A 288,358-nucleotide genomic window follows, 5' to 3' on the forward strand; every position below is an offset into this window, starting at 1 on the left:
ATGACAAATAGGATGTGTTCAATCTGCTACAATGAAGTTCTACACTACCACAAATGATAACCACAATGATAAATACCTGCCCTACTAATAAATTAAGAGAAATACTGAAAATGGCACTGCAACATTTCTAAAAATGGGGAAAAAATCACCACCACAATAACAGTAATTGGTGGGCACCTACCAACTGCACCTTCACAAATGCTTTGCATCAGCTTTAAAGCTAAAAGAAGGTCAACTTTTTTCTTGGAAGTGGAAATAAATGTCTTTATTACAACACTGAACATTATTATCACTGTAAAGGCAGAAAATCCATCTTGCACTTAATTTATTAGTTTGCTAAACCGTCCCTATTTAAGCTGTTCATAAGAGAAACAAAAACAACACTGTATAAATAGGAAGGGAAGGAAGATGATCATCCTTATAGAAGTGCTAGCCTTCACATGGTGTCACATTATTTGTCCCTGTTTTCAACCCCAGTTCAGCCCTCTCAGCACTTTAGTCAGGTGCTATAAATAGACACATAGACCCGCACACACATTGCCACCATGGCACCATATTGTCTCTCCCAACCTCTGTTTACTGTGGAGTAACAAAGATTTTGGTTTGTTATGTGGCTTCGCCCAAAAGCTTTTTTCAATTTGCTCATGGCGTGCTCAGCGTGCTGCAAGAATCCAAACATGCTTTGTTGGACTGGCTCAGAAACTGCTTAGGCCAGCCCGTCACTGTGAAATAGTGCACACCTCCACAGGAGACCAAGGGCACTCTCACCGGGACTAAAGGAGGCTTTTAAATCACGTGTGATCGTGCAGTTTGTGCACATACACGCACGCACACCTTGGAAACAGGAACGCAAACACACTTTTACACAATTTCTAAATCTTCCTCTTATTCCAAGAGTTATGTCATTATTTTAAGCCTTGAAAATGCTTTCTTCCCTCTATCTCCCTTTTGCCAGATGTCTCTTCTGGATTGATAATTCCACTGTGTTGTTGTGCTAGTGCTACAATAGGATGGTGTTGTTTTCCCTACTAACCCTGCCAACAAACAGCTGGGGGGAAAGGCAGTAAATATGGAGAAATTACATTTGTACATGTGTGGAAATTTAACTAGAATGGCAGTTTATATGCGCGTTCATATAACTTATGTGGGTCTCTCTCATAATTGTGTGTGACTTCAAAGCGCAGGGAATCGGGAAAAAGCAAATTCATAGTGTACTGTGCCTAAAAAGATCAAATGAAAATAGGAAAATCAAGATAAAATGCAAAATATAGACGCTGGACAAACTTACTTAAGTATTTGGAGTTTGTTGCATCTCACCTCTGATGAATCGAATGAAAATATTGTGTCTGATGTATATGAAGGTCCCCACATTTACGTGATGACTACGTATGCAAACAAGCGCACACAAATACTTCCTATTTACCTAGACCTTCATCTGGCCACCTTGAAAATCACTAAGCAGATGTTGCTTCACCAATGCCATATTTTTCACTTAACTCATTGGATGCCATTGACAGCGCTAGATGTCTAATTAGGGTGACCACCTGTCCGGACTGACACTCAGCCTTTTCAGTGATGTGTCTGGCGTCCGGCACAACCTATTAGCCGGACGTTGTCGGGCTTTGAAAGCAAATAGACCGCGGTTCAGTTTATGTGACTCTACTCAGACCGACGGTTGTCACAACTGGTCTGTGATTGGCCAAGAGTGGTTTCAGTTAAAAACGTCCTATATCATTGGTACAATTAAATGTAAACAAAGCTTCACGTGTGGCTATCTGACGACGTAATTTCCTCGCGGAGATTTTACAACAGTGCTAGCAAACATGCCAAAATGGCTGAAATTTTTTACCATTGAATAGATGAAAGACCACGATTTCCTCGGCAAAAGCAATCGAGACTCGTTCCACGGTTTCTGCACGCTTTGCCGGTGTGACGTGGACGCGAGCAGCAGGGCCAAAGCTACCATAGAACGTCACGCGGAGAACGTTAAAAATAAAAGATTGAGGTGAGCAGCTGGTGCGTCGACACTGAAAACATTTTTTCGAGAACTCTCATCGCCTCTGGATAACAAAACAAATGCAGCTGAACTTTATAAAGTTGTTCCTCTTATAAAGGGTTCACTTCTGTTCAGCAGCTCAATGCTCACATTGTTTTTACACAAAAAAATCCTTATTCTTAAGAATTTTGTTTGTTACAAATGTTCCATGTTTATACCGTTGTTCTGCCAAAATATCCTACACTGGCAAAACGTCTGCCAATGGCGAATTTGACACCCTAAGTACCACTGTGCGCTTTTAGCTTGTTTTGTTTAGATGCATACAGGAAGAACGTACTAAAAATACCTTAAGAGCAGGGGTGAAAGTGGGCCAGAAGGGTCAGGAACACAGTTCCGGTATAAGATTCAGGGCCATAGCGCAGTTTGGGTATAAGACTCAGGGTCAGCAACGCTGTTCTGGTATAAGATTCAGGGTCGGAATGCTGTTCCGGTACACGGTGCTTTGATTCCGAAAATATGACGGCAACTGTCAAAACGCTATGTAAAAAAAAAATTTTTAAAAAGAGCTCCACCACATGCATTTCATCTCCAAGAAGAAAACAACCTACCAACATCAGATTTACATACACAAGTGTTAACAACAAGCATAATAAAGTACTTGTGTAACGTCATCCGTTTCCACCAATATTTATTATTTATTTTATTCCACGGACGGCATGGAGGTTTCCCCAGCTGCTGCTGTTATCTGAGTCTGACGATGATGAGTCACGTCAATGTGCGAACTCACGCAGCAAAGCAAAACGCCTGGACTCATTTATTCGTTCAATTGGCTGACATGCTGACATGTGATCAGCAGAGACAGTTAGCTCTGATTGGTTCAAATGTGCATGTTTTTAAAAAAAAGAAAAAAAAAGGTTGTAGGATGCGAGAAAAAAAGGGCAATGCAACCTAAAAATAGATCAAATCTTTAAGAGCAACAAGAGTTGAGGAGGCTTATTTATCATATTTAGTTTTTATTTGCTCTGATGGGGAGGTTCAGATCATCTTAGCTGTCAATGTGCACTTTGGACTTATATTTGCTCATTTATGTTAGGATACTTATTCATTTCCTTATGATTTAAAAAAGTCAATGTTTGCGCGATCTTCAAAATATATTCCATTTCACTCTGCATAATAAAAGTCATTTGTACTTATTTTTCTAAATGTATGTTACTTATATCTTTATTATTAAAAGAAAGTAAACGTTTACATTAACTTCAATTTTACTATACATCCTATGTTCTTAAGTAGTTAAAATTGAGATTTAGCATTTAGTATGTGAGGAAATGAGGAAAAATAAAAAGTAGAAGATGGTGGTTGGGGTTATTGGTGTTTTTGTTAACTTTTATTTTGCAAATCATTGAAAAAATACAATTTTGAAAGAAAATCTTTTTTTGTATGTGTTATAGAAATAACTGTGCTAAAAGTTTTCTTTGCATTCAGTAATTTAAGAGGTTTGACCCCCCCCCCCCCCCCCCCCCCCAAAAAAAAAAAAAAAAAAATTTGAAAGAAAAAAAAACAATTTTCTGGCTCTGTGGCAACCTTCACGTCGGAGAGTTCTGGCAAGAAATTCTAGCCACTTTCACCCATGCTTAAGAGTATACCTAAACGTAATAATACCAAATAAGGGTGGTTTAAATACACTACGTGACTAATGTGGTCAACAGATAAACACTCTGCTTTAAAGCTACCATAGAAAACACAATGCTTAAAAGCTATTAGAGGAAAACACGCCAAAAGTATTATGAGGCAATGGAAATGTAAAAAATAAATAAATAAAAATGAAAATAATAAGCACTCGCTGCTTTTAACTGATGTGCGCATGAGTGTGCAAGCGGACTTGGCATTGGGAGGAAGTTTCGCCGTGTAAAATATTTTGGCAGAACACCCATTCTAAATAAGATTTGTTCTTGGACACCTTTAACTGGTAATTTTTACTATTAAGCTACTGAAATAGCTATAAACTCTGCAAAACCTTAATGTTGATAAAAAATACACCGCAAGTCTGATGTTTTTTTTTTTATCTTCTTTTAAATATGTCCTCCATTTTGACCTTATGGAAGTGATCACCCGATGTCCAAATCCATTTGAACAGGGAAGGCTGACATCGAACAAACGAATGTTCATTCAGTGTCAGTATTCCCATTTCAAATGGAATGGATGTCTACTAGTGAAAATCTCATTTAAATTCACAGCAGTAGGATTAAAACAGACTTGAATGGACGTCAATCATTGCCAATGGCACTGTCCGACAGTGTTGTTTTTATGAAATGGTCCTCCCTTTTGCTTCTCTCAGGGCTTTGTTTTGCTCATAACAGACAGATGATGTACGTATAGTGAGGCAGACATAACTACAATGACTTATGAAGGACAGACAGAGAGGAGGATGCCTCAGATGTTATATAACAGCACAACCTGCACATATTGTTGTACTTCCGCTCATCATACGCACAGTGAGCCGAGAGAATAAAATACATCAGTTTGATTAGGAAGATTTTCGCTACCAATCCCCACAGGAAGCAGCTTTGGCGCAGGAAGACGGAATCTGGTTTCATTTTTCTTTTTTTTTGCCGCATGGCAGTTGTAAATCACTACAATCCTGGCATGTTGTGGTCCCAGAATCCCCTGTATGGGCAACAGCACACTGTGACGTCAGAAGCCTCAGTGTATGCAAGTGTGAGTGTGTGAGTGTATCAGCCCCCGCATAGCTTAAGCAGAGGAGGGTGAGTGAGGAGGGGATGGAGGGAAAGCGAGGAGGCGGAAGATGGGCTTTATGCTGTGATGTAATTTCATGGAATTTTTTTATATGGTGACGTTGCATCCACCAGAAGGCTGTGGAGCACTGACCCCTATCGTTTGATAAAGGTATTGCATGAATATGTACGTGTATTCTGCCGTCAGACTGACAGGAACAATAACACCACTATGTTGTTTAATACAAAATGAAATGGCAAGTAGACATACTTGTTTTTATACGGTTTAAATATGAAAGCACCAATTCAATTCCTATAAATGGAAAAGACAGACAAATACTAAATAAAATAATACATTTTTCACAATTTCAATACGTTCAACCAGATGTTTTGTTCATTGTTGTATGTTATTGGGGTATACATAAAATAAGATAAATAGCCATAGAAATGTTACTAAGACACATTTATAAGTGTTTTTAAATCGTGGCCAAAGATGTCTGGTGTATGCTTTTAAGACAACAATATGTTAAATGTTAATAATATAAAATAGAATCTCAGCCCATCAAAAAAAAAAATCACACAAAAAATCTTAGCATCACTAAACCATATTTTACACAAACTAGTAGCAGAGCAGCTGTGGAACATGTTGAAACCACATACAAGTAATGGGGGGGGGGGGGGGGGGGGGGGGTAAATGAAGGAAAGAGGAGAGTTATTACATAGGTATGTGTGCAAATGTTTAGACACTCATGAGACCTCATACTTTCTTTACTTCTGCTATTTCAAAATGGTGACGGAGTAATTCTGATGCACAAAATCATCAAAAATGCATTACTGAAAAAAAATCCTGTTTTTTTTTTTTTTTTTTTTTCTCAGAACTTAATGGTTCATTTGAAGCTATGGATACCTTTCAAGATTTAGTTCTAACTTTTAAAGCAATCAGTGTAGAGACCATTTAGTATATCGAAACAGCTAATAAGGACGGATTGGCAAAAAGATGGGACAGTGGCAAGATCTTGGTGAAATTGAGTTTAATAGATTGTTAAAAATAAGGCTATGATGTTCATTTTGCTATACTGACCAGGAGGAAAACTGTGATGGCATCCAGAGATTCTTTTTTTAAGATGGAAAAACACTACACAGAGCCAACACACGCACAGTTGTATGATGGAGAAATGTGTTTTGCATCCAAACTTACATGCATGTCTCACTTTTTACACACACATCCATCCTACCAAAAATGGTGGCATCAAAGAGCCAATGACATTGCAGTGTTGTCTTACAAAACAAGCATAGTTTAGTGCATTGATGTCAAAATAATTTGTTACCGTTGACAAAATTTGAACTTATGGCTAAAAAAAAAAAAAAAAAGCTTTTTTTTTTTTTTTAACTGCTTTAAAATTAACAATCATGTAAACTCATCACATAGCATTATTCACAATAGTCTGGTTTGATAAAAAGTTACATTCGGAACCAAGATAGGCTCTGTTACAAAGCAAATAAATACTGGAATGGTAAAAACACAGAATGATCATTTTGAATGCCGACCAAGGAGAAAAAGAGCAGTCTTTCCCCTGCTCTTCCAGAAATTAAAACAAGTCTTGAAAACATTTTACAGTCATCAACACATACTTCAAAAATTTAAAGATGAATACAAAACAATGCCCAAAGCAAACATTACAATAATTCCTCTACAGAAGGAATGCTGCTGCACACTAGTATCTTTAGTGACGTGTGCATTTCCACTAGAAGGTGCCACATTAAAATATTACATTTGACAAAAATGTCCTTTTCAAGTTGATTTGACACGAACAAGCACACAGACCTTTTTGTATTTCGAGACGGTTTCAACATATTAACAAAGTCCTTTTCAAGCTCTTAGTTCAGTCATCATTTTGTTATTGGGATGACACCTTTCTACACTGTATTGGCACGCAGAACAGTGGTGTGTATTGTTTGGTCGCCCAATCGGTCATGCTAAAGTGCCCATGAAACAGGAACAGGAAGCACCATGATTGTGACACATTTCCTCTCGTCAAAATGAAAATATACACCATTTTACCACTATAAGCCGACCACCCAAAAAGCCCACTTGTAAATCTTTTTTTTTTTAAGTAACAGCCTTACTTTACGAGTACAGCAAACACAAAGCACATTTAACATTAGAGCATTAACATTTTTTGCACCACTCATTACACACTGCTGCTTTTTTTTCTTACTTTGAATCTTACTTCTAATCAGTCACAGTACTTTCATATCTCAGATAATTCTTTTATTGTATTTCAACTTGGTAGATATATTTCATGGCGACACCCAGTACAGATCGTATGAGTTCTAGTTTCATCAAGCAGTACAGTTTGGTCCTATCCATCTTCTATCCTATTTGAAATTATTTTTGAGTAACCCTAATTGGGTTACCACCCGCAGCAGTTCAGTTAAGGAGTGAAGCTTAGGGGTTCACAAACAATTCTCGGCTCAACCCAATTTTATTGTAATGTTATCAAAGGCAGGCCTACTGTAACTACCACATACCCCTAAATGCAACAGTAATTGTTTTTTCATTTCAAATTACTGTAATTTTTTGTATTTTCTCACTTTAGTCAGTTTCGGTTTAACGGGCATGACAATTTTTTATCAAAATGTAGCGAGATATTGCGTGCCAAGTGAGATTCAGGAGGATGACACATCATTTTAATGTGGGGGAAAGTGTTGAGTTTACAGTTTTATTGGCGTGCTCTTCCCCATCTGTAAGCATATAGGCCAACTTTTGATGATTTGTTGCAAATAATTTCATGGAATTGGAGCCCGATTTATAGCAGTTTGAGAACCCCTGAGCTAAACCCACCACTGATTAAGAATTGTGAACAATGTTAAACAAATTATAAACACAAAAACACATACACACCTGAGCTCTCACACAGAGACATGTATAATATGAAATAATAGGCCAGATTAAATAAAAAGGTTCCTTCTCCCTTTCTTCCAATGTCTGCAGAAATGCCTTTAGTGTCTTTCGGTGTGAAAATTGAAGTCAACAGGTGACCCGTTCAAATTGTCCACACTCTTCATAGCTGTGTGCAATGTTTCCAGCCTGCAGTTCCAACAAAAGAGTTCTGGACGTATTGTTTGACAACATCCCTACTTGACCTCTGGAATAAACTGTACAAAAAAATACTGATAAAAAATAATTGTTGGGTTTTTTGGTCTTTTTTTTTTTTTTTTTTTTTACAAAGGAGCGAATGACTCAAAAATCCTATCCAGTAAAAACAACTTGCGCATGCGGGCTTGTGGTGTAGACGTGCGGTTAGATGTTGCGAAAGTGCCGTTTGCTCAATCTTGAGAGGTCGCCACCTGCCAGACGATAAGGTGACTCCGTTCAGCCTTGGTCGGCGCCGACTGCTGGCCTGACGTCGGCTCAGACGTGCCGTCCAACTCGCCGCTCTCGTCACCTGAGGCGTCAGATGGCCAGTGAGACAAAAAAGTAGGTATCCGCACACATGCCTCGAGATGAAGGGAGGGTTGTCACCCTGGGAGTAGCGTTTTCCGTTTTCCAACGAGTCATGAACTATTTTTATCAACTTTTGGAACACGTATAATGTTGTTTAAGAACACCTTGTCAGCCTGTTTGTCAGATGCAATCTTAGATCCGCCCAGTTAGGCTAACAGCCTCCACATCTGTTTGCGCGAGCAATCAAGTTTGTGTCCCTTTTAGCAGGTGAAAAATTTAGTGAATCAGGCACTAAGTGTCTTATCATAGCAAGTGCCAAGATTTTTGATTAAGTTTGGTTTCAGATGGATTAATGCTTTGGTAAGCATGTATTGCACTGAGAGCAACATAATGATCACAGCAAACTTCATCATTCTCCGAGCTCTGTCTGTTACATCAAGGCGAAAAATTCAATAAGACCCTTTTGAGTTGAATGTTTCATGTGCATCAATTTTGAAGTTCTTTTGCACCCATAAGGGGGCCAATACTATTTTAGGCATGTCAGTAAAGAGGCATTCAGCATTAAAAAACACATGCATGCAGTATTAATTTTGCTTACCCATTCTGAAGTCAATGTACCCCTCTCCTCCACTCATTACTAGGTACGTTTTGGGCTCCGACACTGCTGTGTCCGAAGATTCAGACGGTGGGTCATCAGAGCCTGAATCAGCACATCCGGGAGGTGGCATTGCCTGACCTTTGAAGAGTAAAATATGAATAAAAGGTCAGATGACGTTCCAATAAATGCAGATTGAATTGTATCTCTACTTAAAATCCAATCAGAGTTGCTCATTATATGCGGCACTGATACATTAGGTTTTACAGCAATTTTATAAATGTATTTATTTATTTTAAACATTTTGCAGTACTACCCATGATAAATGTATGATTAAGGGCAACATTTCTGATAAAGATTTTGTAGTGGAGTTCATTATATTGCGCAGTCAATGTGTAACTACTGACTAGGGTCTCATTCTTTTTTCCCCCAACTCATCAGCACTTGAATCTCACCTGGCACTGTGACAAAAAATTTGACTGCATCTCGATGGCCATGGAAACAGAGCTGGGCGTGGGCCATGGAGCAGTATGGCACAAAGCTAGCTGGTAGAGCACCCTCTGCGGTGTCGTCACTATAAACTCGTACGGCGCTGCCAGGCCAATTTGGCACCGTTGCTGATGTCTTGTTGGCTGCAGGATAAGCAAAAACTGTTAAAGCGACATATAATTAATAGAGCTAACAGGAATAGAATAGGTATGGAAAGCAGAAGTAAATCCAAAATGTAGTTCAAAGAAAAAATGTTAAAAGCCACCAAAACAAACATGTTTCTTTCATTTTCGCAACAAAATCTTGCTCATGTTTGACGTTTTGAGAAAAACATCCAGAGGGTTCTGAATTTGATGGTTGAACGCACAATGTCTGCAAACCCAGTAACTATGGCAACCCAGTCATCGTGTATTCAAGGAGCCTCGGGAACAACAATTGTTGCATTTAGAGCAGCCCGACAGGATGTATGCTTAGCGTGTAACTCACTTTGTTTTAAAAGAGAGACGTAAATGAGACTGGGCAAATGACTGTATCTCATGCGGGGACACGAGCAGAACACTATACGGTTTCTTTCTGTCATTTAGTCTTCACAATTTACAGGAGGATCAAGAAAATATAAAGGTTTTTAATTCAATTCTAAGAAAATGGGAGTTCAATTTGTCACCTTCAGACAGTGGGATGGAAATTATGACGCCATTTCCAGTCCCAACCCAGAGACGGCTGCAAGACACCACCAAAGCTGTGATTCTCACAAAAGAGAAACCCAGTTTACCCGTTCCTACAAAGTAGATAGACTTTTTATTTATATTGTTTTTAATCAGGAGGAAATCTGGTCATAATCAGGACAGATGAGGGGTAGCTTTACCGAGCATCTTGCTGACATATGGCTCAATGTCCACATCCTGGAGATGCTGGAAAGTGTGGGCATGAAACAATCGAAGTGTGGAATCCAGTCGGATAGAAACCCAGATGCCATCTCCAACCCAGGCCAGCTGTCGAACCTGACTCTCCTTGCGCGGGTGCGCGTCAAACGACTTCTACTCAGCCATTACAGATGCAAATGTGACATTTGTAATTACTTATAAGACGTGCTATTTTTGACAATGATTACGCAGTGGCAGACTACCTCTATCCTCATGGCTTTAGGCTGGATGACATAGATCTTATTCCTGTAGCCGCACCACACTTTATCATGGACCACGGTCATGCAGCGGATTGAGTGGTGGGGCCGTCCAAGATCCAACAGGTGGTAATTAGTAAGGTCCCACTGCCCCTCTGCATGAGACAAAAATGTTTCAATCAAAATGGTCTTCAACCCTTTTCTACTTATTTAACTCACTGGCTGCCATTGACGACGCTAGACGTCCAATACATTTTGACTGCCAATGATCGCTGACAACCCTCCCAGTCAAAATCGATTGGACATCTAGTGCAGTCAGTGGCTATGAAACTTGAGCATTCATAGCAAGTCCTCCAATTTAATGGAACTGGACATACATCGTTGTCAATGTCAGGCAATGAGTAATAAACAAATAAACAATAAATATTCACCTTTAGAGTGTTATTGGTGGCCATATTGCAGTGTGTTTGTTTGTATTTATTTTAATTGTATTTATTAATTTTGTATCAATTTATAATTATTTATTCAGACAATATGTACAAATAATGTAAATAATATATTTTTTAAATGATTAATAATGAAAAATAATATAATTGTATAATTGAGACTTGGATCCCACATATTGCCACCCAAATATTAATATTGAGGCTTACTGGACTGTCTCAGAAAATTAGAATACACAATATTCTAATTTTTTGAGACAGTCCTGTGTATATATACAGGACTGTCTCAGGAAATTAGAATACACAATATTCTAATTTCCTGAGACAGTCAGGAAATTAGAATACACAATATTCTAATTTCCTGAGACAGTCAGGAAATTAGAATATTGTGTATTCTAATTTCCTGAGACAGTCCTGTATATATACACAGGACTGTCTCAAAAAATTAGAATATTGTGTATTCTAATTTTCTGAGACAGTCCAGTACATGACCCAAAATGTTATGTTCACATATGTGGATGCAAGGTTTCTATGGGGTTATGTTTTTTTAAGTAGCTACCAAAAACAGTCATGAACCCTATAAAGAGTTATTATTTTAACTGGCGTGTACAAAACACGCACATTTAAAAAAAACACTCACCAATGCCTCTGTGGAAAATGGCTAATGTTCCATCCGCTAGTGCAACCAGGACTCTGCCTTTAACATGCCTGCATACAATGAAGACATCTTAATAACAAGAATTTTAAAGTAAGATAGTGTTTGGTTCTGCAGCTGTATACTCACACTATGCTGAGGATGGAGTCTTTCAGCTTGATGGCATGAAGGCATTTCCGCCATCGAGCTACTGAGGAGTGGACATACAAACTTGAAGGAGAAAAAAAATAGCTTTAATTTAAGAGCAGCAACTTGGTTTCCTTATTAACAGTTAAGCTTTAGCTCCCTCTACTGGATGTAATGTCACTACTTACCATCCATTCTGCGCTCCCAGCCACATGGTGGGTAGGGCACTGCTCATCCTCTTGACTTCAAGAACTGAAGGGTCAGAGTCTTCTGGCAAGGATGTCACAGAGCCGCTGGATCACCAAGAACAGACGAGTCATTAAAACAGTGGAAATAGATTTTCATCTACAATCTCATCAAATTCTAATAAAATAAAAATGTAAATATTCCCGGTAGGTCATTCTTTGAGGAAAAACAGTAGCTGTCAGAGTTTGCAGACATTGCAGTTGCAGAGGCACTGCTCTCACCTTTGTACATAAGTAGGAGAGGACTCATTGGGCCCCACACCCAGCGGGTCCGTGAAAACATGCTCTGTGTAGATGCCGGGCTGATTTTGCTCAGGTCCCTGGTCCTCCTCTCCCTCTTCACTCTCGCCAGCATTTGCCTCTGTTGCTTCTGTAGCCTCTTCGGCAGTAGGAACCTCTGCTGGGCTTGCCTGTCTGGACAGCTCAGCTGTGGACATTGTGGAAATGATACTTTTTTCATTTTAAAGAACGTCACACCAACCTTTCTATGCATGAATGACCCAAAATAATGCAATAGCAAAGTACCTGAGCCCGGGATGGCGCTGTGCTCCGCCGGCTGGTCAAGACCACCTGTGCTGGCTGTCTGAGGGATGGCAGTGGTCCCCTCAGGTGCCAGGGTGCCGTCGCTGCCTGCTGAACCTACACTAGCCACGCTACCAGCCAGTGAGACCACGTCACCCTGATTTGCATCCACATCTTGAGGTAATTCTTCCCCTGCTGGGTAATCGGACTCCGACACACCTAAAAATGAATATTAACAATGTTAAGTAATGAGGAAATTATGAAAAAACACGAGTAGAAAAGCATGGCTACAAACAAGTTATAGGTAAGACACCAGAACTAAACAATTGTTAACCCTTTATAGGGCACACATTTAACTCTTTGCCTGCCATTGACTGGGCTCGACGTCACATCCATTTTATCTGGGTAGGCTAGCAGTAAAAATGGATTGGACGTCTAACGCCATCAATGGCGCTGAAACATGAGCATTCATAGCTAGTCCTCACAGTTTAAATGAATTGGACATGTATCACTGCCAATGGCTGCCAATGACTTAATCGTACATTTTCTTATTTATTGTTAAAATTATTAAACTTTGGGTTCTCACATTTTTTTACGATTAAAAAAAATAAGTCTCTTATTTATTTTAATGTATTAATTTAAAAAAACAAATATTGAAAATGAAAAAACTGCATTTGTTCATATTATTTATTTAAATGTTTTTATTCATTTTATTTTATTTTTTTATTTAAAAAATACTTTTTTATTTGCCATTAATGCCATTTTCTTTATTATTTACCCACTTTAGAGTTGTATTGGGGGACCTAAAGTATTTTTGGTCTTATTACTTATTTTACTTTACTTACTTTATTATTTCTGTCATCTGTAATACTGATCAAGCATTATTTTATATATCAGGAAGAAAAAGGTGAACAGTGTCCTGCTCACAATAAAATTTAAAAACACATTTTAAAAAAGATAAGCATGCAAGATCTACCTGGCACACTGGCAATGCAAACGACGTGCGTGTTGCAGGCATAGAAGCTGTCAACAAGGTCTGCCGGTTGAGCAGCATCCACCACCAAGACTTTGGTAGATGAGTGGGTGCTGGTGCACACCCACACTCGACTGGAGAATTCATCATGAAGGACCAGCTCGTCAATTTTCTCTTGATCCTGACAGGGTACCAAAAACTTGTTTTAGGAATTTATTAGACCTACTGGGAGGGAAACACAATCGCGGTTGAGACCAGCTAATCTTTAAATCCTCACACAGACCTTGCTTTCTTGCTCCAAATGGTCCAGGCTACCCTGAGATCCCTTCATTTGCTTTGCGAGCTCAGACAGGTGTGACGTTTTACCCCCGGAGAGGTTAACGCCAGCAGCACACCACAACTGGGATACAAAACTAATAAATTAGCAGTGGGACACATTTCAGTCGGGTTTTTCCTAGTACATTACCTTCAAAGAAGCATCTTTTTGTTCCAAAGGTCTTAAATACACAGGCACAGGCAGGTTAATTTTGTTTTCTGCGTGTCCACCATTTGTCCCCTGTCACAAAGTAACAAAAAAGTAGAAGGACACGGATTCTTAAAATTAAGTTCACCCATATTCCCCACACAATCACGAATAATTTCCCAACAACAGTGATTTTTAGTTGGATCACACATTGGGTTCTTTTTCATTCAAGCTGACATACTACCTTGAACTTGCTGGGAAGACTCCAGCCGTGAGCAGTGACTCGACCGTCCTCCTTCTGCATGTGCGCTTTCACCTGTCTGTATTGGGCTCGCTTCTGCTCTTTGCGTGACGGTGAACTGCATTGGTCTTTTCTATTTATAGTGAAAGGGATTTCAAGAAATCTTTAAAAATACCCTGCTACCAAACTGAGAACTGCCATTTTATGACAGCTCTGTAAGAAGAAAGTCGCTTATTTTTTATATGCTTCACAACTGTGGAGAATGATAGAAAATGGGTATAAATAGTAATACTATTCGCAATACTGTGTGCATTACTTACTCTTCATTGAGGAAGTCGAAAGTTTTGGATTTTTCTGTCGGGAACTGGGAGAACGTGCTGCTTCGTTTCACCATGCTGCCCGGAGCATTGTATTTTACGTTGGACTGTGGCTCAATCTTCTTAATGGCAGGGGTGCTGGATGAGGAGCTGAAAAGTCTGCTGAAGCTGAAGGCAGGGAAGTCAACAGCCAAGAGGGAAACGGAGCCACCAAGATTGAAGAGTGCAGGAAAAAAAGCAACAGGGTGTCACCCAACAACAAGACAACCACCATAGATCATTTTCACTGTCCTCTGGTAAAGCATGCTGGGAAGATGTGACAACTTTAGGTGAACAATACCATGTGTGAACAAGAATTGAAAGTATTTGCTGTTTTACTAATTGTTGTTCCTTGAAGTGAAATCAATTAAGTTCAGCACTAGCACTGACAGAAGATCTGAAGTGCCCCCCCCCCCCCCCCCCCCCGGCCAGTCCGACACAGAGACCGGGACTTTTAAGAGTCGAGACCAAGACAAGATTAAAACCTTCCAAAAGTGGTCTCAAGACTTGTCTTGAGGGTTGCAATACTAGCACATACAGTAGTTCACACAAACAATACTGTACTGTATGTCAAATATGTATTATCAATCATTATTAGTCAAGTAAATTATTGATGTTTCTAACCTAGAAAGTTCTTTAAATGTGCTTCCTCTATGAAATAAAATATTATTTCTCAAAAATACAGTAATACATTTTGAATTAATAAGAAAATACAAGTACAATTATGGCAAAAGAACATTAACAGGTGCTATGTGATATAATGTGATAGTGTAACACAACATACGTTGGCTCAAACCATTATACGTTGTGTGTTTGAAGTTTTTTTTTTTTCCTTCAGCAAATAGAGGAGGGAAAACACCAAAATGGAAAAGAGCAGGCAGATGATAGGAGAAACCAGGGTATAAGGAAAGCAATGTGAGCAGTTTCTCGTGGAAAAACTGAAGCAGTTGCATACTGAGACAAAATTGTGGATGATGACACATCAACATTTGCAACATGGGGGCAATTCCATTTCAAAAGGTAGGCTGGGTATACTTGAGGTTTGGCTGGGAGGTTATTCACTGAACCACTTTTACCTAATGCTGCCAATTCAAAAGCATATCCCAAAGAAGATGAGAGAAAAATGTATTCCAATAATTGCACATAATAACACCTAAAAATGAACATTGCTCTTTAAAAGCAAATACAATTACGATAATTATAAAAGGACTCACAACTGCCAGATGCTGGACTTCTTTTTCTCTGTAAGAGCTGGATTTTCCCTTGACGCCCTGAAGAGGACATTAAATAATATAGTCATCAGACCTGCTTTGTCCTTACACCACTAATCTTCCTACCGGATCATTTCTGTCCACCGCACAGCTTCCTGTAGCTCCATCAGTCTCTCTTTGTACTGGTTCCTTTCCATCAACACCCTTGCCATTTCCACCCTGGTGAATCGTTTCCTCTGGGCTGTAGGTACATCACTCTGCGGCAGCAAGTGCAAACCACATACATGCATTTAGAGATGTTCTAATGTGTACATTCCAAGCTTTATCACAAGCCAAACAAACTTATCCACCCAGACTTACATCTTCTTCTTCTTTTGCTTTCTGAAGAACCTCCTCCAGCTCAATTCGCACTCTGTTTACATCATTAAGATTTGAGAAGGGGTAAACTTTATTAACAACTTATGATGATTAATTTCAAAATGTTTTAAAATCACAGACAGTCTGCCAGGACTTACTTTTTGAGTTCCTCCTCCAATTCTCGGTTTTTGTCCTCCATCTTTGATTTAGCCTGCTGAACAGCTTCCAGCTCACCCTGAAGCATCTCCTTCTCACACGTCAGCTCATCCACTTTCAATATCAAGTCTTTGTTCACTACGTTCAGGGCATTCCTGCAATGGACAGTTTTAGCCGACAAACACCATCAGCACAAGACGAAATTAAGAACCTGGCACCAAACATAACAAGACTGCATACATGTACAAAAAGTTTTAACTGTATCATTCACTTACTTTCTCTCAAGCAGTTGAGAATTCTCCTGGATGAGATTTTCCACTTCCCGACCCATACCTGACGAAAATAACGGCGCATATTGGAATTGTATGTCTTTGATGAAATTACACAGCAAGTCGGGGTACTACTTTACAACTACTTATTCAAAGAATACAAGACAAAGCTCAATAATAAATAATAGCTAGTTGTCTCTATATGATTTCACAAAACTAGAAGCAGCAAACACACAAACTCACACACGCAGTACGCATCACATGACTGACAGGCAAAGGATGGATAGAGCAGGTGAGGCCTTACCAATCAAACTAAGGTCTGAGAAAACCATGCAATCCCAGCCAGGTGGAAAGAATAGGGAGGAGAGAGAAAAAAACAAATGCAGATATAGTTTGAGACACTGGAATGATTGAAATGATGATGTTCAGCTGCATACTCTACAAGCAAATATACATACGTATATATTGCTGGATCTTAAAAAGGCTAGTTTATATTTGGATCAGTACAGAAATCAATAGGAAGGCACAAAAATAAAAAGAAAATATTTTGAAGCTGTAAAAAGAAAAGTTAAGATCATCTGTATATGATTCATCACTATCGAAAGTGGTTTCAAAGGTAATTGAACACCTCCATGCACCGATATAAAAGTCAGATTTTCTTGAATAGGTCTATCAAATTTGTCAGATAAGAAGCGCTAAACCTAAGCCAGATGCTGTATCAAATAATAATGAGTCAGACACCGTGAGCTGCTGCCGTGGTTGCATATGCAGAAGGTGAAATTTGAGGGACAAAACAAAAGAATGGTTGGCTAGGGAAAGGTTTTGAGGTCATACACACCGGAGTACTCCACTGGGATTATGGACAAAAGCGGGGAGATGAGACATGGAGGAAAAAGAGAAGTGATGTTAACACACGCAGATGGCTAAGTGTGCTACTAACAGTTCGACCAAAGCCAGTGGTGGAACATGGTGGTAAACAGCAGGTGTTGCTGGGAATTTCAAAGTGAACTTATTGCAGATTTACGATTTTAGCTCTGGTAATTCAGTTTCTTGTATGTTGTAATATGTAAATATTTTACAATTCTTTTGTGTCATGTCTTCTTCATCTTCAATTCTGTTGTGCAAGCGTACTCAATTAAGTAACTCGTAGTAAGAGTACATACTGTAGCAGAAATTTTCAAAATAATTGTTTTTAAAAATGTTCTGTCTCATCCCATCACACTATTTTTTGGAAGAATAAAAACAATAATTTTCGATGCACAAATTCTCTTAAAAATGAATTTGCCAAAGGTGTCAAGCAATGACATTAAGCACGGTTTGACAAGTTTACAGCAATATAATGGCAAACCCTACGACCAATCAGCATTATGTTATTACTCACCCAGCAGGTCAGCACCTTCATCCACATCCCCGATAAGCCCTGTGCCTGCAGACGACAGCTCTTCAAACAAAGAGTCTGTGTTGCGGTCAAATGCCATATTCTCAATGCCTTTGGTTGGAGTACTGGGAAGGTAATCAATTCAGGAGGATAATTTTTGCTGCTTATAGAAAACATAATTTAATAGATCTGGCATGTTGTTTGTAGCACCTGCATCCCTTGTAGCCAGTCAGATCCATGTCTAGCTCAGGTGTGGACTCAATAATGTCCTGCACGTCAGCGCTGTCTTCATTATCAGGCAAACCTAAAAAAGTCACAATAGATGCGTAGATTATCTACATTAGTATCTAACTAATAGTATGTGAAAAATTGTTTTGCCAAAAGTAAATGAATGTTTTACCAACTGATACAGATCTGGTCCCTGGTGCAGCTTGCACTTCTGTGCTCTTATCTTCCCTCCCAACATCAGACGCTGTAGTGGACATTGGTGTCCCCGACTTAGAGCCAGTGAAGTCCGACATCTCATCCTGTCAAGGAGGGAACTTTACCATGGCTGAATTCATAATATTCAGTCCCGTCTGGTCGACATGACACCCAAGCATCACAAATATAGAAGCTACTCAAGAAAAAAAAAAAAAAAAAAAAAAAAAGTTTTTTTGGTTACAAAATAGTAACTCACAGGAGACTACAGTGGGGAGAAAAGGCAAGTTATGGGTTGTATAACAAGCAGCAATTAACACAAAATATAACTTTATTTAGTTATTTAGTGGAGGAGCAAATTTTGTCAAAAACGCAACACACTGCAAGGGTCTCGTGGGGAATGTGAAATTATCCAGATCTGGACTCTATGGTGAACTTTTATTCAAAAGTAGTTTGACTCAGTACTTACTCTGAACGGCTGTTTAGGGTTAGGGTTTAATCCATAGAAGACTTAACAGAAAAGTGGGGGGTGAACGTGTCAAACATATACTTTCCTAAGATGGAAAATTGTGGGATACCCTGTCAAAACATGACAGGTTGGAGGAAAAAGGTATAGGTCGGCAGTCCGAACCATAATGCACCTGCGAGCTATTACATCTTATGAGAAAATTCCGCAAGATGTGAATATGGAAGAAATAAATAAAACCCTTAGGTTTACTATTGGGAAAAATTGCAAACTGAGCATTAGTTAACACTACAGATGTCTTAAAAAGGAAAGGCTCTTTCGTATGAGCAACATGCTAGATGTTTTTTAAGGATCGCAAGTGTAAAATGGCTTCCACCAGCTGGAGTACTGAGATTACAAATTAAGCCAGGGTAAATCCTACTGTTGTTTTTCTTTATAAACTCTCATTGTTAAGGTCACTACAGCAGGGACAAAACAGTCACTTTTTGTGGAGGAGGAACTACGGTAATGAACGCAAAGGGAACAATATCAGCGAAGATATTGGAAAATTGGGAAAACAAAGTCTAAGTTAGTATACTGCTTCATGGATGACAATCATCTTTACACCACCAACAAAACACAACCACAATGGAAAGTACTCTCATTTTGGCACATCACAAACAAGACCAAAAAAATGCAAGACACTGCACATCGGGTATTAAAATTAATATAATAATAGTAGCAGAAAAAATAAATACTACTATTATATCGCATTCAATAAATAAATCAAGCAGTTCTATTTTTAATAGAATGAGCAATGTCACAAATGGGTTACCTGCAAAAAATATATATATATAACAAACAAAATATAAAAGGTAAAATAGAACATGCAACGTAAACTGAAACGCACAAATTAATAGCACCCAAATGCAAATACGTTGCTCCTGACTTTAGCAGATTAATCATGAGCATTTCGCCAAATCCAAATTCCACAACACACACAACGTATTTGCATGGAGCACCATCAAGCGCAGGTGATCTGTGAAGCGATGTAGCCTAAAAGCACAAAGAGTGAACAACTACGATAGCTGACACGCACACACACAAAGTGGTACCCGCTGCCGGGCGTGTCTACGCTATCCACAACCCGAAATTCATTCAACTACCTTGCAGTCGTCAGCCAGTGAAATCCCCCAAGTAGAGTCTTGCGCACTCTTAACCCCCCTTTCCCTTGGGGGGTTGGCAAAGTCCTGCTGCTTGGGGGGAAGAGTAAGATTGAAGCTCATGTGTGCATTCATCAGAAATGCAAACACTCTAAAGCAAGTGTGCATGTCTGTGAGGTGAACAGATAAGTTGCTGAAAGTACAAGGCAGACGAAGCATACAGTGCCTTGACTTGAGTTTTACGTGTTCAGTGACCACGCTCATTATTCAACGTTCCTCTTTGAAATGACTGGAAATGCCGTGAATACGATCCAGCGCGCCCCCCAAAAAACACCACATTTAGTTGTTGTACACTGAATAAAGAAGAAGAGCATTGTTTCTAAGATGTAACTAGTGCATAACCATGCATGATAAAAGAAAACAAAGAATAAAATGATTTTGTGAAGTGTTAATAACGCAAATGTCACACATACACGCATTAAAATATATGCGTACATTGTGCTTTTAAATAAGGTGGCCCCTGTTAGAGAGCACCTTGTAGACAATGAGCCAAAGGTTCGGAATTTGCAGCAATCATCCCAATTAACAATCCAGGATTGTGTTATTTTAACCCTGACAAATTTTCAGTACATTCAATTGAGTATTTTTAAAGAAAACGAATCTATAAATCTATATGGGAACAAAACATGCTTTAAATTAATGAAGAGATCTTTATGTAACCCATATTGTTAAGGTTAACGAATAGTCACGTAGCATAATATCTTTTATAATTCTTCCTTGTTAAAGTATCTGAACCTGTCTACATATCAAAGCTCACTGGGGTTCAAAAGGCCAGGGCGCAACAAGGAGTGTACTGCAGCATTACATAAGGGACAATTATATTCCGGCAATCCTTCCTCGCCATCAGGGGCGGGCAGCCTGCCATACAGAGGCATAGGTCCCATCATGCACTGCAACACAGCGGATGTCCCAGTCATAATGAAAATGCAGAAAAAGGGTAATATAACCTTGCCACTACCCTGGCTAACAACATTTCATTCCGGGCAACTTAAAATTAAATTACCAGATCTCTTTGGTTTATCCTCTTATACACACCAGTCTGATTTGCATATTCATGTGTGGTTTAAAAGAGGTTGTCTGAAAATAGAGAGGTCTTTGTCAGGAGCCTAGTAAAACACGTGACCATGAGCACGCCTAATCAAAGGGTCTCTATTTTTTTAAGAGACCCGAAGCCAAAACTCCACAAGAAGAGTAATAGCCAGAATGTGTTATATCCACAGCCACATGGGGAATGGCAGTAACTGACTTCAAGACGACGTTTGCTCTTGGCAGTACAAATGGATGTGAAAATCCATCCATGGCACCCACCTGGAGGCTAGTGTTGGACCGAGTTTGTGTCGTGTCGGAGAACCGCCAGCTCTCTGCACTTGGTGTCTCTGCACGGGTCTGGGAGTCCGGAATTAGCAGAGACCCACCAGCGGATGTTGGAAATATGCCCAAAGAAAGAGGACGTTCTCTCCTGTAGAGATGTTAGGGAGAAGAGAGAATTTCCTTATCAGGCAGAGTGGGCGCATGTTTGATCAACACAGTATGCTTTAAGAAAAACATTAGTTTGAGTGAAAAGAAAAACATCTTCTAACCGAACTCGACTGACGCTGCTTGGCTCAGATGATTCACAACTCTGCTGCATTTTGATCCGCTCTACGTGCTCCATGTAATTATGGATCATCTGGAAGAGTCGGAACAAATGATGCAAGTTAACAAAGCATATTTATAGTGTTAGGCTTATCATCCATCAATCTTTGTTCTTCACATCTTCCTTCCTTCCCCCTTACTGTACCTCTGTGTGCCTCTGATGGAGGGAGTTGTATTCCTTCTTGAGGTCCACCTCTCGCTCTTCTAACCTGCCGACTAAACAAAGGGCATAAGACCTGTTAGGACATGATGTCTACAGTACATCCAGAGAGTATGTAAAAAAAACAATAGTAATATCCTGATTTGATAACTAGATTCATCAGTGGATATATTCTTACTACTGTGATTTTTTTTAACTAGGAAAAAAAAAAAGAAAAGAAAAACAAGACTTAATTCAATAAGCGCATATGTCCATATTTTGGGGAGCAGCTATTGAACATTCAGATTGTCAGCTTAATGATACAATTTACTGAGTTAATTTTCTGCTGCTCTCATTACTCATCAGATTTTTTTAAAATGCATCACAGATTGACAAGCTAGCTACAGTGCACAGGACAGGTCTTTAATAATTTTGTGTGTATTCAAATACACAGTGAAATATATCAAAAGATATTGCATATCAGTTCAATTCATCTTGAGCGGCAAATGTCTAGCAATGACAATGACATTCAAGCGATAAAATGACAACATATAAAATTAATAAATTGTCAATGAATGATATATTAATGAAGAGGAAAGCAGGCTTGCATTTTACTAGTGGTGCAAATCAGGAATATGAGAACACCATTTATACTATAAAATACTTCTTAATCCACCAACAAAAAGGGCGGTGATGCAGTGCCACATTACGATGGGAATAACATAAATCCTATAATCCAATTATATTTCCTCCCCAAAGTGTACAAGAAAATGGTGTCTGGGTGTACGTGCGAGTGTGCATGGTGGGTGCGGGTGTGCTCACGTGTGCTTACTCTGGTCAGCGTGATTCTTGATCTTGAGTTCAAGTTGCCGCGAGTGTGACTCCATTCTATCCACATGGTTCTGTAGGTCCTTCTTCTCCTGTTCATGCGTGTCCTCAAACTCAATAAACTTCTACTTGCAGACACAGACAGGCAGCAGGATTAGAAACCATGCAATTTATCAGGTGGCTCATTTTCGACACAAAAGAGAAAAATAAGTTAAGCAAAAGAAAAATAAGGTGTCTCTCTGTTAACAAGTGCAACATGTTTCTCAATAGGCAATTGTATGAGAATACAAGAAGCACGACATCCCATTTGAACTCAACGAGACTACCTAATCCAATTAAAAAAAAAAAAAAAAAAAAGTCTGTAAAGCATCCTCAACGATCACATTATGTCCCATTTATATCAAGATGATTGGGGAAAATCAAATGAAAAAGATCAAAAGATATTGTCTACATTTTTCATGATGTTAGCAAATAAACAAAATAACATGTGTCATAAGCCAAAGTGTAATGAAAAATTGACAGGAGCCCGCCGTGACAAATTAAAATTTATTTGTCTAACCAGCTGACTTTGTTGCTGGGCAGTTGTTGCACTACTCATTCCACTTCTCTAAAAAATATATTGCCTGAAAAGTGACAGCAGATGGTCCCACATTTAAGACTGAAAAATCTATACTGAGTTACAGAGCAGGAATTGAAAGGTTTAAATATGTCAATAAAAGCATTAAGTGTCATTCTTAACAGGGTGCAAGTAAACTCTACCCACACACTCCCATCATTGGTCAGTCCATGACACTGCTATTTAAAAATTCAAACAAAAAACGGGAAATACATTTTGTGTAAAGGGGATGTTCCTTTTCTGCTTTGCAACAAAGAATCACATGGCCTGGAAGTAATAGCCTGCCTCTTCAGCCTACAGTTTTACTTGTTCTACCCCTACTCCCACTTTTATCTCTTAATTTAGAATATAATTTTTCACATAGACACATGTATTTTTAATATTGACTGTTCATGCTACACTTTGAAACAACAACAAACATATCTGGCTGTCATACTGCTTAAGTGTCATTGTTGCCCCAGTCAAAACACCTTGAGTCAAGGAGTTGGCTGAGACAGAAGGTTTGAGTCTCACCATATCACTTGTCATATAGCGAAAGTGAGCCAGCAGGAGCATAGCCTTAGCATAGCATTAAATAGTTGCACATATATTTTGGAGACAGCTGATCACAACTATATATTCAGACATAGTGCCACGTTAGGTTACGTTACACACAGCTAATATGCTTTGATCCGCATTGAGTAAAGAAGGTGTAATTATGGTAACTTGTAATGTTAGACATGGTATACAGTACACTAGACATAGATTTTCATTTTTTGCCAATGGTTTTACGTAACGTATTTTGCAATTCTTTTTATTGCCATGTATATCACCTGATGACTCCTACTTGTGAAAGACATAATAAAAATACTCTACATACTTAACGTTAGAACTAGGGATGTACCAATGCGGAATTTTTTACTTCCGATCCGATCAGATTTTTTCCCCCACGATATTTTTTGCCAATACTGATCCGATCCAATGGCAGTCCGATACCTATATCAGCGGACATACTTGCGTAGTGGTTTGCTTTACAGCAGCCGAAAAACATGATGGTACTGAAAACACATGACTACTGGATCATCATCACTAAATTTGATACTGATGTATACTCCAAAAATAGCCGTATCAGGTGCCGATCCCTATCCTGAGTATCGTGTCGGGACATCCCTAGTTAGAACGAGCAGATACTGTATATTAATACTGGAGCCCACGTTTCTATAGTATACCACACTTCTGGGACCACAATAAAAAAATTGCATTGTTCTCTTTAGTCGCTGGACTTTTTTGTCGGTTCTGTGTATGTGGCAGATTGAGTCTAATTATGGTCTAAGGTTTTTTTTTCCCCTGTTGGAGGAAGAATAAAAGGTTACTTCCTGTTTTGTTTGCAGAACCGACTAAGTCTCCTGCTTGTATTGTACTAGAGCTGATCTACTATGAACGTTTTTAGAAAAATAAATGTCATTTTATATTCAAATCGGAAATGGGCGATTTAATGGAATGTAATCCAAGTGTATTTTGCAGGAATATATATTTTTTAATCGTTTATGTGCTTCCCTACTTCAAAGTGCCAGTTGACATGCGCAACATGGCTGACGCTACTTTAAAAAAGCACAATGTCTCTACACTAGCGACTGTCGAAACGTCACTGTAGAAATTTAAAACTCTAATTCCTGTTAAGAAGGCAGAAAAATAGACATGAGCTAGTGATCAGTATTCTCTTTGACAAGAAAGAACCCCATGAAAAGCAACTGGGGAATCATTTGCAGTGGACATTGCCAAAGACATCAGACATATGACCATTAGCAGTACCGTATTTTTCTGACTATAAGTCGCATTTTTTTTTTTTTTTCCATTGTTTGGCTGGGGGTGTGACTTAAGCCTGAGTTATACTCCCGCGTTGCGGTGACGGCGTAGCGACTACGCGTCATTCGACATTCGATAGTTCTGCGGTGAGGGAACGCGTTGCTCTGTAATTCACCGCCAAGCCACTAGAGGGACGTGGCGTTATGTTTGTACGGTTTTGGGGCATGCTTGTTTACTTCCGCTAGTCGGAGAAAAATAAACAATGCAAGATGGAACTCTTGAAAGTAAATATTCTGCTCATCAACACTGAATAAATATGGAACATACAAATGTTGACGGGCAGGCGACACAGAAGACGGTTTCGAGGCGGTCTGGCCGACTTTTGATGCCGCATAGAGAGTTTTAGACTCGGGTGGAGAGAGCTAGCTGTGGCGGCTAGCTTCAAACTGGCGTCGAGCACTGCGTTCAAGGTCTGCAAAGCCCTCCAGCCTGATTTGTTTGCCGTGTCCTACAACCAGCCAGTGGGAAGCCATAGCAGATTTCTGGCGTCTAGGGAACTTCCCAAACTGCGTTGGGAGGCTTGATTTTAAAGTTATCATAAAAAGCACCGAGGCACTCTCAATCAGTGATGATGTATTGTGTGTGTGAACTGTCTGTTATTTAAAATTAAAGATCAAAACAACTCTTTTGACACCAAATCTGTGCTTTATTCTTCATATACTTGAAACAAATGTACACAGTAAATGATGAAGTGCACCAACCAAAAATACGACATAAAGTGATAAAAAGTTGGCAGTTTTTGGCCGACTGGGTCACCGCTTCGTGTGGCCACTCGATTCCGACCACCCACGTCTCGGTGGTTCTTCCATTTATTTATTTTTTCGATCGCCGACCTTGCCATTTGGCAATCACAATAATAATTTCTTGACGAGACTTGCTCTTCGATGATACTCCCGTCAGCTTGGTCCATTTTTGCGTGTAGAAAACAATGTTTGATTCTATTGTACAATGGCGGTGTTTTCGCGGTAAACCGGAGACAACAGTCTGAGCGGACCAATCACAGTCCGTTTTCGCTACGTCATACGCGTCTACGCGACGCGAAGGTTACAAAAATCGAGAGGTGCGCGTCAGGCTACGGCGTAGGGTCGTAACTCGATTCTTCCTTGACGGCGTAGGTCTGACGCGGAAGTATAACTCAGGCTTTATACTCTGGAGTGACTTATGTGTAAAATTACTAACACATTATTATATCATTTCACATGTTAGTTTGGTGTTTTGGAGTGACACTAATGGTTTGGTAATCTTTTTAGCATGTTCTTTATGCAATAGTTATCTGAATAACTATTTATATAATATATAATATAATAGCTATGTTACGTTAACACACAGGCCACGTTCGCATTTCGTTGTTCATGCATCATGTGACATTATCATACTGTACACTTATTCAGCATGCTGTTCTCTATTGTATTTTTATGTTAAATTCTGTAGGATATTATCAAGTAATTTTCCCCAAAAAATGTGACTTATATATGTTTTTTTCCTCTTCATTTGGCATTTTATGGCTGGTGTGACTTATATTCAGGTGCGACTTATAGTCCGAAAAATACGGCATATGTTTTCAAAAGTTGTAAAGTGTGAATATATTAAAAATTCCTGTTGCGATTTAATGTACAAAAAAGTTGCTAGAGAGAGAAAAAAAAACAAAAAGTAATTTTCTCCCATCAGCGGCAATATACGTTCAACTTCAATACCTTTTAATTGTGGCGCTGGTTACAGTTTTTAAAAAATTACTTATTTGTAGTAATTCATCTGCCTTGTTTTCAATAAACACTTTAGCCTACTACATCACTGTATTTGGGGAAATAAGTCATTGTTAAGCCACTGGCGATTCACATCCCTGTTAAATGAATTTGACCTTCGGGTGGTAGCTGTATGTACATGGGGGAAAAAGTTTCAGAACCAATAGGTTATGTATTAGAAGGAAAAATCAATTCTGAAATTATTCAACACTTATTTGAATCTGTTAGCCTCTTCCCAGGGTCCAACTCTAATTTAAGAGGCTGGCTCAGTAAATGATGGCCTAAACTGCTGAGTCACGCAAGTCTAGGTCTCTGACGTGATGCATTCACTGACTTGACGTAAGAATTGAGAGACGAACAGGTGCATTTGTTACTGCACATACAGTTTAATTGGGCGCCTGGTACGATTTTGGAGTAGCAGAATTGTAGAAATGTAACGAAGCCTACACTTAATTCTGAACATGCTAGCATTGTAACATTAGCATGACACTGTTTTGTTTACATCTATGAGCGCTACTGTAGCTAGCGAGTTCGATGCTGCCCAGTCAAGTGCATTTTAATTCACGAGCTAACCCAAACGGGCGTAGGAAACAAAGTCATGCTGCCTGCATTCCCACGCATTTACTTTATTGGGCTCACCTCCTCTGCGTGTTTCCTCAGTGCTTTCTCCCGCTCATACTGTGTGATGAGCTGCTCGTTGTCCTCCTTTAGAAGCTCCAGCTCCACTTCGTGCTCCTGGTTCTCTGCGAACACCGAGTCGAGGTTCTCCAAGACGGCCACCACCAGTGGCATGAGCTCCTTCACCACGTCCTCGTCATATTTCCCGATGAGCCTCTCAAATTCGCGGTAAATGGAGTTAGCCAGGCCCGATACCCGCTCAGACATCATCGCTGATGTCCCCGGGTCGTCCTGGTACACAACTCCGTCTTCCAGCTCCATTTTAGTCCTCTCTGTATTATCCAAATACGAGTCTAGTTGCTTTTATTCCAGCGTCCCAGCCACTATGAACACATTTACCCGCTTCTTGGAATAAGTGGACACACCGAGACCATTACTCGACCGGACCGGACCGTTACGATGCAGGAGACGACGTGGATCTCTTCCTTTTTTTTCCCTCTTGTTCCACGGTGCCTTCAGGTGCTACTCCAGAATCTTCACACTTCCACAATCCATACGAACACAACAAAAGCCACACGCTATACACCTTATAGCCCATTAAAGAAAAACAAAACAATCTCATATAAAATAAAATATATATAACAAAACTCCATATCGTTTAAGTTGCCATTTATTAGAATTATGTGTCATTCATGATTGAATTGTGTAGAATGATAATAATGTAACATTCATTTCAGCCAAATTTAGGCTCAATCCACGAACAAAATAGATTATTCTACTTGAAGTAAATGTTTTTTCTATTTTTTCCAAAATCATTGTTACGTAGTGTAATTCAAGTTCAAATCGAGTTTATCATTTCCCGATGTCCCTGAATGCACCATTACAACAGCTGAGTTGTTGACGAGATCACGCCATGACGTCACGAGAATGACGGTCATAGTTATTGGATATTTTTCAATATAGCAACTTCTTTTATTTAATACAATATTTTTTTATTAACACACACAATGTTGTTCTATTTTACAGTGCAATGTTTTCAGTTGAAATAAACATAAAAAGATAAGCGATTTGTATTTTTATTTGCTTACATTGTATTGAGGAAATTGTCCTACTGGACTGGTGAGACAAAACACATTTCATTGACTGAATAATTATCACATTAAAAGTTTTGTCTCAAATCAGTAATTTATCCCTGTCCTCTTCAATGGCAAAGCCACACATCACAATACAGTACACCTGAATAGTACATATGAGACCCCATATAGCATTTGCAAAGTTTAGTTTGTCCAAAGCATTCACTGTTTGATCAGCATAAGATTCCCAATAAGAAGCATTTTATAATCGTTTGTAAACATGAATGACTCTGTGGCAGTTTGGGCAGTGATGCTCCACATCCTTGCAAGGGTCCACACAGAATGGTATGCAGCAGCAGATAAAACACCTGATGGGTGAAATAATAAGCCGTCATCAGCGTACAAAGCAAAAACACAACACATTAACTTTTAGCATTGTGAGCTTTTGCGCGATTTCTCTCTTTACCCAAAGAGGGCGAGGCATCCACAGACGGCCCATGTCATCAGGCCTGCAGTGCGCTCTACCTGGGTGATAACTGTGCTCTGACAGTGGGGGCACACAGCCTGTGCCGGACTGTCTTGCAGTGAAGGTGTTACCACCATGTGAGTCACTGTAGTCCAAAATATACCACACAGTTAAAAATGTTGTTTGTTTGTTTGTTTGTTTGTTTGTTTGTTTAGAAAATTGTGCACAGGAAAACTGAGAAATAGGGGGCAGCCTTGAGGGTCCACAAGCCATAGCTTGGGCAAGTTGGGGGTCAACAGCATCAATTGTAATACATTACACTGGGGAACACAAATTTTGTCGTTTTAGGGTCGAAAACTGTTTCCCACTAATTTTTGGGTGCAGAATCCAAAACTGTTCTCAGTTTTAGTCTAGTGCTTCAAGTTTTTAAACTTACGATTCAGCACGGATAAAGTATGTTCGGATAAAGTATGTTCAAGTGGTGCAGGGCATCTATGAGGACTGTCAGACAGTGGTGAGGTGTTCTGTTGATGTGACGGAGGAGTTCAAAGTGGAGGTGGGACTACATCAGGGATCAGCTCTGATCCCCTTGTTCGCTATGGTAACGGACAGGTTAGACAGGAATCTCCATGGACTATAATGTTTGCAGATGAAATTGTAATCTGTAGGGAGAGCAGGGCAGAGGTGGAGGAGAAACTAGAGGTGTGGAGGTTTGCCCTGGAAAGGAGGGAAATGAATGTTAGCCGTAGCAATACGGAGTATGTGTGTAAATGAGAGGGACCCAAGTGTAAGAGTGAGGGTACAGGGAGAAGTGACCAAAAAGTTCATGTATTTAGGCTCAACAGTTCAGAGCAACGGAGAATGTGGGAAATAAGTAAAGAAGCGTGTGCAGGCAGGCTGGAATGGGTGGAGAAAAGTGTCAGGTGTGATGTGTGATAGAAGTGTTACAGCTATAATGAAAGGAAAGGTTCATAAAATTATAGTGAGACCAGTGGTGTTGTTTGGTCTGGAGACAGCGCCACTGAGGAAAAGGCAGAGCTGGAGGTTGCAGAGATGAACATGCTGAGGTTCTCTTTGGGAGTGACCAGGATATATAGGATCAGGAATGAGCATATCAGAGGGAAGATGGATGTTAGAGGATTTGGAGGTCTACTCAGAGAAGCCAGATTGAGATGGTTTGGGCATGTCCAGAGGAGAGATAGTGAGTTTTTGGCAAAAGGATGTTTAATTTCTATATGCCAAGCAGGAGGTCTAAAGGACGACCAAAGAGGAGCTTTATGGGTGTAGTTAAAGAGGAGAGGAAGGTAGTTGGCGTGAGAGCAGAAGATGAAGAGGACATGGTTAGAAAGAGACAACTGATTCGCTGTGACGACCCCTGAAGGAAAAAGCCGAAAGGAAAAGAAAAATAAATATGTATTTTGTATTTCAGAAGTCACAAATACACACTTACTTTATTTCATTTCTGCTCAATGTCATTCCAATCATCAGCATGTTCTATTTTAGTATATTTTTGTAGGTATTTATAATAACTTTTTTCTCAAGTATTTATTTAAATCCTCAAATGATAAGAATTGGGATTGAAATGATCCTTTATTGCAATTGATTACAATAGCCAGCAGAGGGTACTAAGTATTTAGTCATCAAACCTGTTTGGCATCTTCATTCGCGTGCACGCTTAACATCAGACAATTATATATTTAACAATGTTATCCTTTTTTGCGCAAGAGTTAGGGCCTTTAGGACTTGGCCCTGATGCATGATCGTTGCGTGATCGTTGCGTGATCGTTGCGGTTCCGGTCCGGTTCAGTGTTGACTGCGTGCCACGCAGTCAGTCAAAAACAGGCAAATAGTACCGGCTGCTGCACGGCTGCGGTCCGCCAACTCCGTTCCTTCGTGAGCGCTCGCGTGATCGCGCGCTATAATGTGCCATTTAAAACAACGAAAAACACACGGAGTCTATACTCATCACAGAAGCAGAGAGAGAGCACATTTTTTTCTTTGCATATTGATATTTTAGTTATGTCTGTCTCTTAATTCCAGATTGACTGCATCATGTTGGGATCAGGGCTCCGTGTGTGGGAGGAAGCGGGCGGGGCCCTATTATGCCTTGGTTGTGTCGGTGGGTTTATATCTTTGTGCGCATTCAAAATTTATGGAACATAATATCTCATAGAGCTGTTACAAACAACTGTTAAATAATCTGTAATATTTATAAAATGGATAGCGAATTATATACTACACGGACTAAAAAACAGCATACTTGGAATTGGTGTCTCAACACTGGAGATTCCTGTGCCCAGCGCAAACTGTTGGGTTTTCTATGAAAAGTCAAATAAAATGTAGGAAAGAAAGAGAAACGTCTCGAATAGAACACCAGGGCGAAACTTGTGGGTGTCGCTATTCTCTTTTGTACTTTTCCCCCTTGACTCTGTATACAAACCGACGTAGTGTGTGCACCGGGCACGAGAATTTCTGTGGTGGAACCACTTCCTGATACGCTGCTTTTTTTTTTTTTTTTCGCTCAAAGTTGTCAGCACGTCATGTGTTTGATATCATTGCCAGAAAAACACACATAATAGGACACCTTGCAGCTTCGCTTTTAATGATGTCCTCCTTGTAATAACGATCTGCTGCATCCAGTGGCGGTCCTGGCTACTTTCGCGCCCTGGGCGAACCACCCCATCAGCGCCTAACACCCCCCCCCCCCCCCCACCGACATCCAAACTACCCAACCCCCCCACCCCACCCCCCCGCCGCCGACATCAAACACAAGAATGTGTTACGTTTTTTACGTTATTTTATTAAAATAGTCAATCCCCCGCCCCCTCCTTGCTTTTCCTCTGAGAGTGAGTGAGACTCGTCCTGCTCACTCTGCAGTTGCGAGCAGCTGATCCCCCTCCCGTCTCCCCCTGCCTTTTCTTCTGACTAGAGCCTAGTTCGGGCCTAAAAAATCCAGCCCGACCCGACACGGCCTGCTGGTATTGAGGCCCGACCCGGCCCGAACCCGATTAAATAACTAGATTTGCAGGCCCGAGCCCGAAAAAACCCGATTTTTTTTTTTTTTTAATTTGTTGGAGTGACGCGAAAAAAAAACGCATCAATTTATTTTCATTTCTTCGAGTTGGCAGAAAAAAACGCAAGTTTTCTTAATGTTTAAATAGTCTACATATTTTTATATCATTATAAAAACATTTACACAACGAAATAACGCTGGGAAAGTTTTTTTTTTTTTTTTTTTTTTTTTAAATGCGGTTTTGCAGACACACAGAGGAGAAGATTCAAAAGGATCACATTTCTGTTGCCTTTGTGTGCATAAATAAGTGTCTTTCGTAACGAATTCACTGCAGTTGTCAGAAAAAAAATGCAAGTTTACTCAATATCTAAATCGTCTACATATTTTTATGAGAATTATAAAATCATTTATACAACGAAATAACTGGGAAAGTTTGTTAAATATATTTCTGAGTGTGTGGGATATTGTTCTCACATGGACGCGCCTCTCTGACGAGAGGGAACAGCAGCAACAAAAAAAAACCCAAAAAAAACTACAAATGCTTTGAAATAACCTTCTTTATTGTAATGACAACGATACAAAAAATAAATTATTTTTAAAAAAAATACAAATGAAATAAAAGCTTTTAAACTGCGGGCTAGCCTTGATTGCAGTCTGCAACTTGCGGCCTCATGTCCTGCTCTTTTTTTCCTGTGAAATAAGGGAAATAACTAGACCGGCTCGGGCTAAAAATGGCGATTTGAACAGCAGGATATTATGGCTTACGTACACTGTTTATATTTTTTGGTCGTCGTCGTGCAGAAATAAGATTACGTCCACTGACAGGTTTCAGTGACGTTCTCCGCTGATCTATTGTGCGGCCTGCAGCGCTGAAAACTCTCTCGCAGCTGCTGCGGCTGGTGCTTGCAGGGATGCAAAACACTTTTTCTTGCCAACTTATAACATAATGATCTGATGCATCGTATATAACTTTGTGACTTTTCACCTCCATGATGAAACGTTCTTCGTCCATGTTCACTGGTGTTTAAACCGTGAATAAGCAACTGGGCTGTTACGTCCAGGCCCAGCTCCGCCCATTTTGTCGGATGCGTGTCCGGCAAAAAATAGAAAAATAGCCTATACCATCCGGCGGGCTGCGGAACCGCAATGATCTTGCATCTGGTGTATTTGGGCCCTAAAGGCCCAAGTTCACCAGATGCGTGATCGTTGCATCTGGTGCATCGTGATCATGCATCTGGTGTATTTGGGCCCTAAGGGCCCAAGTACACCAGATGCGTGATCATTGCGGTTCCGGTCCGACTCCAGTAAAAAATAGCGCCGGAGCCAATCAGTTCACATTATATCCTATTTTTCAACGTATACCGGCTGCGTCAGTGCTCCGGATTGACTGCGAACCATCTCCGGCGTGCCGCATGCCCGCCGGATGGTATAGGCTATCTTCTATTTTTGCTGGACACGCATCCGACAAAATGGGCGGAGCTGGGCCTGGACGTAACAGCCCAGTTGCTTATTCACGGTTTAAACACCAGCGAACATAGACGAAGAACGTTTCAACATGGAGGTGGAAAGTCACAAAGTTATATACGATGCATCAGATCGTTATTATAAGGACAGCATTAAAAGGGAAGCTGCAAGGTGTCCTATTATGTGTGTTTTTCTGGCAATGATATCAAACACACGACGTGCTGACAACTTTGTGTGAGAGAGAGAGAGAAAAAAAAAAGCAGCGTATCGGGAAGTGGTTCCACCGCAGAAATTCTCGTGCCCGGCGCACACACAATGTCGGTTTGTATACAGAGTCGAGGGGGAAAGAGTCGAGGGGGGAAAGTACGAAAGAGAATAGAGACACCCACAAGTTTCGACCTGGTGATCTATTCAAAACGTTTCTTTCTTACATTATACTTGACTTTTCATAGAAAAACCAACAGTTTGCGCTGGGCACAGGAATCTCCAGTGTTGTGACACCAATTCCAAGTATGCTGTATTTTAGTTCGTGTACACTGTAAATGCTAACATTCAAATTAATTAAATTTGATAAGTGAACTAAACTCAGTTTTCATCAACCTGTTGTGAACACTACTTTTAAATAAGTAAGTAGTAATTTGGGGTTGGAGAACTTGCTTAACTTGATATATCCCAGTTAAGTCAAATTAGAAAAAATAATTTATTGTACCCAGTGTCCTTTGCGCGTTCTATCAGACATGCGCAGATCTGCCCTGCCTACTTTCGCGCTCTTTCCAACACCTTTCTCATTTATTTTCGCCATTGTGGGTTTATTTGTCCTCAGCACACTGATTTGGTAAGTAAATATTTTACTCTTTTGTAAACCGTCTATTTGTCTTGTTGTAGTGTAGTAGCCTGTGTGCTGCCAGGGAGGAAAAGTGTCAATTACATCAAATATCACCGCTAGCAAGCATGCTATATGACCAGGCCCGGAGTGACTAATCGGGAGCTTCTGGACGATTCCAGAAGGGCCGGCCGGCCAGATGGGCCGGTCCGCGTTTTATTAAAAAAAAAAAAAAAATTACACTGTTATCATTTTTTGTTTGGTATTTATTTATGACAGTGTCACTGAGTATAACTTACATTCTGTTACCGCTGTCCCTGTGGGCCGTTTTAAAAAAAAAAAAAACAGTATTATTTTTTTTTCCAGACTCATCCTCACGTGTGCAGACGAAAAATACAGCATGCAGCTCCGCCCCCTAATTGTAGTCTGTATTGAGCCAAATTAGCTGCTATCTCGGTGCTCGGATGGATAAAAAGAGCAAGGGTGGCGCTGAAAAATAAGAATTAAAAAGAGAAAAGCACTCGTGAAAGAATTGGCAAAATGCGCGAAAATAGCTAATTTTTTTCATGCAACGACCTTGCTGCCTCAAACTACAGAGGATTACAACGAAAGTGGTAAGGCCAGATGGCGAATAAAATGCAACTTGCACCGTGTGATACGACAATATGTAATTGTGGAAACTTTGGCTTCTTGTAGCACCTCACAAGGGATATGTAGCAGCAAGCATTAGCCATAATGAACACACCACAGGTGCAGAGCTGGAAGGTAGGATTGCCATGTCGTTCAGCGAGTGAACATTAGAATTAATATAATCAATTACGTGGCGTTTTTAAAGTGGAAATGGAAAATGGATAATAGTATCATTAGAAGTTGTTACAATGTGCAATACGTATTCTTTATTTTTCATATTGTTATGTTGCTATGTTTGTTTTATCTGTAAGCACTCATTTTGTTAATATTTGATGTTGCAGAAAAGGTCTTATTTATTCATTTATTTTGGGGCTGCCAAAATTATCGCGTTAACGGGCGGTAATTAATTTTTTTAATGAATCACGTTAAAATATTTGACGCAATTAACGCACATGCCCTGCTCAGACAGATTTAAATGACAGTACAATGACATGCCCACTTGTTAATTGTGCTTTATGGAGTTTTGCCGCCCTCCGCTGGCGTTTGGGTGCGACTGATTTTATAGGCTTCAGCACCCATGAGCATTGTGTAAGTAATTATTGACATCAACAATGGCGGGCTACTAGTTTATTTTTTGATTGAAAATTTTACAAATTTTATTAAAACGAAAACATTAAGAGGGGTTTTAATATAAAATTTCTATAACTTGTACTAACATTTATCTTTTAAGAACTACAAGTCTTTCTATCCATGGATCGCTTTAACAGAATGTTAATAATGTTAATGCCATCTTGTTGATTTATTGTTATAATAAACAAATACAGTCCTTATGTACCTTATGTTGAATGTATATATCCATCTTGTGTCTCATCTTTCCATTCCAACAATAATTTACAGAAAAATATGGCATATTTTATAGATGGTTTGAATTGCGATTAATTACAATTAATTTTTAAGCTGTAATTAACTCGATCAAAAATTTTAATCATTTGACAGGCCTAATTTATTTTTCAAATGTATCATTTAATATAGTTTTTTTTAAAATCCATTTTTAAATTTGTTCAAAATATGTTGTGTTGCACTTGTTAAAATAAAGCCACCTTGTTAAACAACCATGACCTGCACTGAATTGGAATACACAGAATTACAGTACACGGCTTTAGAGAACACTGAACTTAACACGTGTATGCATAATGACATAATTTTAAATGAGTGGGCCGGTCTGAGGCATGAAATTCCAGGGCCGAAAATGAGTCCCACTCCGGCCCTGTATATGACCGTGACAGTAACCTCATAATTTTCAGAAACAAATGTAGACTACAGTTTATGGTAGACTACCATTTATGCCGGCGTTTTGAATTCTTGGTGATTAAGTTGACAGACGGGGCTCGTAACGTTTTTTAGGCGATGGGAGAGGTTTTTAAAACCGATTTAAAACAGTTACCGAGCGGTTTTAAGTTAGCTGGACCGAGGGGAGGTTCGCTTCCTGTGTTACCGAGCAGTTAAGTTAGCTAGACCGAGAGGAGGTTCGCTTCCCGTTTTCAAAATAAAAACAGTAATTCTATCGTTAGTGGTTGTTTTATTTTGTGAAAATAACAGGAAGTGCCTTAGTCACTACGGCTAGCTTGAGTAGCGCCGAATTTCCACGTTGTGGATCTAAACGGCTACTTTCTCACGTAAAAATGTTAGAAATGTCGATAAAGTGATTTATTTACAGAGTTAGTGCTAGAATTAAGTCAGCTTCAGCCTGTCTATTTCGGCTCAGGTAAGAGCTAAATGCACACTCAGACTTTATGTACGCCAACGTAATCGGTTCTTGCGTTAGAGCAGTGGTCCCCAAACTACGGCCCGCGGGCCGTTTCCGGCCCGCCTCCACATTTGGTCCGGCCTCCTGAACCCCCCCCCCCAAATAGTGTTATCTATTTCCTGGCTTTTTTTCTGTGAAGAACCCAAACAGGGTTATTTGGTTATTATCTCTTTAATTAATAGTGTTATTATTATTCATTATTATATGATATTATATCATATTATATTATGTTATTATTTTTATTTTATTTTGTTGCGTGAAGAATCCAGATAGGGTAATTTAATTGTGGCTTTCTGAAAAACAATACATTTTTACATTTAGGCACTGCTGCAATCGTCACACTGTTTCTGTTACAAACTGACCCGGCCCCTCATCAGAGAAGGGAAAGTCATGTGGCCCTCACAGGAAAAAGTTTGGGGACCCCTGCTTTAGAGTGTTTGTCATCTGCACTTCCATTTGCTTTTCTTCATGTGCAGTGCTCCCCCTCCATGTTTGATCAAACTGCACTGATAATTTGAAATTGTTTTAAAATGCATTAATCGCAAAAACGGAGGACTAGATCACATTTCAGAGTGCAGAGATCACAGTCGATGCTATAACAACCTGGTGTGTTGAAGGTTGGTCATTTATGTGCCTATATTTTGAAATTGTTGCCTTAATTTTGTGTTCTTTTTCACCGTCCCCCAATCAGGCTGAAGCAAATGGTCAGAAGTCCACACATACCTCAGTCTCTGCAATTACAGGTATGTCTCATACACTGATCAATGAATTATTTAATATTTGTATTTGTTGGGTTGGGATAACAAACATGCATTAATGTTTTTACAGATGGATTAAGAAATTAATTGTACATCTCAATTTGAATGTTAAAAAAATAATCAATTACATTAATTTAAAAATAACTCATTATTACACAGTTTGTGAATATTAAACTAATTCATTGCAGATTTTAATTTGTGATTAAAAATAATTGGACATTTTAATTTGTAACTGTTAAGAAAAACTTTTTTTTCTAACAAGTTCTGTCTTTTCAGGTCAACCAGAGCAGTATTCTCTAATGCAGTGGACTTGTAAGTACTGCACATTTTCTGCTGGAAAGAGAGGCTACTTGCTTAAGCATTACCGCTTAAAACATGGATTCCACACTCGGACATCCCTACTCCCCATGTCTTCATAAGGACTGCCTCTGCACATTTAAATCTTTTAATGCACTCAAAGTACACCTATCGACATGCCACTCTCAAAAAGATGCAGACAAAAGTGGAGAAACTGCATTTGACTGTCAGTTGTGCAACTTTGTGGAGCCTTGTTAAGAAGCAGACTTCTTTCCCCATTTGCGAAGACATCTTAAGCTGAGGCAAATGGTTACTTGCATATATCAAGACTGTAACTTTCAGAGCACTGTTTATTCTACCTTCACTGCACACAAAAGCAGAAATGTGAAATGAGTTTGAACCATAGTATGGGTAGGACATTTGTGTCTAAATCATTCAATCCCAATAAAAGTTGCTTCAATCAAAAAAAATATTTTTAATGAAAGAAAAATAACCTCTTGCTAAAATGTTTTTTTGAAAATATATATTTTTTGAAATATATATATTTTTTTATTGACGTGTCACTTTTTTTGCAAAGCATGAAGTTTTAAACTTTTTTTTTTTTTAAAGTGGAAAAATTTTTTGAAGGCACTTTTTTTCGATTGAATCATTTTGACACAAAGATACGATTTCAACGCTACTTCCGACATGTTTGAGTGGCAGGTGACTACGCCAATGGCATAAAAGCATGCAGCAAGAATAATGGCCACCAGAGCTCCATCGAGCCATCGGACTCTGCTTGAGTCCAAGCCGAAAATAGGGCACCGGTACGTGGGTGTGAAATCGGCATCTCACCGGAGTGCCTGCGATGGTATGGTGCGCTGCTGCTTAATGTCATTCAACAAAGGGAACTTCACCCGCTGCCCTGACGTGATAGTTGGCAATCGTGGTCCTACCGCAGTGTCGCGACGCGCCGGTACGTGAGTGGCTGACGAGTGGCCCGACACTAGCCTGCCCAGTAAGCGAGTAGACTACCGGCGAGTCGCCGGCATCCGCGCCGGGAGCCTCCTTCGGGAGCCCCGTCGCTTCAGCTTTGAATGAGTGTTGTGTCACTCGTGGGCCGTCCACTCAACAGCCGGCCTCCGCGCCGGGGAGGGGGGGTGATATCGGGGTCCGCCAGTGTGACGAGACAGGGCACCGTACCATCGCGGACACTCCGGTGAGATGCCGATGTCACACCCCCCTACCGGTGCCCTATTTTTGGCTTGGACTCGAGCAGAGTCCGATGGCTGGATGGAGCCCTGGTGGCCATTATTCTTGCTGCCTGCTTTTATGCCATTGGCGTAATCACCTGCCACTCAAACATGTCGGAAGTAGCGTTGAAGTTGTATCTTCGTGTCAAAATGATTCAACCGAAAAAAAGTGCCTTCAAAACTTTTTCCACTTCAGAAAAAAAAAAAAAAAGGCGTTTAAAACGTTTTGCTTTTCAAAAAAAGTGACACGTCAATAAAAAAATATATATTTAAATTAAAAAAAAATTTGCAAAAGATTTTTTTCTCTTTGATTAAAAATAGTTTTTTTGATTGAAGCAACTTTTATTGGGATTGAATGATTTGGACACAAATGTCCTCTACCCATAATATGGCTCAAACACAAAAAGGATTGCTTCGATCAAAGAAAACAGTTTCAATGAAAAATAAAGTGTTGAAATGTGAATTTCTGAGTCTCAAATATTTTTTCACATTCAAACCTTTTTTTCTACAATTGATTTTTTTAAAGTTACTTTTTCTTCGATTGAAAAAAAATATATATCTACTAATGACATACTTTTGACTAGAAATTAGACTTTTTTTTTTAGACGATAGAGCTTAATATGAAATTAGAATTTGAATAAAAATAAGACACATATTCTTGGTAAGATTTTAGGTTTCTGAGGTGTATAACTCCAGTACACGTTTTGCATGTACTCTTCTGGTGATGTGAAAAAAACAAGGTATCTTGTTCACTGTTTCAGGTGTTAAAGTGAAATTTGAATTTGAACTGAGTTGTGTGTTTTAAAAAGAGTTCTGTATTTTTATATTTATTTTATCACTGCTGCACAGTTTAAACCATGGGGCAATGTTGATTGTAGTTCGTTGTGATCACTAATATTGTTGAAGAAATCAGAACTGTTAGCTTTACCAGAGCTCAAGCTCATGTTGTAATGGGCCATCAGGCAATGTCCCACAATACGAACTTTCAAACTCAGCTCAAGCAGTGGTTGAAAGCAAATCAGTCTTGCAATCACTGACTTTTAAGTTCTTAGTAACGTATTGTATTGTTGTTTTATTGTAATCTTTTGTTATTTCTTTCCTTTTTGTATCTTTGTGTCACCTGTTTAGGGACTACAGATGTAAATTAGCATATACTTGCTACAATCTGGCATATTTACATCTTTTTAGATGTTCATCAATGTGCACTGTCCCTATTAAATAAATAAATAAAAATAATGGGCAACTAGTTTGTTGCCATGTCTTCAATGCTAAGTTAATGTCCTGAAATTATGAAAATAGGATCTCTCCTGTTAGTCTTTGGAAATCACAGGATAGGAGTGAACATTGATGCAGTTCAGGTATTATTCAGTAATTTCTGTCGCAAAAGGTTATCTTAGGTACTTATACTGTACTTTGTATGAAGTGCAAAATGTTGGCAAAAGTGGGTTTATAATTAATCCACTGATTGTTCATTGATACTGAGAATTAACCAAACACTGTTCAGCCTGCCAGGAGCCAGTGTCTCCCATTAAATGCACTTTTGAGCATTTTAAAGTAAACTTTAATTCCACTGAGTTAATCCAATGAGTGTTCTCCATTTATTGTGTTTTGGGGGTCATTACTATTAGATAATGTGTTTTTAATAAAATTAGTATGTGCAGTTGTAATTTCTATTGTGGAATTCTTTTAGGTCAAGAAAATTAAGTTGACCTGAATATGATGGATGAAATGGAAAACTAAAGATAATTAATACACAATTATCACTTGAATACTGCACTCAAAAAAAAAAAAGTTACTACAATCCAATTATTTGAGTTAATTTGAGTATTGTACACTCAAAATAAGCAAGTTACTGTAATCCAGTTATTTAAGTTAGTTTGAGTACTGCCAACTCAAAATAAACAAGTGATTATAATCCAATTTTTTTAAGTTAATTTGAGTACTGCCAACTCACAATAAACAAGTGACTATAATCCAAAATTTTTAAGTTAATTTGAGTACTGCCAACTCAAAATAATTAAGTTAATCAAATCTAATTCATCTAAGTCAACATAAATTAAATTTTTTAAGGCAGCAAGTTTGCATATTTTTTTTTAGTAAAGTCAACTTATAATATTTTACAGTGTAGTATATAATTCGATATCCATTTTATAAATATTACAGATTATTTAACAGTTGTTTGTAACAGCTCTATGAGATGTCATGTGCCATAAATTTTAAATGTGCACAAAGATACTATAGGGCCCCGCCCCCCTTCCTCCCACACACGGAGCTCTGATCTCAATATGATGCATGCAGTCAATCTGGAATTAAGAGACAGACATAGCTAAAATATCAATATGCAAAGAAAAAAATGTGCTCTCTCTCTGCTTCTCTGATGAGTATAGACTCCGTGTGTTTTTCGTTGTTTTAAATGGCACATTATAGCGCGCGATCACGCGAGCGCTCAAGAGGGAACGGAGTTGGCGGACTGCAGCCGTGCGCAGCCGGTATGATTTGCCTGTTTTTGACGTATTCCGTGGCACGCAGTCAACACTGATACGGACCGGAACCGAAACGATCATGCATCCGGTGTATTTGGGCCCTAAGTTAGGCTATTTTCTATTTTTGCCGGACATTCATCCGACAAAATGGGCGGAGCTGGGCCTGGACGTAACAGCCCAGTTGCTTATTCACCATTTAAACACCAGCGAACATGGACGAAGAACGTTTCATCATGGAGGTGGAAAGTCACAAAGTGATATACGATGCAGCAGATCGTTATTATAAGGACAGCATTAAAAGGGAAGCTGTAAAGTGTCCTATTATGTGTGTTTTTCTGGCGATGATATCAAACACACGACGTGCTGACAACTTTGAGCGAAAAAAAAAAAAAAAAAAGCAGCGTATCAGGAAGTGGTTCCACCACAGAAATTCTCGTGCCCGGTGCACACGCTATGTCGGTTTGTATACAGAGTCGAGGGGGAAAGTACGAAAGAGAATAAAGAGACACACACAAGTTTCGACCTGGTGGTCTATTCAAGACTTTTCTCTTTCTTTCCTACATTTTACTTGACTTTTCATTGAACAACCAACAGTTTGCACTGGGCACAGGAATCTGCAGTGTTGAGACATCAATTCCAAGTACGCTGTTTTTTAGTTCGTGTAGTATAAAATTCACTATCCATCTTATAAATATTACAGATTATTTAACAGTTGTTTATAACAGCTCTATGCGATGTTATGTGCCATAAATTTTAAATGTGCACAAAGATATAAACCCACCGACACAACCAAGGGCATAATAGGGCCCCGCCCCCCTTCCCACCACACACGGAGCCCTGATCTCAACATGATGCAGTCAATCTGGAATTAAGAGACAGACATAACTAAAATATCAATATGCAAAGAAAAAATGTGCTCTCTCTCTGCGTCTCTGATGAGTATAGACTCCGTGTGTTTTTCGTTGTTTTAAATGGCACATTATAGCGCGCGATCACGCGAGCGCTCACGAGGGAACGGAGTTGGCGGACCGCAGCCGTGCGCAGCCGGTATGATTTGCCTGTTTTTGACGTACCGCGTGGCACGCAGTCAACACTGAACCAGGCCGGAACCGCAGCGATCATGCATCTGGTATATTTGGGCCCTTAGTCAGTTTCTCACATAATACTGAAGGAGTCTTGTCATACGTGGCGTTCCCAACAATATGCTGTGACTAGTGTGAGAGGAATTTTAATTAATCTGTGAGTCGGCCGGCCCAAAATGTGACCGGACGCCATTAGAATGACAAACAAAGATTCGTTGTGATGCCCAAGGGTTGTAAATGGACGTTTCTTCCTGCAGATCAGCTTGGACACACGCCCAGTTACTCATGCAGCGCAGTCGTGCATATGCAGTCATTTGCATTGTACACACAGAAAGTGATAAATTATTAATCTAAATAATTTGTTTACAGTCACTAGTGGCAACGATATCTAAATATGTGTGCTGTTCTAGTATGAGAAATTGTGTGTGGGGAGGAAGGGTTGAACATGGAGCTGTGGGGGTTAGGATTACATGTATTTACTCACCTGTAGTAGGTGGACCTGCAACCACAGTGAAAGCAGCACAGAAAAGGAAGGGAGACAGAAGAAAACACAATCAAATATAGGCATCAATTCAACTCCTCTTGCATGCAAAATATGCAAGTGCTATAAACCCCAATCACGTGACGTCACAACTGACTGGTGCCGCCATATTGTCCGTCAGCTCATCATGTTTACAGATTACCGCTACGTACATTCCTCCTATTACTGCATGTTTTTCTGCTTGTCTAAGGAATCGCCGCTTAGTAAACGAACCCCAAAACCTTCCTGACAATCGTTAACATTGATTAATCAAAATGGTGAAGGGATGTGTGGCGGTTGGTTGCAGTAACAGAGAAGATAAACGGTCAGTTTAGTAGTTGCTGTGTGCCCATTGTTAAAAGGGCAAATCTCGAAAGCAGCACGCTTTGTTTATCTCGGTCTATGATGCGTTTGTGTCAACAGCCGTTAGACAGCGGCGAAAACATCAATATGATGTCAACATGATCGCAGACATCATCAGACGGACACTACGAAGCTCGTCGCCTCGGTCGCGCAGCAAGAAGGTGAGCGCAACAACAGGTGTTGTGCCGAAAAATAGCCGCCCTGCGTGAAATGTCCCCCCTGACGGGAGCGCCCACACGGAAACGACTTTCTTGTACCGTGAATATGTATTATTTTACTCTGCTTGAACTAATAAATGTCATACCTGTGTGATTGTCATTTGAATATGGTCGTGAAAACCTGTAGACTAATACATTTCTGTTCAAAGATGGTTATGTGGCCCAGCCCACGATTTGTTACTAAAATACATTACTAATATTTTGTGTAATTTAATTATTTAAAACTGATCTTACAGTCGTAAATCCATTACTGTAATGCGTCCATGAAAACATTTGATGTTTTCACGTCAATAAAGCGTTATAAATAAGCGCTCCCGGCAGGGGGAACATTTCACGTGGGGCAGCTATTTTTCGGCACACACCGGCCCGTTGTCGATCAAATTTCATTTTTACAATCGTGACAACGGTGACGCTCAGCTGACCAAATGTCGGCTTATATTCGGGCCGGTGCCGATTTTGGGTACCCGACTCCTCATCGTGACATAAACTGGAGTATGATTGGAAATTTTGTGGTCTCAGGACGGGCTCTGACGCACGGGACGGGACCGGACGGGAGGAAACATCGGTTTGGGCATCAAATATGGATCTGGCGACTGGATCGACCGAAGCTTTTCAAAATAACGGCTTTTATGCAACTCATCCAATGAGTTTACAGCGTCTGAAAGCACGGGGGCTTCCATAATTTGCAAGTGAATCCACCTTTACAAACTACGATCATTGACAATACGACACACAATGACTGACAATATGGCGGCACAATACAGCGATCACATGATTGTGTGACGTTGGTGATTGGAGTCTATAGCCTACTGTAGTATAACGACAGGATTTTATGATAATCAGGGTCAGCAAGGATTATCAGAAGCACTGACTTAAATTTAATAATATTGTATTACTATAATACTGAATACTAATATTATATATTTTTAAATGATTTCACATTCTTGTCTCTTATATGGCATTTCTCTAGACAGCTCTGCCCCAAATATGTGTATAACGATGAAGCAGCAGAGATGTCCAATGTAAGAAAAGCTATATTTTGCATACGTGGAGATTAAGGGGGAGGGGGGGGGGCATTCCCCTATAAAATGATGGGAAACTAAATGGTCATTTTCAATGTATTATATATAATGCTGATGGAATATTCAGTTAAAAAGGATGCCGTCTCCTGTTTTGCCTGCTGCTATTTTCAAACTCACCACGGTGAGGATTTGTTTCGCATGGGTGTGAGTGACTGGAAAAACTTTGATATTTGATATGATAAAATTTTATATTTCCGCAGAATGCAAAAATTGGTGTCTACTCCTCCACAGAAAAACACGCGCACTCACACACGCACGCACTCTCACACACACACACATAACTGGGATGACTGTGTTTACAAGCGTGGGCTAAGCTACTAACTGAGCATACAGTCATGTGAAAAAATTAGGATACCCCACATATCAATGTCTGATTTTGTTTTTCTTCATCTCTGGAAAAGAAAGTGATTTAATTGCAGGTAAACAACTAAAATGTACATTGTTTTACTCATTAAACCAAATATAGCAACAAAAGTGCATAACCACCTCCATGCTTCACAGTTGGTATGAGGTTCTTTTCCTGGAATGCTGTATTTGGTTTATGCCAAACATGTCCTCTGTTCTGGTGTCCAAATAGTTCAATTTTAGATTCATCTGTCCAAATAACAAATTTCCAGAAGCCCTGGTCTTTGTCTCCATTCACTCTGGCAAACTTCAATCTGGCCTTCATGTTCTTCTTGGAGAGCAAATGTTTCCTCCTTGCACATGTCCCATGAAGGTTAAATTTGTGAAGTCTCTTTCTGATTGTAGAGGCATTCACTTTCACATCAACAGTAGCAAGAGCCTGCTGTAGGTCCCGTGATGACATTTTAGGGTTTTTGGAGAGTTCTTTTAGCATCTTGTGGTCTGCTCTCGGTGTGAACTTGCTTGGACGGCCAGACCCGGGCATGTTGGCAATTGTTTTGAATGTCCTCCACTTGTAGACTATTTTCCGGATAGTGCAATGGCTGATTTTATTTTCTATTGAGATCTTTTGAAATTCCTTACCAGATGCATAAGCATCTACAATCTTCTTTCTGAAGGCCTCAGACAGCTCCTTTGATCTCACCATGGTGTTTTCTCTTAGTTCAACAGTCTTTCACTGTTGAAAGTATTCTGCGTTGAGGAGTGGGGCAAACTTTCTTCAGACCGATGTCAAAGACCGGTAGATAGCTACAGAAAGCGTCTCACTGGAGTTATTTCAGCCAAAGGGGGTAACACTAGCTATTTGGGATGTCCCGATCCAGGTTTTTGCACTTCCGATCCGATACCGATATTGTTTTGCACTTCCGATCCGATACCGATACTGGTCGATACCGATACCGACCTATCTGAGCATGTGTTAAAGTTTAAAGTTATTTAGCAGCCTTACTTAGTTGTCAGACTCATGTTGATAAAGGTTTTAGTACCCTTGATAACAACTAGCCAGCTGAATTAGGTGAGTTTGAATAACACACAACGGTTGGTAACAAGAAACTGACCTGTTTATTCAGTGACAAACACAAAACATTATAAATAACAAACAGAAATGGCATAGTTAGTAAAATGTGCAAATAATATTGTAAACTGTCTTGAAAAAGCAAAACACACCAACAACCTCAGTGGAAAATCCCACAAATCCCCCAAGCTATTAGATGGTTTTAATGTCTCGTGCATTAGTTACAAAAATAGTATAAAAAGCCTCTCAGGTTTAAATAAACGACTATTTCAGTATCAAGTTAACATTTTAAAACAGTAAATAAAATACTAAAGTCCCCATTCTGTATCAGCAGCTTTAAACTACATTCAATTAATGTAATTTTGCGAATCAACTGTTAAAAATGTTAAAATTGCTCCCGTTATTCCATAATTTCCCTTCTGTCTACTTTTGACATGAGAAAGTTTTAAAACCGTTTTGAAGATAGATTCAAGTCAAGATTTTGCCGATTTAGGAGTATTTTAGATAAAAAGTTAATTAGGTTCGCTTGGAAGGTTCACAACAGCCTACTAGGGAAGTCTTCTGCTTTAAGATGGCGGCTGTTTACGAACGCATCTGGTTTTCAATACTTTAATGTTACTAACCCAGTCGAGTCTGTCGTGTAGCATCTGGTTCTATATACATATGATATCTTTTATCTCCAGTAAAACGACGTTGACGTAGTTTGTTGCGGCTGTCAGCAGCAGTCAGGTATTCTTGTGTTTTTTATCCAGCGGCATGAGTTGAGCTAAAGCCGTGAGTTGAGCATTGGCATTATCCGGGTCTAAGACAAGTTATGTTTACTTTCGGGACGCAATGCGGTCAGTTTCTCATTGCTTCCCGAAGACCGCGCTGTGTATTAGTTCCGCTTTACTTGACATATTTCAATAATCGGAATTTGGATGTTTGTGAATCGTTCTCGAATGTTCAGCGGCCGATTCGCGTGTTGGATGGTGCGTCTTTACTCACGTGAGATAATGGCTCGTCATCCAGAATGAATTCTTCAGCAATGACTCTTGTTATTCCCTGGGCTTTGAGACTGTCGAGTGCCAGTTTGTCACGCAACGCAAAAGTTTCTGCCAGTGTTAGTTGTGTAGGACCTTTCTTTTTGTCTTCGGTTTTCTTAACATACTCCTCATATTGTTTGTGGTGGTATTTCGCTAAATGCTCAATTAGGTTGGTTGCATTAAAACTTCTTACAGCTTTACCACTACGCTTGACTTTATTGTGGCATATGTTGCTCTCTGCCTCTTCGCCTTTGTCGTCCTTTAAGGTGAAATGATCCCACACAGCTATTTTTACCGATAAAGTCTCTCGGTAAACTGGGAGACGGTAATGTAAATGTAGTGTGTTGAAGGTGTGCCGTAAAATGAGGACCAGATTTTAGGGAAACCGAAGCAAAAACTGGAATGGATTATGTAAATCGGTGCGCTGGAAAACCCGGACCGGACTTTTAAAAAAACTGGATCGGAAGTCTGGATCGGAATTTTTCCCGTGTTCCAATCCAATATCGATGCGCATTTTTTTGCCCATATCGGCGTCCGATCCGATCCAAATATCGGATCGGGACATCTCTACTAGCTATTAAGTGGTAGGTAGGGTGTCTTCTTCCTGAGTTAGAATATGCATTTTTGTTGATATATTTGGTTTAATGAGTAAAACAATGTAAATTTTTGTTGTTTACCTGCAAAGAAATCACTTTCTTTTCCAGAGATGAAGAAAAACAAGATGAGAAATTGATATGTGAACATTTCTTGATAAAGAACTGAATATTTAATGGGGTGTCCTAATTTTTTCACATTACTGTATATCTTGTAAGGTTTTTTTTGTTTTGTTTTTTGCCGACAGTGCGTTTCAGGGTCATCAACACGTTTGCCTCCCCCTGCCACAAAAGTCAAACTCTGCCTATGCTTGGGACTAATTATTCTTTTAACCTATCAGATTTAATATTCACCTCACAGGGTCATTTAGCTGGGCCACAAGAAGTAATGTTATTTCAGTGAGAGAGTTTGAAAGAATTCATGTCAATGTTAATATCACTAGCTGCTTTATGATCTAGAGAAGAAGAAGTCTCAGGAGTATTATACTCAATGCAACCCTGGTATTGATAAAAATCCTCCCCTACAGTTAATAATAAACAGATATTTTAGATTAACGGCATTCAGACCTCCTTGGAATCCAGCAGGTGGTGGTCCTGCACTCGGTGGCGGGTACACTCCAGGTGGATACGCTGCACCCCCATAGTTCAAGGGTGGGCCAGGGTAGGGTGGAGCTGTTTCTTGGTATCCTTTTTCCATCTTGACAAGTCTTAAATAGAAGGGATATATAGGAAACAAATAATCTGAGCTATATTGACAATGAATAATTAAATAAATGGCAGTTTGTCACCTTCTGAGTACAAATGATGTGGCTGTATTCTGAGTGTTCTGACTCTGAGTGACAACCTCACAAGGAACAAAAGCATACAGTTTGTTCAAAGAAGGCATGAATGATTGTTTGTCCGTCTCAGTGGGAGTGGTTTAGTCAATATTTGGAGTTCTTTTCTGTTGTTTTTGATAAATGCTCAAAGAACCTAAATAGAGGATGTTTCCATTTTGTAGCCACACAAGGTAATTATGGGTTGATTGTTTGCGTGAAGGTTCACGTAGCCCAGTGTTGTGCTGCTTGTCCCTGTTTGACAATCTCTCTTTGGCACCAAATAGGGCAGGATGGGGTGAGCAGGACAAGCATTAAAGGAAACAGATAATGGAATTGTAGCTATCCATTGGCCTTTTTTCTTTTCTTGATATTGTCTGTCCAAGGAACGTGTACAGTATGTCCAGCCTGATTATTTTTCCAGGATATGACTCAAGGTATATTTCACAACAACATAGCCAACCCTTCTTGTAAATTGCACTTTCACCCTTAGCAAGAGTTCTCCAAAAGATAATCAGGTCAACTGTTAAACAATTCACAAACGGAACTTAGTAACTTTCCAAACGTGTGGAATTGCTGCATCAAATTAGGAACTGAGAAATCTGTGAATATGACTCTACATTATCTAAAGAGGAAGCAGTTTGACGATTCAAAGGATTTTATAGTTTTACAGTGTGGTAAAACCTCTTAATACAGTATTATGTGTCTGCTTGATATTTTTGAGTGAACTATTTAAAAGTTATAAAGGGTTGCACGCAAGATTCATTCAGACAAATGGTGACCTGATGCAGTGATCTAAGTCCATGGTCTAGGAATCCTGGAGCCACAGCACTTAAGTTTATCAATAATTTGATTAGATTGAGAGGCATGACTTATGTTTGAAAGCTGCGCTCATGTTGCCAGGCACTTATCCAGATACCATAATGGTTGAACCCTAGCTCATCGTGTATTCCCAGTCAGTCCCTGCCAGCCATCTTTCTCACCATAAATCCATACTAAATCATTAGAAGCATAAGCCACTCACTCAAGCACGCTTGTTTACCGCAGTCATGCATGAGTGCCTCACCCCGTTTTGTACAAAAGCATTGAGAGGATTTTAATCTTTTCAGTTGACCTTAGATATTAAACAAACAGTCAAATTGAGCAGAAAAAATCTAACTTGTTTTCAGCTCTAATTAGGTGTGAGAAAATAGAAAAATGTTATGGTGGTAAAATGAGTTTTCCAATTTCACATAATTACTACAAGTTTAGAATGGCAGCAAAGTGCTCTATTTTCTGTGAATGTGATAAAATAGGATTTTCCTACCTGTGGCTTTTAACACCGGCGAAGAGAGAGATCTCTTCCTTACTGTAGCTGCTCCACTCCAAATGAGATAGGAGGGGAAATGAGCACTCGACACGCGCAATGCTATTATGAAATCGCGCCGCACTATTTAGATAAGACCAATAGAAAGTGTAATATCTTATGAGTTTGAATGAGGTTGTTTTCCTAACATCTTTGCCAACCTCTCACGTGACTGGAAGCGTCAGCAAAAAGAAAATCAAATTGAGAGGAGGAGGATTTTTCAGTGGAGGACACGGAAATTACGTTGAATTAACTCATTATTGCTAGTACTACAAAATTATTTTTTATAAATCATGTATTTTTTGACATGACTGATATTAACACAAGCTACAAACATTATGATCACAAACAAAACCTAAAAATATAGAGTATTTATTTTAAGTGCTAAAATGAATTCGATCTCACAGTGTATTTGTACTAATGCGTATTATAGATAGGCACACCACAACTCCTCTGTGGCATAATAAAACTGTTCAAGTTAAGACATACATATTCACTATTCTGTATGTCCAACATGGATGGATGGATGGATGGATGGATGGATGGATGGATGGATGGATGGATGGATGGATGGATGGATGGATGGATGGATGGATGGATGGATGGATGGATGGATGGATGGATGGATGGATGTCCGTCCGTCCGTCCGTCCGTCCGTCCGTCCGTCCGTCCGTCCGTCTGTCCGTCCGTCCGTCCATCCCATATGGACCCAGAGCTGCAGCCCAAAGGAAAGCTTTCGATATTAAAGTATAGCTGGGTGCTTATATTATCGGCTTTATAGGTGTGGCTTCAAGACAACTATCTCTATATTCATTTCCTCAGTCTGACCATTGGACTGAGGATGGAACCTGGAAGACTGACAGTGGCTCCAAGGAGGCTAAAGAAAACACTCCAGTATAAAAATGCGAAGTGGGGTCCACAATTTAGAGACCATTCAATAGAGTGGCCATTAAGTCAGAAAACAGGCTATACAACCAATTCTGCTGTTACCTTGGCAAAAGGGAGTTGAGGTAAAAACATGAAATGATCCATCTGACTGAAATGGTACACAGCTGTGAGGATAGTTGTGTCAAAGTCCAGGGAGATGTGAGATCAGGAGATATGTGACACGGACAGGATGCAAGAAACCACCGGGGTCCTTGAGGGATGGTTTGTTTATGTTGCCGAATGAGCAAGCATGAATAAAGTCCCTAGTGCCCTCTTCAAGAAGGCCCACCTTTGGTGACCTAGGTTGTTGAGTGGGTTGTCTTTTGAAGTGTTGAAGGTAGGAATCCTTGCTCCTGCTTGTGCACATTGTCATCGAGTCCTTGGGCACTTCACCCAACACCCTGTGTGAAGCAAAGCAACTAATTGATGCTAACCTAGCCACTTGTTGCACAAGCTTTCCTGACCGTGAAAGGAGAAATGACAAAAAATTTCTTTAAATGTCGATCAGCACCCACCATATTTTTTCACAGTCCGGTTGAGATTGTTTTTCAAAGCATTCAAAGCCCAAGCAGGATAACAGCCAGTTCTGCTCCACACTACTTTTTTCCAGTGCTGAAGGTAGAGGTAGTGTAAACAATCAACAGACTTCCATAATGCACAACTATGCACTTCATCTTATAAGGTTAAAATAGAAAATATTAAACATGGTGTAATCACTGAAGTTTAAATGCACAGATGTAAGCTATATGATATGCTTTAACTATATGGTTTTTTAAATGGTTTTAGTCCAATATTTAGTGTTCAGTTATTTACTTCCATATAAAAATATATATTGACTCTAGGAACTGAAATTAGGTCCTTTGCTCATTAGGAATGTTGATTCAAGTTTTTTCTACAATAAATCTTTATCCATAACCAAAAATCAAAGTCTCTGATCAATCATCGACATTGATTCAAGAATATTTATTAATTTCACAGGTCACACAATCAATGAGCAATTTTATGTATGAAACAGTGGGAGGTGTAATTGAGTGGCAGGTTGCCTTAAAAAAGAGATGAACAAAATGAAGAGGCTGCCAAGTTACTTACAATATTTCTAGATTAATTTTATTATAGGTTTCAAGAGAAACAGGTTTGGCCAGTTATAAAATGCACTTGAACCTCTTAATACAACAGGAAACACTGAAAAGAGTGTTTTACTTTCATGTGTTAGACTAGTGTCATTTAAGGTAATGAAACATTTAAAAACAAAGGGTTTTAACAGGACAATCTTATTGAAAGAAAATTTCTGGGGGAAAAAACTGAGAAATCTTCGGGGGGGGAGATGAATATTGTAATATGTCGTACATATCCTGAAATTTCCTCTGACACATGCTTTTTGCATCACGTGGCAGAAGACCTCATGACACTCTGAGATCAGGAAGAGGTCACAGGAGTGAGTTTGCATGTGAAACCCATTTGACATTGCATTAGGAATGTGGAACACAACTTTACAGTGATTACCATACATTACAGACAAAACAAAATCCAAACCTTAAACTAGTGATGCACGATAATGCATTTTTCAGCCGATACCGATAACCGATAATTTCCTCCTCGTTCCAACCGATAACCGATAATGTCAAGCCGATAATTTTATTAAGAGATTTATGTAAAATTTTAAAGTATACACAAAAGAAAATATTACTGTAGAAAAATATTATTGCTCTCTTTTTTCCAACATCAAATGTGAACAAATAGCAAATTCCAACATCTAAATAAAGACAGATTGTCTGACATTGTGTAATGGTGAACTTTTGGCAACAATTACTTAAAGAGTAAATACATAAGTTGCACAAAAATGGCTTTAAAAGTAAGCCATTCCTAACGTATAACATTACTACACAGCAAAAACACATCTCCTTAAAACTAGTTAAATTCCATTGTTTTCAGTGTGAATCTACTGGAAATAAGTGAAATTAACTGCCAGCACTTCAAGTATATTTCAGATTTCTTGAAGAAAAATAGCCAGCTGAAAATAAACTTAACAGCCTTATTTTAAGCAATAAATTATTATACATAATCCAAAAAAAAAAAAAACTTGTCAGAAATGTTTTTTATTCAAGAATATGTATGGTTCAAAACATTATTTGAAAGCAATTTTTTCTTGATTTAGGTGAAAAATGATTTTTTTTTTAGATGTTTGGGCTTAATAAGAACAAATGGCAATATTTAGTTCAAGTAAGAGGAATAATCTGGCACATTCATCTGTTAACTAGTCTTCAACACTCAAACAAGATGGGGAAAATTATTTGACTAGATTTAAGAAAAATGATCTGATTAAGACGTCATAAATTTAAAGCGTACTGAATGCATTACTGACTGGATGACTTCTTTGTGTGGTTTGGTGCATGTTAAAATTATCAACTAACCACTGTGCCGTCATGATGAACAGTCTTTTTTGACATCACTTGTGTAAATGTCCGTGGTAAAGCTGATGTGATCGGCATGTCTTTCACGAAGAATCGTGGTCGTATAAACTGCATTATTTTTTCATCCAGTGGTTTGGCTATCGGGTCATTTCGGGAATTTCCTCCCGCCTGTGCCCTTCAGTCCGCCCGGCTGCCAAATTAGCACCCGCGCCAGGCCTCTTAGTCTTGAACCAGAGTGGCGGCGGCAGCTAAGTTCGTGCGGATATCCGCCTGCCCCGGCCGGCTCGCTGCGCCGTATTCGGTGCATGGCTCTGCTCTGCCCGCCTAGGGCGAGGCGGCGGCGGCCTGCCGGACCGGCGGGCTCCGTCGGAAGACAGCTATACTTGTCGACTATCTGTCTTGTGAGGTGTTTAGCCATAGATGGAGTTTACCACCCGCTTTGGGCTGCATTCCCAAACGACCCGACTCCGGGAGGACCGCAGCGTCTCTATATCGTCACAAGCCCCGTAGCTTCCTTTATAGTTTGTGTTTACAATAGCTTTAGCATTCGCGCTAGCAGCAGCCTCGTATTCGTTCCAAAAATCATTGGGATGCAGTTTTAAATGGCTGCTGGGTTAGTGGTGTTCAATTAGGACGCTTTTTTTACGCCTCGTGGAACTGTTTTGTAGATGGCGAGAGCGTCGTTTATTTCATTTCACACACGTGAAAAGCAACGCACGCTAGTGAGAGCGCCTCAACACTGATGTGTAACACCGCCTCCTCTATGACGCCGTACTCCTCAACCCTTCCTCCCACAGGGGCTTCAGAGAGGGGAGGGGTTGAGCTGGCGGCGGTGGAGAAGTGGAGAAAACTGCTTGGTTGCGCACATTTGGAGGCTAAATCAAGTATATAATTATCGGATTGCATTATCGGTTGTTTTTTTTTTTTTATCTGTATTATCTGTGTGACGTCATAATTGCCATTATCGGCCGATAATTAGCGGTAACCGATATTATCGTATATCTTTACCTTAAACATGTACAAATTCCAAGAACTGGTATTTGAGCAAGGGAACTATATACTAAAAAATAATAAAGAGGAAATTAGTTATTTTAAATTTGAAAAGTCCATGATGATGTATAGCTTTTTGTGATTTAAAAATAATTGAAAATAATTATTTCAATTTGTTCTATTTAGCAGCACATTGTTCTCCTGTGTGGATGAAAAATATGCTGGTCCAATCATGGCGCTTACGTTTTAACCTGATGATCCTGTTTCGATACTGCTTGCGGATCTCAATAGCCTCTCTGATCCAGCGCTGACGTTTTTTTCAGTGCAGATGACTCTGGCCTTTTCCCAGTCCATAATGTGGTTTTCCCTTTTGCAGTGAGGACTGAGGACCATTGTGACAGCCCTGGTCGTTTAATTGTTGTTTTATTCTGAGATAACTCCAGTCAGCTGATCATCACCTCTGCCAGCTGGATGCCTCCCTCCCAACGTGACGTGTGCTTATCAACACCGAATGGGCAGACGTCGTGGCCGCCGCTGATTGGCCAACGAAGGACACCGCCAAACTTCAAAAGTCAGCCGCTATCAACGAACGTGGAGGTCGCATTTGACAGCATTCGTGCCACGTGCCTCCTCGCCAGCTGCTTTTGCTAGCCATCCATTCGCCTTCTCATTCGATCGCTTGCTGGTTACACTCCCACTCACAGGTTAGGTCTTTTGTGTTTCTTCGTTATTGGATCCTTTTTGTTCACCACTGTGCATAAGAGCACCGAAGCAGTAGGGTAAGCTGCCATTTTTCTTCAGTCCGTTTTCTCCTGCTTTTTGTAATTGTAGGAAGCCAGGGTAGTGTCTGTCTTTTTGTTATTTATTTTGGTATGATCAGGGTTTAGATAGCGGGTGGGGTTTAGATTCCTTTTGTTTGTTGTTTTGGCCTGGGCTTACCCTTAAACCTTCTCTGTATTTTGTAATAATTGTTATTTAGCCTGTGAAAATAAATTGTTGATTTGTGCCCACTTTTGAATGTGTGGCTTGTTTTATGTTGCGCCCTTAGCGCGAGGGCTTACAATGTATCACAAAAGTGAGTACACCCCTTGTATTTCTGCAGATATTTAAGTATATCATTTCATGGGACAACACTGACAAAATGACACTTTGACACAATGAAAAGTAGTCTGTGTGCAGCTTATATTATAGAGTTAATTTATTTTCCCCTCAAAATATAGCCACTAACATCTAAACCCCTGGCAACAAAAGTGAGTACACCCCATACAAACTACGTACATCCCTAAACGTCCAAATTGAGTACTGCTTGTCATTTTCCCTCCAAAATGTCACGTGACTTGTTACAGGAGTGCTGTCAGCATTGCTGCAGAGATTGAAGAGGTGGGGGATCAACCTGTTAGTGCTCAGACCATACGCCGCACTCTACATCAAAGCCCACCCGTCTCATCAGATCATAGGACATGGTTCCAGTAATCGGTGTGCTTTGTTGACATGTCTTCAGCAAACTGTTTGCGGGCTTTCTTGTTTACCGTCTTCAGAGGAGGCTTCCTCCTGGGGTGACAGCCATGCACACCAACTTGATGTAGAGTGCGGCGTATGGTCTGAGCACTAACAGGCTGACCCCCCACCTCTTCAATCTCTGCAGCAATGCTGACAGCACTTCTAAAACGAGTCACATGACATTTTGGAGGGAAAATGACAAGCAATACTCAATTTGGACATTTAGGGATGTATGGGGTGTACTCACTTTTGTTGCCAGGGGTTTAGATATGAATGTCTATATTTTGAGTTATTTTGAGGGGAAATAAATTAACTCTGTGATATAAGCTGCACACAGACTACTTTTCATTGTGTCAAAGTGTCATTTTGTCAGTGTTGTCCCATGAAAACATATACTTAAATATCTGCAGAAATGAGAGGGGTGTACTCACTTTTGTGATACACTGTAAACGCTCTATTCCAGGTGTCCCTAACCTTTTGCTCCACGGACCAGTGTGATTTGGGTCTGTTTTTTTCACGGACCGGTGTTCTGTCAAATTTTGTACCCTTATAAAAATTATCTCCCAAAGCTTTTGTGGTGGTGAAAAAAGCCCTGTTTTGTATTCAGTTGGACTCTCAATGTTATCCAACGGTGCTAAAAAAACTATTTACATCATAAACATACATGTGCAACAAGAAAATGGCGTAAATTAATGCTTAACGACACAGCGAAGTCATTAAGTGAGAGAGCTGCGTGCAGTTGTTGTGTTCAGCTAACATGGCAAACGTTTCTTTAAAGAAAGTTTGTAGTATGTACTTTGGAATCGCAGCATTTGCGGTCATTTTGAACGTTACGCATATGCCAAATTTGTCAGAACACCGGCAATGTGCGGCAGAAAAATACAGCAAGCATAAAATAACATTTCTTTTTAGCCACGTCGTGTTAAGTGCAGGGAAAATACATCTCACTCGCTGAATCAGTGGGAGGCCTGAACTTGTTTCGTTGAGGCGAGATGGTCGTGAGTTGGGAGAGTAACAGAAGCCCGCTTCACAAAGGCTAGGTTCATACTACAGGTCTTAATGCACAAATCCGATTTTTTGTCATCTGTTTTTCTGGCGTGCCCGTTCAGACTGTCTTTGTCCACTGAGACCATTCAAGTATTACGCATGCGCACTAATTCGCAGTCCGACATGCGCTGAGCAAGACGACCCGCATGCGCAGAAGCATCAAGACAAATGACCACGCATGCTGGCTGTCATCCGTCATTCCAGGGATACCATATTTTGTTTTTTAAAAAGAGGACACAAATAACAGACATAAATAATCCCAGTTTAGGCTTATATTCAAAGTATATGGATCGATAGCATGCACGCACTGTCCATTTATGTCACACGCACATACGGGCAGTTTGCCCCGACTCTCGGCCGAGTAAGCAATGTTGAAATATTGCTTATATGGAGCAGACAGAAAATCGATCATTCTCAGGCTTAACCTCAACCCATTTTTATTTTTTTATGACTGTTGTCAAATCCGACCCTTCCTTAAAAGCAGTGTTCAAGGCAAGCTAGGCGCTAATGACGCACAGCTGCACCGCTACCGTAGCATCTCTCTCGCTTTTTGATGACGTAATTGCTGCATGAATTCCGATTTGAGAGACTGGACAGTACAGACCGCCGCGACAGTCTGGAAAAATGTGGCCCAGATCGGACTTGAACCACATACGAAAGTGACCCAGATCGGATTTGAAATGGTCCAGTTCTATGCGACTTGTCACATTCAGACCGTCAAGTTAATGCCTCACTCGAGTCGGAAAAACACGAAAAAATCGGATTCGTGCATTAAGACCTGTAGTATGAACATAGCCAAAGATACGATGTTGGTTATTGTAGCACAGTATTTAGTGCTCTCCTAGCGATGTCAGTATATTCCGAAATGACTTTAATCCAGAACCTTGGTAGAGTTGTTGTCTAAAATGTACGTTTAAGGTCGCCGTGATTTGCGATCTCTACAAGCTGATATTCCTGTTGCACAGACATGCTCGAATCACTCGGTTTATTCATATACGGTTCACGAATCCACTCCTTTGCAGTTCGTGGGTCTTTAGTGATTGGGAAGTAGCATAGATGGATTTTGTTTTCTTGGAGGTTGCAGGCTCATCTTCTGGCTCGTCAGGTTACTTTTTCCCCTTAAAAAATCTGTCCAAAGACGTCTGTTTTTCAGTTATTCTAGTGTTGGGGCTAATTATTTCCGGGAACAAATGTGATGGGCAACGACCTACGTCATACGTTATTATCGAGGCCAACCGCACATATGTATATAAAACAAGATGTACTGCTAACAGTCCAATCAATGCATTTCTATGACGACCTCCTATCCTGTAGTTGTATAGCTAGAGTAGACAGCGATATTGGTGTGTTAAGTGGCACAGGCCAAAGTCAATCGGCCAGAATGCAGTCGTTAATAAATTATTTATTATTTCTCCGCGGCCCAGTCATTGGGGACCCCTGCTCTATACTAACTGGACCAGCATTCTGGAAGACTGAATGGCCAGCAGAGGGCGTGACTGGCCTGTAAATCTGACAGCTGAGTCACACCTTCATCCATCATCTGATAAAGAGTCACACCAACACCAGTGACTCTCTCATGAAGGCGGAAGTTTTCGCAGAAACATGTCAGGTATTTAGACCACCTAACTATTGTCTGGGATAAAAGATAAATTTGACCAATCTATGAGTGTAGACAAAATGAAAATACAACAAACAAAACATATGTTATTTGAGATGGCATCTATCAGGCTTTAGACTAAGAAATACAGTGCAGTATAGAGGAATTTTTGTGGTTGCTATTAACATTTACTTTTCCAACCAAGCAAAATAGAAAAATGATGGAATATCTAATAAAATCAGCAGAAAAAGTTATCTAACCACCTTTTAAAATGTAATTGCTTAAACTAACACCTGCATCAGATAAAAGGAATGATCATATTTTGGCGAGCTGTTGCGCAAAGTTGACTCCAACACAAATCTGTCAATTGAAACAAAAAGTATCAAAATATCAAAATGCTTAAATAAAGCTAAATCATTATGCAGTGTTGCAAAATATATTGGCTGTCTGACCAGGTACAAACTACATGGGAAGGTTATCAAAGTTATCAAAGGTCAGCATAATGGACATACATCAAGGCGTCAAGACAGAAAACCTAATGGAATGATTTGAAAATAGTACAAATGTGAGGAAACTGGGGTAAACATATGTGACCGAACTGTTCGAAACCACTTAATGGAAACATGATTTACATACAGAAGAGCTAAGGGAAAGCAATCATGAACACCTAAACAGAAAAGAACAGGGTTACAATGGTCTCTGAAAAGTTGTGGACCGTGGATGGATAAATGAAAGTCATAATTATTCAGCGATGATTCGTGAATCATCAAGCATCAACCAAGGGGACAATACTATGACTTCTGTTGGGTGCTGTTCCATCGAGAATTATGACAACAACAAAAATTCATAAAATCTCACCAGTTCGTTGCGTCGTTGTCCATGTTACACAGGAATATTCAGTGCCCTCTTTCTAGTGACACATGCTCTTTCCCCATTTTCTATGGAATCACAGGAGTGCCAAATTTTAAAATAAATAAATAAATATAAAGGGAAATAAATTAACAAATAAATGAAAATATAAGTAAAATTTAAAATAAATAATTAAATATAAAGGGAAATAAATTAATAAATGAAAATATAAAAGTATATTTTGTCATTGCCTTTTACTTTTTGTCATTGAAAAACACAAACATAAAAAACAATGGCAATTTTTTTCATTTTTTTATATTTCGCTTGTCCTCGTCATTCTGATTGTTATTGTCATTGTCTTTGCCCTTGGTTTTACCGAAAAGAATGGTCTGTAAGTCAAATAGCGTTAGAAGGGGCTTTCCAAACAGGAATAGTTGTCGATAGTTGATTACTCCTAGTTTATCTGAAGGAAAGTGATGTCACGGAGCAAGAGGTGGGAAATCTGTATCACGTGCGATTTTTGATTCATCATTTATTCGGAGAGATATGGGGGGGGGGGGGGAATCCTTTTCACAACTGCTTAGAGGAGCAGCTGACAGGCTGGATGGGTCCTCTCAGCCAACTACCCTATCACCGAGATAATCAAATTTAATGCCAGACCATTCCTTTTGGTAAAAGCAAAGGTAAAGACAATGACAAGCGAAATAGAAAAGGCAAAGAAAAAAATTGCCATTGTTTTTTGTTGTTGTTTGTTTGTTTGTTTGTTTGTGTGTTTGTTTGTTTGTGCTTCTAAATGATAAAAAGTAAAAGTCAATGAAAAAATATGCTTTTATTTATTTCTCTTTATATTTATTCATTCATTCATTTAGAGTATGTATATATATATTTCATTAATTTTATTTTATCCATCCATCCATCCATCCATTATCTTCCGCTTAGTCCGGGGTCGGGTCGCGGGGGCAGCAGCTTTAGCAGGGAAGCCCAGACTTCCCTCTCCCCAGCCACTTCAGCCAGCTCCTCCGGTGGGATTCCAAGGCGTTCCCAGGCCAGCCGAGCGACATAGTCTCTCCAGCGTGTCCTGGGTCGACCCCGGGGCCTCCTACCGGTGGGACATGCCCGGAACACCCCTCCAGGGAGGCGTCCAGGAGGCATCTGAACCAAATGCCCGATCCACCTCAACTGGCTCCTCTCAACGCGGAGGAGTAGCGGCTCGACACCAAGCCCCTCCCGGATGACCGAGCTTCTCACCCTATCTCTAAGGGAGAGCCCGGACACCCTGCGGAGGAAACTCATTTCGGCCGCTTGTATCCGGGATCTTGTTCTTTCGGTCACGACCCACAGCTCGTGACCATAGGTGAGGGTAGGAACGTAGATCGACTGGTAAATTGAGAGCTTCGCCTTTTGGCTCAGCTCCTTCTTCACCACAACGGACCGGTGCAGAGTCCGCATCACTGCAGACGCTGCACCGATCCGCCTGTCAATCTCCCGCTCCCTCCTACCCTCACTCGTGAACAAGACCGCAAGATACTTGAACTCCTCCACTTGGGGCAGGATCTCATCCCCGACCCGGAGAGGGCACTACACCCTTTTCCGGCTGAGGACCATGGTCTCGGATTTGGAGGTGCTGATCTTCATCCCAACCGCTTCACACTCGGCCGCGAACCGCCCCAGTGAGAGTTGGAGATCACGGCTTGATGAAGCCAACAGCACCACATCATCTGCAAAAAGCAGAGATGCAATGCTGAGGCCACCAAACCGGACACCCTCAACGCTTCGGCTGCGCCTAGAAATTCTGTCCATAAAAATTATGAACAGAATCGGTGACAAAGGGCAGCCTTGGCGGAGTCCAACCCTCACTGGGAACGAATTCGACTTACTGCCGGCAATGCGAACCAGACTCTGACACCGGTCGTACAGGGACCGAACAGCCCTTACCAGGGGGCTCAGTACCCCGTACTCCCGGAGCACCCTCCACAGGACTCCCCTAGGCACACGGTCGAACGCCTTCTCCAAATCCACAAAACACATGTGGACTGGTTGGGCGAACTCCCATGCACCCTCGAGGACCCTGCCGAGGGTGTAGAGCTGGTCCACTGTTCCACGGCCGGGACGAAAACCACACTGCTCCTCCTGAATCCGAGATTCGACTTCCCGACGGACCTTCCTCTCCAGCACCCCTGAATAGACTTTACCGGGGAGGCTGAGGAGTGTGATCCCTCTATAATTGGAACACACCCTCCGGTCCCCCTTTTTAAAAAGGGGGACCACCACCCCGGTCTGCCAATCCGGAGGCACTGTCCCCGATGTCCACGCAATGTTGTAGAGGCGTGTCAGCCATGACAGCCCCACAACATCCAGAGCCTTTAGGAACTCCGGGCGGATCTCATCTACCCCTGGGGCCCTGCCACCGAGGAGCTTACCAACCGCCTCAGTGACTTCAACCCCAGAGATCGAAGAGCCCACCTCAGAGTCCCCAGACTCTGCTCCCTCAAAGGAAGGCGTGTCGGTGGAATTGAGGAGGGCTTCGAAGTATTCTCCCCACCTACTCACGACGTCCCGAGTCGAGGTCAGCAGTACACCATCTTCACTATACACAGTGTTAATGGTGCACTGCTTTCCTCTCCTCAGACGCCGGATGGTGGACCAGAATTTCCTCGAAGCTGTCCGGAAGTCGTTTTCCATGGCCTCGCCGAACTCCTCCCATGTCCGAGTTTTTGCCTCGGCGACCGCCGAAGCCGCAATCCGCTTGGCCAGCCGGTACCTGTCAGCTGCCTCCGGAGTCCCACAGGCCAAAAAGGCCTGATAGGCCTCCTTCTTCAGCTTGACGGCATCCCTTACCGCTGGTGTCCACCAGCGGGTTCGGGGATTGCCGCCACGACAGGCACCAACCACCTTACGGCCACAGCTCCGATCGGCCGCCTCAACAATGGAGGTGCGGAACATGGCCCACTCGGACTCAATGTCCCTCACCTCCCCCGGGACAAGGGAGAAGTTCTGCCGGAGGTGGGTGTTGAAACTCTTTCTGACAGGGGATTCTGCCAAACGTTCCCAGCAGACCCTCACAATACGTTTGGGCCTGCCAGGTCTGGCCAGCAACTTCCCCCACCATCGGAGCCAACACACCACCAGGTGGTGATCAGTTGACAGCTCCGCCCCTCTCTTCACCCGAGTGTCCAAAACATGTGGCCGCAAGTCCGATGACACGATTACAAAGTCGATCATTGAACTGCGGCCTAGGGTGTCCTGGTGCCAAGTGCACATGTGGACACCCCTATGTTTGAACATGGTGTTCGTTATGGACAAACCGTGACGAGCACAGAAGTCCAATAACAGAGCACCACTCGGGTTCTGATCGGGGGGGCCGTTCCTCCCAATCACGCCCCTCCAGGTCTCACTGTCATTGCCCACGTGAGCGTTGAAGTCCCCCAGTAGAACGAGGGAGTCCCCAGAGGGGGCGCTCTCCAGCACACCCTCCAAGGACTCCAAAAAGGGTGGGTATTCTGAGCTGCTGTTCGGTGCATAAGCGCAAACAACAGTCAGAACCCGTCCCCCCACCCGAAGGCGGAGGGAGGCTACCCTCTCGTCCACGGGGGTAAACCCCAACGTACAGGCACCAAGCCGGGGGGCAATAAGTATGCCCACACCTGCTCGGCGCCTCTCACCGTGGGCAACTCCAGAATGGAAGAGAGTCCAACCCCTCTCGAGAGGATTGGTACCAGAACCCAAGCTGTGTGTGGAGGAGAGTCCGACTATATCTAGTCGGAACTTCTCTGCCTCACCCACCAGCTCAGGCTCCTTCCCTGCCAGAGAGGTGACATTCCATGTCCCAAGAGTTAGCTTCTGCAGCTGGGGGTTGGACCGCCAAGGCCCCCGCCTTTGGCTGCCGCCCAACTCTCTACGCACCCGACCCCTTTGGCCCCTCCCACAGGTGGTGAGCCCATGGGAAGGGGAACCCATGTTGCCTTTTCGGGCTGTGCCCGGCCGGGCCCCATGGGGACAGGCCCGGCCACCAGACGCTTGCCTTCGAGCCCCACCTCCAGGCCTGGCTCCAGAGGGGGGCCCCGGTAACCCGCGTCCGGGCAAGGGAAACTGGAGTTCATTTCTTTTTCTCATCATAAGGGGTCAGTTTGAGCCATGCTTAGTCTGGCCCCTCACCTAGGACCTGTTTGCCATGGGTGACCCTGCCAGGGGCTTAAAGCCCCAGACAACATAGCTCCTAGGATCATTGGGACACGCAAACCCCTCCACCACGATAAGGTGATGACTCACGGAGGAGTAATTTTATTTTATTTTTTCATTTATTTTGGCACACTTATGATTCTATAGTTTTCTGCCTGCAATTTAAGTTAATATCAAAACATTACATACCCAGCCATAACATACTAATGTATAAACATTAGGGATAATGCACACAAAAAATACGTTGAACAAATATTTGAACATATGCATAAAGATTTTTACAGATTTTATTTCTTAATTTACAGTATGTAATTTACATTAATTCCCAAGACACACAATAATACAAATACACCTGTTTTGATACTTTGTGTGCACCTGAAGCTTCTGAAGCTCTAGTGCTTCAATGCTTCATGAAGCTTCATCGCAACATACCTACAGGTAACTTCTTTTGACGCAACTTTTTTTTTTTGTTTCCTAACACACACACACTACTTTTTATAATCTCATGTCACTTTAATGTGTTCTCTTTACCATTCAAGTAATATGCAAAGGTTAGCAATTGATATTCAAGTGTGTTTGTTTGTTTGTTTGTTTGTGTTTGTTTGTTTGTTTGCATAGAAAAGTTTGAATGTCTTTCCTCAGAGACAACACACATTTCATTTACTGAACATTCACTTACGTTTTTCCACTGATTGATTTATATACTGTATATCTATGTCCTTGACTATGTCTCATCCATGAATCACAATACACAGATTTAACATTTGCGATGTTTACGTTATCCAAGATACAGTATTTACTGTTTCGTCATCATCAAAATTCTCTATCGGGAGTGTTTTATACTCGCTTGTAATGGTAGATAAGTTTGTGGCAGTTTGGGCAGAAATGCTCCACATCCATGAAGGACTTCACAACAAATGGTACAAAGGAAAGCCCGATAAATGAAACAAAAAAACAGTGTAAGTGTGAAAAGAAGGAATATGACCGTTACCTTTTGGCATTGTTAGCTTTTTGTATATTTTCTCTCTTTACCCGAACATAAAAAGAGGGCTGCACTAATGATGTAAGTTATCCAACCTGGCTTGTGGTTTATACGGGTTTAAACAGTTTGATGACAGTAGGGGCACACGGTTTTCACAGAGCTTCCATACAGTTTGCATTGCTGTCTAGATGAAAATAAAAATTACGTATTTTTGTTTTAGACACATTGCCATGTAATGTAAAGCAAGACTCAAATCTTTGCTCAATTTTAATGAAATATTAAGATAGAAATATTGCTGCTGCCATGCAAGGTGTTGCCAACCCATTAGGCTCAGTGTCTTGCCCTTCTTACCGTTATCACTGTCTTGTGTGGCTCCAGCTCGTTTTTACGATCCCATCTGCTGTGAAATATCTTCTGCTGCTCAAATTCTTCAGCTAGTCTAATTATTTGAACCGCCATGTCAAGTGTGAAATTTCTTGTGCGTTGAAGTCTTTTTGCTAAATCAGTATCACCACCAGTCTGTCTCTTATATTTTCATTTTTCTTCAATCCAAAATCGCACGTTTCTGCCAGCTGGGACAGTCCATATACGAAATCCTCAGCGCTTTCTCCTGGTTTCTGTATGCGCTGACGGAATTGAGCGCTCTCGTGGATAACATTTTTTTCCAGAAATAAAGTATTAGTCAAACTTCTTCAAAACAAAGTCAAAATCTTACTTGAGCTCTTGTGTGGGAAATGTGAAAGACTTACCGTATTTTTCGGATTATAAGTCGCAACTGAGTATAAGTCGCACGAGCCATAAAATGCCCAACGAAGTGGAAAAAAACATACAGTGCCCTCCATAATTATTGGCACCCCTGAAAAAGATAAGTTTTTTAGCTTCTAATATTTTTTTTAATTCAAATAATATGGGACCTTAATGGAAAAAATGTTATGAACGTGGGCTGAGAACCCTCAAAACAGGCACGAGAGATAATGAGGATATGAGTTTATTGTAACAGCAGTTTATCGTTCACAGGGCTGTGGAGTCTGGCGTGAAGATTCCGGGCGACGGTACCAATAACGAGAGGCGTAGGCAAGATCCTGGAACAAAGCAAAAAGTCGATGATCAGTTGAGTCCACATAGAGAGATGCAAAAACGCGAGAGGGCACTAACAGTAAACTGAAAGAGACGATCCAGCGACGTGGTGGAGCTCTGGCTGGCTTATGTAGGCTGTTGATGATGATTGCAGGCAGCTGCCGTCGCTCCACCCGTCAGGTGCTGATCCTAATTGATTGACAGACACTTGCCTGGCCCTGGGCCTGACAAAAAAAGAGAAAAATCCAACTTTCAATACAAGTGCATTCATTCAGTGGGGAAAAAATCCCACATAAAGAAAAAATTATTTGACATCAAATAATGTGTGTCACAATTATTAGCACCTCTGGTGTTAATACTTTGTACAACCCCCTTTTACCAACAAAACAAGGTCTGGGGACTGATGTGGCCATGGGAGGAGCTTGATTTTGTGTCTGGTGAACCATTTCTGTGTAGATTTGGTCATATGTTTAGGGTCATTGTCTTGCTGAAAGACCCAGTGACGACCCATCTTCAGCTTTCGGGCAGAGGGCAACAGATCATGATTTAAAATGTCCTGGTATTTCAAAGGATTCATGATGCCATGCACCCTAACAAGGTTCTCAGGGCCTTTGGAGGCGAAACAGCCCCAGAGCATCACTGACCCACCCCCATACTTCACAGTGGGTATGAGGTGCTTTTCAGCATGCACATCTTTTGTGGCACGCCAGACTCACTTAGAGTGTTTGTTGCCAAAAAGCTCAATCTTGGTCTCATCTGACCAAAGCACACGGTCCCAGTTGAAGCCTGGGACCGTGTGTATTTTTGTGTGAGAAAGGCAATTTAAAATAAAAATACAATCGAGAACTACATGCTGAATAAATGAAAAGTGTGATAACTTTACATGATGCATGAACTACATAAAATGCGAACGTGGACGGTATGTTAATGTAACATAGCTATTAAGAGTTATTCAGATAACTATAGCATAAAGAACACGCTAACAAGTTTACCAAACCATCAGTGTCTCTCCAAAACACCAAAATAACATGTGAAATTATATAACAATGTGTTAATAATTTTAAAAGTTTAAAAAGTTTTGTTGCCGTCCTGAAGTGCAGGAATCTCTCTTTCCATATCGACAATTCACTTGGTCAAAGTTGTTCTCTGGTAGCGTGAAGCCCACCATATTCAGTGTTTGCATTGGTGTACAGGTGCTCATCACCACTCCAGTATGATGAACTCACCTCTGACACAGTCAAGCAATGACAAGACCACCGTTGTATTGGCTTATTTGTAATGCACTATATCACTTGGGCATGACACATAACTAATCTAAACTGTTTCCCTTATCTCCCATCCAAAACACATCATCATTTAGTCCAGATGCACAAAATATCATTGTGCATACATAAAAGGTAAATAATTTGGTTACTGTCACTATTTTGACATTTAAATATGTATGTTGTAACGGTTAGTGTTAGAAATGATAATTATTAATAATTGGTGACATTTAACCAAGCAATACAAATAAAAAACAAACCAATGTTTATGTTTTGGACAATTTTGCTACAAATACATTCCAGGCGTTTGAATGAAAATGTCTCTTTTTGACAAAACAGCATATCTAAAAGGTGACAAAATTGATCTCACCCACAAATTATTTGTCCTCATACTCCCGTCTTGGGCACCATAAATTGCACCACTGACACCATGATTCTAAAGTCCTTTTCTTGGCAGCTATTTTGATTTCAGCAATATGCAATTTCAGTACAATACACGTTTGTATGATGAAATTCATTTGTTTATGTAACTGATGTAAAGGTTTCTAGATAAATCTGTTTGATTGTGAATGATGAAAAGTGGCCAGGACAATTGCAGGAATGTATCTGGTTGACCCTGTCCTGTCTATGTGTCCCCAGCAAAGTCTTCTGGCATTCGGTATGGGATGTTAGACCCAAAAAACTGTGCCTTTGCTATGAAAACAAAGTTATGTTTGCCTTCGCTTTTTTAATCTCTGCATTCTTCAATGATGTCAAGACCCACATCAGTCACATTTATTTTTTTACCCCTTAATCTCAACATTTTAAATAACTTTGCATGCCCACGGTTAACTGAAATAAAATTCTAATGATACAAACCCCAAAAAGGGGAAGGAAAAACTGGGGGGAAATGAAAAACCATGAAAAGCGACCTTTTTTCTGTCAGAATGACCGTGTTACAGTGGATGCTGTGTGAGCAACTTTTATTACGCTGAATTATGGTATATCAGAAGAATCAAAAACAACATTAGATTCTATCCAATGTAATGAAACGCTATAGGTGGAGTACAACCCTGTTACATGACCTGAAGCTGGAAAATCCTTCCATTGTCTCCAGGGAAGGCACGCGCTGTAGGTGATGTTTTTTTTTTTTTTCATCCATTTATTTTTTTTCTTCGAACTTCAGGGTCATCTAATACATTTTTGGGGCATTATTAACGCTTTAAACTGTATAACCACTTGAGGTCAGTGTAGTACAATAGATAAGAAAACAAAAACAATGTAAACTTGTACCACCCATGCAATACAATAGTTTATTCTTTTTAAACAAATCTAATACAGTAATGTGCATTGTTGATTGATAAAGGTTTTAACTGAACAACTGTATGTAACGTGTTATTGACAGATTTAGAAACTGCCACTGCACCTCAAACAGAAGTGTTTTCAATATATGAATCCTCTTTTGCAGATAAATAGGGTCCAACATAAGGACTACATTCACAAAATAAATAAATGTTATTGTTTATTGAAGAAATACTTTTATTTAACCCTTTTATGGACGAATTGTGGTTTATGTTTTTATTTTTCACTTATTTAAATCAATAACTGCCCTTGACGGTGCCAGACGTCCAATCAATTGACTGGGAGGGGAGGATGAATGTTTACCCCTCCCAGTCAAAATGTATCGGACATCCTGTGCCGTCAATGGCATTGAAACATGAGCATTCATAGCCAGCCATCAGAGTGTAATTGTATTGGACATCTAACGCAATCAGTTACTAGTTAGTTAGTTAGTTTATGGTTATAGTTAGTATAGTAAGTATTACAGTTATGAATATAATATTTTAATATTTATTAAAAGATAATAAGTTAAAAGTGTATTTTTTTATTCTTTTTTATTCAGTTAATTTACTTTTTTATTAACATTGTATTAATTCATACATTTATTCTTTTTTTTTTTAATTATAAAAATTAAAATAATGACTTTCATATACAGTATATGGCGGAAAACACAGACAAGACTGAAAAAGCAGTTTTTGCTCTTGCACCCCTCTTTAAAATAAACTGCTGTATTAAGCCAAAACAACTGTTGTGTTTGACAGAAAAAAATGTTTATATTCTGCAATAGGAGATTCATGGCACATTAAGCCCCCGAACTATTTTTCATTTTTCCGTTTTACCCTGGAAACCCCCATTTACAGACATCGCGCAACCACTTTTGTTTCAACCCAACCATAAAAAGAAGCTCAGTAATTATAATTATTATTCGAAATGTCTGTCATTTTTAGCTGAGAATCATTTATTGATGTCTAATATTTAGTTTTTTTTAAAAAAATACTTTAAAATATTATTCACATGCATATTTTAAACAAATGACATCACAATGGAAAAAGTGTCTGTAGAAAAGTCACGGATATCTACCTCATAACTATCGTTTAATTGTTTGTTACCGTTGCATTTTCCCCAATATTTTACATGCTAAATAATCGAGCCAAACAAAGAAAAATTGAAAAAAAAAAAAAGTTTAAAAAGGTAAATAATGAAAAAGAACATCTCAACCACTCCATGATGTCTGCGATTTCTGCATCACGACCCTTGTTATATTACCATGTTTGACCCATAAAATCCTCCATAAATCGGGCTGTTGCCATTCACATCTATGTCTTGAAACTCGATGATACATGCTACATGGAGTATTTGGATCGAAACAAGGTAAGTACGCGATAATATCTCGTTAAAATCATGGCGTCCTTAATTATGCTCTTGCGTGCTCTCCCCTCCAGTTAGGGTTTTGCTGTTTAATTTTTTTTTTTTTAAATGCCCTCCTGTTCAAAATTTTTCTTCCCCCAGAAAAGAAAATTTTAAGCTTTCCAATGATGTATTACACAAGCATATAGGACAATTTTGAAATTTGGCCAAATTGGGGGTCTCAGAGCGGAACTTCAAGTCACGTGAGTGTTTTCCGCCATACACATATACTTTGTTATGTACCCTTTGTTGGCAATGATGGAGGCCAAACGTTTTCTGTAACTCTTCACAAGCTTTTCACACACTGTTGCTGGTATTTTGGCCCATTCCTCCATGCAGATCTCCTCTAGACCAGTGATGTTTTGGGGCTGTCGTTGGGCAACACGGACTTTCAACTACTTCCTCACCCCGTGGCGTCAAAATGATAACAAGAACGGTGAGCAAAAATCCCAGAACCACACGGGGGGGACCTAGTGAATGACCTCCAGAGACCTGGGACATGCGGGGACTAGTCTGGCAGTGCAGGATTTGAGTCCCTGGAGGCGCATTGTGTTACTGATAGTAGCCTTTGTTACTACCCAACGACAGCCCCAAAACATCACTGCTCTAGAGGAGATCGGCATCGGGGAATGGGCCAAAATACCAGCAACAGTGTGTGAAAAGCTTGTGAAGAGTTACAGAAAACGTTTGGCCTCCGTTATTACCAACAAATGGTACATAACAAAGTATTGAGATGAACTTTTGGTATAGACCAAATACTTATTTTCCACCATGATTTGCAAATAAATTCTTTAAAAATCAAACAATGTGATTTTCAGTTTTTTTTTTTCCACATTCTGTCTCATGGTTGAGGTTCACCCATGTTGACAATTACAGGCCTGTCTAATATTTTCAAGTGGGAGAACTTTCACAATTAGTGGTTGACTAAATACTTATTTGCCCCACTGTATATATATGTGTATATTTATATTTACACATATATATATATTTACGCACACATATATATATATATTATACCCTAATTTTCGGACAATAAGCCGCTACTTTTTTCCCTCATTTTGAATCCTGCGGCTTGTAGTCCAGTGTGGCTTATTTGTTGATTTATTTGGGTTAATAGGTAACACTTTATTTGACAGCGGCATCATAAGACTGTCATAAGAACATCATAATTATGACATGACACAATCATGGGCATTACTGAATGCTTATGACAGATGTCAATATGTGTCATGTGGCATATTATGTCACTAAATCCATTTATGTCCAGCTCAGATCTTTTATGTCCATTCAAAAGTGAGATAATTTGCTGGATGACACTAACTGACACCTATTATAAGCATTCATTAATGCTTATGACAGTGTCATGTAATAATTATGACTGTCTTATGACAGTATTATGGCACCACTATGCAAGAAAATGTTACCAAATACCATGAATTAATGAAACAACTGGAACAGTAACTGAAGAAATAATTAGCACAGAACATGACTGTTATTTACATCTGTAGCGCCGCCATGCATGCTAGGAGGAATGTTGGATGACAACAGTGTTGAGAGCAGGTGGCAGCAGAGGTTGACTGTCTACCCCAAGGAAGCAGTGATGGCCAAATGAAGCTTTTAGTGACAATAAGGCTTTGCAGCCAATTGGTTCAAAGCTTAATGGTGGGTTATTTGGTCTCATGACAGTCTGCCATTGTCAAATGAAGTGTTACCAGTTAATATCTTTTGGTGTAAATATCCCGTAATACAATGAGGACAGCTGCGGCTTATAGTCCACTGCGGCTTATCTATGAACAAATGCCGTTTTCATGTCAAATTTGGTGGCTGGCGGCTTATAGTCAGGTGCACCTTATAGTCCAGAAATTACGGTACATGTTTTCAGTTATTTCACCCTTTGTTTGCTGAGTACAGAATTCAACATGTGTTCATTTATTACCGTCAGAGAGAATTTACAATGTATGACGCATGAATGGGAAGGTGTGTCCAAACCTTTGGAAGTCAACTGCTCTACAAAGGGTCAAAGGTCTTAAGAGTTACCTTTTGAATAGCTGTTCACCTTAATGAGCTCACTGTGCTGACAGTTTAATAATGTGTGAGGAAAGGTATGGAAGTATGTTCATTTAATTAAAAAATGTATTGGGATCAAATAATTTGAGTTAAATAATAATTTGGGATTTTTTCCCAACAGTCAAAAGAAAGAGCAGCATCATTTATCTCATTGCACTCTTCTCAGCCCTGTTGTCATCCCTGGAGATCACCAGGGAAACATGAACTGTAAGCACACTTATTAGATCAAAACATTATGCCTCCTGCATTTGTATAATTGCATTATTGATCCAACAGTTGTAGCTGCACCGGGAAGTACAGAGATTACAGTCCACACAGGAAAGAGAAAAACAGGATGACTTTTATCAAAAGCGTTAAGAGATGTGCTCTCTTAAAATACATGTGCTACTGTATCTATATGGTACTGTATATATGATTGTTTATAAATACAGAAAATACATGCTTGATTTGTTAGATTCCTATGAATCAACTAGATCCCTAAGGTCGTCTGGAACTGGTCTTCTGTATGTTCCAAGATCAAGAACCAAGCACGGTGAGGCAGCATTTAGTTATTATGCTCCTCACCTCTGGAACAACTTAATTGAAGGTCTGAAGTATGCTCAAACTGTTATGTTAGCTCCTTTAAACTAAAAACGCTAAAAATGCTTTTTATTTTTACACAGCATATCCATAACTGTCTATATATTTCAAGCTATTTACTTTCTATTCCTCTTGTGCTTTATCTTCTTTGCTGATTTTAATTATTATTAGTAGTATTAGTAGTAGTAGTAGTAGCAGAAGTAGTAGTTTTTTTTTTTTAATTCTATTTGTGATTAAATATGATGTTTATGAACAATTTTATTTCCTGCTTCGATTGTCTGTGTTTTTACGTTCTATTGATTTAATGTTATTTTTATGATCTTCATGTGATGTAAAGCACTTTCAATTGCCTTGTGTTGAATTGTGCTATATATATATATAAATGTGCGTTGCCTTGCCCTTGCCTTTTTAAATTATGCACATCTCTGATTTTGTGTTTATTGTGCAGTAATCTAATTGTAACATGTATTTGGTATATGTTTTGGTGCATTTTTATGCCTTCTAAAGATTCATGTCTGAATTTTGGGGGCTTGGAACGGATTAGGGCATTTACATGGGAAATGGATCTCTACTTCCTGAATTTTTCCAAAGAAAGTTCCAAAACTACTTCCAGAACCAATTTATTTCGTAAGTAGAAGTAGTATGTAAACTCAACTTTAATTTTGTTAGCTATGTAACGTTTTAGAATGACATTACTTATGTTACGTGTTTATAGACAGCGCAGATACCTTATCAGGACTGATCAAATTATAGTGTTCCCACATTTCAGAATGACCTCTATTTCTAGCTTGCTTGTAAATGATCAAACAAAATAGATTTCTCAGTAAGTCAACTGCAAAAACGCACACAAACCACAACAACACCTACCCGCAAATTTAACATTTGTTAGCGCAGTTATGAAGTAATGAGATTCTATAATTCAAATCGCCTCAGCCAGTCACCTGTCAGAATTGAGACTGCCAGTGTCTTTGACCCACCTCATTGGATTATGATACTGATATCTGTGTTTCATTCAAGAAATGAAGCAGTTCTTGTTTCATACGTCATATGTCATGTGATTTGAAGCAAGCTCCGGAGCAGTGGTTCAATATAGATATACGTCATCTGTTCGGAGCACGTTTCGAAGATTCAGTTTCAAGCTGACATCACTAGATTATACGTAATGTTCCCACATTTCAGAATGACCTCTCCTCCTAGCTTGCTCGTTAATGATCAAACAAAATAGATTTCTCAGTAAGTCACCTCAAAAACGCACACGAACCACAACGAGATCGACATGCAAATATAACATTTGTTTGCGCCGTTATGAAAAAATGAGATACTATAATTCAAATCGCCTCTGCCAGTCACTTGTCAGAATTGAGGCAGCCAGTCAGTGAACTGATAGGGGTGTTACATTTAAGAAACGAAACAGTTCCCGTATCATACATCATATGTTACGTGATTTGAAGCAAGCTATGGAGCAGTGGTTCAATATAAATATACGTCATCGGTTCGGAGCACATTTCGAAGATTCAGTTTCACGCTGGCATCACTAGATTATAGTGCTCCCACATTTCAAAACGACCTCTCTTCCTAACTTGCTCGTTAATGATCAAGCAAAATTGATTTCTCAGTAAGTCAATTGCAAAAACGCACACGAACGACGACGAGATCGACCCGCAAATTTAATATTTGTTAGCGCCATTATAAAGTAATGAGATTCTATAACTCAAATCGCCTCAGCCAGTCACCTGTCAGAATTGAGACTGCCAGTGTCTGTGACCAACCTCATTGGATTATGAACCGATAGGGGTGATTCATTCAAGAAACAAAATTGTTCCGGTTTCATACGTCATATGTCATGTGATTTGAAGCAAGCTCCGGAGCAGCGGTTCAATATAAATAGACGTCATCGGTTTGGAGCACGTTTCGAAGATTCAGTTTCAAGCTGCCATCACAACAACTAGGTCCAATATTCAAGAAAAGAAAAAAAAGGATTATTTGCACATTAAAAATAAAAGTCAGCTTTAGGTGAGTGACACTGTTAACTAATCTAATCACTGACCCCGCCTCCTGCTCCTTTTGGGGTTGCGTGCAGACAGTAACTGCAGTCAGGGGGCGTCATTGCAATGCTAGGGGCACAAATTATAATAGTAGACAATCACTTGCGTGAATGCGCCCCTAGCAATTTGCTGCCCCAAGCAACCAGGAACCACCATTGCCTGTAAGATCAATTTTTGTTTTTTCCTTCTCTTTTACAACTTATATCACACAAAACACATATGTTAATGTTGAAAACATGATACCAAATATTTAAAGTTGAAATCCTCCTGAAAAAAGGGCAAAGTATATAATCCTGGGTCACTTCCTGTATTTTTAGTCAAGCAAACAAAACAATTACAGTTGGTATTTTTCATGATTTTTCAAAGCTTAGGCTATATTGGGTTACCACAAAATTGCCAAAACAGCTATTAATAAGACAACCCCATCATGAACAAAAAGATTTAATGGTGAAAGAAGCATGTGAGCTGTGTCATACTGGGTGGGAAACCATAAAGTGCAACTTCTGGACCATGACGATAAGCAAACAAAAGCTATCACTTCCCATGCAAACATATTAGCTAATGTGACACACGTGCTCATCTAAGGTTGTTGTCAACCATTAGAGGACATAAAAATGGGCGCAGCCAGCGGAAAGGGTGTGGCAGTTTCATGTTCGCGTTTTTCTGTGTGGCTTCAGCTGTTGGGCTCCAGTAGGAGGCTGAGAGGTTGCCACTCACGCAAGTGTAAGTGGTTGGGTTAGTGTAGTTTAATACTGTAGGATCATCTCGTAAATTGGACATAGATTTATAACAAATAGTCACTATGGTGACTGTTAACATCCGGGCGCTGACTTCGCCTGTGGGCATTGTGCGGATACTGGAGGTCATTTTTACATGTATCTCCTTCAGCCTAGCAGCATCGGTCATCACGTCCACAGATTCCTTCTGGACATTTTGCATGTTCACCTGGTGTTTATGCTTTGCCGTCACCATCCTCATACTCACAGTGGAGTTCTGTAATGTCAACGGCTCCCTTTATATCTCCTGGGATGACTTCACCACAGCCTTTGCCATGTTGGCCACACTCATGGTGCGTATCCTTATTCTGAAATATTCATATCTGTCTTTGTTATCAGCCTTGTAGTTACTTGTTGTATGATACGTGTTAGGGGTGCAGAGTGCAGAGTACTACTGATTATCTGTGTTGATTAATTCATCCAGATGTCCATAAATTTACCTAAATCCTGAAAACATATTTGGTTTAAGTCTGTGATTACCTATCAAGGTGATTTGGCCCACTTTAGGCACAGCTAGAGACCGTTAGGGGTAGCAATGGAAATTTCCAGATTTCACTTCCCCAAAATGATAATTCATTTATTAAAAGACAAAAACATGTACTTGCTCATCCATCGACAGTACGCCAGCAATGTAAAGGCAAGTAAAATTTAATAATTAGAATTAAAATTTAAAAGTAGCAATCTAGTAGAATATACTAACTACAAGAAAGTTGAGACAGTTTTTTCAAGGAAGAAGGTTGCTTTGGACTGATGATGCTAACCATAGGTCAAAAGGGGGGATGAAGAAAAATAACAGCCAGCCAGCCAGGGAGAATAGTGGGGACGAGCGAGGGTCCCCATCCATCGTGTCGGCTGACAGCAGACATCTAAACAGCATTCTTCCCTTCTGTCTGGCAATGGCCAGTAACTTAACAGACTCATGACCAAACAGAAAAACACTAGTCACTCCTCAGTTTCTAATTTCCATATTGGGGCTTACAACTCAGGTCAATCTATTAATCGCGGTTAAGGACAGTTACAGCCATAGGCAGAGTTTGACTTTTGTGGCAGGGGGGCAAAAACATGTTGATGACCCCGAAACGCAGTTTCAGCAATAAAATTAACTTACAAGATAAATGCTCGCTTAGTAGCTTAGCCCATGCTCATAAATACAGGCATCCGAACTGTATGTGTGTACGTGCGTGCGTGTGTGAGCGCGTGCGTTTTTCCTAGTGGAGAAGAATATGGTACGCCCGTTGGTGGCTGTGTTGTACAACTGATGACTTTAGTGGGGAAAATTGAAACTCCTCTCACCATTTTGCCGGTGCTCTCAAGCATTTAATGGTCCACATCTTCAATCCTTGGTTCTTGCTCAGTAGTCGTTGTTTCTTTTAAAAGCTTTGGTTTGAAAAAATGACATACCATATTGGCCCGAATATAACACAGTGTTTTTTGCATTGAAATAGCACTGAAAAGAGGGGGTCGTCTTATATTCGCGGTCGTGACATTATACCCATTCACGACGCTAGATGGCGCCAGATATCATTGAAGCGATGTTCTGTCATGACGGATCTCAGCTACTCTCAAATTTAAAAATTTTGCATTATTTTATTGCAATGTTTTTCCTTATTCAGATTTGTTTCAAGACTGCAATTACAGTTAGACTTCACTTTGATGGTTAATGCAGTTATTGCAATTTTGTTGTTTTATCACAATAGATTGGTTTATTTACATTTCAAAAACCAGAAGCCATATATTTACGAATGTGATTGCACTTTAGTTTACATATTTAAATGTTCAGATATTAAGATCTGAATGAGGCAAAATAACATGCTTTTTCGCTCAAATATATTGTTATAATCATTCATTTAGGATGTACTGTAATTATTTGCTGTATAAAAATTAATTTGGTGTTCAAAAAGTCTTATTCAAACTTGAGTCTTGAAAAAGAGGGTGTCGTCTTATAATCAGGGCCGTCTTATATTCGGGCCAATACGGTATATCCATTTTGCCTTTTCTGTCCTCAGGTGGTTTTGACTAAGCAAAGCAAATGACCATCTAAGGTGCTAGTCACATGATCTGTTCGAAAAATAGTTTTGGCTTGTTATAAAAATGTTTATATTTTTTGTTCATATAATTCTTTTTTTTGTTTGTTTGTTTTATTGCTCTGAAACTTTTATAGAAAACATTTTACCGGTCTAAGTCTTTATTTTAAAGAGCATACGACAGGAGAAAAAAAGTCTTAAATAACATTATTATACATTATACGAGAAATTAGTCTTTTAATCTGCCGGTTAGCCACGCCTACCATTATAGGGCTCTAGCGTCCCCAACAGGTGGATGACGTCAGCGGGAGACTGGGCTCATCAGTTTTACTATTCAGCCCATTGAGGGGGAATTATTCAGAACGAGGAAAACGCGACAAAGAGAGCTGCAAAATGTCATTGTTTCAGTCTCTCTACTCCAATATTTTTACAGGATATTCTTTTTATCCAAGTATTTTTCCCCAATAACTAAATGAATGGCTTGAGAAGGACCAGTCAGCTCGTCGAGGGGGAACTATTCACAACGTGGAAAACACGACGAAGAGAACTGCAAAATGTCATTGTTTCTGTCTTTTTACTTCATTATTTTTACAGGATATTCTTTTTATCCAAGTATTTTCCCCAATTGCTAAATAAATGGTATGGTCATGACAAATAACAGTCTTGTGCTAAATGGAATATGAAATAATAAAAATGCAGTTATTCAGGACGACATGGCAAAATTACTCCATAATGGTCAAAACTGTCGACTTCACCTTTACTGTCGCACCTCCCGAACGATATTTTATGACACCTAAATCGGACATTTAGGTTACAGGTTAGGTTATTTCCCTTCCCCGGCTTCGGAGAATGTAAACAAACCAAGAGGCATGACAGCTAGCCGACATGCTAACCCGAACCGAGTGATGTTTCAAAGTCTTCGAAGCGGAAAATCACACATAACTAGCCCGGATTATTTGACATGACGACTGGGTTGTCGATTGTCTTCGCGGATCGGCAATCCGCCCGGAGGACAGCAATTTACAGTTCATTGTTGTGCAGCTAACGTGCAGCTAATGTGCATGTGGAGAGCTTTTTATATGCCTATCAATGATCAAACGTAGGTAGTCCTTTATTCAAAGAAAGTTTGTAGTGTTTACTTTGTAATCGCTGTATTAATATTTGACATAATACAAAACAAGATGTTTGCTCACTTCCTCGTAGGTCCAATGGTCCCACAGTAGTAGAGCTTGTTTTGGCCAATATCCACGGTGAATGGGAATCTTTTGAAACTCCAAAAAGGCGCACACGCCTCTCCCTCATAAAGCAAGATTTTTCTGCAGCCGTTTGGCTGGCGTAATGCGAAAAATAAACGTATTAATCCGCAAAATCAGCTGAATCCTTAGTCCTCATACACAACAGTACGGCTGTTTAGTGAAATGGACGCCTTCACCTGTACTCGTCAAAGCGCCCTCCTCCTCAATGGAAGACCGAAGCCGGAAGTCAATCATTTTCATGGCGCGGGATTCAAACAACTAAATAAATATAGCGATTGCTTCCACACACATCCAAGCGGTCCATATCATTCAGGAATCAGGAGCATAAAATATCGCGTGTATTATGAAATAAACATGCTTTTTCATGTCACATGCACTTTAAACTGCCTATGACAGGATAAAAAAAGTCTTAAATAGCCTTATTATATGAATTAGAATCATATATTGAGACAATTCAACTATATACAACAATTAGACAAAGCTTAGATGACGATAAATTAGTCTTTTAATATGCCGCTTACCCACGCCTGTCATTATAGCACTCTAGCGTCGACAGCTGGAGGAAGACGTCGGCAGGGTCACGATTTCAACTAATTTAGAATTTAGCCTCATTCTGAAAGATTCAGAATGAGGAAAATACGACACAAAGCAGCAAAATGTCATCATTGTTTCAATCTCTCAACTCCAATATTTTTACAGGATATTCTTTTTATCTTAGTATTTTTCGCAATTCCTAAATAAATGAAATATTAAAGATGCATTTATTCAGTACGACATGGCAAAATTACTCCATAACGGTCAAAACTATCGGCTTCTTGCACCTCGCGAACGATATTTTATGCCACCGGAGTTAGTTCGGCTTTTGTCATTTCCCTGCCCAGGCTTCGGAGAGCTTAAAAAAACCAGGAGGCGTGACAGCTAGCCGACATGCTAACCCGAACGTCATTCCCCTGCTGCGGTCAGGAGAGCTCGTTTGCCAGGGAAGCAGCTGGAGAAAGACCGCCGGACAAACTGGCCGACATCGGAGGAGCGCTTAGCTGCCCGAGTATAGTGGTCTATTGCCAGGGTTCTGCCAAATTTTGCATCCCTATAATATTTTGCTCCCAAGGCTGTTGTTGTTGTGAATAAGCCCTCTTTTACATTCAGTTGGACTCTCAATGTTATCCACAGGTGCTAAATAATAAAGTAACATTGTAAGCATACTTGTTCAACACGAATATAGCGTAAATTAATGCTTAACTACTCAGCGAAGACGTAAACAGTGAGAGCGTCGTGCAGTTGTGTGCAACTAACATGGCAGGATGTGTCTGATGAGAACTTTTCTACATGTCTGTCCATGATCATAGTAAATATTCCTTTATTTAAAAAAAGTTTGTAATGTTTACTTTGTAATCATTCGCGGCCATTTTTACCACAAAGTTGCAATTTCTGATGGGGTGCAAAATTTGACAGAACACCGGGCACACGAAGAGGGCAATAAGCCGAGTATAGCGCTCTCCCGGCGGGCAAAGGAAGAGGACCAAGGGGGGTGTGCGACAAGCCGCCGGTCATCGGCCGGGTGGCATTCTCAGCGGACAAGGACTATTGTCAGCCACAAAATGCAAGCCACCTCTGTATTAAAACGCGTGCCATGATCCCAGTATTTGACATTACACAACACACGATGTTTACTCACTTCCTCGTAAATCCAATGGTCCCACAGTTGTCGGACTTGTTTTGGCCAATCTCGGGGTGGGGCTTTTTGAAACAAAACCCTGCAGCACATTTGGCTGGCGTGATGAGAAAAATAAACGAATTAATCCGCAAAATCAGCTAAATCCGCAGTCCATCTGCATGCTATAAAGCAATGCTGTATTGTGAGATGCTGACCCAGATGACATGACATTCGGATTCCTCCTCAAAAAAGGAAGTTATTCATTCTCATGGCGCAGCATTGAAAAAATTGAATAAATAAAAAAATCGCTCACACGCACATCCAAGCGGTCCATTTCATTCAGGAGCATAATATCGCGTGAAATATGAAATAAACATGCTTTTTTTTGTCATAAGCACTTTAAATTCATATATAGGAAAGTCAATGACAAGCAATGACACTTTTCGTTACTCCCCCCCGGCCCCTCCTTAATCTCTGCGTATGTTTATAACGATTGACTTCACGCGCTGAAACTCTTCTGTCAAATTTAAGTCAAGAGATTGGTTTTTAACATGTTGTTGCTATTAAAGTTCTTTTACTAAACAAGTCAGAAACCTCGAGGATTCAATAGTTAACCGGTGATTTAAAACATAGGTTACCTTAAATGTATATTTACAATTTTGTTCTTCTATTAGAAGGCAAAAACTGTATCTACCAGTGGCTTAAAATACAGCAGACCTTTTTTTTTTTTTTTTCCCCTCAACAATTCAATTTTTTTTTTTTTAAATCTAACTAAACAAGGACCTCATTACTGTATTTATACTCTGAGGTTCATTTTTGGTAGTGTGCTGTAAGATTTTTCAGATATGAAAATGTTGTCTTTACCCATAAATGTTAGGATGCTGGCTTAGAACCCTTGAAAATAACGATGATTTTGTGAAAAATTTTGTGTACAGGTTTGAACACATTATCAAGCCATATGTACTCATTTGTAAATTCTAATTTAATTATTTACACGATTATTCCCATTTAGAAAAAATTGTGTGTACTGAATTGCAGATCAAAGACATCAATTGATCCAAACTGACATCAAGTTAAGAATAGATAACAGCTAGTATGTAGTACAATAAAGAGGCCCTATGCATTGAAATGGACTTATGTAAAGACACTCCCAAGGAGTGTCTTTACACAAGAGAGTGACGCACCCTTTGAGATTCAGTGGACTCTCATCTCTTTCATTAATAATTAAATGACCAGTAGATACCGATTACATGCTAATGGCACTACTGTGCTTTTTACAAACAAATGTACAACCAGAATGATTTTAGAGCTACTATTTTCAAATAAACTCACTTATTCTTTTTTTTAATTTTATTTCTTTACAGGAGCTTAGTGCGTCCATCATCTTCGCCAACTTCTTCACATGTTCTACATGTGCTGAACTGATCGCCGCTTGTGTGACTTCCTTCCTGGCCTTCATTTTGTACGCCACTGAGGTCGGCTTGACCAGAGCCAGAGCTGGAGAAATAAGTGGATTTCTTTCCACTGTCCCAGGGCTCCTGAAAGTGCTCGAGGCCTACGTTGCCTGCATTATCTTTGTATGTGTGCAATACGTTCCGTACGATTTTTTCCCAGGGCTCCAATGGTGTGTTGCTGTCTACTCCATTTGCTTAATTTTTGCCCTTCTTGTCATAATCTTCACCATCTGCCGACTTCTGTCTCTGTTACCAGCACCGTTTGATAAAGTTCTTATTGTATGCAATGTGTTGGCAGTTTTGATGTACATCACCGCTGTAGTCATATGGCCCTATTACAGTTTAAAGGATAATCCCAGACCATCCTATTGCAATAACTTTCCAAATTCGTGTGGGTGGAATTTGTTAGTGGTTATCAGTGTTATGACTTGTGTCAACCTTATTGCGTACATCGTTGATACATTTTATTCCTTCCGGCTGGTCTTCTTTATAAGTAGAACCTAAAGTCAAGTTTTGAAAATTGGAAAGTTTTCATTTAAAGCCTTCTCGCGGTGTATGTTAAATGTTATGTGATGTCAGAAATGATTAAATTAAGAGATGTCAAATTCACATATCTTGATAGACACACACTCTACTTTTGATGCAGTGTTGTTAATTGCGGCACTTTCACTCTGTCGCAAACTCATCTACTGATGTGCTATGAATGTTCTCATGTTATATATGCATCAAATGAATAAAATGTGAGGTTTTTGTGCAAGTGTGAAATCAGTCGGTTGTTTGAGCAACTCAGCTACTACTGGCAGGCTTGAACGAGTTATTTATCCATCCATCCATCCATTATCTTCCGCTTGTTCCGGGGTCGGGTCGCGGGGGCAGCAGCTTTAACAGGGAAGCCCAGACTTCCCTCTCCCCAGCCACTTCAACCAGTTCCTCCGGCGGGATCCCAAGGCGTTCCCAGGCCAGCCGAGAGACAGTCTCTCCAGCGTGTCCTGGGTCGTCCCCGGGGCCTCCCGCCGGTGGGACATGCCCGGAACACCTCTCCAGGGAGGCGTCCGGGAGGAATCCGAACCAGATGCCCGAGCCACCTCAGCTGGCTCCTCTCTACGCGGAGGAGTAGCGGCTCGACACCGAGTCCCTCCCGGATGACCGAGCTTCTCACCCTATCTCTAAGGGAGTGCCCGGACACCCTGCGGAGGAAACTCATTTCGGCCGCTTGTATCCGGGATCTTGTTCTTTCGGTCACGACCCAAAGCTCGTGACCATAGGTGAGGGTAGGAACGTAGATCGACTGGTAAATCGAGAGCTTTGCCTTTCGGCTCAGCTCCTTCTTCACCACTACGGACCGGTGCAGAGTCCGCATTACTGCAAACGCCGCACCGATTCGCCTGTCGATCTCCCGCTCCCTCCTACCGTCACTCGTGAACAAGACCCCAAGATACTTGAACTCCTCCACTTGGGGCAGGATCTCATCCCCGACCCGGAGAGGGCACTCCACCCTTTTCCGACTGAGGACCATGGTCTCGGATTTGGAGGTGCTGATCTTCATCCCAACCGCTTCACACTCAGCTGCGAACCGCTCCAGTGAGAGTTGGAGGTCACGGCTTGATGAAGCCAACAGCACTAAATCATCTGCAAAAAGCAGAGATTCAATGCTGAGGTCACCAAACCGGACCCCCTCAACGCTTCGGCTGCGCCTAGAAATTCTGTCCATAAAAGTTATGAACAAAATCGGTGACAAAGGGCAGCCTTGGCGGAGTCCAACCCTCACTGGGAACGAATTCGACTTACTGCCGGCAATGCTGACCAGACTCTGACACCGGTCGTACAGGGACCGAACAGCCCTTACCAAGGGGCTCGGTACCCCGTACTCCCGGAGCACCCTCCACAGGATTCCCCTAGGCACACGGTCGAACGCCTTCTCCAAATCCACAAAACACATGTAGACTGGTTGGGCGAACTCCCATGCACCCTCGAGGACCCTGCTGAGGGTGTAGAGCTGGTCCACTGTTCCACTGCCGGGACGAAAACCACACTGCTCCTCCTGAATCCGAGATTCGACTTCCCGACGGACCCTCCTCTCCAGTACCCCTGAATAGACTTTACCGGGGAGGCTGAGGAGTGTGATTCCTCTATAATTGGAACACACCCTCCGGTCCCCCTTTTTAAAAAGGGGGACCACCACCCCGGTCTGCCAATCCAGAGGCACTGTCCCCGATGTCCACGCGATGTTGTAGAGGCGTGTCAGTCATGACAGCCCTACAACATCCAGAGCCTTTAGGAACTCCGGGCGGATCTCATCCACCCCCGGGGCCTTGCCACCGAGGAGCTTACCAACCGCCTCAGTGACTTCAACCCCAGAGATCGAAGAGCCCACCTCAGAGTCCCCAGACTCTGCTTCCTCAAAGGAAGGCGTGTCGGTGGAATTGAGGAGGGCTTCGAAGTATTCTCTCCACCGACTCACGACGTCCCGAGTCGAGGTCAGCAGTACACCATCCTTACTATACACAGTGTTAATAGTGCACTGCTTTCCTCTCCTCACACGCCGGATGGTGGACCAGAATTTCCTCGAAGCCGTCCGGAAGTCGTTTTCCATGGCCTCACCGAACTCCTCCCATGTCCGAGTTTTTGCCTCGGCGACCACCGAGGCCGCAGTCCGCTTGGCCAGCCGGTACCTGTCAGCCGCCTCCGGAGTCCCACAGGCCAAAAAGGCCCGATAGGCCTCCTTCTTCAGCTTGACGGCATCCCTTACCGCTGGTGTCCACCAGCGGGTTCGGGGATTGCCGCCACGACAGGCACCAACCACCTTACGGCCACAGCTCTGATCGGCCGCCTCAACAATGGAGGTGCGGAACATGGCCCACTCGGACCCAATGTCCCCCACCTCCCCCGGGACAAGGGAGAAGTTCTGCCGGAGGTGGGTGTTGAAACTCTTTCTGACAGGGGATTCTGCCAGACGTTCCCAGCAGACCCTCACAATACGTTTGGGCCTGCCAGGTCTGGCCAGCATCTTCCCCCGCCATCGGAGCCAACACACCACCAGGTGGTGATCAGTTGACAGCTCCGCCCCTCTCTTCAACCGAGTGTCCAAAACATCCGGCCGCAAGTCCGATGACACGATTACGAAGTCGATCATCGAACTGCGGCCTAGGGTGTCCTGGTGCCAAGTGCACATATGGACACCCCTATGTTTGAGCATGGTGTTCGTTATAGACAAACCATGACGAGCACAGAAGTCCAATAACAGAACACCACTCGGGTTCTGATCGGGGGGGCCGTTCCTCCCAATCACGCCCCTCCAGGTCTCACTGTCATTGCCCACGTGAGCGTTGAAGTTATTTATCAAATAGTAAAACAGACTCAGTGCTCCACCCGTCACTTTTCAAAGTATGCATGTGTGCGTGTTTAAGTTAGTTCACATGAAACACACATAGTAGCCATAATTTTCACCACTCATTCTGAATAAGAGGTAGTAGGCATGGCAGAGATTGAAGGGGGGCAGTGTGCTTTCCCTGGTGGCCGAAAAAAAACTTTCCTTCAAATCAGTGGTTCTTAACCTTGCTAAAGGTACTGAACACCATGAGTCTTCATGTGCATTATCCGAACCCTTTGGTATTAAATTTTTTTTTTTTTTTCCCAATTCAAAACCTAATTGAATTTCCATATAAATTTCTTCTCATTTAGACAGAATGTTTTTAAACAGGCCAAAATGTATGTTTTTATCTTTATGCCTGCAGCATCACCAGACCACTAAACCAGGACTGGCCCAAAGCGCATATCTTAGAATTTTTCATTCAAATTTGGAGCAATATATCTTATATTGCTCAACATTAAACCCACTTAGTTGCATTAACCTTGACCGTATAGTTTCTGTCATGTTTACATCTCAAATTATATTAAATTTTGATAATGAAATAATAATATAAACAAAATGATTGCCTAATTTATACACAATGTCATTATGTTAAATATACAGTATGAATCTTCTCACAAATCAAATAAACAGTGTGAATTCACAACAAATAATTTTTCTTTTTGATTTGCTTTTGGAAAATAAAATTAAACTCATTTCACATTGTTTCTATTTTTTTTTCATGTCGACATTCTCATTGTACCACATCCTTGCCTCATGAACTATTTTCATGGCGTAAAATGTGACACAAATGTTGTTGTTTTTTATGTCAATGCAGTGCGTGCCACCCGTAAGTCTGTTGTATATCCTCATACCAAGTGAGAATCAACCTTCCACTGAGCAAACAAGTTTCTCCTCCCATCAGATAGAGGAATAAAGCCTGTAAACCGGGGACTAACTAGTCCAAAACCTGGTCTATAACGCCACTTTGCCTAGATTTAATCAGCGTCCAAAAGTATGGCCCTGAGTGTCATAACCAAGTACGTAGGTTTGGTCTCAATATTGGTAGCGACAATATAACAGTATAACCTGCATGTACACTTTTTGCTGGGGACAGGACATTAATAAGACCAAACAGATGTGGTGAATGGGTGTCAGGCCCACATTTGTCACGAATATGAACCTAATTAATTTGCAAGCTAAATGATCAATGCAAAAGAAATCTGTATTGATTTTAACTAACTTTCGGACTGCAAATTTATAACATCTTAATCTGATTATTTTTCTTAAATCTGGTTGAATAATTTTCTCCATCTTGTTTTGAGTGTTCAAGACTAGTTAACAGATTAATGGGTCAGATTATTTCATTTACTTTAAGTAAATACTACCATTTGTTCTTATTAAGACCATACATCTAAAAGTCAGTCATTTTTCACCTAAATCAAGAAAAACAAATGCTTTCAAATAATGTGCTGAACAATATCTATTTTTCAATTAAGAACATTTTTGATTTTTTTTTTTAGATGAAATGTACTAACTTTTTGCTAAAATAAGTGTGTTAAGATTATTTTCAGCTAGCCATTTTAATTATTTCAAGAAATCTGAGTAAAATTTACTTGAAGCACTGGTAGAAAATTTCGCTTATTTCTAGTAGATTTACGGTGACAACAATGGAATTTAACTGTTTTTAAGGAGGTGTGTTTTTGCTGTGCATATGTATTGGTTCAAGTGACACTCAAACCTTTGTTTTATAAAGCTTCCTACTTCAGTTGGAGAAATTCACACCGATTAATGATATGCTAACTCTGATGCAGGTCGGACTATCTGTAGCAAAATTAGTGGTGTGTTCACCACCTCCACAACATTTACGTCTTTTTACATTACTTGGAGTGGCTGCTGCTGGCAGAAAAGAATTTCTAATATTCCTCGTTTTCGAAGGGGGCAGAGGGGCTGTATGCAGTTTTTCTATCACGGGTGTGACTCCGTGTGTGTGCACGGGGGGGAGGGGTCAACTCATCATCCAATCAAACGTGCTTTTGATGGAAAAAAACTGGGCTGGCACATTCAGCAAGTGAAAAGGGGTCAGGGTAAGTCTGAACCTAATGAAAGTAATTCACTTTAAAATGGTAGGGTCAATTCTATCCTTACAACATATGGGAAGACAATCTAAATGACTTGTTTACCTGAAGTCAATATACAGTATAATGCAAATAAGGTTGCTTAAAAGTTGGTAGGGACAATTTGAGCATCCTGAAAAGTTGGTAGTGTTATGTCCCTACCGTCCTTAAGCAAACCTACGCCCTTGGTCATAACCTTTACCGAACCCCTGAGACTGACTTACTGAACCCCTGGGGTTCGATCGAACCCAGGTTGAGAACCATTGCTTTAAATGAATTTAAAAGGGAAGTTCAAAATTTTTAACATAAGGCTTTATCTTCTAGTTAGCAAGGGTTTCAGTAGTCGGTGGAGTGGATTTCCGGAGTGGTTAAGCTAGGTATTTTGGACCAAATTTCTTTTTTCATCAAAACCGATCATAGCTCCAGAATAGAATCCAAGATGGCTGCCATCGGTGCCTGTTAAACATGCCAATAAAAAATGATATTAACAAATCTAACATAGTCAAATAAATTCAAAATGCAGATCGTTGTTCAAAATACTCATGCGGCCAAAACAATGTCACACCAAACTGACGTAATTCATTTCATTCTGTAGGACTTTTTTTTTCTTATGCATCATGCGACCACAATAGAGAGGAGTGCTTTGGGCACTCGTGCTCAGTCTGCTGGGAAGTCCCTTTCATTCCTCTCCATCCCGCTTGCCTAGACAGCCCTCCAGAGCTGCTGGATTACGAATGGTGCTGTTCATACTACAGTTATTGGCATGCAATTATAAATTTGAATAACTTTATCCCGAAAACATTGCCACTATTGATTTCATGAGTCAGCGGTGATTCTCGTGCATGCATACAGTATGTTGTTTTATTGGAGACCCCCGTTTACAGATACCACACAACCGCTTTTGCTTCAACCCAGCCATAAAAAGAAGGTAAGTAACTTATTATTTGAAATGTATATAATTTTTAGCTTAGAATAATTCATTGATGTCTAATATTTAGTTTTTAAAAAATGACTTTAACAAATTATTCATTCGCATATTTTAAACTTTTAAAGAAATTACGTCACAATAAAAAAAAAAAGTGTCTGTAAACAGGTCACGGATATCTACCTCATAACTATCGCGTAATTGTTTTTTTGTTGTTGTTACTGTCGCATTTTCCCCGATATTTTTGATGATAAATAATAATAAATAATTGATAATATAAAAAATAATTGAAATAAAATAATTGATCCAAATAAATCAAAATAGCAAAAAAAACTTTAAAAAGGATAAATATCAGAAAAAGAAAATCCCGACCACTCCTTAATGACTGCGATTTCCGCATCGCGACCCTTGCTATATTACGATGTTCCACCCATAAAATCCCCCAAAAATCCGGCTGTGGCCATTCACAGCTGTGTCTTGACACTCGGTGATACATGCTACATGGAGTTTTTGGATCGAAATAAGGTAAGTATGCGATAATATCTCATTAAAATCACGGTGTCTTTAATTATGCTTTCTCATGCTCTCACCTTGTGTTTAGGGTTTTTTTGTTTTGTTTTTTTAATGCCCTCCTGTTCAAAATTTTTCTTCCCCCAGAAAATTGAGATTTTGAGCTTTCCAATAATGTATAACACATGCTAGTAGGACAATTGTGAAATGTGGCCAAATTAGGGGTGTCAGAGCGGAACTTCAAGTCACCTGAGTGTTTTCCACCATATACATATAAATTAATGTTATTGCTGACACTGCGTTTCAGGGTCATCAACATGTTTTACCCCCGCTCTGAGCAAAGTCAAACTCTGCCGATGGCGGTAAGAAATTATTCTCAAGTATGGCACTTTCACAATGAATTATAACCGTTCACAGATGTACCAATTTTTCCTATGTACATATTTAACGTTGCCACTGAGTAAGTGAATAAATAAGCAAAAGCATACATAATGTAAAAATTAATCACCACCTAAACAAGTCAAGTCAAGAGCAAACATTCTTGTTTAAGTGGTGTTATTAATGTCAGTCTCCATTCAGGAGACGCTTCACAAATGTACAGTGCCTTGCAAAAGTATTCGGCCCCCTTGAATCTTGCAACCTTTCGCCACATTTCAGGCTTCAAACATAAAGATATGAAATTAAATTTTTTTGTCAAGAATCAACAACAAGTGGGACACAATCGTGAAGTGGAACAACATTTATTGGATAATTTAAACTTTTTTACAAATAAAAAACTGAAAAGTGGGGCGTGCAATATTATTCGGCCCCTTTACTTTCAGTGCAGCAAACTCACTCCAGAAGTTCAGTGAGGATCTCTGAATGATCCAATGTTGTCCTAAATGACCGATGATGATAAATAGAATCCACGTGTGTGTAATCAAGTCTCCGTATAAATGCACCTGCTCTGTGATAGTCTCAGGGTTCTGTTTAAAGTGCAGAGAGCATTATGAAAACCAAGGAACACACCAGGCAGGTCCGAGATACTGTTGTGGAGAAGTTTAAAGCCGGATTTGGATACAAAAAGATTTCCCAAGCTTTAAACATCTCAAGGAGCACTGTGCAAGCCATCATATTGAAATGGAAGGAGCATCAGACCACTGCAAATCTACCAAGACCCGGCCGTCCTTCCGAACTTTCTTCTCAAACAAGGAGAAAACTGATCAGAGATGCAGCCAAGAGGCCCATGATCACTCTGGATGAACTGCAGAGATCTACAGCTGAGGTGGGAGAATCTGTCCATAGGACAACAATCAGTCGTACACTGCACAAATCTGGCCTTTATGGAAGAGTGGCAAGGAGAAAGCCATTTCTCAAAGATATCCATAAAAAGTCTCGTTTAAAGTTTGCCACAAGCCACCTGGGAGACACACCAAACATGTGGAAGAAGGTGCTCTGGTCAGATGAAACCAAAATTGAACTTTTTGGCCACAATGCAAAACAATATGTTTGGCGTAAAAGCAACACAGCTCATCACCCTGAACACACCATCCCCACTGTCAAACATGGTGGTGGCAGCATCATGGTTTGGGCCTGCTTTTCTTCAGCAGGGACAGGGAAGATGGTTAAAATTGACGGGAAGATGGATGCAGCCAAATACAGGAACATTCTGGAAGAAAACCTGTTGGTGTTACGTTTCTGGGTGAGCGGGGGACCCAGATGCAGAGAGGAAGGCAAGGTGGTAGAGTTGACAAATGTTTATTGCAGAATACAAAGATGGTCTGTGTCCAAAAAGTCAGGCGGCAGTTGTTGAGTGACCAGGTAAGTTGTCAAGGCAGGCAGGCAATGTAGAATCTGTAAGCAAGGCAAAGTGAGTAGGATATCAGAAATACTTGTAACAAGGCAAATGCTAGAGTCACAAACTCGTCAAGTAGAGTAGTTGATCTGGCGATGAAGTGATGCCAGGGACTGGCTTAAGTAGGCTGCTAACGATGATCGACTGCACCTGGTCCCAGGCTCACCCATCTGCCCAATCCTGCAATCAAGACATGCACGCACACACACACACACAAACAAGGAGGAGGAGCAGGGCTCAGGGGCCGGAGGCCCTGACAGTACCCCCCCTCCTACGGGCGCCACTTGGCGCACCAGCCAGCCGACCAGGGTTCCGACGGTGAAAGTCACGGATGAGGGACCGACACAGAACATGGCGGCCGGGGATCCAGCTGCGCTCCTCAGGCCCGTAACCCTCCCAGTCCACCAAGTACTGGAGACCCCGACCTCGTCGGCGGACGTCCAGCAGCCCCCGGACAGTGAAGGCGGGATGCCCATCGATGAGCCGGGGAGGAGGAGGAGCTGGCACCGGAGGAGACAGCGGACTGGATGAGACTGGCTTAATTTGGGACACATGGAATGTGGGGTGGACTCGAAGAGAGGCAGGAAGCTTGAGGCGAACAGCGCTTGGGTTTACGACTGCCACGATCTCGTACGGGCCCACAAACCGAGGCGACAGTTTTTTAGACTCAACCTTGAGGGGGATGTTACGGGCGCTGAGCCAGACCCGCTGTCCGACGGTGTATGTGGGCGCGGGGGTGCGGTGGCGATCGGCTTGCGTCTTGGAGCTTGAGGCCGCGCGGAGCAGGGCAGTACGAGCTGTCTTCCAGACCCGGGCACACTTGCGCATGTGGGCTTGCACCGACGGAACTGCGCATTCTGTCTCCTGTGATGGAAACAGGGGAGGTTGGTAGCCTAACGAGCATTGAAAAGGTGACAAACCTGAGGAAGCGCTTGGGAGCGTGTTGTGCGCATACTCGACCCAGGCTAGGTGTGTACACCAGGAGGAGGGAAGCGTACTGGACATACAGCGCAGGGCCGTCTGCAGTTGTTGATTGGCTCGCTCTGCCTGCCCGTTAGTCTGTGGATGGTATCCAGACGACAGACTAACCTTGACGCCCAGGGCCGCACAGAAAGCCTTCCAGACTTGGGAGATGAACTGGGGACCTCTGTCAGAAACAATATCAGCAGGGATGCCATGGAGGCGAAACACATTGTGGACTAGCAGATCTGCGGTCTCCTTGGCAGACGGGAGTTTGGGTAGAGCAAAGAAGCGGGCAGTCTTTGAGAAACGGTCTACGACTGTGAGGATGACTGTGTTACCCTTGGAAGGTGGGAGACCGGTGACAAAGTCCAGGGAAATGTGCGACCATGGGCGTCCAGGAACGGGAAGCGGCTGAAGAAGACCGGAACTTGGCTTGGTGGAGGTTTTGTTCCGGGCGCAAACTGTACAAGCAGCCACAAAGGCTTTCGCGTCGCCTTCCATGGAAGGCCACCAAAATCTCCGTCTAATAAAGGCCAATGTTCTACGCACGCCAGGGTGGCATGTCAAGGGTGTTGAGTGCCCCCACTCCAATACCTGGGCTCTGACGGAATCGGGCACGAATAAACGGTTCCTGGGGCCTCCACCTGGGTCTGCTTGTTGTACTTGGGCTCGCTTGACCACCGACTCGATCTCCCACTTGAGACTGGCCACAAAACAGGTCGGGGATAGGATGGGTTTGGGCTCTGGTCTTTCACTATCAGGTGCAAACTGGCGTGACAGAGCATCTGGCTTGGTGTTCTGTGATCCTGGGCGATAAGACAGAGTGAAGGCAAAACGGTCGAAGAAGAGAGCCCACCTCGCCTGCCTGGAGTTCAGTCTCTTGGCCGACCGAATGTACTCCAGGTTCCGATGGTCAGTCCAGATGACAAAAGGATGCTCCGCCCCTTCCAGGAGGTGGCGCCATTCCTCCAAGGCAAGCTTCACCGCCAGGAGCTCCTTGTCGCCAATGCTATAATTGCGCTCTGCCGCTGAGAGCCTGCGGGAAAAGAAGGCGCATGGGTGTACCTTGCCATCCTCCGAGCGCTGAGAGAGCACGGCTCCCACTCCAAGATCCGAAGCGTCCACCTCAACAATGAACTGGCGAGTCAGGTCGGGGTGACGAAGTATAGGTGCGGAACAGAACCTTTTCTTGAGATCGCTGAATGCCACTTCAGCTTCACACGTCCACTTGAACGGCGTAGATGGTGAGGTCAGGGCTGTGAGGGGGGCGGCCACCCGGCTGTAGTCCCTGATGAACCGCCTATAGAAGTTTGCGAAGCCCAAGAAGCGCTGCAGTCCTTTCCGCGTTGTCGGTCTGGGCCAATCAGCGACCGCCGTCACCTTGGCAGGGTCCATCTTCAGCTTTCCCTCAGCAACGACAAAGCCGAGGAATGTGGTCTGGGAGACATGGAACTCACATTTCTCTGCTTTGACGTACAGCTGGTTCTCAAGCAGTCTCTGGAGCACCTGCCGTACGTGGTTTACGTGAGCTGCGGGGGATTCGGAAAACACAAGTATATCGTCCAGGTAAACGAAAACAAATTTGCCTATCATGTCCCGCAGGACATCATTGACCAGGCACTGGAAGACAGCAGGCGCATTAGTTAAGCCAAAGGGCATCACCAAATACTCATAGTGGCCGCGATGAGTATTAAAGGCTGTCTTCCATTCGTCCCCCTCACGAATGCGGACGAGATGGTAGGCTTGGCGCAGGTCGAGCTTGGTGAACAATGAGGCTCCATGAAGGTGAGAAAAGGCAGAGTCAATGAGCGGGAGTGGATACCTGTTCCTGATTGTAATGCTGTTTAGGCCTCTGTAGTCCACACAAGGCCTCAGGGTCTTGTCCTTTTTGCCCACGAAGAAGAAGCCAGCCCCCACCGGTGAAGAAGAGGGACGGATTATGCCCGCAGCCAAAGATTCAGAAATGTATTCATCCATATCTTGGCGTTCCTGGCGTGAGATGTTGAATAGCCGACCACTGGGTAGAGGCTCCCCTGGCTTCAAGTTGATGGCACAATCGTAGGGCCTATGAGGTGGTAGCGTCTTGGCACGGCTTTTGCTGAAAACAGGAGCAAGATCATGATAACAGGCTGGAACGAGGGACAGGTCGACCTGCTCCGGAGCTGGTGGTGGAACAGCGACATCGGCAGCAGATCCTAAGCAATTATTGAGGCAAAAGTCACTCCAAGCCGCAACGCTGCCCCTCCTCCAGTCAATGTTGGGGTTGTGGGTCTTTAACCAGGGCAGGCCGAGAACTAAGGGCACTTGTAGATTCTCGAAAACATAAAACTTTGTTACCTCTCTGTGGTTTCCTGAGAGTACCAAGGACAATGGCGCAGTCTCCTGAGTGACACAATACAGCAAGTCGCCATTGAGGGCCCGAGCCTTGATGGGGGTTTTTAAGGGCAGCAGGGAGACCCCTAACTGATCCACCAGGGCGCGGTCGATCAGGTTATCGTCTGCACCAGAGTCAATGAAGGCATATAACGGCATGGACAGATCTTTCCAACAAAGCATGGCAGATAGCTTCAAACGAACAGTGGTAACGGTTTGATCATGACTCACCGGGCCGACCTTGTTGGGAGGTGTAGTTCTCTTCCCTGACCGCAGTGGGCAATTGGCGACAAAATGGTTATCACCCCCGCAGTAAAGGCACAGATTGGCGCCCCGCCGGCGCTCCCTCTCTGCGGTGGATAGCCGTGCACGGCCCAGCTGCATCGGCTCGGGCCCAGCACTAGGGGGCGATGCAGCTGGAAAGCCGTGTCCCCCCTGGGATGAAGCGTTGAGCGGGGTATGTGGCAGGGCAGACGAAGAAGTCAGCGGTCCCGGAATTCTCGAACGTTCCCTGCGGCGCTCACGGAGACGACAATCAAGTCTGATAGAAAGGCTAACGAGCTGGTCGAGGTCAGCTGGTTCATCACGGGCGGCCAATTCGTCCTTGATTGAGTCATTCAGTGCACCCCGGAAGACCTCTTGGAGTGCTTCATCGTTGAAGCGACTCTCGGCGGCAAGCGTCCTAAAGCGGATTGCAAATTCGGCTACGCTGTCTGTGCCTTGCCGGAGCGACATGAGACGCTTCGCCGCCTCCCTGCCGCGCACTGGGTGATCGAACACCCTCTTCATTTCATCCGTAAAGGCGTCAAATGAGGAGCAGGCGGGAGAGCGCCCCTCCCATGTTGCTGTGGCCCATTCGAGCGCGGAGCCCCGAAGGCAGCCGATAAGATATGCTATTTTAGCTTCTTCGGAAGCATACGAGCGGGGCTGCTGCCTGAAGACGAGTGCACATTGAACCAGAAAAGCTCGGCAAGTCCCCAGGTCCCCATAATAGGGAGCAGGTGTCGGAACGAACGGCTCTCTGAGGGCATAAGGGGCTGTGTTGGACAAATCTGGAGCAGGAGGAGCACGCTCGGAGGCCTGAAGGGAGGAGAGCCCAGCCTGGAGGCGATTAAGGGTTTCGGCAAAGTCGCGCACCTGATTCATGAGGGCTGTGATCGCCTCACTGTGTTGCTCCAGAAGGCCGTCCTGGGCAGCTACTCGGCGACGGAGCGGGTTGGTCTCTGCTGGGTCCATTTCTTGGCCAGATCAAGCTGTTACGTTTCTGGGTGAGCGGGGGACCCAGATGCAGAGAGGAAGGCAAGGTGGTAGAGTTGACAAATGTTTATTGCAGAATACAAAGATGGTCTGTGTCCAAAAAGTCAGGCGGCAGTTGTTGAGTGACCAGGTAAGTTGTCAAGGCAGGCAGGCAATGTAGAATCTGTAAGCAAGGCAAAGTGAGTAGGATATCAGAAATACTTGTAACAAGGCAAATGCTAGAGTCACAAACTCGTCAAGTAGAGTAGTTGATCTGGCGATGAAGTGATGCCAGGGACTGGCTTAAGTAGGCTGCTAACGATGATCGACTGCACCTGGTCCCAGGCTCACCCATCTGCCCAATCCTGCAATCAAGACATGCACGCACACACACACACACAAACAAGGAGGAGGAGCAGGGCTCAGGGGCCGGAGGCCCTGACAGTTGGTATCTGCACAAGACCTGAGACTGGGACGGAGATTTATCTTCCAACAGGACAATGATCCAAAACATAGAGCTAAATTTACAATGGAATGGTTCAAAAATAAACGTATCCAGGTGTTAGAATGGCCAAGTCAAAGTCCAGACCTGAATCCAATCGAGAATCTGTGGAAAGAGCTGAAGACTGCTGTTCACAAACACTCTCCATCCTCACTGAGCTCGAGCTGTTTTGCAAGGAAGAATGGGCAAGAATGTCAGTCTCTCGATGTGCAAAACTGATAGAAACATACCCCAAGCGACTTACAGCTGTAATTGGAGCAAAAGGTGGCGCAACAAAGTATTAACGCAAGGGGGCCGAATAATATTGCACGCCCCACTTTTCAGTTTTTTATTTGTTAAAAAAGTTTAAATTATCCAATAAATTTTGTTCCACTTCACGATTGTGTCCCACTTGTTGTTGATTCTTGACAAAAAATTTAAATTTTATATCTTTATGTTTGAAGCCTGAAATGTGGCGAAAGGTTGCAAGGTTCAAGGGGGCCGAATAATTTTGCAAGGCACTGTAAATAGAGTAGGTTTAAGACACACTACAAAACACAGGTAGCATTCACTTACAGGAAAGGCAAACCTACTTTAGATGTTCTTTAGTTTAAATTTAGATTGATATGAAAATGAAAGGAATGGAAAATGACAAAGATGGAAAGGAACAGTTTGTGATCATAGGCATACTACTGTATATAACTCAACAGGAGCTGCAATATGACATGGGCGTGCATGTTTGACTGTTCACTGTTGACAGAATTAACAAGATGGATTGTTAGGTGTGTTGGGCTCGGCATACTCAATATATCCTACTCAGATGCTACAAAACTGATAGGTTAGATTAACAGTGACCACCCTAAATTTCCGGCATGTGAAACCCAAGATTATGAAGGCTTTAAAGGGAAGGGAATAAAATATTTTTCATTGGTAATCTGATGGCCTCATCACTACCAAATAAAGCAGCGTTTTTCTTGCTGAAAAAACAAAAGGATCCACAAAAAGCAGCAAGAAAAGGTAACTGCAATGAAAACCAGGGAAAATGCCTAAATACTAGAATAGAGTATAGTAGAATAGAATTTTATTGAACATTTGTCTCTTCAGGAGAGGCGATTGGGAATAGATTTATATTCGCAATGCCTAACTGGCTTAGGATTATAGAGTGAACAAAACAAATCAAAACTTAATTAAATAAATCAAGACATATATAGACCATAACTGTGCACTAAGTAATTACATCCGGAATACAATAACTCCCAAAGCTAATATTGTCCGCTGGAGGACGCACTTACGCCGATTTGCATGCCTCTAAGCATCGGAAGACTCTCAACATGGCAAGCAAGGGAGAGAATTGTTCATTTGTGAACATAAAGCAAGTGAAGAAAATATCGTGAGGCTTTTTGTATTTTTCTTCCTTAGTTTTGGGGGCTCACAACAACACCAAAAACCCTTTTCAAATCATTGAATGGTAAATTTAAAATGATTTCTTGATCAAATAAATGTGTTTTATTTTTTAAAAAATGCATGCAGTATGTAAAGACAATGTGATGTGTAAATTGCACGTTAAAATGATTTTTTTTTTTTTTTAATTACTTCTTTTTGTTCTGAAATTTTAGATTGATTCAACAATTTAAAGGGATCCATGGATAGAAAGACTTGTAGTTCTTAAAAGATAAATGTTATTAGGAGTTAAAATAATTTGATATTGAAACCCCTCTTGATGTTTTTGATTTTATACGTTTTTAAAACGCTCTTGTTTAGCACAGCATATCCATAACTATCTATATATTTTAATCTATTGGCTTTGTATTCCTCTTGTGCTTTATCTCCATTGATGATTTCAATTATTATTAGTAGTAGTTGTATTTTTTATTTTTATTTGTTCTTATTTTATTCGTGATTACATGCGATTTTTATGCATAATTTTATTTCCTGTTTCAATTGTCTTTGTTTTTACATTCTACTGATTTAAAGTGATTTTTATGATCTTCATGTGATGTAAAGCACTTTGAATTGCCTTGTGTTGAATTGTGCTATATAAATAAAATTGCCTGGCCTTACCTTACAGTTTGTAAAATTAGTTTAACTTGTAGGTCGCCATTGTTGTTGACGTCACAGGCTGGAGACGTCACATGGTTACGTTGCCGGGCTTCCACAGTATGACTCAAGCACAGTGGTTCTTAACCTTGTTAATGCTACCGAACCCCACCTCATATGCACATTCACCGAACCCTACTTTAGTGTTAAATAAAATATGATTTTTTTTTTTTTTTTCAAATTCAGGACATATAGTTTTTCTACCAGTGCACAAAATAAACCGTACAGAACAAAACCAACATACGCAATCAGAGCGAAAGCGTTCCATTCATATGGTTGTGGAGCAAGCGCCGCAATCGAATCGTTCCACTTTGGAGGCTGGAATCAAAAGTTTGCGTCTTTGCCTTCCGTTTTCACCGTCACCATGTAAAGGCGAGGCCATTCTGCAACACAATCGTTGCATCTTGGTCTCGCAGCGTCACCATGTAAACAGTCCCTTAGTGTTCTCAACAAGAACAACAACAAAGTGAGCGAGAACTTGAGACCTCCAACTTAAAATGTAGCCTCTTTTCTAAGCTAACACTTTAAGAAGGAGCCTTTTTGAGGGGTTGTGGACGGTGGTGAGCGTCAATATCGACAAATCAATTAGTCTGTTTTTGTTTTTCAACTACAGTGATACCTCATTTCTCGCTGCTAACGGGGACCAGAACCCCCCACAATAAGTGAAAAACTGCAAAGTAACGCCCCCCCCTTAAAGAGGTAATCCGAAGAAAACCACGACAGATCTGGTCCATCCTCTTCCTCGAGTTGATGAAATAATGCATATGCTTGCGCAAAATTTAGTTTTCGATTTATTCCGCAAGTTTCAAAGTCGCTCGCTCAACCCAACCGGCTGTCGCTCACTACCGCGCCTCCCTCTTCTTAGGTGGCGCATCGCTCGGCAAGTTATGAAAAACGTTCACATTATGTCCATCCTTCTGGCCTTCAAAATGGCTCCTGGGATATGAAGTCTTTCGTGGTGCTTTCTGTTTTGAAAAAGGACAAGAAATGATGGACATAAACACATGGTCCATGCAGCGTTTTAATGCTTATTTATGAGGGCAATAAAACTATGAAACTCAAATGACATTATTTCCCGTTTTACTTGGTCGATCGACTTCAAGTAAAAACAGGCGTGGACCTCAAATTCCGCACATTCAAATGAGACCAACCGGCAGCATGTGGGTGATGTAATTAAATTAAAATAATTTCTCAGTATGCATGCTTGCTCAGTGTGAAACTTAAGCGAACTTTTATCGCGCTGCGCTGTTTTGTTTCATTTTTTTGTCTTAATGTCATTCTATAATACTTTCCTGTCTTATATTTATCATGAGCCATGTTTGTCTTTGTTGTAAAGCACTTTGAGGACCTTTAGGGTTTTGTAAAGGGCTATATAAATGAATATGATTGATTGAAGCTAAATGATGATTGACACATGCAGTGCCTTGAAGTTTCGGGTTGCAAGCATCTCTGTGAGACAAGAGACTATGTGATCAGATCGTCATCCTTTTCCATTTTTAATTTGGCTCTCCATTTATGATATCAGAATAAATACACAGTGGTTAAAATATTTTGTATCTAAAGATTTTTCTAGCCTTGCAGAGCAAGACTGCCCTGCCTGAATCATCATCACATGTGAAATATTTCCATGGCGGATATATGGAACAGTCCGTGTGGCGTGTCAGGAGCAAAGTCCAGTGTGAGTGTGTATTGTTATGGGCTCCAATCAGCAACGTCAGTTTAGGGCCATAAAGTCTACAGGAAAGCCTTGTGTGCTGTAACTTGACATCACACCAACACGATGACTTTCTCTTTTAATGCCTATCTTTTCTGGTTAATGGGATCTGCTTTACAATTTGTTTTGATGGGTATTCCAATGATAGGAGAGGATTTCTGAGAGGACATTTGTTTTGTTTTTTATGTCAAAGAAATTTGCCGGACCAACCAGCCATGATCCACGTCGATGTTCACTCTCTCACCCAGCCACTGGGCATCCTGCGAGTGATGACCACCATCCTCACGTGTATGACTTTTAGCTTAGTAGCATCGGTGGGGCATGTCAACTCTCCTTACTGGGCCTGGTGCATGTTCACCTGGTGTTTCTGCTGCTTCTTTACTCTCCTAATTGTTATCCTGGAATTCACCACCTTGAGCACCAAGTTGCCGTTTGCCTGGGAAGACTTCACCACTGCCTTCGCCATGCTAGCGAGCGTCATGTGCTTGACTGCAAACATCATCTACCCAACATTTTTCGCCTGCAATATCTGCTACCGACAGATCGGCGCTTCTGTCTTGGCTGTGTTGTGTTGCGCGGCCTACTTTGGCGAGGTGTCCCTAACTCGCCGTCAGCGGCGTGGGGAAATCCATGGGTTTCTCTCTACATATGCTGGTATAATGAAGATGATGGAAGCTTTTATTGCCTGTCTTATCTTCACCTCTCTTGAGACAAGTCATTACACAAAAAGCCCAGGACTCCAGTGGTGTGTGGCCGTGTATTCCCTGTGCTTCATCTTAGCCATGCTCATCATCCTGCTCACTGTTGGACAGCTGACCACACTACTGCCATTCTTTGACAAGATAGTAATTGTCTATGACATTTTGGCTGCAGTGATGTACTTGACAGCTATGGTGATCTGGCCACTTTATAGCTTTCCAAACAATAAGAGACCGCCAGACTGTGGATACATGTGTTCATGGGACAAACTGGTGATGGTCACCATGATGACAATTTTCAACTTTTGTGTTTACATCGGGGACTCTATCTACTCCTTATGGCTTGTGTTGTGTGTCAGAACAGAGTGAAGCTGTTGTTTAAACTCTGCTTAAATCATTGTCTTATACAGTACAATAGAAGGCCTAGTGTATTTTTTATTATTGACTATTGAATGACTGGAGTTGCTTTGTGGTATACTTTCTATTTTGATGTACCTTTGTTTGAAGAGCAGGGGCATGGTTAATGATTAAAACTATCGCTGCCATAAACCAAGAAATAGTCAAACTTTGGATCCATTTATTACTACTGTAAACCCGTACATCACTGCTACTATGGTTGAGCCATTCTTTATTTCTCTTACTACCTAGTGCTTCTAGCAGTAACTCAAGTAGAAAAAACATTGCTTTGACGTTAATGTATTCATTCTTCTTTTTAAGAGTAATCCTCCAGATTTTGCACTACCTTGCAGCGCCATCTCTGAAATGGCACTTAAATGAAATCGAATCAAACAAGACAACTGAAGCGAGAATTCTCTCTGTCAGTCAAGCATGCTGAAGTCAATAGCCTTTGTAGGACAACAAGATTTGCTGTGATTTGGGTTGCACCAGGGACAGTCGGATGTAGCTTTCTAAATTATGTGGATGATTGATTCAAATGCACAATTACACAAAGAAACTAAAAGGCAATTAGACTATTCATCTGAAAACCAGGATGACAAGGTTGGATCCGGCTCGCTAAAAATTAAGAGTGGGACTTTAAAATTATTTTAATCGTAAAGTCTGTTCCAAAGACAGAATGTAAATAATATGATGTATAGACATGATAACCAATAGCCATGTGGATAACTGGGCAAAAATGTTGCTTCATTTAACCCACGTATAGAAAATGTTTTTTTTTTACGCCCAGTAGTATCCATTCATTATCTTTGGCAGGTCCTTATAAAGTTCTCGGGTGACTCTCAAGAGCAGTGAAAGGTCACTGTTAGAATTATTGTGTACACCGTAAACATTTATGCTTTCCTTATTATCGTTAGTCACGTCACTAGACACCAACTTCTGCCCAGTCAGCCTTTCCTTTGTCCTGGGCCATGTGGACCCCATGTAGAGCCTAGTTCGGGCCTAAAAAATCCAGCCCGACCCGACACGGCCCGCTGGTATTGACGCCCGACCCGGCCCGAACCCGATCAATTAACTAGATTTGCAGGCCCGAGCCCAAAAAACCCGATTTTTTTGTTGTTGTTGTTGGAGTGACGTGAAAAAAAAACGCAGCAATTTATTTTCATTTCTTCGAGTTGGCAGGAAAAACGGAAGTTTTCTTAATTTTTAAGTAGTCTATATATTTTTATGATCATTATAAAAACATTTACACAACGAAATAACGCTGGAAAAGGTTAATATTAAAAGAAATGCGGTTTTGCAGACACACAGAGGAGAAGATTCAAAAGGATCACATTTGTGTTGCCTTTGTGTGCATAAATAAGTGTCTTTCGTAACGAATTCACAGGTGTTAGAAAAAAAATGCAAGTTTACTCAATATCTAAATAGTCTACATATTTTTATGAGAATTACAAAGCATTTACACAACGAAATAACGCTGGGAAAGTTTGTTAAATATATTTCTGAGTGTGTGGGATATTGTTCTCACACGGACTCGTCTCTCTGACAGGGAGAGGGAACAGCAGCAAAAAAAAAAAAACCTACAAATGCTTTGAAATAACATTCTTTATTGTAATGACAACAATACCAAAAATTAATTATTAAAAAAATCCAAAGGAATAAAAGCTTTTAAACTGCGGGCTGGCCTTGACTGCAGTCTGCAACTTGCGGCCTCATGTCCTGCTCTTTGTTGCTGTGAAATAAGGGAAATAATTAGACCGCCTCGGATTAAAAATGGAGATTTGAACAGCAGGATATTATGGCTTACTTACAGTGTTTATATTTTTTTGGTCGTCGTCGTGTAGGAATAAGATCGCGTCCACTGGCAGGTTTCAGTGACGTTCTCCGCTGATCTATTGTGCGGCCTGCAGCACTGAAAACTCTCTAGCAGCTGCTGCTGCTGCTTGCAGGGATGCACAACACTTTTTCTTGCCAACTTGGAAAGTTTTGGGTATATATTTGTTGCATTCGACGAAGCCGACACAGTTTTTTGTTGCATCTTCCACGATCAATTGAAATTCTTTCCACACCTCACTCCCACCGGTGCATTCTTGCCTCTTCCATTCCCCCGTCTTCAGTTTGTTTTTAACTTCTCGCTGCTCCATATTGAAAAAGAAGTACCACAAGGATGAGGAGTTGTGGAGTTGTATACACGCGCAAGGCGCCAGAACAGGAGAAAATAAAAAAGAGGGCGGTGCCTCGGCCGTGCGCAAGTGCTACAGCGGGAGGACAAGAAGAAAAAGCGGGCGGCACCACGGCGTTCATGTGCGTGCATGCACAAGCAAAAGCGCAATACAGAGAGCCTGCTCTCCATTTTTATTTTATTTTTCTTATTTTTTATAATTTATTAGTCCGGCACGGCGGCCCGAGTCTCGACCCGACCCAAACGTGAATGCTTAACATTCGGGTCGGGTCGGGTTCGGGTTCGGGCAAAAGATCTAACCTCTAACCCCATGTAGTCTATATATTCTATTCAATGTTCTATGTTGATTTCCTGTCCCTCCCATCCTTTTGTTTTCCTCTCAATAACAAGAATTGCCCTTACAACAGCTGGGGGAGACGCTATACCAACCTCCACAAAAGCTACATTGACTTCCTGCGAATTGTTTTTAGCCAAGCTGGGTGTACATAAGTAAACTAAGCTAACATTCACCAATCCATCTCAGGATTCACAAGTATAGAAAAACAAACTATTGCTACACATAGAAAATTAGAAGCTTCATTTATTACACCAGAAGACATTCTGTGATACTATGAAAATTCAACACAGGTAGGCCAATATTCAGAACTTCAAAACTGAGAGGCGGATGGTTAAAACATTACCTTCCGATTCCAACCATTTACAGAAATAAAAGACAAATTATCCGTTATGTTTTCCTTGGAGGTTGGTTCATTTTTAGTTTAATGTTACCAAAAAAAATGCAACTATGATGGGAATGCCCTTTAGGGTTATTAGTGCCAAGTTATATCAGCTCTGCTTCAATTCAAGTGCGGTTGTGTTGTAGTAATTATGGTCTTTTAAAATCTTAACAATGACCTTTCCTTATAGCACATCACCGGGCCAATCAGCACTTATTTTCCACACCAGAGCAACCTGCCAAAATGTGTATCAAAACACATTTAAGTCAAATATGTCCCCTTGTAGCAAGTAACAACAAAGAGTCATGCCATGTCCCCAAAGGCACTTTATTTAGTCCAGGGAGGGGTCACCACTATGGCACTTACTCCAGACCACTATATTTTAGCATTTGGGTCACAGTGGGTTTCAAACCTCCCAGATAGCAGACCGACATTGAATAAATGTTGATTTTCCATCAAAATCATCAGTACGGTTGACATTAACATTTTCGCCAATAAGCGATGTTGAATTAACATTGCAAATACCAATGACTGAGAGTGACTTTGAAACAACGTTGTTCTATGGTATGTCAGGCAACGGTTGGGTTAACATTGTTTTATAGTTGATGAACTAATGTTGACAAATAGTTGATTTTTGATTGACCGGGAAATATGATTGAAAATTCATTGAATTATAGATGAGCGAGAGTTATGGTCAAAAAATGTGTTCGTGGTTGACCGGAAGACAACTAATCACCTCGAATGAACTCCACTGGAAACATCTCACTCAAGGATAGCCATATTTAAAGGTAAGTCTGTTGCTCTTCTTCAGAGCCTTAATCAGCAATGATGTCTTACGGTAGAATGAATTGCATGTGTTATCAATTTTATAATAAAACAGTTTGACTGACACAACGTGACAAAGTTGCCGAAATTGTAAGAAACGGTGCATTTGCTGTGATCAGCATACAAGCTAAGACCTACTTAGCCTGGATGTTAGCTATGTAGAACTTAGTTCAGGAAACCTTCATTCTTTTTCCAATTAAAGTGCTAAAATCACTTGATATTACACAATCGAGCCTTGTCTACAGTGCGGTTATTTCCGTTCCCACATGTAGCCCTAATTTGGTTTGAGATTGGTTGAGAAACTCACTTCATCACAAAATACTGAAGTACAGTATGTTAAACTAACCCATGATACGTGCTTCAATTCCTTGTTTTAAATTACCTGTGAGTGTCGTTTTGTTTGTATTCTTCAAATTCCCTGAAGAAACAGATAGGGATGGACACGTCAGCATATGCATTCAAACTGCTGTTGTGTAGTGGTGGCTACGGCAATACGCTCTGAGTTTTTGACCCGGAACGCCGTTCCGACGGTACTTTGATCCCGAAAATATGACGGCAACTGTCAAAATCCTATGTGTGATGGTTTGTTTAAAGTATTGTATTTTGTCAAATGATGCCCTCTGGTGGCGTAGTTGGGTGTGTCTGAACTCTTGGCTTTTATGACTGAGAAGCAGATGTTTCTGACATGGCTAAGGGACAGCTACTTACTCTGGTTCGGCCCACTTAAAGCTGTAAGTTGTTTCAGTTGATGTATGTTGGTGTTGGCATTTGTAGTTAAGTTTGGAGATACTGTTTGCTTGGTTTTGTTTAGCGATTTGCTATGAGAGAAGTGTGAATACGTTAGCATTCGTAGCGTCTAAGCTAGCGGACTTTATTATGCAGACTGGGCTGAATTGATTTACTAAATTTTAGGGCTGTCAAACGATTAAAATTTTTAATCGAGTTAATTACAGCTTAAAAATTAATTAATCGTAATTAATCGCAATTAATCGCAATTCAAACCTTCTATAAAATATGCCATATTTTTCTGTAAATTATATATATATTCTGTAAAATAAATTGTTGGAATGGAAAGATAAGACACAAGATGGATATATACATTCAACATACGGTATATAAGGACTGTAGTGGGCATTTCACTCTACTGTCATTTAAATCTGTCTATGCTGTCCTCACTCCGAAGCATCTACTTTTTCCAAAGCTAGACAGCTCGTGAACGACGCCTTAATAATCAGATATCTTCCTTTTTCATCTGATTTATTAATAAAATGGCCTCAAACCATTGTTCTCTTTAGACCGTAGTGAAACTACAAAACAAAGTACACAAGCATTGCATTAGCAACAACGTTAGCTTAGCACGCTATACAGGTTCACTAAACATAAACAAAAAGCGTCTCATACAAAAAATATAACATTTCGCTTACTAACATAATATGTACATTCTTTACAACAACCATACTTACGGACAAATCTTGTCCAAGGATCATATAAGCACAACATTACAATGTAGGCGTCAGCCCGAGACGTCATGCAGCCATATTGAACTGACAAGAAAGCAATAAACCATGTCGCAAAGCGACCACAAGAGTTCGCTGTTAGACAGCAGAAAAAAACCTGGCTGTAAAACTTACCAAAAGGCAGAATACTGTCTGACATGGGACAGTGCGGGACATGTGCGTTAATTGCGTCAAATATTTTAACGTGATTAATTTAAAAAATTAATTACCGCGCGTTAACGCGATAATTTTGACAGCCCTACTAAATTTACATATTGATCGTACTGGAGGAAGGTATGAACACCAATTGTTTTGTGTAAAATGTTTATTGTTAATATGTGTGTTATTTGAACATGATTGCATTTATGTGTTGCAGCTTTATGATTCGTCAAAAGTGAAGAAGTAAAAGCTTCAAATAAAAAAAAAAATCCACTATTGCCTCGTTTTCCTGTCCGTCAACCTAAACAAATTCACGTTTAGTGAGGACAGAACACTATGTAAAAAAAAAAAAAAAAAAAAAAAACGCTTGGTGAATTGATGCAATAAAAAAGAGCAATGCAACAGAAAATTGATCAGCTCTTTACGAGAAAGGAAAGAGTTGAGGAGGCTTGTTTATTTGATCTACTGGCCATCATTTATTTAGACTCATCAAGTTTCATTATAAATTCTCACTAAACGTAAAAGAAGTATGAATGAACATGTGTGGAACTATGTACTTAGTAAAAACAGGTGGAATAACTAAAAACATGTATATATTCTTGTATCTTCAAAGTAGCTTCCTTTTGCTCCGATTACTTTTTGTACACTTTTGCTATTCTCTTGATGAGCTTCAAGAAGGAGTCACCTAGAATGGTATTTGACTTCACTGGTATGCCTTTTCAGGGTTGGTTAGTGGAATTTATTGCTTTATCAGTGGGGTAGGGACCTTCATTTGTGATGCATTGAATGAGGTGTGTCTTTTGGGCCTGTACTGCATGTTAGTTATATCCTTTTTTTTTTTTTTTTTTTAAAGTAAACATTTACATGAGCTTCAATTTGAATGTACATTCAATGTTCTTAACTAGTTAAAATTGAGGATTTGCATTTCAGAAATGTGGGGGGGAATTAGAGGTTGTGTTTACTTCTGTTTTTGTTGACTTATTTTGCAAATCATTGAAAAAATATTACGGTATTTTGAATGAAAATGATTTTTTGTTTGTATACGGTATAGGAATAACTGTGCCAAAAGCAGTTTTATCTGCATTTCAGTGGTTTGAGAAGGTTTAAACGCGACGAAGAGAGCTGCAAAATGTCATTGTTTCTGTCTCTTTACTTCAATATTTTTACAGGATATTCTTTTTATCCAAGTATTTTCCCCAATTGCTAAATAAATGGCAGTCTTGTGCTAAATGGAATATGAAATAATAAAAATGCACTTATTCAGGACGACATGGCAAAATTACTCCATAATGGTCAAAACTGTCGAATTAACCGTTACTGTCGCACCTCCCGAACGATATTTTATGACACCTAAATCGGACATATGTCATTTCCCTTCCCCAACTTCGGAGAATGTAAACAAACCAAGAGGCGGGACAGCTAGCGACATGCTAACCCGAACCGAGTGATGTTTCAAAGTCTTTGAAGCGGAAAATCACACATAACTAGCCCGGATTATTTGACATGACGACTGGGTTGTCGATTGTTTTTGTGGATCGGCAAACCGTCCGGCGGAGAGCAATTTACAATTCGTTCCCCAGAGGAGGGCGGCTGCAGTTGTTTTGCGGCTAACGTGCAGCCAATGTGCATGAGGAGAGCTTTTTATATGCCTATCAATGATCAAACGTAAGTAGTCCTTTATTTAAAGAAAGTTTGTAGTGTTTACTTTGTAATCGCTGTATTCGTATTTGACATAATACAAAACAAGATGTTTACTCACTTCCTCGTAAGTCCAATGGTCCCAAAATAGTAGGGCTTGTTTTGGCCAATTACCACGGTGAATGGGAACCTTTTGAAACTCCAAAAAGGCGCACACGCCTCTCCCTCATAAAGCAAGATTTTTCTTCAGCCGTTTGGCTGGCGTGATGCGAAAAATAAACTTATTAATCCGCAAAATCAGCTGAATCCTTAGTCCTCATACACAACAGTACAGCTGTTTATTGAAGAGGACGCCTTCACCCGTACACGTCACAGCGCCCTCCTCCTCAATGCAAGACCGAAGCCGGAAGTCACACATTTTCATGGCGCGGGATTAAAAAAACTAAATAAATATAGCGATCGCTTCCACACACATCCAAGCGGTCCATATCATTCAGAAGCATAAAATACCGTGTGTATTATGAAATAAACATGCTTTTTCGTGTCACATGCACTTTAAGGTGGATGGACGGTGTGACTCAAAAGCACAGCAATGAGAAGTCTGGAATTTGAAATCCATGGGTGTGTTTAATGAACACACTAATGCGCCGGCTCGCACGCCAAGCTCATGGAGCAACCCCTGCGTCGGTGCGCGTATCGCTACATGAAAATCACGTGACCGATGCATGAACTCATTGAACTGTGTCGACACAGTCATGACGCGGCAAACTGGTTCAAAAGGAAGCGCGTCTGTCAACGCGATGGAGCTGCTGAAACAATCCACATCTCACGGTTAATTCCTCGTTGTCTACATGCTGTGGAAATGGACATGACACAGGGAAAACGCACTTGTCATCTTCCATTCAAAATACAATTAATTTTAAGGTAACTCTTTGTTACGGTGTTGCGGTGACGGCGTAGCGACTACGGCGTCATTCGACATGCGGTGAGGGAACGCGTTGCTCTGTAATTCACCGCCAAGCCACTAGAGGGATGTGGCGTTATGTTTGTACAGTTTTGGGGCATGCTTGTTTACTTCCGCTAGTCGGAGAAAAATAAACAATGCAATATGGAACTCTTGAAAGTAAATATTCTGCTCATCAACACTGAATAAATATTGAACATACAAATGTTGAGGGGCAGGCGACGCAGAAGACGGTTTCGAGGCGGTCTGGCCGACTTTTGATGCCGCACAGAGTTTTAGACTCAGGTGGAGAGAGCTAGCTGTGGCGGCTAGCTTCAAACTGGCGTCGAGCACTGCGTTCAAGGTCTGCAAAGCCCTCCAGCCCGATTTGTTTGCCGTGTCCTACAACCAGCCAGTGGGAAGCCATAGCAGATTTCTGGCGTCTAGGGAACTTCCCAAACTGCGTTGGGAGGCTTGATTTTAAGGTTATCATAAAAAGCACCGAGGCACTCTCAATCAGTGATGATGTATCGTGTGTGTGAACTGTCTGTTATTGAAAATTAAAGATCAAAACAACTCTTGACACCAAATCTGTGCTTTATTCTTTATATACTTGAAGTGTGACACGTAAATAAGTCACAGACTCACAGCAAACATATGTACACAGTAAATGATGAAGTGCACCAACCAAAAATACGACATAAAGTGATAAAAAGTTGGCAGTTTTTGGCCGACTGGGTCACCGCTTCGTGTGGCCACTCGATTCCGACCACCCACGTCTCGGTGGTTCTTCCATTTATTTATTTTTTCGATCGCCAACCTTTGCCATTTCACAATAATAATTTCTTGACGAGACTTGCTCTTCGATGATACTCCCGTCAGCTTGGTCCATTTTTGCGTGTAGAAAACAATGTTTGATTCTATTGTACAATGGTGGTGTTTTCGCGGTAAACCGGAAACAACAGTCTGAGCGGACCGATCACAGTCCGTTTTCGCTACGTCATACGCGTCTACGCGACGTGAAGGTTACAAAAATCGAGAGGTGCGCGTCAGGCTACGCCGTAGGGTCGTAACTCGATTCTTCCTTGACGGCGTAGGTCTGACGCGGAAGTATAACTCAGGCTTTAGTGTGACGGGTACACGCGGGTCCGTCGTTTGCAGTGTGTGGAAATATCCCTTTTGCTGCCTTCAAGAGTACTCGTTGGCTGCTAGTTTAGCGGTCAGAGCACTCTCCTTTCATCCTCGACCCGTCGTGCGTGCGGGTGCGAGTCCTGATCTGATCCTAATAAACGGATTGCGTTGCACGGCGTGGCTACAAGCACACCGATTATGTTATTAACGTTATTTTTTGCACGTGAAATGTCTCATTTGTACTTTCAACCTGTCATATACAAACAGTAGCCACCTCCTCAACGCTGAAGCATTATTGGGCCAAGCATGAGAATGAAGTTTCTGATAATCCCAAGATAAACACAGGTATATAGCCATTCCTTTACTTTCCCACAGTGGCTTTTTTGGTAATTTATTAGAAATCGGTAATTAAGCTATAATTTATTTTTTGTCCATTTAAATTTTTTTCTGATGGGCTATGGTAGCACTTAGATGACATAGTGGGGAGTCAAGGAGGCAATGCAACTGTAGATGAAATTGCAAAAGTGCAACGATGCATGGCTGAGCCGAACATGGCACGCAATGCAGATTTTCTTCAATACTGGAGGAGCCAATGGACATTTTATCCAAACCTCTTTCAACTGGCTTAGAAATTCTTGTGCATGCTGCCATCATTGGTTCCATGCGAGTGTGTGTTATCCTCAGCAGGTGAAATTGCTTGTTTAAAAAAAAATAAAATAAAAAGGAACCAACTAAATGTTAAACATTAAACTATAACTATAAAAACTATATTTTTGAATAAAATTTTATCAGAACAAAAAGGCCACAAGCATCCTCATTCACCCATTCATTATTACTTACATTTTCACATTATATGTTCACATAATTTAAAGATATTGAATAATGCAATATGAATGCACAGACATAAATGATTTGATTTTACGTGCTATGCCATCAATAGACCCTACTCACCAACGTCACAGAATGACGTGTCGCTGTATCCGGCCGCCATATTGCCCGTCTCTGTTTAGCCCTATTCTCAATGGTTTCAATAAGTCGTTCAGTTTATAGAGCAATTCATGGAAGCCCCGGTGTTTTCAGACGCTGTAAACTCATTGGATGCGTTGCATAAAAGGCGTTATGTGGAAAAGCTTCAGTCTATCCATTCGCCAGATCCATAGTTGATGCCTAAATCGATATTTTTCAACCCGCTGTCTTCGCCCTCTCTGCCTGACATCTGCTACCCTGATATCTACAACTATCTTGTCCACACAAAATCAGCCTATTCTCACGAAAGTTTGAAAATCTTTAAGAGCAGCACTCTAAGCAACATTACCCTGTGTGATTACTAAAATGGCGACAATAAAAAAAAAATTTTTTTTAAGTTGACTGCGATGGCCGACGCTTCAAGGATAGGTGGGTATTGGACTATTTCTTCAATAAAACACACAACAACTGTGTCTGCCTCATTTGCAAAGAGACAGTCACTGTTTTCAAAGAGTTTGATGTGACGCAATATTACTAAACAAGACACGCTGACATGTACGACATTACAGGGAAGATACGCAGCGAGAAATTATAGCAACTTGAAGCTAGTTTATTTTTTCACAGCAGCAGTATTTCGCAAGAGTCCGAGTGTCGAAAGAGAAAGCCACAAAGACGAGACTGTTGAAATTATGAATTTAAAAAAATAATAAAGCAAATGTGACACACAGAAGGGCTTGCTAAAATTTGTTTAAATATATTGTTCTATGTAAATCAGCCAAGGTAGCCCCCCGCATTTTTACCACACCAAATCTGGCCCCCTTTGCAAAAGGTTTGGACACACCTGTTTAACTGATGATCCGTAGACGAGGCCAGCTTCTTTCACTTGGTACCAGCTAAATATTATTCAAAATGTAATGATGGTGGAAGAAATAAGCATCTTGAATTTGATTTGTCGGCGATTAGCCTCGCAATGATCTTAATTGTGGTTGTCAGCCCAAAACCCTCTAAATATATATTAAATGCATTTTACCAGATATAAAATGACTACTACATAATCCGTGGTAATCGTTTGGAGCCCAGTTTTCTCATCGAATTGCAGCAGTCCATCTCACTCTCCTCTCTGCGTCTCTCGGAATACGGTAGAACTTCAAGTCTCTCCGTCTATCTTCTCTGTTATTGCAACCAACCGCCACACACGCCTTCACCATTTTGATTATTAATGTTAACGAGCAGAAAAACGCGCCATAATAGGAGGAATTTACGTAGCGGTAATGCATCAACACGACGAGTAGACGGACAATATGGCGCGGAGGCGTGGTTGTGACGTCATGTGAGTAGGGTCTGTTCAGTGTCAGTGTCAGTGTCAGCCTGTAGGGATTTTTTATGTCCAGCAGGTGTCAGTATTCAATGACAAAGTAGCCACACTGTGTCAACACAGTGTGTCACTGTGTCGACACGCTTCATGAGGTCCCATCACTAGTGTTTATTAGACAAAGGGGAAAAAAGGGAAAGTTGGTGGCTCAGCAGATTTCTTGATTGTGCTTGAAGGCTGAGTTGGCTCTGTATTGCTGTAAAGGAAGCAAGTAAAAATGAGTCACAAAGTTTGTAATTAGAGTGGACTGTACTTTTACCATAAGTGGTGAGGTGAAGCTCTGGCATTGAATGACGTGCAGACTGGTCTCTTATAGTGGCAGGCAGTTGATTGGGAAGTGGAGGCAGGTGTGGAGATTGGTGACAGGTGTGCACAGCAGAGTCAGTGAGGAGGTGGAGGAGGATGGGAAGGTGACTGAGCCATAACACAGGACCTTTAAATATAGGCATATTTGAAAGCATTTGTAGCATCATGGTTGAAAATGAAGGAAAACCTAACATTGATTCAGTGTTGTTCCAATATTATTAATAATTGAAATGATGTTTAGGTTTCGTAAGAATTTCACCGTTTGAGCAACATTAATCGAGGGTGCAAAAGTAATAGCAACTCAACGTCTGGTGTCAACGTTGATTCAACGATATAAAATCGACAGCGGAATGTTGATTCAACATCTTTTCAGAATCGGTCTGCTATCTGGGTTGCCATCAACCTTCTTTGTGTTACAGCTTTATAAGACGTTGTAGCACAAACACCAAACCATTGACTTATTGGTTTCATTGAACTTGTCCTGTTTTGAACCCTAGGATTAAATGAGTCACAATTTTCTCTGAGGGCATGAGAGGATGTCGTGAAAATGTGACAGGATGGGGCAAAATCAATAAACGCTTTCAAGTGGAATTGTTGTAATCCTTACTTTTTAGCGCCCAGAAAAAAAACAAATCAAGTTGATTTGACAAGGCACTCACTGGATATTTGTAAAGTCCATGAATGGATCCCCCCCCCCCCCCCCCCCATTTTGTACATTTAGTACTTTCCATTACTAATTATGGATCCCGATCACAGTTTATTTGCTTTATTTACTTTGACATGGTTCTACAATCATCATCACCGTTGCACTACGCTGGTACATTTCTAAAAACAAGAAGCATTTACTACGTTAAATGAGTAGGGTTATTTATTTATTTATTTAGAAAATTTAGTTCTAACACGCTATACTTTATCCTTCTACAAGAGTAGATTTGTGAAGACAAAACGCTACTCCGCTACTTTGGGCTATACTTGAGTCGTTACACTTTTCCTCTTTATGCTACGTATTAGATTTGACTTAATTTTTGCCAGAGATACTGAGAGTGGCTCTACCACTTTCACTACTGAGACGCCGCAATCATGATCACATAACTCCAATATACCAATCAGACGTAACAATACAGTCACATGACCAGACGCAGTTTTGCAGTCGGAAGTCATATGATCGCGCTGGCCTGTTCAATCATGTGGCGTCTTTAAAGCGCTGTAAAAATTAAACTACAGTATTTGATATAGAGTAGTAGTAATTTTGGGACTATAAACTGCTACTTTTTTCCGTCATTTCTTTTTTCACATCATTCTGTCATAAGACTGTCATAATTATCACACTATCATGGGCATTACTGAATTCTTATGACAGATGTCATTAAGTGCCATCCGGCAAATTTTGTCACTAACTCAATTTATGTCCAGATTGGATCTTTTACATCCATTCAAAAGTTAGATAATTTGTCAGATAACACTAAATGACATGTTATATGCATTCATTAATGCTCATGACAGTGTCATGTCATAATTATGATTGTCTTATGACAGTCTTATGGCGACACTGTCAAATACAGTGTCACCAAATACCTTAACTAGCAACTAATGAATCTGGAACAGTAACTAAAGGAATAAGTAGCACAGAACATGAATATTGATCGTTAGTCACATCTGTAGCACTGCAATGCATGCTAAGAGGCATGTTGGACGACATCAATGTTGACAGCAGGTGGCAACAGAGGTTGACTGTCTCTCCCAAGGGAGTAGTGATAGCCATATTAAACTTCTTGAAGCAATTATGGTCAATCATGGTGGTTCATTTGGGTTTATGAGGGTCGTATGATGCCGCTGCGTTATAGAGTATATAGTATATGGTAATAGCTTTTGTTGTAAATATCCCATAATACATTGAGGACAGCTGCGGCTTATAGTCCAGTGCGGCCGATCTATGAACAAATGCTGTTTTCATGCCAAATTTGGTGGATGGCGGCTTATATTCAGGTGTGCCTTATAGTGCGAAAATTGCAGTACTCGAAAGCGCAGATTTGTTTGAACCTTTCTGCCAGTTTTTATTTGGCAGCGATAGACTTGTTTTCAATTTATAGTAGGTAACATGTTTTTTTTCCACTAGAGGGCACACTTGCTCTTTGGATGGGTAATGTTTCTTTTTTCTAGTTTGAATTCAATTTTTTTTTCTTTGTTTTTTGGACCTAACATGGTCATGTAATGGATTACAGTACAGCATAATAATAACAGTTCATATTGATAATGTTGCGCTGAGAAAAAATATATACTTTTGCTTAAAATATCCCACTGTAAACAGTTAAGCACAAAGTTACTCATTACTTGAGTATTCTTTTCACCAGAAACTTAACTTCCACTTGAATACATTTTGTGGGTGACTACTTTTACTTTTAATTGAGTAATATTACTTTGTTGTAACGCTACTCTTACTTGAGTAAAATTTTTGGCAACTCTATCCACCTCTGCATTTTACTAACAAAAAAAAAAAAACAACATTTTTTGTAATACTGCATATGCAAAAATAGCAAAATGTTTCGACCAAAATGCTGACGGTGACAAAACTTTCACCGTGTAGATCAAAAACAAGTAATTCCCACATGACTGTTGAAATTAATAATGGGATTTAGTCAATTGGTAGACATTGGACTGCAAAAATGAAAATGCTTCCATCAGTAGCTTTCCATATCACAAAAAGCAAGCACACATGGTTGATAATTGAATAATTTTATCTGAGTTCACTTGAATGCTTTGAAGAAATATCTTCATGCACAGTGCATCCAACTGACTCGTAAGTGAATGTTTTTCTTTCACGTATCAAGAATCTTTTGCTGTGAATTGTAATGAGTTTGTCAAAAGTTGACATCATAGGCGGAGTTTGGCTTTTGGGGCAGGGGGGGCACAACACGTTTAGGATCCCGAAACGCAGTGCCAACAACAAAATTAATTTACTGGAATATTTATAATAATTAGTTGAAAACTAGCGTTTTTTTTTTTTTGTTTGTTTGTTTGTTTTGTTTTGTTTCCCATTTTTTTTAGGGGAACTGTGAATCAGGCTGCTTAGGACAGCTATAATTTTCCCCAAGATCGTCATCCATTGAATATCTGTTTGTAAAATTTAAGACTTAAGACTTAAGTGGGTAAATTGAAGCTCTGCTCACCATTTTGGCGGTGCTCTCTGGCGTTTCATGGTCCACAATTTCAATCCTTGGTTCTTACTCAGTAGTTGTTGTCGCTTTAGAAAGCTTAGATTTGAAAAAAATTACGCATATCCATCATGCCTCTTCGGTCCTCAGGTGGTTTTGGCTAAGCAAAGCAAATGACCATCTAAGGTGCTAGTCACATGATCTGTTCAAAAAATAATTTTGACCCATTATAAAAATATTTTTTTGTTCATTTCATTTATTGTTGTTGTTTTTTTATTGCTTTACAACTTTTATAGACAATATTTTACCAGAAAACTCTAATTCTAATCAACTCTAAAACTCTTAATTTTAAAATCATATATAGGAAAGTCAATAACATGCAATGACACTTTTAGCCACAAGGGGGGCCATGCCACATAAACTGTGAGGGTGGCCAGCCCTTCCACATTAAATGGACTGGACGTCTATAGTCGTCAATGGCAGCCAATGGGGTAAATAAAGAATGTATCTGTGATTGGCAGATGTGTTTAATTCTTTGGGAAAAGAATCTTTGTATGGAAACTGTCTTTGAAAACGGTCTGGGAAATGTGAGAAGAAAGGAAACTGTGATCATGCTTTTGGAGAAGACTTCTGATTCCCTGTTAATGTGATGACAAAGATCAAGTGAACCTTAGTTTCAGTCATTGAGACACACAGACTGAGAGAATCTATGGTGGCGTAAACAATCTTCCTTTATCATAAGAAATGTTCTTTACCGAAACTAAAGAGCGTGAATATAGCAGGCGAAATGACACCATGACTCCCTGGAGGCACAAGATGCTATTTCAATGGCTTTTTGAGAATAGCTTAGAGAAAAATGAATCATAATTGTGTCAAACTGGGTTACATTAGCTCATTGCTTCCAAATGAACTTGCCTGTTGTGCCCTGTCATTCTTAGAGGTAATTCCAAAAATTTATTAGAATTGTGAGTTTACATGTAAACCCAGTTGACTTATTTTAGTTTATACTTTTGTAGCCAAAATGACACATGACCATGCAGGTGTCCTGAAAAGAAAGGTGTAGGAATTGTGAAACAAAAAGTAGGAAGAAAAATATAATTAATAATAGTAGATAATAATAATAATAGACCTAATGATTTAACTGGCTAGAATCTTATTTAAGGGCAAAGGCACTCGAAGTCTATGACAGCACCCCACACTAACCCACCAGAATTGTATGTGGTTTAGGAAACAGAAAAATGCACTGTTTAAGGTCACGTGCATTGAAATTTATAGAACTGGACAAATGTAAAACTGCATTATTCATACACAAAAAAAAACCTAATTCACTTTGCTGGCGACATGCCAATAATGTTTTGTGACAGGGAGGAGGTTGCAAGGCAAACCGTATTTGAAAACCAATGTGTACAATAAAAAAAAGTTGTATATATATATTTTTTTACATTGTGGAGTGGGTGAAGTTCTAAAACGGAGAATAAATATGATTGGATTACAAAAAAAATGCATACAAAAAGGAAAAAGTTGTTTTAGGTGTGCTTTACAGACTTTTGTCAAATGATGTATGTGGTGGCTCCCACTACCACCACAATTTAGTGTTTCAAGATTGTTATTTATTTATGTGATATTTTTAGGACATGTAGTTTCTAATGGCTGCACACTTTAGTTATTATTTATCCGAATGTTTACTGGATTTTATTTTCTAATTTGAGGTAAAGACCACAGCTGTGTAAGATCTGGCACCTACCATTTTGGAGGGGGGATATTTAAGTTGATTTGATTAATGAATATTTGGTAAAGTTTCACAGTTTGTTTAAATGCACATTAGTTGGTTATTGTTTGAAGTTAATGTAATTTTTCCATCTGTTGTTTGATTAAGTTGACAATGTTTGGTTAATTTGTCATACCTCCATCAAATGATCGTTAGTAGAGTCCGCCCTGATTTAAACGGCCACAGAGAAATGTCTGGAGGTCAGTTTGGTTGAAGCCTTTTGTTATGGTGGCCTCTTTTATGTCGGGCCCAAGATATTTTGTTAAACTGTTTCTTTTGTGACTTTTATTAAACTGAATTTTAACCTACGTTGAAACACCAGTGTCCTCGTGTATGTTTGGTCCAATACAATGTAGTTAATCAAATTGTAGCAAAGTTGAATAGTTAAGACTATGATTCAAATGTTGTTGTAGGGTGATATACTGTATGTTTTTCATTTTCAAGTACCAGAGGTGGGTAGTGACGCGTTACATGTACTCAGTTACATTTGCTTGAGTAAGTTTTTGAGAAAAATGTACTTCTAAGAGTAGTTTTACACAGCCATACTTTTTACTTTTACTTGAGATTTTTGAAGAAAAAACTTTACTCTTACCCTGCTACTTTGGCCTACACAAGAGTCGTTACATTTTTCCTTTTTATTCTACTTACATATTAGATTTTTTTTTTTTTTTTTTTGACAGCGATGCCAAGAGTAGCTCTACCAATGTCACCAATGAGACGTTGCAATAATAATCACGACGCCATTACACCAATCTGACGCAAGCTTGCCGTTCCATGATCACGCGAGCCTGTTCATTCACGTAGCGTCTTAAAAGCACCGTAAAAATGAAGTATTTGACATAGAGTGCTACCCTCAACATGACTCGAAAGCGTGGATTTAAACCTCTCACACAGTTTTTATGTGGCACCGATTGACCACAGAAAAACGGACATATGATCCTTTAAATTTCATAACAGTAACTATGAAAGAACTATTCGCTTTTCAAACAAGGAACTATTTTCTCCACTAAAGGGCACTCATGTTCTTTGGCCGAATAATGCTTCATTCCTTTTTTTTTTCTTTCTTTCGCCGGAATTCAATTTTTTTGTATTTCTTTGACTTAATGCAGTTATGTAATGGGTTATTGTACATTATCATTATAACAACAGTTCATATATATATAAAAATAAAAAGTCGTCGTCTTGCCCAAAGGGCGGTATGGTCTCTCCTTTCAAGCTCGGGTCTTCTGTTGGATGTATACATACATACACATATGGCGGAAAACACAGACAAGACTGAAAAAGCAGTTTCTGCTCTTGCACCCCTCTTTAAAATAAACTGCTTTATTTTAAGCCAAAAGAACTGTTGTGTTTGATAGAATGATATGTCTATATGCTGCCATAGCAGATTCATGGCGCATTAAGCCCCCAAACTATTTTTAATATGTCCGTTTTACCCTGAAAACCCCCTTTTACAGACATCGCGCAACCGATTTTGTTTCAACCCAGCCATAAAAAGAAGGTAAGTAATTATATTTATGATTCAAAATGTCTCTCATTTTTAGCTTAGAATCATTAATTGATGTCTAATATTTCGTTTTTTAAAAAAATGACTTTAAAAAAATTATTCACTCGCATATTTTAAACTGTTAAACAAATTACGTCACAATGAAAAAAACGGTGTCTTTAAGTCACGAATATGTACCTCATAACTATCGCTTAATTGTATTTTTTTGTTACTGTCTCATTTTCCCCGATATATTAGATGATAAATAATCGATCCAAACGAAAATTTGAAGAAAAAAAAAAGGTTTAAAAGGGTATATACAGTGGGGAGAACAAGTATTTGATACACTGCCAATGGGAAAACACATTGACAGTGTATCAAATACTTGTTCTCCCCACTGTATATGAAAAAGAAAATCTCGACAACTCCTTGACGTCTGCGATGTCTGCATCGCGACCCTTGTTATATTACCATGTTTCACCCATAAAATCCCCCAAAAATCCGGCTGTGGCCCTTCACAGCTGTGTCTTGGCACTTGGTGATACATGCTACATGGAGTTTTTGGATCGAAAAGAGGTAAGTATGCGATAATATCTCGTTAAAATCATGGCGTCTTTAATTATGCTCTACACTATGCTATACACTACAGTTCAAAAGTTTGGGTCCCCAAACTTTTGAACGGTAGCGTATAAGCAGTTACTCACAATGTTACTCATTACTTACATATTCTTTTCACTGGATACTTTTTTACCTGTACTTGAGCACATTTTTTGGATGACTGTTTTTACTTGAGGAATATTCTTTTAAAGTAACACTACTCTTACTTGAATAAAATTTTTGGCTACTCTACCCACCTCTGTCAAGTACTGTTACCGTATTTATCCATGGTATTTTCAATGTTTGGAAGTATACTGCATCATTCATTCATTCATTCTTTAAACAATTGCCGTTGTAATTAAATGCTAAGATAACACTCAGATGGGCTGAGTGAAGGCACGTCTTTTGAAGCCTGCCCACGGCCATTAGCCCAGATATAATCTAAATGAGCCATATCATCTGCCAGTATGTGTTGTTGGGCAATGCACATCCCTGCGGGGTGTTTACTGTGTATTTACTCACAACCTAATTCTAGTTGGGACCAGCCAAACAGGTCCTTTCAAAAGACGTCAGCAACTGACCATTGTGAACAAAACACAATGCACATGCTTTTGGTGGAAATTACAGGAAGAGTAACCAATATGATCTTAACTCCTTGATGCATATTGACTCCAATTTGGCTTTACGAACCAGTTCGATTTAGATTTGAAAATACCATATTTATTCGTACAATGCAGCTTCATTCATATGCAGTAAGTATAAAATCAAGAGTCAAGTGTTTAAATCTAAATCAAAGCAATACCGTTCGTGAGTGTCTAACTCATTTCTCTCCACCCTCAAACAGCCTCAATGTCTCAACATAATCACACATCAAACTCAAACACACATTGTAACTGTTATTCTTAGCCTTCTTATTTAGAAAACATTTGGTCCGCTGGAGCAATTACGTGAAAATTGGGTGCTAAAGTGTCATTTTGAACTGATGAGTTATGACGGTAGAAACACCCACCCATGGGTGGGACTTCAGCATCAGAAGGAGGGGTGACACATAAATACAGTGCATCCACCTTGACGCATGTTAAACACGGCTTCTTCTCGGGAGCGAAGCTTCCAACCCAACCAGCAGACGTCAAAGTTGACAAAGTTCCAAAGATGGCAGAAGGAGCGTGCTGATGTCTAGAAGGATGGCGATTCAGAGCGAAGAGGAAACCGAACAGGAAAGTTCTTCTCTCTGACCTTCAAAAATATAAGACTGCTTTGATGCTGCGAGATCACAGCATCACTTCAGAAGATGTTGGCGCAAAGAAGATGAGGTGCACAGAAAGAGACAGGTAGGAAAAATCTCATCCTCGCTGCTCACAAACATTAAGTGATCATGTTGCACTACCATTGACGGTGATAGATGTGGGAGGGCTGGCAGCATTTGAATGATCGCTGCCAACCCTCCCAGTCAAAATGGATTGGCTGTTCGTCGCCGTAAACAGCAGCCAATTAGTCACATTTTTGTCAAAGTCATAAGAAGCATACTTTTTCAACATATTAAATGTCATTTTGGGATAATTACCCATAAAAATGATCACTATAATTTATCAAGACAAAAGTGACCTCAGGCCAAATAAAGATGCAGTCATATGGAAAAGAAATGCTCTGAAAATGACTACGTGTTCTTCCAAGAACGTAGCCTGAAGCAAACATGGTGTTTGTTTTCCAAACATCGCACTGCGGGCTGAACGTCACTACTGTTTTGGAGTGCGGTTCACTGAATCTTTACATCAAACCAGTTATTGTATTTGTGCAACACTTTTCCACAGCCCCTAGGTTGTAAAGATTGACAGCCAGTCAAATTAGTGTAGGGCGCTCATGATGGATATGTACAGTATCTGAGTGTCTTAAAGTGAAACAAAATGGCCCCGATAATGTTTTTGTCCACAAATTTTGTGTACCTTGCTTGTCATCATCGTAGCATTGATTATATTTCTTTTACGGACCACAAATTCTCAAAGTTTTTGCCATTATTCCACTGCCAGTACCTACTCGACGCAATCTGCTTCGATTTACTTTTCCTTGATTTTTTCCGTATCTCATAATTATGTGTTCAAATGTGCGTAATGTGAGTTTCAGTTTGTGTCCACCTTTTTTTCCACTAGCCGTCATCAACTATAATCCATTGGATCAACCTGCCTGAAGATGGCAGAATACAATATCACGTCAGTGGACACTTCAATCCCTCAGTCCCATATGACGGGCCACAACGTAAACATGTCCAACGGGACCGAGCAACCGTCCTTCCGTATGGTCACAGCGGTCGTCTACAGCATTGTCTTCATCGTGGGTCTCCTGGGCAATTCGCTGGCCATTTTTGTGTTGATCCGCTACGCCAAGATGAAGACCGTGACCAACATATACATCCTCCATTTAGCCGTGGCGGATGAACTTTACATCTTAGGAATCCCCTTCCTGGCCACCAACAGTGTTCTTGACTATTGGCCCTATGGCGATTTCTTCTGCAAGGCGTGCATGACCGCTGACGCCATGAGCCAGTTCATGTCAACCTTTTGCCTGACGGTGATGAGCATCGATCGCTATCTTGCGGTGGTTCATCCCATAAGCAGCGTCAAGTGGAGGAGGCCACAGGTGGCCATGATCCTCAGTGCCATGCTGTGGCTCGTGTCTTTTCTGGTCGTGCTGCCAGTCACCATCTACTCACACGTGCAGGAAGGCTTCAACACCTGCAACATCACGTGGCCTGAGATGCAGCCCTGGTGGTCTGTTGTCTTTATCCTCTACACATCCATCCTAGGCTTCTTCGGACCGCTGTTTGTCATCAGTATCTGCTATTTGCTCATTGTCATCAAGGTACTTGTAACAGTTACTTTTGCATGTGGTACGCTATTTTTGTTTAATTTAACTAATCTTTTTGTCTCTCCAGGTGAGGTCAGCAGGCGTGCGTGCAGGTGTGACCAGGCGGCGTAGGTCGGAGCGTAAAGTGACCCGTATGGTGGTGATCATTGTTTTAGTCTTTGTACTTTGTTGGATGCCCTTCTTCACTACCAACATTGTAAATCTGATATACACCATCCCTGAGGACGATGCCATAGCTTCAGTCTACTTCTTCTTAGTCACTCTCACTTATGTGAATTCCTGCGCCAACCCAATTCTCTACGGTGTTCTCTCAGATAAATTCAGACAGAGCTTCCAAAGAGTGCTCTGTTTCCACAAACCAAAAGGGGTTGCCAATGTAGAACAGAGGGATGCTAGACTCGCTACACCCCAGGAAGCAAAAATGGGCAACCATGAGCCCCTTTTCCCATCCAGGAATCCTAACCACAATGGATACGCACAGAACATACAGGTAGGCTCTCCTGACCTTTATGAACAAATACTGAGGTAGTTGATATAACGTATTGGCCCGAATACAAGACGGTGTTTTTTGCATTGAAATATGACTGAAAAAGAGGGGGTTGTCTTACATTCACCGGCCACTTTATTAGGTACACCTGTCCAACTGCTCATTAACACTTAATTTCTAATCAGCCAATCACATGGCGGCAACTCAGTGCATTTAGTCATGTAGACATGGTTTAAGACAATCTCCTGCAGTTCAAACCGAGCATCAGTATGGGGAAGAAAGGTGATTTGAGTGACTTTGAACGTGGCATGGCTGTTGGTGCCAGAAGGGCTGGTCTGAGTATTTTAGAAACTGCTGATCTCCTGGGATTTTCACGCACAGCCATCTCTAGGGTTTACAGAGAATGGTCCAAAAAAGAACAAATATCCAGTGAGTGGCAGTTTTGTGGGCAGAAATGCCCTGTTGATGCCAGAGGTCAGAGGAGAATGGCCAGACTGGTTCGAGCTGAAAGAAAGGCAACAGTGACTCAAATAACCACCTGTTATAACCAAGGTAGGCAGAAGAGCATCTCTGAACGCACAGTACGTCAAACTTTGAGGCAGATGGGCTACAGCAGCTTATGACCACGGGTGCCACTCCTTTCGGCTAAGAACAGGAAACAGAGGCTACAATTTGCACAAGTTCATCGAAATTGGACAATAGAAGATTGGAAAAACGTTGCCTGGCTACTTTCAGCAGGATAATGCGCCATGTCATAAAGCTGGAATCATCTTAGACTGGTTTCTTGAACATGACAATGAGTTCACTGTACTCAAATGGGCTCCACAGTCACCAGATCTCAATCCAATAGAGAATCTTTGGAATGTGGTGGAACAGGAGATTCGCATCATGGATGTGCAGCCGATAAATCTGCACCAACTGTGTGATGCCATCATGTCAATATGGACCAAACTCTCTGAGGAATGCTTCCAGCACCTTGTTGAATCTATGCCACGAAAAATTGAGGCAGTTCTGAAGGCAAAAGGGGGTCTAACTCGTTACTAGCATGGTGCACCTAATAAAGTGGCCGGTGAATGTATATTCGGGGTCTAGACATCTGTCATGACAGATCTCAGCTACTCTCAAGTCTAACCAGTTTGCATTATTTTATTGCAATTTTTTTTTCTTATTCAGATTTGTTTCAAGGCTACAGTTACAGTTGTTGTTTATTCACAATAGATTGGTTTATTTACATTTCAAAAACCAGAAGCCATTCATTTACGAATGTGATTGCACTTTAGTTTACATATTTAAATGTTCAGATATTAGGATTTGAGTGAGGCAAAATAACATGCTTTTTCTCTCAAGTATATTGTAATAATAATTTGTTTCAGATGTACTGTAATTATTTTCTGTATAAAAATTTATTTGGTGTTCAAAAAGTCTTTTTTCAAACTTGAGTCTTGAAAAAGAGGGGGGTCGTCTAATAATCAGGGCCATCTTATATTCGGGCCAATACGGTATACAGTACCAGACAAGTCCTGACCTGAGAAATGTATTCAATCAGCTATTTCCATAATTTCATAGTTCTGAGGTTTGGATTTTGAAAATCAGCTTTCAGCTCCCTGCATGAATTTTTCTCCAGACTTCCTCCCACTTCAAAAAAACGGGCATGTTAGGTACATTAAATAATCTAAATTGCTGTTAAGTGTTATTAGTCTATCTAGTATATGCGTGGTGATTGATTGCAAACTAAACTGAGATGCACCCAGCCTTTAACCCAAATCAACAAGATCACTAATGAAGTGATATTTGAAATAGATTAAAAGTTTAAGCGAAATTTGGAAGGAAAAAAAAAATGGTTTGTCAGAAACTTGAAGATAGATAGAAGAAGATAGAAGATAGCAACAGTCAAAATGAAAGTATTACCACAAATAAACTATTTGTTCTCAATGATCCCCTTTAAACCCACTCAAAAATGGTTTCAAGACCTAGACTCAGCCGTCACAAAATTCTACTTTAAAAACAAGAAAAACCGAATTAGCCTTGCCAAATTGCAAAGAAATAAACCAGAGGGGGGTCTAGAGGCCCCTAATTTCCAACACTATTATATAGCAAATCAAATACAATATCTTATTAGGTGGTTATATCTTAACACTGAACAACAGTCATGGCTAGAATTAGAGCAAACAGACTGCAACCAAATACAATTGGCAAACCTCCCCTTTATTAGCTCTAGTATTAAGCACCATAGCTGCTTCAAAAACCCAATGATAGCATGTACCTTGAAAGCCTGGTGGAGAGGTATGGAAATTACGCAATCACAACAAGCCCCGTGTAAATTCTCACCAATCTGGCACAACCCAGACTTTGTAGTTAATAAAATTCCTATTTATTTCAGCACATGGGATGATACGGGAATAAACCAGTTACAGCATTTGTTTAAAGATAATACATTCATGTCATATGAAAAAATAGTACAAGATTTCCAGATCAAAGGGGTCAATTTCCTTCAATACAATAAAATCAGGGCAGCCATCAGAAGCAAATTTCCATCACTAACGGGTACGTTAGACCCACCACCTTTCGTAAATAAAAAAATAAATATACATCCTCAACAAAAAAAAATACTTTCAAAAGTATATAAAGCCCTCTCATGTAACAACTCTACTTGCCTACCAATCGAAAAATGGAATAACGAACTTTCGGTAACATTAGATAATAACTATTGGTCCAACATCTGTAAAAATGCATTTATAATGACAAAGAATAAGAACCTTCAGCTTATACAGTTCAAAATACTGCACAGATGGCATATTACTCAATCTAAAATGCACAAAATGGGGTTCTCCCAATCCGATAAATGTATAAGCTGCAACGAAGATATTTCAGATACATACTTTCATGCTCTTTGGCAATGTAAACCAATACAAGATTTCTGGGCACAGGTAACGAAGAAACTCTCTTTCCTATTGAACTGCAGGATTCCATTGTCTCCAACTCTTTGTCTGCTTGGCGATCTGAATACAGTGAATATCTCTATCCATCAAACCCGTCCACTACTAGCAAGTCTAACGATAGCCAAAAAAACAATATTGTTGAATTGGAAAAACAAACAAAACATTAGCATTAACCAATGGCTAAATCTAATCATTGAATATATAACATTAGAGAAAATATCTGCCAAACAGACAAATAAAATGGACAAATACGAACAACAGTGGGAAACGGTCGCAAGAATGATGAACATAGACTAAGGATTCTCTCTCACCTGCGAAGGAATGCCACAAAAATAATAAAATTGTATACATAAATGGATGTATGCGGGGTGTCCAGGGAAGTTGTATGCATCCTTCTGCAGCTGGAAACTGGACATGTTTAAATCCGAACTGTTTTATACACTCCCAACAGCATGTAATAAATAATTTTTCTTCCTTCACAGTTTAGTCGGTCAATGGGCTTATTTTACAAGGATACTCATGGACAATTTGGTTTCCAGCTGCTGGGGATCATATGCAACTTTTTTGGGAACACCCTATATATTACTTATCAGACTTGGAACAATTAAGGAACTATGCGTAAATAATACACTTCACTGGTCCTTGGCATACATCTAATGGTGTTTGATAAACCTCTTCTTCTATCAGCTTTACAGGTGGAGTTTGTTGGCGTCCTGCCCTGGGCCGTCCCGCCGCCGGTCTTGGCCCCCGGGATTTTCGGCCGGGGCTTGTCCGGTTGCGTCTGGCTGTGCGGGGGGTCCCGTCGGGCGCGCGCTGGTGTCGTGGGCGGGTGGGGGGGCCGTGCGGGTGCCGGTCCGGGGCCGCGGCCCTTCCCCGGCCGGCCGGGGTGGGGTTGGGGTTGGGGTGGGGGCCGGGGGGTGTATGCGGCAGCCATGGTTCCCTCCCAGGTCCGCCCGGCCGGAGCCGTGTCTCCCTGTACCGGGTGCCGGGGAGGTGCCCTCTGGTGCCATACCGCGCGCCCCTCTTGGCCCGGGGGTGGGTTGTGGGGGGTGCGCTTCTCTCCCCTTGGTCTGTTTCCGGCCCTGTCTGCCTCCCTGGGCCGCGGCGGCCGCGGCTGCCCCCCGGCCGGCGGGGTCGTTAGCGGGGCCTCTTGGGGCCCGCGGGGCCTAGGGTGAGGCTTGTTGTCCCTTGCCGGTGGGGTGGACGCCCCCTGGTCGCCGGCGCTTGGTGTGGCGCCTGCTCGGGGTGCGGGGTGGGTGCTCGGTGGGTGGGAGGGGGGTGGGCGGTCGCGGAGGCGCCGTGGGTGTTCTGGGGCGGGGATTGATCGGGGCCCTGACGCTTCTTCCGCCCTGGGGCCGGTGGTTCTGGTGGACGGGGCCACGCCCGCGGGAGCCTGCCTCTTAACTCACGCACTTCTCACTTCGGCACTGTAAATATTTTTCACCCTGGCACTTACATGCTCATACATTTCTCCGGGGAGAGTTGGGACGGGGCTTTACAGTCCCAGCCCGACTCCCCCCTGTTTTTAATGCACCACACACCAAGGTTGTGGGATGGTTGGGACCTGCTGGGGGGGGGGGGGGGCCTCACGGCTGCCTCCTCACCACAGGCCCCGCCATCCCTGCACCTTTTTTAAATGCACCACACACATCATACTCCACAGGAGAGCTCTGGCAAAGGGCGGTGGGACGGGCGGCTGGACAGAAACTCCATGCTGCGGTCCCACTGCCCCAAGCCAAGCTCTCCTATTTTAATGCATACATTGCACTACCCTCCCCTCACACCCCCATCACGGTGCTGGGTGATGGCTGCCAGTCGGGAACCTGGCAGCCACAGTAATAGGGTGCTAGGTGGGTCCCACACTTTTTCTATATGGCGTGGCTCCCGGGGTGTGGCCTCCCCTCTGCCTCGGCTGCCGGCCGCGGGAGTGGGTTGGGGGGTCGGGTCTCCGATCTTGCGTCACCCCATGGCAGTCCCTGGGCGTTCTCCTGCCTCCGCCTTCCCCTCTCTTCTCTGGCTGGGCGTCCGCCCTGCGCTCCGTCGCGGGTCGCTGGCTGGGCGCCGGTGTATCAGCGGGGTGTCGCCTGCACCGGCGGGGGACCCTGCCTTGCCTGGGGCTTGGTGGGCCGCTGGGGGTCCCGTGGCGTGCCGTGCCGGTTGGGGGGCTGTGGCTCGTGGTCCGGGTGGGCGGGCGGGGGTGGGTGTAGGCGTGGGGTTGGTGATGCGTCCCCCCCTGCCATCCCTGAAGGCCGGTTGATGGGCGCGCGGGTGGCCCGGGGGACCACCCTGGGTCCCGGGGGGGGGTGACGGTGGCTCCTTTGCTGGGCGGTTGGAGGAGGGATGGGCTGCGCGTGGATCCCCCCGCCCCCCCGCCCGCCCTCCCTCCCCGGGCTGGCTGGGTGTGGGCCGTGGCCCTGGGTTGGTGCCCGCGCGGTCTCTCCGCCCGTCTGCGTGGCTGTCGCGCGCCAGGTGGGGCTTGCGTGCTGCTGGATGTGGTAGGGCATGCTCGGGTTGGGGGTTCCGGTGCCGGGATTGGCGATGCGGCGGCGTAGGGTTGGTCGCCAACGGGCTTTCACTCATAAGAGATTCACACGATTACTGGGTTCTAGATCACAGAACTGATTTGTGTACACTCTACCCCTTTCAATCACTTAGTTTATAGTCTTATAGACACCCCCACCCCCATTCTCCTCTTTCACTGGCCAATAGGCCCCCACATGGTGTAAACCGGAAATACATCTCGCTGACGATAGCACCAGCATATTAGTAACTAGTTTAGATGTTCAATGTATTTCTTGTTGTTGTTTGTGTATGTGTTTCTTTTCTTTCTTCTCTTGTATTTCTTTTCTTCTGTCCCCCCATAATCCCTTCCTGTTCGCTGCTTTGTCATAATAAAAAGGTATTTTGAATGATCACAATGGGAGTATGTCAGACTCTCAATGTGAAACATTAAAACTGTTCAGAATCCGGGCACTTAGACTTCCATTCTCTGTGTCAAACAGCTGAACAGGACAGGTTTAAAAAAAAAAAAAAAAAAAAAAAAAAAGAAACTTGAAGATGTCTCTTATATCTTAGTAAATACTGTATGTTATCTTTTCATTGGGCAGAACAGTGTTGTTTTTGGCAGCCCTTTTAATTTTCATCCTAGTCTTAGACGATAATAGTCATTAGTCTTAGTCATATTTCAGTCATCTCAAAATGTGTTTGTTTTCGTCAAGTTTTTTTTTTTTTTTTTTGATGAAAACTCAAGACTAATTTTGTCTAGTTGGAGTCGACCTTTACTAGAATGTTTTTGTCTGTAAAGTTAAAAAAATACTCCAAAAATAAATAAAGGTTCCCAGCTATTTCAAATGAACAGAATGACAGACAAGCACATACAGTGAATAAAATAAGTATTTGAACACCCAGCTATTTTGCAAGTTCTCCCACTTAGGAATCATGGAGGGGTCTGAAATGTTTATCCAAGGTGCTTGTCCACTGTGAGAGAGATAATCTAAAAAGAGAAATCCAGAAATCACAACGTATGATTTTTTTTTTTTTTTTAAGAATTATTTTTGTGATAGTATAAGTGAAATAAGTATTTGAACACCTGAGAAAACAAATGTTAATATTTGGTAAAGTAGCTTTTGTTTGAATTACAGAGGTCAAACATTTCCGGTAGTTTTTCACCAGGTTTGCACACTGCACGAGGGATCTTGGCCCACCCCTCCACACAGATCTTCTCTAGATCAGTCAGTGGTCTGAGCTGTCGCTGAGAAATACGGAGTTTGAGCTCCCTCCAAAGGTTTTTTATTGGGTTTAGGTCTGGAGACTGGCTAGGCCATGCTAGAACCTTGATATGCTTCTTACGGAGCTACTCCTTGGTTTTCCTGGCTGTGTGCTTTGTGTAATTGTCATGTTAGAGGACTCAGCCGCGACCCATCTTCAATGCTCTGACTGAGGGAAGGACCTAACCCTTCCCCAAAATCTCAAAATACAGGGCCCCAGTCATCTTCTCTTTAATATAGTGCACTCGTCCTGTCCCATGTACAGAAAAAACACCCTCAAAGCATGACGCTACCACCCCCATGCTTCACAGTAGGGATGGTGTTTTTGGGATAGTACTCATCATTATTCTTCTTCCAAACACTATGAGTGGAATTATGACCAAAAAGTTTTATTATGCTATCATCTGACCACAAAACGTGCTCCCACGACTCCTCTGTATCATCCAAATGTTCATAGGTTAACTTAAGATGGGCCTTGACATGTGCTGGTTGAAGCAGAGGAACCTTCCGTGCTATGCATGATTTCAAACCATGACGTCTTAGTTTATTATCACCAATAACCTTGGAAATGGTGGTCCCAGCTCTTTTCAGGTCATTGACCAACTCCTATCGTGTAGTTCTGGGTTGATTCCTCACCTTTCTTAGGATCAGTGAGACCCCACGAGGTAATATCTTACATGGGGCTCCACTCCGACTGAGACTGACCGCCATTTTCTAATGATTGCTCCAACAGTCCAACAGTATACCTTTTTCACCAACCTGCTTGGTACTTGCTCTATATCCCATACCAGCCTTGTGGAGATGTACAATTTTGTTTCTGGTGTCTTTGGACAGCTCTTTGGTCTTGGCCGTGTTACAAGTTTGAGTCTTACTGATTGTATGTGGTGGACAGGTGTCTTTATGCAGCTATCGACCTCAAACAACTGCATCTGATTCAGGATAATACATGGAGTGGAGGTGGACTTTTAATAGGTGGACTAACAGGTCTTTCAGGGTCAGAATTCTAGCTGATAGACAGGTGTTCAAATACTTATTTGCAGCTGTATCACACAACTAAATTGTTAAAAAAATCATGTATTGTGATTTCTGGATTTTTCTTTTTAGATTCTCTCAGACAGTGGACATGTACCTACAATGAAAATTTCAGACTCCTCCATGATTTCTAAGTGCAAAAACTTGCAAAATAGCAGGGTGTTCAAATACCTATTTTCTTCACTGTATTGTAGCATCTACAAAGACAATGCCAACTTGGTGATAATACACACCCAGCAGGAAAACCACATTATTACTGTATGTAAAAAAAAAAAATTAAAAAAAAAGCTGTCCACTGCTACGGTGCAGGCTAAGTACACAAAAAATGTCAAACATCGTGAACATGTTACGGGAGCTAGGGCGCATTTTCATTTCGTTCTCGTCTAGTCAGACGAAAACTGGCATTAGTTACGTTATGTTTTTGTCTCCCAAAACACTTCATGTTATGAAAAAATTGTTTGTTGACTAAATGTTTTGGTTATAGTCAATCTTTGACGAATGCAACACTGGGGCAGAATTTCACAGCTGACACTGCAACAAAGTAGATTAGTTAATGTGCATTTTGTATAACAGAATCAATGTGCTGCCTTTTAAATGCTGGTAATTCAAGACAAGACATCCCTAATTAAAATGTCAAAATTGGACCCAAAGTGTCAATTTCTTTAATGTACGTACCACTACACCATCAGCGGTTTACAGTAGTTAATCTAGATGCTCACTGACTAAAAATCTTGCAAGATTTGCTGAGATTTCATGAATGACAGATGTATTTTTGTAAGTTTTATAATGTATGATTAAAGTTCTACTTTATTGTAATACCTTTCTGTATTTGTTTACAGTGCATCCAAATGGAGGGTGTTCGAAAACTGGATGAACCTTTACCTACTTCCCTTTAACTAGGCATCAACATTGTCCAGCCATATGGAAGTGCCACCATTTACTTGTAGAAGTAAGACTGACTGGTGTTTTCAACAGAATGTTCATTTTTGTAACGCTAGGACTCAACTGTTATTTATTTTTGAATTTGAAGAGGCTGCATGGATTAAATTCAGTTATTGGGAAAATCCCTGCCAAACACAAAACTCTTGTCATTTAAAAAAAAAAAAAAAAAATGTGATTAATCTTCAAAGAGCCACCTTGCATATTTTCTTTTTTTAATGTAATAATACTTAACTGTATTTGCTGTTGGAGTCAATTGATGAAATTATTCCATGACTAAGAGCAGTATCTTTGCATGATGTTCATTTGTCATAGTTTTACATGTTTCAGGGACATAGAAGATGTGTTTGCTTTTTTTTCTTCCCAAAAATGAAACCGCTCGACACATTTCAAGCATTAAAAAAGTTTTTTTTTTTTTTTTTTTTTCTGCAGACGACATAGGATACACTCAAAACATTCCCATACTTCTTGTTCCTTTCTCCAGAGTTAATTTGATGGCACACAAAGATTGCCAGTAATTATGTCTTCCAGTCGCACTTTGATCTAAAAATAAGCAAATTGTCTTTATGACAGACACTAGGTTTCACTTTTGAGCTGAATATTTTTGTTTTCATTACAGAAAATAATTTTATCTCCTTGACATTTTGGTCAATAGGTCTGACATTTCACCGAGTTATCATGTTTCACTGCCATGGACGGCGACAGATGTCCAATCCACTTTGACTAGGCCGCTGCCAACCCTTCCAGTCAAAATGGGCAGGACGCCTGTTGCTGCATACACACTGCAAATGTGTAAAAGCCAGAGGTTTTCCAACAACTTTTATATTTATTAAACGAACAGCATGTAAACTATCCTTTTGATCCAATCTGACATGACAGAATTCATGTGTGAGAATGTTGTCCCATGATAATTATTATCAAAGTCAAAATATGATTAAAGAGGCATTGTTTGGCCCGAAACCGTGACACTTAGCAGCTCTTTTTTTCCCATTATTTCACTAATAAAGAATTCCGCTCAAGGCAAAGCAACGGCTTGAGAGTCTGCGTTTATTGTTGCTGGTGGTTGTTACTGTTTCTATTCATAGTTTTATAACCTGTGTAAATGCAATTCACTCTCAGAGGTGGGTAGAGTAGCCAGATTTTACTCAAGAGTAGCGTTACTTAAAAATAATATTACTCAAGTAAAAGTATTCATACAAAAAATATACTCAAGTACAAGTAAAATAAAATGTATTTGGTGAAAAGAATAATGAGGTAATGAGTAACATTGTGAGTAGCTGCTTATGATTTTTTCTTAGCACAAAGTTATCTATATGTACTGTTATTATTACATTGTACTATAACCTATTACATAACCACATTAGGCCAAAGAACTACAAAGAAAAATCATTGAATTCCAGCAAGAGAAAAAAAATCTCTAGAAATGAAGTGTCATTCGTCCAAAGAGCATGAGTGCCCTCCAGTGGAGAAAACGTATTTCCTATTATGAAATTAAAAGGATCATATCGCCGGTTTTCCATGGTCAATTTGTCCCAAATTAAAAACTGGGAGAGAGGAAAATCAGCGCTTTGGAGTCATGTTGATGGTAGCTCTCTGTCTTTTATACGGTGCTTTAAAGACGCCATGTGATTGAACAGGCCGGTGTGATTAAAAAACAGCAAGCTTGAGTCCGATTGGTATAATGGAGTCATGTGATTGTCGTTGCGATGTCTCATTGGTGAAACTGATAGACCCACTGTATGCATCTCTGGCAAAAAAAAAAAAAAGTAAAATGTAATATGTAAAATAAAGAGGAAAAATGTAACTAGTCTAGCCCAAAGTAGCGAAGTTAAGAGTAGTGTTTCTTCTTCACAAATCTACTCAAGTAAAAGCAAAAGTATGATTTACTAAAACAACTCTTAGAAGTACATGTCTCTAAAATTTACTCAAGTAAATGTAACGGAGTAAATATAACCCCATACGTTACTACCCACCTCTGTTCACTCTACAGTAAAATGTGGTTTACTTAGACTTAAATGAGACAACAAAATCTTTTAACTTTTAGTTCATCCTGCCCTCATGTGGTCGCTATACGGCATGACACTTGTGCAACACAACACGCTTATTAGAGTCCGCTGCTGTCGATGCCAGCATGAAAACAGAAAGTAAATTAGAGCCGCGCGCTCTTGCTCATCGTCACAGTCAGCCCCGCGGTGCGTTCAGGTAAAGCAAAAAAAGTCGGGCACATTAGAACCCAATTCATTACATTATTACAGGTATTATTATTATTACTATTATTATATAATATTATTATTCTGATTTTTATTCTTAATTTATTTGTTTTGGTCATTGTAATTGCTATTTGGAATAGTAACAGCAGTATTTGTTAAGGATTTAGTGTAGGTTTTTTGGCTGTGGAACGAATTATTGGAATTATAATGTATTCTTATGAGAAAATCCTGCTCGACATACAACCATTTCGACTTACAAACAAGGTCCTGAATTAACTTCGTACGTAGAGGTACCGCCCTACCTGTCAAGTTGTACGGTTTCGGCGTAATTTGTACAAGTGAGCACTGATTTTTAAATGTGAATGCCATAGGTTCAAAAGCTGTACGTTTTTCGTGCATTACGTTTTTTTTCTCCGTTGGATCGATTGATTGATTAATCAATCAATCAATCAATTTCGAGCAGTAATAACAAAGACAGCAAGAATAGGGAAAAACAAATAACAATAGTACCAGTAATGTTGACTTTAACAAAAATTAATAACAAATACATACAGTACAAAAATTCAATGTAAATACAGTCACTTCCCAAAATCGTCATCATCATTACACTATCACCACCACCATCACTACCACCGCCATCATCGTCGGCATTATCGCCGTCCCCATTTATTGATTGTAAATTCAAAATCAAAATTTATGTAATAACAGCTTTACTGGTGCCAGTGGTGATAATTATTGAAATGTGTATTATTCATCATCCAATGTTATTTGTGGACCTGCTGCCATAGGGAAACAACCCCCAGGCAACAGGACCACTCATTGCTACGTGTCCTAACTGTGCATTAAAAGACAAGATTTGGGTACTTGAGCCAAGGGGTTAACCTCCAGCGTCAGGGCTCCCACTTGCCAGCCCTATACTCCAAGTTTAATTGAATGTGTAGCCATATAACATGCTTGCATACTAGTTCATTTATATAGATATGTATAACCATTTAACTATCACCATCGGCACCGGCATTATATTTTACTCAAAGACTTGTTCATAACAATAAAATCTGGACTGTCTATTTGATTAGAGCAATAGTGACAACACCAACAATGAAAATGACAGGTATGTGGGTAGGTTATTACGTTGGTTAAATGACAAAAGAAAAGTCAGAGACACGGAGAGAGAAGAACGAAGTGAGTCGGAGGGAAGAGTGTTGTGACGCTGTTGCAAACGTGATACTAGGCTAGGTGGCTCCAATATTTCCTGACTGTAGCCGACAGCCTACAATGTACGCCCAATTGATGCTACGGTAGCTATCACGTATATACAACTAGATGTGAAATGACACACTCGGCGGTGTTGGTAAACAGCCGCCATCTTAAAGCAGTAGACTTCTCAGAAAGGCTCTGTTGTAGTAAACCTTCCTAGTGAACTTAAGTAACTTTTTATCTAAAATACTCCTAATTCGGCGAAATCTTGACTTGAATCTATCTTTAAATGATGAAACAGTTTTAAAACTTTCACATGTCGAAAGTAGACAGAAGGGAACTAATAAAAAAATGGGAGCAAATTTTTTTTTTTTTTTTAATTGTTCAAAAATTACAATTTTATTTGCAATAGCCGTTTACACACAATGTTTCTATAAGCCTTTGTTTGCTAATTTTGCTGTCAAATTTTTTTTTTTTTTTTTTTAATAAAACATGAAAGGTAACACCAGTTACTTTGCCAAATTTGTCGCCGCACACAATTTGCCCGCAACGATTGCTGATCACTTCTCAGAATTAGCAAAAGAAATGTTCCCTGACTACTACCTACAACTACCTTCAAGTCAAACTGTATTGCGAGCGGAAGTGCCATGAAGTGCAGCCATCAAAAGACAGGATAGAAATTGCTAAAAGTGCTACATACTGTACAATTTAGTGATGCCCGATAATACATTTTTCAACCGATATCGATAACCAATAATTTCCTGTCCCTTCCACCCAATAACCGATAATGTCACGCCGATAATTCTATTCAAATATGTACAGTATGTAAAATTTTAAAGTATACAAAGATCAAATGTTACTGTGCAAAAATGTAATTTAGTGCTATTTTTTTCCACACCAAATGTGAACAAGTAGTAAATTCCAACATCTAAACAATGGCAATGACATTGTGTAATGGTAAGCTTTTGGCAACAATTTCATAGAGATTAAACACCCAAGTTGCACAAAAATGCCTTTAAAAGTAAACCATTCCTAACATATATCACATTACTACACTGCAAAAACACCTCCTTAAAACTAACAGAATTGGACAAAACTGTTGATTGCGCATATTTGGAGGCTAAATCAAGTATATAATTATCGGATTGCATTATCGGTTGAATTTTGTTTTATCTATATTATCTGTGTGACGTCATAATTGCCATTATCGGCCGATAATTATCGGTGACCGATATTATCGTGCATCTCTAGTACAATTATAACAAAAGTCACTGTTAAATTTTAGTAATCATGATGTAGCTGAAGCTATTGATTGTTATGATAACGCCAGGTTATATGTGACAATATTACTAATAAATTCATATTATTTAAAAACTGGAGTTTTATTTTGTTTCATGTTGCACGCTGTATAACACGTAAGATTAGTCACCAATTTGTAAGGGCATACGTCACTGTTTGTAAGATTGCCAACGGCCTCGGGTTGACAGGTATGGGTACCACTGTACATATATTTAGATATAGTATTTACAGTATATAATCATTATTATATTTGCAGTGCTTACAAAAATATTAAAAGATACATGAGATTTTTTGTTCTTTAACTCATTCACACCCAGCCATTTTCACCGGAGCAACCCCCTTCACTCCCGGCCGTTTTACTGGATTTTGACTGATTTTGCAAGGCCCACAGAAAATTCTGTTCTATTGCTATATAAAAATAGAACCCACCAAAAGAAAGATTAGACTCTGTTCTTTCACTAGAAAAAAAAAAGGAAGTTCATATCTTTTTCCATTCTTTAGATATCAGCATTAGAAAATAGCTTAGTTTGAGCAATTTTCCCATTTCTGATGAAAAAACAGAGAAATTTAGCTTTTTGAAAAGCGCACATTTCAAACATAACTTTGACTTTAACACAGCTATTTTTAGCTTTTGTGACATCCCAAACATCTGAATAATGTTTTCCTTCTACAAAATAACAAACAACAAGAAAAATAGAGCTTTTGAAAGCAAAGTAACAAATTATTTACACATTTGAAATGAGAGATGACTCTGTTGTGGCTGCAACAGCCGGGATAAACGTTTCCCTCATCGCCGTCTGTCTCATCAAGATGGATTTTCTTGAGTCTTTCTTTTTGTGGTTGAGTTCGCCTGGGGAACATGTGTTCCTGGGGGGGAACTGGTTTGGCTGTGCGCGTTTCCGGCTGAGTCGCGGGACACTGGAGGGTGCAGGGGACGCGAGCGGCCGAGCACTGTGGCATGGGCTCTGCTCGGCAAGTAGCACGGACTCAACGGCGGTATGCTCGGTTGTCCAACGCCTGGCATCCCGGGCGTTCTCCCGGTTGTTCTGCTCGGTCATCCGGCGCCTGGCATCTTGGATGTCCATTCGGTCGTCTTCTGCCGGCGCCTGGGCCGCAAGGCCCGGCCGTTTATTCCGTTGAATCGGGTTGCAGGTCTTACCAAATGCGCTACCACCCTCCAGTGGCCAGTTTTATTGCTTTAAAATGGATTTTCAGCGTTGTGCTTTGGAGCTAAGTTGGATCAGAACGTAGAGATGTCTCTTGTGAGAAAAAAAAACGTAAAAGACGTATAACTACGTCTTTGGGACACTGAAACAATTTTTAAAAGAACGTATTTATACGTTTTGGGGAGCAAATGAGTTAATTATGTTTTGGGGGGGCATGTCTTATTTGTAGTATCGCTTTTAAATGCTGTTAAATCTGAATAAATACATTGAACACACTAAAAAAAAAATAATAATGAAAAAAAAATAAAATAAAATAAATAAATAAATACCTCCTTCGCGGATTTTTAATTTTCGAGGGGGCGGCGGTCCCCTTTAACAGCGGAAAATGAGATTACTGTTTTAGTCAAACGTGATGGGGGTTTTTTTTGTGTGTGTGCGTGTGTGATGTACTTTGTGCCACATAGAGGCAGTCTTGCACTAGGTTGTGTGCACTTGATTGCATTGCAACATCAGGCCAGTTCGGGTCGAGGGGGGTGGTGCTGAGGCCCCACACTGGCTGAGCAATTGTAAGCGAGCTGTTGTTATGGTTAGATGTCGAGGGAAAAGTTGGGCTCACTTGAGCATGAACATCCATCATGCTGCATTGGAGGCTCTCGGGATTTTGGAATTGAATACTCCGTCTGGAATGGTCGCTTATGAATGCACGTATTGCAACTGTGGATTAGTTTTACTTTTAAGGCGCTTTTGGGGGAGCTGAAGTTGCTCCGACAAAGTGGCAAGCGTGCGTGATTGGCAGGTATGATCTAAACCTACTCTTGAACAGGATCAACCTTGCAATTTGTCCGAGGGATTACAAGAGGACATGGCGAGTGAGAGAAAACCACGGCTCTGTGTGATGACAAAAGGGGAGCAAGGATATGGCTTTCACTTGCACGGTGAGAAAGGCAAAACTGGACAGTTTATCCGCAAAGTGGAGCCCGGCTCGGCTGCAGAGGCGGCGGGTTTACGCGCGGGGGACCGTGTGGTTGCGGTGAACGGTGTGAACGTGGAGAGAGAGACGCACGGCCAGGTATGCAATATGGTTTACAAACTGTCACAAATGCATTGTAAGTAGCCCATATTTCACCCATCAATACATCACTTACTCAAATTTCAAACCTTAGAGAAACATGACATAAGCTACTTTTTTTTTTTTTTTTTTTTAAAGACAATAATAAGTATATGTGGGCCATTATGTAGACTAATGTTGTAGTGTATTTCCTTAAATTGCAATTGTCTAATTCATTTGTGTGACACATGTATTTTAATGATGTATTATTAATATTAAGTCATATTTTTATTTATTTTTATTAAGGATCTATTTACAACATCATTAACATTCAGTTGCCCCCCCCCCCCCCAAAAAAAAAGTGTAAAATTGCTCTATGTGGTTTATCGGTGACCAAGATTTAGCCTGAATTACACAATCGGACAGTTCGCAATCGGATGCATTACTACAAATTGTATATTTTGACTCTTTGCACATTACATAAGAGACTTCTAAGGACATGAAAGTTGCCGTTTGCAAACCTGTTGATCAAGACTGTTGTATGGAAGTGTCTTGACAGTCATTCCGGAAAGGTACGTGTCACATGGTTATGATGACGGACAGAAAAAAAGGATGTGACAAAGTCACATAGGGTTACATGTTGGAAGATTGCAACATACTTGCATAATGAATTCCCTACTATCATGCCATTGAAGATTTCTGCTTTAAACTAAAAGTCCAAACAATGCAGTTCATGTACTATACTGGTTACACAGCGTAAAGGTGTCCATCTGTACCCATCATTGCAATTTGTCTCCCCTCAAAAGGTAGTACAGAGGATCAAGGCCGTGGACAATGAGACGAGGTTACTGGTTGTGGACCAGGAGACGCACGAATATTTGCGCAACCTACGCCTGACAGCCACAGAGGAGATGGCAGTCCCCGGGGAGGAGCCGCCTCCCCCGTTCTCACCCCCCGATCCTCCCAGTCCTGCCCCAACTTCACTCCCATCCTCCCCTGGCAAGACCAAGCATGAAGATGGGAGGAACGGTTCTGCGATGCTGCAGTCCATGCTGCAGAGGAGTAAGAGTTATCAGGTGCCCAAGAACACCAAGAGGTTACCATCTTTAGCTGCCAAGAAGGTAAACATGTACCTCTTTGCATAATCACTAGGTTCATTCTTACTATCATAATTATAGGGTTATAGTGGTACTTACATACTGTATATACAATAATATAGCACAGAATGTTAGTGGACTCCCATGTTCCTGTCGTTATGTATGGCAATTTCCACAAACTGTAGCCCTCAGAGCTACTAAAGCAAAACCTAACTCAATATCACAAGAATGAAATTCCCCTTGAATACATGAACACCCCCCCCATTTAAAAAAAAAAAAACGTGCTTCTGAACAGTTTTATCCCTCTGACACCCTTTAAACTCATTTAAACGTATTAAAACATGTTTTAATTAATGTTTGATTCAAGACTGTGCATGTTAAAGTGTTTCTGCGTTAGTTGTAGAAGCAGCAGGGTCTTAAAGGCATAGTTTTCCAATTTCCTTAATAGGTAAATCGCTTACAAGCCTTCTTCAATTAAGGATGTCCCGATTGCATATTTTTGCACCCGAGTCACCTGATTTTGAGGGTCCCGATCCGATTTTTTATTATTTTTTTTCATTTTAACAAAAGTTCCAAACAAGTTACAGTACTGTACTGTTTACAGTACTTCCCGCTTTTTCCGGGAGTGTTGTTGAGTATAAAATGTATATACAGTGGAACTGCTACATACGAATTTAATTAGTTCCAGGACCTGGTTTGTAAGTCAAAATGGTCGTATGTCGAGCGGGATTTTCCCATAAAACTACATTATAATTCCATTAATTATTTTCACAGCCCCAAAACCTACGCAAAATTCTTCATACATACTGCAGATACAATCACAAGTAGCAATTACACATAGCAAAACAAATAAATTATTAATACAAATCGTAATAATAGTATAATAATAATGTAACGAATCTGTTTGTAATGTGGCGGTTGTGTTTTGCATACTGTTCCTGAACGCACCGTGTGACTGACAACAGAGTCAGAAGTGCGGAAGAATGGGAAATTTTTATTTCCTCTTTTCATGCTCTGTTGTTATTTGCGTCGACTATGATAGTAGCCGTGCTTTGTTGCACAAGTTCTGAAATAAATGAATGAAAACCTGACGAAGATCACCTTGCCGATGTTACAACAATAGTAATCCTCGGAAGTTTAGATTTTTTTACATTAGGCTTAATCTTCAAGTTAGCAGGGGTAAAATTAGTCGGTGGAGTTGATTTCAACAAATTCCGTACAGTTTGTTAGCTATTTTTCAGTGCTCCGGAGTGACTAAGCTAGCGCGAGTCAATGCTCTCGTCCTAGCATGCCAATAAAAAAACTATATGAACAGATCTAACATAGTCAAATAAATTCAAATTGTATATTGTTGTTCAAAATACCCACGCGGCCAAAACAAGGTCACACCAAACTGCCTTAACTCATTTTTATCTGCCGGACTATTTTTTTGATGCTTAATGCGACCACAATAGAGAGGAGTGCTTCGGCCACTCGTGCTCATACTGCATTCGAGGAAGGTGGGAAATTGGACTTATCACACTCGGATGGTACCAGTTGCGAACTCAAAGCGTTCTGAGCATTTTTTATTTTGGCCATCAAATGACATGTTGACCTCCAGCAAACATAGCTTCTCGTAAGCGATTAAATACTGGAGGAAAAACGACAGCTAAGGTACATAGACCACACTCTAAACTGCCTTCCTTAGTTTTACTGTTGACGGTATGCTTTTCGACGGGCAGCGCATTTTGTCGAGTGACGTCTGATTGAAGCAACTCTTGAAGTCAGGGTGCTTTTTTTCTGACTTCGCGACTAGGGGCCCCCCACTTCGAGCGGTGTTGCAATGATACTTATCCTGGTCGGAGATTGGAAAACTCCTATTTACCACCTTCCTCGAATGCAGCATCAGTCTACGGAGTCTTGACTGAAGAACGGCAACATAGTGAAATGTGTTTAGAGGTTGCGGAAACAGACAGAAGAAATGGGCAAATGAGAGATTCCACAAATTCCCTATGAAGAAAAAGGAACAATACAAACTGTGGATACTTGCTGCTGGCTACGACATTAACACACCAGTGGAAAAAATATCACTCCGCTCTGCAGCCTGTTACCTACAGAGCTGCTGCATTATAAATGTTGCTGTTCATACTGTAGGTATTGACACACAATGGTAAGTTATAATAACTTCATCCTGAAAACATGTCCAAACCTATTGATTGCATGGGTCATCGGTGATTTTCATGCGTACACGTTATTTTTTTACTGGCATGCTAGGATGGGCTCATTGACTCGCGCTAGCTTAGCCACTTTGGAGCCTTGAAACTAATAAATAACTTACTTACTTCATGGAATTTGTTGAAATCAACTCCACCGAATAATTAAACTCCCACTAACTCGAAGATTAAGCCTAATGTCAAAAACAGTCTAACTCATAAAGACTGGCAAATGGAGGTTGGAGGAGGACCATCGAGATCGTAGACATATTCCGGCCATATTGTCGAGTCAGTTCACTAATGCGCACGTCACGTTCATATTTTTCTAGCATTTCCATCTTAATTTCAATGCTCAGCGTCACCTTTTTCCATTTTTTTCACCACCTGCACTAACCTTCTCGGGACACATATTGATTTTTCTCACAAGAAAATCCCTCGCGCTGCAGTCTTTCAGGAAAACGATTAAATTGTAACGCTGTTGTAAATCATTGTATTCCGAGCATGTCACGTTTTAAAAGACGAGTCAAATTTCATGTCAGCTGTCGAAAGGATCGTATGTCGAGGCATTCTTATGTCGACGTACCACTGTATTTTTGTTTCTTTTGGCAATGACATTGTATTTCTGGATTATTTTTCTACTTTTTAGCCCTTGAATTTTTTTTTTTTTTTTTATTTAAAAACCCGATCTTTTTTACCCGATTCCGATCCTCTGAAAAATCGCCCGTTGGCCCGATTTCCGATTGTGTGATCGGATCATTGACATCCCTAATCTCAATGCTTTTGCCGTAATTAAGACAATTTTAATTAACAAAAAAAATAGTTTACCATTTGGTCAGCTTTAACAACCCGATCTTTGTGCTCAAAACAGTATTGTTTTTGTCAATAATGCCGATAACAAACAATAACATAACAAAAATCGACAAACACTATTTTCATGATGATGATGAGACGACAACGACCTAAAAACCTGTTTTGTGAGACAAAAACATAACGAGCCCAATGCCAATTTTCGCCTGACGAGACGAAAATGCGCAAAAGTGTCCGTCACATGTTCACATTGTGTCATATACAGTATTATGTGTAGTTAGCCTGCATCATAGCAGTGTCTTGTTGTGTCACTCGTGACGTGTTGCGCCACCCACCCCAACTCACCAGTGTCGTCTCCAGTCACGCCAGTTTGCACACAAGAGAAGATACAGTGGGGCAAATAACTATTTAGTCAACCACTAATTGTGCAAGTTCTCCCACTTGAAAATATTAGAAAGGCCTGTAATTGTCAACATGGGTAAACCTCAACCATGAGAGACAGAATGTGGAAAAAAAAAAAAAGAAAATTACATTGTTTGATTTTTAAAGAATTTATTTGCAAATCATTGTGAAAAATAAGTATTTGGTCAATATCAAAGTTCATCTCAATACTTTGTTATGTACCCTTTGTTGCCAATAACGGAGGCCAAACGTTTTCTGTAACTCTTGACAAGCTTTTCACACACTGTTGCTGGTATTTTGGCCCATTCCTCCATGCAGATCTCCTCTATAGCAGTGATGTTTTGGGGCTGTCATTGGGCAGCACAGACTTTCAACTCCCTCCACAGATTTTCTATGGAGTTGAGATCTGGAGACTGGCTAGGCCACTCCAGGACCTTGAAATGCTTCTTACGGTTTACTAAATACTTTTTAGCCTCACTGTATAATGTTGCTTTAGCCTTTAAAGGTCTGTGCTGAGTGATCATCACACACTAAATGTAACTCGTAGAGTTACATTACCGCCTTCATAGCATTTGCGTTCACATTAGACTAATGCTAACGCTAACAGCGAGCATCCTCTTCAAACTCTCGGACAACGGGAACTCGTAACAGTGTGTCAGATACCCTTGTCAATTACAGTTACTGTTGTCACTCACAGTACAAACATACATGCAGTTTTTTTATTCTCGTCTGGTGTTTGCCACATTTGAAAACTGGTTAGGATATTAAAAATCATCATGTGTACCTTGTTTTAGTTCATCCATATCCAGCTCATGCGGCACTTTACGACCACAGAGTTTCTCACGTATTGCATGCAAATCTTCACAGGAGACTTTTTTCAAGGTCTTACAGATGTTTTGTTAGAAGAAGTCAGCAATCCAGAATGTTCAGACGCTGTGACCTTGGAAAACTGAGGATTTGGCATTGATTCTGCAAAACAGGAAATCCACAGAAATGCACACAAATATTGTTAAAAAGCCCATTTGACGCTCATCTTCGGTTATTTATACAGATCTTCATAGTTGCTTGTTCTGAGGTGAAGACAGCAACAAGCATTTCAAACTCTCTCTAAATTTATTGTTAAAATGTGTGTTGACATAAAAAATGTGAAACGCTTCCTTCAGCTGGAGTCCAAAGATGCTCTTGCACATGTGTTCCTACTTAGATGTGCCCTGTCCATATGTGACTGGCTCTGTTTCAACAAGAGTGTCAACGCGTATCAGTTATAGCCAAAATGTTTCTATGTGGTTGCCTTTTGTGACCTGTGGTGAGGAACTCCAGTGAGTCACCTCGGAGGAATTCTTAATGAATTATTCTTTTGTTTTACTATCGGCCTCGAACTTCTAAATAAAGAACAGATGAAAAGTTTAACCACATCTTTGTTCCAGTCATTGTATCAGTTTAGCAGCTTAATATATCTTTTTTTACAGCATTTTTACTCTTCGCTGTTTATGCTGACACAGCAAATTTGATCTGTTAAGTACAGCCACTTGCCCATATGGTTTATCACTACATGATCACTAAAAGTTCTAAAAGCAGAAGTTCCTTTTTTTTGTATTTTAATCTACTACTACTACTACTACTACTACTACTACTACTACTACTTCTTCTACTACTACTAAATTCTTGTCTAGATTTGCGGTAAAAAAAACTTCGGAATGTGCGGTCTGATTTAGCAAACTGGCAATAATTGGGGACAATCTTGTCATTATTCGGCACGCTTAGCCTATAAATGACTCCATGACTTCTTGATTGTCCTCATTGTGGAAAACTGAATGATACACAGTTATAAATACAGGTGAGAATTAAGGCCTGTTAAAGGGTGTGCCCTAGTGAGTGACATCAGAATGGGTAAATCTGCGACTGGCAGCTCCTTTACTATTGTAGTTTTAAATACTTTGAAACTCGGGACTCTCCCTTTTGCAACAGTATTCCGGTGCCTTTTTTTTCCACCATGACGTATTTGAAGTAACTGAAATAAAAATTTCCCTTGCAACGAAAAGCATAATAATCGAGATAGCAACAGCTTATACAAAACTCTTCATGCTCGTAAATCAAAGCACTAGTACACTCGGATTATAAACCGTATACTAGGCCTGCACAATATATCGTTAGAACATCGCCATCGCAATATGAATGTGCACAATAGTCCCATCGCAGGACAATAGTTTTTTGTTTGTTCGTTTGTTTGTTGAAAGTTTACGTAACTTTTGTTTTGCTTAATAAAAGCAGCAAGTGTGCAGAGACATGTCCTCCTAGATACCTATATTTGTATATATATATATATATATATATATATATATATATATATATATATATATATATATATACACAGCTGTGGTCACAAGTTTACATACACTTGTGAAGAACATAATGTCATGGCTCTATTGAGTTTCCAGTTATTTCTACAACTCTGATTTTTCTCTGATAGAGTAATTGGAACAGATACTTCTTTGTCACAAAAAACATTCATGAAGTTTGGTTCTTTTATGACTTTATTATGGGTGAACAGAAAAAAGTGATCAAATCTGCTGGGTCAAAAATATACATACAGCAGCGCTAATATTTGGTAACATGTCCCTTGGCCATTTTCACTTCAATTAGGCGCTTTTGGTAGCCATCCACAAGCTTCTGGCAAGCTTCTGTTTGAATCTTTGACCACTCCTATTGACAGAATTGGTGCATTTCAGTAAAATTTGATGGCTTTCTGACATGGACTTGTTTCTTCAGCATTGTCCATAAGTTCTCAATGGCGTTTAAGTCAGGACTTTGGGAAGGCCATTCGAAAACCTTAATTCTAGCCTGATTTAGCCATTCCATTACCACTTTAGATGTGTGTTTGGGGTTATTGTACTGTTGGAACACCCAACTGCGCCCAAAATCCAATCTTCGGGCTGATGACGTTAGGTTATCTTGAAGAATTTGAAGGTAATCCCCCTTCTTCATTATCCCATTTACTCTCTGTAAAGCACCAGTTTCATTGGTAGCAAAACAGCCCCACAGCATAATACTACCACCACCGTGCTTGACGGTAGGCATGGTGTACTTGGGGTTAAAGGCCTCACCTTTTCTCCTCCAAACATATTGCTGGGCATTGTGGCCAAACAGCTTGATTTTTCTTTCGTCTGACCACAGAACTTTCCTCCAGAATGTCTTATCTTTGTCCATGTGATCAGCAGCAAACTTCAGTCGAGCCTTAAGGTGCCACTTTTGGAGCAAGGGCTTCCTTCTTGCACGGCAGCCTCTCAGTCCATGGAGATGCAAAACACGCTTGACTGTGGACACTGACACCTGTGTTCCAGCAGTTTCTAATTCTTGGCAGATCTGCTTTTTGGTGATTCTCGGTTGAATCTTCATCCTCCTGACCAATTTTCTCTCAGCAGCAGGTGATAGCTTGCGTTTTCTTCCTGATCGTGGCAGTGACAAAACAGTGCCATGCACTTCATACTTACAAACAATTGTTTGCACTGCTGCTCTTGGGACCTGCAGCTGCTTTGAAATGGCTCCAAGTGACTTTCCTGACTTGTTCAAGTCAATGATTGTTCAAGTCAATAATCACTCACAAGAAATTGCTAATTCGTGTTGCTGTATGTATATTTTTGACCCAGCAGATTTGATCACTTTTTCTGTTAACCCATAATAAAGTCATAAAAGAACCAAACTTCATGAATGCTTTTTGTGACAAAAAAGTATCTGTTCCAATCACTCTGTCAGAGAAAAATCAGAGTTGTAGAAATAACTGGAAACTCAAGAGAGCCATGACATTATGTTCTTCACAAGTGTATGTAAACTTTTGACCACAACTGTATGTATATATATATATATATATATATATATATATATATATATATATATATATATATATATATATATATATATATATATATATATATATATATATATATATATATATATATATATATATTTATATATATATCTATGTATTAGGGCTGTCAAAATGTCACGTTAACGGGCGGTAATTATTTTTTTTAATTAATCACGTTAAAATATTTGACACAATTCACGCACATGCCCCGCTCAAACAGATTAAAATGACAGTACAGTGTAATGTCCGCTTTTTACTTGTTTTTTGGTGTTTGGCGCCCTCTGCTGGCGCTTGGGTCCAACTGATTTTATGGGTTAGTAACATGAGTGAGCATGGGGTAATTATTGACATCAACAATGGCGAGCTACTAGTTTATTTTTTGATTGAAAATTTTACAAATTTAATAAAACGAAAACATTAAGAGGGCTTTTAATATAAAATTTCTATAACTTGTACTAACATTTATCTTTTAAGAACTACAAGTCTTTCTATCCATGGATCGCTTTAAGAGAATGTTAATAATGTTAATGCCATCTTGTTGATTTATTGTTATAATAAACAAATACAGTACTTATGTACCGTATGTTGAATGTATATATCCATCTTGTGTCTTATCTTTCCATTCCAACAATAAATTACAGAAAAATATGGCATATTTTATAGATGGTTTGAATTGCGATTAATTCCGATTAATTAATTTTTAAGCTGTAATTAACTCGATTAAAAATGTTTATATATATATATATATATATATATACAGTATATATTGATTGATATATATATATATATATATATATATATATATATATATATATATATACAGTATATATTGATATATATATATAAAGTGACTCCAGTAGTGCCTCGCGTGCATATGGTGTCGGTGAAGACGTTATACATACTTGTATGTATGTACACACACACACACACACACACACATATATACATATATATATATATTATATATATACATATTAGAGGTGTGCATCGGCACTGCCCTCACGATTCGATTCGATTACGATTCGGAGGGCCACGATTCGATTCGATTCGATTCAGAGGGCCACGATTTGATTCGGTTCGATTCGGCAATGCATCACGATGCATTAAAGCCTGGGATGCATTAAAATGCTAAAGCAAAGCATATTTTTCGTGAATCATGAGGCAACACAAGCGGTCAGACATTAAACAACTTTTTATAGGCTCTTGTGTCATTCCTGGTTGTAGTCAAATGAAAATAGTAATATATATAAAAATAAAAAAATAAAACATCACAGCATTTAATTAGTGCTTTGAATGAGACCAGGGCTTTCTTATTTTTTTTTTTTTTTACACACAGTAGCAGCCTTTCATTTTTTACACACCGCATAAGTTTGGTCAAGATTCCCACCAACCTCATAGAAGCCAAAATGTCTCCATATGCCTGCTTTCAATGTCTTTGGTGCGTCAATAATCTTTCGCGCTCCCTCTTTCTCCGCTTCAGCCATTGCTGTTATGTCTTATCTCTCTGCTTTCTCGATTGCCACTGAGCAATTGCGCATGTCTGTGATGTTACTCCCGTGAGGAAGCAGATTTGGGTTCCTCGTCCCCCCTGCATTGCTTGTACAGTAGCTCCCTCTACAGGTAAACATGAGAATAATAATACAAATGGGGAACCAAATCCATTGCATCACCAGAAGATTTTTGAACGGACTTATATATTTTAATATGTGCTGAATCGATTCGGCTTGTTGCCCGCATCGAATCGCATCGTCCATGGCCCGCATCGGGATGCATCGCCGCATCGATTATTGCTGACACCAGTAATATATATATATATATATATATATATATATATATATATATATATATATATATATATATACAGTGCCTTGCAAAAGTATTCGGCCCCCTTGAACCTTGCAACCTTTCGCCACATTTCAGGCTTCAAACATAAAGATATAAAATTTTAATTTTTTGTCAAAAATCAACAACAAGTGGGGCACAATCGTGAAGTGGAACAAAATTTATTGGATAATTTAAACTTTTTTAACAAATAAAAAACTGAAAAGTGGGGCGTGCAATATTATTCGGCCCCCTTGCGTTAATACTTTGTAGCGCCACCTTTTGCTCCAATTACAGCTGCAAGTTGCTTGGGGTATGTTTCTATCAGTTTTGCACATCGAGAGACTGACATTCTTGCCCATTTTTCCTTGCAAAACAGCTCGAGCTCAGTGAGGTTGGATGGAGAGTGTTTGTGAACAGCAGTCTTCAGCTCTTTCCACACATTCTCGATTGGATTCAGGTCTGGACTTTGGCTTGGCCATTCTAACACCTGGATACGTTTATTTTTGAACCATTCCATTGTAGATTTGGCTTTATGTTTTGGATCATTGTCCTGTTGGAAGATAAATCTCCGTCCCAGTCTCAGGTCTTGTGCAGATAACAACAGGTTTTCTTCCAGAATGTTCCTGTATTTGGCTGCATCCATCTTCCTGTCAATTTTAGCCATCTTCCCTGTCCCTGCTGAAGAAAAGCAGGCCCAAACCATGATGCTGTCACCACCATGTTTGACAGTGGGGATGGTGTGTTCAGGGTGATGAGCTGTGTTGCTTTTACGCCAAACATATCGTTTTGCATTGTGGCCAAAAAGTTCAATTTTGGTTTCATCTGACCAGAGCACCTTCTTCCACATGTTTGCTGTGTCTCCCAGGTGGCTTTTGGCAAACTTTAAACGAGACTTTTTATGGATATCTTTGAGAAATGGCTTTCTTCTTGCCACTCTTCCATAAAGGCCAGATTTGTGCAGTGTACGACTGATTGTTGTCCTATGGACAGACTCTCCCACCTCAGCTGTAGATCTCTGCAGTTCATCCAGAGTGATCATGGGCCTCTTGGCTGCATCTCTAATCAGTTTTCTCCTTGTTTGAGAAGAAAGTTTGGAAGGACGGCTGGGTCTTGGTAGATTTGCAGTGGTCTGATGCTCCTTCCATTTCAATATGATGGCTTGCACAGTGCTCCTTGAGATGTTTAAAGCTTGGGAAATCTTTTTGTATCCAAATCCGGCTTTAAAGTTCTCCACAACAGTATCTCGGACCTGCCTGGTGTGTTCCTTGGTTTTCATAATGCTCTCTGCACTTTAAACAGAACCCTGAGACTATCACAGAGCAGGTGCATTTATACGGAGACTTGATTACACACAGGTGGATTCTATTTATCATCATCGGTCATTTAGGACAACATTGGATCATTCAGAGATCCTCACTGAACTTCTGGAGTGAGTTTGCTGCACTGAAAGTAAAGGGGTCGAATAATATTGCACGCCCCACTTTTCAGTTTTTTATTTGTTAAAAAAGTTTAAATTATCCAATAAATGTTGTTCCACTTCACGATTGTGTCGCACTTGTTGTTGATTCTTGACAAAAAAATTAAATTTAATATCTTTATGTTTGAAGCCTGAAATGTGGCGAAAAGCTGCAAGATTCAAGGGGGCCGAATACTTTTGCAAGGCACTGTATATATATATGTGTGTATATATATATATATATATATATATATATATATATATATATATATATATATATATATATATATATATATATATATATATATATATATATATATATATATATATATATATATATATATATATATACATGTATATGTATATGTACGGCTTTTGGTCTTATTTCTATTTCTGAAAGGTTGCAACCCTACTTTTGAAACAGCTCTCAAATTACTGCTCCATTTTTATTTCTGAAAGGTTGCAACCCTACTTTTAAAACAGGTTCAAATTACTGCAGCTTTTTTTCAGTAAAAGACAATAAAAATAAAGTAGACGAACTGAACTGACCAGAGATTGTTGCTCTGGTCCAGCCACCTTCCTCTGGATAGCAGTCCTGCTGTTGCAGCCTCAAACTCTTTGTGTTCATTCACATGTTTCGTCTTTAAATGTTTTATCCGGTTCGAGATATTGAAATTGGCCGATTTAACGCCACCTTGCATGCAGCCATTGTATGCGACGGAGATTATAAGATAAAATATTACCAGACCGCCGACATTTTCCTCTCGTACTTTGTTTTTCCTCCAAATGAAAAAGCTGCCCAGGCATTGGTTAAGAGCAGTTATGGTCCCGCTCTCATTGGTCTGGAGCAGCCTAATAGCGATAGCTACTTGGCATGCAAAGTGATCACGTGTCATCACGTAACAGAGAGTGTGGTGAGCGTCAGGAGAAAAAAAAGCTGCGGTCAAGTGTTGTAATACTGGACCAGTAAATGGTATCAGCACCCTCTTTGTTGGTATTCGCCGATACCGATACCACCGTTTCGGGACGGATCGGCCCTACCCCCCTGTCGATACTGGTATCAGTATCGGTGCATCTTTATAGCAAATCGCTCACACATAATTCCACAAACTGAAGCTTTAAACTTGATATTAAATGCATACATGAACATATATTAGCTGAAACTAGGCCTGTCGCGAAAACAAATTTTAGTGTGCGATAATTTATCTATATAAATTATTGCGATATGCGATATTATTGCGCCCCCCCCCCCAATTTTCTTTAAACCAGTTTACAATAACACAGTGAGAATACAGTATATATTAATAGATCAAGTACACCCACTTAAACACGATAAATATTTACTCTTAAATTCAAAAATTCTTTTTAAGAAATCACAACTAAAAACAATAGACAATGCCTCTTAAGAAAAAGACAACAATATTAATACCGCTGAGAAACACAGAACAAATAAAATGTGTTTTTCAAGAAAAAAAAGATCAAATTGCATTCAATAGCTTATGCAATTAGGCAAATGAAAACTTTTCCCCTCATAGCTTCTACTATGGCGTTCCATAGGGATGCAACGATACAGTTAAGTCACAGTTCGATACGATTTTCGATATGGGGGACACGATTTTCGATCCGATTTAATACATTTAATGCTCTGGGGGAAAAAAATAACAATTGTATTTTTTGTTTTGTTTCGTTTTTTTTTTTTTTTTTTTTTTTTTTTTTTTTTTTTGCTAACGAGCAAAAATTAAATTGCCATCATATAAACATGCATTTTAATGCATAATACTTATGTGCTTACTTTTTACTGATCTGAAGACATTTTGTATAAAAGTGCTGAGAGCAATCTTCACTGTTTGTAAAGTGAGGTGGGGCACACTGTTGATTGCTACAGCTCTCTTAGCAGCTAGGTTTACTACATGAGCAAGACATCCTATTTGTGGTCCGAATCCATCTGTGTCACGTACTGAATTAATAATATTTGCAGCATTATCTATAGTCACTGGTATGGATTGATTTGGCCTTCTTAACTTCCATTCAGTCATGGTGGTTTATAATTCATCGATGTAGTATATGGACTACGTTTCCCATAATCACTCTAGGCTCACGTAGCCAATGGCACGGAACGTAGCACATCTAGTTTGCTTTTTCATGATATCTAGTGTGTGCGCCCATAAAAAAGTTAGCAAACGCCACAGTCACGTCTGCTCATTACTGCACAACACCAGCATATGACAATCGACTTTCATAAACAGGACGAGTTTGAAGCACAGCGCTCTTAATTTGCCACTCAATGTTCATCATGTCAGTTGTCAAAGCGAGGCTGTTCGTAGCAGCCAAGTCAGTAACAAAGTTTTGGCGGACTTCATTGTAAATATCCGGTATTGTGCCGAAAAATAGCCGCCCCGCGTGAAAGGCCACCCCTGACGTGAGCGCTCACACGTCAACAACACCAGCATACCAGAGATGGTCCGCAGTCAATCCGGAGCACTGACGCGGCCGGTAAACGTTGAACAATAGGATATAATGGGAACGATTGGCTCCGGGGCTATTTTTTTCCGGACCTGGAACGAAGATGCATTTTGCGTAGTTGGTAACAAGGAATCTGAACTTTTAACAGCACGTCTGCCGCACGCGCGCACACACGTGCACGCGAGGCGAAAAATCGCAGCGGAAAAATTACCGCCTTCATTTTTATTTATCGTGCGATAAATGGAATTATTGCATATTGCGACAGGCTTAGCTGAAACAACTTACAGCCTAATTTGGACCAAACCAGAGCGCAGCTATCCACGTCAGACGAGTCTGCTCGTCAGTCATACAGTCCAGCCAGACCCAACACTACCACCAGAGAGCGGTGCATTTATCATAAAACCAATTAAAATACTTTTTGACTTTTTGGATAGTTATTTTGTATGGGTACTTAACTGGTTAATTCCAATTTACTCAGAAATCGCCAGTGTAGGAATGGAACTAGTTCGTTACCTGGGGACTACCTGTACAAAGGGGTCATGGTGAGTCAACCAAAGTCATGCCAAACAGAGCTATTCAAGTCATCGGCTGAAAATTCTTCTAGTGTTAATATTGCAAAACCCCAAAGAGTCGCAATGTCATTTTTTCCCCAATATCATGCAGCCCTACGGTTTACAGTATGTTTTGTGCATGCTTGTTTGCTCCATCAGTTGCCATTTGATTGACACTATCCGCCGACAACCACCACTACTTTGGTTCTGTCTTATATTGTTGCATTCCACACCTTTAGGCTCTTTCTGATTTGTGATGTTTACAGACAGACACAGACAGTCACTTGTTCTGTTAGAACTTCCTTTGCACGTGTCAACATACTGCAAATTGTACGTCTACACCCTCCTTTACCTGGGTGTTTCAAACGTGTCAGTTTACCTGAGCACATACCTGAGGTGCCAGAGCGCTTGTCTGTACCCCCCCACAGAAAATGCTCACATAAGCACAGAAGGTGTGTCAAAGGTTGTGTGTCAGGTGTCAGTTTCTCAGTACATTTTTTTAATGAATGAATGTCAGATAACATGTAATCCCTCTTCCACCAGATATGCATGCTCAGCATTTAATCAGCTAGACATGTTCCTGGCACTTACATTGAAGGTGTTATATTGTGAGGCTTCTGGCGTTATCTTGTGAACATGTTGTGGTCTTTTTTAGTATTTTTTTCCAGTTTTGTTCCACTTCTGATCTGACACTGTTTGGAACGAAACAGGATAGTTGTTGCAAAAAGATGTATTGTTCCAAATCTCAGTTAAACACACTGGAAATAATGTCCAAATTTGTTAAAAGCCGCAATTTAAGTGGAAAATTACGATAGTGAATGAATGTTGAATTAGGCTTCTTTTTTAGTCGAGAATAAGAAGTTATTTTCATATTTTCTCTGTCATGGGTCGCCACTCTTAAGGCATTCACAAAATTAGTTTGGCATCTTTTTAAGTGTTATCAGGGCTTGGGACCTGCAGTGGTTAGGAACTGGTCCATTAACTCAAAAGGAAACCACCTTTTTGCCATTTCCACCTTCTTGAAAGGTAGCAGCATCCACAACTTAAGTATCAGTGGCAAACTAAGCTATTTTTTGGATTCTGGCATGGTCATATGCTTTCCGAGAAATCTGTAGCTTTATCATCACTAAATAACTGCTTCGTTCTACATCCAAATCAGTTCATTTGTTACTCTAGCGTTGGAATAGAATTATGATAAACTAATTTTTGACAATGAAAAGAAGCAAACATTCTTCTTGACTTCTACTACGACAGCAAGAGAAAGAAGATACAGCTGCAGTACTAGTAGTCAACACCGCTTATCACTTACCGTTTTTTGGACTATACCTGTAAGTGGACTCAGGGCTGGCCTAGCCTATACGTAGACTATGCAGCTGCTTAGGGCCACTGACCACTCGGGGGCTCCCAATCTGGCAATTGTTTAATTTATATTCTATTTTGTTTACTACAGTTTGCTTTATTTGACCTATGTGAGTTTTGATACTTGATTACAAGCTTAAAAAAATAAAAGTTCTTCCTTAACTTCTTTCTTTCCTCTTTTAGAAAAACGTTTGGCGCTATCTACTGTAAGTACTGACAATCATTTGGGGTGAGAAGTTTGAAGTATGCAGTGCAACAAAATCTGATTAATATACAAAATATGGACGTATGGGTTGGATTGCATGTATGGGTTTCACAGTACACTGTGACGAAATGGTGGGCCAAAAATATGGGCCAGTTTGCATTATTTTGCTTAGGGCCCCCAAATGGCCTGGGCCGGCCCTGAGTGGACTATAAGCAGTTATTTTTCATACTTTGGCCGGGGGTGTGACTTATTCAATATCATTTCACATGTTAATTTTACACTAAACCGTAATAAGGAGCTTGTTAGCATGTTTTTTATGCTATAGTTGTCTGAATACTTCGTAATAGGTATGTTACATTAACATACCGCGCACGTTCTTAGTCCGTTGTTTATGCATCATGTAACGTTAGCATACCATACACTGATATAGCCTGTTGTTCTCTATTCTATTTTTAAGTTGCCTTTCAAGATGACATATCTGTTGTTGGTGTTGGATTTTATCAAATAAATTTTCCCCCAAAATGCAACCTAAATGTTACATGTTTTTTTCCCTCTTCATTGCACATTTTTGGCTGGTGCGACTTAGACAGGTAGTTCCCAGGTTACGACGTACCCGACTTACAGTACGTGATTTCGACTTCACAACGCCGGAACCTCGTCCACCATTTTAGCCGGGGTCGACTGACACGGAGATGCCACGGACATTAACCGGGTCATGTTCTAGTATAATGTCCGGGACTTAACCAGGACACGGCATGTATGAAACCAGACGGTTAAATCTCGGATCACAGCGCGAAGGCTGTTAACGTAAATATTATGGCGGGCCGATCGTCATTTCCTCTTTCTTCACAGTGAGACAAAAAGTAGCAAACATCGCAATTATCAACGTGGCAAACTGCAAAGATAGCAAAATTAAACTGGAACATAACGAAATAAATTGCCACTGGATCTTAGAGCCGAGCAAGCGACAGTATCATCCATCTTTGGAAATGTGTGGTTTATTTTGTTGCCGATTTCAACCAAAAATGATATAATGTCCGGGTTATAAAATCTCGTCCCCCTCCCTCCCTGCACGATGAGCGCCGAGTCGCCAACATGGGTAATTCCTGGTACATGTCCCTATGTCTGAAAATCATCACACGGGTAAATCCCACGTCACATTACATGGGAATTTAGCGGGATATTAGTCTGGAAGGGGCTTTAGTGGCTTTTTTCTTTCTTTTTTGTTTTTTTTAAGTTGTGTGACAGAAACATCTAGGGTTGTGCATCGTTTGAATTTAAACGGTTCCGATTCTACGTTTGGATTCCTGTTCCAAACGGTTCTCTATTTGGATTTTTCTAATAGGCAGAGTCAAAAAATTGCATCGTTTATATTAAGTTCTTAACTTCTTAATGATTTTTTTTTAAACTTTCATTTAACTATGAATTTCTCACAGGGCTATTTATAACTTGTATATAAATATCGGTCTTTGAACTTGAATATGATGTTTTTTTTTCCACAGGAGTGCAGTTTCACAAAGATGTTTATTTTTCAAAAGCTCTCGGAGAAAACATTTACACATATTCTTTTGCCTATGTTTTAGAGTGTCTTATGATGCAGGCATTTTTACATGTTATTGAGCTCCCACGCTAACTTTGTAAAACCCAGTCCAGATTAAAAGCGGGTACAGTATAAAGTTTTTGTTGAGGAAAATTATCATATCTGCCTTCTCAGGCAGGAAGTGTGAGCGTTCTGGACAGATACTGTCTCCTGCAGTGGAGAACACACGTTCACTGGGTGTAAATGAAGCTTGAACGCATAAATATGAAAAAGCGAGAAAAAGTCGCAAATATTACATAGGGGTAAGGTAGCTGTGAGCTGCTCCACACTTTAAATACTTGTACTTTAGCTGGGAGCTACGATGAAGCATTAGTATAAATCCATATCTTCTGTTGATTATAGTTTGATGTAGATGAGCCAAATAATAAGGATTTCCTTATTTGTAAAACCGATTCTAAAACAAAAGATGCTCTTAACACTGTTGAGTTTAACGGAGGCGGCAACGCGCTACGTAAGTACGTAGCTGCTTATAAAGCTACATTTGCTCAATGTAATAATACGACTTATTCTTGTACTATTCCATCCAGCCATCCATCCATCCATCCATCCATTAATCATCTACTGCTTAATCCAGGCTCGGGTCGCGGGGGCAGCAGAAGACAGACGTAATTTATTGTTTCACTTGCTTAGTTCTGACTGGTTAGAGGAGCAGCATGTCAAATATGCGGCACTTAGCTATGCACTACTCGGCACTTGTATTCCATGAAGCCAAAGATGTGTACCGTATTTTTCGGACTATTAGTCGAGTTTTTTTCATACTTTGGCTGGGAGTGCGACTTATACTCAGGAGCGACTTATGTGTGAAATTATTAACACATTATGAATAGGGCTGTCAAAATTATCGCGTTAACGGGCGCTAATTAATTTTTTAAATTAATCACGTTAAAATATTTGACGCAATTAACGCAGATTACCCGCTCAGACAGACTTAAATGACGGTACAGTGAAACACCACTTGTTAATTGTGTTTTATGGAGTTTTGCCGCCCTCTGCTGGCGCTTGGGTGCGACTGATTTTAAAGGCTTCAGCCATTCATGAGCATTGTGTAATTATTGACATCAACAATGGCGGGCTACTAGTTTATTTTTTGATTGAAAATTTTACAAATTTCATTACAACGAAAACATTAAGAGGGGTTTTAATATAAAATTTCTATAAATTTTACTAAAATTTTTCTTTTAAGAACTACAAGTCTTTCTATCCATGGAACGCTTTAACAGAATGTTAATAATGTTAATGCCATCTTATTGATTTATTGTTATAATAAACAAATACAGTCCTTATGTACCGTATGTTGAATGTATATATCCATCTTGTCTTGTCTTTCCATTCCAAAAATAATTTACAGAAAAATATGGCATATTTTAGAGATGGTTTGAATTGTGATTAATTGCGATTAATTACGATTAATTAATTTTTAAGCTGTAATTAACTCGATTAAAACTTTTAATCGTTTGACAGCCCTAATTATGATATCATTTCACGTTATTTTGGTGTTTTGGAGTGACACTGATGGTTTGTTAAACTTGTTAGCATGTTCTTTATGCTATAGTTATCTAAATAACTCTTAATACATTGTATTATTGACTTTTTTATATTGAAATGCATGCTTTTAGTTTGTGGCGCTTTCACGCCCTCGTGGGGGCGCACTCGCACTTGTTTACGTGAAGAAGAGCGCTCACACGCCACAAGACCGACAGTTACGCAGCTCTGAGTGAGTGGGCGAGTTAGCAAGAGAGAAACACGGCTGCGAACCTACGTTCATTGTTTATGCTTGTAAAATATCTCTACAGAGGCAACGCCTGTGTGTATCATCTTTTCTGATGTTGTTGTTTGTTTTCCACCCGCGATCGGACACTTAGAGTCAGTTGTGTGGTTGTTTGAACGATGTGCTAATGCTAGCGAATGCATGCTAACTGTTTGTGTCATTGCTGTAATAGCACCTAATTATCATTTATTTACGTTGATGCGAACCTGTTTGCAGTGGCGGAGCTAGACTTTTATTCTTGGGGTGGCCAGGGGGTGGCCGAGGCTATTTCAGGGGGTCCACAGACTATAACAATACATTTGTTTCTTGACTTATCAATTGCAATCAGAGTGTCAAATGTTGAAATGTACATACTAAGCACACAGGTGATGAGATTTATGTATATAATTTGTTTATTAACTTGATAATAACTATTTTTTACAAAAATGGTGAAAATGCACCAACACATTCACAGTTACTCATACGACCCCCCCCCCCCCCCCTATCAACATTTTAACGATGTAAAAAATGTAAAACACAACTTGGTAACAACTTTTCAATCAGTCATTAATAATAACTATTTTTTACAAAAATGGTGAAAATGCACCAACACATTCAAAGTTACTCACACGACCCCCCCCCACACACACACACTTCTCTCTTATCAATATCTTATCAAATATATTAAGATAACTATTAAGATAAATATATTTCCATACAATGGCTTCCATACTAGTGGTATGGAAGCCATTGTATGGAAATACTGTATATAGTAGAACTACTACTATAGAACTAAATATAAAAAATCAAGTTCCATACTTTCCATACTCACGTAGGAAACCTGTATCTGAAAAATTACTGCTGAAGTGAGCATGTGACTGCTTCTCAGACCAGAGAAGCTGCTTCTCTGCTCTGACTGACCTGGTGATGGGCAGTGTGTGCCAGATTCTTTCTCATCCTGAGCCTGATTCGTCCCAGACTTGGATCGCTTTAAAAAGAGGTTATAAATCTTGGCCCCCTGCCTTTTCATTCTGAACTGTCCCTATGAAACAATGAGCCAGTCCTGTTAACGTTACTCCTAGCATCACTCATAATCACACAATGTTGGTAAATGATTAAATCCCTACTTCAAGCCTTAAAAAATTCGGGGCAAATAAACCACCGTAGACATAAATTTAATATTCTGACTTTTAAGCTAGTTGACAGCAGGCCCGGCCAACTACCGTGTTCACGTGACGTTTCATTTAAGGCAAGAGAGCATGAGACAGCTGGCTAATGCTCTACAATTATTGGAGAAACATGTATGTAAATAGCGACCCAAATGAATTAAATATAGACGTTAATATCGAGCGGCTGTTGGAAGCTAGACGACATGAGATAACGTTAACGCTTGCTTGATGCCGTGGCTCTCTGTTTTAGCGACAACAAAAAATCTCCTTCCTACAAATTTAAGCATTGACTCATTAGGACACCAGCAAAAAACTTACATTACGACGAGGATTTCAGTGGCTTGAAGGCAGGGTATCCAAGTTCGTCTCCTTGTTTGTTCTTGTCACTTTGTTTATCTTCCGTGTTCCGTTCCGTCAACGATGTCCAAGTACTCAAATTTCAAATCTTCCTCCGTTTCAGTGGCGATTCTTCTTCTCCTCATGAAAGCGAATTTGCAACGCTTTAAGGTACATAGCGCCAACTACTGTACAGGAAGGACTTAGCAGTCGGTGCAGCGATATGTCATTGTCAATCATCTGGGGTGGCACCTGGGGGGTCCAATCAGATTTTAGGGGGGTCCAGTGCTACCCCGGCCCCCCCTCTAGCTCCGCCACTGCCTGTTTGGTATCAAGTACGAAATTGATTCAGCAAATTATACGGACGTCCAGCAGCGTCATTTGGGAGTTTAGCCCGCTGTATAGCCAGGAACGGGCCGTAGCTTCCTGGTGAGGACAGTATATTTGCATTTCGTTGTTCATGCACTGTACACTGTACACTTCTTCAGCATGTTGTTCCCTATTGTATTTTTATATTAAATTGCCTTTGAAGATGACGTATCTGTTCTATGTGTTGGATTTTATCCCCCAAAAATGCGACTTATACTCTGATGCGACCTATATATGTTTTTTTTCTCTTCGTTGGGCATTTTATGGCTGGTGCGACTTATACTCAGGTGCGACTTGTAGTCCAAAAATACGGTAATCATATTATTTGTGCCACCTTTGCATGCATGATATAGCTGTGTTGCAAATGTTGCACTGAGCTGACTGGTCATTTTTCTTTGTGAAGTTGAGCCAAACTTTTCAACGCCACCACATTGTGTCCATGGGTGAAATCAAGTTGTAATGCACAAACACACGCTTCATGTGGCTTTTCTTTGTGGTGTTGGGCAGCTAATTTTTTCCAGTCGGCCGTAAGGGCACCGAAACATCGAATCGAAATTGTAAAATTCGAACGGTTCCGGGAGAACCGGAGTGTTAGTCCTGGATCCCATCGATGCTCGATGCCAAACCCTACTACCTGTAGTCTGAAAAATACAGTACTTTATTTTCCTGCATTCATTTATTCACAGTTTCACAGTTCAAGGGCAATGAATGCGCTTTGGCAGTGGCACGATTGTGTTCATAAGATGTGTTGCTCCTGTCTTGAGGCCTGATCTAACAAGTGGTGAATTCCATTGTGGTAGAATCATGCTCATCATCTGTGGTGTCTAATAAACACATACTTCCTAAATATGATCCCTACTTCATTTTAACATTAGAAAAAGATGTGGTCTGTCAACACTCATGTAACAGCATGGGAGTTATCTGGATACAATCAGCACCTACCTGTCTTGCCATCTGCTTCTCACATGTTCAGGGAGCACAAGTCAGGGTTGTTTGGGGGGATAAGATTGATTTTGGACAGTAACAGTGTGTATTTGTTTTTTCTTCAAATGCCACCAAAAGTGATTTAAAATAAAACGTAGAATTGATGCTTTTGGCTTATTTTCTCCTTCTGCTGTGAATTTGAATTACTTTATGACTAGTAGATGTCCAATCCATTTGATCACTACAAATGTTTGTTCATTTGCTGCCACCCTCCCAGTTCAAATGGATTGGACGTCTAACAGTGTCAATGGCAGCGAATTACTTACTCAGTTTAGTAGCATCTGTTTGAAATGGAGCAATGAGTGTATACAGTTTATTTCAGAAATACAGTACTGTACATTCTAGAGCTGCAGCTATCCATTATTTTACTGGTCGATTAATCGATGAACTAGTTAGTTCGATTAATCGAGTAATCGGATAAGGAACATGACAAATTGAAATACTTGAGCTGAGCCTCAAACGGTATAAGAAAAAAATAATAATAAATAAATGAGGATCGATGTACAACAAAATAATAATTGGTTAACTTACATAACAAAAGTCCGCTATCTTCAATGCTATAAAATATTCCCCAAAAAACGGCCGAATATACCTATAAACTAAATTATGAATGCATTAAAAAACATTCATTAAAACAAAAACTTAGCTTATGTTGGTCTTAACAGGGAGCAGTTGGATTCAGCCATGTGAAATGAGGCAGACCAAAGGGCAGTGTATCCACCCTAATAAATAAAACTTAATACAAACACTTTCAAAATAAACCATTAAAACGCCACTTTAATTAAACAAATACTCGAAGCAACAAAATCTATTTAGAATATTTTTTTCTAATCGAATACTCGAGTTAATCGATTAATCGTTGCAGCACTAGTACATTCCCATGTCATAATGGCACTTACCATGTTGGAGAGATGATGTTGTTTACTTCAAATCACAAGCCATTCTTTTTCTCTGCCGTAGTTTCTCTTCCCATTATTCCGATTCTGCAATTGACCTCGGTTTGTTCTGACTGAATAATGTCTGTTTACATTCTCACTCATCAAGGGCATGGGAACCTGCAAAGAGGCAGTGAGACTTGTCAAGATGTTTCAAATTGACTCCCAAAGCCTTCAGTTCTAAATGTTACGGTGCGGAGTCTTTCTATCTATGCCTCAGTCGGACGGTCCCTAGGGTTGTCTATATGAGGATGTTGTAGTTGACCGGTTACTGAAACATCCGTTCTGCATAGCAATTGGTTGTTTGCTTGCCTTAGACACTGCAGATAGTTGTTGTGGAAAAATTCTTAAGTCAAGGCTTAGAGTCTCTTCCCATATTTATTGCTTTAGTTCAAATCCATCCAACAATCATGATGAAAAAAATAGGTCTAGTAGGTTGTATATACAGTACATCTAGCCGTAAGTACAAACAGCATGGAAGCAAAGGAATTTTGCACATAAAACAACATCGAACAACTTGATCAACATCAGCTTGTGCATCACGTTTACCATGAAATACGACTTAAGTGACTCACTGAAAGCAAATGAGTGTTCCCTTTTGACTAACATCTGGAGCTCGTATTTAGCCCCCCTTGTCTCGAATACCAAATACGTTACATCAAGACGCAGGGGTCTGGATCATGCACTTGTGTGTGCGTTGGTCTCTTGGATGCAAAAGTCTCTCGAGGGGGGAAATGCAAGACTGATATTTAACTCCTCACTTAGGTGTGTAATGCAGAAACAAACGAGTGAGTTGCATGAAAGGATTGTGTGAACACAGCTGTGTGTCTTTCAGTGTTGATCATAAATGTAAATGTGTGTTCACCCTGAGGACATACTCTATTCACAATATAATTACCGGAGCACAATCCCCCTTTTTTTTTTCTTTTTTACCGAGTCATGAATGGGTTGTATTTTGTACGTCACACATAATGGCAAATAATGATGTAGCTCATGAAAATCATTAAAGTCATTAATATGAATGTGGTTAAACAGGCCTGGCATTTAATGTAAGGCGTTACAGTATCACTTTACCTAACATTACCGTACATTTTTGCTAGTTAGTCGTTAAAGTTTGAATGTCTTCGTTTAGAAGGTACAGTAAAATGTTACTTATAAATATAACAGTTTAACCCTGATTGGATTAATTTAATTTTCAATACGAAAAGGTTGTACAGTAAACACTGACATACAGTGGGGCAGATAAGTATTTAGTCAACCACCAATTGTGCAAGTTCTCCTACTTAAAAAGATTAGAGAGGCCTGTAATTGTCAACATGGGTAAACCTCAACCATGAGAGACAGAATGTGGAAAAAAAAACTGAAAATCGCATTGTTTGATTTTTAAAGAATTTATTTCCAAATTAGAGTGCACAAGAAGTATTTGGTTAGTTACAAACAAGCAAGATTTCTGGCTGTCAAAGAGGTCTAACTTCTTCTAACGAGGTCTAACAAGGTCTAACGAGGCTCCACTCGTTACCTGTATTAATGGCACCTGTTTTAACTCATTATCGGTATAAAAGACAGCTGTCCACAATCTCAGTCAGTCACACTCCAAACTCCACTATGGCCAAGACCAAAGACCTGTCGAAGGACACCAGAGACAAAATTGTAGACCTGCACCAGGCTGGGAAGACTGAATCTGCAATAGGTAAAACGCTTGGTGTGAAGAAATCAACTGTGGGAGCAATTACTAGAACATGGAAGAGATACAAGACCACTGATAATCTCCCTCGATCTGGGGCTCCATGCAAGATCTCGCCCCGTGGCGCAATATGATAACAAGAACGGTGAGCAAAAATCCCAGAACCACACGGGGGGACCTAGTGAATGACCTACAGTGAGCTGGGACCACAGTAACAAAGGCACCGCCAGGGACTCAAATCTTGCACTGCCAGACGTGTCCCCCTGCTGAAGAAATTACACATCTAGGCTCGTCTGCGGTTCGCTAGAGAGCATTTGGATGATCCAGAAGAGGACTGGGAGAATGTGTTATGGTCAGATGAAACCAAAATAGAACTTTTTGGCAGAAACACAGGTTCTCGTGTTTGGAGGAGAAAGAATACTTAATTGCATCCGAAGAACACCATACCAACTGTGAAGCATGAGAGTGGAAACATCATGCTTTGGGGCTGTTTATCTGCAAAGGAATCAGGACGACTGATCTGTGTAAAGGAAAGAATGAATGTGGCCATGTATCGAGATATTTTGAGTGAAAATCTCCTTCCATCAGCAAGGGCATTGAAGATGAGACGTTGCTGGGTCTTTCACCATGACAATGATCCCAAACACACAGCCAGGGCAACAAAGGAGTGGCTTCGTAAGAAGCATTTCAAGGTCCTGGAGTGGCCTCGCCAGTCTCCAGATCTCAACCCCATAGAAAATCTGTGGAGGGAGTTGAAAGTCCGTGTTGCCCAACGACAGCCCCAAAACATCACTGCTCTAGAGGAGATCTGCATGGAGGAATGGGCCAAAATGCCAGCAACAGTGTGTGAAAAGTTACAGAAAACGTTTGGACTCCGTTATTGCCAACAAAGGGTACATAAAAAAGTATTGAGATGAACTTTTGGTATTGACAAAATACTTATTTTCCACCATGATTTGCAAATAAATTCTTTAAAAATCAAACAATGTGATTTTCTGTTGTTGTTTTTTCCACATTCTGTCTCTCATGGTTGAGGTTTACCCATGTTGACAATTACAGGCCTCTAATATTTTCAAGTGGGAGAACTTGCACAATTAGTGGTTGAAAAAATACTTATTCACCCCACTGTATGCGGGATTCGACATTTCAAATCACCTTGCAAATTCACTTTGTTATTGCAGTGTTTCTGTGATTGGGATTCTAAATATATTACATTAGTTTTGTTTTATAGCATCATATGATGATAAATGATATGTGCAAGGTTTCCAAGCTACTGCAGTTTGTATTATTTGCTGATGACACGAATATTTTTCACTCAGGGAATAACATATTATAATTGCAGGGGGAAATAATAACAGGAATGAACAAATTAAAAACATGGTTCTGTAATAATAAATTATCATTAAATTTAGAGAAGACAAAAATAATATTATTTGGGAACTGTAAAAACGATGTACAGTTGAAGATAATAGTAGATGGGATAGAAATTGAGAGAGTACATGAAATCAGGTTTTTGGGGGTAATTATTGATGAAAAACTTAACTGGAAACAACATATCAAATATATACAGGGCAAAACTTCACGGAACATTACAATAATAAATAAAGCAAAGTGGGTATTGGATTCCAAATCACTCCACACTCTATATCAGGGGTGTCCAAACTTTTTGCAAAGGGGGCCAGATTTGGCGTGGTAAAAATGTGGCTGACGTCCTTTACGTAGAACAATATATTTAAGCAAAATTTAGCAAGCCATTCAGTGTGTCACATTTGCTTTATTATTTTTTTAATGAATAATTTCAACAATCTCGCAACTAGCCTTTGCGGCGTTTTCTTTCGACTCTCAGGCTCTTGCGAAATACTACTGCTGTGAAATTAAACTAGCTTCAAGTTGCTTCAATTTCTCGCTGCGTATCTTCCCTGTAATCTTGTCGTACATGTCAGCGTGTCTTGTTTGGTAATATCGCCTCACATTGAAATCTTTAAAATCAGCGACTGTCTCTTTGCAAATGAGGCAAGACACAGTTGTTGCATATTTTAGTGAAGTGATAGTCCAATTTCCACCTATCCTTGAAGCGTCGGCTGTCACAGTCAACTTTTTTGTTGTTGATTGTCGCCATTTTAGAAAATTGGAAGTAGAGGGTCACACCGAGTAATGTTGCTTAGCCCTTAAATACCTGCAACATGAAGCAATTATCAGAGAATCCCAAAATTTGAAAAATAAGGTCCTAAAGGAACCTTTTTTTCAAGTTTGTGAAAAGTCAAAATGAATACGTGTAATAAGTGCTTTAATATCTATAACCCATGGTAAATCATGTTTTTTTTCTCATGGAACCTGCAGATGCATGTGTCGACTTGCCTCCATAATTTTTTTTTTCAAAAAGAAATGTCAAAATTCTAAATTAGTCTGAAAATCATAAATTTTAGGTGTATTAAATGTGATACATTTTGCAATAAAGGGTTAAAGTGCTGCTGCCTTTTAGTGGGTAAATGAGGAGCAGCATTTTGTGTGTAAGCTACTTCATTTGCTGTTTGCAGTACTGCTGACCAATTTATTAAGTCTGTGTGCGGGCCAGATGTGATTGATTTTATGACAGAGGCTGGGGGCTGGATGAAATTTGACCACGGGCCGCATTTGGCCCCCGGGCCGGACTTTGGACATGTCTGCTCTATATGGTTCACTAGTCTCTCCTTACTTGCAATACAGTGCCGAGGTATGGGGCAATAATTACAAAACTTTGCTATATTCAGTAAATGTACTGCAGAAAAGGAAATTACGGGTCATACACAAAGCTGGTTATCAGGATCTTACAAACACACTATTTCTTAAGTCAAAATTGCTCAGGTTTTTGGATATCGTACAATCCCAAACAGCACAAATAATGTTCAAAGCTATAAGAAATTTTTTACCTCAGAATATTTGGTAGTTCTTTACAAACTATGAAAAAAGTTACAATTTACGGGGATATTGGGACTTCAAAGTACCCAGATTTCGGACGACAAGGAAAAGTTTTTGCGTATCAATATGTGGGGTGAAACTACTGAAGAATTTTTGTGTGGATTTAAAAGAATGTAAAAATATAGGACAATTTAAGAAACTGTATAAAGATATGATTTTCAAAAAATATAAAGATGAGGGTGATACGGATAACAACTCGGTGTTGTGGTTTTTGTGATTATAGCACATATTTATTCATTTATTTATGTTTCCTAGGCTGATTAATGGACTGGGCCTTGCAACATTTGTGTATAGGTAATATGCAGAGTTACATGGTGAGATTGTTTATGTGTTAAACAAGAATGTATATATTTAAATGTAAGGAATGGAACGTATATGTCAGGACTGAAGGACAAGGGGTGGGAGTAAATAAGTTTTACTTCTTCTCACTCCTTTTCGAATACTCATTTTGTTTTTCTTTTCTTTTCATTACTGTCACGATTATTAGTACCTATGTATTAAGTATTCGAAATAAAAATTTTCAGTCAATCAATGATACATTCAAGAACCTACATTGTAGTCAGTGGAGGGGTTTCATTCATACAAAATTGAATTTTGAGTTCATTTTTTGTCATTAATAGGCAATTACATACCTTTTTACTGAGTATGAATTGAAATTGTAACATCATTTTAGAATACAAACATCCATAAAGTTTGTGCAAGCACGGTATACAAAAAGATACACGAGCATCCTACTGGCTGGTCCGCTCGTATTAACCCGTATTAGTTATTACGGACCACTTCAGCAGGTAATCTTTGGTTGCTATGGTAACCACAGAAATGGTAGTGTGAGAGTCATGATTTTGACTGTAAATGTAATGTGAATAATACATATATTACGTATAAAGGTAGAACATGGATTTGAATGTGCTGCTTGCACAATAGTGCTGGCACAAAAATTGTGCAACAGAAAAGCTTGTCGATGTCCAGCTCTAAAGTGTTCTTTGTGCACTCACAGCTGAGAGTCAGCGTAGATTACCACACGTTGGTTATCACTGTGGTCAGGGCCGGAGTGGGACTCATTTTCAGCCCTGGAATTTCATGCCTCAGACCGGCCCACTCATTTAAAATAATGTCACTATGCATACACGTGTTAAGTTCAGTGTTCTCTAAAGCTGTGTACTGTAATTCTGTGTATTCCAATTCAGTGCAGGTAATGGTTGTTTAACAAGGTGGCTTTATTTTAACAAGTGCAACACAACATCATTTTGAACAAATTTAAAAATGGATTTAAAAAAAAACTATTAAATGATACATTTGAAAAATTAAGGCTGTCAAACGATTACAATTCTTAATCGAGTTAATTACAGCTTAAAAATTAATTGTAATTAATCGCAATTCAAACCATCTATAAAATATGCCGTATTTTTCTGTAAATTATTGTTGGAATGGAAAGATAAGACACAAGATGGATATATACATTCAACATACTGTACATAAGGATTGTATTTGCTTATTATAACAATAAATCAACAAGATGGCATTAACATTATTAACATTCTGTTAAAGCGATCCATGGATAGAAAGACTTGTAGTTCTTAAAAGATAAATGTTAGTACAAGTTATAGAAATTTTATATCATAACCCCTCTTAATGTTTTCGTTTTAATAAAATTTGTAAAATTTTCAATCAAAAAATAAACTAGTAGCCCGCGATTGTTGATGTCAATAATTACTTACACAATGCTCATGGGTGCTGAAGCCTATAAAATCAGTCGCACCCAAGTGCCAGCAGAGGGCGGCAAAACTCCATAAAACACAATTAACAAGTGGGCATGTCATTGTACTGTCATTTAAATCTGTCTGAGCAGGGCATGTGCATTAATTGCGTCAAATATTTTAACGTGATTAATTGAACAAATTAATTACCGCCCGGTAACGTGATAATTTTGACAGCCCTAAAATAAATTAATAAATAAGACCTTTTCTGCAACATTAAATATTAACAAAATTAGTGCTTACAGATAAAACAAACATAGCAACATAACAATATGAAAAATAAAGAATACGTATTGCACATTGTAACAACTTCTAATGATACTATTATCCATTTTCCATTTCCACTTTAAAAACGCCACGTAATTGATTATTACCTTGGTCTTTCTGAAGGAAAGAACAAGGTTATGTTGTTGTGCAACTTTATTACCTTGGTCTTTCTGAAGGAAAGAACAAGGTTATGTTGTTGTGCAACTTTATTACCTTGGTCTTTCTGAAAGAAAGAACAAGGTATTGTTATTGTGCAACTTTATTGTACTTATTATTTATTCATCTTATTCTCCGCGTTTTTTTGAGCCAACGCACAGCCCAAACCGTAGCACCGATCGGCACAGTTCAAGTATCGGCACGACCGGAATTTTCGCGTGACGATGGGAATTTTTCAAACCGCCACGAAAAATTTTCCGTTCGCCCGTAAACGGCAATTTTCCGAAAAATAAAAAAAGTTTCAAAATGTATCTAGTCCTACAATTTTTGACCAAATCACATAATTTGGGCATCAAAAATTCCGGGACGGTGAGGGGCATAAAAGTTGTATACAGAATTTGGCAAAAATTTACGGTTCCCCGGAAATTTGCCAAAAACTTTCCTATTCATTTTGAATGGAAAAAAAACGCGCGCTTCACAGCCCGAACCGTTAGACCGATCGGCACCGTTCAAGTATCGGCACGACCGGAATTTTCGCGTGACACAGGAAACTTTACAAATGGCCCCGAAAATTTTTCCGTTCGTCCGTAAACGGCAATTTTCCGTGAAAAAAAAAAAAGTTTCAAAATGTATCTAGTCCTACAATTTTTGACCAAATCACATAATTTGGGCATCAAAAATTCCGGGACGGTGAGGGGCATAAAAGTTGTATACAGAATTTGGAAAAAAATTACGCTTCCTCGGAAATTTGCCAAAAACTATCCCATTCATTTCGAATGGGAAAAGTCCCATTCACTTCCAGTGGGATTTCCAATGGAATTTACATTGCATTGATGCCATTGACGGCCATGCATGTCGAATCTACTGATGCCAATGTACTTGGATTCAATTGATTATATGGATGTCGATGCCATTGACTGCCATGGACGTCCAAAATTTTTCCCATTCATTTTCAATGGGGAAAAAACAAAATTACCCCAAATCAACAGAAAATGACCAGATATCAATAGGACGTGTCCCCCAAACTTCCCCAATTCCATTGACGCTTATGAAGGGTGCCGCCATTGACTTACATGGACGTCCAAAATTTTTCCCATTCATTTTCAATGGGGAAAAAACTAAATTTCTCCAAATCAACAGAAAATGACCAGATATCAATAGGACGTATATCCCAAACGTCCCCAATTCCATTGACGCTTATGGGGGGTGCTGCCATTGACGTCCATGGACGTCCAAAATTTTACCCATTCATTTTCAATGGGAATTTTTTTTTTCCCCAAATCAACAGAAAATGACTACATATCAATAGGACCTGTCCCCCAAATGTCCCCGATTGAATTGCTGCTTATGGAGGGTGATGCCATTGACGTCCAGGGACGTCCAAACTTCCCATTCATTTCCAATGGCATTTCTTCATGTTTGTTCATTCTTTTGATGCCAATGTACTTGGATTCCATTGACGCTTATGTAAGTTTATACCATTGACGTCCATGGACGTCCAAAATTTTTCCCATTCATTTTCAATGGGAATTTTTTTTTTTTCCCCAAATCAACAGAAAATGACTAGATATCAATAGGACGTTTCCCCCAAATGTGCCCGATTGCATTGCTGCTTATGGAGGGTGATGCCATTGACGTCCACGGACGTCCAAACTTCCCATTCATTTCCAATGGCATTTCTTCATGTTTGTTCATTCTATTGATGCCAATGTACTTGGATTCCATTGACGCTTATGTAAGTTGATACCATTGACGTCCATGGACGTCCAAAATTTTTCCCATTCATTTTCAATGGGAATTTTTTTTTTTTCCCCAAATCAACAGAAAATGACTAGATATCATTAGGACGTGTCCCCCAAATGTCCCCGATTGCATTGCCGCTTATGGGGGGTGATGCCATTGACGTCCATGGACGTCCAAACTTCCCATTAAATACCAATGGCATTTCTTCATGTTTGTTCATTCTTTTGATGCCAATGTACTTGGATTCCATTGACGCTTATGTAAGTTTATACCATTGACGTCCATGGACGTCCAAAATTTTTCCCATTCATTTTCAATGGGAATTTTTTTTTTTTCCCCAAATCAACAGAAAATGACTAGATATCAATAGGACGTTTCCCCCAAATGTGCCCGATTGCATTGCTGCTTATGGAGGGTGATGCCATTGACGTCCACGGACGTCCAAACTTCCCATTAATTTCCAATGGCATTTCTTCATGTTTGTTCATTCTATTGATGCCAATGTACTTGGATTCCATTGACGCTTATGTAAGTTGATACCATTGACGTCCATGGACGTCCAAAATTTTTCCCATTCATTTTCAATGGGAATTTTTTTTTTTTTCCCCAAATCAACAGAAAATGACTAGATATCATTAGGACGTGTCCCCCAAATGTCCCCGATTGCATTGCCGCTTATGGGGGGTGATGCCATTGACGTCCATGGACGTCCAAACTTCCCATTCATTTCCAAAGGCATTTCTTCATGTTTGTTCATTCTATTGATGCCAATGTACTTGGATTCCATTCACGCTTATGTAAGTTGATACCATTGACGTCCATGGACGTCCAAAATTTTTCCCATTCATTTTCAATGGGATTTTTTTTTTTTTCCCCAAATCAACAGAAAATGACTAGATATCATTAGGACGTGTCCCCCAAATGTCCCCGATTGCATTGCCGCTTATGGAGGGTGATGCCATTGACGTTCATGGACGTCCAAACTTCCCATTCATTTCCAATGGCATTTCTTCATGTTTGTTCATTTTATTGATGCCAATGTACTTGGATTCCATTGACGCTTATGTAAGTTGATACCATTGACGTCCATGGACGTCCAAAATTTTTCCCATTCATTTTCAATGGGAATTTTTTTTTTTTCCCAAATCAACAGAAAATGACTAGATATCAATAGGACGTGTCCCCCAAACTTCCCCAATTCCATTAACAATTATGGAGGGTGCTGCCATTGACGGACATGGACGTCCAATTCTCCCAATCTTTTCTAATGGCTTTAACTATGTTTAGTGCCAATGACTGGCATTATGATCCATTCTATTGATAGACCTGAGTGGGGCTAAGATCTGTATCTCCACAGAGGAAAGACCAAGGTGTGTAATTTCTCCCGAAATTGCAGTTTCTAGTTGTACTTATTATTTATTCATCTTATTCTCCGCGTTTTTTTGAGCCAACGCACAGCCCAAACCGTAGCACCGATCGGCACAGTTCAAGTATCGGCACGACCGGAATTTTCGCGTGACGATGGGAATTTTTCAAGCCGCCACGAAAAATTTTCCGTTCGCCCGTAAACGGCAATTTTCCGAAAAACAAAAAAAGTTTCAAAATGTATCTAGTCCTACAATTTTTGACCAAATCACATAATTTGGGCATCAAAAATTCCGGGACGGTGAGGGGCATAAAAGTTGTATACAGAATTTGGCAAAAATTTACGGTTCCCCGGAAATTTGCCAAAAACTTTCCTATTCATTTTGAATGGAAAAAAAACGCGCGCTTCACAGCCCGAACCGTTAGACCGATCGGCACCGTTCAAGTATCGGCACGACCGGAATTTTAGCGTGACACAGGAAACTTTACAAATGGCCCCGAAAATTTTTCCGTTCGTCCGTAAACGGCAATTTTCCGTGAAAAAAAAAAAACTTTCAAAATGTATCTAGTCCTACAATTTTTGACCAAATCACATAATTTGGCCATCAAAAATTCCGGGACGGTGAGGGGCATAAAAGTTGTATACAGAATTTGGAAAAAAATTACGCTTCCTCGGAAATTTGCCAAAAACTATCCCATTCATTTCGAATGGGAAAAGTTCCCATTCACTTCCAATGGGATTTCCAATGGAATTTACATTGCATTGATGCCATTGACGGCCATGCATGTCGAATCTACTGATGCCAATGTACTTGGATTCAATTGACTATATGGATGTCGATGCCATTGACGGCCATGGACGTCCAAAATTTTTCCCATTCATTTTCAATGGGGAAAAAACAAAATTTCCCCAAATCAACAGAAAATGACCAGATATCAATAGGACGTGTCCCCCAAACTTCCCCAATTCCATTGACGCTTATGAAGGGTGCCACCATTGACTTCCATGGACGTCCAAAAATTTTCCCATTCATTTTCAATGGGGAAAAAACTAAATTTCTCCAAATCAACAGAAAATGACCAGATATCAATAGGACGTATATCCCAAACGTCCCCAACTCCATTGACGCTTATGGAGGGTGCTGCCATTGACGTCCATGGACGTCCAAAATTTTTCCCATTCATTTTCAATGGGAAATTTTTTTTTTCCCCATATCAACAGAAAATGACTAGATATCAATAGGACGTGTCCCCCAAATGTCCCCGATTGCATTGCTGCTTATGGAGGGTGATGCCATTGACGTCCAGGGACGTCCAAACTTCCCATTCATTTCCAATGGCATTTCTTCATGTTTGTTCATTCTTTTGATGCCAATGTACTTGGATTCCATTGACGCTTAAGTAAGTTGACACCATTGACGTCCATGGACGTCCAAAATTTTTCCCATTCATTTTCAATGGGAAATTTTTTTTTTCCCCCAAATCAACAGAAAATGACTAGATATCAATAGGACGTTTCCCCCAAAATGTGCCCGATTGCATTGCTGCTTATGGAGGGTGATGCCATTGACGTCCACGGACGTCCAAACTTCCCATTAATTTCCAATGGCATTTCTTCATGTTTGTTCATTCTATTGATGCCAATGTACTTGGATTCCATTGACGCTTATGTAAGTTGATACCATTGACGTCCATGGACGTCCAAAATTTTTCTCATTCATTTTCAATGGGAAATTTTTTTTTTCCCCAAATCAACAGAAAATGACTAGATATCATTAGGACGTGTCCCCCAAATGTCCCCGATTGCATTGCCGCTTATGGGGGGTGATGCCATTGACGTCCATGGACGTCCAAACTTCCCATTCATTTCCAAAGGCATTTCTTCATGTTTGTTCATTCTATTGATGCCAATGTACTTGGATTCCATTGACGCTTATGTAAGTTGATACCATTGACGTCCATGGACGTCAAAAATTTTTCCCATTCATTTTCAATGGGATTTTTTTTTTTTTTCCCAAATCAACAGAAAATGACTAGATATCATTAGGACGTGTCCCCCAAATGTCCCCGATTGCATTGCCGCTTATGGAGGGTGATGCCATTGACGTTCATGGACGTCCAAACTTCCCATTCATTTCCAATGGCATTTCTTCATGTTTGTTCATTTTATTGATGCCAATGTACTTGGATTCCATTGACGCATATGTCAGTTGATACCATTGACGTCCATGGACGTCCAAAATTTTTCCCATTCATATTCAATGGGAATTTTTTTTTTTTCCCCAAATCAACTGAAAATGACTAGATATCATTAGGACGTGTCCCCCAAATGTCCCCGATTGCATTGCCGCTTATGGAGGGTGATGCCATTGACGTTCATGGACGTCCAAACTTCCCATTAATTCCAATGGCATTTCTTCATGTTTGTTCATTCTATTGATGCCAATGTACTTGGATTCCATTGACGCTTATGTAAGTTGATACCATTGACGTCCATGGACGTCCAAAATTTTTCCCATTCATTTTCAATGGGATTTTTTTTTTTTTTTCCCAAATCAACAGAAAATGACTAAATATCATTAGGACGTGTCCCCCAAATGTCCCTGATTGGATTGCCGCTTATGGAGGGTGATGCCATTGACGGCCATGGACGTCCAATTCTCCCAATCTTTTCTAATGGCTTTAACTTTGTTTAGTGCCAATGACTGGCATTATGGTCCATTCTATTGATAGACCTGAGTGGGGCTAAGATTTGTACCTCCACAGAGGAAAGACCAAGGTGTGTAATTTCTCCCGAAATTGCAGTTTCTAGTTATTATTATTATTTATTCATCTTATTCTCCGCGTTTTTTTGAGCCAACGCACAGCCTAAACCGTAGCCCCGATCGGCACCGTTCAAGTATCGGCATGACCGGAATTTTCGCGTGACGATGGGAATTTTTCAAAACGCCACGAAAAATTTTCCGTTCGCCCGTAAACGGCAATTTTCCGAAAAAAAAAAAAAGTTTAAAAATGTATCTAGTCCTACAATTTTTGACCAAATCACATAATTTGGATATCAAAAATTCCGGGACGGTGAGGGGCATAAAAGTTGTATACAGAATTTGGAAAAAACTTACGGTTCCCCGGAAATTTGCCAAAAACTCTCCCATTCATTTCTAATGGGAAAAGTTCCCATTCACTTACAATGGGATTTCAATGGAATTTACATTGCATTGATGCCATTGACGGCCATGCATGTCGAATCTACTGATGCCAATGTACTTGGATCCTATTGACTATATGGATGTCGATGCCATTGACGGCCATGGACGTCCAAAAATTTTCCCATTCATTTTCAATGGGGAAAAAACAAAATTTCACCAAATCAACAGAAAATGACCAGATATCAATAGGACATGTCCCCCAAACTTCCCTGCTTCCATTGACGCTTATGGGGGGTGCTGCCATTGACGTCTATGGACGTCCAAATTTTTTCCCATTCATTTTCAATGGGATTTTTTTTTTTTTTCCCAAAATCAAAAGAAAATGACTACATATCAATAGGACGTGTCCCCCCAACTTCCCCAAATCCATTTACGCTTATAGAGGGTCATGCCATTGACATCCATGGATGTCCAAATTTCCCATTCATTTCTAATGGCATTTAATTATGTTTTTTCATTTTATTGATGCAAATGTACTTGGTTTCCATTGACGCCTATGTAAGTTGATACCATTGACGTCCATGGACGTCCAAAAATTTTCCCATTCATTTTCAATGGGAATTTTTTTTTTCTCCTCCAAATCAACAGATAATGACTAGATATCAATAGGACGTGTCCCCCAAACTTCCCCAATTACATTGACGCTTATGGAGGGTGCTGCCATAGACGGACATGGACGTCCAATTCTCCCAATCTTTTCTAATGGCTTTTACTTTGTTGAGTGCCATTGACTGGCATTATGGTCCATTCTATTGATAGACCTGAGTGGGGCTAAGATTTGTATCTCCACAGAGGAAAGACCAAGGTGTAATTTCTCCCGAAATTGCAGTTTCTAGTTGTACTTATTATTTATTCATCTTATTCTCCGCGTTTTTTTGAGCCAACGCACAGCCCAAACCGTAGCACCGATCGGCACAGTTCAAGTATCGGCACGACCGGAATTTTCGCGTGACGATGGGAATTTTTCAAACCGCCACGAAAAATTTTCCGTTCGCCCGTAAACGGCAATTTTCCGAAAAACAAAAAAAGTTTCAAAATGTATCTAGTCCTACAATTTTTGACCAAATCACATAATTTGGGCATCAAAAATTCCGGGACGGTGAGGGGCATAAAAGTTGTATACAGAATTTGGCAAAAATTTACGGTTCCCCGGAAATTTGCCAAAAACTTTCCTATTCATTTTGAATGGAAAAAAAACGCGCGCTTCACAGCCCGAACCGTTAGACCGATCGGCACCGTTCAAGTATCGGCACGACCGGAATTTTAGCGTGACACAGGAAACTTTACAAATGGCCCCGAAAATTTTTCCGTTCGTCCGTAAACGGCAATTTTCCGTGAAAAAAAAAAACTTTCAAAATGTATCTAGTCCTACAATTTTTGACCAAATCACATAATTTGGCCATCAAAAATTCCGGGACGGTGAGGGGCATAAAAGTTGTATACAGAATTTGGAAAAAAATTACGCTTCCTCGGAAATTTGCCAAAAACTATCCCATTCATTTCGAATGGGAAAAGTTCCCATTCACTTCCAATGGGATTTCCAATGGAATTTACATTGCATTGATGCCATTGACGGCCATGCATGTCGAATCTACTGATGCCAATGTACTTGGATTCAATTGACTATATGGATGTCGATGCCATTGACGGCCATGGACGTCCAAAATTTTTCCCATTCATTTTCAATGGGGAAAAAACAAAATTTCCCCAAATCAACAGAAAATGACCAGATATCAATAGGACGTGTCCCCCAAACTTCCCCAATTCCATTGACGCTTATGAAGGGTGCCACCATTGACTTCCATGGACGTCCAAAAATTTTCCCATTCATTTTCAATGGGGAAAAAACTAAATTTCTCCAAATCAACAGAAAATGACCAGATATCAATAGGACGTATATCCCAAACGTCCCCAACTCCATTGACGCTTATGGAGGGTGCTGCCATTGACGTCCATGGACGTCCAAAATTTTTCCCATTCATTTTCAATGGGAAATTTTTTTTTTTCCCCATATCAACAGAAAATGACTAGATATCAATAGGACGTGTCCCCCAAATGTCCCCGATTGCATTGCTGCTTATGGAGGGTGATGCCATTGACGTCCAGGGACGTCCAAACTTCCCATTCATTTCCAATGGCATTTCTTCATGTTTGTTCATTCTTTTGATGCCAATGTACTTGGATTCCATTGACGCTTAAGTAAGTTGACACCATTGACGTCCATGGACGTCCAAAATTTTTCCCATTCATTTTCAATGGGAAATTTTTTTTTTCCCCCAAATAAACAGAAAATGACTAGATATCAATAGGACGTTTCCCCCAAAATGTGCCCGATTGCATTGCTGCTTATGGAGGGTGATGCCATTGACGTCCACGGACGTCCAAACTTCCCATTAATTTCCAATGGCATTTCTTCATGTTTGTTCATTCTATTGATGCCAATGTACTTGGATTCCATTGACGCTTATGTAAGTTGATACCATTGACGTCCATGGACGTCCAAAATTTTTCCCATTCATTTTCAATGGGAAATTTTTTTTTTCCCCAAATCAACAGAAAATGACTAGATATCATTAGGACGTGTCCCCCAAATGTCCCCGATTGCATTGCCGCTTATGGGGGGTGATGCCATTGACGTCCATGGACGTCCAAACTTCCCATTCATTTCCAAAGGCATTTCTTCATGTTTGTTCATTCTATTGATGCCAATGTACTTGGATTCCATTGACGCTTATGTAAGTTGATACCATTGACGTCCATGGACGTCAAAAATTTTTCCCATTCATTTTCAATGGGATTTTTTTTTTTTTTCCCAAATCAACAGAAAATGACTAGATATCATTAGGACGTGTCCCCCAAATGTCCCCGATTGCATTGCCGCTTATGGAGGGTGATGCCATTGACGTTCATGGACGTCCAAACTTCCCATTCATTTCCAATGGCATTTCTTCATGTTTGTTCATTTTATTGATGCCAATGTACTTGGATTCCATTGACGCTTATGTCAGTTGATACCATTGACGTCCATGGACGTCCAAAATTTTTCCCATTCATATTCAATGGGAATTTTTTTTTTTTCCCCAAATCAACAGAAAATGACTAGATATCATTAGGACGTGTCCCCCAAATGTCCCCGATTGCATTGCCGCTTATGGAGGGTGATGCCATTGACGTTCATGGACGTCCAAACTTCCCATTAATTCCAATGGCATTTCTTCATGTTTGTTCATTCTATTGATGCCAATGTACTTGGATTCCATTGACGCTTATGTAAGTTGATACCATTGACGTCCATGGACGTCCAAAATTTTTCCCATTCATTTTCAATGGGAATTTTTTTTTTTTTTCCCAAATCAACAGAAAATGACTAAATATCATTAGGACGTGTCCCCCAAATGTCCCTGATTGGATTGCCGCTTATGGAGGGTGATGCCATTGACGGCCATGGACGTCCAATTCTCCCAATCTTTTCTAATGGCTTTTACTTTGTTTAGTGCCATTGACTGGCATTATGGTCCATTCTATTGATAGACCTGAGTGGGGCTAAGATTTGTATCTCCACAGAGGAAAGACCAAGGTGTGTAATTTCTCCCGAAATTGCAGTTTCTAGTATTAATTCTATTGTTCACTCGCTGAACGACATGGCAATCCTACCTTCCAGCTCTGCACCTGTGGTGTGTTCATTATGGCTAATGCTTGCTGCTACATATCCCTTGTGAGGTGCTACAAGAAGCCAAAGTTTCCACAATTACATATTGTCGTATCACACGGTGCAAGTTGCATTTTATTCGCCATCTGACCTTACCACTTTCGTTGTAATCCTCTGTAGTTTGAGGCAGCAAGGTCGTTGCATGAAAAAAAATTGCTATTTTCGCGCATTTTGCCGATTCTTTCACGAGTGCTTTTCTCTTTTTAATTCTTATTTTTCAGCGCCACCCTTGCTCTTTTTATCCACCCGACCACCGAGATAGCAGCTAATTTGGCTCAATACAGACTACAATTAGGGGGCGGAGCTGCATGCTGTATTTTTCGTGTGCGCACGTGAGGATGAGTCTGGAAAAAAAAAAATACTGTATATATATATATTTTTTTTTAAGACGGCCCACAGGGACAGCGGTAACAGAATGTAAGTTTTACTCAGTGACACTGTCATAAATAAATACCAAACAAAAAATTATAACAGTCTAATTTTTTTTTTTTTTTTAAATAAAACCCGGACCGGCCCATCTGGCCGGCCGGCCCTTCTGGAATCGTCCAGAAGCTCCCGATTAGCCACTCCGGGCCTGACTGTGGTTTCGTACACACACTGGCATTCAGCCGGCTTTATCTAGTTTTTTTTTTTTTACTATGTAAAGAGGTTAGAGTTCATGGACATTTACAAACTAAAATACCATGGCCAAAGAACATCACGGTACCCATCGCCTGCATATGCCTGAATATCTCCAAGCAGTACACCCTGGATATATTGTAAAAAAGAAATGTTGAAAGCAATATGAATAAAAGTAAATGAATAAATGATCCACAGTTCTGCACAATCATGATGGGATTGTGACACTTATTCAAGACACTTTTAATCTTAGCTTTCCGAAAAAAAAAATTAAAGGTTAAATCTTCTTAACTGCACTTAATGCTTCCATGAAATACTGTTTTCCAAAACGTTAGGAATCCACTACGCAAGAAAAAACTACATTTACCTAAACCAACAGTTTTACAAACATTCATTTTATGACTGGCTTGGTCTGAACATGCTCAACAAGAGATCATAATCACAACACTGTAGAATTCTAATGTTTTGGAAAAGACCTGTATTTGTAGTACAGCACATATGGAAAACTCAGAGTTGCCTTTTTTTAAAATTGAAAAACATAAGTGATCCATTGTGAAAATACAAATATATCACGGTGCACACAGATAAATGGAAACTTTGTGACCTGCAAACAGGCACCATCTGCCATCTACTGATAACAAGGGTGTGAACATGTGCATGACATCAACACACAGAGTACGTCAAAACAGAAACTGAGGGTGGGGACAGTGATGCATTACATAAAAAATAAAAATATATATATTTCTCTGGCTGGTGACAGAAAATATCTACTAGTATATGTGAAATCATTCTAGCATCAACACTTCCATGTCATAATAGTACGTCGCCACACAAAAATTCATATTTTCCATTTCAGAACACAGGGCCCGGCATATTTTTAGGGCTGCAGCTATCGATTATCTAAGTAATAGATTAATCTGTCAATTAGTTCGAATAATCGAGTAATTGGATTAGGAACATTTAATGTGTTGCAGAATTAATTTTAGAAGGTGTAAAACAAAGTCTTGCTAAGATTGCACTTTCAAGAGAGCATTAAATTTGAATACAAAATTAAATTCCAGAGTGTTTTTTCAAACTCTGCAGGATTGCACTTTCATTTCAAAAGAGCAATAAATACATTTAAAAATAAATGAAAATACCCTAGCTTCACCTCAAATAATATTTAAAAAAATAAAATAAATAGTAACTAGGCCTGCAAGCAGGGCTTAACCAGCCCTTGCAGTTTGGCGCAACACGGGTGGCACACAGGTCAGGGTGGTGGCAGATCGTTCTCATCTCATGAGAACCTAAACTAACGCCATGCCTAATGGGTAATATTTCAAAGCAGTCGTGTTCAGGCTGGGATACCTCTCATACAATATAGATATGAAAAAGACTGAACCTTGTATCAGGGAGTTATTAGCCATTTACTGAATTTGGCAAGTTGTCAAAAAATGGCCAACTTTGGCACCCTGCTCAGGTCAGGCCTGTAAATGAAAACTCACCATTTTGATAACTTAAGAGCTCCTATGTCTCATGAACAGTCTCACCAATTTTGAGGAGGACCCAACTAATTCCCTAGGTGCCAATATCTCAGATAGGCACCCATAAATTTAACATTCAATTCAAATTACCAGATTTCCTGTTGGGTGTGGAATATGGGTGCAAGAGACTTTTTAGAGCAGTTTTGCACAAGGTATCGACGCCCCAAGTTTCATCACTCTACATTGAAAAAACCTAATAGGAGAGGCCTTTTTGAAAAATTCAAGGAAGCGCCATTGAGCAATTTTGTTATGGATTTTAGCAAGGTCACAAAATTCACGCCAAGCCGCATGTATGTGCAAATTTTGGTGAGTTTTCCAGCATGTTAAGGCCAAATTGTCCATTGTCATATGCCCCTAAAAATATAATATTAATTATTATTATAATCCTTTGAATTCTAATAGGGCTCTTGCACCACTCTGTGCTCGGGCACTTATAAATGAGGATCGAAGTATAACAAAAGAATAATTGGCTAACTTGCATCGCAAACGTCTGTGAGCTTAAATGCTATAACAAGCTTTTTTTTTTTTTTTTTTTTTAACAAATACTTAACAAATCATTCAAAAACATATTCCCCCCCCCCCCCCCCCCAAAAAAACTGCTAAATATACTCAAAATTACGAATGCATAAACAATCATATTAACGCAAATAAAAACTTACAACCTTACGTTGGTCTTAACAGGGAGCAGCTGGATCCAGCCATGTTAGATGAGTGATATCATATACACAGTTGCCCCTAGAGGGCAGCTTGTCCACCCAAATCAATAAAACTAAATGCAAACACTTTCAAAACAAACCATTACAATGCCACTCTAATTAAACGAATCCTCGATGCAGCAAAATTTGATTCAAAGCTTTTTTTCTAATGGAATTACTCGAGTTAATCGAATAATCAATGTAGCACTCGTGTGCACGATAAATAAATTGCTGAAATCATTCACTGCCAGCCTGCCACTGACAGCGATCGACTTCAAATGCAATTTACCTAAGAGGCTGGCAGTGAATTCTCTGAAAATACCTTTGTTGTCAATAGCAGTGAAATGAGTTCAATCTTTTTGAGGTGGTCTTATGTGATGTTATGCACGATAGTGTTGAATTTAGGAAGTTCTGGTAAACAAAGAGTAAAGCCATTACATAAATTATCTTCACAACTATTTATACATGAAAATAATAATAGACCAGTGTTTGCAAATTATCAACACTTAGCAAGACACTGAAGCCATCGTTTCTGCTACGATCATGCTAGCATCCAGAGGCTGCAGCACATCAATGTGCTCGATAAAGAAATCTCTGGCAAAACACACAAAGCCGAACTGTTACACAAACAGTTCTCATGTCCTTGCTCTCTCCTCATATCTGCTCTTTTGTCCTCTCTATAGTCATTTCATTATTTATATACTAGTCCTTCTAAAAAAATAGCATTTTGTGATAAAGTTCATTATTTTCTGTAATGTACTGATAAACATTAGACTTTCATAGATTTTAGATTCATTACACACAACTGAAGTAGTTCAAGCCTTTTATTGTTTTAATATTGATGATGTTGGCAAAAAGTCAAGAAAACCCAAAAATCCTTATCTCAAAAAATTTGCATATTTCATCCGACCAATACAAAAAAACTGTTTTTCAATACAAAAAAAGTCGCTCTTCAGTTAAATATATCAGCTATGCACTCAATACTTGGTTGGGAATACTTTTGCAGAAATGACTGCTCCAGTGCGGCGTGGAATGGAGGCAATCAGCCTGTGGCACTGCTGAGGTGTTATGGAGGCCCAGGATGCTTCGATTGCGGCCTTAAGCTCATCCACAGTGTTGAGTCTGGTGTCTCTCAACTTCCTCTTCACAATATCCAACAGATTCTCTATGGAGTTCAGGTCAGGAGAGTTGGCAGGCCTATTGAGCACAGCAATGTCATGGTCAGTAAACCATTTACCAGTGGTTTTGGCACTGTGAGCAGGTGCCGGGTCGTGCTGAAAAATGAAATCTTCCTCTCCATAAAGCTTTTCAGCAGATGGAAGCATGAAGTGCCTGATAGCTAGCTGCATTGACCCTGCCCTTGATAAAACACAGTAAACCAACACCAGCAGCTGACATGGCACCCCAGACCATCGCTGACTGTGGGTAATTGACACTGGACAAACTCTAGCACCTTGATTTCCGAATGACATGCAAAATTTGCTTTCATCTGAAAAAGTACTTTGGACCACTGAGCAAAAGTCCAGTGCTACTTCTCTGTAGCCCAGGTCAGACGCTTCTGCCGCTGTTTCAGGTTCAAAAGTGGTTTGACCTGGGGAATGCGGCACCTGTAGCCCATTTCCAGCACACGCCTGTGCACGGTGGCTCTGGATGTTTCTACTCCAGACTCAGTCCACTGTTTCTGCAGGTCCCCCAAGGTCTGGAATCGGCCCTTCTCCACAATCTTTCTCAGGGTGCAATCACCTCTTCTGGTTGTGCAGCGTTTCCTGCCACACTTTTGCCTTCCCACAGACCTCCCACTGAGGTGATACAGCACTCTGGGAAAAGCTTATTCGCTCCGAAATTTCTATCTGTGTCTTAGCCTCATGCCTGAGGGTGTCAATGATGGCCTTCTGGACAGCAGTCAGGTCGGCAGTCTTGCCCATGATTGCGGTTTTGAGTAATGAACCAGGCTGGGAGTTTTTAAAAAAAACGAGGAATCTTTCGCAGGGGTTTTGAGTTAATTCGTTGATTCAGATGATTAGGTTAGTAGTTTCTTTAGAGTACCTTTCATGATATGTTAATTTTTTGAGATGGGATTTTTGGTTTTTCTTGACTTTTTTGCCAAAATCATCAATATTAAACAATAAAAGGCTACAACTACTTCAGTTGTGTGAAACTAATCTAATATACAGTATATGAAAGTCTAATGTTTATCAGTACATTACAGAAAATAAGGAACCTCATCACAATATGCTAATTTTTTGAGAAGGACTAGTACAGTGGTGTGAAAAAGTATCTGAACCTTTTGGAACTTCTCACATTTCTACATAAAATCCCCATTAACTGTGATCTGATCTTTGTCAAGACCACACAGATGTAAAAACAGTTTCTGCTTCAACTAAAACCACCCAAACATTCATAGGTTTTCATATTTTAACGAGGATAGCATGCAAACAATGACAGATGGGGGAAAATAAGTAAGTGAACCCTCTGCCTAAGGATACTTAAAGAGCAATTGAAACTAGGGCTGAACGATTTTGGAAAAAAGTTACAATGCGACTTTTTGTGGGTTTGCGATATATTGCGATACATATTGCAATATTAAAACTAAAAGAATTTTCACTAGATGACTTGAATAGCTTTGTTGGGGAAGACTTTGATTGACTCACCATGACCACATTGTATTCATATAATACAATTTACTCCAGGCGAAGGGGCTTCATCTGTGAATTATGGAGATTGATGTATGTAAAAGGGATCCAGAAGGCCACGTCGTAACACTTGCTGCTTTCATGAAGCAAAAAAAAAAGTTCAAAAACTTCTGTTCAAAAACAATTGCACGTCCTGCGATAGGACTATTGCGCATGCACATATCGCGATGGCGATGTTCAAACGATCTATTGTGCAGGCCTAATTGAAACCAATTTTTACCAAACAATTTACTGTAAGTCAGGTGTGTGCCCAGTCACTGATGAGTGGTTTAAAGCTGCCCTGCTCACCATAAAACACACAACTGGCAAGAATTGTCTTGATGAGAAGTATTGTCTGATGTGCATCATGGCTCGGTCAAAAGAGCTGTCTGAAGACCTGCGATCATGGATAGTTTATTTGTATAAAGCTGCGAAAGGATACAAAACCATCTCTAAAAGTCTGGATGTTCATTAATCGACAGTCAGAGAAGTTGTCTACAAATGGAGAGAGTTTGGCACTGTTGTTTCTCTCCCAAGGAGTGGCCGTCCACCAAAGATGATGCCAAGAGTTCTGTGCAGAATACTCAGAGAGGTAAAAAAGAACCCTAGTGTGTCTGCTAAAGATTTACAGAAATCACGGACAAAGTCCAATATCTCTGCGCACACATCAACTAGATGTAAAACTATGGCCAAGAATGGTGTTCATGGGAGGACTTCACGGAGGAAAAAGTTGAACTGTTTGGGAGTAACACACATGTGCGGAGGAAAATGAAACAGCTCACCATCATCAACACCTCATCCCCACCGTGAAGCATGATGGAGGGAGCAACATCATTTGTTTTCCTACCTCAGGGCCTGGACAAGTTATAATCATTAATGGAAGAATGAATTATATCAGGATGTTTTGCAGGAAAACCTGAGGCCGTCTGTCAGACAGTTGAAGCTAAAAAGAGAATGGATGCTGCAACAAGACAATGATCCCCAACACAGAAGTAAATCAACTTCAGAATGGTTTCAGAAGAACAAAATACACGATCTAGAGTGGCCAAGTCAAAGTGCAGACTTGAACCCCATTGAGATGCTGTGGCATGACCTAAAGACAGCGATTCATGCCAGACATCCAAGAAATCTGACTGAACTATAGCAGTTTTGTAGAGAAGAATGGGCCAAAATTAGTCCTCATCAATGTGCCTGACTGATGTGTAGCTACAGGAAGCGTCTAGTTGAAGTTATTGCTGCAAAAGGGGGGGCACAAAATATTAAATGTGATGGTTCACTTACTTATTTTCCCCCATCTGTCATTGTTTGCATGCGATCCTCATTAAAATATGAAAACCTAGAAATATTTGGGCGGTTTTAGTCAAAGCAGACACTGTATTTTCATCTGTGTGATTTTGAAAAAGATCAGATCACATTTGATGATGATTTTATTCAAAAAATTGATGGAATGAGAAATTCCAAAAGGTTCAGATACTTTTTCATACTACTGGATATAATCCCCCCTTTTTCATCTGAATTAACCCCTTTCTGCTCTTCACCATCTATCATTTGGTCTGTTTCCCGCTCTTCAACTGACCCCTTGTGTATGAGTTTTTTTTTCCAAATGAGCAACATTCACAATAGCTGCATATGTTAGAGTTCTGTCTTTATTTAAAAAGGTTTTTGTTTAAAAAAAAAAAAGTCAATTCAACATTATCTGTTATTGCACTGTTCTAGCTGTTCTTAACCCCTAAAAAGTTAGTCCACAACTAAAGATTGTGGATCACGTCATTTTCAAAGTATCGGAATCGGCAAAAAAATTGCCTTTTTTTTTAATATATATATATATATATATATATATATATATATATATATATATATATATATATATATATATATATATATATTTTTTTTTTTTTTTTTTTTTAAATTTAAATCGTTTTCTAATTGTGTTTAACGTTACAGACAAAATGTCTTACACTCATCCAGAGTAGTTTTGGCTTAAAGTAGGGCTATCAAATTTATTGCGTTAACGGCGGTAATTAATTATTTTTAATTAATCACGTTAAATAATTAACACATGCGCTGCACGACCCACTCACGCATTGTCGCGTTCAATCTATAAAGACGCCGTTTTACCTATAGATAGCGCTAAAAGGCAGCGTATAATGAGTAGAGAGAATTTTGACAGCCTTTGGAGCCATTTTTTATGTGGCTAAAGCCTTACAATACCTCTCTCAGCAATTAAAAATAACGTGGGAGGCAATGTGGGGAAGAAAGGTAGTAGTTGATCATTTTCTTAAAACCCTATGTTCTTTCCCAACGCAGAGAAGATATATCAATTGGTACCCCTACGCACAGTCATGGTTGCACTTCCCATCATGCATTTGGGCAGGAGTTAAATGGCTGCAGTATTATTTACTGAAAGCTCAAAAAATACACTAGATGGCAATATTTAGTCACAATATACAAAGTCACATTTATCCTTTAAGAATTACAAGTCTTTCTATCCGTGGATCCCTCTCACAGAAAGAATGTTAATAATGTAAATGCCATCTTGAGGATTTATTGTCATAATAAACAAATACGGTACTTATGCACTGTATGTTGAATGTATATATTCGTCCGAGTTTTATTCATTTTTTTCTCAATGCTTTGCCAAAATGTATATGATCGGGAAAAATTATCGGGAATGATTGGAATTGAATTGGGAGCAAAAAAAAAGCAATTGGATCGGGAAATATATATAATATATATCGGCAGATACTCAAACTAAAACGATCGGGATCGGGAGCAAAAAAACATGATCGGAACAACCCTATCCACAACTTATCAGTGTCTCCATGCTAACCAGTTTTCTACAGTAACACTGTGCTAACTCTGCTGCTGTTTGTACATCATTGGCACTAATGTGAAAATAACAATCCTTGTGGTATTTTTTTTAATTAGCTTGAACTTTGATGCAACTCTTTGCCAGGAAGTTTGGTGATGGTGATTCAAGGAAATAGCATGAATTAACTTTCCCCAGCTGTTGTGCTTTGTTTTAAACATCTTTTGTCATTAAAATTTCATATTCATCATTGATGTTGTAGTTTGCAAAACGTCTAACAGTTTCTTACGGTACTTCCGAGCAACCCAAATTACAAATTTTGGGAGATTCGAGCCATTGGACAGCCCTACTTTTTCTTTGACTTGCTTGCAAAAATGAGTACCAGGCAGAGATCACTGCCACGAAACAAGAAAGTGACTAATGCACCCCGCAGAAACCTAAATGGCTTGCTGTTCTTGTTTCTGTTCATCAATAAGTTGGCTGTCTTTACTTGTACTTGGGCAATCCCCTACAATCAAAAGAAGTTTCACAAGATTAGCGCTTTTAATTAGTCTTATTTACCCAATACTCAACTGGAAAATCTTCATAATTACTGTACGGATTAAGGTCTATCGGTATGCCCAGATGGTTTAGTTGTCGCTACTAATCTTACCAGCACAACACAGCCATTCACCCTGACAGCAAGTCTGCTATTCTGTACTATAAAACAGTTACATCATGACTAAATAGTTATTTAACAATCGCAGCATTGAGTTGGAGCTAAAGGGAAATAACACTTTAGAGAAAGCACATAGAAAGCTTACAGTGTTTTTACCAACCACATTAAAAAGTTGGTGGAAACACAAGTGAGGGGTGGTATGATTCACAACTGTTTCTAAAACAACGCCAGTTGCAAGTAACGTTTAACCAAAGGGTCATGGTTCAGGGATTAGGGGAATCTTGTTGCACACTTAATGGTGTCAAATGAATTAAACTATTGTAACAGTTATTCAAAAGCATGTGTTAGCATTTTGCATGCTGCCTATAAAATCCCCAGTTATTTCAAGCCAGTTATTTCTGTTATTTTAGGTGATTTTCCTTATTAGGTTACCAAGCCCATTCCATCTGACTTTAGCAGGGAAAGCCAGTTTTGCTGTAAACAGGTCGCCAGCCAATCACATTGGCGTACGATGTGGTATTCGATAGGTTTCTTGTTTTCTAATCTAAACAGCATGTACACCAGACTGAGGTGGCGAATGTGGACAAAAAACAAATGGCTGACATGTTTTTGCAGACAAAAACAGGCTCATTGTCACATGAAGTTAAAGGAATTCATGGGATGTTCCTTTGAAAACAAATCCTGTCTATGGTTGTGTAGTGCGGGGTTGCGTGTGTGTATGTGCGCGTGTGTGTTTCTGTGTGACACTGTGGGTATGCGTGATATCCATGTGCACGTTTTGAGGCATGCTGCATTCATGTGAGCAGAACGAAAACGGGTTTTTCCCAATCACCTCCAACTGTTTCTTCTGCTCGCATTCTACACGTCATGTCCTATTGCTAACAATGACAACCTATTTTGCTGACGTTGAGGGAAAAGCAACATTTGCCTGATTTTTTTTTTTTTTTTTTTTTTTGTTTTTTTTTGTTTTTTTTTTTTTTTGGTGCTAACATTGACAGGGCGTCTATTTGGTACCTGAGCTTTCAGTGAAAAATTACCCGACATCCTCCATCACTTATAACCACCACAATCACACTGTAATTTATAGAAACTATCACTACTATAGAAAAACACAATATGCCAGTGCACAACAGTGCCAAATACAGTACATAATGTGGAGTGGTTCATAGTAATTTTATAGGGCTGAACGGGATGGAAAAAAGCTGACATTGCGACTTTTTGGGGGTTTGCGATATATTGATATATATTGCAATATTAAAAGTAGAAGAATTTTCACCAGATGACTTGAATAGTTCTGTTTGGGAAGATTACTGTATTGCATTCAGCATTTTATTAGATTGTTTCCCTTGTTTTTCTCTTCATTCATCCTTGTATTCTTCTTACTGTGGTAATATCGCCAAAGAAATCGCCAGCTTCGTCAGGTTTTTATCATTTATTTCAGAACTTATCCAACACAAAACGACTACTGTCCGCCGCAGTTGACGGTGTCCTCAAGAAAACATTGAAAGTAAACTCAACCTCACCGCTCCCTCTCTCTGTCACGTCAGCCGCGCGTTGCGTTCAGGTACAGCAAAAAAACATCTGCAACATTAGAACCCGATTCGTTTTATTATTAGAGGAATTATTATTGTTACAATATTATTATATTATTATTCTGATTTTTATTTATAATTTATTTGTTTTGCTATGTGTAATTGCCATTTGTAATAGTATCAGCAGTATTATCAAGGATTTAGTGTAGGTTTTTGGGCTGTGGAACGAATTTATAGAATTTTAATGTATGCTTATGGGAGAATCCTGCTCGACATACGACCATTTCGATTTACAAACAAGGTCCTGGAACGAATTAACTTCGTATGTAGAGGTGCCACTGTATTTGTTAGCAATTGCTGCTAGGCCGGTCAACCTCCCGTTTGTCCCTAATAGTAAATGCATGGAAATAGTATACGAACGAGATTTTTACTGAGCTAAACCTACCAATTCTGTCCGAAAATGATGTCGCTGGTGCCGAATTCACTGGTAAAGATGTGGAAGAACATCTAAATGTTCAGTTAAAGAGATGGCTTGAGTGTCGAGGACTGAAAAATAGTGTTTGGCATCGACCATCGAGCATCGATGGGACCCAATTCTAACACTTCGATGCAGTTCGAACTTTAAAATTTCGATTCCATGTTTCCATGCCTTGACCGCCGAGCGTGAAAAAATTGCTGCTAAAAACCACGAAGAAGAAGCCATAAGAAGCGCGTGTTTGTGCATTGCAACTTGATTACAACCATGGACACTGTGCGGCAGCGCTCAGAAGTTAAAATTAACAGTATTTAAAGCATTTTTGTTTTAGAATCTGTTGTGTTGCTTATTTAGAAAGAAGCAGCCATATGAAGTATTCGATTACTTTTTTAATGAACTCGTAGCAGTGAAAACCTAGCATCACAACACATAGCATCCTAGCCAGACGCTCTCATCTCTTCTTCTCCGCATAATACGTACACACTCCTACAGCGCCACTCACTGGCCTAACTGGTATTGTCAAAACATAAACATTGCATGCGCCTGTAAACACAACAGAATCGTTTTTACAAATAAGGAAACCTTATTATTTTGCCTCATCTACATCAAATTATAATCAATTGAAGAATTTATCCTAATGCTTCGTCGTAGCTCCAGGCTAAGGTACATGTATGGCAAAAGAATATGTATAAATGTTTTCTCTGTGAGCTTTTGAAAAATAAACATCTTTGTAAAAGTGCACTCCTGTGGAAAGAAATGTCATCACATTCACGTTCAAAAACTGATATTTATATACAAGTTAGAAAGAGCGGTGTGGGAGTTCATATAATTCATAAATTTCAAATTAATTGTATAATAAAAAAAATAATAAAATAATAATAATACATTTTAAATTCATATTATTTAACAAAAAAAATGAGAAAACATTAATACAAACTAATACATTTTTAAACTATAAATTTTTTTACCCTGCCTTTTTTTTTTTTTTGACCCTTTTTTTTGACCCTGCCTCTTGAAGGAATCGAAATCGGGAATCGTTCGGAATCGGAACCGGAATCGTTCAATTTCAAACGATGCCCAACCCTACTGAAAAAGAGCTGATCCAGAGTTAGCTTTTTTGTCGACACACTTCTCTTGTGTGCATTGCTTTACGCCACTAACAATGACATTCTCCTGTTTCAACAATCTATCCTTTAACACCATATGTCCTGTCTTTCTTATATATTATATTCTCTGGTTGTCTTAGGTCTCTGACCGTTCTTGGGGGCAATTTACATTGCTATTTTTATGTAGCGATCGCAAATGCTACTCAGTGACACCCACCGAACACTTTTAATTTTTTCATTAATAACAAAGCTTAGTTCTATAATTTATTTACACTTGCCCCTTACTAAAGTTGTTTTTTTTTTACAACAGAAAAGGTAACAATGGCAGTCAGATACCATTTTTTTAAAAATTCAGGTCATTCATTGTCAGACAGAAGCAGCACGGCAAAACGCCACGCTAAGGAAAAAAGTTAAAATATCAAAATGGCTTACCTCTTCGTCCTCTGTAGGACCATGGCCCCCAACAAAATGTTTACTGCATATGAAGTGTGAATGGCTTCATCTTGCTGGCGTTAAACTGGTCTTTTGGACGTCCGCGCAAGTTGATCCATTCTTCACATTTTTTCCTCCAAGTTTTTGGTTTCGGGAAACGTATGAAGAAAACATCCTTTATTTGTCGTAATGTCTAGAGTCGTTTCTACAAGTTCCATAGCAGCCGTGTTTGATCGGCGTGTTCTTTTTTGAAAGATTACTGGAGAAAACAAGCAGAAATAACATCGATTGTATGCTAGGGCGTGTCTATGTTGACCCACTTCCGCGTTACGATGGCGACATTAAGGTCTAAAAATAGCATTCGGTACAATGCGGTACGCTATTCTAAAGGCCCTGGGCAGATTAGATTGGTGTGGCAACCACTGAGCTCTGAGGCTGAAATCTGATCAGCCAAGAAATCCACTATAAATAAACCTGAAGCAGAGTAGCCAAGAAATGCTTTCAAATGAACATTTTTTTAATTATTTCTTTTCTGCTAAAATGTATTGACGATTGTAAACATGCTGTTTTTGTCAAAGATATTCTACTGTACTATATAGCACTTAATTTTTTACATTTATGAGATGAGCCCAAACTTGCTTTGATTAGGCTAGTCAATGTCTTAATGGGAAAGACCTCTGTATTAAAATAATGGTATCATAAAGCATGACGCTTTCAACCACTGTAGGTCAAAACAAAACAAACTACGTGGTTACAGCATTGAATTTCAATTTCAATTCATTTGGTGTTGGTCATTAGTTCACAAATCGCACACAATGTTGTTTTCGCCCTGCGCTTTCTCAGCAAACACTCGTGTTTAAGCTTCCAGAGATCTAACCTGTGACTGATGATAGATGGCGACCAAGACAGCAGAGACCCCAGGGGGTGATTGGTGGGGTGCGACGAGTCACGAGGGGCAGACAGAGGTTACACTGCCTCATATCCCCCCACCACCCCCAACCTACGCACATAATAACTCCCAGCTGTGCAGTGTTTATTCAAGAGGAGTTCCATTGCTTTTCCCCCTCTGGAAAGTTCTGTCATGTTACTGAATCTCTCATTTTATCTCACATGTCTTCAATTGCTCTTTGCTCTTTCTCTTTGGGAACGATCCGAGTCCTCTTGCTGCATCTGAGGCACTTTGCTTCCCACACACTGTCCCTTCCTCTTTACAGTCTTCCTTCCTGTGCTACATATTTCTACTATTTGTTCTAAATAGCCCAATTCCCAGTTTTCAAAGCACAAAAGATTTTATATTCCCTCTCTCCTGTGGAAGATCCGCCCCTACTTTCCAGTCCTGGCACGGCCACTTTTACTCAGGATAAGCAGAACCCGAAAGGATTCATGAGCCTGAAATGGAACCATATGTCGCCATTTGTGTTATAAGAGGAACGAGAGGCAATGCTGTTTTGCATTTGTGATAACCGCACAGGAAGTTTTAGGTTTTGGGGAATATGATGAAATGTTTTAAGCCCCCTTTTATTACGTGGGCAGTATTTTCACCAAGCGAGACAATTCAATATGGTTTCTGCTAGGCCTGCACGATATATCGTTTGAACACCGCTATCGCATGTGCGCAATAGTCACATCGCAGGATGTGCAATTGTTTTTCTTTCCTTTAACATATTAACTTTGGTTTTACTTCATAAAAGCAGCAGATGTGCAGCATTATATAAATTAGGAATGTCCCCAATCCAATCGCGCCATGTTTCAGGGGATCGGAATCGGTGAAAAGGATTGGGTTTTTAATTTTTAAAAAATATATTCATGTTTTTCTGCTTCATGCTCATATAGCGCCACAGCCTCTCACCCTCCCTCCTGCTAAGCAGTACAGTCAAACTGTTTTTCTTGGTCATCAGTACAGCTGCCATTTGGTACTTAACGTTACCGATGATTGACAGTTTTGTAGCTTTGATCCGGCCAGAGAAGCTTCGGTAGCTCTGTGATCAAATGCACAAATGTGTTAATCATCATTAAACTTGCAGCCCAGTTTGGAGTGTGCTGTGCCAACTCATTCATTGTGAAAGTGAGAGGTTGTTCTCGGCATTGGAGCAAATTTGAGTGGACTCACTCAATGAGGTATTTAATAAAGACAAGTAGTTTTCTACGTTATTTGTTTGAAAATAATTCACAATATCATATTGGCACGGTGGGACAGTGGTTAGCACGTCACAGTTCTGTGATGATCACAGTGTAATTTCGGCCTACCTGTGTGGAGTTTGCATGTTCTTCCCATGCCTGCGTGGGTTTGTGGAGTTTGAATTAGGGGTGTGACAAAGTATTGAAATAGTGATACAGTGCCCTCCATAATTATTGGCACCCCTGAAAAAGATGTGTTTTTTAGCTTCTAATATATATATATATTTTTCAAATAATATGGGACCTTAATAGAAAAAAAAGAGAAAAATCCAACCTTCAATATAAGTGCATTCATTCAGTGGGGGAAAAAATCCCACATAAAGACATAACTATTTGACATCACATAATGTGTGTCACAATTATTAGCACCCCTGGTGTTAATACTTTGTACAATCCCCTTTTGCCAACAAAACAAGGTCTGGGGACTGAGCTGGCCATGGGGGAGCTTGCTTTTGTGTCTGGTGAACCATTTCTGTGTAGATTTGGCCATATGTTTAGGGTCATTGTCTTGCTGAAAGACCCAGTGACGACCCATCTTCAGCTTTCGGGCAGAGGGCAACAAATTTTGATTTAAAATGTCCTGGTTTTTCAAAGCATTCATGATGCCATGCACCCTAACAAGGTTCCGAGGGCCTTTGGAAGCGAAACAGCCCCACAGCATCACTGACCCACCCCCATACTTCACAGTGGGTATGAGGTGCTTTTCAGCATGTGCATCTTTCGTGGCACACCAGACCCACTTAGAGTGTTTGTTGCCAAAAAGCTAAATCTTGGTCTCACACAAAAATACACATGGTCCCAGGCTTCAACTGGGACCGTGCTTTGCTTTTTCCATTAAGGTCCCATATTATTTGAATTAAAAAAAAATATTAGAAGCTAAAAACCACATCTTTTTCAGAGGAGCCAATAATTATGGAGGGCACTGTATATCGTGATACTTTGTATCCCAAAAGGTTATCGATATGCTCCTGTCAAGAATCGAGATATCGTTTTAAAAAGGTGTCAAAGTTTTTTTTTTGTTTTTTGTTTTTTTTAAAAAGGGAACCATCAAGTTGCTACCAAAATCTTCCACCATAATAGTGTCTCAGTTAACTCTAAGGCTGCCATTGACGGTGCTCGACGCCCAATCCATTTGGACTGGGAACGTTCGTTCATTCAAAACCAGAGCATTCACAGTCATTTGGTCTGATTTTCGGGGCATTTACAGGTCACTTGCTGTTCATTTTGGGGCATTTACAGGTCATTTCCTGTTGAGTTTGAGTCACTGCCTATTCATTTGGGTGATTCCCAGGTCACGTCCTGTTCTGTAACTCAAAATAAACTCAAAATAAACAGGAGGTGACCCATGAAATACCCCAAAATCAACAGGAAGTAACTGAAAATCAACAGGTAAATGATCTTAAATGGCCCAAAATTACCTCATTACCTGGCATTTGCTGCCACTGACGGCCATAGACGTTCAATCCATTTGAAGTGGGAGGGATGGCAGCGAATGATGTTCATTCACTGCCACCCTCCCGGTTCAAATGGATTGGACGTTTACTAGTGATAAACTCATTCCAATTCACAGCAGAAACTTGTTTTTCTGTTTATTAGTTGTTTGTAGAAAATCCTAGAATGACTTCCTGACCAATGTATCGATAATCGTTGTATCGCCATATCGTTAGATCATCGTTATTGTGAGCTTTGTATCGCAAATCGCATCGTATCGTGTGGTACCAAGAGGTTCCCAATCCTAGTTTGCATGTTCTTCCCATGCCTGCGTGTTTTCTGCGGGTTCCTGCCTCATCCCAAAAAAACCTGCATAGTATGCTGATTGAACACTCCAAATCCAAATCCCATGAGTGTGTGCATGAATGGTTGTGTGACTGTATGTGCCATGCGACTGGCTGGCAACCTGTTCAGGCCCGCTTTCTGCCTAGAATTTGCTGTGATAAGCTCCGCAACCCTCGTGAGGATAAGTTCTTCAGAAGATGAATGAATGATTATATGTATGAATGTATATGTATATATGAATTATATGAATGTTATGGAGAGTAATTAAAAGTATGGCGTTAAAAGGTGATGCAATGAAAAATGTAGGTGTGCCTACATTTTGTGCTGGTGCACCTTAAGAAAAAATTTTGGTGCAATCAGTGCAACCAAAGCAAAAAGTAAGTGTTGGCAATTGGCATTAGCAATATACAGTGCCTTGCAAAAGTATCCGGCCCCCTTGAACCTTGCAACCTTTCGCCACATTTCAGGCTTCAAACATAAAGATATACAATTTTAATTTTTTGTCAAGAATCAACAACAAGTGGGACACAATCGTGAAGTGGAACAAAATTTATTGGATAATTTAAACTTTTTTAACAAATAAAAAACTGAAAAGTGGGGCGTGCAATATTATTCGGCCCCCTTGCGTTAATACTTTGTAGCGCCACCCTTTGCTCCAATTACAGCTGCAAGTCGCTTGGGGTATGTTTCTATCAGTTTTGCACATCGAGAGACTGACATTCTTGCCCATTCTTTCTTGCAAAACAGCTCGAGCTCAGTGAGGTTGGATGGAGAGTGTTTGTGAACAGCAGTCTTCAGCTCTTTCCACAGATTCTCGATTGGATTCAGGTCTGGACTTTGACTTGGCCATTCTAACACCTGGATACATTTATTTTTGAACCATTCCATTGTAGATTTGGCTTTATGTTTTGGATCATTGTCCTGTTGGAAGATAAATCTCCGTCCCAGTCTCAGGTCTTGTGCAGATACCAACAGGTTTTCTTCCAGAATGTTCCTGTATTTGGCTGCATCCATCTTCCCGTCAATTTTAACCATCTTCCCTGTCCCTGCTGAAGAAAAGCAGGCCCAAACCATGATGCTGCCACCACCATGTTTGACAGTGGGGATGGTGTGTTCAGGGTGATGAGCTGTGTTGCTTTTACGCCAAACATATCGTTTTGCATTGTGGCCAAAAAGTTCAATTTTGGTTTCATCTGACCAGAGCACCTTCTTCCACATGTTTGGTGTGTCTCCCAGGTGGCTTGTGGCAAACTTTAAACGAGACTTTTTATGGATATCTTTGAGAAATGGCTTTCTTCTTGCCACTCTTCCATAAAGGCCAGATTTGTGCAGTGTACGACTGATTGTTGTCCTATGGACAGACTCTCCCATCTCAGCTGTAGATCTCTGCAGTTCATCCAGAGTGATCATGGGCCTCTTGGCTGCATCTCTGATCAGTTTTCTCCTTGTTTGAGAAGAAAGTTTGGAAGGACGGCCGGGTCTTGGTAGATCTGCAGTGGTCTGATGCTCCTTCCATTTCAATATGATGGCTTGCACAGTGCTCCTTGAGATGTTTAAAGCTTGGGAAATCTTTTTGTATCCAAATCCGGCTTTAAACTTCTCCACAACAGTATCTCGGACCTGCCTGGTGTGTTCCTTGGTTTTCATAATGCTCTCTGCACTTTAAACAGAACCCTGAGACTATCACAGAGCAGGTGCATTTATACGGAGACTTGATTACACACAGGTGGATTCTATTTATCATCATCGGTCATTTAGGACAACATTGGATCATTCAGAGATCCTCACTGAACTTCTGGAGTGAGTTTGCTGCACTGAAAGTAAAGGGGCCGAATAATATTGCACGCCCCACTTTTCAGTTTTTTATTTGTTAAAAAAGTTTAAATAATCCAATAAATGTTGTTCCACTTCACGATTGTGTCCCACTTGTTGTTGATTCTTGACAAAAAAATTAAATTAAATATCTTTATGTTTGAAGTCTGAAATGTGGCGAAAGGTTGCAAGATTCAAGGGGGCCGAATACTTTTGCAAGGCATTGTATATCGGAATGTAAATTTTTTTCTAATATCGTTCAGGCCTATCACAAACAAAGTCAAGTTATCTGGTGAAAATTCTTCTAGTTTTAATATCGCAACATATCGCAACCGCCCCCCCTAAAAAATCGGAATGATAGTTTTTTTTCAATATCGTTCAGGCCTAGTTTCTGCACCATCCAAAGTTGTATGGGGTGCCAAAAATAAATGATCCCTACTTGTGACGTTTATGCTATTAAGGTTAATGTGCCGGGATATGTATTTTGCAAACTTGACAAAAGTCTATACTTCCGTTTTTACAGCAGTACTTACCTGATCATGTAGGATACTATTGTATTACAGTATATAGAGCTTCATATCACTAAATTTTTCAAAAATAACACCACCTCCTCGCCACGTAAAATTGTAAATTTGCACATATTTCAAGATAAATATAACTTTTTTTTTAGTAGGGTCGCTTTTCTAGTTGAAATTTACTTGTAATATTCTGACTGCTTTCTTGTAGAATTACTTATATTTAAACTTTTCAGTTAAACATTTTTACTACCTTCATCATATTTCTACATTTGTCTGATAATATTACAGTAAATATATTTGAATATAATTTGAATATATATATATATATATATATATATATATATATATATATATATAGGTTTAATATTCCTTTATGATGATTAAACTACAAATAAATTTATTCATATGACATCACATTAACCATTTACTATTATTTTGTGGTATTCTTACTTTGTCTATTCATCATATTTCAAATCATCCTGTCCTATTTCTATGATGTCTACTATAAAAAAAATAATAATAATTTTAAAAAAGTGTATACTATAATAAAATAAAGTGAATAATATAATACTGTACTGTATAATGGTGTACTACTCCAGATATCGTTTCACAGACTTCATAAAGGGAGCTGCCATTATCACCATCCAGCTATAAACATAAGCCAACCCAATGTTTACTGCTCCAAACCTAAACCATAATGTGCAAAATAGAAGTGAGCTTTGTGGAAATGCAGAAAAAAATCTGTATATACTGGTAGCTTCACCTCAGCAAAAATGAGATTATCAAGTAATATTCTTCACTAATGTACGTCTCCCCCTCCCCCACTGCTGCACTTATTTACAGGGTGCGTAGGCGGTAGAGCAGTGTAATCACAATTATACAAAAATTGCATAAATGTCCTCCTCCGTGTTGGTGGTTATGTCAGTGTAATGCTGCAAATGGACACTCACTCTCAACAAGGAAACTATTAGAATAAAGGACTCCTCTAAATAGAAAAATATGGGAGAATGGATGACAAGATGACTTTATCAGGTTCCACACAGCTGACATAATGACGTGACTCAAAATTTTATAGTATTTGAAGTGGTTTGATACACATTATTAATGATGTTACATTGTAATGTCTTTGTATTACATTGCAATTCAATCAATCAGATGAATATATATTAGTGCTGTCAAATTTATTGCGTTAACGGGCGGTAAGTAATTTTTTAAATTAATCAGGTTAAAATATTTGACGCAATTAACGCATGCACGGAATGACCCGTTCATGTGGTGCCTCAAACAGTTTACAATGACGCCGTTTTAGCACATTGAGAGCGAAAAGGCAGAGAAATGCGAGTGGACACAGGCGTTCATTGGACCGCGTCTTTTATTGGCTTAAGCTTTGGCAACTCTTTCACAACAAATATAAGTATTGTGGCTAAAAACGTGGGGAAGAATGACAGGGGACGATTTTTTTCTTAACACGCTTAATTGAACACAACGCAGAACATGCTGTATACCATTTGCAGCCACAACTGACAGTCATGGTTGTCCAACTTCCTATCATGCATTTGGGCGGAACAGTTAAGTCGCTACGGTATCAGTTAATGAAAGCACAACAAAAATAATATTCCTATCTCTCACAGGAGAAGATTTTTTTCTTAACACGCTTAATTGAACACAACGCAGAACATACTGTATAACATTAACAGCCACGACTGACAGTCATGGTTGCCCAACTTCCCATCATACATTTGGGCGGAACAGTTAAGGTACTACAGCATCCTTTAGTGAAAGTACAACAAGAATAATATTCCTATCTCTCGTAGGAGACAATATTTTTCTTAACCCGCTTAATTGAACACAATGCAGAACATACTGTATTACATTTGCAGCCACCACTGACAGTCATGGTTGCCCAGCTTCCCATCATGCATTTGGGCGGAACAGTTAAGTCGCTACAGTATCATTTAGTGAAAGCACAACAAAAATATTCCTATCTCTCTCCAAAAAAAAAAAAACAATGTTCACAAAAAGAAAAGCGCTCAATGCAAAGAGAACTGGCATTCCCAATCAAAATAGCAATGCAAAATACACATAAAACATACTCAGACTTTGCCTTGACTAGATCTCTAATTAATTTAAAACTCGCCATTGAAACCTTGTGGTGTATTTCAATCACTACCTTATGTAGTTGAAGACACTGTGGAAGAATGGCATGGAGCCTATGTGACGTCCCACTCAGCGACGTCAACAATGGCGAGCTATTAGTTTATTTTTGGATTGAAGATTTTACAAATGTTATTAAAACGAAAACATTAAGAGGGGTTTTCATTTAAAATTACTATAAATTGTACTCAAATTTATCTTTTAAGAACTACAAGTCTTTCTACCCGTGTATCCCTTTAACACAGACATGTCCAAAGTCCGGCCCGGGGGCCAAATGCGGCCCGTGGTCAAATTTCATCTGACCCCCAGCCTCTGTCATAAAATCAATAACTTTTGGCCCGCACACAGACTTAATAAATTGGTCATCAGTACTGCTACCAGCATATTATTTAGCTTACTCACTAAATGCTGCTCCTCATTTACCCACTAAAAGGCAGCAACACTCTAAACAAGATTACTCCATTTGACCCTTTACTTGCAATTTTCTAAAATAGCGACAATCAACAAAAAAAAGTTCGATGGTAGACGCTTCAAGGATAGGCGGAAATTGGACTATTTCTTCACTAAAATATGCAACAACTGTGTTTGCCTCATTTGAAGTCGCTGTTTTTAAAGAGTTCTATGTGAGGCGATATTACCAAACAAGACACGCTGACATGTACGACAAACGCAGTGAGAAATTGAAGCAACTTGAAGCTAGTTTAATTTCAGAGCAGCAGTATTTCGCTAGATCCCGAGAGTCGAAAGAGTACTCCACAAAGTCTAGTTGCGAGATTGTTAAAATTATTACCGGTAATTAAAAAAATAATAAAGCAAATGTGACACACAGAATGGCTTGCTAAAATTTGCTTAAGTATATTGTTCTTCGTAAAGGACGTCAGCCAAGGTCGGCCCCCCACATTTTCACCACACCGAATCTGGCCCCCTTTGCAAAAAGTTTGGACATCCCTGCTTTAACAGAAAGAATGTTAATAATGTTAATGCTATCTTGTGGATTTATTGTTATAATACACAAATACAGAACTTATGTACAGTATGTTGAATGTTTATGTCCGTCTTATGTCCTATCTTTCCATTCCAACAATAACGTACAGAAAAATATGGCATATTTTAGAGATGGTTTGGATTGCGATTAATTACAATGAATTAATTTTTAAGATGTGAATAACCTGATTAAAAATCTTAATCGTTTGACAGCAGTGACTTGCAGTTCCACTCTGAGACCCCCAATATGGCCAAATTTTAAAATTGTCCTATATGCATGTGTGATACCTCATTGGAAAGCTTTTCTAAAAATTAAACATTTTTTTAAAAAAACAACAAATTTTTTAAACAGCAAAACCCTAACTGGGTGCGAGAGCACGCGAGAGCATAATTCAAGACGCCATGATTTTAACGAGATATTGCGTACTTACCTCTTTTCGATCCAAAAACTATATGTAGCCTGTACCACCGGGTGTCAAGACACAGCTGTGAATGGCCATAACCAGATTTTTGGCATCAAGGGGTGGTCGAGATTTTCGTTTTAATATATTTACCCTTTTAAACTTTTTTTTTTCCGATTTTTCTTTGTTTGGATCGATTATTTATCATCTAACATATCGGAGAAAATGCGACAGTAACAAAAAAAAAATACAATTAAGCGATAGGTATAAGGAAGATATCCGTGACTTTTTTACAGACGCAAGTTTTTTCATTGTGACGTAATTTGTTTAACAGTTTAAAATATGCGAATGAATAAATTTTGAAATCGTTTTTTTTTTTTTTTTAAACGAAATATTAGACATCGATTAATGATTCTAAGCTAAAAATGACAGACATTTTGAATAATGAATATATTACCTTCGTTTTATGGCTGGGTTGAAACAAAAGCGGTTGCGCGACGTCTGTAAACAGGGGTTTCCAGGGTAAAACGGACAAATTAAAAATACTTCGGGGGCTTAATGCGTCACGAATCTGCTATGGCAGCATATAGACATATTGTTCTATCAAACACAACAGTTGTTTTGGCTTAAAATACAGTAGTTTCTTTTAAAGAGGAGTGCAAGAGAAGAAACTGTTTTTTCAGTCTTGTCTGTGTTTTCCGCAATATACATATCTGTGGCGCTAACTGTGAATATAAATGTTTCAGGAGGTTTCCATCCGTGCTGTAGTCCCCACTCAGGCACAGTCACGGCTCCATGGTGACCCATCGGAGCTCGCACCACGTCTGTGCCACTTGGTGCGGTCGGAGACGGGCTACGGCTTCAACCTTCACAGTCATCGGTCCAGGCCGGGCCAGTACATCCGCTCGTTGGACACGGGTTCACCTGCAGACCAAGCCGGGCTTCGACCTCAGGATCGAATCATTGAGGTAACAAGAACAGTGTAGCCTGCTTTCATTATTTTAAAGACATCCTTAGTAGTTGTAGATTATTTGCATTTCCTTCTTTCTTTGTGTCATGGTACGATGAACGCCCAATATTTGTGGGGGACTGGGACTGACCTTGGTTTGTACAGTGAAGAAAATAACTATTTGAACACCCTGCTGTTTTGCAAGTTCTGCCACATCAAAATCATGGAGGGGTCTGAAATTTTCATCATAGGTGCATGTTCACTTTGAGAGAAATAATCTAAAAAGAAATCTCCAGAAATCACAAAGTATGATTTTTAAAGATTTTTTTTGAGTGATACAGCTGCAACTAAGTATTTGAACACCTGAGAAAACAAATGTTAATATTTGGTACAGTAGCCTTTGTTTGTAAGAGGTCAAACGTTTCCTATAGTTTTTCACCAGGTTTGCGCACACTGCAGGAGGGATCTTGGCCCACCAATCAATCAGGAGTTCGAGCTCCCTCAAAAGGTTTCCTATTGGGTTTAGGTCTGCAGACTGGCTATGCCATGCTAGAACATTTTTATGCTTCTTATGGAGCCACTCCTTTGTTTTCCTTGCTTTGTGCTTCGAGTCATTGTCATGTTGGAAGACCCAGGCACGACCCATCTTCAATGCTCTGACTGAGGGGGAAGGAGGTTGTTCCCCAAAATGTCACAATCCTGCGCCACAGTCATCCTTTCTTTAATGCAGTGCACTCGTCCTGTCCGATGGGCAGACAAACACCCCCGAGCATGATGCTACCACCCCAATGCTTCACACTAGAGATTGTGTTCTTTTTCCTCCAAACATGGACAGTGGAATTATGACCAAAAAGTTCTATTTTATTCTCATTTGACCACAAAACTTGCTCCCATGACTCCACTGCATCATCCAAATGGTCATTGGCAAACTTAAGACGGGTCTTGACATGTGCTGGTTTAAGCAGAGGGAACCTTCCGTGACATGCATGATTTCAGACCATGATGTCTTAGTGTATTACCAACAATAACCTTGGAAACGGTGGTCCAAGCTCTTTTCAGGTCATTGACCACCTCCTGTCGTGTAGTTCTGTGCTGAGACCCCACGAGGTGATATCTTACATGAGGCTTCACTCCGTTTGAGATTGACATATTTAGCTTCTTCCATTTCCTAATGATTGCTCCAACAGTAGACCTTTGTTCACAAAGCTGCTTGGCAATTGCTCCGCAGCCCTTTCCAACCTTGTGTTTTGTCTCTGGTGTCTTTGGAAGCTCTTTGGTCTTGGCCATGTTACAAGTTTGAGTCTTACTTAATGTATGGGGTAGACAGGGGTCTTTATACTGCTATCGACCTCAAACAAGTACATCCGATTCAGGATAATACATGGATTGGAGATGGACTTTTAATAGGTGGACTAACAGGTCTTTCAGGGTCAGAATTCTAGCAGATAGACTGGTGTTGAAATACTTATTTGCAGCTGTATCACACAAATAAATTGTTTAAAAAATCATGCATTGTTATTACAGGATTTTTCTAAGATAAGGTAAAAATGAAAAATGAATCTACATTGAAACATACAATGAAAATTACAGACTCCTCCATGATTTCTAAGTAGGACAACTTGCAAAATAGCAGGGTTTTCAAATACTTATTTTCTTCACTGTAAGTGCATACAGATGCTATAAGATGGTAGCAAATTACTGTTTATTGCACATGCTGCTCCATTAAATGACTGGCAAGATTGTTCAAAAGTCAGATGTCCAATCCCTTTGAATTCAATTGTATTTGAGGTCTGTCATCGTCAATGGTAGTGAATGAGTTGAAGTAATAACTAAGCATTTGATTGTTTTTAACCTTTATTTTATTGTGGTTGACTTATTAACACTTTTAGTAAGGCATAGTCGCAAGGAGTAATCGATTTTAAAGCGAAACTGACTTTTCTGGTTAAAACGATGTTAAAAACATTCAAACCTTAACCGTATTTTTCGGACTAAAAGTCGCACCTGAGTATACGTCGCACCAGCCATAAAATGCCAAACGAAGAGGGAAAAAAAACATATAAGTCGCACCGGAGTATAAGTCGCATTTTGGGGGGAAATTTACTTGATAAAATCAAACACATAGAACAGATATGTCATCTTGAAAGGAAATTTAATACAAAAATACAATAGAGAACAACATGCTGAATAAGTGTACAGTATGATGTTACATGATTCATGAACAACGAAATGGGAATATACTGTCTTCACCAGGACGCTACAGCTCGGTTCTGGCTATACAGCGAGTTAAACTCCCATATGACGCTGCTGGACGTCCTTTATAATTTGCTGAATCAATTTCGTCCTCGATACCAAACAGGTTCGTATCAACTAAATCAGGGGTGTCCAAACTTTTTGCAAAGGGGGCCAGATTTGATGTGATAAAAATGTGGGGGGGCCGACCTTGGCTGACGTTCTTTACGTAGAACAATATACAGTATTTAAGCAAATTTTAGCAAGCCACTCTCTGTGTCACATTTGCTTTATTATTTTTTTTTTATTAATAATTTCAACAATCTCGCAACTAGCCTTTGTGGTGTTCTCTTTCGACTCTCGGGCTCTTGCAAAATACTGCTGCTGTGAAGTTAAACTACCTTCAAGTTGCTTCAATTTCTCGCTACGTATCTTCCCTGTAATCTTGTTGTACATGTCAGCGTGTCTTGTTTGGTAATATCGCCTCACATTGAACTCTTTAAAAACAGCGACTGTCTCTTTGCAAATAAGGCAGACACAGTTGTTGCGTATTTTAGTGAAGAAATAGTCCAGTTTCCACCTATCCTTGAAGCGTCGGCCGTCGCAGTCATCTTTCTTGTTTTTGTTCATTGTCACCATTTTAGAAAATTGGGAGTAAAGGGTCACACGGGGTAATGTTTCTTAGAGTGCTGCTGCGTTTTAGTGGGTATATGAGGAGCAGCATTTAGTGTGTATGCTGGGAGCAGTACTGCTGACCAAATTATTAAGTCTGTGTGCGGGCCAGATGTTATTGATTTTATGACAGAGGCTGGGGGCCAGATGAAATTTGACCACGGGCCGCATTTGGCCCCCGGGCCGGACTTTGTACATGTCTGACGTAAATAAATGATAATTAGGTGCTATTACAGCAATGACACAAACGGTTAGCATGTGTTCGCTAGCATTAGCACATCGTTCAAACAACATCACAACTGGCTCCAAGTGTCTGATAGCGGGTGGAAAACACACAACAACAACAGAAAAGATGATACACACAGGCGTTGCCTCTGTAGAGATATTTTACAAGCATAAAAAATGAACGTAGGTTCGCAGCCGTGTCTCCCTCTCTCTCTTTCTCCCTCGCCCACTCGCTCAGAGACGCTGCGTAGCTGTCCGTCTTCTTCTGGCATGTGAGCGCTCTTCTTCGCGTAAACAAGTGCAAGTGCGCCCCCACGTGGGCGTGAAAGCACCACAAACTAAAAGCATGCATTTCAATCTAAAGAATTCAATAATACAATTGAACACAAATTGCCAAAGGCAGAACGCGAACGTGGCCATAGCTATTAAGAGTTATTCAGATAACTATAGCATAAAGAACATGCTAACAAGTTTACCAAACCATCAGTGTCACTCCAAAACACCAAAATAACATGTGAAATGATATCACAATGTGTTAATAATTTCACACATAAGTCGCTCCTGAGTATAAGTCGCATCCCCAGCCAAACTATGAAAAAAAACTGCAACTTATAGTCCAGAAAATACGGTACTTTTAATTTTCAAAACCACACCATTTTGGTTTATCTAAGCCACCATAGATTCCTCTGCATTTCAAGTACAACAACAGCCATGGCTACTGGCGATACTGCTACTTTTGCCCAGCCTAACGCCATGAGTAAGTGTATTATCTCATAATATACTTAAAGTATTGATGTATATGAAAAAGGATTGCAATGGATTGTCAACTAAAACATGCAGCCTTGAAATGTTCAACACTTCCTCATTTACTTCTTCTGTACACTTTCATGTAAAACACAAGGGATAAAAGAAAAATTGTACTAATAGACAGTAATATAGCGCCACGCCTGGCTGAGTGTATATTGCACCGCACCACACCACAAGTACATGCATGTGTCTGTTCCGCTGTGTTTGTCTGTCCCTCTGTCTTGTTTTATTATATTAGATTACAGTATCTAAAAACATGCTATGTTTTTTTTTATATACACATAACATATTTTGGCAAAATGCATAGTTTTACATTTGAAAATTGAATCTATATGCACATTGTTCATTGGCCCATTAATGTGTTTGACCTGACGTCTTTTGTAAAGATGAGATGCTCATAAACCTAAGGGATAATTCTGTTTGTTACCTTCACTGGGGTGCATATGTTTTTGTTTAAACAAGGTGATTGTCACCTTGCATATTGTTATTATTAAGGTACAGTTTTGCACTAATCATTCATTTATGAAAGTAAGAAATGTGAAATGTGACAGCACATCACCCTGAGGCTGGCTGCCTCCCTACTTCACCTGGCTGACTTGACTGGCTGGCTGACTAGCTGGTTGGCAGACTGACTTGTTGACAGACTATTTGGTTTACAGACTGACTGAATACCTCTTCTCGTGTTTGATTTTGTTTCAAATGGTACTTTCCTTATGAACGCTTTAATTAAGAACAGAGCTGGAGTCTGTTGTATAAATATAATGCTTTTAACCACGACGAATTGATTGTGTGTATTAACAGAGTTAAATTCACTTTCAGTTCTAAGAACAAATAAGTTAAAAAGCAGACATTCCGAATACTTTGTCATCATTTTTATTTTGCCAAGAAACCGTAATCGATATCGGAAAATCGGGTTTGAGAGAAAATAAAATGGATTTTCTTGTTAGGGAAAATCGAACAGCGCTAACTAGTAGAATGTCTAAAAATATGAAAATTGTTACTTTTTTTTTTTTTTTTTTTTTTTTTTTTAATTAAAAAGCACATGTAAAAACGCCTGCTTAGTTATGATGTGTTTTTTATCATTATGGAGTATCACTACCATAATCACCATCCCAAACTGCAGGGTCCAAACAATAAAGAAAAAAACAGCTGAAATTGAAATGCATTTAGGATAGCCAAACCACACAGCTGATTGAAAGCAGATGTTAGCCCATGCACACACCATTTAAACCAATTACAAGTGCTGGGGTCATGCTTGTGTCTGCCACCAAGACCTGAAATCTGGACTCTGTCTGGACTACGTCAATGTGGAGAGTGAGAGGAAGGCTGGTCGTGTCATATATTGTGTTTTGGGGGGTTAGCAGAGCTATATAGTATCAGGTTCATGAAGGCGGCTGACCGGAGAATTTTCATGATTGCTTAAAGTTAGAGCAATCCCATACAATGTTGCTTGAACGATATGACTGGTTCACCATTTTATAAGGAAGACTTGACCTAAATTGACAATTCAAAATGAATGAATACAAATAGGTTTCACCACATTCAGCACCACGGTGTGTAGTATTTTTAGCAGGAACATGAGAGCTAGATTTAATAGATTGTCCTCCTCCAACAGAAGGTTAAACATAATGTCTCATCATCATTGCCAGTTTACTCTCAGTATTAATCCCTCGTTCCCATGACCTTTGTCGCGTCGGACTCTCTGGCAACAAACATCTTGAAGGGTTCAAAAAGTCTTCATTTAAACAGGGTTAGTTGATATTTTACTGTTGCATTTTTCAAATTTAAAGTGCTTCATTATTTGAAAGTTTGAAACATTCAACCTGAAGCATTTTGATGTGTTTTAAAGTGTATTTGTCAAAACTAAATCAAAAATTTCTTGAGAACAAAGACATTTTTGGGCAGTTGCCTGTGTTTGCCATATGGTACAGTATGTTCATCCCTGCAAATGTACTGTATTTGGACAATCGACATTGTGGTAAATGTTATGATAAATAGGTTTACTCTAGAGCTGAACGATATTGGGAAAAACTGACGTTGCGATTTTTTTGGGTGTTTGCGATATATATTGTGATATTAAAACTAGAAGGATTTTCACCTGACTTGAATAGCTTTGTTTAGGAAGACTTTAGTTGACTCACTATGACCACATTGTATTCATTAGAGATGTCCCGATCCAATCACATGAGCGCAAATCGGGCTGATCGAGCCATTTTTCAGATCGGAATCGATTGAAAAGGATAGGGTTTTTAATTTAAAAAGTATAGTATATTTTTTTCTGCTTCATGCTCGTACAGCCTCCCACCCTCCCTCCTGAAAAGCAGGGCGACCAAATTGTTTTTCTTGGTCACCAGTGCAGCTAGCGTTTGGTAATGAAAGTTAACGATGATTGACAGGTTTGCAGCTTTAATCTGGCCAGAGATGCTTCGGTAATTCTACGATCAAAGGCACAAATGCATTCATCGTTGTTAAGCTTGATACACAATTTGATGTGTACCGTGGCAATTCATTCATTGTGTAAGTGAGAGGCTGTTCTCGGCAGCGTGAGCATCCAAAAAAAAAAAAAAAAATCGGTATCGGATCGGGACTGTATATTGGCAGACTTTCCAAATCAGGTGATTTGGACTCTAACTCGGGTGCAAAAATATGAGCTCGGGACATCCCTAGTATTCATAGACTACTGATTAATCCAGGCTAAGGGGTTTCATCTGTGAATGATGAAGATTGGTGAATATACTAGTTCAAGGGATCCAGGAATCCATTTCACTGCGCAATGGCGTACCGCACGCAGGCTATTTTTAGACCGTGACGTCGCATCGTAAAGCGGAAGTAAAGCCGAAGTGGGACATTATAGACCCGCCCTCGCATTGACACAACGTAATTAGTAGGGTTGTTCCAATCATGTTTTTGTGCTCCCGATCTGATCCCGATCGTTTTAGTTTGAGTATCTGCCGATCCCGATATTTCCCGATCCGATTGCTTTTTTTTTTGCTCCTGATTCAATTCCAATCATTCCCGATAATTTTTCCCGATCATATACATTTTGGCAATGCATTAAAAAAAAAAAATGAATAAAACTCGGACGAATATATACATTCATCATACAGTACATAAGTTCTGTATTTGTTTATTATGACAATAAATCCTCAAGATGGCATTTGCATTATTAACATTCTTTCTGTGAGAGGGATCCACGGATAGAAAGACTTGTGACTTTGTATATTGTGACTAAATATTGCCATCTCGTGTATTTGTTGAGCTTTCAGTAAATGATACTGCAGCCTTTCAACCCAAATGCATGATGGGAAGTGGAACCATGACTGTGCGTAGTGCTACCAGTTGATATATCTTCTCTCCGTTGGGAAATAACATAAGGTGTTAAGAAATAGATCAATTGCTACCTTGCTTCCCTACATTGCTTCCCATGATATTTCTGATTGCAGGGGGAGGGATTGTAAGGCTGTAGACTATTAAAAAAAAGGCTCCAAAGGCTGCCAAAATTCACTTTACTAATTTTACGCTGCCTTTTATCTCTCTATATAGGTAAAACAGCGCCATTACAGATTGAGCGCGACAATACGTGAGTGGATCGTGCACAGCATGCAATAATTGCGTTAAATATTTTAACGTGATACTTTTTTTTTTAAATTAATTATCGCCGTTATCGAGATAAATTTGATAACCCTACCTAAAGCCTAAACTAAAGACTCTGGATGAGTGTAACATAGTATGTCTGTAACATTAAATACAATTAGAAAATGATTTAATTAAAAAATATATATATATATTAAGAAAAGACATGGCCGATATTTTTTTGCCAATTCCGATACTTTGAAATGATGTGATCGGACCCGATCGATCGGGATGATCGATCGGGACATCTCTAGTAATTAGTGCTACTTTTCTCCGGTAATCTTTCGAAAAAGGGGAAATGTGAACTCAGGTTGGCCAACCATGTTTTTGAATAATATCAATGGCTAAACAATTATAAGCATATTTTCTTTTTTTTTTTTTAACGCAACCCTTCCAGATTGTTTGTTTAACCCGTAGCAACGCCCCTGACAACGAAAATGCTTTTCTTCGGCAATCTTCGGAAATCTTCGGAAATTACGTCACACCGGGAAGTGCGAGGGAAGTCCGCCATAGAACAGTATTGTTTGTTGCATTGCTTCCCGGTAAGATGCCACGGCGGTGTGTGGCGATGCTTTGTTCTCACTCAAACGAAAAGTTGAATGAGTGGCCAAAGGATAGCAGGGCACGTAAATGGATATCTTTCGTTCGCACGAAGCGAATGAATTTCATGCCATCATCGAGTAGTGTTCTCTGCTGCAAACACTTCGAAGATGCCTGCTTCCTTAACCGGTCTGCTTATGATCAAGGATTTGCCAAAAAGTAAGTGTGATTTTTGGATAGATGACTTTGTCAAAGCAGAGCTGCCAACTTTTGTGGAATTTACAGTAGAAGCTAGCGACGTTAGCCGAAAGCCAACTCGTGGCAATAGCCGTGGCATAGTTGTTGTTGTGTTCGCTAGTGTTACGTCCCAAGGACGGCTCGCGAAGGGCGTAGCATAAAATGAGCCACACGATTTCACAAGTGGCACAAAATTTACACAACAAACTCGCAATGAATATGGTAAATGGTAAATGGTGTTATACTTATATAGCGCTTTTCCACCTTTCAAGGCAATATGTACAAAATGTAGATGAAGTGCAGCTTCAGGGTAAGCCCAGGCCAAAACAACAAACAAAAGGAATCTACACTTGAACCCCAACCGCTAACTAAACCCTGATCATGAAAAAGAACGAAGAAAAGACAGCCACTAACCTAGCTTCTTACGCTAAAAAAAACAGGAGAAAACGGGTTGAACAGAAATGGCGACTTACCCCTTCTTGCTTCAGTGCTTTTATTTACAGTGGTGAACAAAAACAATCCAATAACGAATAAACACAAAAGACCCCACCGAAAAAGCGGGAGTGTATCATACTAGCGATCAAATGCAAACGAGCGTGAATGGCGAGCTTACAGCTGGCGAGGAGGACGGCGGCAGAATGCTGTCAAATGTGAACGTTGACAGCTCAAGTCCCGCAGTGAATCATGGGAAATGTAGTCTCGGACCACACACTGAAGTGGTGCTTTGTAATCTGTTCGCTTGTATGAAAAAACTACATTTCCTCACGCCATTAGACGCCACTTCCTGCCGATAGCCCCAGGAAGTAGTAGTAGCTGGTAGTACGAGGCGAGGCGGAGATGAGCGACAAGCAAAACTTCGCGGTCGAATGTGGCGGCAGTCCGCTATTATTTTGTTTTCTTATTGTTGCCACAAGAAAGTGGAGAAAGCCATCAACGACTCACCCCCCCCCCCCCCCCCCAACGTTTTTATATTATTATTTTATATGCATGAGCGCTGCCGGATCTGCCAAAATGAACATGCAGTCTGATTATTATTTTTTTTAAACAATGTCATCAGATAGACAAAAACATAAAATTATGTGCAAATGCCTGCATCTTCAAATCATGAAAATAATAACAGCCTATATCTTACCAATCTTGTAATCTCGATGGGTCTTGTCTCCATTCGATGTCAGGTAGTCTGGGCACATTGTTTGCATCCTAATTAGCGTCTGGCTAATACATGTACGATCCAACATAAAATTCCAACCTCCTCCTCTTCCTCCGACTCTTCAAAAACTTGGGTCCCCTCACTTGCGCTTGATCTATCACTTATCACTGTTTGAAGCATTGTTTGAAGGGCTTTGTAGGGCGGCCGTATGGAGCGCTGCCATCGCTGTTCTCGGTGTGGCGTATCACTTCCGGGTTCGTCCCCTTTCAGTCTCGAACTTCGGAAACGCGATTATTTTGTCAAATATACAACATATAAATTATTTTTTCATGCTATATTTGTTAGACAATGTTTAATTACTTTAATTATGACCCTATTTGGCATGTTATGAAATTACTTCACATTACAGCTTTTCAAAAAACGAACATGCCGATCACGCATTGCTTTTTTGGAACTTGTAGAAACGACTCTAGACATTACGACACATGAGGATGTTTTCTTCATACGTTTCCGGAAACCAAAAACTCGGGAGGAAAAAAAATGTGAAGACCGAATCAACTTGCGCGGACTTTAACACCAGCTCGGCGAATCCATTCACGTTTCATATGCAGTAAACATTATGTTGGGTTGGCATGGTCTTTCAGAGGACAAAGAGGTAAGCCATTTTTATATTTTTAACTTATTTTTTTAGCGTAACGTTGTGCCGTACTGCTTCTGTCTGACAATGAATGACCTGAAAAGAATTACAATGGTATCTGACTGCCACTGTTACCTGTTATATATAGAGAAAAAAACAACTTTAGTAAGGGGGAAGTGTAAATAAATTATAGGATTAAGATGTGTTATCAATGAAAAAATTAAAAGTATTCGTTGGCTGTCACTGAGTAGCATTTGCGATCGCTACACAAAGCTAACTAAATTACTCCCAAGAACGGTAAGAGACGTAGGACAACCAGAGGATATATAAGAAAGACAGGGCTGATGGTAAAGGATAACTTGTTGAAACAGGAGAATGTCATTGTCAGTCGCGTCGATAAAAAAGCTAAAGCTATGCTTAGGTCGGCTCGTTTTTTTCGTCTTTTTCAGCCTTCGACACTCAAGCCATCTCTTTAACTGAACATTTATATGTTCTTCAATTTTTGCCAGTGAACTTGGCACCAGGCACATCAATTTCGGAGAGAATTGGTGGTAGCTATGTAAACATCTCCTTCGTACACGATTTCCATTCATTTCCTATTAGGGACAAACGGTGGCTTGTCCCTACAGTAGCTAATGTCATGAATATTAATAAGCGGAAGTGACGTGTTGCTTGCGGTACGCCATTGCTGCTTTTATGAAGACAAACAAAAGTTTACATCAAAAAAGAACAAAAACCAATCACGTTCTGCGATGGGACTATTGCGCATGCGCACATTGCGATGGCAATGTTCAAACGATATATTGTGCAGGCCTAGTTTACACCTGTATTGTTGCCCTTTTTTACCCTGAAGGTACTCAAGTCACTTTGAGTTCCTCATTAACAGGGACAAGGGGTTCATTTTTGTAAATATAGCCAACTATTTTTCATATTTGGATGAAACATCATAATCACTGCATGTTACTGTTTACATGCGTGAACATGTAGATTACCAAATACTGATATATGATGCTAAGATAACCAAAACTAAAATCTGAAATTTGACCTAGGAAAAGGTGTGTTTAAAAACTGAAACAATGGGGTGCCTAAATTCTAATACACGAATATTATTCTGTTAGACAGTAAAAGAATCAAATCCAGAATAGACTTCCAAGTCTTGGTTATTATATTTTTCTTCAGCAGAAGGAAAGGGACTACTCAATGTCAAATCGTCAAGTGATTCTAGGGATGCAGCTATCGATTATTTTAGTAGTCGATTAATCTATCAACTAGTTAGTTAAGATAATCGAGTAATCGGATTAGGAACATTTAATGCGTTGCGGAATAAATTTTAGGTGATGTAAAACAAAGGCTTGCACTTTCAAAAGAGCATTAAACGCAAATCCAAAATAAAATTACCGAGTGTTTGTTCAAACGATGCAGAATGGCACTTTCATTTAAAAATAAACTAAAATACCTGAGCTTAGCCTCAAACTTTTTTTTTTTTTTTAAATAAATACATGAGGATCTAAATACAGTGGTAACTCGACATACGATCGCGTTGACACACGATCTTTTCGACATCTGAAGTAAAATTTGACTCGCCATTTTTTTCTACATCCGACGACATGCTTGAAATACGACGATTTATGACAGCGCTGCAGTTTCTTTGTTTTCCCGCAAAACTGACGCAAGGCAGATTTTCTCATGAGAGAAATTACCATGGGGTCCAAGAATGATGGTGCAGGTGGTGAAAAAAGGAAAAAGGTGAGGCTTACCATTGAAATGAAGATGGAAATGATAGAAAAATATGAATGTGGTGTGCACATCCGTGAAATGGGGGCCAGCTTCACCAGGTTTTTAATAACTTATTTCAAAACTTGTGCAGCACAACATGCCTACTGTCCGGCGCAGCTGAACATGGAAAATGAAAGCAAAAAGTCCTCTCTCACGCTTTCACGTCAGCCAAGCGGTGCATTCAGTTACACCGCGCAAAACACATCAGCCACATTAAAACCCAATTCATTACATTATTACAGGTATTATTATTTTATTATTCCAATTTTTATTCATAATTTATTTGGTTTGCTCTGTGTAATTGCTATTTGCAATAGTACCAGCTGTATTTATTAAGGATTTAGTGAAGTACTTCTCAAATAGTGGGGCGCCCCCCCCCCCCCAGGGGGGCGCAGAGCGATGCCAGGGGTGGCGCGTGTGACCTCGGCGAACATGCTTTTTTTTTTCTGCCGTACTAGAATAAAGTGTACTTGCACATCCACTCGGTGGGTGGCAGTGGCGCTCTCATTTTCAAAGTGCGAGCAGTATTTTTGAAGTAAGCAAGAGCACACGGAAGAGACTCATGAAGAGCTGGAGAGCTGTGCGCCGTTTTCGAAAGCCGTTTTCCTGCCGGACTGGACTCATGCAGCGACCCACCGCCCGAGAAGTGCCATTTTCGGCTTGGGATCGTCACGACGACCGCCCTCACCTACGGTTCTCCCTCGGCCGCCGAGAATGCGCTTTTTTCGGGCCGTTTGCCTTTTGGATTTGACATTTAATACGGTATTATTTAATATGGTAGATGAGGAAAGACCACTGTTTACTGTGTCTAAAAATGATTATAGCGGACAGCCGGAAGCCAAATAAATTAAGACGCCACTTAAAGACATTAGACCCCAATCTCATTGATAAGCCGCTTGGTTGTTTTTCAGCGAAAACGTGCCGAATATTGCCAACAATCGTCCCGCTTTTCAGTGTTATATCAGTAAACCATTGATCACTGTTAGCATGCTCAGTGCAAAATAACCCCACACCTTTGCAAACTGAAGGTGATACTGTGAGCAGTGAAAATAAAAACTGTCCTTCTGTCCAAAGACACTTTTTTTTCCTTTCTTCTATTCAGTTGTGTTTTTTCGGTCAAATTTTTGGGCATATTGTCCTCATCAATTTGAATTTGTTATTATTTACTGATTTTATTTTTTCAGTATCAAATGGTAAAAAATGTACCTGGAGTGTATTTTTACAGTTTGGATGGGACTTTTTTTTTTTAATTCAGGCAAACTGATGCGTGTTAAATCTTTTCTGTTACAAACAAAACAATGTTAATAAAGTTATACTTTATAAGTTGATCTCTGTTATTTTCTCTAATAGCAAAAGGATACAATGTGAGGCAGAGGCGTATTTATAATAGTAATACTATTGACAAATGATACTATTTACAGTTGCGGCAGAGTTTGGGGGGCGCGAAACATTTACGTCTTCCTTGGGGGGGCGTAACAGAAAATAATTGAGAAGCACTGATTTAGTGTAAGTTTTCAGGCTGTGGAACGAATTAATGGAATTATAATGTATTCTTATTGGAAAATCCTGCTTGACATACGACCATTTCGACTTACAAACAAAGTCCGGGAACAAATTACTTTATGTATGTAGAGGTACCGCTGTACAACAAAAGAACAATTGGCTAACTTGTATTGCATAAGTCAGCTAGATTAAATGCTATAAAATGCAAACTTTTTTTTTTTTTTTTTTTTTTTTACAACGTTCTTAAATCGTTCAAACACATATTCCCACAAAAAACGGCTAAATATACCTATAAATATTACAAATGCATGAATTTTTTTTTTTATCTCAAACAAAAACTTATCTAACGTTGGTCAAAACAGGGAGCAGCTGGATTCAGCGATGTTAGACAAGTTATGTCGTAGTCATTGTTTCCACTAAAGGACAGTGTTTCCACCCAAATCAATAAAACTAAATGCAAACACTTTCAAAACAAACCATCACAACGCCACTGTCATTAAGTGAATACTCGAAGAAGCAAAATTTGATTCAAAGGTTTTTTCTAAATAAATTACCCAGTTAATCGATTATTTGTTGAAGCACTAATTAAGTCACATCAAAGCAGCAGCAGGCAAAATGCAAAGGAATGAAAACACTGCAAGCAGATGGATGTCATCTCTTATTCTCAGCCATGAAGAGATGAAATGAATATGAATCGCTCTCGTTTTCACACACATGCACACACACACATATTTCGGCTCAGGTGTTTCCTACGGAGTCCCTTGAGAAGCAGCCCTGTTCCTACAGCACATATTAATTAGCCCCGAGAACAGAGTGCATTGTCATGTGTGGAACAGAGTGTTAATGAGGGGTTGCAAAACATGACACCTGTTGTGAGGCTGATTACAATGATGCTTGTTTGCTCTGTTTGTCAAATGTGAGTCTTTGCATGGAAGATATGGATGAATTAACTAGCTGCCTTTTCAGTTTTTGCTTGCTTCTCTAGAAACACCAGTTGTGTCTCAATTCTATGCTTTGTCGGGACATTACCAGAAGCACTAATTTAGGTGGCCTTCAGGACAAAGACATATGAAACCAGGCCCGAAACCAAGGAGAGCCATTAATAATTTGTGTACATGGCTAACTGTGGACATTATGAAACTACCTGACAGAGGAAGGCACGGGTCTAGACATAGTCACTAACATGCTTTTTTAGAAAAATTGAGAAATTTTAAAAAAGTGCACTTATTCCAGTCAGGGCAGATTTTTTTTTTTTTGGATCGAATAATAAGAAAAGGACAAATCGTTTACGTAAAATATATGTGCATCATTTACATTTCCCATTATCATATTGAGACATTGACGGAAAAATATATAATCATGTTTTTTGTAAAATATTTCTGAATGAGTTTCCATTGCAGACTTGTTTTTTTTGTTGTAATATTAAGTGACTTGACATATATTTGAACTTCAACCAAGAATAATTTACAGTTTGGGGCTGAATTTAGAAATTTAGATTTGTGGATATCAAATTTTCCCAACAATATATACGGCGGAAAACACTCAGGTGACTTGAAGTTCCGCTCTGAGACCCCCAATTTTGAAAAGGTCCTATATGCATGTGTGTCATTGTAAAGCTTAAAATCTCACTTTTCGGGGGGAAGAACATTTTTGAACTGAATTTTGAATTTTTGTTTGTTTGTTTGTTTGTTTTAAGTATAACATTTTTAAACAGCAAAACCCTAACTGGAGGTGAAAGGATGAGAGAGCATAATTAAAGACGCCATGACTTTAACAAGATATTATCACGTACTTACCTCTTTTCGATCCAAAAACTCCATGTATCATGTATCACCGAGTTCCAAGACACAGCTGTGAATGGCCACAGCCGGATTTTGGGGGGATTTTATGGGTGAAACATGGTAATATAACAAGGGTCGCGATGCTGAAATCGCAGACATCAAGGGGTGGTCAAGATTTTCTTTTCCAAATATTTACCATTTTAAATTTTTTGTTTTTTTTCTTTTCTTTGTTTGGATCGATTATTTATCATCTAAAAAATTGGAGGAAATACGACATTAACAAAAAAAATACAATTAAGCGATAGTTATGAGGTACATATCTGTGACTTATTTAACTAAATATTAGACATCAATTAGTGATTCTAAGCTAAACATGACAGACATTTTAAATAATACATATATTTACCTTCTTTTTATGGCTGGGTTGAAACATAAGCAGTTGCGCGATGTCTGTAAACCGGGATCTACAGGGTAAAACGGAAAAAATAAAAATGGTTCGTGGGCTTAATGCGCCATGAATCTGCTATGGCAGAAAAACACAACAGTTCTTTTGGCTTAAAATACAGCAGTTTCTTTTAGAGAGGGGTGCAAGAGCAGAAACTGCTTTTTCAGCCTTACCTATGTTTTCCGCCACATATAAAGATTAATGATTGTTAAAAAAAAAAAAAAATAGTAAATCAATAAATTATAATTCAAACAGAGTAATAATTGTCTTTCCGTTTAATACATTTTTTTTACACATTTTTTCGAGTTCAATCTAAAATTTAGTTCTTGGAAGAGTAGTTTAAACGTGACGTGGTGGATTGTCCATGATTCCTTATGTTGATCTACTACTCCCTCTGCTGGGGTAACGAGAAAGTGCGGTCCAAATATAGAGGGTACTTACAGTATCTTGTTTGATTCAACTCAGATTTAGTTTGAAAGAAGAGGCCAAATTCAGGTTATTCTTAATTTTGCCATTGGAATGACACTTAATTGATGATTTTAAATGACAGAACTTTTTTAGGGTGATCTAAAAAAATTTTTTTTTAATTTCAATATAGGAATGGACAAAGTGGAGGATACATTGTTGGTAGCATTTAGATTTAGTTTAATACCGTTCAGAGATTTATCTGTTGAGCATCCTATTAGAGAACAAAAACTCTAGAGAATATGTCAAATTAGGTTTTCCTGTAAGGATTTTTGTGTTTTAGGTTTATCCAGAAACACGAAAGCTGAATTTCTTTAATCTGTTGTAAATTGTAAACATATCAATTTTCCTCTTTGAATTAACTTCTTAAACCGTTGACTTATAATTCCGTTGTGAAATGTTTGCACATCTGTTGTTCTCTTTTTTTGCATAAGTATTTATGTCCTAAATGTACATTTTGTTATGGTTGAGCATTTTACTCTAATATTAGATTGGCTCAAACTAGGCCTGCACAATATATCGTTTGAACATCACCATCGCAATATGCGCATGCGCAATAGTCACATCGCAGGACGTGCAATTGTTTTTTTTTTTTTAACATGTAAACGTTTGCCTTACTACATAACAGTAGAGAGTGTACAAATCCTGGATCACTTTTATACGCAGAAAGCCTGGATTAAACAGCATTATATAAATTAAGGATGTCCATTACCCGATCACATGATCGGAAATCGCACCATTTTTCAGAGGATCGGAATCAGGTGAAAAACATTGGGTTTTTAATGAAAAATATATATTCATGTTTATCAAAGCATGGGTGATTTTAAGTGGACTCTCTTAAATGAATTTTATGAAGTGATAAAGAGTGTGATTAAAAGTAGGGCATTAAATGTGATGCATTGAAAAATGTTGGTGCGCCTACATTTTGCAGGAAAAAGTTGCAAAAATGCAAAAAAGTAAGTGTGGATCCTTGGCAATATACAGTGCCTTGCAAAGGTATTCGGCCCCCTTGAATCTTGCAACCTTTTGCCACATTTCAGGCTTCAAACATAAAGATATGAAATTTAATTTTTTTGTCAAGAATCAACAACAAGTGGGACACAATCGTGAAGTGGAACAACATTTATTGGATAATTTAAACTTTTTTAACAAATAAAAAACTGAAAAGTGGGGCATGCAATATTATTCGGCCCCTTTACTTTCAGTGCAGCAAACTCACTCCAGAAGTTCAGTGAGGATCTCTGAATGATCCAATGTTGTCCTAAATGACCGATGATGATAAATAGAATCCACCGGTGTGTAATCAAGTCTCCGTATAAATGCACCTGCTCTGTGATAGTCTCAGGGTTCTGTTTAAAGTGCAGAGAGCATTATGAAAACCAAGGAACACACCAGGCAGGTCCGAGATACTGTTGTGGAGAAGTTTAAAGCCGGCTTTGGATACAAAAAGATTTCACAAGCTTTAAACATCTCAAGGAGCACTGTGCAAGCCATCATATTGGAATGGAAGGAGCATCAGACCACTGCAAATCTACCAAGACCCGGCCGTCCTTCCAAACTTTCTTCTCAAACAAGGAGAAAACTGATCAGAGATGCAGCCAAGAGGCCCATGATCACTCTGGATGAACTGCAGAGATCTACAGCTGAGGTGGGAGAGTCTGTCCATAGGACAACAATCAGTCGTACACTGCACAAATCTGGCCTTTATGGAAGAGTGGCAAGAAGAAAGCCATTTCTCAAAGATATCCATAAAAAGTCTCATTTAAAGTTTGCCACAAACCACCTGGGAGACACACCAAACATGTGGAAGAAGGTGCTCTGGTCAGATGAAACCAAAATTGAACTTTTTGGCCACAATGCAAAACGATATGTTTGGCGTAAAAGCAACACAGCTCATCACCCTGAACACACCATCCCCACTGTCAAACATGGTGGTGGCAGCATCATGGTTAGGGCCTGCTTTTTTTCAGCAGGGACAGGGAAGATGGTTAAAATTGACGGGAAGATGGATGCAGCCAAATACAGGAACATTCTGGAAGAAAACCTGTTGGTATCTGCACAAGACCTGAGACTGGGACGGAGATTTATCTTCCAACAGGACAATGATCCAAAACATAAAGCCAAATCTACAATGGAATGGTTCAAAAACGTATCCAGGTGTTAGAATGGCCAGGTCAAAGTCCAGACCTGAATCCAATCGAGAATCTGTGGAAAGAGCTGAAGACTGCTGTTCACAAACACTCTCCATCCAACCTCACTGAGCTCGAGCTGTTTTGCAAGGAAGAATGGGCAAGAATGTCAGTCTCTCGATGTGCAAAACTGATAGAAACATACCCCAAGCGACTTGCAGCTGTAATTGGAGCAAAAGGTGGCGCTACAAAGTATTAACGCAAGGGGGCCGAATAATATTGCACGCCCCACTTTTCAGTTTTTTATTTTTTAAAAAAGTTTAAATTATCCAATAAATTTTGTTCCACTTCACGATTGTGTCCCACTTGTTGTTGATTCTTGACAAAAAATTGAAATTTCATATCTTTATGTTTGAAGCCTGAAATGTGGCGAAAGGTTGCAAGGTTCAAGGGGGCCGAATACTTTTGCAAGGCACTGTATATATCGCAATGTTAATTTCTTCTGATATCATTCAGGCTTAGGAGTGGGAACCTCTTGGTACCTCACGATACGATACGATTTACGATACAAAGCTCACGATAACGATGATCTGACGATATGGCGATGCAGTACGATTATCAATACATTGGTACGTTGGTCTAGGATATTCTACAAACAACTAATAAACAGAAAAACAAGTGTCTCTGTGAATTTGAATGAGTTTATCGCTAGTAGACGTCCAATCCATTTGAACTGGGAGGGTGGCAGCGAATGAACATTCGTTCATTCGCTGCCATCCCTCCCACTTCAAACGGATTGAACGTCTATGGCCGTCAATAGCAGCCAATGCGGCAATGAGGTAATTTTGGGCCATTTAAGGTCATTTACCTGTTGATTTTCAGTTACTTCCTGTTGATTTTGGGGTATTTTATGGGTCACTTCCTGCTTATTTTGAGTTACAGAACAGGAAGTGACCTGGGAATTACCCAAATGAATAGGCAGTGACTCAAACTCAACAGGAAATTACCTGTAAATCCCCTAAAATGAACAGCAAGTGACCTATAAATGCCCCGAAAATCGGACTGAATGACTGTGAATGCTCTGGTTTTGAATGAACGAACGTTCTCAGTCTAAATGGATTGGGCGTCGAGCATAGGCGGAGTTTGACTTTTGAGGCAGGGGGGGCAGCAACACGTTGATGACCCCGAAACGCAGTGTCAGCAATAAAATTTACTTACCAGAATATTTATAATCAAAAGTTGACAATGAGCGTTTTTTGTTTCCCATTTCTAGAAGAGAATTCTAAATCAGGCTGCTTAGGCAATACTTTTCGCCAAGATCGTCATCCATTGAATATGGTACGCCCGCCGGTGTCGTGCCAATGTAGTTACCCCAGTCAAAAATTGTATCTCCTGGGCGGAGCCATATGGAGGTAGATTTGTGTCTTTATTATTCAATCAAAAAAAGTTGCTTCAATCAAAATATATTTTTTTAACCCAAAAAAAAAGATGCTGCAATCAAAAAAAAAAAAATGTTTGAATGCAATATTAAATTGGGTTTTTTTTTTTTGGGGACTGAAGTAATGTTGATTTGTGTTTGAGCCATATTTTGGCTAGGACACATTTGTCTTTATTATTCAATCAAAAAATAAGTTGCTTCAAAAAAATATATTTTCAAAAAGAAAAATCACTTCAATCAAAAAAAAAATTCAATCATGGAAAAAGTTTTTGAATGTGAAAAAATAGTTGAGATAGAAAAATTGGCATTTGAACACTTAATTTTTCATTGAAAAAGTTTTCTTTGATTGAAGCAATCCTTTTTGTGTTTGGGCCATATTACTGTATGAGTCGGACATGTGTGTCTAAATCATTTAATCCCCCAAAAAGTGGCTTAAATAAAAAAATATATATTTTTAATCAAAGAAAAAAAATCATTTGAAAAATAAAATTGCCCATCCCTAATTTTGTTTTTGAAAAATATACGCAAAGCAAATTACCGTCTAAGTTGCATGATCAGTTTGAAAAAATAATTTTGACCCATTATGAAAATATATTTTTTTGTTCATTTCATTCATTTTTGTTGCAGTTTCATTGATTTACAAGTTTTATATATATAGGAAAGTCCGCTTATGGCGTCAAGCACCGTCAATGGCAGCCTTAGAGTTAACTGAGACACTATTATAGTGGAAGATTTTGGTAGCAACTTGATGATTCCTTTTATTTATTTTATTTTTTTTAACATTGACACCTTTTTAAAACGATATTTCGATTCTTGACAAGAGCACATCGATAACCTTTTGGGATAGAAAGCATCACGATATATCACCATTTCAATATTTTGTCACACCCTTATATAATCAGGCCTATACCAAACAGCTATTCAGGTTATTGGTTGAAAATTCTTTTAGTTTTAATTAGTGCTGCAGCGATTAATCGATTAACTCAAGTATTCGATTAGAAAAAAAATATTCAAATTAAATTTTGTTGCTTCGAGTATTCGTTTAATTAAAGTGGCGTTGTAATGCTTTATTTTGAAAGTGATGGCATCTACAGTAGTTTTATTGATTAGGGTGGATACAGTGCCCTCTAGTCTGCCTCTTTTCACATGGCTGAATCCAACTGCTCCCTGTTAAGACCAACGTAAACTAAGTTTTTGTTTGAGCTAATGTTTTTTAATGCATTCAGAATTGAGTTTATAGGTATATTTAGCCGGTTTTTTTTTGTGGGAATATGTGTGGCCAAACCATTTGTTAAAAGCATTGTAAAAAAAAAAAAAAAAAAAAAAAAAAAAAAAAAAAAAAAAACTTTTGCATTTTGTAGCATTTAAGCTAGTGGACTTTTTCTATGTAAGTTGGCCAATTGTTCTTTTGTTGTACATAGATCCTCATTTTAAAAAAAAAAATTATACCGTTTGTGGCTCAGCTTAGGTATTTTAATTTTTCATGTACCTTATCCGATTACTCGATTATTCGAACTAACAAGTCCATCGATTAATCGACTACTAAAATATTCGATAGCTGCAGCCCTAGTCTTAATATCGCAATATATCGCAAACCCCCCACAAATCGCAATGATGGTTTTTTCCTATATCGTTCAGGCCTAGCTCAATCTACCACGAAGAAATTTCTTTTGTTTTTAAAGTACAGCACTTAATAAACTGCAACTTCAGAGGCATTTTTTTCCACAATAATTTTGGTCAAATTCTGAATTGGATGACCTCATGGGCGTGTGACCGTGGCGTTTCCCTCTCTTTTTTTCCTTGTAAATAATTGGCTAAAATTCCTTTTTATTTTCTTGACTTCTGTGGTGCGTTTGACTTGTCAAGGGCATAGTTTGCCTTTGGCCCGATGACAGCTGCGTTGGTAGCCGCTCCCTGCGGCCCTCAACAGGATCAGCAGTTCAGAAAATGGATGGATGGACGCTTATTTATGAGGGCAATTAATCATTTCCTTTTTGTTCTTTTTTGTTTGTTAGGTAAATGGCGTGAACATCGAAGGCATGCGGCACTCCGAAGTGGTGGCCTTCATTAAAAAAGGAGGCAATGAGACCTGGCTGCTGGTTGTGGATCCGGATGCTGATGAGTACTTCAAGATGAAAGGCATCATCCCCACCGCTAGACATGTGAAAGGTAAAAGATCGCCTCTTGGCTCAAGGATGCTTAAAAAGTGCCTGTGACACGAAAAAGCATGTTTATTTCATAATACACGCGGTATTTTATACCCCTCAATTATATGGGCCGCTTGGATGTGTGTGGAAGCGATCGCTATTTTTATTTAGCTTTTTGAATCCCGCGCCATGAAAATGAGTGACTTCCGGCTTCGGTCTTGCATTGAGGAGGAGGGCGCTGTGACGTGTACGGTAGAAGACGTCCTCTTCACGCTACAGCGTACTGTTGTGTATGAGGACGAAGGACTCAGCTGATTTTGCTGATTAATACGTTTATTTTTCGCATCACGCCAGCCAAACGGCTGCAGAAAAATCATTCTGTATGAGGGAGAGGCGTATGCGCCTTTTTGGAGTTGCAAAAGGTTCCCATTCACCGTGGATATTTACTGTGGGACCATTGGATTTACGAGGAAGTGAGTAAACATTTTGTTTTGTATTATGTCAAATACGAATACAGCGATTACAAATTAAACACTACAAACTTTCTTTAAATGAAGGACTACTTACGCTTGATCATTGATAGGCATGCAAAAAGCTCTCCTAATGCTCATTAGCAGCAGCACGTTAGCTGCACAACAACTCCAGCCACCCTCCTCCGGGGAACGAACTGTAAATTGCTCTCCGCCGGGCGGTTTGCCGATCCGCGAAGACAATCGACAACCGGGTCGTCATGTCAAATAATCCAGGATAGTTATGTGTGATTTTCCGCTTCGAAGACTTTGAAACATCACTCGGTTCGGGTTAGCATGTCGGCTAGCTGTCACGCCTTCTGGTTTGTTTACATTCTCCGAAGCCGGGGAAGGGAAATGACATATGTCCGATTTAGGTGTCATAAAATATCGTTTGGGAGGTGCGACAGTAAAGGTGAAGTCGACAGTTTTGACCATTATGGAGTAATTTTGCCATGTCGTCCTGAATAAATGCATTTTTATTATTTCATATTCCATTCAGCACAAGACTGTTATTTGTCATGACCATGCCATTTATTTAGCAATTGGGGAAAATACTTGGATAAAAAGAATATCCTGTAAAAATATTGAAGTAAAGAGACAGAAACAATGACATTTTGCCGCTCTCTTCGTCGCGTTTTCCTCGTTGTGAATAGTTCCCCCTCGACGGGCTGACTGGTCCTTCTCAAGCCATTTATATAGCTATTGGGGAAAATACTTGGATAAAAAGAATATCCTGTAAAAATACTGAAGTAAAGAGACAGAAACAAAGACATTTTGCCGCTCTCTTTGTTGCGTTTTCCTCATTGTGAATAGTTCCCCCTCGACGGGCTGACTGGTCCTTCTCAAGCCATTTATATAGCTATTGGGGAAAATACTTGGATAAAAAGCATATCCTGTAAAAATATTGAAGTAAAGAGACAGAAACAATGACATTTTGCCGCTCTCTTCGTCGCGTTTTCCTCGTTGTGAATAGTTCCCCCTCGTCGGGCTGACTGGTCCTTCTCATGCCATTTATATAGCTATTGGGGAAAAATACTTGGATAAAAAGAATATCCTGTAAAAATATTGGAGTAGAGAGACTGAAACAATGACATTTTGCGGCTCTCTTCGTCGCGTTTTCCTCGTTCTGAATAATTCCCCCTCAATGGGCTGAATAGTAAAACCGATGAGCCCAGTCTACCGCTGACGTCATCCACCTGTTAGGGACGCTAAAGCCCTATAAAGGTAGGCGTGGCTAACCGGCAGATTAAAAGACTAATTTCTCATCATCTGTGCTTTACTAAATTGTTGTATATAGTCGAATCGTCTCAAAATATGATTCTAATTCACATAATAATGCCATTTAAGACTTTTTTTCTCGTGTCATATGCTCTTTAAATCGATGACGTTTTAGAGGTCCGCTGATTGTTCTCACAGATTACGACGGTCCCTCCATCTCCAATGGCTCCCACAGTCCTCTGATGAATGGCAGCTCCACCTCACATTCCATCCGGTCAATGACCTCAGACCACAGTAACGGCACACAGGTAGGTGAAGTGATCGGTCGCTTTTCCCTTCTTTAAGCCATGGACTTCACTATCAGTTGACGAGACACGGGGCTCGGGACCGATTCGTAGGAGGCCTATTTTCAAAAACCTAAAACTAAAACATTTTCAAAACCAAAGCCGCTAGCAACCTAAAATCAAAACAGTAACCTTCCTTAGGCATATATGAGTCTCCATGAGCAGCGACATCAAAAAATTCAAAGTCGTTCCCAAATAGACACTGTTGTACCCTCACACTGCAGGACAGCTTGATCTTGTTTGGATGTTAGTCGAGGTTCTTTATCCACCATCCGTACACTCTTTCATTGAAATCTCTTGTCAATTTTTCTTTTCCGTCCACATCTAGGGAAGTTACCCACAGTGCCATGGGTTCCCCCCAATTGATGGCACTGCGCATGGTAGACACAGGAACATTCAGGTCTTTGGAGATGGACTTGTAGCCTTGAGATTGCCCGTGCTTCCTCACAATTTTGCTTCTGTAGTCCTCAGACAGTTCTTTGGTCTTCTTTCTTTTCTCCATGCTCAATGTGGCACACACAAGGACACAGGACAGAGGTTGAGTCAACTTTAATCCATTTTAACTGGCTGCAAATGTGATTTAGTTATTGCCACCACCTCTTATGTGCCACAGGTAAGTAACAGGTGCTGTTAACGCATTTGCTCCCAAAAACGTATGAATATGTTCTATTTGTAATTGCTTCAGTGTCCCAAAAACGTATTTATACGTCTTTTGCGTTTTTTTTTTCACAATGGGCATCTACAGGTTCCCATTTATCTTAGATAGAATGCACAAAGCTCCAAACCCATTTTAAAGCAATAAAACTGGCCACTGGAGGGCAGTAGCGCATTTGGTAAGACCCCCCCAACCCGATTCAACCAGTACAGCGTAGTTGTGACCGTGCTGCTCGCCTAGCAGATCGCCGTTCACCGCACCCTCCAGTGTCCCGCACGGAAACGCGCACGGCCAAACCAGTACCCCCCAGGAACACAAGTTCCCCAGGCGAACGAGGCAGCGGTCACCACAAAAGAAAGACTAAAAAAATCCATCTTTACGAGACAGACGGCAATGAGGGAAAAGTTAAACCCACTGTCGTGGCCACCAAGCGGGTGAATAAATGTGTGAATAAATTGTTACTTTGAATCAAAAACTCTATTTGTCTGGTTGTTGTTGATGTTATTTTGTAAAAGGAAAACATTATTCAGATGTTTGGGATCTAACTAAAGCAAAAAATAGCTGTGTTAAAGTCAAAGTTATGTTTGAAATGTATGCGTTTACAAAAAGCTCATTTTCTCCGTTTTTTCATCAGAAATTGGAAAATTACTCAAACTAAGCTATTTTCAAATGCTGATTTCTAAAGAATGGAAAAAGATATGAACTTACTTTTTTCTGCTGAAAGAAGAGAGTAATATTTCTTTTGGTGGGTTCCATGTTTATATAGCAATAGAACAGAATTTTCTGCAGACCTCGCTAGGCCTGTTGCTATAACAAATTTCAGTGGGCGATAAATTATCTGATAAATTATTGCGATATGCGATATTATTGCGCCCCCCCCCCCCCCTTTTTTTTTTTAACCAAATTTACAAATTTAAAATAACACGGTAAGAATACTAAGTAATATTAAGTACACCCATTTAAACGCAATAAACCTTTACTCTTAAGAAATCACAACTAAAAGCAATAGAACATGCCTCTTTTTAGTAAAAGACAACTATATCAATACCGCACAGTAACACAGAATAAATAACATGTCTTTTTCAAGGAAAGATAAAATTGCACTTCAATAGCTTAAGCATTTAGGCACAGAGGTATAAAGCTGTAGTAACACAAACAATTGTACTTCAACAATAACAGAGAAAAATACATGAATTAAGTAGCAGTAACAAAAATTTGGCTTATTAAGGCTAGGTTCATACTGCATGATTTTTTGTCATGTCTGTTTTTTTGGCGTGCCCGTTCAGACTGCCTTTGTCCATGGAGCCCGTTCAAGTATCACGCATACACATTAGTTGGCAGTCCGAGATGCGCTCGGCAAAGTGACCGCATGCGCAGAAGCATCAAAACAAATTACACGCGCTAGCTGTATGTCATTCCAGGGTAATCATATTTATATTTCCAAAAAGATGAAACAAATAACAGACAATAATAATCCCCGTTTAGTCCTTTAGTCAAAGTTTATATGGACTGATAGAACGCATGCACGCACGCACATAAGCCTTGACTTGTGTGCGTGACATGACGTGGGTGTGTCAATTTGCCCCGTCTCGGCCATGTAAGCAATACTGAAATATTGCTCATTCAGCGCATAGAATTAAAATCGAACATTGTCAGGCTTATCCTTTTCTTCATTTATTTTTTTATGACCGTGTTCAAGCCCGCTTCATGCATAAAAGCAGAATTCAGGCTAGAAGCTAATGCACAGCTACATCGCTCCCGTCCTGCCTGCCGCTTTCGCTTTGCTGATGTCATTGCTGCATGAATTCCGATTCGGGAGACTTGAAAGTTCAGACCGTCAGCCACATTCTGGAAAAATGTGACCCAGATCGGATTTGAAATGGTCCAGTTCTATGGGACTTGTCACGTTCAGACCGTCAAGTTAATGCTTTACTCGAGTCGGAAAAACACGAAAAAATCGGATTCATGCATTAAGACCTGTAGTATGAACATAGCTTTAGGCTAAGTTCAAATGTGTTAAACGAACATACCCAGAAGTCAATAAAACAGAGTGAATTCTCATCACACGGCATATTGCGCTGTTGGTAACGAGGAAGCCGAACTTTTAACAGCACGTCCACCGCACATCTGCTGCACGCACGCACGGACGTGAGGCGATAAATTGCAGCGGGAAAACTGCCTTCATTTTCATTTACCGTGCAATAAATGGAATTATTACATACTGCGACAGGCTTAGGCCTTGCAAAATCAGTCAAAATCAAGTAAAACGGCCGGGAGCGAAGGGCCTTCCTTCGGTGAAAATGGCTGGGAGTGAATGAGTTAATTACACAAATTAGAGAAGCATCACATGATTTTTCCAAAGGGTGCCAATACTTTTGTCCATCCCATTTTTTGCATTTTGTGTAAAAAGATAATGACTTTTTAAAAAATCCATTCTCTTTTGTGTTTTACATTGCAAGCAAAATAAATGAAGCTATTACCACCAAAGCATTTGTAATTGCAATGATTTCCCTAGGAGGAATTGAGCATTATCTGACAGAATTGCAGGGGTGCCAATACTTTTGGCCAGCAGCGTACACGTGCTCATATGATGGGCATCCTGAGATGTTTGAACACCGGCGTTTGAACGCAGCGTGTGTTTGAGTCTATCATAGTGAAAGCCAAATGCTCTGCCTGAGTCGGCCCCCAATGGGAAGGCGTGGCGCAATATTTGTGGGAGCTGTCTTGTCAACTGATGGTGAAGTCTATGTTCAAGCTATCACAACTTTTGTAACGTCCGACCGCCTGTTACATATCTGCTCCAGCCGGCGAGCGACGAGCGAGGTCGATTCTCGGACCCGTTCGCCGAGATAGGTCTGAGTGCCACGGCAGCCGAGGAAAAGCGGAAGCTCCACGCCAAAGAGAAGAGGCGGGCACCGCAGATGGACTGGATGAAAAAATATGAACTATTCAGCAACTTCTGAGGAGACACCTTCAGACTGACAAGAGGATAAATACCATGACAAGACAAAGAAACCTGAGGAATAATTTTAAGGAGCGACAACAAACATTTTAACCTGACTCCTCTATTTTTTTATACATATATATTTAAAGTGGACAATGTGCTAAATAAGCATTGTGGAGGCAGCGTAAGCTCATGATGACGTCAAAGATGAAATGCAGATAATCAATGTGACAGGGTGGACGACCTTCACCTCGAGCGTTGTCATCAATAACTGGTGACTCAGAAGCTGTTCAACAAACTTTTGTTCTGGCCTTAGGTTGTTTTTGTTTTTTTTAATGAATGATGGAAACTAGCCGAATGTGTACAGCAGAGGGCAAACTTGTACCACAAATACATCATGTCCTCTGATGTTAGGGGAGCTTTTGCTCATTCTGAAGAGCTTGCTGAAACAACAAGTGATTATGTTTATGTCAACACTAGTTTGTAAAAACAGATTGACATGGATGTGCAATGGAGAGTGTTTTACTTGGGGGATTTGATAAAAATCTACGGCATGAAATGTTCACCTGCTATTAAGAGACAGTATTACGTTAAAAATATGCCATAAAGTGGGAATATCAATGATACGCAGATAGAAGACCGTACTCCTCACCAGCAAATTAACTCAATAATACCAAAAATCAAACAAGGCTATCACAATCTAGCAATTGCAGGATAGCAAAACACTGTGATAACAATATTGTATGTATCACTATTGTATCATAATACACTGTGATATCAAAATTCAATATTGTTGCCTCGATACTATTCAGTAATAGGCATGTGCCGGTATTTATAACCTTAAAACAAAATATCACGGTTTCACTGTATCACGGTATTGCAATTACAGATCTAAAATGTGTAAATTTGATATATCTGGGTTTTAAAAAGAAAAAAAAAAACATTTTTCCATTGAACACGATTTTTATTTTTAACATTAGCAAAATTGGAACATATGTATAATGTTAAGTTAAAATAAAATTTTAAAAAATCTAAATAATATTAAAATACATGCAGTCCTTTAGGTGAGCCTATACCCACAGCCACAGCTTAACATTATTACCATCAGAACAAAAATAATTGAATTTTCCATAAAAAGCACATCTGTATGACTCGTATCATGTTTACATTATACACGTACTCTCTTTCTCAACACAGACAGTTGCCGGTGAGAAAAAAAAAAACAAGTTTTAACACCGCTAGACACACTAAACACACTGGAGTTAACTCTCGTAGCTTTTGGGAAATGTTCATGACAGTGTTTACTAACCTTTAATTTTGTATAAAAGCGAAATCGTTTCGGAGGTATTGCCTTCTCGGCAGCCACCCTCCGCAAATATGTTTTACATGTCGGTCTGCCCTCCTCTTCTAATCCGTGGCCGTCTGTCACTTTTCTGTAGCCGAAGTATTCCAATACCAGCGATTTCGTTTTCTTCGATGGGGGGAAAATGTTTAGGAGTTTCCCCTCCTCCAGTCATCGTGTAGCACAGCTGAATCACTGACACTGAGCAACAACTGGTGCTGGAGGGTTGAGCCTTGCAACTGCATGTGAGGGATTTCTCCATGTATTTTTGGGACATAAAACATAGCTAATACCTTAGGGACGGTATGACGGAAAATTTTTGCGGTTTTGAAACCTTGACATTTTCATAACACGGTATATCTTGAAACCGGTAATCGGCACATGTCTATTCACTAATGATATATCTCATGCAAATTTATCAATATTGGTAAAAAAAAAAAAAAAATCTTTAAAATTATTTGTCAAACGTCTCATTCACAATGATTTTTAATGTTATTGTTTTATACTAGATTTGGCTAAAGTTAAAAGCCCTTAAGTGTTGGCAATATTTTAAATTGTACCTTATATTTTTATTAATATTTACCATTTTATACTAATACTACTTATATAGCACTAATATTAATGACAAAATAAAATTATACGAAGGACACATCTATGAGGGGCACAATTTTATTGTCGTCTACATTAGGAATGTTTGGCTTGCTAGGGGTCTGCAGCTTCTCTTTGTACACCACAGTAACTTTGTTTCTGTTGTACTGCTAAAATAATAGTTAGATAAATTTAGTAAAATTAAATTCGCAATAGAAAAAGCCGTACACAAAAAAGACAAATGAACAATCCAGTTGTAAAGATTTGGTAAATATTTACTGTATACACTTCATAAATTTAAGAGGCAAAACTATTATAGTTTCCAAGTCTAAATAGAAGTAAATTTTGTGAAACTGAATCTGCCAGTGAAGAGAACAAAGAGGAGCTTGTATATGAATGTCGTCATAAACGCTCCGAGGCATTCTGACTTCAGAGGGTTCAGGCTCGGTGATGCTTTGGATTGGGGGGAAATTTGTGAGGATTTTATGAAGGATTATTCCATGCACATGCAGGAGCAGCTGCCATGCACATGCTGGTGTGTGTCATTTAATGTGTGTATATGACTGTTTCAAATGGATCCGCAGGTTGGAAAACCATCATTCAAGTGGACAATGTACAGGTACTTTTTTTTTCATAATAGCTAGTTTGGTAGGACATAGAATTTTCCTAGCCTAAAAAGCAAGCAAACTGTTACAAAGCTGACACATGCAATTAATGCAGTTGCATTTTCAATAAAGTGTGTAAAAGCATTAGAATTTCTGGACACATTACATTGGCTGAGTTTTTTTTCTCCCACGACTTGAATGTTTTTGTCGTCTGTCCTCGCACTCTTTGTCGCACAGATGAGGATTACACCGGCGTACGGTTTCATCCTGTTCTCAGAATTCTCTACCAGACAGCTGCTCAGGCCACACAAAGGTCAAAGATGTGTGTCAATGGATGTGTACGTCCATTGTCTGCCTTGTACTACACAGTGTGTGTGTAGCTCTATTTTATTGTACGGTCCGATTTGTACTATTATTGGTCTTACAGATTTGTGGAGCAAATTCCAAATACTGTGCACTTAATATCTCAAATGTATTGTAAATACTAGAACTAAAACTACCGTCACCACCTGGGAAATCCATTCGGGGTCTGGATGAAATTGAACCTCATTTTAGTTCTTGTGTTCCGACATAAGCACTACTAATTAAAGTCTGACCTAATGCAATGTGACAGACGTATAAAAATCTCCAAATGTTAAATTGGATTTTCCAGCCAATGCGAAATCTGGGTTTGATCTAGTTGAAACTTGGTATGACTACAAGCCCCCCCCCCCCCCCCCCCCCCCCCCCCAAATGACTAGGATTTCTTTTAGGAATTCATCCACGTGCGGAACATCACCAAATCCAATCAATCATTTGAAGAAACATGAAAATCCACGTTGGCAAAAATTTACTGAATAAGTCACTGGAACCTCATTGTTTTACTAAAATTTGTACATGTAAAGATTTTTAGTTCCAGCAATGCTGCAGTGGGCATGTTTAATTAGTATATTTAGTGTGACCGCACTTTATACATTTTTCCTGTATGGCATGCAGTGAAATATACCTAAGAATATCCACAAAAAAAGGGTCACTAAAAATGTCTTGTCCCCCCACCCCAAAAAAAAAATCTACTACAAAGTATCTGAACCTTTTGGAATTTCTCACATTTCTGCATAAAATCACCATCAAATATGATCTGATCTTTGTGAAAATCACACAGATGAAAAAACTGTCTGCTTTAACTAAAACACCCAAACATTTAGAGGTTTCATATTTTAATGAGGATAGTATGCAAACAATGACAGAAGGGGGAAAAATAAGTAAGAGAACCATCACATTTAATAATTTGTGCCCCCTCCCTTTGGCAGCAATATCTTCAACCATAAGCTTCCTATAGCTGCAGATCAGTCTGGCACATCAACCAGGACTAATTTTGGCACAGTCTTCTCTACAAAACTGTTGTAGTTCAGTCAGATTCCTGGGATGTCTGGCGTGATTCATGGTCTTTAGGTCATGCCACATCATCTCAATGGGGTTCAAGTCTGGAGTATGGCTTGGCACTTCAGAGCGTGTATTTTGTTCTTCTGAAACCATTCTGAAGTTGATTTACTTCTGTGTTTTGGATCATTGTCTTGTTGCGGCATCCATCCTCTTTTTAGCTTCAAGTCTCTGACAGATGGCCTAAGGTTTTCCTGCAAAACATCCTGATAAACTTTTGAATTCATTCTTCCGTTAATGATTGCAAGTTGTCCAGGCCCTGAAGCCACAAACAGTGCCAAATCATGATGCTCCCTCCACCATGCTTCATGGGATGAGGTGTTGATGTTGGTGAGCTGTTCCATTTTTACTCCACACATGACGTTGTGTGTTACTCCTCAACAGTTCAACTTTGGTTTCATCAGTCCACAAAATATTTTGCCAAAACTTCTGTGGAGTGTCCAGGTGCCTTTTTGTGAACATTAAATGAGATACACTGTTTTTTTTTAGACAGCAGTGGCTTCCTTCGTGGAGTCCTCCCATGAAAACCATTGTTGGCCATAGTTTTTCATATTGTTGATGTGTGCACAGAGATATTGGACTGTGCCAGTGATTTCTGTAAATCTTTAGCAGACACTCCAGGATTATTTTTTACCTCACTGAGTATTCTGCACCGAACTCTTGGCGTCATCTTTGATGGACGGCCACTCCTTAGGAGAGAAGCACCAGTGCCAAACTCTCTCCATTTGTAGACAACTTCTCTGACTGTCGATTGATGAACAACTTTCAGAGATGGTTTTGTATCCTTCCCCAGCTTTAAACAAATCAACAATCATTGATCACAGGTCTTCAGACCACCATTTTGACTGAACCATGATGCACATCAGACAATGCTTCTCATCAAGACATTCTTAGCAAGTGTGTGTTTTATAGTGGGCAGGGCAGTTTTAAACAACTCATCAGTGATTGGGCACACACCTGACTTAAATGTTTGGTAAAAATTGGTTTCAATTGCTCTTGAAGTCTCCGTAGGCTGAAGGTTCACTTCCTTATTTTTCCCCTTTCTGTCATTGTTTGCATGCGATCCTTATTAAAATATGAAAACCTATAAATGTTTGTTGGTGGTGTCAGTGAAAGCGGACACTGTTTCTACATCTGTGTGATTTTGACAAAGATCATATCACATTTTATGGTGATTTTATGCAGAAATGCGAGAAATTCCAAAAGGTTCAGATATTTTTTCCATACAACTGTAAATCTGGAGGAGGGGGAAAAAAACTAACTCTTTCAGTGCCTTTGACGATGATAGACATCCAATGAACATTCGTTCATTCGCTGCCAACCGTCAGAGTTCAAATGGATTGGATGTCTTTCGTTATCCATTAGTTAATTTCATTGGTAGTCTGTTTGCTTAGAATATTTACCTCTGTTTGCTTAGAATATTTACCGCAGTATTACTATGCTAAAATCACAATGCAAAAGTAACATTTTGGACATGAATGATGTGAATTTGAGTGTAAATGCACCCAGTCCAAGAGTATACTGGTATGTCGCCTCACATACAAGGGACAGCAGAAAATTGTTACAAAACAAAAATTAATTTATTTAATGCAAATGTATTGTTTAATCTACCCTACCATTCGTGTATTGTCTGGTCCAGTGACGGACAGAACAATTAATCACTCTTCTTCAAGATGTCAGATGTTCAAGGTTTAACCTGTGCCATGACCACCTGTTAGTATTCATACAACAAAATAGCAGCGTTTGCTTGCATCTGAGCAGGCCCAGATTTCACTCTAAGTAAATAAACATATGAATAAATTAAAACCAGGTCATCATTACCTCAGTACCGGCATATTTTTTGGGGTAATATTTTTGTTTATGGTGCTTTGGTTCAATAAGGTTTGTGCAACACTGATTTAAAAATTATTCCAGAGAGTTTAGGGGAGCAAAACACCATCTATTAAACATCTAGTCCACTAGGCAGCACATCATAAGCATTTATCATGCAGGAAGTACGCCTAACCCTTATACTGTGGTGCGAGGCTTCAGCCGGCGCCATTCGTGACCTTTGTCAAACTGTTGTGGCGCACATGAACATGCTCCATGGCAGTGACATCAACATTGAATTGTGACATTTGTAGGACACAGGTCTCCATTTGAAGAAGGCTGCAATTTTCAAGCTCTCAAAAGCGTTGAGACAGAGGGCACAAAAAAGAACCCCAGGTGGTCACGCTGATGTTTAGCCTGGGTCAGCCCAGTCAGACATTTCGACTTGGTGCTGATGAAAAATGATTGTTGTCCTTATGAAACACTCTCTGTGTGTTCTGTAGTTGTTGTTTTTTTGATGCAATCAGAATAGTTGGTAAAAGTACTCAAATTCTGGTAAAAGTACTGACTCACAGACTCCATAATGTAGGCTAAGTACAAACGTAAAACGAAAGTTTGAATGTCACTTATATAAAAGCTAGCGTTGACTCAACGGTTGTGTTATCACAACACTTTGTTGCCATAGCCTTGCTTATGCTGTGAGCAGATGAATACAAAATAATAAAGATGCGGAATTAAAAACTGAAAACAAATACACCAAAAATGTGTGCTTCATTTTTCATTTTAAAAGCTTGTTTTTTATGCTGCCACAAGGCTTCTGAATGAAAGGACATGAATGAAAAATCTCTGGTTCAGGTTCCTCCATGTCACTGCTTTCACCATTTTTACCACATTGTAAGACCTCAACTGTGGTACACTTTACTTCTCTCTAGTTACACCAAGGGTTTAAAAAGAAAAAAAAGTAATAAGCCTATTTTGAGAAAGTATAGCGTACACTACAAGTTTAGGTTAAGACCGTTTAAAACACACACACATACACATACACGCACAAATGAAAAATCGAGGTGTTCTAAAACTTTGGACCACATATGAATTATTTCCAAATGTAGTGAGTAAAACTAAATAGATTTCCAAAAATAAATGCTATAAAATACACACAGCTACAAGGTATTTGTACTACGTTATTTACCCCCACCGCTTCTCTTTAAGCCACAAGGACCCACCCAAACCAGGGGCGCCACCCATTGACTTGTGCCAGGGCTGCCCAGGATGCAGCGGTGCCCGCAAAAAGGAGGCCAACGGCAAGGGGAGGGAAACTGAGAGTGTGTGTCCCCATGGCAACTGTATGTTTTTGTTAGTGCTCGTGAGTCAGACAAGTAGTGAGTCACAGTCAGGAGGAAACACACACACAGTCACATTCATACTCCCACTTAGTCAAAGGGAAGCCAAATAAGGACAGTTACAACAATGTGCACGGAAAGGGCGAACGTGAGGGCAGAACGAACCAGTTGAAGTCATCTGTCGAAAGAAAACACATGAAAGAAATTTGAAGTTCTTATGAATTGATGACTGCTTTTGTGGTAAAAATTACAAAGGTCGAAGACACACGAGTGCCCATTTCACACATGCGCGCACACGCCCATTTGGAACACACCTTGGCTCACAAAAGCAGCCATTTGGTGTGTGACGCCTACGCAGTCTACAAACAACTGGTTTTGCTCAGGAAAGAATGCACCTGTTATTTTTTTTAATGGACCATAGACTTCATAATATATTGACAGGACACGGGGCGCGGGGCCGATTAAGTGGGGGCCTATCTAAGTGGTAACACAGACAAAGAGCTTTTTACGTTGAAAAATCTTGTGAATAAATGCGTAAATCCCTGAATTCTTTCTAAATATGGACATAAAACAGTCTCGAGTCTTAGTTAAAAGCAAAAAAAATAAATAAAAAACGGGCAGTTAGCATTTATTTTACGTAAATATGTCAAATGTGCTGCTAGTCTTTAAGCCACTATGGCCCCGCCTTATCACCACAAAGGGCTTTTTATGTTGAAAATTCTTGTGAAAAATGCTTAAATCCCTGAATTCTTTATAGACATGGATGTAAAAAAAAAGTCTCAATTCTTGGTTAAAAGCAAAAAAAAAAAAAAAAAAAACAGGCAGTTAGCATTTATTTTACGTAAATATGTCGAATGTGCTGCGAGTCGAGTGTCTTTAAGCCACTGTGGTGCCGCTTTATAACCACAAAGAGCTTTTTACGTGTTGAAAATTCTTGTGAATAAATGCTTAAATTCCTGAATTCTATATAGATATGGACGTAAAAAGTCTCGTTTCTTGGTTAAAAGCAAAAAAAAAAAAAAAAAAAACGGGCAGTTAGCATTTATTTTACATAAAGCGGAAAACACTCAGGTGACTTGAAGTTCCGCTTTGAGACCCCCAATTTGGCCAAATTTCAAAATTGTCCGTTATGCAAGTGTGATACATCAATGGAAAGCTTAAAATCTCAATTTTCTGGGGAAAGAAATTTTTTGAACAGGAAGGCACTTAAAAAAAAAAAATTAAACAGTAAACCCTATCTGGAGGTGAGAGGACGCGAGAACAGAATTACAGACGCCATGACTTTAACGAGATATTATCGCGTACTTACTTTGTTTCGATCCAAAAACTCCATGTAGCATGTATTACTGAGTGTCAAGACACAGCTTTGAATGGCCACAGCCGGATTTTGGGGGGATTTTATGGGTGAAACATGGTAATATAACAAGGGTCACGATGCAGAAATCGCAGACATCAAGGAGTGGTCGAGATTTTCTTTTTCATATAATTACCCTTTTAGACGTTTTTTTTTTTCCAACTTTCTTTGTTTGGATCAATTATTTATCATCTAACATATCGGAGAAAATGCGACAGTAACAAAAAAAAAAATACTATTAAGCAACAGTTATGAGGTAGATATCCATGACTTTTTTACAGACACCATTTTTTCATTGTGACATAATTTGTTTAAAAGTTTAAAATATGTGAGTGAATAATTTATTTTATTTTTTTTTTATTTTTTTTTTTTTAATGAAATATGAGACATCAATGAATGATTCTAAGCTAAAAATGACAGACATTTTGAATAATAAATATGATTACCTTCGTTTTATAGCTGGGTTGAAACAAAAGCGGTTGCGCGACGTCTGCAAACGTAAAATAGTTCGGAGGTTTAATGTGCCATGAATCTGCTATGGCAGCATATAGACCCACGTGACGTCACCACTCCGCTCTCCAGACTGGTGCCGCCCACTTGTCCGTCAACACATCGTGTTGACCTGTTACGGCTACGTACATTCCTCCTATTTACGGCGTGTTTTTCTGCTCGTTAACATTAATAATCAAAATGGTGAAGGCGTGTGTGGCGGTCGGTTGCAATAACAGAGAAGAGAGATGGAGAGACTTGAAGTTCTACCGGATTCCGAGAGACACGGAGAGGAGAGAGCGAGATGGGCTGCTGCAATTCGACGAGAAAACTGGGCTCCAAACGATTACTACAGATTATGTAGTAGTCATTTTATATCTGGTAAGATGCATTTAATATATATTTAGAGGGTTTTGGGCTGACAACCACAATTAAGATCATTGCTAGGCTAATCGCCGACAACATACACGTATGTATGTAGTGAGAGTGCTATCGCTAAACCATATAAACATTAAAAGCCCTAGCTCCATTGACAAATGACATGAAATACATTAGACTTGACAGTGGATGTTAGCAAGAACAAAAGATTTTGAATTGAAAATTTCGTAACTCACCTTTCCAAGCACAAGATAGATTCCTGCCGAATTTTCGTGGACGAGTATCTGTTTCACCCAACCAGCAACGAAGTATTTATAAGCGTCTAAGCTCTTGAAGTTTTTCAAATTTTCGTGAGAATAGGCTGATTTTGTGTGGACAAGATAATTGTAAATATCAGCGTAGCAGATGTCAGGCAGACAGGGCGAAGACAGTGGGTCGAAAAACATCGATTTGGGCATCAAATATGGATCTGGCGACTGTATAGAACGAAGCTTTTCCACATAACGCCTTTTATGCAACCCATCCAGTGAGTTTACGGCATCAGAAAGCACCGGGTCTTCCATGAAATGCATTTTAAATTCCTCGATCAATTGAAACCAATGCTAATACAGAGACAAAATGACGGACAAGTGGGCGGAACCATACAGCGAGCACGTGGTTTTGTGACGTCGGTGGGTAGGGTCTATAGACATGTTGTTCTATCAAACACAACAGTTGTTTTAGCTTAAAATACAGCAGTTTCTTTTAAAGAGGAGTGCAAGAGCAGAAACTGCTTTTTCAGTCTTGTCTGTGTTTTCCGCCGTAAATATGTCAAATGTGCTGCTAGTCTTTAAGCCACTGTGGTGTCGGCTTATAACGACAAAGAGCTTTTTACGTTGAAAATCAAATGCTTAAATTCCTGAATTCTATATAGATATGGACGTAAAACAGTCTTGATTCTTGGTTAAAAGCAAAAAAAAAAAAAAAAAGACGGACAGTTAGCATTTATTTTACGTAAATATTGCGAATTATGACTCCAGTGCCATGGCGGTTAATTTCACCCATTGATTGTTTTTCACAAGGTTTCAAAATGCATGCATGATACGAAAAATATAATAATTACCTTGAATCCTCCAACAAATCACTCCTGAGACAATCCTTCCTGTTTGTATGCGGTACAGCTTTCGTACTTTTTCAACCTAAATCCGGCATTGGATCGCTGCATGTGTTTGAGAATAACTGCGACCGACTTCTTGAAGGCGTGGCGCAGTGTCTGGGGAATGTGTCCCGTCAATATCATTATGAAGTCTATGAATGGACATCAGAAAAAGCACTTTTATTGAGAGATGACAAGAGATCAGGTCATGCTTTTACAGTAAAATCGGTGTGTCACAGGGTAATTATTATGATTAGTCATCGTGATACCTGTTGGCTTGTAGGGAACATTTCTGTAGAGCTGAAGGGTCTTATCAATTCTAAAGCGACAAGGTGAGGTCTTGATCAAGCGCTGATTGTACACGACATTAGGTGCACTTGCATTACCTATTAAGTGAAATGTAAGGGCTGCTTTAAAAAATCCTGTGTCTGCGTCCATTCATTTTTATACCACTTGTACTCATAAGGGTCATGGGTGAAAGGGGAACTTTCATGATTTTGAAACGTGGTACCCGCAGACAAGGACGTAGGTTTGGTGTCAACATTGGTAGGGACAATATAAATATAACAGCATAGCCTGCATCAGGGGTCGCGTTAACCGAATATTTTCCGTCGTTGACCGGTTTTTTAAAACGGTGACGGAAAAAACTGAAGTCCATCTGTCATTTTGACAGGTTGCAATTCACACCCCAGACCACAGGGTGGCGAGTGAGCATATTAATTAGCTACTGTCTCTCTTGATGCATGACATCGTTGGCCTTACTTGGAAAAATGTCAAGGCAACTGAGTTTCCGAGGTTTCTTCCAAAAAGTTTCTTCTTAAGACATTTGATTATGCACAAGCGGGCACGCAATTCAAGTCCATGCGCACCAGGAGGAAGGTGTGAGACTGCGTTCAGGCCACAGCAGGTGAACTGTTAATTTCATTGTTCCATATGTAGCCTACCTACTACCCACAGTCAGCTGTTTTTGTCACTGCAGAGAAAAAGTTACATATTCATCTGCTTGATGTATGATGGCACGGTGTGGATTCTCTGTTAAGCTTGTTTGGACAGAATATTAATTAAAAATGAATGAAAACTAAATACTATTGAATATGTCATTATTATCATTTTAAAAAATTAAGTGACGGGTAAAAATAGATTATGACCGGATTTTTATGACCCTGTCAGTCAAAATGACAGACAACGAAAAAGTCTAGCGCAACCTCTGGCCTGCATGTACACTTTTTGCTCGGGATGGGACATTACGAACAGATGGTGAATTAGAGGTGCTCATTACATCGATCACGATCGACCAGTCGATCGCAACGCAAGTGTGGGTAGCTCGTGGCACCCCCACAAATTTTTTTTTTTTTTTTTTTTATGTACATAGTTCATTATGATTATGTTGTGTGTATGTTGTGTTGTGTTGTGTGAGCAACATATGAGGTTATGCAGCACCCCTCTCTCTAAACAGCTTCTTGCTCACGTTATTCTAGTTCTATATTTTCCAGCAGAGTTCACTACATTGCTCAGTTTAATTCATGTTGACAGTAGAAAACACAAACAGTTCTAAGCAGCTTCCTACTCAGGTTTTGCAGGTTAGCAAGTTTACACAGTTTAATGTTATGCTAACTAATGCAGGTCGACCTTTCAGTAGCAAAATTAGTGGTGTTTCTCTCACCTCCACAACATCGGCGTGTTTTTAAATTACTTAACCCTTGAGAGTCGAAGGACGCGCCGGCGCGTCCTCAGCGCACGTCGTCTTTGAAGCACCCTCGCGTTTTAATTACGTCACCCACATGCCGTTGGTTGGTCTCGTTTTAAAGTGCGGAAGTTGCGGTTTACTCTCGTTTTTATTTGAAGTCAATCGACCAACTAAAACGTGAGATATTGTCATTTAAGTTTTATAGTTTTATTGTCCTCTCAAAAAAACATTAAAACGCTGCATGGATCATTTGTTTATGTCTATATTTCCATAATTTCTTGTCCTTTTTCAAAACGGAAGCTCCATGAAAAAAACACAAATCAAACGAACCCTTTCGAAGTCACAGTGGAAGCACAAAATGCGTTTTTTTTTAAATAAATATAACTGCCGTGCGAGGTTCCACCGAACGAGAGGCAGGAGTGTTCTGACGCAGCGACGGGCGAGCGACGGCCGTTTGAATCAAGCAAGCGGGCGAGCGACTTTGTGTGACTTTGAGGATGAACGGAAAACTAAATTTAGCGCAAGCAATTGTGCTTTTTGATCAACTTGAGGAAGAGGGTGGTCCAAATTCGTCATCATCGTCTTCTTCGGAAGAGTCCTCGAGTGAAGATAGTGACGGATTTGAACACGTGGGTGACGCCATCGACGAGCAGAGGTAAGCCAACTCACTTTTTTTTTTTTTTTTTTTTTTAAATGCTGTAAAAGTTTCTTTTGATATTGCAAGACAAAGTTAATTTTGATGCAATATAAGTGCGTGTTTGTGTATGTAATAATAAAATGTGCATATCAGATCAAAGTATAATTTGTGGTCTTCTTTCTATATGAAGATTAGGGATGTAGCACATATTCAGCTACGGTATTCTTTCTATTGTCATACATATAGATTTCCATTATTATTTATTGCTGTATATATTTTTATTTTATACTTTATTATTTTCATAAATACTGACTTTTGTTTCATGTACATTTATAGTGACAATGAAAGTAAAGTGAAATGAAAATGGAAGGGTGGAAAGAGGACCGACACCCCATGGAAGTGTGGACTGTGATGTAGCCCTGTGTCTAATTCCAGGACGAAACTGCTTTTCGGACTGGCATGCCTGAAAAAAATTTAACTTGTTTATTGTAAATATTTTTGAAAATACTTTTTTCCCCAATGTTATATATATATTTTTTTTCCCACAATCAGTCTTCTCAATTTGTGTATATAAATGTGTGTTCAAGAAGTTTGATTGTGTGTACATAGTTTTCATCAGGTGATGGGCCGCAATACCTAAACTCATAAAGAGATGGCCTCTAAACACTTTTTGTGTTAGATGGTATATTTTTTCACTGTTCTTCACTGTTTGGTCTGCTGTATATAACCTGTTTTGACTAGAGCATGTATAAATGCAAAAAAACGCCTATGGCTATACCTGTTGTTTATGTTGAATTGTCAAATAAAAGACTATTTATTCTAAATTTTTTTGGTTGAATGTTCATCCTAACATGTTGAATAAATATTACAAAGTTTCAAAACGGTTCGTTACGCATGTTTGGTTGTCAATTGGACATCAATATTAAAAATTTTGACAAAACGATTTTGGAATTTTTGGTCTTTTTGGGCCCAAAATTATGATTTATAATTGGTCAGTGAAGGAAACAACAGTTTGGACATGAAGTTCAAGGTGTCACAAAAAAAGGGACCAAACCAGGCCATCGTAAACAATTCTGTCTTTGAAATATAAAGGCAACTTCAAAGGCATGCAAAATCAGACAAAATAGGCCCAGACCTTAAAGGGTTAAAGTGGCTGCTGCTGGCCGAAAAAAAACCTTCTAACATCCCTTTCTTCGAAAGGGGTGGGTGCAGCATGTTGTTGACATGTATTTTTGTCGGGACTGTGTGAGTGTGAGCGAGCGTGTCGGGGGTGGGTCAAGTCATCACCCAATCAAATGTGCGTTTGAGGGGGGAGGAATGGACCGGCACATTCAGCAAGTGAAACGAGGTAAATGTAAGTTTGAACATCATGAAAATAATTCACTTATGGTAGGGTCAATTCTATCGTTACAACATATGGGAAGACAATCTTAATGACCTATATAACTAAACCCATTATATAATGCATATAAGGTTGCTTAAAACTTGGTAAGGACAAATTGAGCATCCTGAAAAGTTGGTAGTGTTATGTCCCTACCATCCCTATGCAGACCAACGCCCTTGCCCGCAGAAAAACCTCATAGGGAAACCTCAAAACTGTGTGGCAGTCATATTAAGCATGCAAAATTAGGAAAAATGCAAAATATGACAGACAAATATGAGTTTAAACCTCTGTTATGCAACACATCTCACTGGGGTATCATGCAACAGCTCAATTCAACAATCATCAAAAGAGGAAATGCTGCTCACGTCTTGCTTTTGAGGGGCTTTTTTTCTCCAGTGGATGAATGAATGTGACTGTACATATTGTGGTTTGATGTCAAAGTAGCTTTTTACTTGTTTTACAGTGCTTTATTTCAATAGAATACCTTATAGACAAGTTTCCGAGGTATTTCCGCTTTACTGCTCGCGACTTCCGTTTTCCACGTGCTCTAACCAAAATAACAGTGGAGCTGAAGTGGCACCGCTCATCAAAATCCCTCAAAAAAGACAATTTGGAAATACCGCATCCATCTGCCATCATCACGACATGGCAGGACAACATGTTCATGAAGGCAGATGTGGAACCAAGTCTGTGACACCACAAAGGGGTGTTTATGTAGCCACTATAGACTTCATAATGAATTGACGGGAGTCAGTCTTATTTTCAATGTATAGGACTAAACTTTAAATAGTGAATAAATGTTAAACGGTAATACCAGCCACGCATTTAAAGTTTAATGAACACTGACATTGACATGAGCGTCTATTAGCTTTGTTAGAAGGAAGGAAAACTAAAAATTGGGCTAGAAAATGTGTGTCCTCTGGTAGCATAAGTGATTAGCACAACAGCCAAGCTAATGTACCAATGTGATATGATGGCACTGACTGTGGAGCAAAAGACTGTTATTTGTAATGACCATACAGTTTATATAGCAATCGGGGAAAAACTTAGATAAAAAGAATATCCTGTAAAAATACTGGAGTGGAGATATTAAAACAATGATGACATTTTGTGTTGCCATTGCAGTCTGCTCGTCATCAGCCCCATTTATGTTGTCTCTGTCGCCTTTTTCTCCTTCTGAATCTTCCTCTTTCTCCAAATTCGACAAAAAATATATGGCTGTATGTCACATACTTCCTCTGGATCGACTATATCATTCGAAAAATCCACACCTGAACCAGAATTGCTGAAAAATGCTTCTTCCTCCATTCGGCTAAATGCTAAATCCGCTGAAATCACTTGTTCTGTGATGTCATCACCAAGATGGAGACGTCAGAGCGCTAAAATGACAGGGGGAGCTAAGCTGCAAATTTAAAGACGCATTTCTCGTCATCTGCGCTTTGCCAAATTGTTGTATATAGTTGAATCATCCCAATATATCATTTTTTTTTGTCATATCATATACACTTTAATACGAGCATCTGGCTTGACAACAAATTGAACAAAAAATTTTAAAAATACATAAAAATTGCCCTCGAGAGGAGTTCATTAATTTATGGTCGCCCATACTAGGTAGGCACAACAAAGATTGTCAAGCAAGGTCTGATCAAGCATTGACAGCAATCATTTTATATTAAAATGCATATGTGGTAATTCAGAACTAAAGGAAAAAATATATATTTTTCATACGTTTTCAAAAATCGTATCGATACAGTATCTGCATCGGCTGAAGCGGTATCGGTGTCAAGAGCCAGAAAATTGGCTCGATGCATCACTACACTGTAAAAAAAAAAAAAAATCCCGTAAATTTTACGGAAAAAACATGGCAGCTGTGGTTGAAAAATACAGTTCAACTGTAAATACCATTACAGAAAAATCTGTATATTTTACAGTTGAACTCTGTAAAAAAAAAAAAAATTTTTTTTTTTTAACCAGTAAATCCAACCGCTTTTTGCTGCTGAATCAGCATGAACGTACTGCTTTTAAAACAAAATAGCTCAATAAATTTATATAGATTTTATGTTTATTTCAAAACAAATCTTATTTAATTTCATTGAATAATTGTGATTTACTGTAATCCAGCATTATATAACTAAGAAAAATATAAAAGATTTTTGCTTGGTTTTTCAAAATAACATCTCTTTGCTAAGTTTATGTATCTAGCTATGTGTGGAAGAATATCACACAATTCGCTTTTACTTCATTCATGCTGCTCTGTGCCTTCCACACTGGTCGACCCCCAAGGATCGCCACACTTGAATGAGATGGCACACATCATATAACATGGACAGCCACCACTCACAGTCGTGGTTGCCTCAACTTCCCATCATGCATTTCTGTCATTACCCGATCGTGAAGGGCGTGTCATAACTACGTGAGAGCAAACGAAATCATCTGTAAATTGCAACATATGAATTTATTAAAACTAATCAGGGCTGTCAAACGATTAAAATTTTTAATCGAGTTAATCACAGGTTAAAAATTAATTAATCGTAATTAATCGCAATTCAAACCATCTATAAAATATGCCATATTTTCCTGTAAATTATTGTTGGAAATGAAAGATAAGACACAAGACGGATATATGCATTCAACATACTGTACATAAATACTGTATTTTTTTACTATAACAATAAATAAACAAGATGGCATTAACATTATTATCATTCTGTTAAAGTGATCCATGGATAGAAAGACTTGTAGTTCTTAAAAGATAAATGTTAATACAAGTTATAGAAATGCTATATTAAAACCCCTCTTAATGTTTTCGTTTTAATAAAATTTGTAAAATTTTCAATTAAAAAAAATAAACTAGTAGATCACCATTGTTGATGTCAATAATTACACAATGCTCATGGTGCTGAAACCTATAAAATCAGTCGCACCCAAGCGCCAGCTGAGGGCGACAAAACACCAAAAAACACAAGTAACAAGTGAACATGACACTGTGCTGTCATTTTAATCTGTTTGAGCGGGGCATGTGCGTTAAATGCGTCAAATATTTTAACGTGGTTAATTTAAAAAATTAATTACCGCCCGTTAATGCGATAATTTTGACAGCCCTAAATCTAATACATTGATTTGTTTTATTTTTCTTTTGCAAAGCCTATTGGAAAAATCAACGCCAAAAAAAAACATTTTCAGCACCTTTATATTGTAAATTTTACTGTATTGTATTGCTTATTTTATTGTTTATTTTGCGTTTAATTTACAATACACTGTACATTATAAAATTAGGTATAGTTATTTTTACATATAAATACCCTTCAATTAAAAGTTGTACTTGGTTCTGTATTTTGCAGAATATAACTAAGTTTGACAATGAAAAACATTTTTCCCATTTACGTTGTTTTAAGTCATGAATTCACAGTATTTCCCTGTTACCTCTATGGACATTTTTTACAGTGTAGTTTCAGTGCCATTGATGGCGCTAGACGTCCAATCCAATTTGACTTTGTCAGCCCTCCCAGTCAAAATGTATTGGACGTCTAGCGCTGTCAATGGAAACCATTGATTTCATTTTTAAATGAGTGATTGTTAATTTTGCACTTGTATGACATTAGAAGTGTTACTCAAAAATGTCGAGTTTTTAAATAGTTGATATTTATTCTTTGACTATGTTCACTTATAATCATAATGTGTTCTCAGCATATTTCCAGCTGAGGACCTCTGTTTGAAACAGTTTCCTTTCCAATAAAATGGAAATTTAAATAAGCCAATAGTAGCCCAGTTCTGCTTATCCCTCTTGCATTGTTATCTCAGCATATTTAAAATATCACCTGCCTCTAACGGCTGCCGTTTTTACTATGACTGTTTAGAAGCCACACCTTGTTACAGAACAAACTCTCGCTTTGTCTTCTCTTGTGTAGCAGGTGAAGAGCAGGCAGGGCGGCGGCGGCGGCGGGTGAATTTCACGGCTGTAACTTTAAAAGAGTGCGAATGACCAGGGTCAGGGGTCGCCGTTTAAGAGGACAAGCGGCTGGGAAATGGCGTCGGCGGCTCATGCCGGAGCCAGGAAGCTGACGAGAGGGGACAGAATGTGGTGCAGAGCTGTAAAGTGCGTTGGGATTGGACAGTATGATTAATAGCGTGGAGGAAGTCACTCGGCCGCGTGTCACTCCGGATGATGTCAGCGTCCAGAATGGAGGAACAGAAACACCATGTGGCCGCAGATAGGCTTCCGCTCTCGTTGACCACCAAAAACACACTCAAGAAAGAATCCACATCCAATACAGTGAATAAGCAAATTTCCCGCATACTGACAATCAGGCCTAATTTGAGCCTTTTTTCTTTCCCGTTGTCATGTTTGAGGTCCATAAAATTTTACAACAACTCGGTTAGGTTGTTTAAAGTCAGCGTGTGTGTACCCGGCTTACGCGCTTCCGTCAAAGCATCTATTTTTCATTGTGGCTAATTAATCCTACTTTATTCGTCTTGTAACAACACAGCTGCCAGTAGTTTTCATAATCAATCCCTGCTGCAGCAAGTGTCGGCGCCATCGCCCTTAAAAAGATGTTTTATACTCCCACTGCTAGACCAACGTCTCTGTGAACGTTCTTCTATCTGTTGCTAATCCTTTGCTTATTCTGTTTGATTCATCTCTTGCTCTGACGATGAGCTCACCACAAGTCAATCCACTTGGGTTTCTTCTGGGCTTGTATATCCTGGGAACTCATCTGTTCTCCGTGTTTCAGCACCCGCCAGATCCGCAATAGCTGCAGCCCTCCTGAGTTAGCCAGCTGGCTACCCGGGTGGTCGGGTGATTTGACAAATAGAGAGACAGGCAGACGGGATGTTGGAAGAACGCAAGGGTGGACTTATAGAGGAATGGACTGACCAACCGATGGTAAGTTGTGTGAGCGGATCGCCTCTGCGACCAATGAGGATGTCAATGAAGTGGAAAGAATTGAGAAAATGGGAGCGGAAAATCAAGTCATAAGGGTTCCAAGGGGGTTTCCTGCAATAATATAAAGTAATAACAATGGACCATCAATAACAAAAAAAGTTATGAAGGCCAATAAAAATTCAGAATGTCAGCAACAGTGTTGTTAATCTTACTTTAATAAGTAATTAATTACAGTTACAAATGACTTCTCCCAAAAAGTAGTTGCGTTAGTAACTCAGTTACCTGAATGTGAGAGTAATTAGTTACTTGGCAAAGTAACTGGTGATAATTTTCATGTTTTTTTTTTTCTCAAAAAAAACAAAAAACAAAAAAAAACAGGTCACACAATGTGAAGTTTAAAGGGTTTTTTGGGACAATTGGCCCTAGCCCAATTCTTTACCCTAAACTTAACTAGACACAGGGGCAGTGTTGGGCACGTTACTTTAAAAAAGTAATTAGTTATAGTTACTCACTACTTCTTCCAAAAAGTAACTGAGATAGTAACTGAATTACTCTATAGTAAAAGTAACTAATTACCAGGGAAAGTAACTATTTCCGTTACTTTAAAAACAAGTTGTTGTATGTCAAATAATTTGAAATTTTCTGAGCAGTATTCCAGTCAGTTGAATACAGAAAAACAGACAGGTAGTTGTGTTATAGAACCTTGTAATATTTATTGCACCTCACCAGCAACAGATTTATCCTACACTTGAAGTGCAACAAAAATAAACAGATTTGAATTGCTTACCACAGATGTCGACAAAAGCTTTGCCCCGGGGCATAAATTACACTTTACATGCACGTTCTTTCCTTTAATTTCGACCATCTTGAAATAGTGTTTGTATCTCCACCTGGTAAAGGACAAATTTTCCTCTGAATGCTCTGCCATCATATCCCTCTGCATCTGTTTTGCGTGTGTGTGTGTTTGCTGCACGCACTGTTCCGGTGTGTGTGTGAAAACATCGGCTCTGAAGTTTTTTTTTGTTTTGTTTTTTTGTTGTTTTTTTAAACAAACTGTATTAACATCAAATACACATATACGTGTGCTATTAGGCTCGAGCGTTTACGTCACAGAATGGGGGATCATGTGAGATTTGACAACAACGCAGCCATATTGGAAGCAGGTCTGGCTCGCGGGACATTAAACTTTAACTTGCCAGTTCGATAAAGAGACAAACTCGTTACTAAGGCGAAGAACAGATATGTGATCAAACTTAAGGATGTGAACAATGTTGACCTTTCAAATGGTGTAAAGATGTCGACGTGCTTCCACAATTACGTGAAATGGACATTCTGCTGTATTTATTGTTTGGTGTATGTTACTAAACTCATCAGCGAGTCCGAAATTACAAATCGCTACAAAGCTACGAACAGTTTTGCTGCGGATGGGTGCAGGACCTGCACATTATGAACGTATGAAACGGCAACTCCATCGTTCTTGCAAAGGTAGGCTATGTGTGTTAGTGACGGGATCTGTCGTTCACTTGAGTAAACGAATCCATTCCGGATCGTTCAGTAAAAAGATTCGTTCAAACGAATTGTTCAACGAATCGTTCGCCCCCCTCATCTCCCTCCCCGCCCAAATGAATCGTTCGGTTAGTGAACGGGAAGTGACGTTGCCGAACGAATCACCAAAGACCGCTTCGCAGTATAACTGAACGGGAAGTGACATTGCTTGGTCCCTCCCTCTCTTGCACATTGACCACTCATCGTAGTTTCAGAAATGAGTGACAGGCGATATCATTCTGCTTTTACAGACAGCCTCGTCTCCCCCCCCGCTGCTGCAAAAGCGAGGGAGAACATCCGCGTCGTCTGTCCTAGTTCTATGGGCTCAAAGTCATGGCTCGTGCTTGCATTTCGATTTAGGACACGGTTAAACATTTTCCTTTTGAGGGGGAAGTGGGGGTTTGGGGTCGGGGGCGCACGGACTTTCTTTAGCATGAGCTTGCTCACATATACAATGCTGCTGCTACCAGCCAACGCGGCATGCTTGCTGTCACGAAAATAAAAATAAATCGAAAGTTTAATTTCTAAATATGGAACGACCAACACATCATATTTACCTCTCGCTCTGTTGTATTTTTGTTTTTTATTATTAAGATGATCGTATTGAATTTTTGCACTGGTATTAATAAATAAAATAATCCGGTCAGCTCCCCTGTCGTCCCCGCATCTCAGATCGTCAAATGCTGACGAGAAATAATTGTTTGCTCTTTATGATGTCGCCTTTCTACTCTCATGAGTCTGCTAAGAAAAATGTAGACATATTGCGACATCTCCCGTGTCCGCGCGCTTTGTTTTTGGGCGCTTGAGTAGCACATGATGGACGGATTGACATAATTTGTCAAACCAACCGACACCCTCTGACACGAAAAAAAAATAAAACACTCGGAAAAAATTGACATGTATATACAGTTTCATTGCAAATCAGTATTATGGTGATCATACTAAATATTCTTTTTTTTTCTGTGCACATATGAGGTAAATATTGCTGCCATGAAGCCTCCATATAGTGACAGTTCTCTGCCCGCTTCACTGCCGTCACGCGACCGCAGCTCAGCTTTTGCTTGCCTCGTAGCTACGCATGTTTTAAATTACTGTAAATTTGATAGTATATCGTCATAGGTACAGTCCCGAGTCTGTTGAGAAAAGTAGAACACTAAACCATGCTCGCTAGATTTGCGTGGTGTTTTTGTCAGTTTGAGCAGCATTTGATAGGCTCCACGTTAACAAATATGTGACAAAGTCATTTCCTTTCATTTTATGACTCGTTCACCGCATAGTCATTGCTGGAAAGTCAAGTTAGCAGCAAGCTAGGTCAGGAACCGGAGGACCGAATCACTGAACGGGAAGTGACAAAACTCAGTCTTTCCCCCCTGCCTGCACGCTGGCTGCTTATTAGCCACACGTGGAAATGAGTGACAGACGCCTTGATTCTGTTTCCGCTCCCTCCCCTGCCCGCGATGAGGCTGGCGTCTGATTGGTCGTGTGCGATGTCAGAAGACGCTGCCGCTTGCTTAACGCCCTCCCACGCAGCGAACAAGCGCCACCAACTTCATAGAACGAATCAGTGCAGATGGTGATTAGTTCGGTCTCGTTCACCCAAACAATTCGTTCAAAAAGAACGAATCGTTCGCGACCGATACAACACTAATGTGTGTTTACTACTTTCATTGCCATGAACCTGAACGCACCCCAAGTCTTGGATGACAGATAAACAGAGTAGACTCGCTACGGCTGGTAGTTTCTTCAATGTATTCAAAGTAAGTAACGCACCGCTTTTGACCGTCAGTAACGGTAACGGCATTGTAACAGCGGGGAAAAAATAATTAGTTAGATTACCCCGTTACTGAAAAAATAATTCCGTTATGTAACGGCATTTTTTTTATAACAACATTATTTCCAACACTGCACAGGGGTATTGCGGATATTGCGATAACCAGATAGTAACCTTTGCTATGCGTGAAAGTCATTTCATGTTGTGAATCAACCGTTAAAGTTGTTAAAATTGCTCCCGTTATTGCATTAGTTCCCTTCTGTCTATTTTCGACATGTGTAAGTTTTATAACTGTTTCATCATTTAAAGGAATCCTAGGAAGGTTCTCTACAACACAGCCTCCTGAGAAGTCTACTGCTTTAAGATGGCGGCTGTTTATTAACGCATATACTTCTTTATTATACATGTTGATAATGCCACCGTGACTGTCATTTGCATTTAGTTCTGTTAATTACTTTTAATTAATTACTTTTCTCATCTTGGCAACGCCGTTGCCGTTACTGAGGCGGGAAAGGCGAGCGTTACTATGCGTTACAAAGTTGGTTGAGTAGAAAAAAAGTCTGAGAGAGACGGACTCACAGAGACGAGAGAGCAGAGCAGAGCAAGAGTGGGGAAGACGCCGTTGCAAACGTGATGCTAGGTGGCTCCAATAATACCTGACTGTAGCCATAGCCTACAAACTACGCCCACATGATACGGTAGATATCACATGTTATAAAACTAGATGCAAATGACAGACACGGCTGCATTGTCAACATGTTTTAAGGACTGCATGCGTTAGTAAACAGCCGCCATATTAAAGCAGTAGACCTCTCAGGAAGGCTCTGATGTAGAGATCCTTCCTAGCGAACCTAAGTAACTTTTTTTTTTTTTTTAATCTAAAATGCTCCTAAATAGGCAAAATCTTGACTTAAATCTATCTTTAAATGATGAAAGTTTTAAAACTTACAGATGTTGAAAGTAGACAGAAGGGAACTAATGCAATAACAGGAGCAATTTTAACAACTTTAACAGTTGATTCACAACTTTAAATGACTTCCACACATAGCAAAGGTTACTATCTAGTTATCGCAATACCCTTGTGTCTAGTTATATGGAAGGTAAAGAATTGGGCTGGGGCCAATTGTCCCCAAAACCCTTTAAACTTCACATTGTGTGACCTGTTTTTTTTTTTTTGTTTGTTTTTTGAGGGAAAAAAACCATGTAACCATGAAAATTATCACTAGTTATTTTTCCAAGTAACTAATTACTCTTACATTCAGGTAACTGAGTTACTAAAGCAATTACTCTTTGGGAGAAGTAATTTGTAACTGTAATTAATTACTTTTTAAAGTAGAATTAACAACACTGGTTCTGTATATATGTGATATCTACCGAAGCATCATGTGTGCGTAGTTTGTAGGCTATCGGCTACAGTCAGACATTATTGGAGCCACCTAGCATAATAGCATCGCGTTTGCAATGCCGTCACACTCCTTTGCTTCCTCCCCACTCCTGCTCTGCTCTCTCGTCTCCGTGACTCCATCTTTTTCAGACTTTTTTCACGTCAGTCAACCAACATCGTAACGCATGGTAACGCACGCCTTTCCCGCCTCAGTAATGGTAACAGCGTTGCCAAGATGAGAAAAGTAATTAATTAGATTACTCACTACTGAAGAAACGCCATTATATTCTAATGCCGTTATTAACAAGACTGGTCAGCAAACAAAAGTGTAATAAACAGTTTTATGGGCTAGTAAAAGTAAGGCAAATTATGAGGGCATTTTTCAATCTTGTCACCAGTTTTCAAGAGCATCATTATGTATTCATTGCAAATTTTTACAGGATGCATCAAGTCATTGAACACCTCACTGTGCACGACGCCATTCAGTTGCAATTGTGGAATCACTGCCCAACTACTTCTAGACATTCAGCAAATAATAAAAACTAGTTGCAGAACCGCGCACTCTGCGTGGCGCAACTGAACATTTGAGTTGCGCTCAGAGTGTCAGACTGGCTATAGGAAGCCTTTGTCTGGTGAGTGTCAGTTTACAGGTCGTTGAGTTGAAAACGTCAGAGAAGCTAGGTTTGGGGAGTGGAAGACAACAAAAGGCCAGTGTCGCACAAATCCTGTGGACTCGTGTCGAGCGCCAAGAGTGAACAAGCGAGAAAGGCCCCAGGCGAGCCAACAAGGGAGTAAGAATAGAGTACACAAGTTGGTGGGGTGGGGCTTGCAAAGGTGGTCATACTATTTTTAGCATGTGGAGTGGGAGAGGGCGATATCTATTCGAGGGGTTTTTCCAGGGGAGTATATTTAGAGTTGGGATGTGTACAAAAGACAAGGCAGAACAGGCAGGCGCGGACACTGAACGCTAAAGCCGTTCTGATGTAAGAATCTGCAATCGGATCACACGCGTGCCTTCCCACTGGGTCACCTGTTGACTCCCTTAATGCTAATGTAGCACCAGCAATGCTTCAATATTGAAAAAACAATTTTTTGTTTTTATGTTTGTTTTTATATTTTATGTATGTTTTTATTGATCATACAGGATTGATGAAATCATAAATAAAATGATGCTAAAGTCTTCGGCTTAACGCGTAAAGTTTTTTTTTTTTTTTTTTTTTTTTTTAAATACCTCTAATTTAACCAGATAAGCAAAAAAATTTTTCCAAACGGGTGTTTGCATGTTTATCATTCATTGCTCTTTTTAAATGGTCGTACATTCCAAAAAATACAAATACAACGCATGGATATATGATCAATTAACATAACCACTCACATAAAAGTTGGGTGTGGATTATAATAATTTGATATTCAAACCCCTCTTAAGGTTTTATAAAATTTGAAAAATTTGTAGGTCACCATTGTTGTTGACGACGCAATGCGGTGACGTCACTGGGCAACGCTGCCGTAATTCCAGTGTCATTCGTTAGTGACATAAACATGTCGTCGGTTCTGCGCTTCTGTATTAAACCAGAGCGGAAAAGTGATGAGCAGGACAGCACTGTCGATATGCTGTCAAACGATTAAAATTTTTAATTGAGTTAATCACAGATTAATTGAGTTAATCACAGATTAAAGATTAATTAATCGTAATTAATTGCAATTAAAACCATCTCTAAAATATGCCATATTTTTCTGTAAATTATTGTTGGAATGGAAAGATAAGATACAATATATATATAATAAATGCATATATAATATATACATTCAACATACAGTACATAAGTACTGTATTTGTTTATTATAACAATAAATTCACAAGATGGAATTAACATTATTAACATTCTTTCGGTTAAAGGGATCCACGGATAGAAAGACTTGTGGTTCTTAAAACATAAATGTGAGTACAAGTTATAGTAATGTTATATTAAAACCCCTCTTAATGTTTTTGTTTTAATAAAATTTGTAAAATTTTCAGTCAAAAAATAAACTAATAGCTGGCCATTGTTGACGTCAGCAAGCGGGACATCACATGGGCTCCCTGCCGTTCTTCCACAGTGTCTTTAACTACGTAAGGTGGTGATTGAAATACACCGCAAGGTGTCAATGGCGAGTTTTAAATTAATCAGAGAGCTAGCCATGGCAAAGTCTAAGTAAGTTTTATGTGTATTTTGCATAGCTATTTTGATTGGGAATGCCAGTTCTCGTTGCATTGAGCGCTTTTCTTTTTGTGAACATTATTTTTTTGAGAGATAGGAATATTATTTTTGTTGTGCTTTCACTAAATGCTACTGTAGCGACTTAACTGTTCCGCCCAAATGCATGATGGGAAGTTGGGCAACCATGACTGTCAGTGATGGCTGCAAATGGTATATGTTCTGCGTTGTGTTCATTTAAAGCGTGTTAAGAAAAAGATCATCTCCTGTCATTCGTCCCCACGTCACTCGCCACAATAGTTGTTATTATTGTGAAAGAGTTGCCAAAGCCTATGCCAATGAACGCCCATGTCCACTCGCATTTCTTTGCCTCTCAGCTTTTAATGGGCAAAAACCGCGTCATTGTAATATGTTTGTGGCAATGCATGAGCGGGTCAATCCGCGCATGCGTTAAATGCGTCAGATATTTTAACGTGATTAATTTAAAAAAATAATTACTGCCAGTTAACGTGATAAATTTGACAGCACTAGTATAAATTAATATCGAGTTTTAGAACGGATATAATCTAGTTAAGTACACCAATAAAATTGTTTTCTGTACTATTTTGCAACGTAACTTAATGAACAACAGGTTTCTAGCCAATAATGTGACACAGTTCACTTCACTTACGCTATGCAGCCCATACGTGCCTTGCAGGTTAGCTAGCCAACAACAGTGCAGCTGAGTAGAGATGCAAATGATTATCATGATGAAAGGAACGGGAAGCGATACTACGCTCATCAAGCCAAAGTAAAAAAGGAATGTAGTTCTTTTAAGATGGAATAGCTGTCAGAGTACATTATATGCAAATAGAAGAACAAGCAGTGAAACTGAGTGAGATTTTTTTTTTTTTTTTTAAACCTTTCCTGTAATGCTGCTTAGTTTTAATTTGGGAGATTGATATACTCCCATTGTGGTTGCTCATTATGTTTTATTTATTAACTCACCTATGCCACAATTGGACCTTTTCCAGGCCAAAGCAGGACTCTTCCCGTGGTTATAGCAGGACTCTCACATATAACATACAAACTCAATTATATTAAGAGTAAACTAATGCAAATTGCTACTGTATTTTCATTCTTTTAACAAGCCATGTAACTTGCTATGATCCAAGGTTTTGACCAGGCGTGATACTGGTGTGTGGCCACAGCATACAATTACGATGTTGCTCACAGTGGTCCTCAGTTTGCTCAGGGAACTTGTGTGTCTGACACATGAAAAATTAGAGGGAACATTGCCAACAGCAGAATGTGACAAAATCGTGCCAGTCGTCATACTAGCTTCGCTTGCTTTTCTCCCAGTCCAGACCAACCCGAGTCCATCACCCCGAGCATGCATTGCGCACGTAAATCATGGTGCCCTCCATAGGTCAAAACATGTACTAAATATTATATATTTTTAAATCAATGGCAATAATGCTAGTATATGTCTTTCTAATAACATATTTTAGTAAAAGAGAACAATTGTAGCTTATTAGAGCCTACAAGTCCTTGAGTCCGAGGATCCCTTTAACAACGGCGGAAAGTGCATCATTGAGCTCTCTCATTTCACTCACTCGTGACTTAGATTTTGGCTCTCACTCAAAAAGCAAATGAACTGCAAAAAAGCTCATAACTGAAGAACTTCACAAGTTAGTGCACTTGGAAATAAATGTACCAGTGTCATCTATTGCAAAACTAGGGTTCCAAGATTGAGAATAGCTATGCTACACCGCCTTGTGTCTTTATTGTTATTATGACTAAACACTAAAGAGAGGCACCGCTTTCCGGCAAATCAGTGAAAGAAGCGGGGAGCTTCAGACACCGCAAATCAGACACGAGATTTTTCCAAAACGCGGCAAACATGGCCACCGGGGGGAGGGGTGGAGAGTCTAAAAGGGCCGCAGCTGAAAAAGCAACGGTACGACAGAGCCGTGTGGTCTCCCTAGCTAAGGATAATAGCATGCGTTCTGGCTCAGGCAGACGGGAGAGCGCAAGGCGAGCGAGTGCAGAGCCGCAGTGACGCCATTGTGGTTCCACAGCACTTCCTGTCTACCGCAACAGTGTTTGTGTGTCTTGTCTCCATGGTAACTGCCAACACATAAATACCAGAGAGAGTGAGCGAGAGAGAGAGAGTGGGAAAGAGCAATCAAAGTCAAGTGAATCCAGTCAGAGCCTTGGAGACGGCTGGCGCGGCCTCCGTCCAATGCGTGCAAGATCTTTTCTCTGCACTTTATGACCTGGCGCTCGCTTTGTGCTCCAGCGAGAGCAAGCCATATAAAAACTAGTGAGCTTAAGTGTCCCAGGAGTGAATGGGGATGGTCAGGGTGGAGTGGATGAGGGAGATGAAGGGCTGACAGTTGGAAGAGAGGCCACCTATTATCCGACAGGTTGTTGGCCGGTGTAGACAAACAAAGCTAAAGAGATGCTAACGAGGCATTATGAAACTCACATGGCCGATGTTTGAGCTAATAAGCAAATAAACAGCAAGGAATTTTGATTTACAAGTTTACTTTGTTCAATAAATGACCTCGTCGTTCCATTGACTAGTTTATTAAATTATTATTAAAACAAATTATTAAAAGAATATTCAACAAAAGGAATTAAAATGCAAACATTTGTTCATTTGCCCCTCTCCAGTCAAAATGGATTGGACATCTAGCGCCGTTCATGGCACTGAAATATGAGCATTCAACGCCAGTCCTCCTAGTTTAAATGAATTGGACATCTATCATTGTCAATCGCGGTTAAAATAATCAAAAAATCAAGGAAATACAGATATTGGTTGCATAATGTGTCATTACCGTACATTGGGAGAGGCCAAGAGTCCCATTACTTGTAGTAATGGTATGTTCTTTGGCGGGGTAAAGGGCGCTCACTCAAAATTCAAATTTGTCTTGCAGTTCAAAGCTAGAATAAGTTGACCAAGCAATGGCTTGTAACTTGACTCATAAATTAGGTCCCTTAAAAATTAAGGTAGTTTTACCATTTTAAGTTTAAAATGTGTACTGCCAATGCAAAATTAAAAAAAAAAAAACTGTAGAAGAGATTAGTTATAGTATTTGTGGGTAATTAGGTGAACTTTTAAAAATGGTACCTGATCACCGATCAACATGAGTTTGAATTTAAATGGCTTGTTATAAAAGGGTGTACACACTTGTGCAACTCTTTTTTTCCTTGAGAAATATTGATTTCAATGGTTGCTTCTATGATTATAGGTCATATTTATGAGAGATCTTATTATTACGATTGAGCGTTTGTGTCTCAAAGTCAATAAATACAATGAATTTAGTTGCTATTGCCAATTCTGGGAGATGATTGGACGAAACTGCACCCACTGAAATCCAATCATGAGGTTTTTCACGCCGTTTGCTATTTTTGGCTCTTTGAAAATTGCTGAGACAAAACGCAACTTCAAAAAAGCAAATATAAGTGCTCAATTCTTATTAAAAACAATGTCAAATTAACATTAAAAACAACCCAGAAAAGCACGAAATATCCCCAACCAAAAAATTGCACTTTGGTCTGGTGTTTGAGTGTAGTAAAAATCAGTTAAGATTTTTTGTTTTTGTCCAGCAGAAAAAATGCAGGTCTGAAGGGGTTAAGTAAATGTTTTTACATATATCACCATTAAAAAAAAAAAAAAAAACGTGCTTGAACATGGGTGTGTAGACTTTTTATATCCATTGAACGTTTCATGAAATCTAAGTCTTTGGGGGGGGGTTCTGTAACAAAGAATTTTGTTTAGTTCAAGTAATGCATGTGTCATTTGTTTAACTCCTCAATTTTTAAGCATAAATTGTGCAGTGATCTTTTGAATGCACAGTGTTTCAAACCATTTCATCAGCTTGAAAGAAATGCCAAAATGGCTGTCGTACTGATAGCTGGGAGTGGCGCACACCTCATCAATTCCTACCGTAAACCTCACTTTAGCATCTGCAAAATGACATAGTGCTGATGTAAGGTTGGATTTGCATTGTATGATTCAAGTGACAATTCCGATTTTATTTTGCACTCTCAAGTGGCACAGTCAGGAAATGAGTCATGGGCCAAAGAAGAGGAAACGCGTGGAATCGGATAACTTTAAATCGGAATATAGCCTTCTTAAAATGTTGATTATAAATCAGATATATATATCGGACATCTGTCGGTGCAATTACCAATATATTGGATAACGGAAAAAGTGAGAATGAGAAGACTGACGTAAATTCCAAGTAAATCTGGCAAAAATCAGTCGAGTCCCTACAATATTTTAAGCAAGTCCTGTCCAGTCATTACTCGGATTAGGTAGGTCAAAAATCAAGACACACAATATTCCACACATATGCCTACATATACAGTATTCTGCTTTGCAAAACATTGTCCTTAAATCCATATGGAATAATCTGTGTCCATAGACTTCATAATATATTGATGGGACATGGGGCAGGCGGCCGATAAATAGGGGGCCTGCTTTGTTGGCGAGGCCGTCAAAGCTGACCGAGTCGAATCACAGACAAAGAGCTTTTTTCGTTGAAAATTCTTGTGAATAAATGCCTAAATCCCTGAATTCTTTATAGATATGGACGTAAAACAGTCTCGATTCTTGTTTAAAAGCAAAAAAAAAAAAAAAAAAGTGCAGTTAGCATTTATTTTACGTAAATATGTCAAAGTACAATGCTAGTCTGTTAGTGAATGGAGCTAGCGGTCGCCTGATGTCAACATAGGTTTTCCGGTGAAAATTATTGTGAATAAATGCTTAAATCCCCGAATTCTTTATAGATATGGATGTAAAACAGTCTTGATTCTTGGTTAAAAGCAAAAAATAAAAGTGCTGTTAGCATTTATTTTACGTAAATATGTTGAAGTACAATGCAAGTCTGTTAGTGAATGTAGCTAGCGGCTGCATGATGTAAACTTTGCTTTTCCGGTGAAAATTCTTGTGAATAAATGCTTAAATTCCCCAATTCTTTATAGATGTGGATGTAAAACAGTCTCAATTCTTGGTTTAAAAAAAAAAACAAACAAAAAAACGTGCAGTTGGCTATTATGCCAATGCAGTAGCGGCTAATTTCTCCCATTGATTTTTTTCACGTTTCAAAATGCATGCATGGTACGAAAAATATAATAATTACCTTGAATCCTTGAACAAATCACTCCTGAGACAATCCTTCCTGTTTGTATGCGGTACAGCTTTCGTACTTTTTCAACAGAAATCCGGCGTTAGATCGCTGCGTGCGTGTTTGTGAATAGCTCCTCTTTATGCGGGCAGCCCCCTACTTGAATGCGAGGCGCAGTGCATGACCGATCCGACCCGTCAATACATTATGTCTATGCTCTGTCATAAATATTTTATGATGTGGCAACTGTGTTTCACATCAGCTTTGGTCCTCAAAGTCCCAGCCATATCCTAAAAGTGGCAACGCAAAATGAAGTACTTGTGTGTCGTCTCAATACGCTACATTACACAGCAAAACAGGTAAAACAAAACGTGAATTATGTAGCAGTTGCGATTATTTGTAATCATTTGGGAGGCAAGCCAGGCTAATTAAACATTTAAAAGGGATGGAATGTTCAAAATTCCTATGGTTAATTGGTACGTCTGCACATGTAGGTTGTTTCCGTGTGTTTCGTGAGCCTGTCTGATTGTGTGTCGCTCCGTACACAGAAATAGAATCAAGGCCAATCATAACGCCAGAACCAATAGGTGCACACATACTTTTCATAGTAACGAAAAGTAACAAAAAAACTTCCCCATCCTCAAACTTACTTCATAATGTTTCTTTTTAGCAAAGACACTCAGTCATCAATGTATATTTCTATAATGCAGTGTAGCATTAAAGTAAGAAAAAGGGTTGCCTTCTAGCATCAAGTGCCGAGGAGCTGTGCCACAAATGTGAAGGATTTTTATTCTTTTAATTTTCATCTCTATTCAATCAAGTTCCCATATGAACAAGACAACACAAAAGTGTCGCTATGTTGTCGCACCTGCTGACTAGCAAATATACTTTATCGTGAATTAAAGATGTACAGTGATCCCTTGCTACTTAGCGCTTCAAACTTTGCGCCCTCAGCCCACTGCGAATTCTTTTTTTCCAATTAAAAAAATAAATAGATAAATGCAGTATTTTATAGAGCTGTCCCAATCCGATCACGTAGTCTCTCACTCTTGCTCCGGTCGCTTTTTTCGGTCAGGCAGTGCACTGGAGTTGCTAATTAGAGTTAAGGATGATTGACAGACGTTAAGGATTCATCATGCTCGAGACGCTAGGAAGCCGAAACGTGAAAGCGCCGCTTCCGTCAATCATCGTTCAACTTGTTAAACAGTTGCTGTGGCAACTCATTGTGTGCAAGTGAGCAGCTTGAGAGGATTTGAGTGGACTCACTCAGAGAAGCATTTAATAAGAACAAGTATTGTTATGCTTCATTCTTGTTCAAAAACAATAACATGTTTAAAACTTATCATAATTATTACATTTGAAGTGCTTAAAGACCATGTATTATAATAAATACATATAGCAGAAACACAGAGAAGGCTGAAAAAGCAGTTTCTGCTCTTGCACCCTCTTTAAAATAAACTGCTATATTTTAAGCCAAAAGAACTGTTGTGTTTGATAGAACAATTTGTCTTTATGGTGGTTTCGTGGCGCATTAAGCCCCCGAACTATTTTTAATTTGTCCGTTTTACCCTGGAGACCCCCGTTTACGACATCGCACAACTGCTTTTGTTTCAACCCAGCCATGAAAAGAAGGTAACTATATTTATTATTCAAAATGCCTGTCATTGTTAGCTTAGAATCATTATTTGATGTCTAATATTTAGCTAAAAAAACAAGACTTTAAAAATTTATTCACTCGCATTTTTTAAACTTTTAAACAAATTACGTCACAATGAAAAAATAGTGTCTGTAAATAAGTCACGGATATCTACCTCATACCTAACGCTTATTGTATGTTTTCCTTTTTTTTTGCTACTGTTGCATTTTCCCCGATATTTTAGATGATAATCGATCCAAACAAAGAAAAATTGAAAAAAAAATTTTTAAAAAACTTTAAAAGGGTGAATATATACAAAAGAAAATCTTCACCACTCCTTGATGTCTGCGATTTCTGCATCGCGACCCTTGTTATATTATCATGTTTCACACATAAAATCCCCCTGTGGACATTCACAGCTGTGTCTTTACACTCAGCGATACATTCTACATGGAGTTTTTGGATCGAAAAGAGGTAAGTACGCGATAATATCGCATTAAAATCATGGTGTCTTTAATTATGCTCTCACCTCCAGTTAGGATTTCGCAGTTTAAATTTTTTTTTTTTTAAATGCCCTCCTGTTCAAAATTTTTCTTTCCCCAGAAAATTGAGATTTTAAGCTTTCCAATGATTTACCACACATGCAATTTGGACAATTTTGAAATTTGGCCAAATTGGGGGTCTCAGAGCGGAATTCAAGCCACCCGAGTATTTTCCGCCATATATACATATCTATAGATATCTATACAACCCCTAGCAAAAAGTATGGAATCACCAGTCTCGGACGAGCACAATTTCCATACTTTTTGCTAGGGGTTGTAGATATATATATATATATTACGGCTGTCAAACGATTAAAATTTTTAATCGAGTTAATTACAGTTTAAAATTAATTAATCGCAATTAATCGCAATTAATCGCAATTCAAACCATCTATAAAATATGCCATATTTTTCTGTAAATTACATATCTATTCTGTAAAATAAATTGTTGGAATGGAAAGATAAGACACAAGATGGATATATACATTCAACATACGGTACATAAGGACTGTAGTGGGCATTTCACTCTACTGTCATTTAAATCTGTCTATGCTGTCCTCACTCCGAAGCGTCTACTTTTTCCAAAGCTAGACAGCTAGTGAACGACGCCTTAATAATCAGACTTTTTCCTTTTTCATCTGATTTATTAATAAAATGGCCTCAAACCATTGTCCTCTTTAGACCGTAGTGAAACTACAAAAAAAGTACACAAGCATTGCATTGGCAACAACGTTAGCTTAGCACGCTATACAGGTTCACTAAACATAAACAAAAAGCATCTCATACTAAAAATATAGCATTTCGCTTAATAACATAACATGTACATTCTTTACAACAACCATACTTACGGACAAATCTTGTCCAAGGATGATATAAGCACAACATTACAACGTAGGCGTCAGCCCGAGACGTCGTGCAGCCATATTGAACTGGCAAGAAAAAAATAACCCATGTCGCAAAGCGACCACAAGAGTTCGCTGTTAGACAGCACAAAAAACCTTGCTGTAAAACTTACCAAAAGGCAGAATACTGTCTGAGCGGGACATGTGCGTTAATTGCGTCAAATATTTTAACGCGATTAATTAAAAAAATTAATGACCGCGCGTTAACGCGATAATTTTGACAGCCCTAATATATATATATATATATATATATATATATATATATATTTAATTAGTAGTAGAGCTGGGAATCTTTGGGCACCTAACGATTCGATTACGATTCAGATGGTCCGATTCGATTCTAAAACGATTATTGATGCCCCCCCCCCCCTTTTTTTTTTTTTTTTTTTTTTTTTTAATATTTTGTACATTTGTTCCAAAATTGTTCAAAAATACTCTCAGGCGAAACCAAACTACTATTTCAGTATCAAGTTAACATATAGCAGTAAACAAATATACAAAAATAACAGTAAATAAAAAACTCCAGTCCCCATTCTGTATCAGCAGCTTTAAACTACATTCAATTAATTTAATGTTGTGAATCAACCGTTAAAGTTGTTAAAATTGCTCCCGTTAATCCATAATTTCCATTTTGTCAACTTTCGACATGTGAAAGTTTTAAAACTATTTTAAAGATAGATTCAAGTCAATATTTTACCGATTTAGGAGTATTTTAGATAAAAAGTTAATTAGGTTTGCTTGGAAGGTTCGCTACAACAGCCTTGCAGAGAAGTGTACTGCTTTAAGATGGCGGCCGTTTACTACGTCTGCATCTAGCTTTTTGTAGATGTGCTGCAAACGCTACCGTAGTGCATCTAGTCTTATATAAATGATATCTACTGTAACATTATGTGGATGACGTACTTTTGTAGCAGCTTCAGGTATGTTGTTGTGTTTTTTTATCTCGTGGCATGAGTTGAGCTAGAGCCGTGAGTTGAGCATTGGCATTACCCGAGGGGCCGGGTAATGAGAAGCATGATGTTTAGCTACTCTCGCTCCGTTGCTCATTGACCGCGCGGCGCGCTGAGTGTGTTGTACTTCCGCTTTACTTGGCATATTTCAATAATCGGAATTTGGATGTTTGTGAATCGTTCTTGAATCTTCCACGGCCGAATCGCGAATAATCTAAGAATCGGAAATTTTGCACACCTCTAATTATTAGGGCTGTCAAAATGATTAAAATTTTTCATCGACTTAATTACAGCTTAAAAATGAATTAATCATAATCGCAATTCAAACCATCTATAAAATATGCCATATTTTTCTGTAAATTATTGTTGGAATGAAAAGATAAGACACAAGACGGATATATACATTCAACATACGGTACATAAGTACTGAATTTGTTTATTATAACAATAAATCAACAAGATGGCATTAACATTATTAACATTCTCTTAAAGCGATCCATGGATAGCAAAACTTGTAGTTCTTACAAGATAAATGTTAGTACAAGTTATAGAAATTTTATATTAAAACCCCTCTTAATGTTTTCGTTTTATTAAAATTTGTAAAATTTTCAATCAAAAAATAAACTAGTAGCTCGTCATTGTTGATATCATTACACCATGCTCACTCCCCAAACCCATAAAATCATTTGGACCCCAGCGCCAGCAGAGGGCGCCAAACAACAAAAAACAAGTAACAAGTAACAAGCGGACATTAAACTGCTGTCATTTTAATCTGAGCAGGGCATGTGCGTTAATTGCATCAAATATTTTAACGTGATTAATTTTTAAAAATTAACGCCCGTTAACGCGATAATTTTGACAGCCCTAATATATATATGTATATATGGCGAAAAACACAGACAAGACTGAAAAAGCAGTTTCTGTTCTTGCACTTGTCTTTAAAAGAAACTGCTGTATTTTAAGCCAAAACTACTGTTGTGTTTGATAGAACAATATAAACGGGGGTTTTCAGGGTAAAACGGACAAATTAAAAATAGTTCTGGGGCTTAATGCACCATGAATCTGCTATGGCAGCATATACACATATTGTTCTATCAAACACAAGAGTTCTTTTGGCTTAAAATACAGCAGCTTATTTTAAAGAGCCGTGCATGAGCAGAAACTGCTTTTCAGCCTTGTCTGTGTTTTCCGCCATATATATATATATATATACATGAGTTTTTTTAATAATATACTTCGTGAAAAAAAACGTGAAAAACGTTTCTTATATGTATCTCTTTCCAATGCTAAATCTGAATAAATACATTGAAAACGAAAATACATTGATCACATGATGGGGGGGGACGCTTCTTCACTTATTGCGGCAGGTTCTGGTCCCCATTTACCGTGAAATACGAGGGATCACTGTATTCAAATATTTTGTTTGACCCTTAAATTGAATATTGAAGTTTCCATCAGTTACTCCCGCTTGCAAAACAGTTCAAATGGAATATAGTACTTACCGTTGATAGGCTCATGCTCAAAAGGGGAAGACTTGAGTACCTTGCATTAGGGAGCGGTTGACAGCTTCAATGTCAAACTTATTCTCTTTTATAATTTCTTTGTTGCTATAAAAACGAAAATTTTGGACGACTTGATGCATAATTTGATCTGACAGCACACAACAACTGAGGAAGCGTTATTAAAATATTTTTTTTAATCTCCCAGACATTGCAGCCAAGAATAGTCGCGGAGTGACTCACCCACACACCAAGATGGTCAGCTGGCTCAATATCTCACGTGATTGGCTGACGCCCTTGTATCCAAGCAAACAAACAGTAAATTTAAGGCACTTGAACACGAATTAACTTAATCACATGTCCTGAAAATAAGAAGGACATGCATCAGGCATCCTGTTCTTTAAGGCAGATTGATGACAAATGAATTTTATATTTAATTAGCAATATAAATTAAATTATGAAGATATACAGTGGAGCCCAGTTATTAGAGGTACGGATGGTCTAACCACAAATTGTAAAAATTTCGAATAATTGAATCAAAGAAATTGAACCCGATATATTTTTTTTTTAAAAGCATGAATGAAAATCCAACCATGTGCGCAGATCTGCTCCCTTAAACCATAAATTAACAGAGAATATACACAGTCGAGATATTTTTAATGGAAATTTGAAAAAAAAAAAAAAAAAAGAAAAATTCTTGCATAAGTGAATCCGCAGATCTGAAGGGAACCACGGACAGAAAGACTTGTAGTCCTTAAAAGATTAATGTTAGTATGAGTTATAATAATTTGATGTACAAACCCTTATTAAAGTATTCATTTTTATAAAATTTTAAAAATGAGTTTAACTAGTAGGTCGCCATTGTTTTTGACGACGCAATGCGATGACATCACTGGGCAGCGCAGTCGTTTTTCCACAGTGTCCCACACTCGTTATTTACAAAACAATTTGTTGGTTCTGCCCTTCCAATTTGAACCCAAGGGGAAAAGTGACGAGCAGGAGAGTGCTGTCGATTAGGAGTACAACGGTTTGCGGTTCAAAGCCGAACCGTACGGTTCGCCCTGTATGGTTCAATACGCCTTTATGAACCGCGCCTTTTCTGTTTTGCAATTAATTTATTCCGAACGCTTGTGGAAATAATTGGTCGAGCTCTGTATGCGACGTGAAGCACAGCTGTGGAGAAATTCCCGCCCCGCCGCAAGTAAATGTGCGATCGCTGTCAAGCACCTGTGTAATAGAAGCCGAGTAACGCCCTCTCTCTCTTACGAGCGAAGTGAAAGTGAAACAAGAAAGAAAACAAGAAGCTATGAGGAGCGGTGGAGTGGAGAGACCGAATTCATAGGAAGCACTGGCTTCTTTCAAATCTGCATTGTGGCAACATTTCGGTTTCCCCGTGGACTACAATGCGTTGGTAGAGAAAACAGGAGGGAGAGAAAATATTGGAAAAAAAAAAAAAAACAATTTGCAAGCATTGCTCAGCGCTTGTTCCCTATGCTAATGGCAACACTTATAACATGACTCCGGCACCTCAGCCGGCATCACTCACAGATATCACTTTCTCAGAGCAGGACAACCCCGGAGATGACACAAGTGAAAACACACGGCGGGCCTTGTTAATTTATTTGCAACGCTTGACCAGCGTTACATTGTTCCCTCGCGGACATATTTCTCCAACAACGTATTCCCCGACATTTACGAAATGGCACGCAAAGCCATCGAAGATGACTTCGCTAAAGCACAGTTTCGCCGTGACCACGGATAGTTAGACGTCCCGTGCTACAGAGTGCTACTACCTCACTGTGACGGTCCACTATAATTCATACCTGTCAAGTTGTACGGTCTCGGCGTAATTTGTACAAGTGAGCACTGATTTTTAAATGTGTACGCCGTACGTTACGTTCAAATTCTGTACGTTTTTCGTGCATTATGTTTTTTTTCCCTCCGTTCGTTAATACGTTGGTTGAATGACGCAAGAAAAGTCAGAGGCACGGAGAAGGAAGAGTGTTTCTTGTGACGCTGTAGCAAACGCGATGTTAGGCTAGGTGGCGCCAATATTTCCTGACTGTAGCCGACAGCCTACAACCTACGCCTAGGTATCTCATGCATATAGAACTACAAGCAAAATGACAGACTCGGTAGCGTTAGTAAACAGCCGCCATTTTAGAGCAGTAAACTTCTCAGAAAGGCTCTGTTGTAGTGAACCTTCCTAGTGAACCTAAGTAAGTTTTTATGTAAAATACTCCTAAATCGGCAAAATCTTGACTTGAGTCTATCGTTAAATGATGAAACAGTTTTAAAATTTTCACTTGTCAAAAGTAGACAGAAGGGAACTAATGCAAAAACGGGAGCAATTTTATCAACTTTATCAGTTGATTCAGAACATTACATGACCTCCAAACATAGCAAAGGTTACGTTTTTTTTTGTCCGTTTTTTTTTTTTTTTTTTTAAATGAAAAAAAAAAAACATGAATGGTAACACCAGTTACTTTGCCAAGTAACTTTTTTACTACTGTGTGTGTATTTCAGTAGTCAGTCACTAAACTAGCCCAAGAGCTAAGAGGCATTTTGCAGTCGGAAATTTTAAGATTTTAAGTGTTTATTTCATTTTCTTAAAAGCAAAATGAAGGCAGTTTAAAAAAAAATGCAAAAAGCAAACCGAACCGAAACAGTGATCCCAAAACCGAGGTTCAAACCGAAGCGTGGGTTAACTGAAACGTTGCAGCCCTAGTGTCGATACTTCACAAAACGAGCAGCAAAACCAATTAAATGAAAGTCTCCAGCAGGGATTCGAACCCACGTCTCCCATGCGACAAAGGAGCATATAGACCACAGGACTATATTCCGCGTGACTTGAGTATCATGATTTTCATAATAAAGCAATCGCAACTCACATGCGCTGTGTCTGTTGCGGTAAAACCTGAAAGGAAAACGCAACTGAAAAAGTTTGCTGGCTCGACCACGGAATTAAAAAACGCAGCTCACTTCAGACAGCAAGCAAACAACAAGAACATAGGAATTGTGTAAAAGGGTTTATTGAACACACAAAAAAACATGAGATCACGAAAAAGGTCAGGGACAGTAGGTCCCGATCAATTTAAAAAAATTAAAAAAAACAAACCAAAACAAACCCGGTGAGAGGCAGACAAACGAATAAAACAAGGCAATGATGCCACTAACAAAAAAAGGGGATATACAAACTGTCAAATGGCAACAAGTCAATACAATCCACCCAGGATCAGTTTAAAGACACTGCTGATGAGCTGGGATTGAATCAAGGGTGTAGGTTTGGTCTCAAAATTGGAAGGGACGCTATAGCAGCATAACCTGCATGTACACTTTTTGCTGGGGACGGTACATTAATGAGACCAAACAGATTGGGTACATTTCTCAAAAATGGCTGGTTCATACATAAAAATGAAAAAAGTTAAAATTATTTTCATAGGGAGAAGGTAATTTTTTAAAATGCTTGCTTCATATAAAGGAAGTTTAGAGTGGTTGGGCTTTTGAAGTTTTTTGTTTGAGGCGGGGTTAAAATGTGCATAGGCTGCAATTAATTTTTTTTTTTCTTTAAATGATGTGGAAAATAAATACATTTTAATTAATGAATAAATACACAAAATGCACAGTTGAATTAAAGTTGACAGTAGAAAACACAGGAAGACACCTCTAAGCAGCTTTCTACTCGAGTTTTACAGGTTAGCAAATTCACACAGTTTAATGTTATGCTAACTCTGATACAGGTTGGACTTTCAGTAGCAAAATTAGTGGTGTGGTTCCCACCTCCACAACATTGACATCTTTTTACATTACTTACAGTGGTGGCTGCTGCTGGCCAAAAAAAAAAAAAAACCTCTTAATATCCCCCCCCCCTCTTCAAAGGGGGCGGAGGAGGCGGCATATTGACATGTATTTCTGTCGGGATTGTGTGAATGTGGGGGTTGTAGTCATCAGCCAATCAAACGTGCATTTGAGGGGGGGGGAGGGGGGGGGGAATGGACCGGCACTACAAAATAGCAAGTGAAAAGTGGTAAATGTAAGTCTGATCATAATGAAATTAATTCACTTAATAATGGTAGGATCAATTCTATCCTAACAACACATTGGAAGGCAATCTAAATTACCTTTATAGCTGAACTCATTGTATAATGCAAATAAGGTTGATTAAAAGTTGGCGGGGACAATTTGAGCATGCTGAAAAGTTGGTAGTGTTATGTCCCTACCGTCCCTATGCAAACCTACGCCCTTGGATTGAATGCAGGTACGACATTGAGAACTCAACCCACATCTGTAACAAAACAATCTGATCAGCAGCAGAATGTGACAAAATCATGCAAGTTGTCATAGAAGCTAAAGGGGGGATTATTTTTTTTGTTTGAGGCGGGGTTAAAATGTGCATAGGCTGCAAATAATTTTTAATAAGTTTAATAAGTTTTTATACTTGACCCAGTTAGCTGATTGTCACGATTTGTTTCTACATGCACTTAATATTATCGAACTGCTGAAAGCGTGCAAAAACAATGGACAATCTAGTGCTGCGTTATCGCACCAAACGCTTTTTCAACTCCTAAGACAGACATACTAAAAGTGGGCGAGGCGACGTCACCAAATGCCTGACATTATTAGGCCCTGCTACCACGATACAATAACTACCGTATTTTTCGGACTACAAGTCGCACCTGAGTATAAGTCGCACCAGCCATAAAATGCCCAACGAAGAGAAAAAAAAAACATATATATGTCGCACCGGAGTATAAGTCGCATTTTTGGGGGAAATTTACTTGATAAAATCTAACACATAGAACAGACATGTCATCTTGAAAGGCAATTTAATATAAAAACACAATAGAGAACAACATGCTGAATAAGTGTACAGTGCATGAACAACGAAATGTGAATATACTGTCCTCACCAGGACGCTACGGCTCGGTCCTGGCTATACAGCGAGCTAAACTCCCAAATGACGATGCTGGACGTCCATATAATTTGCTGAATCAATTTTGTCCTCGACACCAAACAGGTTCGCATCAACGTAAATAAATGATAATTAGGTGCTATTACAGCAATGACACAAACGGTCAGCATGCGTTCGCTAGCATTAGCACATCGTTCAAACAACCACACAACTGGCTCTAAGTGTCCGATCGCCGGTGGAAAACACACAACAACAACAGGAAAGATGATACACACAGGCGTTGCCTCTGTAGAGATATTTTACAAGCATAAAAAATGAACGTAGGTTCGCAGCCGTTTCTCTCTCTCGCCCACTTGCTCAGAGACGCTGTGTACAGGGCTGCGTAGCTGTCAGTCTTCTTCTGGCGTGTGAGCGCTCTTCTTCGCGTAAACAAGTGCGAGTGCGTCCCCACGTGGGCGTGAAAGCGCCACAAATTAGAAGCATGCATTTCAATATAAAAAAAGTCAAAAATACAATTGAACACACGTTGTCAAAGGCAGAACGCGAACATGGCCATAGCTATTAAGAGTTATTCAGATAACTATAGCATAAAAAACATGCTAACAAGTTTACCAAACCATTAGTGTCACTCCAAAACACCAAAATAACATGTAAAATGATATCATAATGTGTTAATAATTTCACATATAAGTCGCTTCTGAGTATAAGTCGCACCCCCAGCCAAAATATGAAAAAAAAACTGCGACTTATAGTCCGAAAAATATGGTAAGTGCAATTGCAACTTGCTCATTCATAATAACATGGCTCATTGCTACCACTAAAGTTGGCCATGAAATTTGCTTACGCCGACAGAGTCCATCGAAATGGCAGCCTTCCACCCTATGTACAGTACCAGTCCTTCTAAAAAAATTAGCATATTGTGATAAAGTTCATTATTTTCTTTAATGTACTGATAAACATAGGACTTTTGTATATTTTAGATTCATTGCACACAACTGAAGTAGTTCAGGCTTTTTATTGTTTTAATATTGATGATTTTGGCAAAAAAAAAAAAAAAAAATCCCTATCTCAAAAAATTAGCATATCATGAAAAGGTACTCTAAAGAAGCTACTAACTTAATCATCTGAATCAACGAATCAACTCAAAACACGTGCGAAAGATCCCCGAGGCTTTTAAAAACTCCCAGCCTGGTTCATTACTCAAAACCGCAATCATGGGCAAGATGCCGACCTGACTGCTGTCCAGAAGGTCATCACTGACACCCTCAAGCAAGAGGCTAAGACACAGAAAGAAATTTCTGAGCGAATAGGCTGTTCCTAGAGTGCCGTCTCAAGGCACCTCAGGTGGAAGTCTGTGGGAAGGAAAAAGTGTGGCAGGAAACGCTGCACAACCAGAAGAGGTGACCATACCCTGAGAAAGATTGTGGATAAGGGTCTTGGGGGGCCTTGGGGGACCTGCAGAAACCTGGAAATGGGCTACAGGTGCCGCATTCCCCAGGTCTAGCCACTTTTGAACCTGAAACAACGGCAGAAACGTCTGACCTGGTCTACAGAGAAGCGGCACTGGACTGTTGCTCAGTGGCCCCAACTACTTTTTTCAGATGAAAGCCAATTTTGCATGTCATTTGGAAATCAAGGTGCCAGAATTTGGAGGAAGACTGGGGAGAAGGAAATGCCAAATGGCCTGAAGTCCAGTGTCAAGTACCCACAGTCAGTGATGGTCTGGGGTGCCATGTCAGCTGATGGTGTTGGTCGACTGTGTTTTATCAAAGGCAGGGTCAATGCAGCTAGCTATCAGGAGATTTTGGAGCACTTCATGCTTCCATCTGCTGAAAAGCTTTATGGAGATGAAGATTTATTTTTCAGCACGACCTGACACCTGCTCACTGTGCTAAAACCACTAGTAAATGGTTTACTGACCATGGCATTACTGTGCTCAATTGGCCTGCCAACTCTCCTGACCTGAACCCCATAGAGAATCTGTGGGATATTGTGAAGAGAAAGTTGAGAGACACCAGACCCAACACTTTGGATGAGCTTAAGGCCGCTATCGAAGCATCCTGGGCCACCATAACACCTCAGCAGTGCCACAGGCTGATTGCCTCCATGCCATGCTGCATTGAGGCAGTAATTTCTGCAAAATGATTCCCGACCAAGTATTGAGTGCATAGCTGGTATAATTAATTGAAGGTTGACTTTTTTTGTATTGTAAAACTGTTTTTTGTATTGGTCAGATGAAATATGCAAATTTTTGAAATAGGGATTTTTTGTTTTTCTTGACTTTTTTGGCAACATCATCAATATTAAAACAATAAAAGGCTTGAACTACTCTAGTTGTGTGTAATGAATCTAAAATATATGAAAGTCTAATGTATATCAGTACACTACAGAAAATAATGATTTTTTGAGAAGGACTAGTATTGAAAGTAGCTCGAGGACAATAATTTAAATTTAAAAATAATAATAATCTCCAGTGGTTGAATGGCTAATGCTTATGACAATGGCCGACCTTAACGCAAGCTTCACATGAACAATTTCATGGAAAATACATGGAATATGCTGCCTTTATTAAAAAGCACTTCTGTTTAAAAATATATCTTCTTGCATATTTACATCCAAAGTCATTTTAAATCGTTACAGTTAATTGGGAGTGGCCTCACATGTTTCTGTAAAGTCTATGTTTGGAGGGCATTGTTCAGTCTAATCTGTCTGACTAATTACAGTACTGACTCTGTTAAGTGTCAAGTCTGAGAGGCTAAATTAGAAGGGAGAGTGCACAGCGTGCACCTGAGTTTTGACCACAAAAAAGAAATGGAAACTTTTCTTCAACTCAAATATGCTTACTGCATATCGACTCAGTAGTGCTCATTACAGTACATACAATAACGCAATCAATTCAAACTGTAAATGATGTTACTTTCAAAAAACATAATCTCTTATTACACCAAAGGTGTTCGCGGTCATGCGTGTTACTGACAGTCATTTCACTTGGCCTCAATGCATGTGTTGCTAAGAGACAAGCTTGTGTGTGTGCGTGCGTGTGTAAGTGGAATGCGTGACGTCTACAGGGGCGTAGTTGTCTGTGTAGGTCTTTGTTGTTCTCACACACACATATGCGCACAAAGGGCTTGAGGGGAAGTTGTAAAGCTTCTAATCGCACCCCTCAGAAAATTGTGACGCTGGCCCTCGGTGTGTGTAGGTGTGTGTGCATGTGTTTGATGCAGAGGTCCCAATCATAACAGGTGTAGATCAGCAAATAAGTCACAAAAAGAAACTTAACACAAAGTTAATCCCAATATTATGTACACCGTGAAATGGTAGTCTCAAACTACTTACAGAGTACCACATAATACTTGCAGCTATGGTATAATCTTAAAATACTAATGTGTAGTAGGCCAAATTGTTTAGAAAAAATAAGGCAGATGTTATATTTGATATTACTATGAGTGGCACAGTAACACTACACTTAGAAATAAGATAACAACCTACCTCTACTTAAATAAGGATTTCAAAGTCAATTGAAGATTATACCTTAATGTTCGAAAAGAAACTGTTGGAAAAGTTTAAATGTCAATACAACAGAAAGGTACTTAATAAAATGTAATTTCATGGATTAAAAAAAAAAAAAAAAGTTTAAGGGCAGTTTGAACATTTAATTCACTGAATCTTTCAGAAAACACTATGGGGAGTCCGCGTACCACTTTGAGAACCACTTTCCCGAAATCAAAATATTTTTTATTGACTCATTCAATGCCAGCGATTTTCAAAAAAGACAACCCTAGAGAGCAAGTTTTTGTTAATGGATTTTGACTGTAAAGGTCCACAGCATATTGTGTTCTATGATTATAAATATGTACACAAAATCTACCATCAAAGTTTAGCTTATCTTATCTACTTTGCCGCCTTTATGTTTCCTTACCTGATAAAAGATTGTACAGTAATTCATCCATCCACGGTCTATAACACTTGTTCTAACTTGGGTCATGGGAAAGCTGTAGCCAATCCTATCTGACTTTGTGCAACAGGCCAGGTACACCCTGGACAAACAATAATCATGCCCGCCTACTATTTAGTTTCTTCAATGAACCTAAAGTGATTGAAAAGCCACGCAAACATGAGCACATCTAAACAGATTCAAATCCCAAACCTTAGAACTGTGAGGCATCCATTCCAACCACAAGGTCATTATGTTCCACGATACCAAATCAGATTCTTAAATTTAGGAATAATTTTGGATAATATGCAGGGTTTATTTTTTAAAAATGACGTATTACATAGTTGCCGTGTGTTTTGTAATTGGTATTCATTGGTGAAACACCAAACAAATGGTTGAGAAAAAGTTGCACAAAAATCTGAAAATGACACTGATAGTTAACAATTAAGGTTCAAAGTTTTGCATACTTAAAGGCTGCTCCAATTGAAAGTTTCTGAGCATGTTTGTCTGTTGAACTTCTGCACATTTCCTGCTTGCTATTGACTCCGACTGCCTTTGCTCATTTATTAGCGGCTGTGTGGCCAATTAGCTCCCTGCCCCCTTTCCTGTGGGGGAGGAGAGCGGGTGCACTGCTTGGGAGTGAGACAGAGGAGCGACACTGAAGAGGAGGACTCTTCTCCTCTGACATCGTCATAAAGGAATCCCCTGGACTGGGCTCAGACCCGCCCACCCGCTTACTCTCACCCCGTCTGGCTCCCAGACACACTTGCGTTCACACACACTTGTGTCTGCACTGCTCGAGAAGAGAGACAGACTACACGGGAAGGAGAGGGAGGGAGAGGGAAAGAGAGAGAGAGAGAAAGAGAGGCTAACATCTGTGTAGTTGAGCCACACCACTGGAGAGCATGGTTAGGAGTCAACGGGAGACGAAAGAAAGGAGTAACAATGTTCTCTCAGGTAGGTGCACCATTGCCCCGAGGACACCACTGTTGATGTTTTACTATTTTCTGTACACTTTACTTCCTGTTATGTGGTGAATTGTGCGCCCTCTTCAACGAGGCTCACATTTTGCAAAAGCTGCAACCTGTTGATAGGGGACTTGAATGCTCATTCTTATATTGTCCGAATGGAAGCGTCTCCATTACAAAGGTCGGACATAAATAGTTTCTTTGAATGGGATGTCTGCCAGTTTAAACTCCACCCTCGTGAATGACATAATTAGCTCTCCTCAACCTGTTTGTCTGCCTTCCAACGCAACTGTCGGTGAGCTCCCATGTGGATGCGTGTCATCATCCTGTCCACTCGTCCATCATATTTTTCTACCCTTGGTTGTTATTGGAGTCTGTAAAAGTTGCAGAAACGCAGCGACGGGATTGTTAGGGCGGCAATGAAATAAGCTAGATTCAGTCAGCATTCTTATTGTTCCAAGGCCTTGTAAGTCCATATGATCCCAGAAGTCCATGAAAGGAAGTATGTTCTCTTTCAGAAAGAACTGGTCGACACCATAGTGCAGAGTAATAGAGCAACAATGGGGCAGGTATCCCATTTGGGAATCATTAGTTAAGGTACAATCGGCTGAGGGAATGTCATAATGGGAGCAGGCTTAGGAAAAGGATGGCGTAGTGGAATAAAAGTGTGTGCATGTTTCTTCCTCCATTTGTACATGTGTGGTTCATGGCAGCAGGGCGGCTGAGGACTAAGTAGAGGCCTGGTGGCGGTAAGGGTGTATTGGCATAGGACCAGGCCGGGGATAAAGTTACACACAGAGCAGAACCACGAGCTTGGGGATGGGCTCGTGGTCCCGGGAGACTTTCTCTTCTTTGCAAAATCTTCATCTGGAATTCCCACAGATGAATGTCACCCAAGTGGCCCGTCCCACTGATTCCCAGCCAACTACAGTATGGAACGGAGCGAAAGGCACCCAGCGCTGAGCGCCAGAAAGTCAGTGTTTGAATGTCGTTGAATGTCACGGTCTCAGTAATAATTACACCCTCGCACGCAACATGAAATGAATACGCTGACATGCGCACATACCCAGACACACACTGTCTGCTAGCTAGCCAGCTTCAGGGTGTGGTAAAGCACCAAGGTGTGTGGCCTCAAACATCTAGATGGGGATGTGCTAGATTTTCACATAATTCGATCACACATCCATTTAACTTTGTTGGTGACGAAACATTGTTGTTGAATGTCCCCACAATTCCACAGTAGCATACTGTAAATGTTTTTAAAGGGTGCGGGAGACATTAGTAATTTTGAAATCAGTGCAAATACTCAGTGTAAATCTCTTGAGATGCGATGGAAAGCTGTATCACGGCCTATAGGAGTGGGAACCTCTTGGTACCTCACGATAGGATACGATTTGGGATACAAAGCTCACGATAACGATGATCTGACGATATGGCGATTAGTGCTGCAACAATTAATCGATTAACTCGAGTATTCGATTACAAAAAAATATTCAAATTAAATTTTGTTGCTTCGAGTATTCGTTTAATTATAATGGCGTTGTTACGGTTTATTTTGAATGTGTTCGCATTTCGTTTCATTGATTACGGTGGATACACTACACTCTAGTCTGCCTCATTTCACATGGCTCAATCCAACTGCTCCCTGTTCAGACCAACGTAAGCTAAGTTTTTGTTTGAGCTCTTGTTTTCTAATGCATTCGTAATTTTGTTTATCGGTATATTAGCCGTTTTTTATGGGAATATGTGTCTGAACCATTTTTTAGGAGCATTGTAAAAAAAAAAAAAAAAACGTTAGCATTTTATAGCATTTAAGTTAGCGGAATTTTGCTATGTAAATTAGCCAATTTTTCTTTTGTTGTACATAGATCCTTATTTTATTTTTTAATACCGTTTGTGGCTCAGCTCAGGTATTTTAATTTTTCATGTTCCTTATCCGATTACTCGATTATTCGAACTAACTAGTTCATCGATTAATCGACTACTAAAATAATCGACAGCTGCAGCCCTAATGGCGATAAACGATTATCGATACATTGCTCAGGAAATCATTCTTGGATATTCTACAAACAACTAATAAACAGAAAAAGAAGCTTCTGCTCTGAATTGGAATGACTATCACTAGTAGACGTCCAATCCATTTGAACTGGGAGATTCGTTCATTCCCTGCCATCCCTCCCACTTCAAACGGATTGAACGTCTCAGCCAACGCAAGGCGATGAGGTAATTTTGGGCCGTTTAAGGTCATTTACCTGTTGATTTTCAGTTACTTCCTGTTGATTTTGGCGTATTTTATGGGTCACTTCCTGTTTATTTTGCGTTACAGAACAGGAAGTGACCTTGGAATCACCCAAATGAATAGACAGTGACTCAAACTCAACAGGAAATGACCCGTAAATGTTCCCAATCAAAATGGATAGGGCGTCGAGCACCGTCAATGCAGCCTAAGAGTTAACTGAGACACTATTATGGTGGAAGATTTTGGTAGCAACTTGTTGAATCCTTTTTAATTTTTTTTTTTTTTTTTTAGACATTGACACCTTTTTAAAACGATATCTCAATTCTTGGCAGGAGCATATCGATAACCTTTTGGGATACAAAGTATCACGATATATCACCATTTCGATATTTTGTCACACCTCTAATGGCCTACAAGGTGTGTCCAACTCTGAGTGGCCATCAGTCATTTAAAGCAGAGGTTCAGAATTTTTTACATGAGGCTTAATCTTCAAGTTAGCGGGGGTTAAATTAGTGGGTGGGTTTGGTTTCCACAAGTTCCGTACAGTTTGCTAGTTATTTATTAATTTAAGGGCTCAGGAGTAGCTAAGGTAGCGTGAGTCAATTGTCCCTTCCTAGCATGCCAATACAAAAATGATATTAACAGATCTAAATAGACAAATAAATTCAAAATGTTGATCGTTGTTTAAAATACCAATGTGGCCAAAACAATGTCACATCAAACTGCCGTAATTCATTTATTTCAGCTGGACTATTTTTTTAGATGCATAATACCACCACAATAGAGAGATGTGTTTGGGCCACTTGTGCTCATGCTGCATTCGATGAAGGTGGGAAGTCGGACTTATCCCACTCGGATTGTACCAGCTGCAACCTCAAAACGCTCCAAGTGTTTTTTATTTTGTCCATCAAAAGACATGTTGACCTGCAGCAAAGACGGCTTCTTGTAAGCGATCAAATAGTGGAGGAAAAACAACAGCTAAGGTATATAGACCACACTTTAAACTGCCTTCTTTAGTTTTACAATTGATGGTTTTACAGAATTTGTTTAAATTTTATTTAATTTTTCGGATTATCAGTCGCAGTTTTTTTTCATAGTTTGGCTTGGGGTGCGACTTATACTCTAGAGCGACTTATGTGTGAAATTATTAACACATTATTATATCATTTCACATGTTATTTTGGTGTTTTGGAGTGACACTGATGGTTTGGTAAACTTGTTAGCATGTTCCTTATGCTATAGTTATCTGAAAAACTCTTAATAGCTATGTTACGTTAACATACCGGCCACGTTCGCATTTCGTTGTTCATGCATCATGTAACATTATCATACTGTATTACATACTTATTCAGCATGTTGTTCTCTATTGTATTTTTATTTTAAATTGCCTTTCAAGTTCTATGTGTTGGATTTTATCAAGTAAATTTCCCCCAAAAATGCGACTTATACTCCGGTGCGACTGATACATGTTTTTTTTCGTCTTCGTTGAGCATTTTATCGCTGGTGCGACTTATATTCAGGTGCTACTTATAGTCCGAAAAATACGGTAATTAAAACTCCGCCATCTCGAAGATTAAGCCTAAAGTCAAAAATTCTGAACGGCCCCTTTAATATGGAATTAGCTGTTAGTGACATACAAGAAATACATGTCTAATGAGTTATGTAAAAAAAAAAAAAACAATAAAACTCTTTCCTAATTCAGTACTCATTCCTGAGTGTTCGCAAACTTGTTTACATTTTCCAAACAAAGCCAATGATTCGGACCATCGGATTGAAAAGACAGTTGGACATTTCATCAAGAATTGTCAGATTGTTGTTGTCTTCAAACTTTTTCATTTAACACATCAACTAAAGCTAGTTTTGTGTTGAGATATTTATATTTTTTAAAAAACGTTTTGCGTTTTATGACACGTTTCTCATCTTCAAATGTTATCTTAGTTTACCAAAAACTAAAAATAAATGTGTAATAAGCAATCAACAAGTGAGTATATATTCAGGACGCCCATTCTGCACTTCGTTAAACTGTATCAATATTAGTATGTCACATTATTAAATCGCACAACTGCACTGTTTGCTCTGTGAAGCTCTTGCCAGCCTAGAGGTGTGAATGATGTCACATCAGCACGTATTGGTGCTATTCTGAGCTTTATGAGACCAAGTGAGGAGCCAGCTAACGCACATGCCTTGTTTGCCCGGCAGCGTCGCTGACATAACCATGTTTGTTTATCGATAGTATTGTGTGCGGGCTCACTGCCTGTGTGCATCTCTTAATGCACATGCACGTATTTGTGCAAGGGCACTGGGAAAAGATATGTGTTGAAACAACAAGGGCTTGAGACCCAGCTGTCTCAACAGAGGCTTTTCCACTTAACCGTGTGCCCTTGTGTAAACGGCAAAGTCAACCCCGAAGAGGAGAGACAGTCCGAGAAAACCGCCAGCAGCCACGTCAACAATCTACTGTGCATCGTGTGCACCAATATCAGCAATGTCGAAAACACCAAGTGTCATCTGTCATTAAGACTGGCATTTGTATCAAAAGGTTGGAACTATAAAATACTTTTTAGTAGTATGTATGTTTTCCTAAGCCAGCTCTCAGGCGCAGAATCAACATGATTTTTCAGATTGAGTGATATCATTTTGTCTCCAAAGACACAGAATGGGGCGTACATGCTACTTCATTAATATCACAAATGTAAGTGAGCCTGGACAACTTTCGTGTATATAGCAAATGGCAGTAAAGCAGTGTAAATTTCACTTCTAAAGCCCACTTGTGCCAAAAGCAATGTTGCAGTCGCATCACAACAAACACAGGCGTCGATATAGTCACGCTTAACAGGGAGCAGTTTCTAAATATTCAGAAAACAGCAATTTATATTTTTTGTTTTTCCAATAGAATCTACAAAATTGTAGGGGGGAAAATGTTTCCTTTTTTTCCCACTGGCCTCATTACCCTTTATGCAAACGCTCCACTAGGGTACATTTCCTGGCCATCATCCCTCAGTGAGACTCTTTTTCCCTCTTCTACGCCTCAGGATGCACAACACTGGCACAAAGACGAGCCGCAGCCGGCTCCACAGAAGCTTATGATTACATCTAACCATAATAAACGTCCCAGTAGAGAGGAGCGATACATGTCACGTTGACACACACAAAATAAACAAGACGAGCCAAACGCAAAAGTGAGACATCACACAGTGAGCAGTTGAGGTGAGGTGTTGGACAGTGTGCGTCATCACACAGGAAGGGAAGGGAAAGGAAAGGGAAGGCATGAGCCCATAGGCAGGAACAGCTGCGGGTTCGAAGCTCCAAAAAGCGATGGAAAAGATGAAAAGGCAAAGAAAATAGAACAAGATGAGAGGACCACGGGATGGAGCGTTAGGGAGGAGTTTGCAGTGATGGCTTTGATGGGTGTTGGGACCTCAAATGACCCTCTTTTTTTTTTTTTTTTTTTTTTTTTTTTTTAAAAGGGCCTGATTTGGCCTATAAAAGGAGGGACGCTTTACGTAACAGGATACATTTAAAGATCCCCACTGCAAATACATTTTCCATGAAGTTCAGCATACTGAAATATGAGTAACCGTGCAACTGTGGATAGAACAGTTTGTTACTTGACATTTTATAAACTTATGTAATGTATCATTAATGGGTGTTCCTTCTAAAAGGACTTGCACAATTTAATATTTTTTCCAAGTGTTGACACTCATGCTGCTGATAAATTTGTGGATGTTATTTCCGCACAGTACTATAATTACTCCCTCAAAAATACATCACAGGAGGCTTTGCAATAATCAATACTCACAAGCAATTTACATCTTATACACCAGTTTTATGCAGCTAAATTAAAACCCACAAACATCACCATTGTTGGTGTGATAACTAACCTTTTGTTACACAACTCTATTTCCAGCCAGAGGGGGGAAAAAAAAATCTTTTCGCTTGGTGTGTTTACCACTGGGACCGCTAGGTAACATTTGCACAAATTGGCCAAAGGGGGAAATCTTTCCTTGTCTTTTGCCCACCCGAGGAGCCATTGTTGCATGGTGAGAAATTGCAGCGTTTAAAAATATTCATGGACCTCTTCTTGTGTGGTGGAATAATTACCCGCTCTCCTTCCAATTTGAAATCCGGCTGAAAATTTGTTTAAAATCCTGCTTAACCTCTCGCGAACATTACTTGTTCTTAGCTCTCAAACCAAAACTGTGCACTCTTTCGCTGCCATTGATGATAATAGACGTCTAAACACGTGGCTCTTTTAATCCTTCTGCTGTGAATTCGTTCATTCGCTGTCATCCCTCCCACTTCAACTGGATTGGACGTCTATTGCTGTCGATTGCAGCCCATGACTTAATAGATTAGAATAACTGCATTCACTAGGTGCAGCAAATGGCTCTGTAGTATATTTGCAAATTTCCAAATCTGAACAATAAACAAAATTGAGAAATTTCATTATTGGCGCTTTAGAAAAATTTTACTTTTATATTTAATTAGACGAAAAATATTTCTCTTTTGAAATGTATTCACCTTTTGGCCCGTTTACTGTATAAGCTTGTATCAAGAACCATTACAGTAAGCCCTAGAGCAAAACTGACTAACTTTGGCTTGGCATCAAATAAAACAGTAGGTAGCGATTATACTATTTTGGGACTTGTGTTTCCAGACTGTTCGTTCTACAGTTTCTGCAGCAGATTGGTGATAAGCGCCCACTGTGTCCAGAGTGCTGTGCTCCACATCCCCATAGACAGGCTTTAACTTATTTAGAGTCCGGAGTTTCCCAAAAGAGGCCTGCTGACTCATGCGTTGTACATGCTGCTTCAAAAAGCAGCTTTTATTTAACACTAAGCAGCAGAATGTGGATGTAAACATTTGGACTAATCTTGCCTTTTTGATTATCGTAACAGAAATCAAAACCATGAAATGACCGCATTCCTGACTATTTCTTAATGAGCAAGCTAAGCTGTTTCACTCATTCGTGAGGCAAAGATCAGACCAACTGGTGCGCACATCCATTAGAGGGTGTGCCACTTGACTAGCCACTTCCTTCTAACCAAATTCTCCATTCTGTCATTGAAAAGCTATTTTTATATGAGAGGCCACGGGAAGTCTGGGAGTTGACGACAAACACACACACAAGGACAGAGGGCCGGGAAAAGGGCAGTCCCGATAAAAGGTAATGGTGACTATTATGGTGTGTTGTAGATGAGGCGACGACAGCAGTTCTCGTCGCAAGTCGGCTCTGTTGACCAGGGGAATTCCTGGCAGAGTGATTTTGAAGACTAAAGACTGAATCACATTGCCAGGGATTTCCAATGGCTGGCATGAGGAAAACACATACACAGTGCCAGATCCTCCGCTGCTCCCTACACCTGGCTGTGCAGTGACAGGACTTAGCTCACATGTGAACACAGTCTGCCATGTTCACAGTGGTTAAGTTCTGTCGCCACAAGGCTGCAAACTGTCGGGGGCTGAAGGAAAGATCAAGGTCACGGGTTGCCGTCAATTTACATCAGCAGAGGGCCGTTGAAGAATTACCGCTGAAATTGAGGATTTCATATCAAAGCTACAAATTGTATTTTAATGACATGCATAATTGTGGTTATTTGAAGTTAATGTTTTGAAAAATAATGTGTTTCATGCTGCAGGAAGAGAGTGATGTGTGGTTTCCAACACAACAAACAGCCTGAAAAAGTCACAAAGCAGTCTGTTCTCATGAAAATTTAGTTTCTACTTCAGTTTCGGGATTGGATTTTCTTCAGAAAGTCACAAATTTACAGACAAATATGACTCCCATCACTACAATGAATGTGTTTTTGGAGAAATAAAGGCCGCCCCTAATACGGCTTTGCTCACATCTGCAGTAAAATAATTACCCTATCATATGCCACCCAACCACCCACCGCCTTTTAAAAGCACATATTCTAATACAGATACTATTGAAATTATGTATGTGTAATTCTACATTAAAAAAAAATTTAATGTGTCAGAATAATTTTCAATTGTGGTAAAATAAAAATGGATATTTCACCATTTATCTTTTCAGTGGTTTATTATGTGAGGTTTTAATTGTTTTTGAATCATTCTTAGCTCTATATGTTGCTGTAAAATTGTCCATGTATATAGAGTATTTAAGTATCGAAAAAGGAATAGCCTATTCATTATTCTTGTGTTGTGTGTGCATGATAAATGACTCACCACTGTGTTTTGACAATGTGAAGATTTGTGCTGCACCCATCTCATGGGAGCAGGTATAACGGCATCTGCTAATAATTGCTAATCTGTTGAAAAAGCCAAATGTCATCTGCTCCCTCATCGCTGTCAAAAGGACTCGTGTGGAACTTTGGGATTGCAGGGTTTTGTTTATGGCTCTGATTTTGCATCACCTGTGGATTTTAGCATAAATATACAGAGTAAATTAATTTGGAAATCTATGAAATTATATGTAGGTTTTTTTGTGCCAGTATAGACCCCCTTCTGGGCTGGTCTCCTGTGCCTGCTGTGCTGATAATCAGTGTGTTACGTCAACTGGCTCAGTTCAGCAGGAACAGGGGCCCGGAGCCTCGTTTACGCTCACTTCCTTATGGCTGCATACCGGAAATATTTGCAAATATGTGATTGAAGTGGCTGATATTTTGACATATTCAAGCAATGCAAAAATATGGTAAACAGTGTTTTTTTTTAATTGTTTATCTACAGCATGACTCTTGTTAATTCATGTTTGCCTGATTAACAGCACATAATTTGATTTGTGACAATGAAATAAATCAATTTAGTGACGTTTGTGTGTCCATTTGTGGTCTGTAATCACCATGTAGGTACACACAAAGTCAAGGCACTAGACCACTGGCTCTTAACTGGGGTTCGATTGAACCCCAGGGGTTCGGTGAGTACAACTCAGGGGTTCAGTGAAGGTTAAGAAACGCAGAGCCCTATTTTGTACACTAAATAAAAAAGGCAAAGTGACGTTTTAGACCAGGTTTTGGACTGGTTTTCAGGCTTTATTCCATTTCTTTCAACTGCTATCCCTCTATCTAATGGGAGGAGAGATCGGTTTGCTCAGTGGAAGGTTGACTGGCACTTGGTATGATGAAGTATAACAGACCTAAAGACAGTGTGAACTGTGTAGATAATTAAAATATATATATATTTTTTTTTTTTAACTAATTTTACACCATGAAAATAGTATGTAAGCAAGGATGCAATAATAAGGTCAATGTAAAGATGAAAACAAAAAAAGGAACAGTGTGAAATTAGATGAGTTTCGTTTCATTTTCCAACATGAAAATCAAGAGCAAAAGGCAAAATTATTTGTAGTAAATTTGAAATCTGAAGAGGTGCTCACTTAGATGTTAACTTTCTAGCTTTTGAATTCGTAAAATAATGGCTTTATTATTATATTTCTAAGGGTTCAGTGAATGCGTGAAACTCGTGGGGTTCGGTACCTTTAGCAAGGTTAAGAACCACTGCACTAGACTATATATTCCTGCTTGAAAATCAGGTTTTAAAAACAGGTATACCTTTTTAACTTTTTACAACATTACCACGCCTAACCCTAACCCAATAGGCATTACAAGTGAATATAGTTACGTCCACAAGTATGCTTGGGAGATAATGTTTAATGATGGAGGTGATTCACATTTCAGGGCATAGTTAAAGACTATTAATCGTGAATTCTCTTCAAAAATGATGTAAACGGCAATGCCTGTAGCCAGGAGTCCCCAACCCCATCTTTTTACTTTGGTAAGTGTAATATATTCCCACAAATATGGTGACCAGCTGTCAAGTGACAAAGAATAACCCAAGTTGAGATCCAAGGTACGCCATGACAACCACAAGACAAAGCTCTACGATTATGAGGCTGTCTCTAACTGTCTAAAATGTCTCATGTAATAATAAACCATATGATACAACACAGTGCATAAAAAATAATGACATAAAAAATTAAGGCAGATCAAGAAAGTCTACCATAAGCTTCTATCTACTGCGAATATCACAAAATGTTTTTTTTCCCAACCTTCTGTTGGGAATTTAAAACAGTTTGTCACTAGTAGACATCCAATTCATTTGAACTGAGAGTGCTGGTGGCAAATGAACGTTCATTACCGTAATTCACTGCCAGTACCCCCAGTTCAAAGGATTTGAACGTCTATCACCATCAATGGCAGCCAATGAGTTAAATGATTGGCTAAATTATATAATATACTGTATATATTTAAAATTTGGTTTAAATGTAAAAAAATTAAAATAAATCAAAATCACAAAATAAAGTATTATTACATGTTTTACATGTATTATTGACTTATGCGTCACAGATTCAAATTATTATTTGGAATTAATCAGTCAACCACAGTTTTACCAAAATAAATAACAATTGTAGGTGTTTATTTATTTGTTTATTTTTCCCTTCAGGCATGACAAATCCAAACAAACATACAGCATTTATAGGTGTTTGATTAACTGATTAAATACAATACAATATTCAAACACAGCACTAAAAGTGACAGAAATTAATTAGTGGACTACTTTAACCATGTTGTCATTCAACAAATCGGTGTCAAAACAATCAGTTGGGTGTTTGTCCTTGCTGCTTTATGTTACTATGGCAACAGTGTCACGCGGTCGAGCGTTAGAGTAAAAAAAACTCGGCTGCGTCAGAGTACTTCCTGATTCTCAGTATGAGGTAGACATGTTTTTTCCCCCCCTATTTTCAAAAGTTTACCTTTGTGTCAAGCTGTCAGCCCTTCCCTTGATACACCCACAGACTCACCTGCCTCTTCATGTTGGCCGATGGGTTTAGCAAGATGCCCATCGCCACAGTAACAACAGGTAAACAGAAGAGATAAAAAGTCAGGACAGATTGGTTTCAGCCCCAGACAGACACAATTAATCCGAATGTGTAACTGACAGAGACACGCACACTTCATTGTCTTCCTACTCCTTCTCCCTTCTTGTCTAGCCCTTAGCTGCTCACCGCCACTTTGGACAGGAACAGGCATAATTACCATTATGACTGCAGCATTCGTGCACATCACACAGGGCACTGATTGTTCCACCGTGGGGGGAGGAAGTGGGTGCAAACACTGTCTGCTCTGTGTAGACGCCACACAACATTATCATAGCGTGACAACGGCTCAGCACTGAAATACAGTCTTTGCGTTGCTGGACCTTCGTGGGCTAACCTGAACCAAATCCAGTTCCAACCTCAATTTTAAAACCACTATATTGTACTGAAGGGGAAAATGTCCTCACTAAGTGTAACAACAACCTAACATGCACCCATTCTCCTGTAGTTGACTTCTCAACCTTCTTTGTAGTCCCTCCATTACACATTAAAGTGGAACTGAAGTCAGTCAAAACAGTCTTTTCTGTCACGCTGCTTGACTTCCAATTTAAAATCCCATTCCCCCATAGCAAATGTACTGTAAAGTGAATTCATCTGTTCCAAGTACAAACTGTTTCCATCATAAAACCTTTATTAATGGTACAGGATTTGTTTGAAGTTACTTTCTAAAATTGTGAACTTTCAAAAATCAAACTTGCACAAAAAAAATAAGGTAAAACTATAAACCCTTTTCAAAGATGCCTGATAGGCAAATGCACTGTCGTCTCTTGCTGTATTGTGGCTTTTTGAGTGTTCACAATATCACTGATTTTAAATTGTACACATCCAATATTCTACTGCAGACTTTTCCACATGGACCATTTCAGCAGACTCATGTACAGCAGAGCGGAAATGAGGAATGGGCGCATGTAAGACAATGTGTTTAAGATCAATACACACAGGCACTCAACTATTGTAGATGTTTTACAACATGGGTGCTAACATTTTTTTGCTCCAAGATCTACATTTCAAGGATACAACCTCCCACAATCTACCTTTTTTTTTGAGTGAGGGGCTAGAAAGCTCAGCAGTAATGTAGGTTGAGAGCTACTAATGAAATGACCAAGTCAAAAAATCTACCCATATATTTTTTGAGAAATACATATATATATAGATAGATAGATATAGATAGATAGATAGATAGATAGATAGATAGATAGATAGATAGATAGATAGATAGATAGATAGATAGATAGATAGATAGATAGATAGATAGATAGATAGATAGATAGATAGATAGATAGATAGATAGATAGATATGTACTAGTGCTGCAACGATTAATCGATTAATTCGAGTGTTTGATAAGAAAAAAATATTCGAATTAAATTTTGTTGCTTCGAGTACTCGTTTAATTAAAGTGGTGTTGTAATGGTTTATTTTGAAAGTGTTTACATTTAGTTTTAATGATTAGGGTGGATACACTGCCCTCTGGTCTGCCTCATTTCACATGGCTGAATCCAACTGCTCCCTGATAAAACCAACGTAAGCCACGTTTTTGTTTGGACTAATTTTTTTTAATGCATTCGTAATTTAATTTATTGGTATATTTAGCCATTTTTGTGAGTTAAGAGCTGTGTATAAATTTTTTTTTTTTTTTTTAATTAGCATTTTATAGCATTTAAGCTAGCTGACGTTTGCTATGTAAGTTAGCCAATTGTTCTTTTGTTGTACATAGATCCTCTTTTTTTATACCGTTTGAGGCTCATCCCAGGTATTTAAATTTTTCATGTTCCTTATCCGATTACTCGATTATTCAAACTAGTTCATCGATTAATCGACTACTAAAATAATCGATAGCTGCAGCCCTAATATATACACACACTCACGCACCCCGACATATGTATATGTTCTGAGTCGTGTGGTTTTCGTCAACATTGACATTAACAAAAATATTTCGCAAACGAATACTTGTTAGCTTCCCTAACATGTTCACAAAGTGGGACATTTATGCATAGTTCGCCTTCATTTTAGCAGTTTCTGGTCGTGTCTCCTGTGACGTGCTGCGCCTGCCCCTTCACGACTAACCAGTGTGTTGTCCCCATGCGGTTTGCACACATGGTAAGATTTGTTTTCTTGGCCAGAGAGAATATGCAATGTTGATTTAACCTTTAAAGGTCTATACTGAGTTATCATCACACACTAAATGTAACACGTAGTGTTAGCATTGTGTTAGCATTAGGCTAATGCTAACTTTTTTTTTTACTTACAGATCATGGTGTCCAGGTAGGTATAATTCATTGAAAATAATGTACTGTTTTCCAGATGAGTGTGTATTATCAT

At 39.7% G+C, this 288,358-nt stretch overlaps 6 protein-coding genes and 3 long non-coding RNA genes across 14 annotated transcripts; 5 read left to right on the forward strand and 4 right to left on the reverse strand.

The window, feature by feature from the left end:
* Window positions 1–5,469: 5,469 nt before the first annotated feature.
* On the reverse strand, window positions 5,470–27,805 carry spag9a (sperm associated antigen 9a). Of its 4 annotated transcripts, none has more exons than XM_057861487.1 (31): window positions 27,308–27,805; window positions 22,470–22,590; window positions 21,644–21,714; window positions 21,444–21,532; window positions 21,172–21,322; window positions 19,807–19,893; window positions 18,176–18,302; window positions 17,986–18,079; window positions 17,779–17,900; window positions 16,702–16,716; window positions 16,404–16,461; window positions 16,131–16,283; window positions 15,976–16,027; window positions 15,742–15,872; window positions 15,619–15,675; window positions 14,369–14,533; window positions 14,052–14,181; window positions 13,811–13,900; window positions 13,628–13,744; window positions 13,348–13,525; window positions 12,375–12,590; window positions 12,072–12,276; window positions 11,793–11,897; window positions 11,608–11,688; window positions 11,464–11,531; window positions 10,387–10,535; window positions 10,126–10,297; window positions 9,925–10,038; window positions 9,227–9,403; window positions 8,775–8,912; window positions 5,470–8,177 (listed from the first exon to the last, which is right to left on the reverse strand). In XM_057861487.1, exons 1-31 carry the CDS (start codon window positions 27,605–27,607, stop codon window positions 8,059–8,061), a joined length of 3,852 nt encoding a protein of 1,283 aa, XP_057717470.1. In that variant the 5' UTR covers window positions 27,608–27,805; the 3' UTR covers window positions 5,470–8,058. The 4 variants fall into 4 exon arrangements, with proteins under 4 accessions (XP_057717470.1, XP_057717471.1, XP_057717472.1 ...); XM_057861488.1 differs by lacking the exon at window positions 16,702–16,716 and adding an exon at window positions 17,236–17,247; XM_057861489.1 differs by lacking the exon at window positions 16,702–16,716.
* Window positions 27,806–27,943: 138 nt separating this feature from the next.
* LOC130932097 (LITAF domain-containing protein-like) lies at window positions 27,944–59,229 on the reverse strand. 2 transcript variants are annotated; one of them, XM_057861492.1, is made up of 5 exons: window positions 59,123–59,229; window positions 48,200–48,339; window positions 42,899–42,913; window positions 28,826–28,970; window positions 27,944–28,727 (listed from the first exon to the last, which is right to left on the reverse strand). In XM_057861492.1, exons 2-5 carry the CDS (start codon window positions 48,327–48,329, stop codon window positions 28,622–28,624), a joined length of 396 nt encoding a protein of 131 aa, XP_057717475.1. In that variant the 5' UTR covers window positions 48,330–48,339; window positions 59,123–59,229; the 3' UTR covers window positions 27,944–28,621. The 2 variants fall into 2 exon arrangements, with proteins under 2 accessions (XP_057717475.1, XP_057717476.1); XM_057861493.1 differs by lacking the exon at window positions 59,123–59,229 and adding an exon at window positions 49,754–49,968.
* On the forward strand, window positions 33,840–38,171 carry LOC130932098 (uncharacterized). The gene is made up of 3 exons (XR_009067357.1): window positions 33,840–34,137; window positions 37,254–37,305; window positions 37,597–38,171. It is a non-coding gene; the product is annotated as an uncharacterized LOC130932098 (long non-coding RNA).
* A 15,506-nt stretch (window positions 59,230–74,735) lies between the features above and the next one.
* Window positions 74,736–81,932, forward strand: LOC130904619 (myeloid-associated differentiation marker homolog). Its single transcript, XM_057817507.1, has 2 exons — window positions 74,736–75,100; window positions 81,106–81,932. The coding sequence occupies exons 1-2, from the start codon at window positions 74,834–74,836 to the stop codon at window positions 81,697–81,699; spliced, it is 861 nt and encodes a 286-aa protein (XP_057673490.1). The 5' UTR covers window positions 74,736–74,833; the 3' UTR covers window positions 81,700–81,932.
* A 17,077-nt stretch (window positions 81,933–99,009) lies between these two features.
* Window positions 99,010–99,861, forward strand: LOC130931697 (myeloid-associated differentiation marker-like). Its single transcript, XM_057860673.1, has one exon. The coding sequence runs from the start codon at window positions 99,010–99,012 to the stop codon at window positions 99,859–99,861; it is 852 nt and encodes a 283-aa protein (XP_057716656.1).
* Window positions 99,862–101,543: 1,682 nt separating this feature from the next.
* On the reverse strand, window positions 101,544–104,140 carry LOC130904867 (uncharacterized). The gene is made up of 3 exons (XR_009060919.1): window positions 103,994–104,140; window positions 101,700–102,023; window positions 101,544–101,620 (listed from the first exon to the last, which is right to left on the reverse strand). It is a non-coding gene; the product is annotated as an uncharacterized LOC130904867 (long non-coding RNA).
* A 5,646-nt stretch (window positions 104,141–109,786) lies between these two features.
* LOC130931884 (uncharacterized) lies at window positions 109,787–147,648 on the reverse strand. The gene is made up of 4 exons (XR_009067321.1): window positions 147,326–147,648; window positions 142,854–143,038; window positions 111,576–111,749; window positions 109,787–111,512 (listed from the first exon to the last, which is right to left on the reverse strand). It is a non-coding gene; the product is annotated as an uncharacterized LOC130931884 (long non-coding RNA).
* LOC130931883 (somatostatin receptor type 5-like) lies at window positions 119,723–131,617 on the forward strand. Of its 2 annotated transcripts, XR_009067320.1 has the most exons (5): window positions 119,723–119,956; window positions 120,773–121,481; window positions 121,555–121,977; window positions 130,552–130,661; window positions 131,307–131,617. XR_009067320.1 is itself a non-coding variant. In XM_057861068.1 (4 exons), the coding sequence occupies exons 2-4, from the start codon at window positions 120,813–120,815 to the stop codon at window positions 130,606–130,608; spliced, it is 1,149 nt and encodes a 382-aa protein (XP_057717051.1). In that variant the 5' UTR covers window positions 119,723–119,956; window positions 120,773–120,812; the 3' UTR covers window positions 130,609–131,617. The 2 variants fall into 2 exon arrangements, 1 of the variants encoding a protein (XP_057717051.1); XM_057861068.1 differs by having other exon boundaries at window positions 130,552–131,617.
* Window positions 137,065–231,723, forward strand: LOC130931882 (Na(+)/H(+) exchange regulatory cofactor NHE-RF2). Its single transcript, XM_057861067.1, has 6 exons — window positions 137,065–137,592; window positions 138,378–138,692; window positions 200,867–201,088; window positions 222,752–222,905; window positions 224,812–224,921; window positions 228,417–231,723. The coding sequence occupies exons 1-6, from the start codon at window positions 137,386–137,388 to the stop codon at window positions 228,573–228,575; spliced, it is 1,167 nt and encodes a 388-aa protein (XP_057717050.1). The 5' UTR covers window positions 137,065–137,385; the 3' UTR covers window positions 228,576–231,723.
* The last annotated feature ends 56,635 nt before the right edge of the window (window positions 231,724–288,358 follow it).

This window comes from Corythoichthys intestinalis, chromosome 16, assembly GCF_030265065.1.
Source record: "Corythoichthys intestinalis isolate RoL2023-P3 chromosome 16, ASM3026506v1, whole genome shotgun sequence".
Taxonomy (NCBI): Eukaryota; Metazoa; Chordata; class Actinopteri; order Syngnathiformes; family Syngnathidae; genus Corythoichthys; species Corythoichthys intestinalis.

Bases quoted from the DNA above. Each gene is read 5' to 3' on its own strand.
- spag9a (XM_057861487.1), bottom strand. From the start codon at position 27,607: ATGGAGCTGGAAGACGGAGTTGTGTACCAGGACGACCCGGGGACATCA. The intron at 21,533-21,643 runs GTACAGTAAGGG...CGACTCTTCCAG, and splicing joins TCCATCAGAGGCACACAGAG to ATGATCCATAATTACATGGA. The intron at 17,901-17,985 runs GTGCTACAAACA...TTACCTTCCCAG, and splicing joins ACTGGCTACAAGGGATGCAG to TACTCCAACCAAAGGCATTG.
- LOC130932097 (XM_057861492.1), bottom strand. From the start codon at position 48,329: ATGGAAAAAGGATACCAAGAAACAGCTCCACCCTACCCTGGCCCACCC. The intron at 28,728-28,825 runs GTAAAGAGAGAA...TTCACCCATCAG, and splicing joins GGATGCCTCGCCCTCTTTGG to GTGTTTTATCTGCTGCTGCA.
- LOC130904619 (XM_057817507.1), top strand. From the start codon at position 74,834: ATGGTGACTGTTAACATCCGGGCGCTGACTTCGCCTGTGGGCATTGTG. The intron at 75,101-81,105 runs GTGCGTATCCTT...ATTTCTTTACAG, and splicing joins CCATGTTGGCCACACTCATG to GAGCTTAGTGCGTCCATCAT.
- LOC130931697 (XM_057860673.1), top strand. From the start codon at position 99,010: ATGATCCACGTCGATGTTCACTCTCTCACCCAGCCACTGGGCATCCTG.
- LOC130931883 (XM_057861068.1), top strand. From the start codon at position 120,813: ATGGCAGAATACAATATCACGTCAGTGGACACTTCAATCCCTCAGTCC. The intron at 121,482-121,554 runs GTACTTGTAACA...TTGTCTCTCCAG, and splicing joins ATTTGCTCATTGTCATCAAG to GTGAGGTCAGCAGGCGTGCG. The intron at 121,978-130,551 runs GTAGGCTCTCCT...ATTTGTTTACAG, and splicing joins GATACGCACAGAACATACAG to TGCATCCAAATGGAGGGTGT.
- LOC130931882 (XM_057861067.1), top strand. From the start codon at position 137,386: ATGGCGAGTGAGAGAAAACCACGGCTCTGTGTGATGACAAAAGGGGAG. The intron at 137,593-138,377 runs GTATGCAATATG...TCCCCTCAAAAG, and splicing joins AGAGAGAGACGCACGGCCAG to GTAGTACAGAGGATCAAGGC. The intron at 222,906-224,811 runs GTAAAAGATCGC...TTGTTCTCACAG, and splicing joins CACCGCTAGACATGTGAAAG to ATTACGACGGTCCCTCCATC.